The 249112-nt window shown below is 44.4% G+C and overlaps 2 protein-coding genes across 13 annotated transcripts; one reads left to right on the forward strand and one right to left on the reverse strand.

Moving 5' to 3' along the window:
- Positions 1–2579: 2579 nt before the first annotated feature.
- MCPH1 (microcephalin 1) lies at positions 2580–235514 on the forward strand. Of its 12 annotated transcripts, none has more exons than XM_072775785.1 (14): positions 2580–2679; positions 4135–4226; positions 11943–12061; positions 37515–37602; positions 40484–40598; positions 45672–45815; positions 46682–46771; positions 48815–49996; positions 57943–58052; positions 83018–83055; positions 85358–85520; positions 107848–107925; positions 222735–222972; positions 235116–235514. In XM_072775785.1, the coding sequence occupies exons 1-14, from the start codon at positions 2640–2642 to the stop codon at positions 235169–235171; spliced, it is 2553 nt and encodes an 850-aa protein (XP_072631886.1). In that variant the 5' UTR covers positions 2580–2639; the 3' UTR covers positions 235172–235514. The 12 variants fall into 12 exon arrangements, 10 of the variants coding, with proteins under 10 accessions (XP_072631886.1, XP_072631882.1, XP_072631883.1 ...); XM_072775781.1 differs by lacking the exon at positions 235116–235514 and adding an exon at positions 227008–227394; XM_072775782.1 differs by lacking the exon at positions 235116–235514 and adding an exon at positions 223408–223501.
- ANGPT2 (angiopoietin 2) lies at positions 110803–164453 on the reverse strand. The gene is made up of 7 exons (XM_072775792.1): positions 163528–164453; positions 133936–134091; positions 130221–130342; positions 126211–126443; positions 124197–124327; positions 114006–114136; positions 110803–110941 (listed from the first exon to the last, which is right to left on the reverse strand). The coding sequence occupies exons 1-6, from the start codon at positions 163810–163812 to the stop codon at positions 114125–114127; spliced, it is 939 nt and encodes a 312-aa protein (XP_072631893.1). The 5' UTR covers positions 163813–164453; the 3' UTR covers positions 110803–110941; positions 114006–114124.
- Positions 235515–249112: the final 13598 nt, after the last annotated feature.

Here is a 249112-nt window from a genome sequence, read left to right on the forward strand (position 1 = left end):
TTAATGGATCAAAAGATTTAATATTTTTTAAAAGTTTATTTAAAGTACGCATCCCCCTCCCAATGTGGGGCTTGAACTTACTACCCTGAGATCAAGACGTGCAGGCTCTACTGACTGAACCAGCCAGATGCCCCAGATTTAATATTTTTGAGATATCAATTCTCCCTCAAATAGATCGGAGATTCAATATAATTCCAGGCTTTTTTTTTTTCTTTTTTCTTTTTTTTTTTAGAATGACACGATGATTTTAAGATTCATATGGAAATACAAAAGTTCTGGAATGTATAAACACTTTCAAAAATGAACAGAGTTTTTGGGCTTACCTTATCTGATTTTATAACTTATTTATAAATCTATAGTAATCAAAACAGGAAAATATGATATAAAGATTGCTCAATTGAACTGATAGAGGTCCAAATATAAACTGCACATACATGCACAACTGATTTTGACTAAGATACAAATGTGGTGAATGCAGTGGACAAACAGCTTATCAACAAGTTATGCTGAAATATTTGGATATCCATGTGCAAAAAATGAACTTAGGTCCCTATCTCTACCATATACAAAGATCAACTCAAAATAGATCCTAAACGTAAATACAAAACCTAAAGCTAAGATTTCTAGAAGGAATAGAAGAAAATATTTGTGAGCTTAAAGCTGAAGAACCGATCCTGAATTTTTATATCACCTTTTGTACAGCAAAGGTGATTGGTTTTATCTATTTTTATCCTGTCATGATTGGATTCTAAATGTTCTCAGCATTCACCTCACTTGGTAAAGACAATAGCCTTATCTTCAGTAACCACCTGAGCTCACTCTCCCAAGGAAAGGGTGTTACCATTTCTTTACACTTCATTAGGTCAACAATGCATGATAATGAAATAATGATCAAAGATTTGAGTCTAGGAAGTGGGGGTTTGAGGCCGCATATGCTCCAGGTAATTCTTTAGAAACACAGGGTGGAAGCTGGTAGCCTATATTCTTGTACATGTACCCTGCCACTGGATTTAGTAAAAAACAAAACAAAACAAAAAAACAGTGTATGGTTTCCATTTCTAACCAATATGAGTTCCGAGTTATGTCACCTTAGACTGGTCAGGTATTCTGTTGTACCTGATTATTATATGTATTAGCCAAAGGTCAGAGGCTTAAGGACTGAGCCACCCAGGTGCCCCTGCTCACTTTTTTCTAACAGGGCCTTTGTGAACATCTAACGATCCACAGAATAAGAGAAAGGTTTTTTAATTGTAAAGCAGTGGGGCAGAAGGAGGGAGGCGGAGAATGAGTCCGCTGTTGGGTCTCCAGGATTAACACCTCCAAAAATACAGAATGTTAGAATCTAGGAGGAAGAAAAAAAAAATATATATATATACACACACATATAAATATAAATATATAATATACATATAAATATATATATACTTTGTAAATTGTAATAAGAGCATTCACCTCATAGGTTAAGATTAACTTTGATAATAAATCCAAAGCCCATTGCTCAACAAATGTCAGTTATTAATTCCATTATTATTAAGGATTTTTTTTTTTTAACAGGAAAATGAAGCTCGGAAAGTCTTAGTAACTCATGAGTATGTCACAGCTAGTCAGTGACCGATACGTCTCCGGGCTCCAGGTCCAGTCTGATTCCAAAATAGAGGCTGTACTCTCACCATTAGGCTATGAGTCTCTTGTGTTTTCCATCAAGCGTGGTAACGGAGCACGCAGGGCGCAGCGCACGATGGTGCTGAAATCACTGGAGATGAAGGTTTTTATGCATTCGGTGCTTCATCCTTTAATTCCGCGTTTCGGGGAGAGCTTCTACCCGCAGCCAAGCAGGACCCCGAGGGCTCCAGAAAGCATCCTCCGCAGGTAGCCCGGGGCGGGGCCTGCGGGGGACGGGGGCGGGGCCTGCGGGGCGGGGGCGGGGCCTGCGGGGGACGGGGGCGGGGCCTGCGGGCGGGGCGGGGCCCGCGGGGCGGGGGCGGGGCCTGAGGGCGGGGGCGGGGCGGGGCCTGAGGGCGGGGGCGGGGCCGGGCTCCGCGGGCGGGAGGTTCGAATCCCCCGAGGCTCCGCGGCCGGGCGGCTGCTGCGCTGTTCACCGACCCGGAACTCCCGCGCTCCCTCCGGGGTCCGCCCGCTCCCGCCCGGAAGGATCCGCTCCGGGATTTGCGGGCGGCAGAGCTCGAGTGGGACGCGGTAGTCGGGGATCTAGGGCCCCCCTCCCAAGCCGGGGTCCGGAGCTCGGCGCGCTGTAGTACAGGGCCCCGCAAGGTGATGCTCGGGGTTCCCCCGGAGGAGGGCGGGACCCGGCTCTCCCTGCCACCCTGCAGGACCTGAGGTCCTGACCCCCAAGGGATCTGAGCCCCGGGGGCCCCCGGCGGGGATCTGAGCCCCCCCCCCCCCCCCGGCGGGGATGTGAGGGTCCGACCCGGGCCGTCCCAGTTCCGAGGGGCAGGGCGCTGGGCGCTGGGGAGGCGAGCGGCGGCCTCCAGGTCCCGCCCCGCGGCTGCCGCCAAAGCGCGGACGCGCGGACTCGGTGGAGCGGGAGGGGGACGCGCGGCGGCCGTGCGCATGCTCAGTGGCGCCCGCTCCGCCGCGGGGCTCGGCGCGGGGCGGCGGTGCGCGTCCTCCCGCGGCTCATGGCGGCTCCGGGGCCCGGGGGGCGGCGGGTCCTGGCAGGTGAGGGCCCTGCGCTCTGGGCGCGGAGTCCGCGGCCGCGGGGGTCGGGGCTGCGCCCGGGTCTGGGCCGCGGGGTCGGCTGCTGGCGCGGGGACCGGGTCTGGCCTTTCCGGAAGTCCGCGCGGCGGCCGCTGGGGGGTGACCGGGGGGCGCTGACCTGGGGGCGCTGACCTCGAGGGGCTGACCTGGGGGTAGGGGGGGCTGGGCTGGGCCCTGGGGGGGCCGACCTGAGGGTAGGGGGGTTGACCTGGGGGGGCTGGGCTGGGCCCTGGGGGGGCCGACCTGGGGGTAGGGGGGCTGACCTGGGGGGGCTGGGCTGGGGGGGTGACCTGGGGGTGGGGGGCTGACCTGGGGTCTATGGAGTGGGGGGGCTGACCTGGGGGGGCTGACCTGGGGGGCATGGGGGTGGGGGAGATGTCCTGGGGCGGGTATGGGGTGGGAGGGTGGTCCTGGGGGGGGTGGGGGGTGAGGGGGCTGACTTGGGGTGGGGGGGATGGGGGGCTCACCTGGGGGTGCTGACCTGGGGGGAAATGGGGGGTGGGGCTGTCCGCCAGTACACGACTTTCCCTGTCCCATTGGGGTGTCCCTGTGGGGGGGGGGGCTGTCCCAGTCCAGGACCTTCCCTGTCCCATGGGGGGGTCCCTGTGGGGGGGCTGTCCTCAGTCCAGGACCTTCCCTGTCCCATGGAGGGGTCCCTGTGGGGGGGGCTGTCCCCAGTCCAGGACCTTCCCCGTCCCATGGGGGGATCCCTGTGGGGGGGGCTGTCCCCAGTCCAGGACCTTCCGTGTCCCATGGGGGGGTCCCTGTGGGGGGGGCTGTCCCCAGTCCAGGACCTTCCCTGTCCCATGGGGGGATCCCTGTGGGGGGGGCTGTCCCCAGTCCAGGACCTTCCCTGTCCCATGGGGGGATCCCTGTGGGGGGGGCTGTCCCCAGTCCAGGACCTTCCGTGTCCCATGGGGGGGTCCCTGTGAGGGGGCTGTCCCCAGTCCAGGACCTTCCCTGTCCCATGGGGGGGTCCCTGTGGGGGGGGCTGTCCCCAGTCCAGGACCTTCCCCGTCCCATGGGGGGGTCCCTGTGGGGGGGGCTGTCCCCAGTCCAGGACCTTCCCTGTCCCATGGGGGGGGGTCCCTATGGGGGGGGCGGTCCCCTGTACGTGAACTGAGCGGTTGGTTGTTTGGTCCTTTACACAGAACATCCTTCACCGGAAAAGCCAAGTGTAGTTTAGGAATCTGGGCCGGCGGCCGTGCTGAGGAGGTCGGCCTCGGCATAGGAACCAAGTCGTTTGCCCCCAGCTCTAGGAGCCGTGCAGCACCAGAGCGATTTCGAATCGGCTTTTGGTACAAGAAGCTGCAAACCTACCTCTTAAAGTAGATAGAGCGAGAGAGCGCGCCGTGTGTCGTCCTCGGAGGGGGGCCAGGTGTTCAAATACATTCGCGCTGGTACCCTGTGTTTCAGACGTCGTGGCATATGTTGAAGTCTGGTCAGTGAATGGAACAGAAAATTACTCCAAGACGTTTACAAACCAGCTTGTGGATATGGGGGCAAAGGTAAGTCCCCTGACCTTGCTGCGCGACGTTGGTCCTCCGGGACCTCGTGGGACGGGCGTGTGTTTTATTTCGGGAGGTCGTACTTAGAACGTGAGGCCTGAAGGACAGAGAAGACCGTGGGTGAGTAGCGGGGTTGGGGAGGGCGGCCCGGGACGGGAACGGTGTAAACAGCAGGGTTTATAGGACCTGGGTGGCTCCGGGGTTAAGGCCCTGCCGCCCGCTCAGGTCGTGGTCCTGGGCCCCCAGCCCGGCTCAGCTCGGGTCTGCTCCTCCCTCCACCCGACTCTCCCCCTGCTGTGCTCTTTTTCTCTGTCAAATAAATAACTTTAGAAATGAGAGAGAGAGAATAGTTGGCCTTTGGGTGAAGAGGGAAGACTCTAGGCTGGAAACGTGGTTTCTGCCATTGGCTCCTTGGATGCAGGATGTTGTTGACCGAAGTGAGAAGTACAGGAGCAGCAGAAGGTCTTGAAGGGAAAGATCCTGAGTTTGGGCACATTGAAAATACCTGGCAGACACAGGGAGGTACAGACGTGGGACTGGAGATCGTCAAGGCCGGAGAGCGCGTCGTCGGGCGTCAGGCCCTGTGGCTCAGGGCAGACCACGGGTGTGGGAGTGACTCGGTGGTTAGGATGGAAGGGGCTGGAGGTGCAGCCAGCTTACTGTGTGGAGGGCGGGTGGCGGGAGCAGGGACTCGGACAGACGGGCATCCACGAGATTCAGGAACGTGCGTCTGGATGTTGGAGGAGGATGGACTTCAGAATCTCCAGACAGGTTGGCGCTGGTGGGTGTATGTTAGGTTTTGGGAACTCCAGGGTGTTGTTTGGGAACTCTAAGGTGTTGAGTGTAGCACAGTTTTCAGTGGGACGGGTAAGGGTTGGACGTTAGCCCGGGAGTGAAGGAGGTGGTGCAGACGTCTATGCTCAGAGGGACCTGAGCTGTGGACAGAGTGTATTCGTGTGTGTGTTGGGGGGGGGGGGGTGCGCAGGGGACGACAGCGTAGGCGGGTGAAGGGAGAAGACGCGTGAACGCAGGACCAGGGGTGAGGGTGGGGAGAGAGGCACCCAGGGCATAAAACAGAAGGACTTCCACTCACGGGCAGAGAGGGTGCTCCTAAGTCCTGTCTGGCTGGTGCCAGTCCCCACCCTGCTGCACGGCACAGCCTGGGGTGGAGAGTGCTGAGCCAGTAGGGGCAGGGTGCCCTGGGACCCCGAGAAGACCCATTCGGTTCTGGCCCGTGGGTGGGTAGGAGCCAGAGCGAGTTTCCTGGTTTCCATACCTGCTGCCTACCTGGCTAAGAGCCCAGGTGCACGGCTGGGAGGAGGGCCGTGAGGACCTCACCGCTGTGTGTTAGCATCACACCTCCGCTCTCTTGGAGCTTTCTGCTTTCCGCTTTTTATTTAGAAAACTTACAAACGGAAGAGTGGGACATAGACGCCCAATAATTGTTAACATCTTAGCCTCCTTGCTTCGTCTGCATCTCTTCTGTACAGTGTATTTACATGTGAATGTGGTTTTTTTTTTTCCTAAACTATTTGAAAGTCACAGATAAAATTTGGCCCTAAATCGGTTCACTGTGTATAACCTCTAAGAACAAAGGATTTTCCCGTATGATAAAGACAATTGATCACATCTCGGAAGATTAGCAGTGGTCCCTAACGGATTCGGCCACTGCAGAAAGCGGAGCCTGTGCCAGTGGGTGGGAGGCCGCTGCTGTCTGTACTTGGTTCTGTCTTTACTTTCAGCCCACGGGTAAGTTGCTGGCCGTGTGTCATCAGGATCTGACGCGATATTTTCCTGCGCGTTTTCATATATTTATTTTGAGGAGCCTGTTCAAGACTCCAGCTCATATTCCCATTGAGTATTTCCTTCTCTTCTTGACTTGGAAGCATTCCCTCTATTTTTCAGTTGGCCTCGTTGTTGGCCGTATTAATTGCAGGATTTTCTAACTCTGTGGCTGGTCTTTTCATCTTTTTTTGTGGTATCTTTTGATGATAATTGGAATACAGTTTATTTCTTTACGGTGAGCTTTGTTTGTTGTGTGTCCTGTTTAAAAAAAAAAAAAGGCAACTGTGCCTATACCAAGATTATGAAGATTTCTCCTGTGTTATTTTCTGGAAGCTTTATCATTTTGCCTTTCACATCTAGATTTACTGTACATCTGGAATTGATTTTTATATGTGGTATGAAATAGTTTCATGTTTTTCCACGTGAATATTCTTTTATCTTAGCACCATTTATTGAAAAGATCATCCTTTAACCGGTCTCTGAAGTTACACCTTTGTCATCGGTCAGGTAACCGCATGTTGCAGTATCCGTCTGTCTGTTCTCAGGACGGACCACCGTCTTAATTGCTCTTACAATGAACCTTCGTGAGTCGTCTTGTTTTTCCTTCAAGGGGTCCTGGCTGTTCTTTGCCTGTTGCATTTCCAAATATATTTTAGAATCAGTTTGTCAGCTTTTTAGAAATTTTGACTGGGATGGGATTGATGAAAATAGAACAGTATGGAGAGAACTGACATTTTTTATAAAATTGAATCTTCCAATCCATGAATTTATATGCCTTTGTTGATTTTGATGTCTTTAATTTCTTTCAGTAATGTTTTATTGTCTTCTCTGGTCATTTTTGATGCTATTATAAATAGTATCTTTTAATTTCCTTCTTCTCTTACTGGTATATAGAAATAACTTTTACGTATCCACCTTGTGTCCAGAAGACTTACAAATTCATTGATGAGATTGGGCATTTTGGGGATTTAAAAAATCTACACAATTGAATGTTATGTGCACAGGACAGTTACTTGTAGTTTTTCTAATCCTGACCCTTTCTATTTCTTTTTCTGGACATACTGCACCGGTGAGGGCCTGTGTTGAGTAGAGTGCACGTTATCAGGCATCTTTGGATCCTCTTCTCAAGGGAAAGCTTTTGGCATTTTCACCTAATGCAGGTTTTTTGTTTTATTTTTTAAGTTGGCATATGGTTGACATACAATATCATATTAGTTTCAGGTTTATAACATAGTGATTTCACATTTATGCACAGTGTGAAATGTTCACCAGAGTAAGTCTAGTTCTCACCTGTCACCAAAGTTATTAGGGTATCATCGACTATAATCCCTGTGATGTCCTTATCATCTCTATGACTTAAAACTGGAAGTTTGTACCTTTTCTGATCTTCACATATTTTGCACGTCTCCTCACTCCTGCCCCTCTGGTATGCACCAGTTTTCTGTATTTATGAGTCCGTTTTGTTTTTTTAGATTACACATATAAGTGATATCATATGCCTCATGTATTTTTTTAAATTGATTTTTAGATCCTAATTTGCTGTTTTCTTCATGAATTAACTTTTTAATGTTATCAAATGTGTTTTCTGTATATAATATAGCATGTGGTTTTTCCCTTTCACTTTGTTAACATAGTGAATAACTATTTATTTTAATGTTAGCCAACTTTGCAGTCCTGAAATAAACTCAAGTGGTGGGAATGCATTATCCTTGTTACGTATTTGTTGGTAACAGTTTGCCAATATATTGCTTTCTTTTTTTTTTTCCCCCACAAATATTTCAAGGAGTAATACTGGTTATTTTCTGTTCCTGTAATGCTATTATGTGGTTTAGTACTAAAGATATGCTGGTTTTGTAAAACAAGTTGCAGAATTGTGACTCTTTCTCTTTTTTATTCTAAGTTTGTATAGGATTGGTACTATTTCTCTTAAATTTTTCATATAATTTGCTGATGAAGCCAATTAGTCTTTGAGTTTTCTTTGTAGATTTTTTGAAAACTTTGTTTTTTGTTATAGTTTTTAATCTGTTTGAAGATTAGAGGATATGTGTGTTTTCTGTTCTTAAAAGTGCTTTTAGAGAGCTGTTTTTTTTTTTTTAAGTATTCATTTCATCCAAATTTTCAAATTCATTGGATCAAAGCTATTCATCATATCCTGTTTGAATCTTTCAATGTCTTCATGATCTATAGAAATGGTCCCTTGGTACTGATATTGGTTATTGTACCTTTTTTCTTATTTTCCTTATAGCATTTACTTAGGTTTTATTAATTAGTTTTTCCAAAGAGTCAACTTTTGGTGGTCTTGGTCTTTTTTTTTTTTTTTTTCTTAATTCTGGTCTCACTTTTATTATCTTCTAACTCGCTCATTGGTTTTAATTAGCTGTTCTTTTTCCAGCTTTTCAAGATGAGTACATTGACATTTAGCCTTCTTACTTTTTTTACATGCATTTATTATGAGATTGTTAAATTCATATTTGTTAAGTGGAACATGGGATGCTGAATGGTGAATAGCAGTTCAACAACAGACTATAGAGAAATTGAAACAGAAGTTTATTATAGGTTTTGGAGGAGATGCATAATGCCACATGCCCTTAAGGAGTGACAAGGGGGCAGGGATCCCTGGGTGGCTCAGCGGTTTAACGCCTGCCTTTGGCCCAGGGTGTGATCCTGGTGTCCCAGGATCAAGTCCCATGTCGGGCTCCCTGCAAGGAGCCTGCTTCTCCCTCTGCCTGTGTCTCTGTCTCTCTGTGTCTCTCATAAATAAATAAAATCTTAAAAAAAAAGGAAAAAAAAAAAAGGAGTGACTAGGGGAGTTCAGGGCAAAGTGCAGGCAGAGAGAATGGCAGAGCCTGAGGCATATGTCTTTATTAGGGTCCTTGGGTGGAAAGCTTTCGGCTTCCTGCTTCAGGGCTGGGTTAATCAATTCAAACCAAAGAAGGAGGCTTTGGTAGTTCCAGAATCGTATCTAAGGGCATATGACAGGAATGATCTTGAAGGCAGAGGAGACCATTGCTCACAAGGGCGGTCGGGGAACTGACATTTGCTTGTGACTCTGGGGGCTGTTATCTAGGGTATGTGCTTGCACAAGGGGTTAGTGTTCGCTTAGGACCCCTCCAGAAAGCTTGGCCAAACAAAGTGGATGCCAAGGCAGCAGTACCCTGGAGTGGGTTAGCTGGGATCTCAGCAGCATTCATGGTAGGTTGTACATTTCTCCCCAGGCTGGACTTTAGCTGCATTCCCCAGGGCTTTGTTGGGTGGATTGTAGTATCTAGGTCTGCTTTTACTTTTTGTTTTATCCAATGCTTTTTGTTCTTGTCTCTAGATAAACTTGATTTGTTACCTTTTTTTTTTCTAGTTCAGTATTTGTGTGTATTTAAAGTTCTTTGGAATTAATTTGAGACCCAGAATTATATTCTCTTTCTTTAGAAAAGATTCACATTTGCCTCAGTCATGGTGTTTTTAGCGCTCATAATCCAAGACTGTCTTAATCCAGTTGCAGGATTGGAGATGATTTAAAACTGGACTACAGATCTTTGAGGGCCTCTATGACTGTTACCCTTACTCCCAGGTCAGCCCTTCAGATGCCCATCCAAGATGTGAGGGTTTGCCACACTCCCTTACCCCATTCTAGTTTAGTCTAGTTTTTGTTCCTCTTGTCTTTAGAGGCATTTAGAAGTACTGCCCGTTGTTTGCTAAATTTGACAAAAAAATGACCGAGTGCTGGGCTCCTCTGTCTGGCTGTGTCCATCTGTACCTAGACTCTTGGCTCAGTAATAATCCCTCACTGCCTCAGTAGCTCTCCAGGGCCTTCAGGTAGGTGGGCAGGTAGATAGATAAAGAGTATGTATGTATATTTTATCAAAGTGATACATACATGTTGCTTAAAAGGGCAAATGTGTGATGCCATGAAGTTCATAGTACAAACAAGGAGAAACCAGCCCTATACTTCCCATTTTATTTTTCTAAGGCAGCTTTTTCTAGATCCATTTTATTTGTTTCTTTTGGTGTTTACCTTTTTATTTTCAAACAGTGTATGTATATACTTTGATAAAATTAAATATTGTTAAAAGAATTATGTATTGGCAAGTTCCACTTAATGGAAAGATTACATATAAAGGTCAATTTTTTGACACCGTGAATTTGAACATGCCATTATTATACCTTTCTTTACCTTTGATTGATATTTTATCTGATTGTAAAATGTTAGGTATATATTATTTTCCCTTGAAGGCACTTCTCTATTGTTTTCTGACTTCCAGATTGCTGTTGGGAAGTCTGATGCCATTGTCATGTCTCATTGTTGGGTGTGATTTATTCCTACCTTCGCTTCCTTACTTTCTCTTTTAATTTCAAATCTTTCTTTACTCCAGCTCCACTGAAATTTCACGATGATAAGCTTAGTAAGGTTCTGTTTTCATTCTCATGCCAGGCCCTTGGGGGTCCTTTTGATCTAGAACACATGCCCTTGGGATCCCTGGGTGGCGCAGCGGTTTGGCACCTGCCTTTGGCCCAGGGCGCGATCCTGGAGATCCGGGATAGAATCCCATGTCGGGCTCCCGGTACATGGAGCCTGCTTCTCCCTCTGCCTGTGTCTCTGCCTCTCTCTCTCTCTCTCTCTCTCTCTGTGACTATCATAAATAAATAAAAAAGAAAAAAAAAAAGAACACATGCCCTTTAATTTGAGACATTTTTCTTGAATTATTTTTGGATTTTTTTTTAAAGATTTTATTTATTTATTCATGATCGACACAGAGAGAGAAAAAGAGAGAGGCAGAGATACAGGCAGAGGGAGAAGCAGGCTCCATGCAGGGAGCCCAACGTGGGACTCCATCCCGGGTCTCCAGGACCATGCCCTGGGCTGCAGGTGGCGCTAAACCACTGCACCACCGGGGCTGCCCTATTTTCTGATTTCTTTTCCATTTTCTCTATTCCTGTATTACTTTCAACTGTTATTACTTAGGTCTTGGTTCTCCTGATCAAGCTGATGTTCTTATCTTACATCTCCTATTGTGTCCATCTCCTTGTCTTTTTGTTGTTCATGGGTACAGTTTCTCAGATCTATTATTGTCCAGCATTTCTATAGACATTTTTTTTACTTGTGTCATCATATTTTTATTTCCGACAGCTCTTTAGTTCTCTGATCCTTTAAAAAAAAATAGCCTCCCATTTTGGATATTCTTTCATGAATACAGTATCTTCTGAAGATTTAAATGAATGTCACTTTCTTCTAAATATATTAAATAATACTTTTTAATTTTAATTACATAAGTTTTTCCTGTGTTGTCTGCTTCCTGTGAATTTTATTTTGTCTTTGATGTACAAGGCTTGTCTAAAATCTCTTTATTTTTGACTCCACTCCCATTCTCTCTTCTACTAAAATGCACTGCCAGTTCCTGTGCCAGTTCCTATCTTCGCTTCCTTACTTTCTCCCTCCCTTTTTTTTTTTATTTTTTTTATTTTTTATTTTTTATTTATGATAGTCACACACAGAGAGAGAGAGAGAGAGGCAGAGACATAGGCAGAGGGAGAAGCAGGCTCCATGCACCGGGAGCCCGGCGTGGGATTGGATCCCGGGTCTCCAGGATCGCGCCCTGGGCCAAAGGCAGGCGCCAAACCGCTGCACCACCCAGGGATCCCTTTCTCCCTCCTTTTATCCTTGTGGAGCTCTAACTCGGTGTAGAGGGAGCAGAGATAAGCACGTGTATAACACACCATCCTAACTGGAGCAGCTAGGTTTCCTAGCTGTGGCATTATCTGTTTATTAGAGTAGGGAGTTCTCTGTGACAGATTCTGAGAAATGGAATTGCTGGGGTAGGGGCTTTAGATGTTTTCCTTTCGACAAATATTGAATAAGATATCCTTTTTGATCAGTTTTACTTAGGAAATTGTTTGTAAATGGTAATTTACATTTTATCTTCTACCTTTTGTCTACAGGTTTCAAAAACTTTTAACAAACAAGTAACTCACGTTGTGTTCAAAGATGGATACCAGAGCACTTGGGACAAAGCACAGAAGAGAGGCGTGAAGCTCGTCTCAGTGCTCTGGGTTGAAAAGTAAGTGATTTCTTTCTTTTTTTCCTCTGAGTAGCTAGTATTGGTCAAGTATGGAGATATTTCTCATATATCACAGAACCAGATAAAATGTGATTTTGTCTTTTCTCTACCTCTTATTTGAGCAAGTCCTTCACTGTTCTCAGGCCTTGGTTTCAGCAGTTGAAGATGGACCTAGTATAATCCTTAACCCTGTGGAGAGGGAAGGTGACCGCAAGACCCTGAGACGCATAGGCTTGGTGTAGTCATGTAGCCACAGGAGGTGAATGTGATGAAGCAGATCATGCTTGCGTAGGTGCCATAGCTTAAGTACCACAGACAGCATCGAAACAACACACATTGATTTCTCAGTTCTGGTCAGTGTTGGCAGGATTGGCTTACAGATGGCTGTCCTTTCTGAGTCTTCACTTGGTCGCTGTGTGACTGCATCCTAATCTCTTCTTGTAAGGACACCAGTTGTATTGTCTGAGGGCCCACCCTAGAGGCCTCACTTAACGTTAATTATCCCTTCCAAGGCCAGATCTCCAAATATAGGTGACACCTGGAAAAAAAGAAGGTTTGAACTATACAGGTCCACTTATACATGGATTGTTTTTCAGTAACAGCACTGGCAAATTTTTTGGAGATTTGTTACAGTTTGAAAAAACATAAACTGCAGCCTTGAAATACTGAAAAAATTAAGAAGTTAGATATTTTAAGAATACAGTATATCATAACATTGTAACATTGTAATAATGTTACAAAATGTGTAAATTGCTTATTATCGGTTAGGCTTCTGGCTCACGGTAGCCTATTAGTCATTAAGTTTTTGAGGAGTCAAAAGTTGCAGGTGGATTTTTGATTGCACAATGGAGGGGGTGTTGGTGCCCCTAGAGCCCACATTGTTTAAGAGTCAACTGTATGGTCACATTCTGATGTACTTGGGGTTAAGACTTCACCTGAATTTTGTGGGGAGCATAATTGAAGCCATAAGAGGTGTGGGCAAAGGGAAGTCTTGGATGAGATTGAGGCCAGAGGGATAGTAGGGTGTCAGATGACTAGGACCTTGTGGAGTGTGATTCAGGAGAATGTATGTGGAAAAGGGGCAAAGGCAGAGGCAGGAGAGTGGTTGGAGGCTGCTGAATGATTCAGCCTAGAAGCGTTGCCTGCATCAGGGTGCAGTGACGTGGTCATGAAGAATGGTCAGATTCAGGATGCATTTTTGAAGGTAGTGCCAGACTAGATCTCCTGAGGATTTGGATGTGAGTTTATAAAGAAGGGGAAGAATCAAGGATGACTGTGATGTGTTTGGCCTGAGGAATTAGAAAGATGGATTTGCTATTTCCTGAGATTGGGAAGGCTTCAGAAGGACCAGGTTTGGAGAAGAGATCATGAATTCCACTTGGATTGAATTCGGGGTGTTGATTAGGAACTTGTGAGGTGGAGCGTGGAGCCCTTGGCAGAGTTTGCAGATAAACATGTGGGAGACTTCTGTATACGGATGTTATTTAGCCATAATCTGGATGTGACCTCTTCTTGGTGAGTATAGACGGGGAATGGAAGTGTTCCAAGGTTGAGCACCCTAGTATTGGATGTTGAGGAGGAAAACCAGTCAGCATGGGATTCTAGAAGTCAGGTGAAGAAAGCTGTCAAGGAGGCAATAGTGATCAGCTCTGGCAAACAGGTTGAGCAAAGGCATGTCCAAGAGGTTACCGCTGGAATTAGCAATGTGGAATCTCTGGGATCTTGACCAGCAGTTTAGCAGATTAGTGGGAGCAAAGCTTGTTCAAGTAGCATTTGTGGTAAGCAGTGCATGGAGGGTACTGCAATGGGGGAAGAGAGAGCTGGGGCAGTACCTGGAGGGGGTTGTGGAGTGGAGAAGATTGTTTAAGACGGGAGAAATGACAGCATCTGTGCTGACAGAACTGGTCCAGTAGAGGGAAATTTTGCTAATGCAGAGGCAAGAGGAGACCTTTCCTCATGCTAGTGGCTTATTAAGGGGGCTGAGGGGCTAGACTCTAGCACATAAACTGATGGGTTATATCGGGTATATATAGGTTAATCTCATGTATCCTACAGGCTATGTAGGATGGGTTATGTGGGATCAAGGAGAGGAGGGAATGCAGAGTTTAGGGGACAGTTGCTGCTCAGTGAGTAGATGTGGCTTCAGGTCTTGAGGAAATTCCTTCCTGATGCTGCCTTCAGTGAGAGCAAGCAAGATTGTGATCTGAGAATGAGAGGCTTTGCAGGTTTGAAGAGAACAGCAACACTTGACGTAGTTGTCTAGGAACTTGGGAGAGGGGGTGGATCAGGGCAGGACTAACAGTTCACTTGAAGATGGTGATTTTAAGTTGAACATGAGGCCCTGAGGCCCTGAGCACCCAACGGGACAGGTGTTGATCTAGCAACCTACAAGCAGCAAGGAAGCAGAGTGTTGGTTTTAACTGGGGTTGGATTTTGCCACCATAAAGGGGGTTGCAAGGATATGGGGAACAAGGATAATGATACTGAGGTCTTTCTAGAATACATTTCAGTAGTTTTTAATTTGCTCAGAGAGATTTGTAACTGTCACTACTGTCTAATTTTTTTTTTAATATTCTATTTATTCATGAGAGAGAGAGAGAGAGGGAGGGACCCAGGCAAAGAGAGAAGCAGGCCCTATGCAGGGAGCCAGATGTTTGACTCCCGGGATCACACCCTGAGCCAAAGGTGGACGCTCAACTCCTGAGCCACCCAGGCATTCCACTACTGTCTAATTTAAGAACATTTTCATCACCCCAAAAGGAAGCTCTTTAGTCATTAGCGGTCACTGTGTTGCCCCAGCTCCTGGGAACCACAAATCTGCTTTTTGTATCTCCAAGTTCTCTATTCTTGAACATTTCACATAAATGGAATCCTACAGTATGTAGCCTTTTATATTGGGCTTCTTTCACTTAGAATATTGGTTTGAAGGTTCCTTCATGTTGTAGCTTGCATCAGTACTTCATTCATTTGAGTGGGTGAGAAATACTCCCTTGTATGAGTATACCACATTTTATTTATCTTTTTTTTGTTTGTTTATCTTTTGATTGCAGTTGATGGACATCCCGGTTATTTGTATTTTTGGCTATCATGGGTAATGCTGCTGTGAACATAGGTGTACAAGATTTTCTGTGAATACGTATTTCTAATTTTCTTGGATATCTATCTATCTAGGGATGGAACTCCTCCTGAGTCATGTAAAGTAAATACATAGTTGACCTTCCAACAAGGTGGGGGCTGAGGCAGCGACTCTTACACTGTTGAAAATCCCCATAAAACTTGAGTCTTCCAGAACTTGACTACTTAGTAGTCCACTGTTGGCTGGAAGCCTTACCGCTAACAAACAACACTATTTTGTATATGTTTTAGATGCTATATTTTTACAACAAAGTAAACTAGAGCAAAGAACTGGTAAGAAAATCAGAGAAAATAAATTTGCAGTTTTGTACTATAAAAATACTGTGTATAAGTGTGTCCATGTAGTTCAAACCCATATTGTTCAAAGGTCAGCTGTATACATGTAAGGATGGAATTGCTGTCATGTGGAAACTATATATTTTAGCTTTGTAAGAAACTGCCAAACTGTTTTTTTTTTTTAATTGGCTATACCATTTTCCCTTTTCCAGCAGCAGTGTTTGAGGATTATTATCCCTCTTTATGATTATAGCTAGCATACTGAATGCGAAGTGGTGTCTCAGTATAGTTTTATTCACCTAGTTAGTGATGTTGAGCAGCCTTTCATGTTTTTATTGGCTATTTGTCTATCTTTCTTTGAGAAATGTCTGTTCAAGTACTTTGCTCAGTTTAAACTGTTGGGTTATTTTTATTATTGAGTTGTAAGAGTTCTTTATATATTCTAGATATAATATTCTTTTTTTAAAAAAAATATTTATGTTTTAAAGATTTATTTATTTATTCATGAGACACACAGAGAGGCAGAGACACAGGCAGAGGGAGAAGCGGGTGCCTCGCAGGAGTCCAGTGTGGGACTCGATCCCGGATCCCGTGATCACAACCTGAGCTGAAGGCAGCTGCCCAACTGCTGAGCCACCCATGCATCCCTAAAAATGTTTTATGTATTTATTCATGAGAGACCCACAGACAGAGGCAAAGACATAGGCAGAGGGAGAAGCAGGCCCTGCGGGGACCTGATGCGGGACTCAATCCTAGGGCCCCAGGATCACAGCTTGAGCTAATGGCAGACGCTCAACTGCTGAGCCACCCAGGCGTCCCTATAATATTCTTATTATATATATTATTTGCGAACATTTTCACTCTTTTGGTGAATTGTCTTTTCACTTTTTTTGGTAGTATCCTTTCAAGGAAAAATGTTTTTAACTTGGATTAAGTTCATTATATTTATTTTTTCTTTTGTTGCTTTTGCTTTAAATGTCACATCCAAGAAATCACTGCCTAATCTCAAGGCATGAAAATTTACACCTATGCTTCCGAGAGCTATAGTTTTATCTTTATATTTAAATCTATGGGGTTTTTTTGAGTTAATTTTTGTACAGGGCATAAGGTAGGGTTTCCCTGTCACTATTTGGCATGTGATTATCTAGGTGTTCCAGCACCATATTTGGGGAGACTGTTCTTTCCCCATAAAATTGTTTTAGTTCCTTCTTGAAAATCAGTTGACCATAGACACATAGGTTTATTTCTAAATTCTCTGTTCTGTTTCATCGACCTATAGATTTATAATTAATGCCAGTGCTACACAGTCTTGATCACTGTAGCTTTATAGTTATTTTTTTCTTAAATATTTGTTTAATTTTTTTAGAGAGTATGTACTTGTGGCGAGGAAGGGCAGAGGGGGAGGGAGAGAGAGTCCCAAGCAGGCTAGCACTGAGTGGGGAGCCCAGTGTGGGCTCATGACCCGAGATCAGACCCTGAGATCAGAACCTGAGCCAAAACCAAAAGTCTTGCTAACCTGACTGAGCCATCCAGGTGCCCGCCCCACTATGGTTTTAAAATTGAGAAGCGTGAGTCCTCCAGTTTTGTTTTTCTTTTTTCAAGATTGTTTTGACTATTCTGACTCCCATGCATTTCTATATGAATTATATAGGATTATATATTGTCAATTTCTTTAAAAAAAAAGCTGAGATTTGATACAGATTGTGTTGTGTCTGTAATTAGGGAAGTGTTATAAAATATGTAGTATTGCAATTCATGACCATTGGATGGGTTTTAAATTTTTTAGATCTTTAACTTCTTTCAGTGAGATTTGGTCATTTTCAGTATACAAGTCTTATACCTGCTAGGTTAAATTTACTCCTTTTTTTTTTTTTTTTTTGGTGCTATTATTAATGGAATTCCTTTCTTAATTTCATTTTTAGATTGTTCAATAGTTAACATATAGAAATACCACTGATTTTTCTATATTGATTTTGTTATCCTGCAAGTTTGCTGTACTTATTTATTAGCTCTATGTGTTTTTGTGATTTCGGTAAGATTTTTCTATATACACTGTTGTGTAATATGTATGTAGACATAGCTGTTACTTCTTTCTTTCCAGACTGAATGCCTTTTATTTCTTTTTCTTGTGTAATTGTCCTGACTACAACCTGTAGCACAGTGTTTAATAAAAGTGGTAATAATTTATCCTCGTCTTTTTCGTTTTCTTAGGAGACAAGCTTTCTGTATTTCACTCCTCTGTTAGCTGTGGATTTTTTGTAGATGCTCTTTTTCGGGTTGAAGTTTCCTAGTTTTTTGTTTGGATTCGTTTGTTTTTATCATTAAAAGGTGTTGGATTTTGTCAAGTGTTCTTTCTGCATCTATTGAGATACTCGTTTTTTTTTTATTATATGAAGTTTGTATTAGGTTTATGGATTTCATATGGACCAACCTTGCATTCCTAGCAGAAATCTTGATCGATCATATTGTAAATACTTTTTTTCCCCCTAAATTATCAGGTCAGTGTGCTAGTACTTTGTTTTTACTTTTAATTTTTGCATCTGTATTCACAGGGGATATCGGTCTATAGTTGTCTTATAATGACTTTTCCTGATTTTGGTGTCAGGGCAACACTGGTATCATAGAATGAGTTGGGATCGTGCATGTTCTTCGGTTGTTTTGTTTTGTTTTTTTGGAGAGAGAGAAAGAGCATGCATGTGCCTGTGCTCATTCTCAAGTGGGAGGGAGAGGCTAAGGGAGACAGAGAATCTTAAAAGCAGGCTTCATGCTCTGTGCAGAGCCTATTGCAGAGCTTGATCTCAAGACACTGAGATCATGACCTGAACTGAAACCAGGAGTTGGACACTGAAATGATGGAGCCATCTGGGTGTTCCTGTTCTGTTTTTTGAAGAGTTTGTAAGTATGATTGTTAATTCTTTAAGCATTTGGTGAAATTCCCAGGAAGCATCTGGTCTTGGGCTTGCTTTTGTGGAAAGGATTTGGTTTACTAATTCAATCTCTTGCTATAGGTTGCTTCAATTTTATGCTTTTTCTTGAGTTTGAATAGTTTATCTTTCTAGGGTTTTTTCATTTCACCTAGGTTATGTAATTTGTTGGTATACGTGCTTGTAGAATTTTTGTTATGATCCTTTTTAGTTTTATAAGGTCAGTAGTGATAGTAATTCATTCCTGATTTTAGTAATCTTCTTTTGTCTTGATTAGTCTAACCAAAAAGATTTGTTGATTTTATTATCTTTTCAAGAAACCTACTTTTGGTTTTGTTGATTTTTCTCTATTTTTCTATTCTTTCTTTTCACTCTATAATCTTCATATTTTCTTCTGCTTACTTTGGGTTTACTCTTTCTCTAATATCCTTAGGTAGAAGATTAGATTCTTGATTTGAAATCTTTCCTTTTTTTTAATATAAGGGTTTGTAGTTAAAAATTTACTTCCAACTGCTTTAGCTGCATCTCATAAAATTTGGTATGTTGTGTTTTTGTTTTCATTTATTTCAAAGTATTTTCTGCTTTCTCTTGTGATTTTGACCCATTTGTTATTTAGAAGATTCTTATTTAAATTCTATGTATTTGTGAGTTTTCCAAACTTCATTCTGTTTTTGATAACTTATTTCATTCCACTGTATCATAAAACATATTTTGTATTATTTCAGTCCTTTTAAAATAATTGAGACTTGTTTTACTCCCTAATATTTGATTTCTCCAGGAGAATATTGAATATGCACTTGAGAAGAATGTGTGTTCTGTTGCATGGATGGAATGTTCTATTTACAGGTATCTGTTAGATCTAGTTGGTTTGTACTGCTTTTTAAGTATTCTTTTTTCTTAAAGATTTATTTATTTATTTTAGAGAGCAGGAACGCATGTGGAGGTGGGAGGGGCAAAGGAGAGGGAGAGAATCTCCAGCAGACTCCCTGATGAGTATGGAGCCTAACACAGGGCTTGAACTCAGGACCCTGAACTCATGACCTGACCCAAAATCAAGTGACAGAAGCTTAACCAACTGAGCCACTCAGATGTTTCTGGTTAGCCTTTCTTTTTAACAAATTATTTTAGTTTTTTGTTGTCTGAAAATGTTCTTATTCCATCATTACTTGTGAATGATATTTTCCATGGGTATGCAATTCCAAATTGACAGTGTTTGTTTATTTTTCTTTCCAACTGCCTGAAAGTTTTTCCTGTAGTCTTTTGTCTTCTGGTGTCTCTTGAGAACCCGGTAGTCATTCACATCATTTCTCTGTTGTAAGTACTGTGACTTTTTTCTCTGACTTCTTTCCAGTTTTTTCTCTTGTTTTGGTTTTTAGAAGTTTAACTTGTGTAGGTGTGGTGCTTTTTGATTGATTTTGGGTAGATTTCATTGAGTTTTTTGAATGCACAAGGTTATATATTTTTTTCTAAAAATATGATTAGTTTCTGGTTTCTTCAAATACGTTTTCTGTCCCATTACCTCTTTTTTTTTTTTTTTTTTTTTTGCTTTTTTCTAATTAGCTGCTGACAGGATTGGCAAAGTTTTTCTGTAAAAGGACAGATAGTAAATACAGGCATATGTTGGACATATTTTGGGATTGGCTTGAGACTTCTGCAATAAAGCAAATATCACAATAAAGTGAAGTTTTTGGTTTGCCAGTACATATAAGTTACATTTACATTGTACTATAGTCCATTAACGTGCAATAACATTGTTTAAAAAACATACATACCTTAATTTAAAAAATACTTTATTGCTGAGAAGATGGTAATTATCTGAGCTTTCAGCTGGTCTTAATGTTTTTGCTAGTGGAAGGTCGTGCCTCAGTGTTGATGGTTGCTGACTAATCAGGGTGGTGGTTGCTTAAGTTGGGATGGCTGTGGCAGTTTCTTAAAATAAGAACATTGAGATTTGCCACATTGATTGAGTTTTCCTTTCACAAACGGTTTGGTTTATCTGTAGCATTCAATGCTGTTTTATAGCATTTTATCTCCAGTAGAATGTCTTTCAAATTGGAGTAGAACTTCTTTCATATTTCAAACTCCTTTCAAATTCCTCTCAAACCCTATTAGTGGTTTACTAACTAAGTTTATGTAATGCTCTAAATCCTCGGATGTCGTTTCAACAGTCTTCACAGCACCTTCACCACAATTAGATTCCATCTCAAGAAACCACTTTCTTTGCTCATCCACAAGAAGCAGCTCCTTATCTGTTCAAGTTTGATCATGAGAGCACAGCAGTGCAGTCCCATCTTCAGGATCCACTTCTGATTATTCTCGTTCTCTGGCTCCTTCCACCCCATGGACAGTGACTTCCTCCATGAAGTCTTGAACCCTCAGAGTCATCCATGAGGGCTGGAATCCACTACTTCCAAATTCCTGTTTGTGTTGGTATCCTGACCCCCTTCCTATGAATCACAAATGTTCTTAACAGCATCAAGAATGGTGAATCTTTTCTGGATAGTTTTCAGTTTCTCTTTTGCCCAGATCCATGAGAGGAATCACCATCTGTGACACCTATTGACTTACAAAATGCATTTCTTTAGTCATAAGACTTGAAAGTTGAGATGATTCCTTGATCCACGGGCTGCAGGATGGATGCTGCATTAGCGGACATGAAAACCACGTTAATGTCATTGTCCGTCTCCCTCAGAGCCCTTGGGTGACCAGGTGCACGGTCAGTGAGCAGCGGTATTTTGAAAGAAATCCTTTTCTCGGAGCATTTGATCTCAGCAGTGGGTTTCGTATTCAGTGAAGTGCGTCGTAAGCAGATGTCCCGTCACCCAGGCCGTGTTGTTCCATGTATGGGGCGCGGGCAGAGTAGATGTGGCATCATTCCGAAGGGCCCTAGGACGTTCAGAATGGTGGGTGGGCCCTGGCTCCCATCTGCAGGCCCAGCTGCGTGAGCCCCTCGCAGGAGAGTCCGCACCTGTCCCTTGCAGCTTCGAAGCCAGGCTCTGACTCTGTCCGGCTGTGAAAGTCCCAGATGGCATCTTCTTCCAACAGAAGGCTGTGGGGTCTACACTGAAGATCTGGGCTTGAGTGTAGCCACCACCTTCCTGAACTCTTGAGCCAGGTCTTCCGGAGGACCTGCTGCAGCTTCTCCATCAGCCCCTGCTGCTTCACCTGTGCTTTCACGTGGTGGAGAAGGCTTCTTCCCTCCAACCCGCTAACCAGCCTCTGCTGCTTCAGAGGTTTCTTACAGCCTCCTGCCCTCTCCCAGCCATCCTAGAACCGAACAGAGTTAGGGCCTTGCTCTGGGTCAGGCTTTGGCTTAAGAGAATGTTGTGGCTGATTTGATCCTCTGTCCAGACCACCGAGTCGTTCTCTGTGTCAGTGATAAGGCTGCTTCCCTTTCTTATCATTTGTGTGTTCACTGGCCCTTTTATTTTCCTTCAAGAACTTTTCCTTTGCATTCATGGCTTAACTGGTGTAGTTTTTTTACTTGTTCTGGCTTCTTACATCGGTGTGGTTCGTGAAACCCCAGAATAATGACAGTAGTAACATTAAAGATCAGTGATCACAGATCACCATAAAAATATAATAATGAAAAAGTTTGAAATATTGGGAGTATTACCAAAATGAGACATTAAGTGAACAGATAAAGTTGGGAAAATAGTGCTGATGGACTTGCTTTGTGTGGGGTTTCCACAAACCTAGTTCATAAAGCACAGGAAGTACAAATATGCAAAGTACAGTAAGATGAGGTATGCCTTTATTTTAGGCTTTGGGAGCCATATGGTCTTTATTTAACTACTCGGCTCCTGTAGTGTGAAAGGAGCCTCTAGAGAAGCAGCAGACAAACGGAGGTGGCTGTGTTGCAGTAAAAGTTTATTTTAAAACCAGGTGGGGGATCCCTGGGTGGCGCAGCGGTTTAGCGCCTGCCTTTGGCCCAGGGCGCGATCCTGGAGACCCGGGATCGAATCCCACGTTGGGCTCCTGGTGCATGGAGCCTGCTTCTCCTTCTGCCTGTGTCTCTGCCTCCCTCTCTCTCTCTCTCTCTCTCTCTCTGTGACTATAATAAATAAATTTAAAAAAATTAAAAAAATAAAAAAATAAAAAAAATAAAACTAGGTGGTAGGCACCTGAGTGGCTCAGCAAGTGAGCATCTGCCTTTGGCTCAGGGTGTGATCTCGGGGTCCTGGGATCGAGTCCTGCATCAGGCTCCCTGCAGGGAGCCTGCTTCTCCCTCTTCTGTGTCTAGGCTTCTCTATCTCTCATGAATAAATAAATAAAATCTTTTTTAAAAAAACAAAAACAGGTAGTGAGCCAGGGTGACCTGTGGGCCATAATTGCAAAAAGTATTACATAATTGTAATGCTGTCTTTGAAACATCCCTACTTGTCCCTGATGCCCTAGTTTTTGTTAATTACTTTTCAGTTATTTTTTTCCTTCACATTGATCCTTATTCAAGTTAATTGACTCTTCATCAACTTTTTTCTGTCATTAAGTACATTTAGTAAATTTGTGGCACATGTATTTTACATCTCTGGCATTTGCACCTGGCTCTTTATGTATGTTTTGCTTTTCCTGTCTTTCCTTATGTGTGTTTTCCGTTCTCTTGCAGAGTACAGTGACAGTAGATCCTTCAGTCCCTTGTCTCATAAATCCAGCATTTCAGGGTTGGCATCTGTTGTTTTATCTTAGGGATGTGTCACATTTTCTGGCTTTTAATGTGACCTTTTAACTTAGAGTTTTGTTTTGGACACTGTAAATGTTAGACTCTGCAATCTTTTATACTGCTCTGAAGAGTGTTGACTTGACTTTGTTTTAGCAAGCACTTAACTTGTTTAGCATTAAAATGCAGACCTGTGGTGGGCATTTGCTTTGATTCTCCGAGTTCTTCAAGCCTTGGTGATGCTAGCCATACAGGAGATGAACTGCTAGTCCTCTGCCCTGAGATTAACCAGGCTGATGTCAGTTTTCCTGAGGTACATGTAGGTCAGGGGTCAGCCAGGGAGGTGGGCTTTTATGCTCAGAACCTGAGGTTCCTCTTCCCTGGCTTGTGTCCTGGGTCCTTGCCTCATTCTCTGGTAATCCTACTTGCCGGGGGATTCCCCCCCGAGTTCCTTGGCCAGAAAGACGGCAAGTCCTTCTGTTGGAGGTTGAGCTGCCCATCACCACCACTCCCACAGACTGCTTTACCGCAGGGTAAAGACCCAGAACATGTGGTAAAGCCACAGATTATTTGCTTCCTTTTAAAATAGTCTTTTGTTTGTTTGCTTCCAAAGCCTCTTTAAAAATCTTCAGAAAGTGTTTGATGACTTGTGCATTTGCAGGAGATTGGGTTTTAAGGACTAAACACAAGTGGAACCTAGTGGTGTTTGTTGGGGTTAAGCATCTGAGACTAATTCTTTTCCTCTTGTAAGTTATTTGATCTTTCTTCCCTGGGGACCTAAGATTCTTTTTTTTCCCCTCCTTTAAAATATAGTTGTTTTCTCTTGTAAATTGATCCAGTAGATTCCAGTTCTAGGTTGGCCTTTTCAAGAGATTCAGGTCTTCCTATTTCTGGAAAATGTTCTTATAGTTTTAAATATGACTTTGTTTTACTGTTTTGCTTTTCTTCTTCAAGGGCTTCAATTATATGTATATTGGTTCCCCTTTACTTTTAATTTCAACCGTTTTGACCTTTTTACTTCTTTCTGAATGCTATTTTTATTCCCCTTCTCCCCCTGCCCCTCAACGTTCTTCAGTATTTTTTATTAAGTTTTCATTTGAAGCTGTTTCTTCTTTGGCATATTATAGTTAAATGTTCGCTTTTTTTTTTTTTAAGATTTCATTTATTCATTCATTCGAAACACAGAAATACAGAGGCAGAGACACAGGCAAAGAGAGAAGCAGGCTCCATGCAGGGAGCCCGATGTGGGACTTGATCCTGGGTCTCCAAGATCACACCCTGGGCTGAAGGTGGCGCTAAACCACTGGGCCACCCGGGCTGCCCCCCTAAGTGTTCACTTCTGATATGATTTTGTCTTGTCTTCTTTTGGCTGAGTTTAACCAACTGTTGTTTAATATTTTCCTGTTTTGATGTTCTTAGTTTTTATACTTCTGACTTAAGAAATATTTCACATATACAGATGGATGGATATAGTTCCCCAAATATGTATTTGCCAGTATTTGATTTATTTATTTATTTTTTATCAGACAAACTAGATTTTATTTATTTTATTTTTATAATAAATTTATTTTTTATTGGTGTTCAATTTGCCAACATACAGAATAACACCCAGTGCTCATCCCGTCAAGTGCCCCAGTCAGTGCCCGTCACCCAGTCACCCCCACCCCCGCCCTCCTCCCCTTCCACCACCCCTAGTTCGTTTCCCAGAGTTAGGAGCCTCTTATGTTCTGTCTCCCTTTCTGATATTTCCCACACATTTCTTCTCCCTTCCCTTCTATTCCCTTTCACTATTATTTATATTCCCCAAATGAATGAGAACATATAATGTTTGTCCTTCTCCGATTGACTTACTTCACTCAGCATAATACCCTCCAGTTCCATCCACATCGAAGCAAATGGTGGGTATTTGTCGTTTCTAATGGCTGAGGAATATTCCATTGTATACAGAGACCACAGCTTCTTTATCCATCATCTGTCAATGGACACCAAAGCTCCTTCCACAGTGTGGCTATTGTGGACATTGCTGCTAGAATCATCGGGGTGCAGGTGTCCTGGAGTTTCATTACATCTGTATCTTTGGGGCAGTATTTGATTTAGACGTGACATTTGTGTTACATTTTTCAGCTCTGTTTTTATTTTTGACAGCAGGGGGATTTTCATCAGTTGAAATGGTTTGATTTGCATTTTCTTTTCCAGTTTTTTTATGGATGTGGTCTGCTTTGTTCTGTTTTATTTTACAGGCAAGTTTCCTAATATCCAAGCGCTGTTCTGCTCTCCACATAGTTCCTTTTGTGGATGATGTTGATGGTGAGGGGGAAGTGTTTGCCTTTTGTTTCCGTAGGATCCCTGAATATTTTCCTCTTGGTTGCTCCACTGCTCTCTGTCTCAGGGTTATGACTCTTTCTCAGTACAGTTGATTACCTCTCCTCAGAGCCTGTCACTTCTGGGCCTCTTCCCTCTATCAGGTACTGTGAACCACTCCTGCTCTGTATTTCAGCATTTAATGCCAACTTACTCTTTTTCAGAATTATTCTACATGTGCTGCTTCTGATGCTCCAGGCCCTTCCACTCTCTCTGTGGAGTAATAAGCCCTTTCCTCCCCGCTTTCTGCATCCACAGACTTGCTGTTATTTTGAAACTTGGGTTATTTTTCTACGTAATACATCTTTTGAAGTTTTGGTGAAAACGTAGGTCATGTGTGTCCTTCACTTTGATTTTTTAAAATGTTGTCTTTTTATGGGAGATTGTGGGGGAGGAATCAATATCAGGCAGCTCCCTCATCTCATTGTGCAATCCATTAAAATGGCCTATTGATTGTATCTCAGAATAGATGTTGTGGATCTTTGTCTCTAAGTGTCCCCCTTAGTCCAGACAACTATCATCTTGACACATTACTCTATTGCCTCCTGCCCGTCCCTTTCCTTTCACCCCTCGTACGTTAGCAAGTGCAACACTTCTAACATGTAAATCAGTTATATTGTTCCTGCTGAGATAGAATGGCTCAGAATTGCACGGTCCCAAGCAGAAACAGTGAACTGTGGCTGGTGGGCCAAATGCAGCCCACCAACCTGTTTTTTTCTACGGCCCTTGAGCTAACAGTGGTTTTTGCGGTTTTAAAAGTTTGGGGAGAAAATCAAGAGTATTTCCTAACACATGAAAATGATGTAAAATCCAAATCTCAGTGTCCATAAGTAAAATTTTCCTGGAACACAACCATGCACATTTGATTATGTGTTGTGAATAGCTGCTCTTGCACATACTCTGGAATTGAGTAGCATCACAGAGACCATATGGCCCACAGAACAGTCCTCCTGGTGGTTTGGTCTCAACTCCTTTCCTTTTTGTGCTATTAGAACTTTTGTTCATTTGTCTTTTTTAAATTAAAATTTATTTATTTTTTCATCACGATAAGTGTACTCTTTAATCCCCATCACTTATTTCCCACATCCGCCACCCACCTCCCCTCTGGTGACCATCACTCAGTGTGTTCTCTACGGTTAAGAGCCTGTTTCTTGATTTCTCTCTCTTTCTCTTCTGTTTTTATTGCTTATTCTCTTTTTTCCACATATGAGTGAAATCATATGATATTTGTCTTTCTCAGACTTATTTCACTTAATATAATACTCTTTAGCTCCATCCATGCATTGCAAATGGCAAGATTTTGTTCTCTTTTTCTGGCTGAATAATATTCCATTGTGTATATACACCACATCTCCTTTATCCATTCATCTATTAGTGGACACTTGGGCTGCTTTCATAGTTTGGCTGTTGTAGATAATACTGCAGTAAACATAGGATAAACATATCCCTTTGAATTAGTATTTTTGAATTTTCTGAGTATACACCCTACAGTGTGATTCATTTGTCTATCTGTTTGCCTGCCTGCTTACCTAATCATGCATTTTGGTCTTTCCATTATATATGAACTCTGTAGGTGCAGTCCTCATGTTTATCTTGTTTTATGGTTGTGTTTCCACTAAGTATCTAGCACATGTCCTGGCTCATTGTAGGTACTCAATAAGTATTGTCCTGTCAACTAATGAACAGAGGAGGTTTTACTTACATTAAATCTAGAGATACCGAGAAAATTTATTGGGGAAGTGATGGTGAGCTACCAGGAAATGGTCATATTAGAATGTGGGCAAGGGGAGTGTTCAGAAAACAGACCTTTCCTCAAAGCCTGCAGTTAGTGGAGATGCTTGGGTGGAAATGCAATCTGACAGGCATCCTTGTCCTGGAAAGAGGTGAGGCCTCTCAGCTGTGGATCCTGACGGGGAATTCTCAGTTTCTTCCCTGAGAGTCCTGCCATCTTGCTTTCCTTGGTAGTTTGTCCTCTAATTCCCCTTTCTGCTTTATCTCCTCTCTCTTATTGCTCCTGCTGAGCCCTTGTTTCTTAAGGGGAGCATGGAAACTCCAAAATAATTTTTATTACCCAAAGGTAATCACGTTAAGTCCCTTTAAAATGAACTTAATCCTATTTTTAATACAAATTCTTTTTTTATTGTTTGTTGTAATGCATTCAGACTTTAATTATTCTATAGAACTAATTACGGATTTTGTATTTTCTTTTGCTATCTTGAAGACAGACTTCCTTTGAAATTGAGTGTGTTTAGATTAAAATGTGTGTATATTTTTAATATGAAAAGTCCCCACCTACCTCTTGCCTTATCTCCCCTCCCCTCATATGGGAGACCGACTCCTGAGAATTTGGAGTATAGTTTCAGACATTCTACTAAACACATAAAAAATGCGTACTTAAACATTTATATGCCCATATTTATATGTGCATCCGTGGAAATATGTAGGTTTTATTTTTTTAATGGAATGCACGTAAACTTTTTTGGTTAACATTAGAGAACATACTCCAATGTTTGTATGTAGTGATCTCATTTTTTACAACATATGCAGTCTTTTATAAGAGATATCAAGTGATTTGTGTAACTGATCTATTAATGAATACGAAGTTCTCTACTTCTTTCTCTTTCTAGTCAGAAATAGTACAACACTGAATGTCTGTGTGTGCATCACTTCTTTCAGATGTGTAAGTTTTTCATAGGTTTAGATTCCACAAGTCAATTTTTCAGTTCAGAGGGCTCACCTACTTACATTTATGATACATACTGTCCTAATGCCTTCCAGAAAGAGTGCTCTAAATTCCCTTCTAGCAGTGTGAGAGAATACTTGTTTCCCATAACTGTTACTCATACTGCAAATTGTCAGTCTTTTTAAATCTTTCCTACTTTGTCGATGAAAAAAAATGAAATTTATTTCATTTGCGTTTCCTTGATTTTTAGTGAGCTTGGACGTTTTTCAACAGAACTTAGAGGTAATGGCTGAACTGACCATTATTTTATATGTCACGTTTATTCTTCATTTACGGCCTGTGCAGGCTATAGCTTGTTTCCCACTAAAATTGTGGACAGTAAGTATGTAAGGTCACTAGGTGTCACTAGAATCCCGTTTTGTTGAGCTCTTTCTGGGCGTGTTTTTTCTGAGGGCATATTGCTGTGAAACAGCAACTGATAAATTCTGACGGTTCCTTTGAACATTAGACAATTTTATATTGAAGAAGAAGTAAAGGCAAAAGGAATAAAGGTCAACTTGGCTGCCACCCCTCCGTCCTGTTGAGGATGGCTGACCTAGTGGATAAGTTGGAAACACAGTTCACAGCATTTGTGTTTGTCTGCCCGAGAGCGGGTCATTGCCAGACGCCCCACCACCGCTGCATCTCATGCCTCCTACAGACAAGCCCATTTTCTTGCATGACCCACGCGGCCACTCACGTTAGGAGGTCCACGCAGACGCACCCCCGCCGTTGAGTTCTGAGTCTGCCGTGGTCTCACCCGCTGCTGGAGTCTTGCTCCGCACAGCGCCCGGCTCCCAGCCCCCTGCAGACATGCCCTCTGCATCCGGGCGGCCTGTCTCCTGGTCCCTCACTTGGGCCGTGCCTCCGTCTTTCTTCGGCTTTTGTCCTTTTAATGTTGTGGAAGATGGTGAGTTGTGCTGTGCGTTGTCCCTCAGTTTGGGATCACCTGGTGTTTCCTAGTGGGATTATCTGAGTCCTGCATCTCTTGCAGGAAGGCCCAAGAAGCTGAGATGGGTTTTTCTTCATGCTCCCTCCCAGTGTGTGGTGGTGCTGGTGGTGCTGGTGGTGCTGGTGGTGGTCACGGTTGTGCCTGCCAGGCTGCCGCACCGGGGGCGGGGATATGTTCCCCCCCATACCACATTTAGTGTGGCATTTGAGGGGAGGTACTTTCAACTATGTCACTGACTGTCCTCATCACTGTGTGTGTGAGCGTGTGTCTTCCTGCTTTATTCACTGGATTATAATCCATTACTGTCTTCATTTCTTTTAAGGTTTAGATTGTCTTTGATTGCCCAGGGTCACCCATCCAAGATGACTTCTGTGTTATTTTACCTATTTCCCATGATTCTCTGACAACCATTTAATCCTAACTCTGCTTGTACCTTCTCTGTCCCAGCCCTGGATTCAGCCATTTCTCCAGGGAAGCCTGGTTCCTTATACTAGAAATGGTGTTTTGAACCCATCATCTGGGTGCTACCGTGCCCTGCCGCACCCCGTGCGTGGACAGAGATCGCGATACCCGTGCGTACTGTGCCCGTGTAGTTATAGCTCCGTGTGTAGTGAACCAGGTTCCCACTGATACCTGCAGCATCACTCCCAAACCAGGGGTTCATTCTGGTCCTCATATTCTTCTCCCCAGTGTTTGTAGTTCTCTTCTCCGACTGTGAGGACCCGGGCTCCTGTTATCCTTGTTAGCAGGGCAGTTAATTGAGTAGGTAGGTGACCAGTCTCTTCAGGGCAGTGCCCTTCCCTGTACAGATGTCCTCTTCACCCGGCCTGGCCCCCACAGGTGGGAACCCACAGGCTGGGCCATCCCCCCCACGGATGCCCCGTTGGCAGGCTCTGAAGCCCCCAGTGGAGAAGCGCTCCCCGTGCATCTACAAACCTTGCAGGTGTCTGCCCTTGCCTCGCCTGTGTGGCTCTAGGACAGGATTGTCAGGTGGGAGGGAAGGCTGGAGGGCAGACTTCTTACCTTATGTTGAGAGCACATGAGAGGGGCTGCTGGAGTGGTGGGAATGGGCTCACAGAGCTCAGAATTATCCTTAAACGTTTAAAGTTTTAAACCTTTTCGTGTCGTTAAAAGCTTGTGTGTTAGTAAGACAGGTGTTCTTAAGAACCTGCCAGTTAGGTTTTTCTGTTTGTGGCAGACTTTCAGTGTTCCCCTTTTGGTTAAAAACAAAGCAAAGCAAAGCAACACCCAAATTTATCTACTGTTACCAATTAAAACATCAACTCGAAGAAAAGACGTTTTTTCCTGTCAGTGTAGGTTTACTGAGAAGATACGACCTAATATTCATGAGTGGCTCCGTAAATAATATCAGAGTAACGGGTTTCTTGTAGCTTTAGAGCAGTAGTTCTCAAATCATGGCTCAGGGACTTCTGTGGGTCAGGGGTCAGTTGTGTTGACACGTATTGATTTTTATTCTTGTTTTTAAGTGAATTAATTACATATTTTAAGAACTCAGTTTTGTTACAAAAAATATCCTTAAGTCTAACTCACATTAAAAAAACCTTTAAGGTCTTTGAATTTTTTAAAAGTGAGAGAGAATTTGAGTCCAGAATACTGCGTCACCAGTCATTTTGTGTCCATGGCCCAAACTGTGAGCCCCACGGTGCCCGCGGGTTTGCTCTGTGCCAGGCGAAAGGGCGCATCGTCCCTCTCCCTTCCTCATCCCCTGAGGGAGGCCCTCCATGTTCTCTTGTTCGGTTTTACTGTTGAAAGGGATTTCTTCCCCCACAGGTCAGAGCTTTTGAAGACGCAGCGAGTGAAGGCGACGCGGAGTGGGCTGTGGACACTGGGTGTGTTTGGCACAACCGCCAGCCTCTGTCCTGGGGGGGGGGGGAGCAGGCGCGCAGTGGGAAGTGCCACCATTCCTTAGCTCCCCGGGGAGAAGGAGCTCTCTGGAGTGGAGCCCAGGCCGGCTTCCCAGAGGGGAGGATGACACATGCTGCCTTGTCCCCTGTTGGCTCTGAAGGAGCAGCAGTTGAAGATCAAGTTCAGGGCATCTCTTGAAACACTTCCCTGCGTGACCACTAGATGGGAGGATAGTGTTCTCTTACATTTCTGAAGGAAAGCCAACCCGTGAGCTTTGTGTTGTTGTTGTTGTTTATTAAGTAGATTTTGATTGAGTGCCTGATAAATAGGGGTTTTAGTGAAGTGTCTGTGCAGCGTTTCAGTGGGCAGGTGGACTCACGAGTTGTTTGCATGCACGGAATGACATCACCAGTCAGGGGCCCTTTGTTGTGAGAGGTGGATTCAGGAAGCGTGTCTGCGTCTTTCCACCGTACCCAGTCACAGATAAATTGTTGGGACACTCCTCGCCATTAAGGAGAAGCTGTCTTCCACAACCACGTCGCCTGGGTCAGGCACACATTTTACCCAGCTGAATCAAGCCTTTCCCCCAACTACTGACTAGTACAGGATACTTACGAGTTTTGTGAACTTGGGCAAACGATGTCCCGTGAGCCTCGGCGTCTTCAGTTGTCAGATGTGAGCAGATGATGCGACAGTACTTATCTGCCGGGATTGGTGTGAGGTTCTTGTGAGCTGGCTGAGCTTTAAGGTCTCCTGATTGTGACTTAAATATCATGGATGTGATGGTGCAGTTATTCTTTTCTTCCAAGACCTATGTCAGGGTGCTTCCTGGCCACACCCATGTGCTGTTTCGTTGCCTAGAACAGTGGGAAATAGGTGACATTTCATGTGAGTAAGAAGCAGCCAGTAGGCCCTGCTCAGGGTACACATGGGCATTAGCAGACCTTTGTTTAAAAAGAAGCATTCCTGCGAAGTATTTCTCTCCTCGTTCTCTTCATTAGTGATGCCTGATTCTCACTTCTTTCATTAGATCCATTATTCCGCCTACCTCGTTCGTGGCTGGCTTTCTGCAGGCTTAGCTGATTACTTTGTTAAAAAAAAACCAACCTTACACAAATAATATTTATATAAAATGAAGTGTACCCCTTTGAAGTGTCCACGCACTGAGTTTTGACAAATGTGCACACCCATGTTACCACCACTATCACAGTCAAAATATTGCGAACATTTTCATCATCCCAAGAAGTTCCCTTGTATCCCTCTGCAGTCACCTTCCCTGCTCCAAGGCCCTTGTACCTTTTACAGGGTCACACTGCAGGGCTGCCTGGTTTCTGGCACTGCAGCGTAGCTTTACTTATTTCAGGGTTTTATATAAAGGAAATCATCTAGTATGTGTTATTTTGTGCCTGGCTTCTTTTGTTCAACATCATATTTTTGAGACATTTATCTTTGTTGTTATATGTATCAATATTTTAATTTTTTTAATAGCTGAGTAAGATTCTATTATATGGATATACCACAGTTTCTCTACCCAGTCACCTGTTAATGGACGTTTGGATAGTTTTTGGTTTTTGGTTATTATGACTAAAGTTGCAGTGGATAATCATGCTTGTGTCCTTGTATGTTTTCATCACTCTTGGGCCGTTACCCAGACTGCTTTTCATTCCTACCAGCAGTACATGAATGTTCCATTTGCTTCACGTTTTCACCAACACTTGGGATTTATCAGTCTTTAATTGTAGCCATGCTAGTGGATATGTAGTAGTATATCGTGTGTTTATTTTTTTGTAGCAGTTTTTTGGAATATAATTCACCCATCAAAAGTGTACAGTTTGGTGATTTTGTTTTTGTTTTTGTTTTTGTTGTGTTTTAAAAATTTATTTATTTGGGAGAGAGCATGCACGTGCATGTCTGTGAGTTTGGGGAGGGACAGAGGGAAAGAATCTCAAGCAGACTCCCTGATAAGCCTGGAGCCCTACGTGGGGCTGGATCTCACAACCCTGAGATCATGACCTAAGCTGAAATCAGGAGTCTGATGCTAAACCGACTGAGCCAGCAGGTGCCCTTTGTTATTGTTTTTGAGTAAACTCTGTATCCAACATGGGGCTTGAACTCACGACCTTGAGATCAAGAGTCACATGCTCTACTGAGTAGCCAGGTACCCCTACAATTCAGTGTTTTTTAATATATTCACAAAGTTTTGCAGCCACCAACACAATTTAAAACATTCTCATCACCCTCGACTGCAACCTTGTACCCTTTACACTACCCTCCAATCCCACGGTGCAGGGCAAATACTAATCAGTCTCTGGCTCCATAGGTTTGCCGCTTCTGAACATGTCATTGAAGTGGAATCAGACAATTTGTGGTCTTTGTGCCTGGCTTCTTTCTCTTAAAATAATATTGTCAAGATTCCTCCATGTTTGTAGCATGTATCAGAGTTTTGCTTCATTTTTTATTATCAAATAACATTCCATTGTAGGGCTGTAGCACATATATCCATATCATGTATGATTCATAAGTATTTTCTCTCATTGTGTCTGTTATTTTTATACGCCCTTTACAGTTTCCTTTGAAACAAATAGTTCTGATCTTTGTGAGGTCCAATTTATTTTTTGTTTCTTGTGCTTTTGATGTCATTTAAGGAACCATTGGCAAATCGGAGATCAGAAATATTTACTTCTATATTTTCTAAGAATTTTATAGTTTTAGTTCAGACAACTTAGGTCTTTGATCCATCTGGGTTAGTTTCTGTGCATGGTGTGAGGTAGGGGTATGATTTCATCCTTTTTTTGCGTGGGTATCCGCTTGTTCAAGCACCATTTGTTGAAAAGATGATTCTTTGCTATTGATTTTGGTCCCTAATTTTGACAAGACTCAAAATCCATTAACCAAGGATGCCTGGATGGTTCAGTCGGCAGTTGATTGAAATGATTCTGGCTCAGGTTGTGGTCTTGGGATCCTGAGCCCTGCATCAGGCTCTGCACTCAACAGGGAGTCTGCTTCAGAGTTTCTCCCTCTTCCTCCCCTTGTTGCTTGAACTCTTTTTCTCTCTCTAAAAAAAAAAATAAATAAATAAAAATAAATCAATTAATTGTACATTTGAGGATCCCCTCTGGCTTTAGTGTGTATTTCCCTGATGATTAGTACTAAGTATAAGATCACTTACTTAGTGACCGTTTGTCTTCACTCTCTTTGTGGAACTGAGTTTTAATGAAAGAAACAGGTTGTGTAAGTGCAGGGTTTGGTGAATCCTCTGAAGGGAACAGGACGGGCTTTGCCACGGGGCCCATTTGTAGTTGGTGACCCTACTGACACGGTGGCTGGGGAGGCCTCTTGGAGTTGGTGACTTGAGCTGAAACAAAGATGTGAAGGATCTAGGTATTCAGAGATTTGGGGGACCAGCTTTGTGAGGAACAGAAGGTTGGGGCTGGAGACGGGGTGATGCCTGTGTGGTTGGGATCTCTGAGGAGGGGAAGCTCAGAGGCAGGGATGTCCTCCCGCAGGCCATGGAGGGGATTTGAATGTTAAGCCCATCTCTCTCTCTATTCTCAGTGTGGCCTGTCCATGTCAGACCTTCTTGTGGATGAAGCATAGCACCTAACTTTAGATAGGTCCAGACCTGAACTCACCGTCCTCTGTGAATGACTTCCTGACTTCATTCTCTGTCTTGGTGTAGGTGCCATTTCTCTCCCTATTGTGCCAGCCAGAGTCCTTTGAATCAGAATGCCTGGTTTCCTGTTCCCATCCTGTTATGGAGAGAGGGCCCCTCACACACAGGAAAGAGAGAAGTCAGCTATTATTATGAGGCTTGGAGTGAACAGTGGTCCCAGTTCCTGTTGCCCAGAAGTAACGCCTCTCTACCCGTGCATCTTGCTGCAGCTGTCTTGACCTCTGTTTCCCAGTTACCATGGCTCCACTGATGCCCTGACTTCCCAGTTCCCAACACTGTCTAGACTTTAGAGTGTTGCAAAGCGCTAAATGCAAATTTAGCGCTTTCCAAGTGGCCACCTTCTGGGGGACCCCACTCCACCATCTGCATGCACCTACTCATTGCACCACACCCATGCTGCTTGTCCTCTCTGGATTTTGTAAACAAAATCAGCATCTGATGAGCTGAATCCATAGTTTTACTTTGCATTATTAAGACTGTAAAAATTGTTGTTAGTTGAATCTGAAAATGCATGCAAATACATTTCACAAAGTCTTTGTGAAACTTTGTCCTACCTGAGCTCTGCCTGGTATCCTTGAGTCCAGCGTGTCTCTGGTCCAAGTCATCTGAAAACTGATCCTGTCACCTGCTTTGGTGGCAGGAGCAAGTGGAGGTGCAGAGGGCCCTTACTGTGGGCACAGTTAGGGGTATAGCTGCTGCTCCTCAGACCCCCCTTGTCGCCAGAGCCCTGGAGGTGTGAGCAGAGGAGTCCTGTCCTGTGTCCTCCCTTGTCCAGCTTCCAGGCTCCGGTTTACTTTCCTGTATTTGCTTTTCAGTTCCCTAGACATCTCTTACCTACTCTTTATTTCTGTTGGTCGGTGTCGTTTTGTTTTACTTCACTCTCATTTGAATGGGGCTTCAGGGGCAGGAGAGAAAAACATATGTGCTGTGTCTGTCAGTTGTAACAAGAGCTCAAGAACATTCCATTTTTATTTCTAAATATTGCATTTAAGGATCTGCACCCAGTCCCACAGCTATGGTGAAACCTCTAGCATCTCCTACCCCCACAGTTCCCGGCTGGGCTCCTTGCCCTCAGGTTCCTGTCCTGGAGCTCATCCTGCAGAGTGGCCTGTCCAGCCCCGCCCCGCCGCCCCCCCCCCCCCACCCCGCCCACCTCTCCTAGCATCCCAGGGTCCACAGCACGAGGCCGTCCAGGCTCATGAGCTTGGCAGATACAACCCTCTGGGCGACCTATGTAACCTCCTTGTCCCTGGTATCCTCACTCCAGTGCATTCACTGCACTCACACCAAGTGGTGTCTGTTTTCCCAGAATTGTCATGCTGTTGTCCACTTTGCTGTGTGCTTTTGTCTGTGCCCTTCTTCCAGACGGAAGATCTGCATCCTCCCACATCTGCTTCCTCATCAGAATTTCATCTGGTGGTCGCCTCCCTCCTAACTCCTCCCCACTCCCAAAGTATCACTTGTGCTGTCTTTGGCTTCTGCTCTCCCCTGTTGTTCTCTTATTACAATTACTGTACTGTGTTCTCTTTTTTAATTTTTGCATTTTTTTGCAAATTTCTTTCATGTCTGGATTAATAAAAGACAGTTGCATTGTCCTGTCTGCCTCTGCGTTAAGTGTTTCGGGATCTCTCTCACATGCGCAGACACACACATCATTTAGCAAACTCTGTCCTGTGCTCATCTGACAGCAATGAAAAAAGGCAAACGAGGCCTTCCTGTGAGAAGAACAGTTTTGACCCACATGCCTTCAGAAGGGGCTTGGGGACCTCAGGAGTCTTCTGACCAACTTTGAGATTCATTAGGCGAGTGATAAATAGCATTGTCAACTTGGTGTGTACTCCCCCAGACTTTGCTTAAATTGAGAAGTACTTTATACAGTATATAGTGTCATGTTCATGCTGCTGACATTCTGTTTTTCTTCCTAATATATTTTAAGAGAGCTTACTATACGAAAATTGATATACTTCCCTGTTCTTTTTTTGCATTGTATTTCAATTATACTTTCAACTCATTTGCATACTAAATGTTGAACAGTGACAGGTTTATGAAATATAGCCAGCGATGTATTTAGGGCTGTGTTTTAAAAACAGTGAAACAACAGGTAGGTGATACTCTGTAAACACGGGAGTGATTGAAGGCTTTTGGTCTGGGTTGAGGAGAGATGAATAAAATGTTTTATGCTTAATTAATTCTTGTCAGTAATAATATGAATGATTGAGAAGAATAGAAACTATAGGTAAGGAGATGATTTAGAGAATTATGGTAATTGCTTAGATTTGAGCATCTGAATGCTTAAAGTAGGTAGTGGTCCGGGGATTCCCATGACTGGCAGGGAGGTCGTAGCAAGAGTGGGAGTGACAGACTCTGGTGGCAGACAGTGGGGGTGGCCGGGCACAGCTGGGAGTACCTGGGGTCGCCCACCCTGCTCTCGGGTGGAACACACCAGTTTTGGGGGCCAGACAGTCTTTCTGGCCGCATTTCTTTAGGGCCCTTGTAGCTCTAGATTATTCCATTTATGTCCTGTTTGCTCTTACACTGTTCATTTAGTAGCACGTGTGCCCTGCACTGATCAGTTTGAAGGCTGTCAAGTTACTGTGTAAAAACGGCACTTCCTTTACCTGCCTCTTGCTTCTACTCTTAACACTTTAAAAACACCATGTAGAGACTACTTTGGGAAGTTGAACTTGTGTGGTCCTTTGTATTTGGTTATAAATGTACTTACTTTTAAAGACACGTCTAAAAAAAATAAAAATAAAAAAAATAAAGACACGTCTATTAAAATGGCCTATGCGTCTCTTCAGTCGCTTGCTGACACGCGTGCCGACGTAATGCTGTGTGACTGTAACAGGAACAGATGCTCATTATGCTCTATCAATTAATTATACAGATGCCGGACAGCTGGAGCGCACATCGATGAGTCACTGTTCCCTGCAGCTAATACCAGGGAACACCTACCAAGCCTGATTAAGAAAAAAGTAAGTATGTGGTATCAGTATAGACAGTGGCAGTTATGAGTTGATTCCTTCTTTTGTTCCTAGAAAGTGAAACTTTGTGGAATATATTCAAGAAGTGTCTTAAGTATTGGAATTGATGATCCTGTTCTTTACACATAGGGTTTTTAAAAAAGTTATAAAAACTACTGTATCCTTGAAATGCTTTGGTGTAATTTGTGAAAAGTGGAAATGCTGTGTTTGGCCAGCGGAAAACTAAAAGTTGCCAAGAGACCAGCAGACAGGCAGGTGCTCTCAGAACTGCCTCAGAGTTCGGTTTGTTACATCTGCAGCAAAATACCCTTGTTCTGCAGTTTGGCCACAAAATCTCAAAAGTCTTGATGCAGAAATGTCCACGTTATTTATTAAATAATTAAGTTATTTATTATCATAAATCTGCTGTTCAAACATAAGACACTGCTTTCCTTTGAGGTCTAATTCACGTTCGATCCACAACATTTTCACTCTTTTATTCTTTAAAAGTTTTAATTGTGATTTCTTTATTTGAGGGTAAACCGGCTTACTAGGAAACATCAGAGTCGCTTTGTTTTCACATGGGGATCCTGATGGGGAGGAGATTTGCAGGCTTTGTCCAAACTGAATTAGACAGACTAGACGCATACATTTCCTGTAGGTTAAAGAAGATGTTCCCGTGGGCATCTCAGATTTCTGTAAATGGTGAATCCCGCGTCTCCATTACATTTCATCTCGGACAAGCTGGGATTTGCAGCACAGTGATGGACAAACTTAACTCCAGTCTCTCTCCAGATCTCATTCGATTAGGGGTGAAGTAGCGCCTCTACGTCTCCACTCTCTGTGGTACATTAGGCAATGGCTGTGTCTACTGTTTTAGAAATAAAGTACTTATTTTAAAAACACATTAACGATATGAGTATATTTTCATCATAAAACATTAAGTAAACACAATAAAGCAAATAACTCTTTTAATGTCTCTTTTCTCAAAATAAGCAGTTTTTGGTTTGACTTGGGTCCTTGTGGATCCGATGGTCTTCAGTACACATATGTTACACACACACACACACACACGCATTTTGTACAAATGAGCTTCTGCTATGTTACATATATTGTCTGGGAGATTGTTTTTTTTCTTCACTTAAAAGTGTATTTTTGACCAGTTACTGACAGTATATGTAGCCCTTCACTCTTCTGTGTTTATTCTGTGGTATCAATGTGTCTTTCTTGGATTCTTGCACCCTTAAATCATTGCCGGTTTTTTCCGAGCACATTGTTTATATTCGAGTTTATTTCTCCAAGTGAATTATCTAGAAATGAAATAAATGATTGCATCAGATGTACGTGCGCTTTCCACCAGCATGGACAGGAGTGCCTCTGTCTTGACACAGTGGCTGGTGCTGCGTGTTATTCATCTTTGTACTTTTCCTGGTCTGAAGCATATGGAGTGACTGCTTACACACTTCATTTCAGGGCCTGAAGACATCCTGTTTCCCGTCTTTGAGTGCAGTGGCAAAGCGAACATGACTTCAGACCCTTTAATTTGGGCTCTTTGACATGGTTCTCAGCTTCCCGCTCCCTCACTCTGCTGCCAGCCTGACCCTCTTGCTCGCTGTTCGTAAATTCACCAAGCGTATTTTGTAATTTAGAGCCATCGCACTGCGTATCTCTTCCCTCTCTCTGGAACACGCTTCCTCCTGGCTTCATGCACGTGACCACTTTCTCACTTGAGGAGGGCGTTGTGCCAGAGTCCCTTCCTCAGTGGTAATTCCTTCCCACTGTGCCTGCTGTCCTGACCCACTCGCCCGCTGCATTCCTTTCTATCAGTTGCACTTAGCCCTTTCTGACGAACCGTAGTCATGGTGGCAGGTAGCTAGGGTTCAGTTGCTAACAAATATTCACAGGACCCTGAAGGACAATGGTCTGTGGAGCCCCTGGGGACCAGGGGAGACTCTTGTGTTGCGCTGGTCACGTACCCCTGTTGTCGCTACATGACCACCCCCAGCAGAGGAGCCCTCCCATTGGTGACAAGCAATTGACCAGCTCCGGAGTACAAATGCCCCCAAATGCCTTGGACTCATGGTTACAAAGCAACATTGTTCATTAGGACACTGCATGCTGTGTGTGTGTTTTGGGAGAACAGTTCAGGCCAGTTGCAGGCCTCCTGGAATTAGCCCTCCTGACACATATACAGTCTGTTTTACTCATTAATGATGTGTAGTTTCTATCATTCTTTAATAGAGTATAAGCTCCTCATAGCAAGAATCTTCTTCCCGACACATATATTCTTGTTAAATAAAGAATAAGAACAAGAAGCTCCATCAGAAACACAAGTGTAGGTGTGGGAAGGTTAACCCAAGACTTTCTCTGGAAGTTAGCCTTGGGCTGGGCTTCATCCTGTTCATCACACCTTGTAGGTGTAGTTTGAGCTTTTACGTTTTACTGGCTGAATAGAATTACTGTGCTTTAAGGGCAATAAAGCAAGATTCAATATTGGCTCTTTTCTATGGTAGTTAGAAAATAATTGCTTTCGTACTTTGTTACCATGTCATGATTTTGAGGTGAGGAGGAGGAGAGATATATAAGAGTAACGAAAATAAGGAAAAGGACTCATTTTGTTTAAAAACCTTCATGGGAACTAAGAATGCTGAGGTTCTGAAAATGCCTCAGAAAGCGTAGCTACCTCGTGTATGTATTCAGTATTCAGTCTCTCAGCTCTGCTGCTGTTCTTACAGAGGCACAGAGAAAAAGAAATATTACTGTTTCACATGCAGTGCAAGAAGGGCCTCTGTGGGGTTTTACCGCAGTGTTGTAACGGATCTCAGAAGCATGTGAACGCTTGTCATGCAGCTGCAGTACAGTAAGTGTTCATTTTCCTGTCTTTTTTGCACAGCGGAAGTGTATGCAGCCCAAAGACTTTATTCCTAAAACACCGGAACATGATAAAAGGCTTCAGAAGAAATTCGAGAAAATGGCTACAGAGCTACAAAGGCAGAAGAGAAGTCTGGGTGAGTCCAGAAATCTGTTCCAGCTGCCCGATGGCCAGGGGCGCCTGGGCGGACCCGGCTCCAGCCTGCAGGCAGTGGACCGCGCCTGCCCGAGGGCCACGGTGTGAGCTCATCGGCCAGAGTCTTGGTCACTCACCACGTGGATGGAGCTTTTTACTTTCAGGAATGATTATGGAAACACAGATTATGGCTAAGAAGGCCTATTAATAGAAGTCCATTTTTATTTCTTTGTTATTTTGTATTTAACTTTGTATTTTTACCTAATACTCTGTCTTTTGTTTAATTACCCAGAATAGGGAAGTGTTAGATAATATACTTTTTCCTTTATTTCCCCTTAAGTATATGTAATTTTTGTCAGTTATACCTCAGTAAAACTGAAAAAAAAGAGAAGAAATACATTTCATTGTCTTTGGGCTTTCATAGTGCCCGTTTACAAATTAGCCCACAATTGTATTTCTGCTCTTTTAAAGGTATATTTTCTTTTAACTTTGCCTTTTGTTTACATTTTTTGCCTTCAGCAGTTTGAATTTTATGTTCATTGGCCCAGTTTTCTTTTTAAATATCCTACTCGGGGTTCACAGAGATGCCTGAATTGTTTTTTCCCTTCTGTGCATCAGTTTGTATATTGTCTATTGACCTTTTTTACAGTTCACTAATATGTAAAAATTATCTGTTGAATTCATAATTGCAGTTACTTTATTTTGTAGTTCTAGGGTTTCCAGGATGTTTTTTTTTTTTTGATCCTGTTATTCTGATTAAATCATATTTTTTCTCTTCTATTTGCAATATATAGAATGCCTCTGTTCTCTTGTTTTGTATGATTGTTTTTTCTCTTGTTTTTTGTTGTATAGGTCCTGTCTTTAAGTAGGAATGTTGGTTTTTGTAATTAAAGGCAAGTCATTTAGTTGTAAAATATGTTCGAAGCTCTAGGCAGTATTATTTTCTTAGACACAGAGTTTCCAGTTTCCTCTGCTAAGCAGATGGAGTGGGGTCTGTTGGCTTTATGTGGACTGATTGGAATCTGAGCTTCACTGACTTTTGGTATAGGTCTTGGTAGACTTCTCGTTTGACATTGATGCCAGAGCGTGGCCATTGAGACCTTTCCACTGAGAGCCTGGCATGATAACTAGGATCCCTTCCCCGGGCTGGTCCTGAGCTTCCATTTCATGTCTCAGCAAAAATACACCACAGAGAACTTTCCACCATTTCACAGAAGAATTCGGCTTAATTTTTAGTATTCTTGTCACTTGTAGCTTCAGAATTGAGCAATTTTCTTGAAGATAGTATCACATGCATGCAAGGACCAGCTTTCTCCTACGCCCTGTCTAGTGGGATTTGGTGCTACAAAGCTTTCAGTTTTCTCTTCAGTTTGTTGATACTGATAAATTCTTTGCTTGTGTCTTTGTTTCTCAGCAACTGCTCTTTGCCTGGTCACAGACAGGACCTTCAGCCTCCTGCCCCAGGCCCTTTAATGATAAATCCTCCTGGGGGTAGAAGCATCCACTGCTTGTCAGCTGGCCTCTCTGTTCCTCCTCTGCAGAATCTTGACCCCTCTGGCCTGGTCTCTTCAGTAGTTCCTGATGCTTTCACATGGACATTGTTTGGATCGTATATAGTTTTTGTATTTTCTTTTTCTCTGTGTAGGCATCATTTGGCTTCAAGATACTTGATTCCTTTGTCTTGAATTACTTGTAAAACCTTACAGCACTGGACAGCAACAGCCCAGTCACCTTTGTTGACGGTTGCGTCTTACACAAGGCCACGGATGTTACATAATGAGTTTAGGAGATCTGTGAGCTACATTTTTCGGTCCTCGGTAGCAACAGGCTACTGCTATGGAATCAAAATGTAGGGAAATTTTTGTCATCATGTGTTTAATTATAGAGTCATTTCTATTTCTTTTGAAGTATAATTGACATAGCATTAGTTTCAAGTGTATGGTGTCCTGATTCGATGTGTGTGTACATTGTGAAATGATCACCACAACAAGTCCAGTTGACATCTGTCACCACACATACTTAGAAAATTTTCTTTGGAAAATTTGGTGGAACTTTGAAGACCCAATTTCCCAGCTACTTTCACATATGTAGTACAGTGTTACTAACTGTAGTCACCATGCCATCCATTGCATCCCCAGGACTCAGTCATTTTACAACTGGGATTTTATGCCTTTCACCCATTTTGCTCACCCCCCCACCCCCCACCCTGGGGCCTCACACAACTACGGATCCGTTCTCTCCATCCATGAGCTTGGTGGTTCTGTTCTTTGTTTTCTCATCTTATTAATAGATTCCACATACAAGTGATATCATCCAGTATTTTTCTTTCTCTTTCTGACTTATTGCACTTAGCATGATGCCCTCTAAGGTCTATCCATGCTGCCAGAAATGTGAAGGTTTTGTTCCTTTTTTATGGCTGAATATCAGTATTGCTCTGAGTGTGTGTGTGTGTGTACCTGCCACATTTTCATTATCCATTAATCCATAGATGAACATGTATGTTGTTTCCATGTCTTTGATATTGTAAATAATGTTGCAGTGAACATGAGGGGATGCAAATATGGGTCTGCATTAGTGTTGTCCTGTTTTTTTTTTTTTTTTTTCTTTAATGTTTTCATTTCCTTCAGGTAATATAAATACCCAAAAGTAGAATTACTGGATCATATGGGAAGTTCTATTTTTAATTTTTTGAGAAACCTCCATAGAGTTTTCCATAGTGGCTGCCCCAATTTACATTTCCAGGAGTGCCCAAGAGTTCTATTTCTGCACATCCTTTCCAATATTATTATTTCTTGCCTTTTTGATAGTAGCCATTCTAATATGTGGTTAGAATCTCATTGTGGTTTTGATTTACATTCCCTTCATGATGAGTGGTGTTGACTTTTTTTATGTACCTGTTGGCTATTTGTATGTCTTCTTTGGAAAGATGTCTTGTTTAGATGTTCTGCCCGTTTTTAAAATTGGACTTTTTTATTTTGCTAGATGTATTCTTTTAATGATTTATAAAAATACTTTAGAACATCATAAAACTCTAAAGTACCGTGTGTTTTTTGTATTCTTTTTTTGCCATTTTCACTACCTAAATTCAGTGTTTCAGACCAATTCCCAGCACATTGAAACACAGAACTGTATAACACATGGAATAGAAACGGAAGCACTGATTGCTCTCATTTGTTGTTGCAGTGTGTACTGCCGTGTCACAGATTCTCTGCTCTGTATTTTGAAATTTTTCATGTAGAATTATCAAGCTTTATTTTAAATCTGCCATGATAATACAACAGAATTGACTAGAATATTTAGCCTATATCGGTAACTCTGCCAGATGATTTTCTAAAAACACTGCCTTGATCCTTTGTTTTCGTGCGGAGTCACCCCAGTGCCTGAGAATCAGGTCTCTTTCTCTTGGTGCCGTGCTGGTCCCTCCCTAACAACCTCCCACTAACTGGTGTACTGTGCTGCTCCGACCACACTCATGGAGTAGCTCTTGACATCTCTTTTCTGCCTGATGCCGGATTCCCACCAAGATCGTGCTTCTGAATGACTGCTTGCCTCCTGCACTGTTCTTTCTCTAAGCCTGCATCAGCCCCATGTGGACCTTCCTAGCGGCTGCCTGACTGGGCCCTATAGGCACTGTGTCCTAACCATCTACCAGCTGTACTTGAGTCAGAAGGGTGTAAATCACAAGTCAGGTGCACATCCCATCCAGGGCATCTACTTCCTCAGTGTCATTGTAAGGAAAAATATTTAGGACGAAACCCTATATATAACCTGCCCTGCAGTACAGCGCGCCCTCTGTGGTCTGGTCTCTCCAGCCTCAGGTCAGCACTGTACTGCATTCCTTCAGCTTTATACTCTTGGCTTTGGGGCCTTCTTCCTACATCAGTGATGGTTTATTTGAAAAGAATTTGGCAAAATGGTACTGATAAAAATTTTTATATTTTTGGATCAAGTTTATATCTTAATAAAAATTGCCTTTTAAACACTTCAAATGTGAGGTATTAAGGATATAACTGGCATGTGTGCATATTGTCAGAAGTGTGCTTAGGGCTGTTGAGGCCTGAGAGTTGTAAAGAAGACCTTGATGCTTGGTCTTGTTACTGGTTGGTGAGGGGAGGTGGTCAGAGCCAGTCCTCCCTGGGCATATGCAAGGTATGGGTTCCAGGAGAGCACACATCTTGGACTCCTGAGCCAGAGTTACGTCTGTGTCTCTTGAGGGTCGCATAAGGTTGCTTAGGCGTGGTGGTTTCGAGACCTAGAGTGAACACTGTCAGAGGCGGACCTTTTCTGTGTGCATCTTGGGTTCTCAACTGGGGCTTGTTATAAAAGACAGGTTCATAGGAGAAGAACATACACACTTGTACGTTTTTTGTGACATGGGGGCTCTCAAAGGAGATGAAATCCCAAAGTAGTGATAGAACCTTAGTGTGTATGTTGAACATAGAGAGGCAGTTGTGGAAAGGTAAGATGTAAGGGGACTGGAGGAGGAGAGTTATTTTAACAAGGTCTGTTTTACCGAGTTCTCTTGGCCTCAGCGCCCCATCTCTGGTGACAAATGTTGGGAGTTTTATCTCCTGTCTCAGGAAGAGGTTTGGGGTGGTGGGTGGGGCGGGGTGGGGGGAGTTAGAGCACCTTCCTTTCACTTGCTGTGACTTAAGTGCTTTTTGCTCAAAAAAAACCCTTATGCCAAACTGTCACATTTGGGGTGGCAATCTGCCGCTCTTCATCACCATTGAGGAACCAGAATGCAGTTTCTTCATCTTTAAATGGGGGTACTGATCACCTGATGCGCTGGGTTCAGGCCAGGTTGAGTGAAGTAGTGCCCATATTGTGCTCAGCCCGGTGCCCAGCACGTGGACGTTTCTCAGCAAACGTCAGCCAGCAGTTTTAGAGCTAGTGTTACTGCTCTTGGGGGGGTGGGGCAGTGGAGGTGAGGATAGACCGTAGGTGGTGGGAGGTAATGATGTGGAGGGGGGAGACCAAGCCCCTGGGGGTGGGCGGTGGGCCGTTCCTCAAAGGGATCCCACTGTGGAAGTAAGAAGGCTTGTTTTTAGCTAAATGTTTTGGTTGTTTTCAGATAATGATGTCCCTGTCCTCTTGTTTGAATCGAACGGCTCGCTGATGTATAGTCCCACAATGAAAATGTGCAGCGGTCAGCATAGTACGATGCTGAGGAGGTTACAGGAGATGAAGGAGAAAAGGGAGAACCTCTCCCCTACCTGTAAGTGCTTGCATTTTATAAAGTGAGAGGGAGGCAGATGCTTGGTGAATAGATTGTGGTAGAAGGGTTTTTTTCCTCTTCACCTAGAGATTTTAGTTCTTTCTTGATTTTAACAGATTTTTATCTGTTGCTGGATAGACTTTAATATTTTCTTCCAGAAATTCTTATGCTTCATTGAGATTTTTAAAGCATATATGGAGTTTATAGTTTTAAAACATATGTTTTAAGCACATATTGGCCAGGTTGAGAATCCTTATTTTTTTATAGTCCCTTTATAATTTTTTATATTTTTGGGATGCTTTCCTTTAAACAAATCAATCAGGCTCTTGAGGGAATCTGCTTTAGATTAGGTATCTCAGGCATTAGTTTTTGTTTTTCTCTATTTTTGTTATCTTTAAAAATGTTTTAGAGATTTTATTAATTCGTTGATTGATTTATGAGAGAAAGAGCAAGAGCATGAGTGGGAGGAGGAGCAGAGGGAGAAGTGGACTCTGTGCTGAGCAGAGAGCCTGACCTGGGTCTTGATCCCAGGACCCTGAGATCATGACTTGAGCCGAAACCAAGAGTCAAGTGCTAAATTTAACTGAGCTACCCAGGTGTCCCTTAAAACTTCTTCTAACTTTAAGTGTCCTATGATTTAATCCTTTTTATAAAATGATTAATGTGGATTATTTTTATGAATCTTACCTGTAATAGATTTGAGTAAGAGTTTTTTGTGTTTAGGGTTTTATAGTCAGTCTAGGATATGAAGTCCCGGTGTAGGTCAGTGTTTGTGTTGTGGACGAGCAGATGGAGTAGCCTTACCATGCCTTCATCTACTAACATGTCAGAGTTGTATCTGATGAAGTGTTTGATTGTGTTTGCAGCTTCGCAGATGCTTGAAAACTCTCATAATAACCCAGCTGACACCCCATGTGAAGCTTCATGGAACATTTCACACAATACTTTGTATTCAGGTAAAATTATTTTCTGCAATATATTTAAACTTTGAAAATATGATGATTTTCTTATTTGGAATTTCTTCTGATGTCTAAGAACAGTTGGTTAAAAACTAGAATTCATGAATTTTACCCTGAAGTCAGGTATTAAAATAAAAAATGGGTATTGTAATAAAATTAGGGCATGAGAAATTACGTGAGTTAAACCTCTCTTTTGGCTCCTTTGTTTTTTTCTTGTAGTCACTTGATTTTTTAGCAAAGAATTAATTGCTCATTTTTTAAAAGAAATCATTATTGTACGTACTAATTTGCCTGGAGTATAAATTGTGTCTTACTGAGAACACTATGAGAGCTGCTTGTTCCACACCATGTGTAGTGACTATGGGACGTGACTGAAGTGGGTCAGTGAGGTGTGTAGAGGCCATTGAAAACTTTAGAGGGTAAATGATAGGATTTCTGCCTAGAGGCAGAGCATTGGAAAGAATTAAATCAGGGTTTTATTTTATATATGCACTTTAAATGTGGGAGCCCTTGTTTGACTTTGAATGATAATTTTTCATGCTTATACAGCTTTCCTTTGACTGAGTGTTAAGAAATGTGATAGAAGCACCCACTTGTGCCTCTGGGAGGGCCCAGATCAGTGGCCGTGCTATGACAGGTGACAAACAGCCTGGAGGTATTAGGAGTTCAATCCACAGCTTCCTTTTTGAGTGTGGTTATTCCTTTAATCCCTTTGGTGTGTGTTAAAATTATTTACTCATTTGTCTTAATCTCCATCTTTTTATTTTATACTCGCACTCGTTTTATATAAGCTGGACACACGTGGTCGTAGCTAACACAGATTCCATTTTTCCTGTCTTGGGTGCTGTGTGTGTCTTATGTGCTTTACCTCATCTGATTCTCTCACTAGACCCACAAAGTACATACCATTGTCACCCCCACCATGTCATGAGAAAACTAGGCCAGAGGGGTCAGGAAGCTCGTAAAAGTTGACAGTTTGTTGGTGGCAAACCCAGGATTCAAACTTAGGCATCTGACCTCAGAATTTATGCTTCATGACATGGCACAGTGCTTGCCAGCTTTCTGAAAAGTGTGCTAAGCTTATTGAGCTGCTAATACCAACAGAGTCCTGTATCTCTAGCTCCTGACTTGGTGTGGGTACAGTGCCACCCCACCACACGGGCTTCCCTCCGCTCCCTGCTGGTTACCTCCATTCTTTAAAGTAGAGTCTTTACTAGTTTTGGGTTAGAGGCTTTGGATTCCAGAAAATAGTGTCTGTGCTCTGGGAGCTTCTAGTCAGTGAGAAGGACAGATAGGAATAATAATAATAATAATAATAATAATAATAATAATAATATGACACATGCTTTTGGGGACTTCAGGCAGAGTTCTGCATACAGGAGGATGTGTTACTAGACCCAGTGAAGTGGGAGGATTCAGAGATTTTGACATCCAAGGTGGGTTTTGAATAGGATTGACCCAGATTAAAGTGTGGAGGGAAGGCAAGGCCTGGAGGCATAAGCGTGTACGGTTTTCAGGACATAAGACACACATAAAATACATGGGAAGTCGGAACCCTAAGATGTACCAGGTGATTCACTTTTGAGTATAAATACAGCGTGAGGACTTGAGTGGAGGATGGGAGTCAGGCGGGCTCTTACTCTCTGTGGCCTGCTTCGTGGAAGGCCAGAATTTGGATGTAGACAGTAGCGTTTGTTCTTAGCTTTTAGAATTATCGACCTCCTTGAGAATTTAGTGACCAGGTATGAATGCTCTTCCTGGAAGGAAGTGCACATGCGTTTGAGTGTTTAGAAAGTGAGCATAGTGGTTTTAGAGGTTTGTCCCTGCCCTCCCTACAGTCGCCATCAGTGCCCAGGTTCCTTAGTGAAGAATGCTGGCCTGAAAGGTGTCCTCAGGTGGAAATGAGAAGAACCAGGATAGGTCGTACTCTTTTTAACCATTGGCTGTGTTTAAGAAGTATTGCCTTACGGGTTAACTGAAAGTTACTTTTATGCTAATTTAAACCATTTTAAAAGTTGATTCTTCATTGATATTTTCCAGATGAGTCCTTTGCTGATGATCTGAACTCATCTTTTGACAATCTTTGTGGAAAGACGGGATGCGGAAGTCAGGAAGAGAAGCTGGCAGGATTTGTGGACCAAGTTAAAAGTGATGTGTGTGTTTCTTCGCCTGCACTGAAGACAAGTTGTGTCCCTTCGTTGGCACCTCCCGGTTACCTCTGTCAGTTAACTCCTCAGAAGCCCACGGGTGCTCTTTCCAAAGAAGAGATTCGTGGGCAGAGAGATCCTGCAGCTGAAGTGGTCACCCCTGACAAGCAGCAGTCGGAGGGAGCAGCCAGGGAGGGGCTTGACGAGAAACATAATTTGTCCCCTGTGCCATCTGCAAGCAAATGCCGCCCTTCAGGACATTCACGATCCAAGAGCTCTCCGGCAAAGAGAAAAAGAGTATCCGGGAGCTCAAATTCCCACCCAGAAGAAAGACTGCAGAAGAAGAAGTGCAGTGGGAAGGCTGCCGGGCCACAAGTGCAGCTGTGGAAGTCGGGAGGTCGCCTGCCGTTCACGGCCTGGCCTGCTGTCGAGGCTCCTGGCGGCGAGGTGTCCTCGTACGATGATTATTTTTCACCTGATAATCTTAGGGAAAGGAGTTCAGAGGCTCTTCTCCCTGGACCTCAGCCGTCCGCAGGCCCTGCTCAGTTCAGCTGCAGAGGACTTTCTCAGAGGGAGAGAAGAAACATACTGCAGATGTGTGACTTTTCCTGCCTCGGCAAACACCCCAGGTCAGTGGATGTTGTCACCGGTGTCCCAGCAAAAACTAGCTCCAGTCTTCAGAAACCTACACACAAGCCAGCAGACGCGATGAGGGGTCTCCTGACCTCTGACGGAACGGGTGCTGCTGAAGACGCCCCAGGCTGTTGTCAACAGGCTGCCGCTCCTAGGAGAGAACATGGGCACCCGGCTGGGGAAGGCTGCTCTCGCGTAGACGAGGAGCTCGCTCCGCCAGAGGCACATGGAGGGGAAGGACTTCATGGCGATTTAACTCCTCTGGAAGGAAGCAGCGCAGAAATGAAAGGATCGGTGGACGTGAGAAGCACGCAGAAGGAAGATCGTGCTTCTCGCCCGTGGAGCTCCTCTGGCGGTGAAGTGCAGTGTGGTTTTGTGAGTGAAGGTACAGTGGACACGCCTGCAGGAGACAAGGAACACTCATCCACGGGAGGTGATGGAAGTATGTGAATCTCCTTTACAGCTACCTTTGTCGCATCCGTCTTGTAACATCGTCGCCCTCTTTCCATAATTAAAATAGTTCCTTTTTTCCTTTTTTTAATTTTAAATAATGTGTGTGTGATATTTTCCAGTGATGCATTCTTTAGGGATAGGTAGGTGCCTTTCCGCCCTCTGGCATTTCTGGGCACTCCGGTCAAACCTACTGTCCAGAACGCATCTCCCCCAGGCCTTTCTGCGCAGATGCCGAGAGCACGTGATGCCTACTGTGCGCAGTGACCAGAGTGGCCGCTTCCTGGTCTCTGGAGCCTCTTAGGTCGCACGGCGCAGAGACGCCCTACTAGAGTGTCGGAAGCTATTTATTTCAGGGATGGTAAGGCAGTGTAGGCATTGACTCCATCAAGAAAAGAGAAGGTATAAAAAAGTAAATGTGTAAATCTGTTACCAGTATTTATTTTGAAGAAACTTTGGGCAGTGTTAGTTACAAAGAAAAAAAAAAAACTGACATTTTTGCCCAGGGTAAGAAGTTCACTGTATCAGGCCTTGTTTGGCTTCTATTTATTTTGCTTTAAGTGTATCACTTAAATAGATTTTCTCCTGTGTGTAATTTAATTGTGACCATGGAAACAACTCTGTAATTGTAGAAACTGTAGCAAAAGTGGCAACAATAGGAAACATTTCACACTTCCTGATCATGAGCACAAATAAATTTCAGCAGTCAAAAGTGATGAGATCTTGAACTGTAATCACTACCTAAAGATTAGGCTAAGATTTTCACAAGAGTTTACTCTTCATTACAATGTCTGTTCTCGCCATGATTTTAACCACCGTTTTCAAGATGGAGAAGTTACGTGTATGGAAATAATAATCACTGATGTCTGTCTTTTCCTTGGGTAGAAGTCCCCAAGATAGTCTCAGAAAAGAATTAATTGTGTATGTTTTTAACCTTATTTTTGTATCCTAGCTTTCTGAAAATACATAAAACTTGACAAACTAATATTTTATGTTGAGTTAGGCTTAGTATGTGTTTTCAAAATATTTATTTTAAAATCATGTTGACTCTAAGGTCAATATAAATCAGTAGATATATAGAATTGTTTTGGTAGTTAAGAATATCCTGTTCTTAAAGCTTACGTTCTCATTTTTCTCAGTTTTTATCTTGTTTATTTTTAAAGGCTTTGAATAATATTTAATGGCATGCAAATATAAATTAAGTGAAAAAGAGGCTGGTTTCAGACAGCGTGGTGCACCCCGTAACCCCAGCGTTGCTAAGAAGAGTGCGGTTGTCCTTGGGGCAGGATGTTCTAGGACTCACCCCGCGTCCACAGCCCCCGGGGGCCTGGCGCCCCGGGACGACCCTGAGGGGCCGGCACGGGACGTTCCAACGGGGCACTTGGGATTTCAGCATCAGGCGACGGAGCTGTCGCACCGCGGGGTGCAGCCGCACACTCGTGCTCCCCGTAAAGATGCCTCTTGGCGTCGCCTTGTGTTCTTCCATTCCACAGAGACAAGATCCTTGCGTCCTGGGGCGGGAGAGACCTACGCGTTCTCTGGCCGAAATCTGGTCCCCAGTTTCATGGTGATACGATCAACACCCCCTGATGTGTTAGGTTGTCTGCCACCAGCCCCCCGGTATCCGGCAGCCGCAGACGGAAGCCTCGAGTCGGCAGCTTCCGTTAGTCCGTGCGTGCTGGAACCGCGGAGCCGGGAAAACACTGTGCGGCGGGCGATAGCGCCCGCTCTTCTATGTTGAAATAAAAGGCTTTTTTTCCATTTCTGCTTTCAGTTGACTTGTGCTCATTGCCCTTGTCGATATCCACGGAAGACTGCACGGTGTGCAGTAAAGGTCACGCGTCACAGAGAAGATTAACAAATAAGTAGGAAGAGAACAGGATTAGAGGGAGAACCCCGTAATTTTGTCTTTTTAAAAAATAATCTCTGAGATTGCATTAACTGGTAAATTGTTTTCTTCTTAAACTTCTCTCATGTTAGAAACCATATGCAAATACTATACATTCGCTGTAACAGAAGCTGGTACAGAGTAAACTTCCCCGTCGTCCTGCTTGCTCGTGTCCCCCCGTGGCTCCTCTGGGCACCCGCCGGCCGGCTTGCCAGGGGACGGCCCAGGAGGGAACAGTGTGCGCCGTGCACAGAGGTCGTGCTGCACGAGGAAGGCGCAGTGGGCGACCGCGGGCACGGCGGCAGGCCTGGCATCCAAGGGCACGTAGCGCTGGGCCTGCTGCGCTCACGTTTCAGCCTGCGGAAGCCGCCGGTGCACGCGGCCTCAGGGAGAGATGTTGGCAGGACCTGCACAGAGCCTGTGAGGCTGCGTGCCAGCGGGCTGAGGGGGGGCTGGCAAGAAAGGAGTTAGAGAGGCAGCCAGCACTCGGGGCCGCTTGGAGCTTGCATATACAGGATTATATTACCTTATTAAGGTCTCCTTATTTATTTATTTGGGGGAGAAAGAGCACATGAGTCAGGGGTTAGGGGCAGGGGGAGAGGGAGAGAGAGAGAATCTTAAGCTGAGCATGGAGCCCGACACAGGGCTCGATCTCACAACCCTGAGACCAAGAGTCGGACGCTTCACTGACCACACCACCCAGGCGCCCCCTTAAGATTTGCTTTTCTCAAATGTCAGATAGTTCCATATTGGTATCAATAGAGTGATAGATCTAACTTCATTTTTTAAAAATATAATCCACTTCAGGGGTCAATGAATTGTTTTCTCTAATGAATCAGATAATAACTATTTCAGGCTTTGTAAACCAGAAGGCAAAATAAGTCCCAGGTCTTGTCCTTCGGGTGAGAAAAAAACAAAAAGACATTCCTACAAAAGTTTTTATGACACAACTCAGATAAAATTGAATGCAGTGTTTTTGTGATACAAGTCTCATGAGAAGAACAGAATTCTATTTTCGGGGGAGGAATACCTTTTTACTTAATTGGGGTTCAGATCGAGTGTTCCCGTCATCAAAATTGATTGCCAAAATTCACTGAGGCAGACACACAATAGGATTTTATGTTTCCCTTTTGAAAACGGCTTTTCACGCAGCCAGGTCCCGCCGGATATGGATACCAGCCCGTTAGCTGACGGCTTTCACGGAGCATGTTCAGTGCACGGAAGGCGTTTATGGAAATCGGTCAGACTCTTCACCTGATAGGTGGCTCTCTGTGTGCTCAGGTAAATCCCCGCCCGTGAGCCTCCTCTGTTGTGCAGTTGAGTGGACGTTCTTGCATCGAGGCCTGGGAAACCCGGAACCGTAGCTTGAGTGCAGCAGATACGCCCGCACCGGGTCTGCCTGGGAGTGGGCATCTCGCTCCTGACGCCACAGGACGAAAAGTGCATAAAGCCGCCTGATGTGACTCATCTGTTGAGATGACTTTCCACCACCCATGGCACCGCTCGCCTTCGATCTGCAGACGAGCTTCCTGAGACTGGTTTTAGTTGCCAAGTAGACCAAAGCTGACTGGTCGTGCCGAATCAGCGCATAGTTGGCTCCTCCTTGTTTCTCAGCGACTCGGGTGGCTGAGGTGGTTGCAGTCGTGCTACGTGGCCACTGGCAAAAGCAGGAGGAAATCCTCTTCATACCCACACCCCCACTCTTGTCCATCGGTTTAACAGACAACCTTCTTCTTGGCTGTGCTTCATAAAATTTACACGTCCGAATAGACACGTGCCATATCTAAGCAGATTGTGTCCAACTCTTAGGTTCTTTTTCACAGGTAGTAGTTGTCAGTTATTAGAGGATGATGAAGGTGAGCACTCTTCTAGTCTCAGACACAGACATCAAATATTTACGGGCAAGCAGATGGAGACCTGTCCACAATATAGACCTGTATGCTGAAGTCCCAGGTCTTGTCCTTCGGGTGAACTCTCCATACCTTGTCCGGTGTCCGGTGTAGTAGCCACAGACAAAATCCTAGGGTTGTGTTTCTGTAACCTTGTCACCATCAGGCCACCTGATTTTGACCCTGCAGCTTCTCATAGGGCCATTTACCCTCAGGGATACAGCTGCAGCTCACGTCGGGGTAGAGGGATCCCCTGTAACAGCCAGTCCAGTTCTCTGGAAGCCATGAATTTAAGTGGGCAAACATTTCTGACATCCGTTATGTTGATTAACAAACTGATGACGTCACCAAGTGTAGCTCATTTCTTTGATCCATTTCGCCAGTTAGAAAAACGTCTAATAACAACGGGCCAGGAATTCTAAGAGCTGTCTCTTGAGTGTGGTAGTTCCTAGCCTGTTGGCTGGCCTCTCGCGCAGTGGGTGTTTAGGATGGAGGTGAACTGGCGCCCATACTCGTATTACATAGTCTGTGCTCAAGTACGTATTTTCAGTTTCGTGACAGCCTTCGTAGTACGATGTTCTTAGTGCATTCATCCCTGTGATAGAACACGTAGCGTTTGACCGACTTGGGGTGGTCACCGCCCGTAGCTCTGTGTTAGGAAGGATTATGAGGCTTCCTCCTGGCTTTGCAGGAACATGCACGGCGGATAGTACTGTCTGCTTAGAGAAGGATTACTATGGCTCACTATGGGGCTTAGAGGCAGAAATGCAATAGTAATAGTAAAAGGTGCATTTTTGTATATTTCTGCATGATTCATAATCCCACGGTAGAGATTGCTTTTATAACTTCCGATTGATTTTGCAACCATATGAGAAAGTTTGATGATCTTATTGATGCATGTGATACATCTCATTGAATCAGAAGGAGGTATACCATTTTTTAAATGGAATTAATCTAAAATATTTCATGTATAGGGGCACCTGGGTGGCTCAGTCAGTTAAGCATCTGCCTTCAGCTCAGGTCATGATCTCAGAGTCCTGGGATCGAGCCTCACATCGGGCTCCCTGCTCAGTGGGGCGCCTGCTACTCCCTCCCTCTGCTGCTGCTCCCCTGGCTTGTGGTCTCTCTCTCTCTTTCTCTTTGTTAAATAAATAAATAAATAAATAAATAAATAAATAAATAAATAAAATACATATATATATTATATATATATAAATATATATAAATAGGGTTAGGGTTTAAATATTTAAAAACATATTTCCTATATATTTAATAAGAACTAAAGTCCATTTAGGTCATAGGTATTCAGTCAATATTTTGCATATTCTTTTTAAGAGAAAGTGTGAATTACTCCTGTACCAAGCAACTAGGCCACGATTTCTCTACTGTCCTGTGCTGCGGGGCCGCAGTGAGCCGTAGCCCCCAGGCCAGCGCGCAGTCAGGCGGTCCATGGCCCGCACACTGCCAGCCCTCCTCTCCTCATACGACCATTCTGTTTGTCACTTCCAGTGCACTATTCATTAAATTACACGGGATGCTCAATACTTTTTATAAAACAGGCTGTGCGCCCAACTCACAAGAGAACTTCGGTTGGCCAAACGTGGCCTCTTGTGCGTGTTCCGAGCGTGGTTAAGGTCGGCCGGGCTGCGCCGAGATGCTCCCCAGGTTAGGTGCATTAAGTGCATTTTAACGGCCGATGTTTTCAACTTATCACGAATACATTTATCTGCATGTAACCTAGTCCTAAGTTGAGGAAGATCGATGCATGTCATCTTGTGATCACATTATGTGTGAAGAATGTCACTAGCGACATTAGTCTTAAGTTTTAAAAGGTCCTAATACATCTTTTAGATGTTTGTTTACAAAATGCCTCACAAAACTATTGTTCTCGTCTAGAACCAAAGCATGTGGCTGTAACAATGTCTTTTGACGCAGACACCCTAGCAGGCAGGGAACTTAGGGTGCAATAGCAGGAGTGCATTGGATGCCAAATGATATTTGTAGCCCTCTTTTTTTTTTTTTTTTTTAATGATTTTATTTATTCATGAGAGACACACAGAGAAAGGCAGAGACAGGCAGAGGGAGAAGCAGACTCCTCACAGGGATCCTGATGTGGGACTCGATCCCTGAACTGGGATCATGCCCTGAGTCAAAAGCAGAGGCTCAACTGCCGAGCCACACAGGCGTCCCCCTCTTCTTTTCTTATATAGACTTTTCTTTATATACTCTTGCTTTGAGTAAACATTTAGTTTTTTTTTTTTTTAAAGAAAAAATGGGGATCCCTGGGTGGCTCAGCAGTTTAGTGCCTGCCTTCAGCCCAGGGCCTAACCCTGGAGACCCGGGAGCAGGTCCCATGTCGGGCTCCCTGCATGGAGCCTGCTTCTCCTTCTGCCTGTGTCTCTGCCTCTCTCTCTCTCTCTCTCTGTCTCTCGTGAATAAATAAAATCTTAAAAAGAAAAAGAAAAAATGAATAGTGGGTACGATTTGTATTCATTCTAATATTGTAATTACTTGTCATCTTAGATCTTAAAGATAAAAAAACACTCTCTCCATGTCCTGCCCTAGAGATTAGAAGTTCTCGGCATTTTCAAGCAGTGATTGTGGGATGTTGTGAAAAGTAATGCATAGATAGATGCTCTTACCTTCAAAAGGAGTAAAAGAAATTTAGCTTAGCTGTATCTTAGACTATCAATCGAAGAAGACACGGTCCACTAACCCATCTCCTCAGTAAGGTCTGTGTTTAGCTTGCTGGAAGAGAAGTGGGAGATACGTCAGATATAAAAGATTGTTGAGGGGCTAGTGGGGTCCGCATGTGTTGATTGGTTTGCCTGTCTCCAAAAGGGATTTTAGTGTTAGGATTGAGTATAACGTCGTCCAGAACCCGGCCTTAACACATCTTTAGGGTCTAAGCTGCAAATAACAGCAACTAGTTTGAATTCAAAAAATTATTTACCTGTTGTGCTTTTTTTTTTTTCCACTTAACTCAATCCTGTTTTTGAAAGAAGAGTTAAAACTTTCAAGTCAGACCCTCTAAAGTTAATCCCATCTGTTTTACTAGAGCATCCTATTTTATTTGAAGTATTTCGCAAGGCAGTGGTTCCCATGTGATAGGATCTTCAGTTCCTGAGGGCACGTAGTGTATTTTTGCCTCGTATTATGGTCACTGTCAGTGTCTACATTGTCTTACTTGGTTGTAAACTCCGTAAGAGTAGGATCTGTGTGTGTGCATCTTGCAACCTCTGATTGTTGATAAGCACATCAGTGACTGACTGGTTGGATGATGTGGATGGTGGGTTGTATAGGATGGCTGACCATCCCTTTGCTGTGCCTGGGACCTGAGTACCCCTTAGCCCCCTCTTTGCCTTTTGTGCATTATTCTGTTGCGACCACATAAGTGATGGCTGGTATTTTTAGTCTCCCTTCAGAATACTAGTTAAGTCATATATGAGGCAAACTATCTCGGGAGAGAGAGAGAGAAGGAGCGCTGTATAAAGATGTAGCAATTCAAAGGAGACACTTCACACTTCATAATGGGTTACGTGGGATTTCCACACTTCCGCGTCTAATGGAACCACATTTCACTTGATTAGTGTCTTTTTTTTTGGTTTGTGTGTCTTCGTGGCAAGATGTTTGTCCAAGGCGGAAATTTGTGGGGAGTAGAATCATCTCTCATTTGTAGATTGAAACCTAAAGCCCGTGTACTGTACCGAAGACCGTTTTCTAGAGTAAATCTGACCCAAATGCTAGGATTACTTACTTCCTTTATCACAGAACTGCTTTCTCTGAGTTCAGTTTTGATCATTATGTAAAGACTTAAAAGTTGGAGTTTGAATAGCTGGTAAGGTATGGATGGGCCTACGTTTTCTTGCGTTATCCGCTGGACGAATGGGATACTGTAAAACTGGGACATTGTCACCCGACAGGCAAAATTGTTTCTGACCCTTGAGTTAAGCGAATTGCTTGCTTGGGAGATTGTAGTGGAATAAACCGAAAGTTCTAAATAGACTTCACGGAGCAAGTATGTGTTGTTTATTTCAAAGGACTAGTGCTTTCATGTTACCAGTACGCATGAATTAATTTTTAAATTTTTATGTTGTTAAGTTGCATTCGTATTCAGTCCACGTAAAGTTCTAACCAATCTTCAAATCTCTTGGGTTTCAGGTGTTAAAAATGGACCAACCAGGCATAATGTTTTGGGGGGCTCAACGGGAGCCTGTGAGGACCTCACCAGACCTCACGAGGAATCAAAGAAAAGAGGGAAAGGCCAAAAGGTGGGTGCATGAAAATATTATTTTAAACTTTCCAATCTACTACATCATAATGCCCTAGTCTGAGTGAATGTCACTTAAACTAGTCTGCCCAACTTGCATTCTATTCAAAAAAATTAATTATGGTTGGATGTTGGAAAACTGAACTGAAATGTTGTTCATTGTTTTCCAACATTTCATTTGGAAATGTTGGAAAACAGTGAAGCTGAGAGCGTTGGTTGCATTCAGGACAGAGTTAGTATTAGCAGGACGAGCCTTGCCACCACTTTGCCAATGCATTTTCTTGCTTGTAAAAATGCCGGCAGCTTCTCTCAAGCAGAGGGGGTCGGTTGTGCCAACAATTGTTGTTTTATAATCTGAATAAACATTCACTAGGTAGGAGGTGAAGCACCCAGACGTTGTTCATTTGTGAGCTAAAGAAGGTTTGAGTTCAAGCCATCGGAGTGAAAGGTTCCCGTGCCTTCGAGCTTCAGCTTTGGGAGCGTCTAGCTCCTGCTCTCCGCTGTGCGGCTTTCTCATCACCTGGTGTGCTCACCTGAGTCCCAGAAGGGGGATCTAAAACTTTCTGGTTCTTAAACATCCGCTTTCGTGCCTTACGTTCAGTCAGCCTCTCTTTATCTGATGCCTCGTTTATGCCAAGGCCAGGAAAACGTAATATAACGAAACCTGGTTTCCACACAATGGGAAAACTCTCCTGATAAACGAGTAACAATTTGAAAGGCAGCAACGATAGCGCATGGAGGGCGCCAGGACATCCTAGTCTTCAGGCCCCACAGGAGGAAGAGGACCAGTGACACCTTCCTTACACTGGCAACGGTTAAAATGACAGATTCCATGAAAGTCTGTTATAAGTGGTAGAAACTCTGATTTCTTTACTGACGTGTCTGGTTTGTCTCAGGAAAATGAAAAAAAAAGGACTCCCCACATGGAAGGGATCACATGTCAGGTGGAGCGGATTTGCAGGGAGGGAAATGGTCGCAGCCCCCTCCCATGTGAGCATGTAAGGGACACCAGGTGCCTGGCTTCGGGCGCCCTGGCTGTAAGCGAGTGTCCCTGCACCTGTTACCTGCGCCTTCTCGTACCTGCCCCAGCGCAGTGGGTCCCATGACTGCGCCTCCGTAGAAAGCTAGTGACCCTCTGGCTGCGTTTATGTTTCGTTGCCCTGGGTCCTTGTCGTCTTCTTCCTAATTGCTGCATGGCCACTTAGCCTTCTTCCTTTGGGAGGAAGCAAACACCTTTTGACATTTATTCAGCTGATGCACTGCTGTTTCCTCTTGAGACGCACCGGGGCGGTCCCTACACCTCTGCTTTAGACCGGCACGCTTTATGATAGTACTTACCTACGTTTTACCCTCCCGTGGGTACTTTCTTAGGGAAACAGTCATACCTACTCATCTCTTTCTTGGTATTATGCCTATATTTAAAAAAATTGCCCAGTAAATACTGATCACCAGTAATCAACCATAAAAATGCTTGACGCTGTCTAATCACAAAGCATGTGGTTTAACTTGGAAGTTAATATTTCAGACATCTGACCTTGCCTGACGTTCACCTGATGACCACCTTGCCTTGTGCACTGGGTCTGTGGAAGAGCAGGGGGTTAGCGACACGCACCTGGAGGGGGACGTGTCCTACATGGAAAGGATTGTGCCTTTGTTCCTACAAAGCCTCTCGCCTTAGAGGGCCCGTAACATGAGCAAACAGCCCCTGTACCCTTCCCAGCATTATCGGATGCGTCCAGTGATCAGTGCTACACAAGTGGGGAGTGTGGGGTAGTCTCACAGTCATGGGTATTAATGAAACCTAAGTGGTTAACAGGGAAAATGAAATACAGAAGGATATATACACGCCTTCACGTGAAGGCTCAAGCAACAAGAATAGTTTAATAAACGTAGTTACATCACTTGCTCATATGTCGTTTAACTTTGGATTTGGAGATTTTTTTTGTGTGTGTTCTTTTTAAAACTTAAATTTTCCTTGTTTTTAAATTGAAGAATAGTTGACACACAGTGTTTATTTCTCTGAAACATTAGTTTCCGGTGTAAAACATAGCGATTTGACAACTGTATACATCATGCTGTGCTCACCATGAATGTAGCAACCGTCTGTCACCATACAGGCTACCTCAGTACGTTGGCTCTGTCCCCTGTGCTGTACCTTTCAACCTCATGGCTTACTCATCCCATGACAGGAAGCCTGTACTCCCACTCCCTTTAACCCATTTTGTCCATCCTTCCACTCCCTTGCCCTTTGGCAACCACCTGTTCGTTCTCTGCAATTATGGGTCTGTTTCTACTTTTATGTGTTCAATTAGTTTTGTTTTTTAGATTCTACCTATGAGCAAAATCATGGTATTGGTCTCTCTCTGCTTGACTTATTTCACTTAGCATAACACCCTCTAGCTCCATCTATGTCATTGCAGATGGCAAGATCTCATCCTTTTTTGTGCCTGAGTAGTATTCCATTGCATATATCTATCTATCTTATCTTCTTTATACATTCATCTATCACTGGCAGTTGGGCTGCTTCCATATCTTTGCTATTGTAAATAATGCTACAATAAACCTGAGGGTGTGTGTGTATCTTTTTGAGTCAGTGTTTTTGTTTTCTTCAGGTCAATACCCAGTACTGGAATTACTGGATCATATGGTATTTTTATTTTTAATCTTTTGAGGAACCTACATGCTGTTTTCCACAGTGACTGCACCAATTTGCATTCCCACTGACAGTGCACGAGGGTTTCTTTTTCTCTATATCTTTGCTAACACTTGTTATTTCTTGTCTTTTTGAGTCTAGCCATCTTACAGATGTAAGGTGATAGCTAATTGTGGTTTTATTTATTATTTTTAAAAGATTTTATTCTATTTATTCACGAGAGACACAGCAAGGCATAGACACAGGCAGAGGGAGAAGCAGGCTCCCGGTAAGGAGCCTGATGTGGGACTCGATCCCAGGACCCTGGGATCACGACCTGAGCCAAAGGCAGACACTCCACCACTGAGTCACCCAGATGCCCCTCTCATCATGGTTTTAACTTGCATTTCCTTGATTATCAGTGATGTTGAACACCTTTTCATGTGTCTATGGCCATCTGGATATCTTCTTAGAAGAAATGTCTATTCAGGTCCTTTCCTGTTTCTATTTTTATTTTATTTTAATTAATTAATAATTTTTTTGTATAGAGAGTATGTGTGCAAGTGGGGTTTGGGAAGGGCAGGGAGAGGGAAAGAGAGAATCCCAAGCACACTCCATGCCCAGCTTGGAGCCTGACTTGGGGCTCAATCTCAGGACCCTGAGATCATGAACTGAACTGAAACCAAGAGGCAGATGCTGAGCCACCCATGCACCCTTGCCTCATGGCTTTTCTATATTTCTGTCCTTATGTATCTTCTGATTTTATTCTGGATATTTTCTATGGATTTCTTTTCCATTCCACCTTTTCCTCTTTATATATCTGTTCTGATGGTAAACTTATATATTTAGTTTTTAAATTCCACTTATTGTGCTTCTCAGTTCTTATAATTCTATTTGCTTGTTTTTTAATCTTTTCCAGTTCTCTGTGAAGATTATTAATCTTGCCCTCTATTTCTTTGAGCACGATAAAACATAATTATTTTGAAATCTCTACCAGATAACTCCATTTTCCAGCTTCATGCAGTTTCTGTCTTTGTAATCTGTTGTTTCTCTTTGTTTTCAGTCGTGTGTTCCTCTACTATGCCTGGTTATTTTTTTGACTTATCTTCTTAGCAGGAATTGAGGTCAGGCTTCTAACTCTGTGAGGCCAGCTATCCCCTGGGACAATGGTCTTCAGATGCTGGCTCACCTCTGATGGTGTCCCCTTATGCAACCCACTGTCTTGCAGCTCAACCGTGTCTTCCCAGCTCAACCGTGTCTTCCCAGAGCTGGTGTTTGCTTGTGTCTTGTGAGCTTTACCAATTATTCACAGTGGGGAGGTTGTTGTGAACTATTCCTGGAAATAATGGGTAAATTTTAACAGCTATTAAAAGCCAAGAAGCCAAAAACCCTAAGTGGAAACAGGATACACCCTCTGAGGAAAGACCTTCTAAGTCAACAGAAAGGGTTTTGAAGATGAACATTTAAGCCACTAGTTGCAAAAGACAGAGTAAATACTGAAAGCAAAAAGAATTCAGTAAAGAATTATAGAATCTCAGAACAACAACTACTATTGGAGGTTTTTTGGTTTAGGACCCATTTTTAATGGGAAAAGTCACTTTGTAAATCAATAGGAAACTATCTTTTTTAGATTTATTATGTTAAATATATGTTTTTAAAGTTGTTGAACCTCTTTTATTTCTAATCCAGTTAAGCAATTTCATGACCTCTATAATCTTATGTACATTAATGACAAGGAGACACATTTCTCCCATCTATTCAGAGGGAGAAATATAACATGTCGTGGCCAATTTTAACCTGTTTTCTGTTGGTTGCTTAATACTGTCAGACATAGAATCTGAAGAAGCTAAATAGAAGATGAATGCTAGTACTATGGGAAACGTATATGAAAATTCCTTTTCTCCAAAGTATTTTTGTTCATTCTACTACTTTTGTCATTGTGATGGTTCAAACTGTTATTATCCTCAGCAGAACTTTTCTTTTAAGGTAAATCATCACCCGGATGGCTTTTCACAAGTGGCTGCATGTTAAAACTTCATTGGGGAGCCACCTCTGCCATGCAAGGGTGTCCCATCAGAGGACTAGCTGTGGCTCTGAGCACAGAAGTGTGTTTGCTGGCTTTCATAAGTCTGGAGGCTTAGGGGGAAATGAAGACCATAGTACCTCATCATATACAAGTATGCTTATTTTGACAGTGATTTAGGGGGGATAAAAAAGAGGAAGAAGAAAGAGAAAGAAAGAAGAGACCCTACATACCAGATAACAACCGTTGTAATTTCTATAAGTTTTTTAACTCGAGGGGAAATGAGGAATAATAGCTTGCATATGTTCCAATCATTGCTTACTCTAGATTTCTACCAGGGTATGAGTCCTTTAAGACACAGATTGCACCCTATGCATCTTATAATACTGAGTACCACATACAAAAGAGGCGTTCAGTAAGTATTTGCATTGATTCCCCTTCTGCTTTTTGAATGAACATGCTATAGCATTTCTGGTGCTTTTAACCATCACACAATGTCATAATCACCTTAATGTCCCTCATTTGTTTCCAAACAGCCCTCCTAAGCTTGTAGAATGGTCTTGCATCAGTGAAAGCAGGAAGGTTTTGTACTGTAGTACGTTTTAGCTAAAAGCATTGGTTCCTGAGACAGATCCCCCGTCTGCTCCATATTGGTTCTATCACATTAAATTAGTTAATATTTCTGTGTCTCTGCTTCCTCATACACAAAACAGACATGACGACAGTGCCAATCTCAAAAGTTAGATGCTAAGGAAATGTGTTGAAATGCGCACTGTTCCAGATGGTATCTGATATATGGAGGCACTCCACAAACATTAGCTAGTTATTCCAACACAAATGTGGGTGACAGTTGTGCCCAAGTCTTGGCCGCCCTTGTTCCAAAGCCATGACTCAAAGTAGACTCGCTCTGCTTGCTTCCCTACCCTCTGTGTGTCTTGAATTAAAATGGCCTTCCAAGTTTCAAGATCTTTCAAATGATGTCTCTTCCTGGATTTATTGACCATAATCATGCTCGGGCTGCGACAGGATCTCTGGGCACAGGGGGAAGGAGATTTGGGCGTTCATTTTTTTTTTTTTTTTTTAACTTGCAACAGGGCTCTGAAATGATGGCCAGCCACTCTGTGAGAACCTCTGTTAGATGGAGCTGCATCACTTTGGGCCATTAATGCAGAATTATTCCATCCCCTCACCCGGGGGTGGGGGGGTGGGAAGCATGGGTTCTGTAGTCAGTGATTGGTGTTGGTGATTTGCTTCCTCAAGGTTCCCCACAAATACCTCTTTTTTTTTTTTCCTACTCTCATTAGAACCCCCTGAAAGTAACCGAGATCCACTCATGGGACTGTGGGGCCTCGACGGAACATGCTCATGGTCACTGCCGAGAGCTGCCATTCTTAAGCACGGTGCCCTCTGTGTAGACTGCCATCACACGGAGGTGCTAGAAAGAACATTTTAGAGAGCTCTGATGGTGCCTTTCTTGCGGAGGCAGTAAATTTGGAATTTAGCTCATTGTCTGGCTTCTCTCAAGAAGGAAGCTTGCAGGGGAGAGAAGAGTACCAATAGAGGATGGAGGGAAGGGAGGAGAGGCTGTCTAGGGACAGGGATGAAGAGAGCTGGAGGGACAGAGAAGCCTTCTTGAATAAAGAAAATGGGCTGTTTGAGCCAGTTTTTGTTAAAAACAGATTATTTTCCCTAATAGCATCTCTCCTCTGAGAGGCCCCTGAGTGAGTACTTCACTGCTCTACTGGAGACTCCGATATTTTATGAATGTACTTTTATAATTAGCAGTAATTCCAGGACCTTGGCTCTTTGCCACTAGATAGTGTACTTGGCTGAGAGCATATAATCTTGTGGGTTGTTTTGTTTTTAAGTAGAACTTTCAAGTTGAAATAGCAGTGAGTCATCCAGATGACAGGTGATATTTATTTTGTTTCTTGAAAATTCAGCACGACTATGTTGTGATTACTCGCTTAGGGGAATTGTCACACTTCCTCGAGGATGACACCCTTTATAAATGTCCCCATAAATAATTACCCATTGTTCAGACCTGCTGTATGCAGTCAGATAGGGCCTCATCTCCTGTGTAGGGTGTTGGAGTGCAGATAATTTGATAGGTGAGCTTACAAAGATTGAAGGTGCCCTAGATTTCTAACACAGGTGTTTAAATTGCTTTGATATATCACTTTTGGCAAAGTGTCCCCAGAGTTGGCGGTGATGGGAATGTGCTCGTTATGACAGGTGTTGCATCCCCTGGCAGATGTTACTTTGCGAAGCTATCTGAAAACCAGCTGCCTCTTGATGGTGTAACAATACTTTCGACTCCCATTAGAGTGTTATTTTTTTTCTTGTTATATGAGAAAAAAATATTTATATAAAAGACATCAAAAAGAATCTTCAAAGAGCATCAGTTTTCTTTACTGTGTTTTCTGTGTCCAATACAGGATAACCGATTTTGCGTGCATTATAAAATGCGTGCTTTGTTTTGGATTGGAAGTGGGGGAAATGAGGGACAGTCAGGATGTCTCTGAATCATATTCTCCTGCGCCATCCATGGTCACCATTGGCCGTGTAAAGGTAGAGGCCAGTGTACTACTTTCCCCACCAGGCGAGGTCTACGAGGCCCTTCATGGAGGGACCTGAGCAGTGTGTTTATGATCTGCTGGTAGGTATCCGATGTACCAGGCAAACGAGAGACGGGCATTCTAGATGTAATTAGAGCTGCTAGTTTCTAAGGGAAGCTTGCTAAATATACCATTTGGGTGATGTTAGCTAATTGACAGTAAACCATAGTAATCTGGTTTAGAAATAATCAAATTAATCTATTTGAGTTAGGCGGAAATTCAAGCAAAATAATCTGTTGAAGTAGCAAAGCTCAATCTTTACCTTAAAAAAAAAAAAATCAACCAAATGGATTCTTCGTAAAGGAAACTGCACATCAGTGAAAGATGCACAGTCCTCTGTCTCCCTAGTCAGAATGTTTCCTCTTTGCTGGGCAGCCAGCGTGAAGGGAAGTGTTTGTTGGAGCATACGTGTTAATCCTCTTCCAGCCACCTCACTGCCTCCACCTCCCCCCGCTCGCCCCCCACATCCATTCTCTGCTCAGACGATTAGCCCAGGCTAATCATGGTTATTCTCTTCCCCATACCAGTAATTAGTTTGGGAATATGACTCACTTCTGCCCAATAAAATGCAAGGGAAGTCTTATTGGGAGGTTTCTGGAAAAAGTGTTTTCTCACTCGAGATAGCCCTGGGAAGAAATGCTCCCCTGCTCCTCGGAGCTTTGTTATGGCTGGATGTATCTCCTGGAAGTGCCGCAGCCTCAGGGTGAAGCCAAAGAGTGAACCAAAGAAAGGAAGCAGGGGGAGGCCTGCAAATCTTACGGCTTATTTCCACTGACATCAGAGAGATGTGTGAACAAGGGACAAGCTGTCTCATCTGTTATGCTCCCGAGATAGGATGGGTCATATACACAGAGAAATGCAGAGCTGTGTCCACTTGTCCAAAAGGCTAGATGTCATTGTAAATGTGGGTGGCTTTCCCAAGCAGGTTTTTCTTGTCTTCCCCGGAGGAACGATAATCCCCTCCAATGATAAGATATTTATTCCTGTCCCTTTTACGAGGTCCATTCAAGTCTTTTCACTCATTTTTTTTAAGGTATTCCTTTCCAAATAATCTTAGTGCTATAAATTATTGGATATTAATCCAGGATACTTTAGGAGCATTTTTTTTTTAAAGAAAAAAAATAGAAAAAACCCCCAGCATTATGGAGAAGGAAAGGAGTTAACTAGACTCATGACACACAAAACCACAACGCAGAATCACTGAGGCATTATTATGGACTTTGTTAAAAAAATAAAATATGAGGCATTTCAAATAGATTTTGGCACATGCTTTTGTGGCTTTTGGACATGAGTTAAGATTTAGTTAATGTATCAGTGATGAGTCTGTGTAAAGACATAATATAATACAGAATGGCTGTCAAAATGCAGTAGCTCAGTCTGGAGTGGTCCTTATTCTGGTCTTCATTATCAGTGATATTCAATTTTGAAAACCTTTTTTCTTTTCTTTCTTTCTTTTTTTTTTTGTTGAAGTTAAGCGGTTTTATTTTTCTGCATAAATATCTTCTGCTTTTTACTTTTGAATAAATCCACTGGCTATAATCTAATTCTGCTCATTTAATAAAAGGCACTGACATCATTCCCAACATTGAGCAGGTTGTGGCTATTTTCTTTTTTTGTTTTTGGTGTTTTCTTAATGTGTCATTCCAGCTTTTTGGGTGAAGATTTAACAAAAGGCAACAAAATTCCTAGGACATTAGGAATTGGAGACACTTGAGTAGGGTTGCAGTGTGTGGTGTGACCCCTATGGGTCAAGGGTAGAGGCATGTGCGTTTGATTCAGAATAACAGCACTAGCCTGGAAATCCCATGAATTTGCCTATGTTCCCCCTAAATCTGTTCCCATTTGTTTCCTAAGGGCCAGATTTGGTGATTTTAGGGTTATATTTGGAGTGGCTAATGAGAAAGGAGCTCAGAAGCTCAGAGACTGTCCCTGTTTGCAGGTGACGGTTTATGACTAGGACCAGCCCTCCACTCCCCTGCCCTCCTGTATGCCCTTCAGATCCCCTTCTCTACCACATACCGTGTGGACACGTAGATTCTTATTTAGTAGATTACGGTTCACTGCTGTCATTTGTTTTGGGAGGAGGGTGCTGTCCCAGGTTTAGCAGTCAGAGAGGCCCTGCAAGCTGTCCTTCTGACACTCTCTGTTCTTCTCTAAGTACTTCTTTTTTTAGAACAAGAAGGTGTCCACCCTCATATTTACTCTCCCGCCCTGGCCAGGAGAGTTTGTCCATGGAACGCCACTCCGCTGAGTGGAGAACGGGTTGCATAAACACAGGGTCTGGCATGCGGTATCCTCATCTGTCCGGGCCGCTGTAACAGGACACCGTAGTCTGGGTGGCTTATAAATACCAGCCATTTATTTCTCACAGTTCTGTAGGCAGGACGTCGGAGATCAAGGTCCAGCAGATTCAGTGTCTAGTGAGGGCCGGCCTCCTGGTTCCGAGGCAGCTGTCTTCTGGGTCCTCCCGTGGCTGAAGGGGCGAGGGAGCTCCCTGGGGACTCTTGTGCAGGCACTAATCCCACGCATGAGGGCTCCACCCTCATGACCTGGTCACCTCCCTAGGGATCCACCTCCAAATGCCATTGCATGGGGGGTTAGGATTTCAACACATGGAGTTCTCCACATTCAGAGCTGGGTGATGTGTGTCTGTGTAGATTCAATGGGAGTTTTAACTTTAGATTTTAAGTTTGCTAGATAAAGCCTCCCAAGAAGTAAGGTGATGCATGCACATTACTTAAAAAAAAAAAAAAATGAATTAGGTATTGAGGAATAAGTTGGTTGTATATTTTCTCTATGATTGTTTTTTATTTATTATAAAAAGTAATCGTTTCCAATATGTAAGTATTCAGAATTGACACTGATGCTTGATTGACCATTATTATTATATTATTTGAGAATATTTAGAAAGGCGTTATACTTTTTAGAAATATGAAGTCTCTACGATCCTATGGGAAACCAATTTCACATAAGGAAAAAAGATGTAAGGGAGGACAGTTAAGTCATGAAAAGTTTAATAAAAGAAAATTAAGGAGTTTTGTCCCATTTTTCATTCATTCATTCATTTATTTATTTATTTTTTGTCCCATTTTTCTGCAGTGAACCCACTTGGAGCATAGAATTTGTCATCACATTAAAAAGGGGATATTGGGGGCACCTGGGCGGCTCAGTGGTTGAGCGTCTGCCTTCAGCTCAGGTCATGATCTCAGGGTCCTGGGATCGAGTCTTGCGTCAGGCTCCCTGCTCAGCAAGGAGTCTGCTTCTCCCTCTGCTTGTGCTCTCTCTCTCTCTCTCTTTCTCTCTCAAATGAATAAATAAAAATCTTAAAAAAAAAAAAAACAAAAACAGGTTATCAGCAGTACAGAGCATCTAGGGAGCTGCTTATTTAAAAAAAAAAAAAAAAAAAAAAAAGAACAACCCTGCAATCTCTTGGATCCAGAGTGAGTCTCTCTGAAGACACTTTAAATGATGCAGCTGCCAGGCATTTAGAGGATTGAATATCCCCAGGAAGCAATTTGAAGACATTTTCCAGAATTTATCTCTTGTCATATTTGACTTGCTCTTTTTTTATTTTCACCATATTAAAAATCCATGTAAACATTGGGTTCTGGTGGTGCCCATGTGTATATGTGAGCTGTATTCCTAGTGAACAGAGTCAATAATCTTGGCAAATGTGTTGATTATTTCATTTAACTTCCTTTTTAGGAAAAGTAGTTTCACTGTTTACTTATGAAATGGTACCTAAACCCAAAACCCATTTCAAAGAAATGTTTGACTTTTAAAGTGTTTTTGTCACTAGTAAGACGAGTATGTTTGTTTAATTTGACCTACCCTTGATAATACTAAAGCAAACACCAGTCAGACTGTTTCCTAAATACTTATATTTCCTTCCACCACTCACTACTTTGGAACTTCCAGAAAACGCTTTTGCCGAAATTAAATGCAGTGTTTTATATTTGTGATTTGCTTCCTATTGTTCGGTAGGTTATTTCACTGGATTACCTTTCAGTGTTTGCTTTGAGTACTCTTTGGTGCTGTGTAGCTGTATTTGGACAAGTGCTTTTCCTTTTTTTTTTTTTAAGGAACAGAGCCCTACGTTTTCTTTGTCACTGAACAGCAATGTCAAAAAAATGTAACAATTGTTTTTTTCTCTCTCTGTGATAGGCCTTGTATAATAGCTTATTATTATATTATGTCCTGTCTTTTCATAATTCCTCCTGAAACGTATCCTTCTTGCTGTCTTGAGGAAGCTTTTGTAAAATTGATCTCATAACTGACATCTTGTTGAATCCATACAGACCACTCACAGATTCCCCACGGAGCCACTAATTTCATGAATATTTCTTTGTGTTATTTGTTCATCCTGTCTAGGATACATATCTGCCCTATCTGCCAAATTTCTTTTCCTTCTCGAAGTCTTAGCTTGATCACATTTTTCTTTAGATTTTCACCCTCCAGGGCAGGAATCCTTTTTTTTTTCCTCCTCTTCTTCATATCACTAGCATCTGGTTTTGCGCTTGATAAATTATTCTGGCTCATTTTGTATTTAAAGATTAAATGGGTATTTACTATCTTCTATTATTCTTTCTTAGGAATTAGATGATTCTGCTTCCATTAATTATTCAAGAATTTCTCATCTTTTCATCACTTTTGATTCAAAACTGACCAAAGAGGATAAATTTGATATTTGAAATTAAACTTTAGTAGATCTAATGGGACTATTGCTTCTTGAGTGACCACAATTTTTACAAAACTCTTCCCAGGAGTTTAAAAAAAAATGTGTTAAGGAGATGATCTTATTTAGAGTGTTGTAATATGGAGATCATTCCTTAATGAGGAATGCTCAGAGCAAAGGAGAAAGCTGGGGTTCCATAGTCAGGTAAGCAAGGGTGTCATCAGGGAGTCTTTGGGAACTAAGAATAAGGATAAAGATAGTTTTATCTAGGTTTTGAAGGAGAAAGATGGTGATGGGTCTTTTCTTGAATTATTGGGGAACAAAGTGGTCCTTTGGGGTTAGCTTGTCTTTCAACAAAAGGGGGAGGACCAGCACTGTTCCCCAGGAGTGCAGAGCTCGGCTTCCACGTTGTCAGTGCTACTATTTGTTCAAAGCGAGTGTCATTCCTCCTGAATGATGGAGAGGCAGTCAGAACTTTGGAGGCAAACTAGAGCCTAAGGGTTAGTCTCCTGAGGACTCTTGCCAATACTGGTTCTATCTGTTGAGTGGTGATGGCAAAGGTCAGTTGTTTTAGGGTCCTGGACATTAAGCATCTTACAATAAGCATTCCTAAAATGAAAAGGAATGATATAAATTTATATAGAAGGTTATATTAGAATCTAGAGTCAGGAGCCGAGCCCTGAGGAAGACCAGTCCAGTGGGTCCCAGAGGTCGGTGGAGGAACATCTTTTGGTTTTACAGCATGGCTTACTGTCTTGAGGGTTCTGAGCCAGGTCGTCCACAGGTGTGCTTACCTGTCGTAAAAGGCATGTGTAATCTGAGCATTGTGCCACATTTTCTCATGGCCTGTCCAGAGAGGATCCTGCTCACGTGTGGTCACATGGACTTTGGTGCCTGGGGTTTCTTCAAACCTGGGCAGAAGGACCAGTTTCAAGGTCACCAGAGTCCAGACAGAGATCGGGACAGTCGGATGCTAGTTCTCGGTGATGACAAATCAGGTAGGGGAAAATCTGGAACATGAGTTTGAAGGTTGTAGCCAGATAGTGCAGGAAACCAGACAAATTGGAAATTTGGTAAGGATTGATGATTTGGGCAAGGCAACAAGAATGGAGTCAATATGCAAGTAGGGATAGAAACTAGATTTTTACATAGGGGAAAAGGAAGTCAAGGGAGACTCTATCAGAGAAAAATGGAGTTTTCACATCCGTCAGTTCCCTGCAGGGTACAAAGAGGTGCAAAATAACTCAGACAGTGAACATGGCTAGGATCTGATATCCTGGAATGGTGTAGTATAAACAATGCATAGTTTCCCACAGAGACACAATTTTTTTCCCCATAGTCCCTCCTCTAATAATCAAAGAGAGATTATTTATGATCGCAAAATAAGACTGGTCTCATTAGATTTATTTACATAGGTGTAGCAAGAATAGTTTGCAGGAAGTTTTCATAAGGAATCTTAGATTGCACATTTAAAAGCCTCTTGGGGCTGGGAAATCCAGCCAAGCGCTTGCTGTCAGATTCCACCTTCAGTGTCTATACATTTGCACAAATTCTTCTGAAGTACCCAGTATAGCCTACGGAGGTTCTTGGACCTCTACAAAGTGATCTTTTTTGCTCATCTGTTAGTCAGGATCCATGGGAGCCAGGTACCAGGCTTGTTTTCCCCAGAGGGCTTTGGCAAACATTGGTGCCATAAAGTCTACCTTAGTTTCTTGAAAGGATCTGTTCATTGTTGATTAAGTGAGCATCATTCTCAGATATGATCTTGCAGCCCAAGGCCAAGGTTACTTAACCAGTTTATTCGGTTATGTCCTGGTAATGAGGAGGACAGATTCTTTTTGAACCTAGACAAATAATTATATTGCCCTGAAAGTAAGAATACGAAATAATATCGAGTTTCCAAATCCTGGAAGGGTCAGGTAAGGAGACTCAGATAATATTTCTAAATATGTCCTTTCTTTTAGCAAAAGCTTCATTTACCAAACTGTTTTAGGATACAGACAGCATAAGAAGAGCAGGGACTTCCTTATATTTAGAAAGTAGAACATTAAAATATTCCAAATAAAAGCCACAGTCCTTCCTCAGTAGTTCATTTAAGCCTATGTCATTAATTCTCACTTTGCTTGATCTTGGGTTAGTTGTCTCACGAACCCATCTGCTTCTCTCAACCACTGAGCCTCCCAGGTCCCCCCAGCATAGTCCGTTTCCATGGACTTTTAAGAGGATGTTTCTTTTGAAGACCAATCACTCTGGCCTATGGGTGATTACAAGTGCTAGTCAGAGCGCATCATAGTGAAACAAGAAATTGTAGGTGACAAGGGTTCTACATGGCTGTGGCCATTGGATTACTGATAACTCTCAAAAGTGAGAGGTCTGATGAGAATAGAATAATGCACTGATGGGGAGCATTGTTGTAGTTTGAAGACAAAGGCAACCAGAAACGGTATAGTCAACATCTATAAGCATAATGGTTAGCACTGTTTTCAAAGAAGAGCAGATATTATATGTAATTATAAAAAATGGAAGAACATAATCTTTATAGAAAAAAAAAAACCCTTCAGATATAACAAAATGCCCCAAGATATAATATACCCTGGATATCCTAAAAATGTAACTGGAGTAGACCAAGAATATATCAGTATTGTCAAGTCGGGAGATCCTATGAGTCTAGAGTAGGACCTGAATATCTGTAGATCAATAACATTTTACTCACTTAAATTTAACCTGAGGATGACTAAGTGTCATTTCTAATTTGACAACTCCTCCCATACAACTCCTCAATAGTAACATAATCACATTGACTTAATTATTTCTTAATATCTCTCTTTTCATGTGGTGAAGACAACATCTTCATGATTCTCCAGGTGTCTCTGGGAAATCTCAAAAACAGCTTAGGATTTGAATCTGGGAAGGCGAAATATCAAAAGTTGTCAGGAAATTTTGCTCACTTGATTAAGATAGGATCATAGGTTACTGAGAAACAGTACCTGATTCCTTAAAGTGCCAAAAGATTTTATAAGTCAACATAGGATAACATAACTTTAAAATGCCTTACCTTTTTCTTAAATGACTAGATTTTTGAAATACTCAAGGAAGCAGCAAAGTCAACATAAACCATAAAAGGTTATTCTGGTAAAACACAATCTTTGTTATTCAAACAAGTTACACAGAAAAAAAAAAAAAAAAGAATGAATGCACGACACTTTACGTTTTAGGTGAAGGCAGTTAGCAGTAAACCAAGGAAATGAGCCTGTCAATTTGGAGTAAAGTTTGCTAAGGTTTTTGCATATGTTCTAGGTTTTCAAACCCAACATTATAAACTAAGACAAAGTTCATTCCTCCTTTTGTCTTTTTTGAAACTCTTTCATGTTCTGGAGCAACCTGACACTTCAGGACCAATCTCAGGGGTTCTGCAGGGTCAGAAATAATTTCATAATATTTGCGAGATACTGTTAACATGTAGTGGGTATATGGTTGACTATCTCTGAGTGGATCTATGTCGATAGTTATTAAAAACCCATAAAGCTTTCTGGGGTCATCGAGAAGCTGGAAGAGTGCTGTGGGGTTTAGGAACTAAAAACTTCCTCCTTCAGGATAGACCTCTTCTTGTTCTTGAAAAATAGAAGTGGGTACACGTTTGTATTTCTTTCAAAGTATTGCTACTAACTGTAGTGTAAACCACATGTTAATTTTAACTTCTAGCTAAAGTAACCTCTAAAATTAGTTACTAAGGTTATATTTACTAAGGTAGCCTTTGAGAAAATGGGCCCTAAAAATGTAGCACCAGGTGCCTGCATTTGTCCATATTTCATTGTCTCTGTCCCATGTGAAAATAAGAATCAAAAGCATATAGCCTTAAAATTATGTTTAGTCAGTGGGATGCCTGGTGGGTGAAGCATCTGACTTGGGCTCAGGTCTTGATCTCAGAGTCTTGGGATGGAGCCCCGCATCGAGCTCCCAGCTCAACGAGGAGGCTGCTCCTTCCTCCGCCCCTCACCCCACTCATGCTCTCTCTGTGTCTCTCGGATAAATAAAATAAGATAAAATAAAATCATGCTTAGTTATTAGAATTTCTGTGTTCTGTTTTACTAAGCATGAGTATCCATTGAGTAACTCAGTTTAGCATTAGATGATGAATTTGAGTTGCCTAAATATCTTGGAGGTTATCTTAAAGATTTCATAATGTAAAACATGGATGCTGTTAAAGTAAAATTTGTCAAAATAGTGATTCAATTTGGTTAAACACAATTTTATATTTTTTAATAGTCTTAAACATAAAGCAGCAGTAATGCTCACTTAATCAATGAGACTGAAAGGTTGGGAAGAACATGTACCAGAAGAATAAAAATGTACTATGTTATCATATCTGATAGGGAAGGGAGAGCTGTTTTTAATAAACCAAAAATATTCAGCTAATCTCATTTGCCAGAGATTTACCAAAACATGTTAACTTGAGTTCTTAAAACATTTTGAGTTTCTATGAGGTTTCTTTTCAATGTTGAAAATACTGGGAGTTCGATTTTCTTAATTTCTGGGGATTTTAGGAAAATTCAATTTATAGGTTATTCTTTCTAAGCCAATTACAATAGAGTTTCTTTAAGAAATTTTATAATCTCATGTGGTAACATCATCTCGTGGTGCTTATCTCAGATGTGTGATACTGGCCTTTCTGAATTGCAGGCATATATGTACAGAGACACACACAGCTTGTAATTTCAATTTTAGGACTTTACTTGTGGCTCAAGCATAATAAACATGGAAGTACAAAACTCTTTCTGGATATCTACTTGGAGGCATGAAATACTTAACAGTTTTGAACTCAAAGTAGAAAAATAAACAGGAAAAAAAAACCTTTAAGGCAGATTCTTTATCATTTTTCACACAACAAAGATCTCTATAAACAGTCATCCCCTTTACAGAACTAACTGAATGGTCAGATCATAAAACCAAAGGAAGCTGGCACCAGAAATCAAGTAAATGCTCAGAATCAAGATCAAGGACTTAACCATAGTATCAGCAGATAAGAGTCTGGAGCACAAAGGCCCCAGCCGGGCCCTATGTTGGGCACACAGACGGCTGGTCAGGAATGGCACACAGCAACAGTTAAGAGGAACACTCCCATGTGAGCCACATGCCAAAACTTCAAAAAACAAAATGCACAAGAAAATGAAAATCTTTGTATGCATACTGTTGTTATAGGAACGATCTTCCTCATTGAAGAATGTCTCGAAGCAGAGGAAGGGACCCAGCGTTTTACAGAGGCAGGTAGACCAGGGTGTCTATGAGGATGGAGATGGTCTTACCTGAGTCACTGAGGAAGGGCAGGGTGCATCCTGCTAAGAAAACAACATTCGGCTGAGTAAATTCGAACCCGTGAAGGGCTTTCCTAAAACCAGCAGCATCCCATCTAGCAAGAAGACAGGAGCCACCAGGGAGTTGTACAAATTGGAAAGATTTTATTGGAAGGAGTGTAGGGCAAAGAAGTGATTAGCAAAAGAAAAAGGCTTGTTTCAGGCAAGATCACTTTCCCCTAATTGGAAGGGCAGGGGGCCTTACGCAGATTACCTCCTCTTCCTTGGAGGATTGAGAAGGCTCACGTGGCAGATGAGACCTCCCTGATGCTGATCAGAATATTCCTGACTGATGGTTAAGAATGCATTTCTGGGGGAGGTTGAAATTGCACTTAGGTTAGGGATTATCCTGCTTTGGTGACCTAGCCTGGCTCAAGTGTGGTTTTAACACTCCTGCCTTGCAGCATGAGACAGAAGGTCCTCTCAAGTACACTTTTCTCACTACACAGAAAGGTGGGAAGCTCTTTTAACCTGCGCTCTATGTTCTGGGGCAAAGGTGATGTTCAGTGTTGTGGAGAATCAACTTTTAATAGAACAGGGATGCATCTTACAAGAGGGGTAAATCCAGGTCTCAGTAGTAAAGAACTGTTTAATTTTTTTCAACACTGTATACGGCTGCTTCCAATAAATGTTTTGGTCTTTTCCAATAATGGTGAAGAAGGCTTCCTGATTCTCATTAGGTTTGTACCATGTAGACATCATCTTACACTCAGGTTTCCTGGGGAGGGCGTGCAGTGGGTCGGAGCCACATCATCAGGTTACCATCACTAAAGAGAATAAAGTGGCCAGATTTTCCCCCTGCTTTTATTACCATCGGTGAAATGTGACTCACAGCAAAGGTTACATAAATAAATGACTAAGTTAAGAAGTGGTTTGTATTCTCGTGAAACTACATACTGTGAAGGTTATAATTTACAAAACTGCTAGCATTAATATTTACTTTCAACAGAATTATTAATCATGTAACACTCTGGGAGTAATTCATTATCTCATTTCTTAGATGAGACCCATGAGATAAGGACAGGCCAAGTGCCCTGTCAAATATGGAGACACTGACAAGTGGGCTGCAGAAAGATCTCGTTCTGGGTCTCCTAGCAGCCGATCGTATTTCTTGAATTTTGTATATTCTTTTTGCACGGTTGATTCTTCTACTTTGTATATTTTCCAGTAGTGTTAGCCTTCCAAGATGATGAACAGTACATTGACTTTCACATGTAGAGATTTTATTCAACTCCAGGGAACATGCTGAATGCTAGCTGCACTGGGGCTGTAGCGCGTAACTGTAGGACCTTGATTTGAGTTGTTCTTGCGTTCGTGGTCGTGTGTCTTGCCAATTAAAGGACATGTACCAGAATTGCATTTTTAAAAGTGTACTATAGGCATTTTTTTTTTATAGGCATTTTTTAAGCAAAGAAAAGGTGAAAGAATCATACAGTGAGGTACTTATCTTAGGGGGCTGTGATCCGGACTTTATTACTAATAAAAAAACGAGTGTTAGTTAGTTCATGTTACTAAGGAAGGAAAACTGCTGTGTCCAGTTGCAAGGAGAGCCCAGTGAGTGTATATACTGATAGACTGTTAGGAAGGCCGAATGCCTTTGCTTCCTGGGTGCAAAACGGGCCTGTTCCATTGGACTCCCACCAGGCTGATTTAGCAGGTCAGTAGGCAAAAGTGATACACAGTAAGAGCCTTCGACAGCCTACAGGGCTGTATACAGCTCAAAGACAGTGAGGAACATTCACAGAATCCAACGACTCTAAAGAATGTGTCCTCAGTTTGTAGTTGTCCACTAGTGTCACTGGGTAATCTTTTGTTCTGTCTCAAAATCTTTTTCACAATGTTTCTGTACAAGTGTTTTTTTTTTCTCTTGTGATCAGATTATCTCAAAAAAGGATATTCTTGATTATAAGCTCAGGCTGCTCTCAACCTGATATTGCCTGAGTACAAAGGGGCAGCAAGAGTGTTGGCCTTCTGCGGGATGCTCCATAAAATCCAGTGCCGTGCTATATTGAACAAATAAAATCAATGTCGGTCTGAACATTTTCTTGAGTGATTTCGGGTTGGCCTTTGTTTCCCTCTGTTATTTGCTTATTTTCCAAGGTTAAATACCAAGCCTGACAACTTTCCACCCATTTTATCCACAGCACCCATTAACTTAGGTGGATTTCTCTTCTGGAGGTCCTCAAAATATCTTAAATGTCTTGCCCATGCCAGAAGTGATCTTCCATTATCTCTGTGAGGCTGGGGTTCTAAGCCAAGTACCAGGATGGTTTTCTTACAGGGACTTTGTAGGCATTGGCTCCCAAGTAAAGCTAGTCTTTATCACCTCCAAATGAGCTAGCCAGACCTGAGTGAGCATCCTTCTCAAATGTGACATTCTAGGCAAGGCCTGCTCTCATCATCAGATTTTCCAGGTATATTCTGGTAAGTTGGAGAACATATTCTGAAACTGTACAGAAATCTGTATTCCCATGGAAGGCAAAGAGACTTAGTGAAAAGATTCCAAATTTTGAGGCAGTCTTTGAAAATCAGGTTTCATCTTAAAATGTTGTATTTCAGTTTATAGAAGCACTGTCTACTATAGTTACCTGAATTACAGAGAGCTTAAAGAAGAAGGGAAGACGCTCATAAAATAGGACCTTAGAGCGGTATCAACAATATTCCAAGTCCACAATCACATTCAACTTCCCTCATCCTATTTGCATTCTGCGACATGTATGGAGTGGGGATGCAGGTCCCAGCAAGAACAGAGGCAGAAAAAGGAGTACAAAACAGATTTTTTTTTGAATGGAGTCCTTCAGTTTCTCTGTCTCAAGAGGATCAACCTGATTTTCATGGAGGAAACAAATCTTGAGATGTGGTATAATGTTCCTGAGACACAATAAATATACTAAGAACATGTCAGAATATCAAGAGATTTGGCGAGCTTGCATTAGGTCCTGGACATCTATATTTTTATTAAAAAAAAAAAATCATTGGTAAATCTGACATGCATCCCCAGTTGAAAGCCACTGGCCTACAACACGCTAGATTAAAATGACAGAAGCAAGACCCTCACCAAATTAACAATTTAGTAACTGAGATTATGACACTGTACTACTTTGTCTAGTAGCAGCACAGTAGGACTAAAATACCCTAAATGGAAGAAAACAACACAGCTGTTAGGGAAGCATCTGGCCAGTGTTTTCCCTGAAGATAAAAACATTACGGACGATTAGGTCAATAACCAATATCACGGATATTCCTTGAAGCCTATGATCCTGAAATATTCATATTGATAACATTGTACCTGTTAAATACTCACCTAGACAGGCTGAGTGGTCCTTCTGATTTCACATGGAACTTTGCAGTCATGACACAACCCTACAGTTGTCCTACAAGTGAAAAACCATGTTTTTGTCATTTCTAAGAATTCTTTGAGAAATCTCAAGGCTAGTTTTAGGTGTCAGTGATATCCTCCAAGTTTTATTTTTATATATTTAGGATCCAGTTTAGAGAAGGCAAACATAAAAAATGTTACCAGATGAGATTCACACAAATCCTTAAGAGAGGATCACGTGTGCCTGAGAAACAATACTGGGTAAGTTATTTAATCACAGTCTTAAGAAAACATTTAAAAACAAGCATAGACTGTAACCTAAGTGAACAAACTTTATTTTCTTAATCATAAGCATCAAGTAGTCAACATAAAGGAGAGAGAATTATCCTTTTAAAACATGGTCTTGGCTCTCCAAGCAGATTATACAGAAAATTAGGACCGATCTTTTTCTTTATAGGCAGTCATCAGTAACCATAAAAACAGCCCATGGACATCAGGCATAACTGACTAAAATTTTTACGTACTTTGAGCTTTCCTTCACACTCAAGTATTATAAACCGAAGCCAGTTAAGTCAACTCTCCCAGTTTTGTTGTTCAATATGCATTTTCTTATCCTGTAGCAAACTGACACTAAATCCCAGAGCTGCGTTCCTGTAGTCACAACAACTTAATAGTAACAGTGAGATATTTCCGTTAACAGGCAGTGTGTTCTTCTTGCCATCTTTAAGTGCACCGATAAATATTTTAAAGTTTTTCAGTTTTAATTTCTCTGATGTTAAATATTGATGGTCATTTCCACATCAATGAAAGGTTCTTTGGGTTTCTTAATGAGTCCCAATAGCAAAAAGGAGTCCAGAAACCATAAAACCTGAAAACCACTGCTTAAAGAAATAGAAAATAATGTATTAAAAAAAAAAAACACACAATTGTATTCCTCTGTCAGCATTATTTTTAGTGTAACCTTAACCACTCATATTAATTATATTTTTTTTTAGCCAAACTTAGTAAGTTCTGTTTCACAGAAAACTGAGGCGAACAATGGAGTAATGTCCATTTTCCCCAAGCATGTTAGCAGACCAGCAAGGCTTACATCATACTGTCCTACCTCCATGTCTCTTTTATATCCTTTTAAATTTGGAAAAATGAATATGCTTATCAACATGACCCAAAGATAGAGCTCTGTATTGCATATAAAAATAAGCAAAAATATATTAAAAAATAGAACTCTGCTTAGTAATCAGTGTTTCAGTATTCTCTCTTACAAAATTACTGAGTTATCCAAAAATTTTTAAAAATTTATTTAGAAAGAGAGAGAGAGAGAGCACATGGTGGAGGAGCAGAGGGAGAGAGAAAGAAAGTCCCAAGCATACTTGGTGCTGAGCACAGAGCCACACGCAGGGCTTGATCCAAGACCCTGAGATCATGACCTGAACCGAAACTGAGAGTTGGTCACTCAACCGAATGTGCCACTCAGGCATCCCGTATCCAACAATTTTTAAATTAATATCTGCCTAAGGCTTATGTTACCTAATATTAAAATATAAACTGAAGCATATTAAAACATTTTAGAGTTTATTTGGGCAAAACTTGATTTGAATAAGGTAGTAACAAACAGAAGTGGTTAGGAGTGCACCAAAGCCATGAGCTAGGGGAAAGACTCATAGAGCAGAGGTGGAATCTAAGCAAGGAAATTATTTAATTGGCTGTAGCTTAAGCAGTTGCCTTATATGGGAAAGCTTAGTTGGCTATTTGTGATTGATTGTTCTTAGGCTTTTATTTCTTTTTTTTTTTTTTTTTTTTTTTTTTTTTTTTATTTATGATAGTCACAGAGAGAGAGAGAGAGAGAGGCAGAGACATAGGCAGAGGGAGAAGCAGACTCCATGCACCGGGAGCCCGATGTGGGATTCGATCCTGGGTCTCCAGGATCGTGCCCTGGGCCAAAGGCAGGCGCCAAACCGCTGCGCCACCCAGGGATCCCAGGCTTTTATTTCTTAACCTTAAGTAGTTTACAGGCTCTGGTTTTGGTCTGCTTATGTAGGCTACTTAGCTTTAAAGCTAAGGCTTTAAAGCCACCTCAGTCTAATGGCCTCCTTGTTTAATTAATCTAACATTAGAGATCCTGGAAATTATCTTCACATTGACGTATTATGAAACACAATCAGTATTGATATAAAAATTTTGTTAGGATAATGATTTGTCACAAATTTACATTTTTAAAAATAATCTTTAAACATTGTACAAGAGTAATCTTTATTTGACCAGTAAACCCATCTAAGTCTAGGAAAAATAAACTCCAGTAGAATAAAATGTATGTTTATATTATACTTAACATGGAGAATTCAGATAAGACATAACTGTTTTCATTAAGCCAAAATTATTACACTAGTGGTAATTTCTAAACACATTAACTATGTGAATTTGAATTTTTAAAACATTTCTGAGTTAGTTATAATTTCAGCCACTGGTCAGGAATAAAGACAGAAATACTAAAACCAGTCCAGATTTCAAGGAGCTATCCTCCTTCCTTGGGGACATGAATGTCTTAATTGATTTTAGCTCCAAAATGGGCAAATAAGCAGACGAAAAAAAAAAAAAAAAAGGCTAATAAACCCAGTCCTCTATGGTCTCTTACCAAAAAAGAATAAATCTCTATAATCCATTAATTAATTTATATAGAACACCAAGTAGTCAGACCATAAAACCGCATTCCTAAGCATTCTCATAATGGAGAATAATTCATCCATTAATGAAACAAAACAAAACAAGTGGAGAGGAAAATTAAAATTAGTGAAAAAGAGCCAGCAAAGTTCTATTGCCACTTGGCATTCAGCGCCGGGAGCCAATAATAGACCGTCCTGGGCTCAAGCTGCCTGTGGAGTGTCCTCTGTCTGACAGAAGCAGCTAATCTTTAGCAGATGAATCTGTTGGGCATCTTGGTGGAAACCTTCCTAACTGGTGAAAGATAATGTTATAAAGATACACGTGACTTTCCCACTAATAGAAAATAAATACGTTAGCAATTTTATTTAACTCATTAGCCAGTGATGAGACTGGGAAGTTGTTTTGTCCTCTTCAAAGGAGAATCCACAGAGGAGACCTGTTAATGGACCCTGAGCAGTGCTGACACGGCTTTGTCACCAGTAGGAAAGGGAGGTCAATCAAATGTCCACTGGTCAGACTTTGAGTTTCTAGAGACAAGAATAATTTGCATTCCTATCAGTTTTCTACAGCTACTAGAGTTGTAAAATAAGCTCAAAGACAATGAAAGGTATAAACCCCATAGAAGCTGATGACCTTTATGAACAACGCACATGGGTATTCACTGAAGACACCCAGTAATCTTCTGTTCCACTTTAGTTTACACTTTTCTCCTCCAGCCTTGGTTTTACAAGGAACTCTTTTAAATATTTACTCCATCATGTATCTATTTCTCCATCCACCAACCATCTTATTTTGTTATTCATTTTTAAATAAGTGGCAGATACCAATCCACATCATCGTGTAAGGAGCTTCCTTGGTTAATCAAGGGAATTATATTGGATGTATTTTCTAATGCGTCATTTATAAGGACAGATAAGTAAATACACTTACTCTTAATAACAGCATTACTCCTTTTGTTTCATCCCCGTATTTCAGGCCAGGACCATTTGTCACAGTAGCCTGAACGTGTGCTCACCATCATGGCACTTGTTAGCATGGGCCTCGAGGGAGAGCTTTTATGTAAATAAAAAAAAAAGTATTTAAAAACTTATTAAAAAGAACTTTACAGTTCCAATTAGTAGCAGATGCTAAACCATATGTAAGCAGTCCTGAGCTGATGTGGGCTTCTGTGTGCAAGAGGTTAAAGCATTTGATTGACCCAGGCCGCAGGAACATGAGCATTATTGTGTATGTGTGACTGAGGCAAGGCTAGAAACCTTAAGAAATGGCTCTTCAGCTTGCAAAAAATGCCTTCTTACCCTCTTCTTCCTCACAAGTCCCTAAGCACGATGGCACATTTAGAGGTCTGGTAGCTAAACTAGGAGAATAAACTTCTGGAGGGAAGCATTTTTAAAATTTTTTCCCCTACTCCTCTGCCTCATGTTCTGGATTATTTTGGGATTGGTTTGGGTATAGTATCTCAGTTTCTATCTCTTGGGCTGCTTGGGCTGTTTTTTTTGTTTGTTTGTTTGTTTGTGTTTTTTTTTTTTCCCCAGGAACATAAAGTTTTTTTCTTTGATATATGCTTAAATGTTTATTTTTTAAGTGATGTAACTTTTCAAAAAATGTATTAAAGTTAATTTCTGTGGGAAAAAATGTTTTTTATATTTCTGACTGTTTTTTCTTCCTTCTCTTTTGAAATCTCTAGCCAACGAGAACATTAGTCATGACAGGCATGCCATCTGAGTAAGTATTCATTGTTTTGATAACTTTCTACTCAATGTAAAATTTTAGATTTTTCTTTTATATACTGTGGTGCTGTGCTTTTAGGGCAGCTCGTAGCTTTGCACTGTTTTGCTGTTAATCATTGATACTAGAGTTAGAAGAACCCTGGAAATAAAAATAAAAAGGTAGTTAGAAGACTATGAACAGTTTATCATTGAAGACTTTTTGAGTTGATTAAATAGCATTAAGAGGTATTATAGTATTTTGCTGTTCGGCTTCTTGCTTCATATGTACTGTCTCTGCGTATCCACCACTTGTACCCTGTGGAAGTTCAATAAATGGAGCACCACTGGCTGAGTCCCTCAAAGTTCTTAAAGAAACACCTTGCTGGGAAGCTTTCTACAACTATATTATGTCACTATCTACACATTTTGTGAAAGAGTTAATAGCTTGCTGGCACGCTCTTATCATCCTCCTTAAACATTTAACACAATATATAGCACATCCAACAAAAATACAGCACTATATTCTTTGTAACAGATTTTTGAATTCCTATTTAAAGGGGAAAACCATGTGTTGCTTTTTTTTTTTATATCAATCATATGTTTTAAGGTTTTAAAGGCATTCATCAAAACACTGGGACATTTCAGTGAAAAATAGCCTGCGAAAAAGTGCATGCTTATGATACTTTCTGTTGCAGGACCCTTTTTCTACCCATGGCATATGATATCAAAAGGACCAATAGTTCAAACACCATACATTAGCTAGTGAAAAAGGAGCACACTCACAATTTTTGTTAATCTCTTGTGAAATACAAGAAACATCCTAAATAGTCTATTATGAAAGTGAAAATTGAGTATGGTGGGTGTAATGCTTTTTAAAGTCCATATTTTTTTTGCCCCTAGTATAAAACACATTAGTAAATAGTTGTCTTCTCAAAGTTTTGAAAATCAAACTTTTCATTTAGGCCATATTCTTTTTTTATGTTTCTTCCCCCACATGTACTTCTTGTCCGAAGCTAAGGACAAGACCTAGAGGTTGTAATGCTACGTTGATTAGCCATGTCTCAAAGAGACACTTGTTGTTGATTAACACTTCCAACAAATAGCTGGCAGCTGCCAGATTTGGAATAAGGAAAATCATCGATCTGCAGAGATGAAGGGCCTGGGGAGCATATGGTTTAGAGCTTTTCACTTCCTTATGCTTTTGTTTTCTTTGCATTTCCCCCAAATTTAATATTTTCCATCACCCCGATAAGCACACATTCTCTGGTTGAAGTGGTGATAGGGCCCGGGTCTTGACCCATTCGTCTCTTTTGGCCCTAGTGGTCTCTAAGAATTTAAACTGTGATATCGTTCCGCCCTTTCATTTCACATGTAAAGAAATAGGTCTTGAGCTTGACATACCCAAGACGGCTGGAGAGAGACCTGAGAAGTACTGTGAGGTAGACGCAGTGTGATTAGAAGTGGTCCATGCATGTGTGAGAACAGCCAGCTTCTTTCTCATCATAATCACTTTTGGAGAGGAGAGAAATTTATCTCTTAACCCACCGTGTACGTCATAGCGTGGCTCAGAGAGCACTTCACGTCATCTGTATTTCACTGGGGATTTCCAAAACTTGCTGGGAGGGAGAGGGAAATGCGATGTGTAGGAACCAAAGGCTTTAGTAAGGAGGTCGTAAAGGGAAGACAAGAAGAATGGTGAGCGATTTGGGAAGGAAATTAGGTGGGAAGAATATTTCTTCACAGGTACTTGAGACACTAATGACAGACCATAAGATAAACAATGATGGGCTTTGTAAAAATAAGGAACCTCTGCCAAATTTGCCCTAAGATTTGACCTGATAATGTAATGGAAAAGGCCCTTCCTCCCACTTACTAGAAAAAAACAAAACAAAACTGTGAGTTCAATTAAATGTTATATTTCAAATAAAATAAGCAAGGGATAAGCTTGGTCCTGACCGTCCATAGGTTGGTTCAGATCTGTGAAGTAACCATGGTGGGAATGGCAGGGGCCCATTTCTGATGCTGGCTGTGTTCTGGCCCGGGGACATGTGGGAAGCCACTTCCAGCCTGGGGAAGCTTTGCCAGCAATTAAAATAGACAGTTGGATTTGAGAACTGAAGTTTTTTTATTTCCCCAAGTTTTAAGTCATTGATCATAAAGAAATTAAAACATGAGCTCCATACCTGAGATCAACGTAGAATTTTAGCTTTCTAGCTTTTTTAAAAAAAACTATTATTCAGTGTAATCACCTTGATGTTCATATGTAGGAAACATAGTTATTGTGTTGAATCCCCCCCCCCCCCCCCCCCATTTAACAGAGAGCAGAACATCGTTGTCCAGGTTGTGAATAAATTGAAGGGCTTTTCCTTTGCCCGGGAGGTGTGTGAAACTACCACTCACGTGCTGTCTGGGAAGCCTCTGCGAACTCTGAATGTGCTGCTGGGAATCGCCCGTGGCTGCTGGATTCTCTCTTATGAATGGGTAAGCTGTTATGTAAGCAGATGTTGGAAGTGTGTATATTCAAACAAGAAGGTGTTTTGATAGATGTGGTCATCCTGAGGCAGTGACACTAGATCACTAGGTTCACATTCATGTTAATTTGCACACTTTCCCGTGAGCAGTGGATCCCGTTCCTGTTCTCTCCTTGACCTCTTCTCCTTTTGGCCCATCACCTTCAGCCACGCTGATCCCTTGGGAACCCAAGTGTGGTGAGGATCGAAAACAGAAGAGTGGCCTCCTGGATACAGACCTCAGCACTGGCAGGAGTAAGATTAGAACAGGCTTGGAATGAAAACACAAAATGCGTGTTCTCACAGTCAAATGAACTTTCTTCTGTGTTTGACCAAGAAATAATGTGACCTATGTTAGCGATGGTTTCAAAAGCCAAAAGAATTCAGTGATTGTTTTTACAGATGGATTTACTTAGGATGAAACATGTTCATTTAATCCCATTTGGATATGTTTTATCTTACGCATATCTATCTGTAACATTACTTACCCTTATTTCTGTGCATTAAAGGTAGTTTTTTTTTTAAAAAATCACTATTTTCATTATTCACAGAAATTGAGATTGTTACTTTTTCTATTTTTACTTTGATCCACAACCTGTGGTCCCTCCAAAGCATTGCTTCTTGTGAGTACTGTCATTTGTTACTTGTGTTACTGTATTGAATCTGCTACATCTCCACCCTCCAGCTTCCCCCCCAAGAATGTATTATATTAATATTGTGTTAATTTAAACCAGTAGAATTATAATATGCAAACAAACTACAGATGTATTTTTAAGAATGGCTGTGGCCTTTTTCCTCTGTTATGACTTAACCCTGCAGCTCTCTGGCATAAGACATTTGCGCCATTAGTCCTTTAAGTCACGAAGCAGAAAAGTTTGAAATTCCCTGCAAAAAGTACTATTTGCACTGGTGGCAGTTGGGCACCACCTTATCTAATTATCTATTTGTGCCGATCCATGTTTCTTTGTAAGAAATACCATTTATAACTCCAGCTTCCATGAATCCATGAGCTGTCTTCCTTCTCTTCAATTCACAATGTTTCTGTTTCTGTATCAGTCCACTCTTCCTTCCCCCATGTCTCAGAGGAAAAAAAATATTCTTTGTCATTTATGAAGATATACATCTGTGCTTGATTGTGTGTCCCATCTATTCTTCTGGGACTTTGAGCAGAGAGGTCAGAAACGGGAATCAGTATTTACTGTTGCCGTGTGTGAAGACCAGTTCCCTCGATGCCTCCATGTTTCTGCTCAGTGTACTGCCAATATTCTCCCACTAATCATCATAGGAACAGAGCCAGATGCAGATTTAGCGTATGCTAACTATATGTGGGATTAACCACCACACATGAGAAAGGCAGGATGTGGACATGTTATTTGGTGAACTTCCAGTGCTCATGCGGAGTCCGGGCCATCTGGTCACATGCATGAATGAATGAAGTACAAATGCAATAAGGTAAGAAAATGAAATAAAAGACATTTAGGTTAGAGAGGAAGAAATGGAACTAGTTCTCTTCATAGACACCATGATTCTGCATGTAGGCAGTCACAGGAATTCTACAAAAAAGCTCTTAGAACAAATTGCCAAGATACAAGGGTCGACATTGAAATACTCAAGTATAAATCTGACGTAAAAATGTGTGCAGGATCTATATGCTGAAAACTATAAAACACTGGTTAAAAAAAAAAAAAACTAAAGAACTAATAAGTGTCTCTCACATACTATGTTCATGGATTGGAAGACTCAGTATAATTAAAATGTCACTCCTCCATAAAACAATCTGTAGATTCAATACATTCCCAATTAAAATCTTAGGAGAATTCTTTGAAGATATAGACAAGCTGATTCTAAACTACACACACACACACACACATACACACACACACAAGGAGGGAGAGGGAGACAGGAACTAGCATAACTAAAACAATTTTGAAAGAGAAGAACAAAGTTGAAGGACTAGCATTATCTGATTTTTAAGGTATCCTTTAAAGCTTTTGTAATTAAGGCAATTCAGTGTCTGGGAAAAGATAGACATAATGAAACAGAATGGAGAGTCTAGAAATAGGCCCACAAATAAAGCCCACTGGCTTTTGACAAGAACCAAAAGCAGTTCAGTGGAGGAAAGTAAGTCTTTTCAGTAAAAGGTGTTGGATATCAACCAAAACTGGACCTGTGTCTCACACCATATACAAAGATTACCTCCAAATGGAACGGACTAATATACAGAATGATACAACTCTAAGAAGTATACATACGGTATGACACAGGTTTAGGTGGAGAGTTCTTTTGTTTTTTAATTTTATTTATTTATTAGAGAAGAGGGAGAGAGAGGGAGGAAGCATGACCAGGGTGAGTGGCAGAGGGAGAGGAAGAAGCAGACTCCCTGCTGAGCAGGGGGCCTGATACAAGGCTTGATCCCAGGATGCTGAGATGCTGGGATCTCAGATGCTTAACCTACTGAGCCACCCAAGTGCCCCCAGAGTACTTAGATACAACAGAAAAAGCATGATGTGTGAAAGAAAAAGTGATAAGTGATACTCCATCAAGTGTAAAAACTTCTACTCTGTGAAGAATATCCTAAGGAAGCCAGTAGAAGACATTTGCACATCTCATCTAACAAAGACTTAAATCCAAAATATATAAAGAACTCTCAAAACTCAAAAATAAGAGACAACCAAAGAACAAATAGCCAAAAGCATCTTTTTGAACAGTCTACTGAAGATACGCAGATGAAAAGATGTTCAGCGTCGTTAGAGAAATACGATTTACAACCACAGTGAGATACTACCACGGATTTAACAGAATGGCTAGATTACAAAGCATGTCGACAGTCCTCTAGCAAAGGATGCAGAGCATTGTATACTGCTGGTGAGGGTGGAAAGTGGCACAGCCATTCTGAAAAACAGTTGGGAAATTTGATGTGATGTAACTGTATACTCACCATGTCACTTGGCGAACCTGCTCCTAGGTATCTGCCCTCGAGAAATGAAAGCTCTCGCTTGCACAAAAACATGTCCATGAATGTCATGAATATTTGTAACAGCTTTCTTTATAATCACCAAAACCTGGCAACAGCACGAATGTCCCTCAGTGGGTAAAGAGATAAAGGAACCATCCTTCCCTACTGTGGAATATGGCTCAGTAATAAAGGACAACTCTGTAGGGGCAGCTGGGCGGCTCAGATGGTTAGGTGTCCAATTCTTGGTTTCTGCTCAGGTCATGATCTCAGGATTGTAAGACCGAGTCCCACCTCAGGCTCTGCATTCAGCGAGGAGCCTGCTTGGAGTCCTTTCTCTCTTCTTCTTCCTTCTCTTTTGCCCCTCCTCCTTTCTCTCTCTCTCAAATAAATAAAGTTTTTTTTTTTCCTTAAAGACAATCATGTTACTAGTCACAACTTGGATGAATCTCTTGCATTGTGGACTGCCTGCTGGTGAACCAGCTGACCTCAGGATAGCATGGTCCTCTTCTCCATTTGCAGGGCTGCCCAGACTCTACTCCCACCAGATGCACCCCCTTCTCTTGTGCATCCCCTTCTCCCGCAGGACCCCAGGCCTCCAGGGGTTGGACTGCTGGGGTTCCCAGACAGCTCCTATAAAGTCAGCCCTCCGTGTCCAGTCTTCAAGGCACTGACAACTACCATGAGAGTGGAATCCCGAAGGCAGGAACAGTATGTTTGAGGAACAATAAGAAGGTTTGGTTGGGGTTCACCAAGAGAAAAAGTAGAAGATGAGACAAGAGAGCCAGTGGGTAAAGGGAACCTGGACCACAGTAGGGTGTTTGGATACTATTTCTGTGTCATGAGGAGCTATCAGAAAGTTTCTGTGCAGGGAACAAGGTGCTCTGACCTGTGTTTTTCAAAGGATGGTGGCCGCTGCATAGGGAGCTCACCATGGGGAAGAAGGACTAGCATCAGGGAACCCGCTGGCAGACTGTCTTCTTAGTTTCCCAGTGAGAGAAAAACCGCAGCTTGGACTGGGTGGCAAGACACAGTCTGATGTGGATAATACTGTGAGGCCGGAGTGCAGCAGCTTTCCCATGGGTAGGCTGCAGGTTGTGAGGGGAAGGAGGTGCAGGCAGTGCTGGTGCCCGTGACCCGAGCAGCTGTGTAACAGTGGTTACAAGGACAGTTCAAAGATCCTTTATGATTGAAGAGGAATACATTAGGGTGGGCTGCCCTTTCAGCCTGTGCACCAAGATAGGCCTCGTGAACCTGGAGAGACACCAGTGCCAGGGCCAGACACCGCCTAGACGGCACGTCCTGTCCCAGCACCAGGAGCACCTGGACGGTGAGTCCAGCACAAGGGCCCTTGCTCCCCCTGGCTCTCACTAGCTGGGTACCCGGTGATGGTTGCACCAGGAGCCTGCATGTGACCCACGGATCCTTGCCAGATGCTCAGCCAACTCGGCCAGAAGCAGCTCTCTTAAACAAGCACAAGGTGACATCACCTTGAATAATTTCTTCTCCTGCGGGGTCCATGGGACTGTATTCATTTTCTCTGGCTGCTGTAACAAATCACCACAGATTTACTGGCTTAAAAATAGCACAGATTTTTTTCTCTTATGATTTTGGAGGTCAAAAGTCCAAAATAGGTTTCACTGGGCTCAAGCCCTGGTGTGTTGTCAGGGCCACATTCCTTCTGGAATCTCAAGGGGAGAGTCTGTTTCCTGACTTTTCCAGCTTTAAAGGCCACCTGCATTCCTTGGCCTGTGGCCCCTGGCAGCAATCAAGTCCTTCTGACTTCTGCTTCTCTTGTCACACCTCCTCTGATTTCTTGCCTCTTTCACTTATAAGGACCCTTGTGGTCTCATGAGGCTGACCTGGATAATCCACAATAGCTCCCCATCTCCCTGACTTCACTGCCCCTGCAGTGTCCCCTTCACCATGGAAACATGGGACATGCTCACATTTTCTGGGGCTCAGCTGTGGACAGCTTTGAGAGGGTTCATCATTCTGCAGTCCCACAAGTACAAATGTATTAATTCCATAAGCCCCATATCAAATGCTTCACGGCACCTCTGGTTGGTGACTTTTAAGTGGTGTGAATTCTGTAAGGATGCGCTTTAAGAAAGCTGAGAGCGGCGCAGAGCGTGGATGGCCATGTGGAGAGGAGGTGATGTATCTACAAGCCAGGGAACACCAGGGATTTTCAGCAGCCAAGGGCATCTCGGACCAGAGTCTCCCTGAGGGTGTCCGGAAGGAAGCGGCTCTGCCAATACACCGATTGAGGACTTCTTGTTGTCTTCAGAACTGGCTTTGTTGATTATAAACAAGAAGAAAGACAGTTCTCATCTAGAGAACATTAAGAAGAAAATAAAGAAGAAATGCTTACAGAAAAAGAGTAAAATAGATTGCCTTGGGTCTCTAACCATGTTGAAGCTGTTCATGCTCCTTCCTGCTGACTGGGTGATGCTGGTGGGGAGCCAGGCCAGCCTGGGCAGGGAGGACAGCTCTGTGGACCTCGGAGACCAGAGCAAAGACAGGAGCGAGACAGCTCTAAGAGCATTGAGCACCTTCCTCAAGGCTTTAACACTAGCAAGACGGCGCATGAAAGCACTCAGTTAATTTTTTTAAAGTAACGCATTGCACCATACCAGTATAGTGATTTTAAATAGTGGTGAAACAGCCGCCTGAAAACCTAATATTATTTTTCCCATACTAAACCACTGATTAAGCCAGTTTCTTCTCTAAAATGTGACTTCCGACAAGTTCATATATTTTTATCTTGGCTTCTCCTAGGAAGACCAAAGTCAAAAAAAATAGTCATTCAGAGAGAATAGGGATGAAAAGAACATCACGATTTAAATACCTACCCTGAAAATACACACCCATACACATATGTTTGGAGGTCCCTGTGTATTTCCATCACATTAGCATCATCACTTACAATGTCCAAATTGGCCGTGCGTTTGCACTAAGGTCATCTTGAAATAGAAGACCCACAAACCTATAACACAAGATCCAGGCTTCTGATGTTTTGACAGTTTAGTGGGATGATAACCACGAAGCAACAGGAAAAATAATTGAGTACGGGAGAGTTCAGTGCCAAGCTCTATGGCTGGGCCCAGATCCGGGGATTTCACAGACTGCAAGTTAACCTCCATCCCTAGGTAAAATGGGAATAGGCTCGGTCGAACTGTCTGGGTGCTGAGAACACTCCTCCTTACTGAGCCACAGTCCCCTGTGTGTGACAGTACGTCCCTCACCGGGTCGCATGAAAGCTGAGTTCAGCATGCACGGTCCGTTCTGTCCTTGCAAGTGCTGAAGAAGGCCCATGAAGGCCGCTGAGCGCAGCTGGCACTTAGGAGAAAAGAGGGTGTGGGGTGTGATGGGGGGATCCCCAGGGAGGATGAGAGAGCTGGTGGACAATAGGAAGTATGCCCGCATTCGTTCTTTGAGGGCCCTAAGAAGAGTACCCCTTGGGTGTCTGCAGGAATTTCAGTATGCTGGGGTGCGGCTCAGAGGGGGACGCATCTGCCTTCAGCTCAGGTCATGATCTCAGGGTCCTGGGATCAAGTCCCGCGCATCGGGCTCCCTGCCCAGAGGGGAGTCTGCTTCTCTCTCTCCCTCTGCCTGTCCCTCCCCCTGCTTGTGTTCTCCCCTCCTTCTGTCAAGTGAACAAATAAAATCTTAAAAAAAAAAAAAAGGAACCCCCATTTCTGTAAAAGCCGCCGTAGTACAGATTTTCATATATTTCAACCTTCTCCAAAACCCTCAGGGTCTTCCTGTTGCTGCAAGTGATCACTCTCAGATTTTTAAGACCAATAGTTTTGGCATTAGTATCCTTCTACGAAAACAGCTACAGACATGGCTTTACCGGTGATGCCTAAACACTTCATTACTTGTGAGAAGTGACCGGTTCCTGGGAAATGTAAAGGACCAGATCTACTGCAGCCTACAGTAAAATGCGTGTTTGTGATTGGTGATGTACTTGCGATGCCTGCCAAATGTTTCCTCCCACTGGTGTTGCGTGTTTATTGATTTTAATAGGTGACTGCTAACTTGCACTCTTAAGGAAAAAAACAAACAAACTTAGAAATGAACCAAATCTCTTTCCCTGTTTATGTCACTTAAATGAGACAAAGATAATTGCTCCTTCTATGGCCTCCCTTCTTTAATTTTAGGAAAAAAAAATGCAGTTGCACAAACAGGATAAACTTTTTTTTTTTTTTTTTTAAGTTATCTCCACATCCAACGTGGGGCTTGAACTCATGCACGATACACTCTTTTGAGTGAGAATAGCTGCCATTGCCCTTTATAAGCCAAGCCACATAATGTCTAAAGCTCAGCACACAATTTACTGTTCATCTGCAACTTGTGTGTGACTTTAGATATGAATTCCACAGGATGCAGTTTCTTTTAGGGCCAAGACTTGAAGCGTCCATATGATATACTTCAGGAATCACGTTGTCTTTGTGTAAAGGAATGACTGTCCCTCTCTCTCTGTGGTCCCCTCCTTTTTCCTTGTCCCCAATGCAATTTGGGGGATTCTTAAAATATTCCTTTTGGCTAGCTATATAAGCTTGCCTCCAAGAAAAACATTACTGAGAATGTTTTTATTTCAGGGTTTGTGTGGTATTCTCTGGAAATTGCTTGTAAAGGAGCCTTCTAGCAGTTCTTCAAAATTAGATGGTTGTATGTGGCTCAGTTAGTCATATCAAAAAAATTATGGCGATTTTATAACAAAATTCAGTTTGAATTTTTATTTAAAAAAAAATTTTTTTTTTTTTTGGACAATCCTGTTGACAATGTGTATGTGTTTACACCAGTGCCTACTCTCGTTAACCCCACTGTTCTCAGCAGAGAGAATAACTTGTGTTTTTGCTTCTTCATGACTAAATTGTCTGGCAGATACAGAGAAACAGAAAACCGTGTCACGAGTTGCCCTGTTTCCTCTTCGTGGGAGACAGGAAGTATAACACAGAAAAATAAAGAAATCGATTTGACCGAAGGATCCCCATAGACCAAGAGCTTCTTTGCTGCATTGTATTTAAGCATAGTGCTCTTTGAATTCCTTAGAGCGTCTGTCTTCTAACTTTCACCTATCTGGTGTTTCCTCCATTCTCCCCTGACTTATCTACAGTGCTGCTTTACCTTTCCTCTGCTTTGTGTTCAGCGAAAGGTAGTGGAATGCCAGTGACCCGGGCTTCTTCCTTCTGGCTCCTGTTACATGATAAAGCCCCATCTCCACCTCAAAGACACCACAGAGCAGTGAGGACTAATTCAGCCTCTATTCAGGTCAAAACACGTGGATTCTGAACAGCTTAGGAATAAGGCCTGATACAGAGTTCCTGTCAGTTCTACAGCCAAATTTCAAGACAGTTTAACTGTTGATAAAAGAACAAAAAACACTTCATAATCAAGTGTTTCATAAAATCAGAGAATGATGTCATGATGAGTTAATTTTCTTGAAATGATGTGATGCAATTTTGACTTTCTCACACTGGATTCAGTACATGGTGAGTCTGATTTAATTGGTGTGAACATAGAATCAGGTGTCAGAATTAGAATGAGGCCTGTGGTTCCTGCAGTGTGGACCTCTCGTCTGCTAGTGAAGAAGGCTGAGTTACTCTCCTAGAACTATAACCAGGGGCAGAACTGGACCTGAGGTCAAGGGTTGTCTCTGGTGTTGTAGTCCATCATGCTATCCTCCCAAGACTGTGTAAAAAAGATTCCTCTTGAAAACCATTTTCTCTCTCTCTCTTTTTTTTAACCTTAATGTCTGAGCACATTCTAAGAATAATGTTTAAGCAAAATGTGCTTGGTGTACCACATTTGTCACTAGGGTTTTTGAGCTGTTGTCTTAAGTTCTCTCTAAGCAAACGTTTGTTGGCTGCAACCATGCGCTAGACACTTATCGTACCAAGCTGACTGACGTCTCCTGTTTGATTCTCTGAATTGACATAGATTTTATTGTTTTTACTGTGCCACAGATAATTATACCTTGATAAAAAGTACTTACACTTTAAAATATATTTTCATACACACTGTCTCATCAGGTCCTTACAGAACATATTTGCTATAGAGAAAGACCCTGTTTGTGTTGAGTGATGGAGATACTAGAAAAAATAACTTGTCCGACTTGAATGTGTATCTTTGAAACAGTCTTGATAATGGCATTGTCCTAAAGCAGTGGCTGTAAATAGTCATCTCAAAGATGACTACACCTAATTTGTAAACTTTTGTTATTAAAATAATGGGTTCTGCTTGTGGAGACACGTATGGCTTGTCGTACGTCGCTCTTTTCAGTGAGGTAGTTACTGAAGAATGCCCACACTTTTCCTCTGCAGAACCTTGGGCAAGCTGCAGTAGAACTGGCCCTGGGCACCCCAGGACATAGGACATAGGTGGTCCTGTTCTGATCCTCCATCCTCCCCGCCATCCCTTTGGTTCATCCTGGCAATTCCTCAGTGGATCCACTGTGCTTTCCTAGTTCTGTAGGAAATCATGGTTGAGGACAGATAGGAAAAGAGTGATTGCCCTGGAAAATGAAGGGCTTTGGTGCTGCCCTTCCTGAGAACATTTGAGAAGATTTGTCAACGGGATCGTGATTGTCATCAAGGACAACTCGTAGAGGAGTTTAAGGGAGAGCTGTCTTGGAGCATGAGAAGTCTGTGAAGTCACTCTGAACACAACCATTGAGATTCCATCGTCATTTTTGGAATTCATATCTTTAATAATTTGTTCTTTAATTTTGTGAAGGGGCCAGACACTCTAGTTAATACATTCGACACAGCAAAGCAAGTGCACGGGTCTTGAAGCTGAGACTTTGCATGGAAGCGAAAGCCCTGAGGCGCTTTGAGGAGGAGTAAAAGGATAGGTATTTGGAGAGACTGCCAGGGACCAGAGCACCTGGAGGTCACGGTCAGGAGTTCGGGAAGCTGCTGGTGTGTGTGAACTAGAGAGTGACAGGCTTTTCTCTCTCTGGCTTCTGCGTAAAGAATGGATTGCAGGAAGGTTAGAGTAAGCAGACTGACCAGAGGAAGACAGTTATGATCATCTGCGTCAGAGATTACAAGGAGAGAGAAAGAAGAGAGAGACACACAGAGAGACAGAAATAGAGACAGAGACACACGCCAGCACACTATGATACAGAGGAAGAAAAACCACGCAGAGAGGAGCAGGAGAGAGGTGGGGGGAAACGGATGCTCTTGAGCACGACTAGCATAGTGGCAGATAGGTGGAGAGAAGAGATCAGACTGCTGTACTTTATTAGGAAGATCTCACAGGACTTGGTAACATGCGGCACGTGTCAATGGAGAAGTCAAGATGTCTCCTACCCAAATTTTTTACCTGAGCAACTGAGGGTAGATAGTGGTAGCATTTACTGGGGCAAGGAATCCTCAGGGGAGAAAAATGTTTGCAGGTTTGGGGTACAAGAAAAAATTCTGATCTATACATATTGGGTGTGGGATCCCTATTAGACATTCATGTAGAGCTAACCCATATCTCATTAAGTTGTGTGTGTGTGTGTGTGTGTGCGCACATACGTGTGTCCAGAGCAAAGGTTAGGACTATAAATATTCCTTTGGGAACCATTTGTGCATAGATGGAACTTAGAGCCATGGTATCTAGGAGATGAGTGTACAGTGAAGGGAGAAGCAAAGTCGAACACTGAGCCCTGGGCCAACATTTAGAAGTCGGGAAAGAGGAGGATCAAGCAAGGGAGACCAAGGCAGTTAAGGCAGTGATGAGGGGGAGCACCAGGACGGTGGGATGCTGAGTTAGAGGGGACTGTCCCATAGAGGAGGCTATGTTTGACCACGTGGAATGCCACTGGAAAACCAACACAGCGAAGGCAGAGAAACAGCCATTGGATCTGACAAAGATGGTTGCTGTCAGGAGTCTTAGGAGCAACAAGCGTGGGGAGGAAGTTGCACAATAATTGAGGAAGTAGAAACCACATGACTATTTCTAAACTTCCTGCTGTGACGTGAATCATAGACAACAGTTAAGGCAGCTGGATGGGCAACCTAACACGATTCGAGCTTTGTAGTAAGGCCACTTGAAGGAGCATGTTCCTGGAGCCCGGCAGTGTGGTTTTATCCCAGTGAGTTGGGCGTGTGCCTGTGGAGCAGCAGAACCTATCAGCTTAGCAGGAAAGAAGAAACCAGATGAAGGTAATGTGTATTTTTTTTTTTAAGATTTTATTTACTTATTCATGAGAGACACACACACAGAGAGGCAGAGACCCAGGCAGAGGGAGAAACACGTTCCATGCAGGGAGCCCGATGTGGGACTCGATCCCGGGTCTCCAGGATCAGGCCCTGGGCCAAAGGCGGCACTAAACCACTGGGCCACCGGGGCTGCCCGAAGGTAATGCGTATTAAAGCAAAAGGTGTCATATTTGTCAAACAGTTTAAAAGCATGAGGCTGAAAATCAGCAAGTTAAGAGACTCGGTTTTGTTTGATATTTGTGGCCCCTTTGTAATTTGGGCCTTCAGGAACTGCAGTGTTTTTTTGTTTAATGGTACATCAGATTCCACTTCCTAATTGTTTTTTTTTTTTTTTTAAACCTGAGATCATCTCCTTGTCGCCTTATGACTGAAGACTCCAAGACATCCACTTAGTATGGAGTTGTGTCACAAATTCAAAGCTTATTTCTAGAAAATATTCCAGCTGTACCTACAGATGCATCTTTCTTTTTCTTTTTTCTTTTTTTCTTTTTTTAAAAATATTTATTTACTTGAGAGAGAGAGAGAGAGAGTGCATAAGCAGGGGGAGAGGCACAGGGAGAGGAAGAAGCAGACTCCCTGCAGGGCAGGGAGCCCAATGCAGGACTGGATCCCTGGACTCCAGGGACGCTCAACCGAATGAGCCACCCAGCTGTTCCTTGTTCATCTTATTATGTCACTTCTGCAACTTCCCACTGCAGAACTTCCCATTCTGCAACAACACAGTTGTCACTTGTGTTTCTGACGCCCAATGAAACCGTTCTCATGTGCAATAACAACACAGAAATATCTTTTCTTGAGATTCTTGTCAAAAGCACACAACCACGATTTGATTTGCTGGCACTTCTTGAAGTTTCATGGTCTTCAGCGATTGGTCACTTACATGTCATTTTGTATATGCCAGGAATGTTGAGGATGTTGTTTGCCCTCCATCCTTTCAGGTGTCTAAGCTCTATCCCCAAATTAAAATAGGTTGCCAAAGAACGGCACACGTGAACTCTGTGTCTGCCTAAGTACCTCTGTGAATTAGACTTCCGTGATAGTCTTGAAAAGAAGAGAGCTGATGGTTTTGAAGAGAGCTGATGTAAGAAATGCCGGATTTTAGACAACTGTCAGACATTCTTCAAAACTATCATCGACAGCATTGTATATTTTGCTACCTGACACTTTTTATGATCCACACAATACATTTCTCCTAAAATTCATTGCCCTGGAATGTTCTCTACAGAAAACACTTTGAGCTTTTCTTTGCCGGAGAATGAGAAATATGTGACTATAAGTGGTTTTGTCAACTGAAATAGCATCTTGCCATAGGTACAGATGGATCTACTTTTTGAGTCAGTCTTTTTTACCACCACGGGAGAATGTCCTTTAGTGCACAGAAAAACACCTCTCCACCGAATTTTGTTTTATGTAATTCTTTTTTTTTTTTTTTTTTTTTTTTAAGATTTGGTTTTAAGTAATCTCTATACACAACATGGGGCTTAAACTCACAACCTTGGGATCCAGAGAGTTGCACATTCTACCGACAGAGCCAGCCAAGCACCTCCCCTCTTTATATAATTCTTTTTGACTTTGATTTTATTAGCTAATAACAAAACAAGAAAGAATGATATACAAATTCTTAACATCATTCACAATTTTTAAGTTGAGGTGTAATCGACATATAACATTTTGTTAGCTTCAGTCATACAACATAACGATTTAATTGTATATGTGAAGTGATTACCCCAGTAAGCCTACCTCACATTGATCACCATACACAGTCATAAAAAATTTTTTTCTTGTGATGAGAGCTTTTAAGATCTACTCATTTAGCAACTTTCAAATAGCCGCCATGCTGTACGTGACATCTCCATGAACTATTTTGTAGCTGGAAGTTTGTACCATTCGACCTTTCAGGTATTTCTGATATGCCACGTATGACTTTAGTGTAGTAGAACATTTGTTTCAATTTTTAACTTGTAAACAGTATATTTTGGTGGCGAAACCCCCCTAGAGATAGCCATACCCTCCTTGGCACAAGGGACTAGGTCAAAGCACAGGAAGTTTCAAACATAAAAGCAGAATGTCTTTAACAGACCCTTGGCTATTTAGCACTTTGAGGGCAGAGACCATGCCTGTCTTTTCTCACCTGGCCCAGGACCTGGGATCGAACTGAAACAGAGTACTTACTCGTAGAATGAATAAGTGGGTAGGTAGATGACTAAACATACTTATTTCTTTAAAGAACCTCAGAATTTGTTTTTGCCTCTGATGAGCTAAAAGTGTCGTATAAAAACAATGTGCCTCATATATCATGAAGATATCCACATAGTTCACGATTTTTGTGTTAAAACTCATTGAAAATAAGATGGCCTGATGCTCATCTAAGGAAAAAAAAAAATCCTTATGCCTCAAATTCACAGAAAGAGTAAGAATCAGTGATTGCTCACAGTAGCCATAATATTTGGCTTATTGTCTATGGTGGTAATAATAATTTCCACTGTGTTTTCATACAGTGAAGTGATATGTCTGATGTTTGTTTTAGTTACATTGGAATGTGTTATATTTATTTCTTTGTTTTCATTTTGATAAGAAAAATACGAGCTTGTGTTATTTATAAAGATGTTCGGACTCCACATGTCAGTGTGCTGGTGAAATGCTGGGTCACCCTGGTCTATGCTTAGCTATATGTAAAAAGTGGCTAATAGTGGGCCGTTAAGCTCTAAGATCCACGAATAATCCATTTTCATTTTTTTCTGGGTGGACAAGATGAGGTAAGACACAAGCAGCACAAATATCACGTAAATGCTCGTATACATGTAACTCAAATTTTTAGTAAGACTATTCGAGCATATATCAATGCACGGCATCCTTTTCCTCTTACTATCTGGTATTTCGTCTTGTCAGTTGATATCTCTTAAAAAGGAAAAAGACTTCTTAACTACTTATTTTTAGTACTTTATTGCTTATCTTATCTCTCTTGGTTAAATAGGTTGTATTAAGGTTTTGGTTTCTTGCCACTTTTTTTTTTTTTTTTTTTGAGACAGCCAGAACAGTGCTTTTTAAACACTTAATCACACTTGAGTCCCCTGGGGATCTTATTAAATGCAGATTGAGGTCCAGTAGGTCTCTGTCCTAAGCTCCTTCACAGGCTACCAGTTCCTAGGTGATGTGTGAGTTGCTGGCCCTAGGACCATGTGCTGCATTGGAAGGTTCTAGAGAGGAACCACCTGTATTTGAAGGGGGAGATGGGGCTGCTTCCGGAGGATGCAAGTCACACAGGAGATGGAAGGAGAGGCACGGCCTTAGGCTCCCTGACCTTGTCAGTGCAAGACTCCTCTGTGGGTGCAGAGACCTGAATACTTGCAGTAAGTTGCTTATTCACCTTGCTTGAAAGCAAGTGAGTTTCTAATTTGATTCAGCCTTTCCTCAATTTGTAGGCCAAATCCTTTCTGGCATCTGTCTCTGGAAGCAGAGATAGCCTAGAGGATATTTTTTATCTTCTACTACCTGAAACGTGGGTATCATTATTCCATGGCTGCACGTCACATGCTACGTGTGTTTGAAAGGTTGATGGACAAGACAACGAGTTTCAATGGTATAACTTTGCCACTCACTGGCTGTGTGACCAGTAAGGCAGTTCTACTGTCCAAGACTCAGTTTCCGTACTTGTACTTATTTGTAAGACGATTAAAGGGTCATCTAAATAAAGTGCTCCATAAGCACTCAATAAGTATCAGCTACTGTTATTAAACAAGCATTTTTGACACTTATCACTGGTCTTCATTCAAACCCTAACTTGAATGGACCTTGAAAACATTATGCTGAGTGAAACGAACCCGACACAAAGGCCACATGTTGTCTGATTCTTGTCCTGTTGCATATATGGCCTAGGCAAGTCCGCCGAGACCACCTGCTGGTTAGTCACTGCCAGGGGGTAGAGTGTGGCAAGGGGCGGGGGTGGTTACCTGGAGGGTACGGGGTATACTCCTGGAATAAGCAAGGTGTTTTGAAAGGAGCGAGAAGTGGTAGTTGCACACATGGTGAATATACCAAATGCCACTAACCTGTACACTTTAACATAGTTACTTGTGCATTATGAGAATTTCAACTCAATTTTTAAAAATCACATATGGAAAATTGCCTCATTGACGGAGGCATTACATCTATGGAATGGGTTTGTATTTTAAAATAACTTTACGGAATAACATAAAGCATTTCCTGATGTTCTGAGATGTGTTGGAAATACAGAGGAATGGCTTATTTTGGAACCAATATTATTGCCTTGAAACCCTGCCAGTTCAAGTTGGTCTTTGCAGAAGACCAGACCTCCTCTGTTTTCTGGCTCCAAAGTGGTCAGGACATAAGCACCCGATACCCTATTCTTTTGTTATTAACAAATCATACTATCGATAGCCCCAACTTTTTTTTTTTAAAGATTTTATTTATTTATCTATGAGAGACACACACAGAGAGAGGCAGAGACACAGGCAGAGGGAGAAGCAGGCTCCCTGCGGGGAGCGCAATGTGGGACAGGATCCCAGAATGCTGGGATCACGCCCTGAGCCAAAGGCAGATGCTCAACCGCTGAGCCATCCGGGCGCCCCCAACCCCAACTTTTTAATCCTGAAGTGTAACCTAGAAATAGCTTCATTGCCACAACTATTTCATTAGCTATGTGGTACTTTTATAATTTATAATGATGTATAACGTTTTCATGAGACAGGTTAAACATACCTCTTGTTGCAGGGATGCAGAGAGGCCGAGGTTAGTTTAACCACGTTGCCTGGATTCTGTGGTGTTAATCAGTTTACTACAGTGTGTAGTTATGGAGAAAACATAAATATTGTTCTCTTGGTGGGAAAAGTCATAACAGTGTACGGAGCAGCAAATTCTCTTAAGGTGGTGGTGTTTGAGCAAATTAATTACTCTTATACCTGAGGCAAAGAATCTATAAAATCTGATGAGAAAAATATTTGTAATTTGATTTGTATTGTTTTCTTGGTACCTTAAAATAGCAAAAACATTTAGTGATTACAGTTTTTGTTCCTCTTCTATAAGAAAGAAGAAATTTGCAAATGCTGAATGTATGTTTTTATACCTCCGTGAACTCTTGCAGCTAAGTTTTCTAGCAGTTGGTGGGGTCAAGGATGGGTGATAGGAGTGAGAGTAGTGATGACAACCTCACTCTTCTTGACGGTTAGAGAAACAAGTATACTTTTGAACTATTTGAAATTAACTAAATTCCCACAGGTTAAACTTGAGGCATAAGTTTCTGACCTTCAGATTAGGTTTTGATCAGCAGATATGTTGAACAATGTGAAGTCTTTTGTATTCAAAGAATATTGTTGTTTCCCACAAAGAAGGAAGTTAAGGTGAATGTTAAGAGAAATTAATTTGATTGGTTTTGGTTTATAAAGTGACATTCACTGATCTTGAGCTATACCGACCAGTCTGAATTTTCTGATTATTCCTTGGAGAAGGAGAATGAAGCAGTTCATAAAAGCACCAGGACCAGTAGCCAGTGCCAGTCCTAGATAACAATATAAAATTTTTAAATTTAAAAATAAAGCAAAACAAAGAAACATTGTGCTTTCCATAGGTACATCCATTTACGCCCAGAAACACTTTGGGTTTGTGCTGTCCTGTTTTGTTTTGATTTTGTTTTTGTTTGTAATAAATCAAATTAATCTGCCTCACGAAGGAGTTCCAGCAATTGCAGTGCTGTCACTATTTCTCTTTGGCATTGTATTGGGAGTCTTAGTCCATTAAGGGAACTAAACAAAAAATAGGCACACAGATTGGAGTAAATAAAACTGTTTATTCGCATAAGACATAACTGTCTACACAGAGACTATCAACAAATCTACAAAAAAGCTCCCACAGCTAGTGAAGTTCAGCAAGGTTACAGGGTACGAAGGTCAATATACAAAATTCAGTTGTATTTCTGTGTACTAGCAATAAACAACTGGAATTCTGATTTTTTTCCATAAAAATGCAGTTTATATTAGCATCCACAGAAATTAAAATATTTAAATCCTGACAAAAATATTTGTAAGATCTGCCTGCTGAACACTATAAAACTCTATGAAAGAAATCAAAGACCCAAGCACAGAGAGAGATACTATGTTCATGAATTTGGGAAAATGGATATGTTTTAAGTAGTCAGACCCCCCCCTTCAACATTTTTTTTTCCTTGAAGTATAGTTGACATACAATGTTATATTAGTTTCAGGGGGACAAATGAAGTGATTCAACCTTTACATGTATGAGGGAGTGATCAGCACGATAAATCTAGCTACTCTCTGCCACCATACAAAGCTGTCAGGTAGTAACTATATTCCCTGTGCTGTGTATTGCATCCAGGGTCTTATTTATTTTATAACCAGATATTTGTACCTTTTATTCCCCTTCTATGTTGCCCATCCCTTTCCTCTCCTCCCCTCTGGCAGCCACTGGATTGCTCGCTCTCTCACTCTCTCTAGGAGCCTGTTCCTGTTTTGTTTGTTTGTTTTGTTTTTTAGATTCCACATGTAAGTGAAATCAGATGGTATTTGTTTTTCTCTTTGGTTCTCCCCCATTTTGATCTATAGATTCAGCTCAGTTCCAATTACAGGCTCAGCAAGATGTCCTCATAGATATCAGCAAACTGGTTCAAGTTGCAAAGCCCTTTTGAAATAGAAGAGCAAAGTTTCGTGGGGTAATCACAGAATACAGAAATCTGGGTGATGATTAAATGAAAAGTCTCATTTAGTAAGACTAAAATTATCCAAAACAGAGTGTTTTTAAAGATCAAGTATAATTTGCTAGGCTTTATAATAAAAAAAATGGCACCGCCTGCCCTGTTGTTTCCCAGCCTGGAGTGTTACTCCTGAAGTAGCCGTCTGATATTTTACCTCCATATTTCTGAATGAAATGTTTTTCTTGCCTTTTTATTTTTTTAAATTCACTTTGAGACATTATCTATAGAATTCCTTTGATGGAGGATCAAAATATGACACTATGGCTGCCTTTGGTTACTCCCCACTCTTCTCGGCAGTCTACTCAATATGTTACATTTTTAAACATTTTATCGATGCGTATAAACACACATTCACACAGGAACTGAGTATGTGGATGCTATTTGAACTGAGCCGTGTAATGTACTATGATTCATCTCTGATAATTTGTGCTTTTTGGTTTTCCTGAGCTAATTGTCGACAGTTATTTTGATTGCTTAGTTTCCTACGCACCTATCAGCAACCAATCACAAAAACTTCTATTATTATTATAACTCTTCTCTCAAATCTGTCTCTACATCAGATTATCTTCCCATCCCATATATTTTTTTCTTGGAGACACCACCCGTGAGCCCATTTATTCTCTTCCCCTTGAGACTGGTTCTCTCTAGGTCTACAGAGCTGCTGTCAGCCAGGGACTTTCCACCACTGGGATCCCAGGAATTCCATTCTTGTTTGGTTTGGTCTATGTTTTCAAGCTAGAGGCTTTTATCAAATGGGTATAAAGTCATGTTCTATAAGGAGGCACTGAAAAGCTGATTGAAACTCTGCCTGCCTGAGTGGTGTATAGATAATTTGGTGTGAATTGAGGTGTTTGAGATACAAGCTTTAGTATTTGCATGTCTTTTTCCCCCTGGGGCTCATCTGTGTCCCTGGAAAAGAATATCTGGTGTCCCAGGGGGAGGGCTGGTGAGGTTTTCCCTGGCGCTTTCCACCACTGCTCTCAGAACAGGCTGACTTTAGTTTTGTCTTATATTTTAGAGGAGGGTGAATGAGGAGGTAGGGGATATATCCTTTTTACCCTGTTCTGTACCCCATTTTCAGAGGTATTCAGGACCACCAATTTGTTTGCCTTTTAGAGAATCTGTGGAGGGAATTGGATGCTTCCTATGGACCTCTTTCTCTAGACATTAAATTTGAACTTCCTTTGCTCTTCTAAGTCCTTTATAATTCATTCATCTGCTCTGCAACTTCCAAAATATCATCCTGTTTTATCTCCTGTAGACTCTTCTCATTCCTTTTAATTCCATCCCTTTGGTTGAGTCTGGGAGAAGGTGAAGATAAAGGTGTGCTCATCTTGCTATATGTTAACCATAAGTCAGCTTCCTTGTCTTCCTTGTAAATGATGCTATTATTGACTTGCCTTCAGTACCGATGACATTTTCTGGCTTTGGTTCACCATAGCTCCACTGACTCACATTATTCAAATAGAATGATTAGATGTATATAAAACGAAATAAGACCATTTGTGTTTTGCCTGGTATGGAATTAACTGCTTGGTCACGCCTACATTGTGGAAATTTGTCTCGTCAGTAGCTGTTAATCTAATAATAAGACAAGCAGTTTCTATTTAGATTCATCAACAGGGTTCACGTTTTATGAATGACAGTTTTAAAATGTCAAAAATATTATATTCATTCTCAGTGAATGCTGAACTAACTCAGCCCTCATGCTAAGGGCTATAAACGTGGAATTTGATCCTCTGTATTTATGCAACCTAATTTCTAACTTTATTTAGCATCTTAGTTATTTTTATTCTATCACATATACGATGGGAAGTATGATGGGTTAACCTTTTAGTTCACTTAGGGCCTTAACTGTGATCTTGCAGAGTTAGATTTTCTCAATATGTAACACTACTAAAGATAACTTTGGCTAATGAAAGAACTAAAGCAGAAAGCTTACACTCTATTTCTGATTTGATGATTTTGTTACAGTCGAATTAATGTTTTCTATTATCTCTGTCCAGTATTAATTCTTGGGATGCCTACATAAATTCACTTTATTAATTCACTTAGCAAAATTCTACTCTAGATGCCTTATGGTTTTATTTTTATAACATTTAGAAAGGGACAAGCTCAGAGAGCATAAATTTTCTCCAGGAGGCTCTCTTGACATTTTAATGTGGACTACATTGGAACTCAAATGCCACACGCAGTTTTAAGACTGGCTCCTTGGATTCTCTCCCTGGTACATTATGTTTCTCACTTTCTAATTCTTTCACATTGCCTCATGTCTGAAATGAACTTGATTTTGAAACGTTTTACATTTTACTTCCTGGGCTAATCACAGACTTGTAAGGAACCACACGTGTGTTGTTAGTGTGTCTCCGTAAGGTAAACCTTGTGTTACTTAAATGATTTAACCACCTCTGAAGAAACATGATTTCAGTGTACTATTTATTTTCATACCCTCTTTCATTGACCTTATGAAGATATATATGTGTGTATTGTGTGTGTGTGTGTGCGTGCATATATATGTATATGTCTATCTATATTGGTTAGACAGTAAAATCAGGGGAAAGCAAAAACAGACTTAACTGACAAAATGCTCACTTATACACCAGATCTAAGTGAAGAAAGAATAGGGTCTTTGGGAACACACCGCATTGCTTCTTCTCTCTATAGTGAAGACACATTGCCCTGCATTATACTCCATTCCCATTCTGTCACCCGGGGCCCAGCACCCTCAGAGCTCTTTCTCTCGTCTTTTCTGGATTGTCTTCTGATTCTGCCAACCAGCATTTCTTTTGCCATGTGCTAATGCCCTTGCGCACACAGGGATAGAAACGGTATATTGTTATACCTTACTTAGGAATCTAACCAACCCGAATTTCTTACTTCTTCTTCCAAAGCACCCTTAGCCAAAAACAAAACAAAACAAAACAACAACAAAAAAAAGCCCACTTTAACCCTGCCTTGGCTTATGGCATTCTCTGTGCTGGAATGTCTTCTCCCCTCCCCATTTTCTCTGTCGTTGCCTGATGAACTCTTACTCATCCTTTAAGACTCTGCTTAAAATGTCACCTCATCTGTGGACCCTTCCTTGATTCTCCTAGACTGAGTTAGTTTCCTTCTTCTATAGGTTCCCACAGAACTGTTTTGGGAAATCACCATTTGTGGTTTGTCTTCATGCCCTCCTGCCAGAGGGTGAACTCCTCTGGGATTGCGTTTGTGTTTCTAGGACCTAGCATGGGTTCTTATTCACAGGAGGCTCTCAACACGTTGTTCACAGATGAGTGGATAGTGAAATGAAGAAAACAGTGTTGAGTGAATAAATGCATCAGTTTTAAAGTAAGATCCAGACCGGTGCTGGAAATTGTCATTCAGATTCTGTGTCTTGTTACTGTCTTTATTCCACTGGTATGCTCATTTTTCTTAGAAATGAAGTACGGCTCACTCACTCACGTTGGATAAGTATTAGCTTCATTATATAAAAAAGGAAATATTTAAGACCAAGCTCCCATAGATGGGTCTGAATCTTAGAAACTACCAAACAGGAAAACTCCTTTCTTCATCCCCTTAATTCAGCAGAATGAACTTGTTTTATATAGCTGCTCTAGAAAAGAGAGTGGATTCACCGAATGTAAGAAATGAAATTGCAGATGAAAAATAAATATGGGATATGTAATTCAGTTTGATTATTTTTGTTGTATAATTCTATTGGTGCATGGAAATAGAAACAGATTTTCAGGGAGTTTGGTCATCAAGTGGAGAGGACTGTAGAATCTTGAACATTGTTGAATTAAAAACAAAAACATCATTTTGATCATTTAAAATATGTGGGTTCAAATAACAATAATAAATAAAAATACTGAAAGCTTGTTTATGAAATATTTTATCCTTCCAAAGTCAGGGAAGGATTTTCAAATGCTTTAGGAGAACTTCTGAAAATATTAGTCCATGTTATAAACAAAGTCACATGCCAGAAGGGCTGCTTTTTGAATTTAAACTTATGATCTATCTTCTCCTAATAAATGTGTTTTTTTTAAATTAATAAAATCCTGGAATATTTACTGAGGATTGTCAATAATTATTCCTTAAATTGGAAACTTGGAATTCTTAAAAAAGTATTTCATATGTTTATTATTGGGGTGGTGTTTAGTAGTTGGCCTCACTAAGATAATAACCCAGATTTCTCATCATTGCGAAACTTTTTTTTCTTAAAGAAGCATTTATGATTCATAAGATTGATTCAACGTGACGACTCTATGGTACTTGGTATTTAAGACACATCTGCTTCAGATCTATGGAGTGCATAGTCACTGCATATGTTTTGTTTTGGCCATCTCTTCAAAGTGGTTTATTATCCACTGAGAGCCTAATGAATCTATAATAAATGTTCTTTTTATTGTGTCACTTGTAGGTACTGTGGTCTTTGGAAATGGGTCACTGGATTTCCGAGGAACCGTTTGAACTTTCTAACTACTTCCCTGCAGCTCCTGTAAGTCAGATGTTATTTTATTATGGTAAATACAACTTGGAATTTTCAGGAAATTATTATTTGCATAGATACAGACTCAAATTTTTATTAAGTCAAAACCAAGTATGCTCACAGTTAAAAACACATTTTATAGATCTTTCATAATACTTTTTCAATCTATTTGTGAGAGAAAATGTGGGAATGTGAGAATATTCTGCAAAAAAAATAATTCTGCAGAATGAAATCTTAAAGAATTTTAATTATGAAAGTCCTTGAGAAAAACAAAAAATGAAAAAGGACTAGATTCTTGAGGAGGTGGTATGATATCTTGTTTGCTGCTTTAAGAAATAAAGCTGTTACTGCTCATAAAGATAGAATTGATAGGTATAAAAGTCATGGCCTGCTAGCAACATGATACAGTCCTTATGTTCTGATACTTTTTCCAAAATCAGCTTCCAAAATCAACTTCAACTTTGCTGAATTTTAAATTTTAAATATTTCAAATGCTTAGTGGAGGTTCCAATTTCTTTTAAAGATTGATAATTAAATAGGTAATTTCAGGCTTACTTGGAAGCAGGATCGTGTAGATGTTGGCTTTCATTTTCAAAAAAGTTAACTGGTATGTGATACAATTTATTCTTTTGGAAGATCAATACCTGAAAGTGAAGTGGTGATTTTTATCTGTGACGGGGGCTGATGTTATCTGCTGTTTCATTATGTGTAGGACACTGCCCTTTATTACTGAGTTATCTAGATTGTGAGGTTGCTTTTGTTTTCATATTTAAGATTATTGGTTTGATTTTCTCTACACTTTATAAAGATTTTCTTAAGGAGAGAAAACATTCCTGTTGGCAAGACTCTGTTTGATATATCATGTAAGGAATTGGAGTGCAAAGACGCAAATCTCCCCTACTCTCTGTCATCAGAGAGTACATGTAATTCTATGTAACACGTGAGGCTTGTCTTTGAAATGCATTTTACCTGTCTGTGTGGGCACATGGTATCAAGTATGTTGTTGCCAGTTTGTCCTATCATATCATTTCTCTATCTCAGTGTTTGCTGTGTGGTCATTGAGACATCACAGAAACAAGGTTTCTTTTGCAGTGGAGCTATCTTATTACCAGATAATGTTTAAACTTGACACCAAGCTGTGCTACCTCTGTTGAATTTATACACTATGCTTAACTGTAAAAAGAGAGACCCATTAAAAGATGGGGAGGTTCTTTACTTAACACATTCATTGAGGAAGTACAGCCAAGTGGTGGAGAAAGTGGTGTGCCTGACTCTTCCGGAGTCCATAAAATGACTTGAAACATGCAGCAAACGTAAGCGTTCTCAAATGAAGTTGGGGCGAGGGTGTATAGTGGTAAAGTAAATTACACAAGAAAAATGGAAATAACGAGAAAAACATAGTGGTAGAACAGTATAAAGTGAAGACAGACATGAGGTAAATGCTGGTTTCAAATTTGGCCCTCAGCTTCCTAGCAGCAGCTGACTCCAAGGCAAATATGTGAGAAATTACTTGCAAATTATAAAGTTTTACACAATGTATGTTAGTATTAATTGTACTATGAAAACTTCAAATGGAGTTAAAACTCTAGGGGTTTAAAGTTTTGCAGCCCTGAGCTTAAATCCATACTCTCAAGATTTTCTGTAAAGATTTGAATCTACTATAAGCATCAGATTTTGGTTTTGCACTCCAAAATGCGTTTCTTTCTTTTTCTTTTTTTTTTTTTTTTTTTAATTTGCTGATGGACACTTAAAAAAAAAATACCTTTAGGGGTAAATCTAGTCTGAGAAGTATAGGTTGTGTGTGCTTTAAATAGAAGGTTGTTTTTCAACCACAAACTAAACTATAGCTTACTTCCCTAAAATATATCTTACTAGAAGAAAAAATAAAAGACCTTTGTAATAGAATAGTGAGGAAAAGATGGTAAAGTCTCTTTGTTATAGAATTAAATGTATAATTTTCTTCATCATTAAAAAACAGATCTTTCCTTGTTATTAGCACAATCAAATCACAAAATCGTAAATATTATCGTAAAGGTTAAATGTAATTATCTAATAAGTTATATTTAATTACTAAAAATACCTTTATATTTAACAGCCAGGCAGAAAAAAAAATAGTACAATCTCCATATAAACTGAAAGAACACACATTTCTATAATTTCAGAGATCCTGGAAGTTTTCACCATTTAAACTTGGAATACATATTTGAGCATTCACTTAAATCTACGCTGTCAACACATTCGTAAATATGCTGATTTCAGGATGAAAGTTTAAAGCACCTAAGAGGAGGAGTGAAAATGCATTAACTATGTTTTTTCCTTCTCCAAATATTAAACTGCAAATAAGCACTTCCCAGAAAATCCCTGAATACATAATATATTTTTATGGCTTAGTGTTTTTTTTTTTTTCTTCCTTTCAGTTATGATAGTGATGCTGAATTCAGGACATATGGATATTTACACAATCCATAAACAGGACTGAGAAAAATGTAGCTCCAAGGTTATCTCTACTGTATAGCCTAAGTGTTCTGTTTTCCAGTTATTTACGGATGAACTCGACACAACATTCTTGGTTGTGACATCAGAGTCTGTAAATTGTCAGTCTTAAATTCGCAGGCTTAGGTTTATCTTGCCATAGGCGTTCTGCTGGGTCACAATACCAGGGCTGCGCTTGGGGCCTGCGTGGTGCAGGCCTGAGTGAGGAGGTCTGCGGGGCTCTCAGCTGGAGCGCGTGGATCCCGGTGCACCCGCGCACACGCCACCTGTTTGAGGTGGAAGAGACACTGACGCAGCCTGGGCTTTTCGAGCTTCGGGCTGAGGTCTTGGCACCCAGCACAGTCCGCTGCTCCTCCGGTGTGTGCAGGCACCTAGAAGTCCGCCGGTCGGATCATCATGGTTGTGCCCTTGAGCGAGTAGCCTGAGCCTTTCCAGTAGTACCACTTAATGCCATTGAACTTATTTGTGTTCTGCCTCTGCGGGTAGTACATTCCGTTCAAGTTGGAGGGGCCGCATGCATCAAACCACCAGCCTGTGAAAGTAAGACGCAGAAGGAATTAGGAACTTGGTAACCCTAACTCCATCTCAGCATGGCCTTAGAAACACTTGACTAATCCTCCAGTCGCATTCCGTGCATTTTAAGTGGACTCATGCAAATATTCGTGCATAAAGAGTGTGCCGCACTGACAGATGAGCAGTAAGGTTTCCAGCCTTACCCAAGTTAAATCCTAGCTCCACATGGCAGAGGTTCTTACGGGCTGCTTTGCTCCCTTCCCCGCGTGAGCGTGGAAAGACCATCACCCATAGACGTGCATGGCACGTCTTCCCTGGTCCCGATGTGGTGACCACCAGAGTACGATGGAAGGCACGGATAAGTCATAACACTGAAGAATTCTTGGATGACTCTCAGTGGATTCCAACAACTTAGTGGGCCAGACTATTCAGCTTCCCTCCTCCTACCAGACATTTTTTTTTTTTAATGTCTCCAAATTTTAACTACTCAGGGGAGCTAGATGAAAGAAAATCATCTTTAAGTCCTAGAGACAAAAAGGAGATTTAAAGCTATTGTGGTTTGTTCGGTAAAGTGAGGGAGCTGCCTGGTGCAGCAGCAGGGGCAGGGCGTGGGTCCCACAGCTACACCTAAATGGCCACACTTGGGGTTTTAATGCTCTTCCCTAGAAACAGGAGTGGGCCCCAAGCCCTGGTTTTCAGGGAAAAGGAATGATCTAGATCTACATAGTCTAAATAAATTTTAGAAACATTGTGTTGCAAGTACACATGCAGTATGATGCCATTTATGTAAGATTTTAGAATATGGGGGAAAAAACAACTGTTACTAATATCTGCATACCTAGTGAAATAAATAACTAATGTGAATAAGCCTGAATTCACTGGTCACCCCAGGGGCAGGTATTGACAGGACAGCTTCAGTTATATCTGTGTAGTTTTATTTCTTTAAACAAAAAAATATTTTAATGTAGTGATTATATTTATTATATTTACATATTGGACTGTGACCAATTATTTCATCCAGTTACAATTCATGACTTGAGCTGATTCACATTAATGTTCACTTGATAGGACATTTGTGCATGTTATTTAGAATCCTTCAAAATATTCAGGGATATTACGGATTTATAGATCCGTTCTGTTCTGGAGCCTGTTGGCTGACGTAACTATAGAATTTGCTGTCCGTGCAAAAATATAGCTGATCTGATCGTCAGGCTGGTTACCCTGGGCCCAGACCACGGGTTGGAACCTGATTTCCTTATGGTCAGGACGGCTCCACTTCTCTCTTGGGCTGTGTTTTTCTCCCCAGTTTCTTTCCCACTTCTACTCTCAGCCCTAAATCTTGATTTGAGTAAATAAATATATTGTTTCCTTGGTTATTAATGCATTTCTCCTACTCTCTTGAGTAGTTCATGACATATGGGTGGTCTGAAAACCACCGCCCTGTCGAGTGGACAGCTGGGCTCAGTGTGGGAATGGCAGATGGGAAAAAAGGATTTGGTACATTTGGTCCCCCCAGCCCACCCCTTTTCCCCTTATTGTTGACTTCAAAAAGGATGATTATGGTAGAATGAGGGAGATAGCAGCTTTTCCACAATCAATATAACAGGTTTCTCTCACTGAAATAATCATTGAAAAACTATGGCTGATAGAAACCCTGTGTTGCCAAGATAGATTATGTGGATACCTATAAATAAATTATCTGAAAAGCCATAGGACTGATTTTTTTGTAATGGATTCTAATTCTTTCAGTGTTATTTTAAAGACATGAAAATTACTGAGTTTCAAACTATTCTCATAAGTAAATCCTTTCTGTGGGCACCTGGGTGGCTCAGTGGCTGAGCGTCTGCCTTTGGCTCAGGTGGTGACCCCGGGGTCCTGGGATCGAGTCCCCACATTGGGCTCCCGACAGGGAGCCTCTTCTCCCTCTGTCTGTGTCTCTAGCTCTCTCTCTGTGTCTCATGAATAAATAAATGAATAAATAAAAATCCTTTCTCTTGACCGTAAATGATTCTTAACTGGAATGCAAACACATGATAAGCTTAGATCTTGTTTATGTAGTTACCTTATATTTGTCAAATAAATTGACAACAGCTCTTACCTTTGTCTTTCCTGGGTGAGTAATGAATGAATTTTTGGTAATAGAATTTATGGCCTTTACAAATTAAACCCTGCTAACTTCCTGTTTGCCTTCACATTCAGTTTGTCCTGTCGGCAGAATTTTCGTTGCTGGTTTAAGTCTTTCAGTATTTTTAAGAACTCGCTTGATAGCATTTGTCAAGCTTTTTTTCTTGTCTCAGTCACAATTAACTAGTTCTGGCCATTCAATTCTTAAACTTTTAGAAATTAGAAGGGTGGATTTTCTAGCAGTTGGTTCCTGTCCTTGAGCTCTTAAATGTTGCTGGATACTAATCTGGCCATTTTAAGTGACTGTTAAAATAGTCTCTTGCTTCTGGGTGTGGTTTCCATTTTTATTTTTTAAAGCAGTCTGATATGAAAGGTAGGGAGCAAGGAGAGCATGAGAATAAACACATTAATTTAAATTGGACAACTGTTTTAACTTGGCACACTTAAAAAAATCAGGTTAATTAGTATCTCTGTGTTTGTAAGTATTTGCTGTGTATAAATGAATCTCTAAAGAAAGAGAACGGCAAATTCCGTGTTTTGAACAGTGAGTTATTAATTAGAAACACTTTTGTGTTAATGAATCTAGGTCACTGTTTCAGTCGCTGTTTTGAATTTTAACCTTTTTAATAAAGTAAAATGAAATTAAAGCATGGCTCTGACATCTGCTACTCAACGTGCATAAGCTCAAGAGAGCTTGCTGGCTATCAGATGTTTCTCTCTGTGCCAGAGTGAGGTCCTGAAGAGACACAGTTGGCCTGCTGACAATTCTAGCTCAACATCACATTCTTAAGACTCAACAGTCTGAAAAAGTGAAAAACAAATCTCCCTACATCTAGTAAGTCTATTTATGAAATGTGGACATTGTCACCAATCACAAGTTCAAGTCCAAATGGCCAACCTTTCACTCTATGAAATTCTTCCTTGCCAAAACAAATAGGAAGAGAGAAAAGTCATCCCACCTCCTGTGAGCATTTGTGAACATTTGCAAATACATTTGTCGTTGTCTGCATCCTTTGTGCTAAAATCATTTCCTGGTTGGCTTATGCTGCTTATTTTGCCGGCCGTCCCTGTAAGTCCTTTAAGGTGAATCCTGCAAGCATGCAAAGAAAAAAAGAAAAGAAAAGAACGTAATTGGCTTGGGCTGTTGATTTACCGTAGTGGAAAATTTTTTATAATGAAGAATTCCATTCTGCAGATACGCGTTCTGTACTGGTTGGTGTACTAATGCACACTCCCGACAAAATATTTTTGTACTGGTATAAACAGGAACCAACTTATCATCAAATCCTTAGGCAATGAGGAATGTTTTCGTGAAATCTTCAGCTCATCTCACTTACACAAGCATTAGCAGGGGCTTCAGGGCCCTTTCATTTATTTCCCTGCTGTTTTCAGATAAACAGAAGAGGGGAAAATACAACGTGAAAGCGTCCTCTTTCCAGGTCTCCCGGCATCATCCATACAGAAATGAGAGCCCTGAGAAGATGAGACAACTTCAGGCATCATTATTTTCAGTGGAGTGGTAGGGATGGGAAGCCTTGTAGGCACAGAAGGATCATTGAATTTGGAATAGAAATCTATAGAACTGTATAGAAAATACATCCTCATTTCTATATGGTATTGTAATAAACTTGCTGGATATTGAGAAAGGAATAAACGTAATGTTAAGTTAGACACCAGATAATAGCCCGTACTTTTAGAAGATTGCCAAAATCTGGCTTGCATCAGTGATCTGGGTGCCAAGGAGAGAGGTAGAAGGGAAAGAGAAAGTGTGTTAACACTGCTTCAAGAAGGCCCATTGGCAGATTGGCACAGTACAGCCCAGAGGAGGGTTTTTCACAGGCCCGTGTGTGGCTGTGTAGGATGTGATGTTACCGTGTTGGCAATGGAGGATGGTAGTGGGCGAGCCCAGCTGGTTGAGTCTTCGTGACCTGGGGATCCTATAAAACAAAACCCTGCAACGTCTGAGGGAGAATTTTACCTCAGGTCCCCAAAATGATACTCTTCTCTTGCTGACCACTTCCTTGAAATGATTATATAAATTCCAGGCATCCGTATTGGAACAGAGGGTAGAGAAGAGAGGGAAGGTTCGCTGGGGACTGTCTCTAACCAGACTGTGCCAGGCACTTTCATGGATGTGTTCGTGGAGCGCATGCACCAGCCCTGAGAGGCAGGCATTCCTCCTGTTTTTATATATCAAATTGTTGAGATTTGAGATAGATGAATCCGGTGCAAATTCTAGCTCTACCACACTCCTAACTCCTGTGTTATGGTTCTACCCTGGTAGACACTTACCAGGGATGTTTGTTTATTGAGAGAATGGTTCTGAAAAGATGGGAGTACAGAGCATGCCAAGAGGAGTTCCATAAATTTTTGGTTCTAAAGCTACTTTAGCGTTACTGACATAGATTTAAGATTGTTTTTAGTATTGTAGCTCTAGAACCCCCATCATAAGGCATCATAAATTTCTGAATTTCAGTGTTCTCAACGTTTCAAAAACGACCCTGGCCCCTAGCACAGTCTCTCATTACCTGCTGCAAAACATTTATATTCATTCTACTCATCTTTGGGATTTTGAAACGCTTTGGTTTCTTTCCAGGCCCTTCTCGTTAATCATAGATAGCATCCAGATAAACCACTCTACTTGTCCTTCCCCCTTTCCAGCCTCTTCTCTCCTTTACAACAATGTCAGTTCTCATGGGACTCATTAAACCTCCATGAAGGCGAGCAGAATCAGAGAGAACGCCATCTTTTCTTTGTGTTTCTGAGAAGGGCTGTATCATTTTTAGATCCTTCTATTATATGGCCCCCTGGTTTATAGTGGGTTTCTTTTAAATTTGGTTCTTAAGAATAACCACATCCTTGAAATTGCTTTACGTTGGTTATCAGTTGACTTTATAGAGGAGTGGAGTGAAAGAAACAATGCCAGCATTGAATAATGAAATCTGAACATTTGTATAGAGCTGCCACCAGTCTTTAAGGTTTAATATAGTATCAAATAGTTTTTAGTTTTAGTAAAAAAAAAAATAAAAAAAAATAAAAAAAAATTCTGTCGATGCATTTATCCTTTCCCTTTGACATTTATTTTTTGGTTTTCCAGCATTTGGGGAACATTTCTTTTGGGGAAAAAACTCAACTCCATGGCTACAAACAGTGGCATTCTGAGACCCCTGTGTATTGCTCAGCCATGTCACCGCCTGCTTGTCACCACCATGTTTTTCTGGGACAATCATTGTTTCGATGTAGTATCTGCCCTACGCTGCCAAGTAAATTAAACTGAGCTTTAAATGAATGTGTGCTTTTTTAAATGGCATATCCCAAAACTGATCGCATTTCTAAAGGAAGTATCTGTTAAAAACTATCTCAGTTTAAAACATTTTTATAATGTCAGCATACAAGGGTAATGACCCATTTTGTAAAATCTCCTTATATAAACAGTCTAATCCTTAATTTTTGTGTTTCTTGCTTTCTTTCTTTCCTTCTTCTTTTTTTTTTTTTTTTTTTTAATTCCTCTGTTGTAGATTCCTAACTGTTGCCAGTTGAAACAATATTTAGCTTGGAGGTAAAACAATGACCAACCACTCGTGTCTAAAAAATTCATTGAAGTTTTGATCTCTTTGGAGTCAACTTGGAGCTGCAGGGAGGCCCAAACATCTATCTTTTCATTCATCTGCGTCCTTCTCTCTTCAAGGGAGCCCTGCTCTTTCTGTGATGAGAACCGATGGGCTCTGTCTCACTGACTTTTCAGAAGTCATGTCATTACTTGTTGTACTGTCTCATTACCTGTCTTCAAAACTTTCAAAATTTTGACCCTCCCGTTTATAAAGCAGTAGCTGTTTTTCTGTGCTCTTCATTGTAGATTCCACCCCAAAGAAGCCAGCTCAGGGACTTGGAAATCATGCGTATTTTCTAAGCTGTTCAGTTTGGATTTTCTATGGTGCAGAGGGGCTGAATTGGGCATGAATGACATGTAGGTGGGACTCGAGGCCCCACAAGGACTGTTTCCTGCGATGTTCGGTGGAACTTTATTTCTGACTCGAGTGTAGATGTTTTCATGATGTGCATGCCTGTGCTCTTCAGACTCCTGCAGGCCTGTGTTGGTGATTGAACAATTCTTCAGTGCCTCCTGAGACCAATTCCTGCGGTGCCACCTGGCACACGATCTCACTGTTCTCCCTGCGGCGTCGCACATGGGTTTCCAAGTACCTCTGTCCGTGATACCACGCGCAGGTAGGTGCTTTTACCCTACCTGCCGTGAGGTCACTCGTCAGGCACCGGCCTCTCAATGCCTGTGCTGCTCTCTGCCTCTACTCTCACGGTGCTTTATAGCCAGAAACTAAATTCTGAGTCAAGGATGCCCATGCTTTTCTTGGAACATTCAGGATAAGCGCCGCCAAATGCGTGGGGCAAGACAAACACTAAGGGAGTGCTGTGACTCGGCTGTTGTTTCTATGGTGGAAAGTAAAGGAGTTGCATGACTAACCCACCTAAGTCTGCCACTTTTAGACTTGGTAACTCACCCTGATTTGGGGATGGAACTTGACAATTGAGTGTGCTTTAACTGCAGAAAGATAGATTTAACTGTTAAAACCTTCTGAAAGAAAACCGTCTAGTCACAGATATATCCTCCATTGTGACATCGGCATGACTTTTTATAATATGGACACAACCTTTACATGTTCTACAAATACTTGTTGAATGCCTGTTATGTGCCAGGCTTTGAGGATACAAGACAGAGACAGCAAACAAGATGTGTCCTCGTGAAGTTCCCCTCATATGGTTAAAACCAAAGTTAGAATCTTCAGACTAGAGGAGCTTCCCGAAAGGCAACATGGAATGCTGAGGAACGAGAGGTTTCCTCCGTTTAAGGTATCCTCACAGTACTTCTGATCCTGGTCGATGCAGTGGGGCTCTGACTTTCTGGAATGCTCACCCAGCAAATCTATTAATGTTTTCCAGTTACACACAACTCACCTGTAATTGAGTTCTTCACCGGAGAGATAGAAATGTTCATACAGCGAGTACGCCTCGTTTCCCTCCCAGTCCTTAAGGTGTATTTTAAGCACATATGGCTGTTGATTGGTCACTTGGAAAACAAACTCATTTCCCAGCCAGTGTTCGCCAGAAGGGTTCCCAAATCCCTATAATCCAAGTTGTAAAATTCAATCACCTCATTTATTTTTTTTCTTCACTTATTTGAAATCAATAGTCAATCAGTTTAAATACTTCCCTGTTCTCTGAAAGTTTGAGGTGTTCTATATAAGAAAGTAGATTTTTCCAAAGGTCAGTTTTTTTTAAAAAAAGACAAGCTTCTACTGGAAGAAAATTAGTACTAGAGTAATTAGAACTACTTGGGGAAATCACCAATAGAAACATGAGTGTAAACAGCTCAGTTTATTGACATGTGAAGCTCTGTGAAACTGTTGGCTTACCGAAAAACGCTGAGCCTGCCATTAAAAATAAGCCTCACACTTGCATGCCTCTGTTTTGATATATAGTTTACTTTACATTGACAGGGTCATTCGTTAGTGGGGAGACTGAAACAACAGTTAAAAGGAACGTTTTGATAACAAAAATTGTCAACAGTCATTGGTTAGTTTTGGATTTGTGGTGCAGGGCCTGCAGATCTTGAAAGTTAGTTTTCAGAAAGAAAATTATTTTCAGATGGCTTAAAGAATATTCATACCACTTTATATTCTTTCCAAGTCCTCTGAAAATCAACACTGCCATCTTCACGCCGCTGAATGACCGTCCACCCACCTCCAGAGGTTTCCATGTCGCAGTATGCCTGCCAATGGGAAGTGCACAATTACTGCGTGGGAAACACCAGTGACTCAGGTCTGCATCTGAACTCACAGAAACAAGACACATGTGGATACCTATAATATGACTTGTGCTGATAGGGTTCCCCAGGGTAAATCTTTGTGGTCCTCCAAGAAGCAGATGGTTTTAAATAAATTGAAAACCAGGAGTTTAAAATGATGATGAAAAATAAACAGTAATATAACACGATTTCAGCATCGATGAGAATATGACTTTCTTGTCATCGTCTCTTCTAGGCTAAAGACCCACCCCAATCGCTGACCCAAAAATCGCTGTTTCTTAGAGATTTATTGCAATTGGGACATCTTGGTGGATTGGTTCCAAACCTCATCTCCAACCTGCAAAAATCTACCAGCTGGTGTTCACAACTCTAGAGACCTTTATGATAGTTGTCAGTCCCTATCAACTCCATAGAGAGTTGGGTAGAAAGAGTACTTTTGCACTGTAGGGTTTCCAAGACTCCTGTTATGTTATGCTGTGGGGTTACGAGGTTCTTCCACGTGGGATAAAAGTCAGATTTCTCGGTTCGACCTTCAGTGTGAGAGATCTGAGGCTCCTGTGTACCCAGGGTGGTGTATGTGACCTGAGTGTCTCCTGGTAGCTCTACCCCTCAGATCATGACTTCAAGCTTCTTTGCACTTTGCTCACTGCCCATGGTATTTCTCTTCCTAGCTCTTTTTAGTTTTTGCTTTCAAACTGGCTTGGTGGGTTTAAACTTTGTTCAGAACACAGAATTCTGTCTTGGGCCAGGAGCATGCATGCTCACTTTCCACTCAGCTGGAGTTTTATTATGAAATTAGAAACTCCTGCAAATAAGATTACATAAATAGTTTTAAATAATGAGATTAGAGTAGAACAAAAAATTCTTCCAGAAAGTTCAGATAAATTTTCCTATGGCATACAAGGTATTAAATACGAAAGTTATCATTCAAAACCAATTAGAAATAGTCTTCCTCGGCTGTCTTCCTCAGTCTTTTTTTGGGAAATAATGGAGAAAATTTTGGCAGAGTAAGTTTAAATGTGAACTCTTCTGCATTTGCGAGTTAAAATCTTCAACAATGGGGGATAAAAGAGAAGCAAGAGCATACCTAGACCTAGTGTTTCATTTTCAATGCCTTGCCTGATGTCTCATTGCTAACGGGACAGAGAGCTGCCCTTGGAACCCAGAACCCTCTTCTCCAGCAGATTTCTCTCCACTGCTCTTCCCATCTCTCTCCACAAAGGTCCCTTGGCCCATATTGCTTTCCCTGATGATCCTCACATTTGGGAGCACATGTTCCATTAAAGAAGATTGCGTTTCTTAAGGATAAAATGATTTCCCCATTTTAAATTAACCAGACAAATAATATTGACCTGCCTAAGGTGACCCCTTATTATCTCCCTGCGTTGATATTATTATTATTATTAATTATCTTGCTATCATTGCTGCGCACCACTCTGTTCCAAGTACTGCACTGGGTACCCTGCATATATTATCAGTAATCCTGAAGCACTTCTGCTGTGATAGTGTAATTTTGCATTTCTGAAAGGAGAAAAGATTTAGTGAAAAGATTCAGTAAAGTTAATTTGACCAGAGTCATTCAGCTGTTAGGTGGAATACAGGACTCGAGTAAGGTCTCATTCTGTACCTTTTAAAAAAAAAATAAAAAAAAAAATAAAAAAAAAAAAACCATAGTAGACTGCCAGAAACAAAGAAACTTGACCCTTTTGTTAATAGGCCAGAACTGCCCTCAACGCGGCTCCAACTTGAAATCAGTTCATGAATAATACTGCCTCTTATTTGCCTGTGGTCCACCCAATGATCAGTACTGCTCACTTCTCTCAGTATGTCTCCTAAAAGAAAATTAGTTTAGTAAACTAGCTGAGTAAGCTATACTGGCTTGAGGAGTTATGTGTGTACAGACAAGTTACTTCCTCTGTATCCTAAATGGCATGCTGGTGGGTGGAAAGACCGGATATGGTTTTTAGCGAGCCTATCCTTGTTCCCAGAATATTTGATTTTTTGCTGTCAACATCACCATCATCGAGTATCATGAACACTTAAATCAGAGAAGTGGTTTGTCTTGGTGTGAAAATCTGAGTCCAGACTGGACATTTCCACCGCCCATGTGAAAATGGGTTGAGCTGCACTATTCCCTAACTCCACCAGGGACAAGGAGGAGATGATTAGGACGTTTCCTTAATGTCTCTTTGTTCCTCTTAAAAAGAAAAAAGAACAAAGAGTTCATAGAAACTAAAGTATCATGGTTAACTGAGTCGTGAAACTTTCAGAGGAAGATAGTGTTCAAAGAGAGTTGTCCACGTAGCCAGAGGGCACTGAGTGAAAATGATGAAATGGATTATCTCAGGATCAGGAAAGCAGACTTCCTCAGAGAATGCCCAAGACCTCACCGCTCCAGCTACGACCAACCCCAGGGCAGCTAATGCTTTTGTTAGCACACTATTGCATGGTTCAGGGACCTGATAGCTTGCTCTCTAAAACTTGAAGTCTTTTAGTGGATGATGCTTGATTTAAGTGTCATGCTTCGGCTCTGAGGCCATGGTGAATGGCTGATGAAACAGTAATGACACAGATAAACACCAGGAGACAGATACCCTGTGAAATTTAGGGAAATGAAATTATTACGTCTCTGACCAGCAGAAACAAACTCAAATGCCCTTGATGCAGTTTTTGTTTTTATCTTTTGCAGAAACATAATGATTTTTTCAAAAATAAAGTTGAAATACGTAAGCCCCTTTGGAAAAGGTCAGCCCAAAGATGTCTTGAACACACTTTTCCTGAGTTAGATGAAACAGGGCAAAGATGGCTGCAGAGATGTCATGCAGAGAAGCCATCTCATAGTCCTTGGGGGCAGTCAAAATGGTAAACAGTTCACAGTTATCAATAGCTGGTTAAGTAGTAAGACCTGTCCTAAGAACTGATGGCCATGGTCACCTCAAAATCGCTCTGTCAGACTGTGGTGACTTCATCGTGTTACAGATTAGGAAACTGAGGCCTCACACAGGGTAAATGATGGGCCTCAGAGGCACAAATTGGCAGAGCCAGAATTTAAACACCCGTCTCTCAGGCTTTCTCTCCCTTGATCAGATGGTGAATTCCAGGGTCTCAAGTCTGGAAGGAAATCTAGAAATCACTTAATCTGGACCATTTATTTTAGAGATGAGAAACTTGAGGTTTGGTAGGATTGTTGTTCCCCGCTGTGCACATGAGTTATTTTTACTGCAAATGTTTAAAAGAAACATAAATCCTAAGGTTGCCAACCATGACCGGAGATTCACGTTGACCCACAATGCTCTACATTTTCCTCTTGCTGTAGAACATTTCAGAGGCCATTGGCTTTGACATGGGGCTCTGGGGTGGGAGCATTGCACTGAGTCACGGAAACATTTATAGAGCAGTTGGTTGGTGCTGTGTGATCGGCGATTGCCCTCTGGATTTGCAAAAACATTCACACTGCGCTGATATCCTCTCTCCTCCTCCTGTCGCCACTCCTGTCCCCATTTCTTTGGGCCAAGAAGAGACCAACATCTGGTGACAGATAGTAGTATCCGAAGGATTGTTATGAAAACCAGATTGCAAAGGGGATTGAGAGTCTTCATACAGGATCTGTTCATTATTTTCTCATCTGTAGCAGACTATTTATGTTTTTTTTTTTTTTTCCTCCCCACTAATGCATTGCTTCTAGGGCACTCAGGGACATTAACTGATTTCCAAGGTTGATTTAAAGCAGCATGAATGAATTAGAAGGGTTTTCTTTGGAAAGTATTGTCTTGAATAGCACAATATTTATCTTTTAAATTCATAATCAAAGTATATGTTACTGTTTCAAATTCTATGTCCCTAAACCCTTAATGCTTAGATTTTGAAAGTGCTTTTTCTTATTAGCATTTTAAATACTGAGGATCTTACCGAGTTCAAAGAGATAATAGTTCCAGGAACCTCTAAAATTTCCATTTTTATATAGTATCGATGGCTTTTTCTGTAATTGTTTACATTGGTTTAACTTGTAACAGTTACAGTTAGATGCAGACATATTTGTAAACAGTTAATATAAATACAGTCCTCTGATAATTATATAACACTTCACACTGAATCTCCTGTATTATTTTACCTTCTCAAACCTCTGTGAGAAGCCACATTGAAATATTCCCTGGGGGGTGTGATTCCCCCCCCCCCCCCACCCCTCATCTAATGCTAAGGGTCTCCCAGAGCAACTTCAGGAGCCGTGCTCACTGAGTAATCCAAAATACTAAGGCAAGTTCTGGCTGTTGATTCACTTTCCCCAAAGTAATTGAGCTTATGCCTTGAAATAAACTCCAAATACTTGAGGAGAAAATGAGCCTCTCTCTTTGACGGTATGTTTTAAGGTATGTTTTAAGTCTTCCAGCCTATGTTAGGTGGGGTAAGAGTAGCAAACCCCAGCGATCCTCATGGGGTGACCTGCAGACTCCTGGGGGGTCCCTGAGGCCCTCGCTGCCAGCCACAGGGCTGACACTGTTTCCTTAGTGTCACTGTAATGACACTAAGACGTTTTTGGCCTTCGACACTGTGACAGCATCCACACCGTTGGTACAGAACCTCCGGTGGGGGGACCTGCCAGCACCTCAATGAATCAAGGGAATGGAGCATGTTATATTTGAGTCACTATATGCTTCAGCCACACCCTCGCAACTGGGAAAAAAAATAAGTCAATTTCGCTTTGGGACATCCTTGACAAAGCAGGAAAAATCATTAATTGTATTGAGTCTCTACTGCTGAGTACGTGCCCTCTTACAAGCTATCTAATGAAATGTGAACTGTCTATAAATCACTTTTGCAAAACAGGGTACCATGGTTGTGTCAGAGAAAAACTTTTTTGTGGCTGTTTTAGTTGTGAGCTAAATGAGACTTTTTTTTTTTTTTTTTTTTTTTTTGGTGGAATTACCAATGCTACTTGAAATAACAATTGAAAAACAAACTAGTTGTTTATTTGAACTCTAGTATTCGGAGAATGTTTTCTTTAAAAGTAATGAAATGAGTGACACTTGAGGGAAAACGATGGACAGTATGATTAAGTTAAATGCAAGGAGAAGAGGAATTAGATGTCTTCTGATGATAAGATAGAAATCTCTACATCATTGACATGCCCAGTCAGTATCTGTGTGCAGTGGCTAGACTTGGAGTCCTTGGCAAGTACTCCGTGTGGGGTAGACGCTTGGTACATGTTTGTTGCTTTGCTTTGCATGAAGTTGGGAAAGGTCTGGGTGTGTAAACTACAATGTGGTTCCTCTGCTTCTAAAATAGTGTGTTTACAGCCAGAAAGTTGAAACCAGGACACTAACCACCATACCTTTATCTCCTCTGTGGAATTAGGGAATGTTAGCGTATAGATGCCATTGGTTGTCAGTCCTGACTTGAATACTTCTGCACAGTCTCTGTAAATGATCTGCTCTTCCTTAGCAACAAAGGTGTCCTTAGGTGCTTTAAAAAAAAATAGGAAAGCATTTAAAGAGAGTTCATGGAAAGATACAAGTTTATTATTTTGAAATGCACTTAAGTTTTATTACATTTGAATTCTTATAATAAGTAAAAAGGACACATCAGTTTTTATCCTTTCCAAAAACATTACTCCTTTAGTCTGTTCTGCATTAGTTCTCAAAGATTATCACCAGTAATCCATACTTCTTTTTTTTACCATCAACATGTAATGCAAGTACTTTGCAATTAGCCATAGTAAACAATTACTTAAAAAAAAAATCTTCCACCTTGACTAGAATCACATACAGTTATTGCAAAAGAACAACAACAAATAAAGAACGTACAGTGTCCCCTCTACAGTGGCTGCGGGGCATATCCCGTCAGCCATGATCCTATCCAGGCTGTGGATGTGTTTTCTCCTTTTTTTAAAAAGTCAGTATCTGAGGTCAAGTCTTGATACATTTCTTTAGACTATTGGGTAAGGACCTTAAGTATTCTTTGTATTTTAAGCAACCGTCCCATTATAGTTTGTGTTCAAGAGGAGCCATTAATTTATCTTTGTCTTTGAAATTCTAAATCTAAAAATCCTTCAAATTTTTACTCTGCTGTCAACATTTAGATTTCCCAATCCTTTTTACCATAAAAAAGTGTGTGTGTGTGTATGTGTGTGTGTGTGTGTGTGTGTGTGTGTGTTCTTGCAGGTATTTGTATTCATTCTGGAGACGCACCAGAGCATAGGCATATAGCACAAATGTGTGGGTAGGTATAACAAGTGGACAGAGGTTCTATCTTCACATCACCTTGAGACATATGGGAAAAGGAAACCCTTTTCTGTTACCCTCTCTCCTGTGCCGTTTTTTTTCTGCCGAGATTTGAGCTGCATGATTTTCTCTACTTTGGCTCACCAGAGCTAACACCTCACATTATCTCGTTCCCACTAGATGTCAGATGATTGCCTTTTCCTTCTCTATGGATGTGAAAAAGTACTTTTTTCTAAATGATAAGAGAGTGAATCTCCAGTTGGAAGGCAGGTATTGGCAACTGGCCCTCTGGTGTCAATCCTGCCACTTATCATCAAGAATGGGTGATTTTTATTCATTTCCTTGTCTAAGTGTTTCTGTTAAAATTGGGATAACTGCATGACTCGAGGGTGATGTGAAAATGTACTATTTTTTTGTGAAAATGAAGAATATCTTCACGTGATTCATATGTAAATGTATCTATGTCAAAAGAATCGAGTTTTAAAGGACATTAGGAAATAAATCATAGTAAGAACTAGAATCAATTCGTTTTAGAAAAAGAAAACATAAAATGGAAATCCCACATAGATTATATACCACATTTCTAAGTAATGACTGAAGATGCCTCTCTTCCTCCCTCTCAAATCCAAGAGAAATTGAAAGGTAAAACAGTAATAAAGTAGGCACAATATATCTAAGGATGAGCTGAGAGAAGGGAACCGACATCCACGTTGTCATGAATGGCAAGATTTAATTATTTTTAATGGCTGAATAATATTCCATTGTATATATGTATATGTATACTTTTATATATATTTCACATCTTCTTTATTTATTCATCTATCTATAGACACTTGGCAGCTTCCTTAATCTGGCTTTTGTGAATAATGCTGCAGTAAACATAGAGGTGCATATATCTTTTTGGATTAGTGCTTTTGCATTCTTTGGGTAAATAATCAGGAGTAGAATCACTTCCTCCTTTTTAATTGGTTCTGTGTTGAGACCCTATAAAGCTTTTGTATGAAACATGTAAGAGAAATAGTCCTTTTCTGAACGATAACATTTTTTTTTTAGAAATTTGAGAATTTCACTTACTAATTAGTGGCAATGAAAATGGAAGAAAAATGATATGTAAACTTGACTTACATTTTGATGGTGATATCATAGTCAATAAACTATGAACTGTCTCCATCAGATCATGTTGCTGCTTCTGGAGAACCGAATTATTCACTGTGGCGGTCACTAACTGTTTTTCTAGTTCTTCAATGATGGAGTTTTGCTTGGATACTAACACCTGGAGCTGATCTTTCTCTTCTTTTATTGACCGTAGTTGAACTATATGCTTGTCTTCCATGTCTAGTACTTTCTTTTCCAGGAAACTTGTAAAGGGAAATAATTATTAGTTTAGTGAAGGGTTTTCTGATTGCTTTGTAGACATTGAGTCAGTTTCATAATTCTTATGTAATTTTTAATATTTATTGAATTTCTGTTTCTCCAAGACACTCTGTGAAAATGTTAAAGGAGTGGCCACAGCCTTCAAGAAGCTCTCAAACTTGCCAAGAACAGTAGATAAATAGGTATGACATAGATATGAGTATAGAATTTGCTGGTAAAAATTAAGGCTTGTAATTAGGAGTTATCACATGGAGTGCCCTTGAAGACTGTGGTTTTGCTGTAGGAGACTGTGGGCAAAGAGAAGGCAGCCTCAGTGTTGGGAACACACTTGGGCAGGTGGAAAGATGAGTGGAAAACCCAGGCTGAGAGCCTCATATCTATGCATGAATCCCTATGTAACCTGTGTCATAGATGCATAAAGTTTTTCTATTTTCTACCTAAAATCATTTCTAGTACAAGCGCGTACAGGCAATACACTTTGGAAGCACCCTGTGATGCTTGACCGAGACAACGTAAAAAAGGGACATTTTTAAATTATTAATCTATACTGTCTTCAAAGTGACATTGCTGAAATTTGTTATCCAGCTGTCTTTCATGGTCTCTAATATTCTGTGAGGAGGCATAAAAGAAAGATGGGTTGATCCCATGGTCCAGTGTGTGAACACTCCAGAAGGGATATTTATTTAAAAAAAAAAAAAAAAGTTTCTCTCAAACCTATACCAGTATAGCTCCAGAGGGTAGTTGGATCTTGATCTAAAATAGTTAACATTAAGATTAAATACAAACATGTATTGGAGAGTTTAGCTCAGGATCAGGTCACCCCAAAGCATGCTGGCTCTGAGAGCAGCACCATGTGATGAGTATAGAAGCACATAGCATTGCATTTAAAGCTATAAGGAGTCTCAGATCATACATATTCTAGGGCATCATTTTGCAAAATGCAGATTGGGACCCATTACTGGCTTGGGAAATCCATTTAATGAGTGACAACATTTTTTTAAATGAGAGAAAATTAATTAAATAGGGTAAAATAAATGAAATATGGGTGTAAGTTCATAGCAAGGACTTGGCACATTGTAACAAATACCATGATCAAGAGTGATGAGTGGTGGAAGAAAGGAGATGGAGCGGCATGGGGTATGCACACATTGTTTGACAGCTCACTCGTTAGCATGGCACTTGATTTTCTGATACAGGATAATCAATTTGATCAGCACCATAAAAGTTGAACTTAGGTGCAGGTTATCTTTTTATTAACATAGGTCATGGTCAGTTGAGAAGTGTGAGGAAGTATCCTGTATGGGCAGAAATAACTAAGGTTCTTCAGAAGGGAAGAGTATCAATGTAGTACTTTTCCATAATAATAATCTCTGTAACAATAATCACAATTTAATTGAACTGGTACAAGTAGCCCTTAAATGAATCATTTATTTTTAAAAGGAAAAAAAAAAAAGAATGATAAGATGAAAAGCGCATAGTAATTTTCACCTTCTGCTGGTGAACCTAAAAATGTTAAAGTGTCAATTTTTAGAAAAACATGGACCCTAATAAGTACTCTGATTTCATTGGAAACTATTCTGTAATGAAAACAGTTGCACTTTGGGGGAAATATTGAAGGTAATTTAAAGGTATAGTTTGTCACATGTGCAAAACATTCACATATATGTTTACTGATGTCCTTGCAAATGAAACCCTAGGCTAGTCACAATGTAAGGCACCTGAAAACACAGTAGGCCAAAGTCACTGAGGGATGAAAAAATCATCTGTACAGTTTTCACATTTTTATTTATTTACACACATTGATGGAAATCTTGTTATCGTCACTTCATTTCATATTTGTGAAAAGGAGATTGTGGCTTCTGCAGCTGCTAAAAAGACTATTCTTCCTGCAGGTATAGATTTGTTATGTGTGGTTTTTAGGACAAGGCCGTTGATAAAAAGCTATCCCTTTCAGGGTCTGTACTTTGGCAGGTCATTCAGAAACAGTCCATTTACAACTCTAGTGTCTGAGTGAGATATTTGCCATTCAAGTTGACCCACACTGCTGTTGTAAGTTACGTAAAACTGTAGTTTGTTAGGTGTGTTTGACAAGGTGGTTTTATGAAAGAAATGTGTTGTTTAAATTGAGTATCCTATAAAACTAGATACACAGTATTGGAAAATTGTGTGAAATTGTGAAAATTCCCCAGATTAAATTGGGGAAAAATGTGAAAGATTTAAGTGAAAAAAAAATGTGAAAGACCACATATGCAAGAGTAGCCAGAAAATACAGCAAGCTTCAGGATGGGTGGAATTACTGTTTTATACATTGTCCCCCTTTAACATACAAAGAAATTTCGCCCTATCATGGATGATCAAAAGATGTAGGGAAAGTTGTTGGTTGTATTTCAAAGCAATTCCAGCTGACTGAGTATAACAAAGTTAACTTGTAATAAGTGAGAACATTAAGCAGTGTATCTAAACCTGAGAATAAGATTTATACTTCTCTAGGCAAGAGGCAATATGATTTGGCAATTATTTACAAAGATGATACTCTGGTTACAAAACTGACTTACTTAACGAATAATATCAGTGTTAATATCAATAATATCAGCATATGAAATTGGAAATGTAAGGAAGGAACAGTTTTCAGTTCCAGGCTGCATTCAACAAACTGGACATGGCCCAGACAGTATTGTTCTGGCAAGCAACTAAAGTAGTCATTCAGCCCCCGTATCTTCCCATTACTGCAACATCATTAAATAATAGAACATTATTAAATAAAACCATCTCAATAAAATGAAATTGGAGAGATTGTTGCATTTCCATTTTGGTCTCAAACTTTTATTTACTACTCTGAAGAAGAAAAAAAAATTGAAACCTAAAGAAAAATACTTGAATTAAAAAATCTATTTGCTTTTCAAAACCCTCAGTCATGAGTTAAACTTGTTACCCAAAGAACAGAAAGAATTATTTCAGCTGAGTTCCCAATTAACAGGAAACAATGATTGTAAGATAGTAACTTTAAGACAAGAAGTTTGTTGGTTTTTTTTTGGTTGAGAATAAAGAATTATGTAATTGAAATTATGTAGCTGTGAAATACAGTACCATTCTCCGTGTCACACATACAGCAGTCTTGGTTAGAAACAGGTGAATAAGCACACTTAGCCTCATAACATCCTCAACTGCAATAAGCCTTTGAAAATCCCCACCGATCACCTCAACCTGTTTTTGTATTGGTTTTCTTGGGATTTTTGTAGATCTTATTTAAATATGAACAATATATTTATTATTAACTTCTATTTTTACTTGACCATATTCTTAAGAGTAACCATTGTATCATGACATGCGCATTGTTTACAGTTTAAAGGTAGTTTTCTGGCTGTGGGTCATTCTGCATTGGAAACAACGAAGTTCCCAGAGGTGAAGGAGCTATTAAAATGCCTAGGCCAGTGTTACTTTTACTCCATGATACTGGCGTTATTTTGTCATAGGTTAATTTGTGCAGTACTGAGGTAGAGTTTGGGGAAATCACTGGAAGAGAGACTCTTTAAGGGGCCAGAAGATGAAAAAATGGAAGACTGGGTTAGAAGGCATAGCCACTTCCATATTTCTTCCCATACCCACTCTCGACCTTTCTGAGGTGTCTGATCCTGACGCTACATATTAAGAAATCTGACATTCTGGAAGCCGTGCTTACAATTAATAGTCACATGAAATAGGCTTTCAGATCCAGAAAGTGTGAAATTCTGAGTTACAGATTTTTTGTGTGTTTTTATTACCTGTTCTTATCTTGCAATTTGTTTATTTCACTGGTCTGATCCAAAATCTGTTTTTCCAATTTGTTGGTGGAAAGGGAATGTTCCAGAAGCTGAAGTTCAAGTCTTGTTGTCTGATTTAATACCTAAATGTAACAAAATAAAATTCCCATTTGTCATTTTTAAAGTTACATATAACTTCCTTTTAATTAAGTCAGCTAAATTATAGGAAAACATAACTAAAGCATTTTTTTATGTACCCAAGTATCTTATTTTGGCATATTCTTCATTTTCGGAAAGCGCTTGTAGTCCTGGATTGCATCAGAATGTGGGTTTTTTTTTTTTTTTTTCACCGTGTCTTTTTTTGGAAAATCTTTAGTAGTTCTGGACAGTGGTATTTGTGTCAAATAATATAATGCTGTTCTTCTTGTTTTGCCATGTTTCAGCCTTTCTTTTCACACGGTGAGACAAGTGGGCATAGTGGGCGTATAAATGGTCATATTTAATACATCAGAAGTTGTTGGTAAATGGAAAAGGTTCTTGGTTCCCCTCGAAACTAAATGTTGTTCTCTTATTTATCAGTAGACGACATGATTAGAAGTCACATGCTTTCATTCTATAAAACTATAGCTCATTTTTAACCTGAAATTTCCTAGTTTGTATTCACATGTTTAGCTTTTTGTTTTCTGTTTCTCTTTTTTTGATTTAAAAAATATTAACCAAATAAGAAACAATAATACATCACTATGAAGTAGGAGCTCAGTTTTGCTTCATGGGCCTCTCTGGCCTACGCCATATGCAATATCTCTGTTCCCATTGTGTTCTAACAACTTTGAGGATGAATTCCTTGGCGTTTGGCTGCCTTCTAGCAGGAAGAGTCTGTTACTCACATCCTCTGGGTCATGGTTATTCAGGATGTGACATCACGTGTAAGCTTAAGGCAGAATTGTTGCCCAAGAATAAGGGTCCTTGAAAGAACCATTGTTTGCTCAGGGTCGGTGTCATTCATAAAAGGCTTGGCTGGGTCCCACTGAGCAGCTTTCAGGATAGCCCTGTCCTTAGTCAACGCAGGAGGAGTTCACACATTCTTATGAATGAGTGAAGGCGTTGGCCAGCAGAAAGGTTGGGTTTTAGTATTAACACCTGGATTATAGATTTGGCCTACATCTCCTTTGGGCCCAAATACTCTATATTGGTTATTGCTAAAGGGAACTGGCCGCTTGGGTCTTTTATTCAATTCCTAAGGGCCATAAAATGAGCACAGTGGGCCAGAGGTGGGGAGGATGGCATGTAGGTCCCGACTGACCCAGCATCAATGGTGAAGTTTTCATCACGTTCCCAGAGCCCCCCAGCTGCAGGTGACTGCCTAAATGATCCAGGTCAGGTGGTTGCCTGTTGCCTCTAAGCTCTCAGACCTCCACCTATCTCTCATTGTCCGGTTGAATAGCCTCTCACTCTCACAGGATATAGGAATCTTCTAATCAGAAAATGTTGTGTTTGGATTTAAACCCATTTCACACAGTAATTGCTCAGCAGTGCCGTATTAGGTTTGGTGCGTAATTCAGTCCCTTGACATCCTTAGGTTCAGCCATTTTAATGTTTAGTTGGACGTTATAGGCTGTTTTCTTCTCAGTCATCTGATTTTCCTCTTATCATGGATCATCTGAACCTAGTTTCACAATAGATTTTTTTTAAAAAAATCACGTGACCCAAAGCTCAATAAAAAAAGCCTGCCTCACACAGCATTGCCCTATGTCTTACACTTTATTTCCACTGCCTAAAGATATAAGAAATGTTACACTCCCCAGACATTTTTTGGATGAGCTCGATTTCCCCACCAGTTTTGCTGTCAACAGGCAAGGGATGTGAGTTGAGCATTATGATTTATTTTAATGATTAACTGTGAATATATTGATACATTTACTTTAAAATTTTTATCTTTCTGTTTTTAGCTTTTATCACCTTTTGGGATTACAGTTTTCATACCTTGTGATCCATCATGTAATACAGCTATATTTTTCCTACATTGTTCTAATATTGTGGAAAGATCTCGTAAGAAGTAACTTCTTATTCTGTCCTCAGATAAGAATCTTTTATTCTCCTACCACTTTCCTCATGTTTTCCCCTACTTTATCCAGCAGTTCTTAGGGAGACAGTATAAGAACACTTGTACCATCCTAGATGTGATCTTATTACAGCTGGGAGGCTTGTTGTTTCCCTTACATCATATCCCCTTCTGTTCATGTCTGACATTTCTTTTAGCTGAAGTAGCATATAGGAATAATACGTTGCAGAAGTTATTTACTATTAAATCTTTCTTTCTCTCTTTTTAAGCATTACTTACAACTCAGGGAGGTACTGACTTCATAAACCTATAAAGAAGCCAGAGTTAGGAATCAGAATGTAGATTCAACAATGAAGAGATTTGAACTTGGAGCATCTTAATAAATTCCACCCATAGTCCTTTATCTCACCTGGAGTATTCTTTTTTTTTTCTTTTAAGTTTTTATTTATTTATGAGAGAGAGGCAGCATGGGAGGAGGGAGGGGTCCAGGGGAGGGAAGAGCAGACTTCCCACTGAGTAGGGGGCCCCACGTGGAACTCGATCCCAGGACCCTGGGATCATGACCTGAGCCAAAGGCAGATGCTTCACCAACTGAGCCCCCCAGGTGTCCCGCACTCCCATCCCCACCCACTCTGTCCCAGTGGACTATTCTTATTCAGTCACAGGTTGTGTGTCATTTGGCATGACTTGATGAATTTTGTTTTGATGTTTAATGTCTTGGTGTTATCATTTTGTTATCTTCATATTCCTCTCTCCTACTGCTATTAATCAGCAGCTCGTAAAATCTGCGAGCTAAAAGAGTGCAGCCAGTCTAAGACCCAGCCCTCACTTTACAGTTAAAACCCCCGAGGTCCACAGAAGCGGGTGCCTTGCTCAGATTCACTCACCCCGTTGATGGCGGGGCTCGAGCCATCAGGGAACTTGAGGCCTTCTGCAGATGGGTAAGCCCTCGGTGCCACGACCACTGCTGCTTGTAAACTCTTTGCCACTTTGTCTATAAACTTATGCCACAAATTGTTTTCACAGTTCTTTGAGATTTGGTTGTATCTTAAAAGTTAGATTGAAGAACAAAGTTTCTTACACTCTCCTTCGGTGCCTTTCATTTCTCAAATGCATGAAACAGTTAAGAACTTATCCAGAAGATACCCAGCGAGGCAGAGGGGCACTTATCATGTAGCTGTCAAGTATGCATCATATGAAATGACTCACAGGTCTTTAGTAGAAAAAATATAATTTAACCTCAGTATTAAAGATGAAAACAGCCACCTGGGTGGCTCAGTCAGTTGAATGTCTGACTCTTGATTTCCACTCAGGTCATGATCTCAGGGTCATGGAATGGAGCCCCATGTCTGGCTTTATGCTCAGTGGCGAGTCTGCTTGGGAATCTCTCTCTTTCTCTCTCTCTCTCTCTCTCTCCCCCTTTTCCCTCACCTCTGCCCTCCCCTGCCACCTCCCTCTCTAAAATAAATAAATAAATCTTAAAAAAAGATGAAAATATGTTTCCTGATTTTAAATTCTTATCTAACTACAAATTTTTATTTTCATATCATTTTTTTTCCTGCTACCTTCACAGTTTCTTCATTTTCCCACTATTGAATCAGGTAACCATGTGGCTCAATTTCTTGCTAGTAGCTAATCTAGCTGGACCATTACACGTTTTGTTTTAGTGCTTACTTGTGCTTCGACATCTGTTAACTTCCGTGTTTGCTCTGCTGTTTGATTTAGTAGGTTTGTTCCAATTTCTATCATCACGGCAGTCTGGTTCTGTACTGCATTCTGTTGCATCTCTACCATCTCTTTCTTCATGTTGTCCTGTATGTAATTCTCAAGCTGGAAGATAACATGTATCAGAAACACAGCGGACAAATGATCAAAAACCTCATCCCTCAATATTTTCCCTTTCCTTTAAAAAAATCTTTTGGAAGACCTGTGCCTTGCTCTAATCTTGCTGGTTGGTTGGTTAGTTGATTGGTTGGTTGGTTGTTTGGTTTTCTCACTAGCAGTACAATGCAATGTGATTTTATGTTGACTTAAAATCTGGCAGCTTAGTCACATCATGTGCAGGACAGAGTGATGTTTTTTGGTTTTTTTTTTTTTTTTTTTTTTTTTTTGTGATGGTTGTTTTTGGTCACCTCTAGAAGGCCACACCTTGGCCGGCAGGGGAAGCAGTGAGGCCCCAGCTCAGAGGTGGGCAGAGGGTGGTGCTGTCAGCAGGCACGTCAAGCTGCAGGTCTGTCCACGTTCGGCAGAACAGGAACATTTGATTCTAAGAAGCATCACTGTTTCTCTCACATTCTAGACTCGTAGTTTCTTGAAACAGAGACTTTTTTTTTTTTTTTTTTATTGGTGTTCAATTTACTAACATACAGAATAACACCCAGTGCCCGTCACCCATTCACTCCCACCCCCCGCCCGAAACAGAGACTTGGGAAGACTAAGATAGAGTATGAGGAATGGCTCACCGTTGGATTACCCCATCACTCACAGCATCACTCAGTCCCGCGTTCTGCAGGCACCTCTGCTTGTCTTTTACCTTGTTCATCACACATGGGACCCATTAAGTCTTTCCTAACATGTATGAGTTTTCACAAGTTCATCATGTCAGGTGCCAGGCAAAGTCATAGTCCTGCACTAGGACCTTCATCACTTCACATGCTGGGTGTGTGGGCAATGCCAACTCAACACAAGGGAGTGAAGAAGCTAATTCCACTGCTGTGGGCATAGATACCTATGTCTTTGGCAGTAAGATCACGTCATTAAATATAAATGTGGGATGTCCAGTGTGTGGGAAAGAGCATGGGGGCTTTGGGCTGTGGACACTTGCTCTCCTATTCTTCCTCCAGTCTGAGGATGTTGCTTAACTTTAGGGGTTCCCAGTGTCCTCCTGTACCAAACAGTGTTTCTGACTGGTCAGAGAAATGTTTGAAGGATCAGCTAAGCCCTGCTTTTACAGTCACCGTGTGCATATATAACGTTGGATACTTAAAAAGTAATTTCCTTTCATTTTTGTATTGCGTGATCCTCCGGTAGGAGCCACAATTCTACTCATTAACCCAAAGTACAAGTTCACGAGGACAGAAAGCCCTATTTTTATTTTTTTTCTTCATAGTTATAACTGAGAATTTTTTTTTAATTCAATCAAACAATTGAAAGATGAGTTTAAAACTGCTTGTAATGCCTTTCTTTAAAACTTGTAATTCTCTGCACAGAAACCATTCATAGAACCAGTCACCAAACATCGTTTCTCCTACAGTCTTAACCACAGAGTAATTCTGTACTTCTGCCTGTAAGAGTGAGAAAGCAGAATGGGGAGGGTAGTGTTTCTCCCTTAGAGTCCAAGGCTTCTTGGTTGGTGCAACTTATAAACTGTGCCTTGGGAGATATTATAATAAGTCTCAGGATTGGTATTAGAACTGTGGGTTTACTGCTTGCATTTCTTGCTTGCCATTGACTCTGCCCCTCCACCGTGCATGTCCCATCTCCCTCCTTGTTGTTATGGCCAGGGTTAATGGGCGCTCCCTGGTTCTCCCAGTCACCGGGCAGATAGTGCGAAACCTGACCATTCCTGCAGCTTCATCACTTGAAAAGTCTCGCAGGTGAAGCCTTTGCTTCTCCACATGAACCAAAATAGATTAGACTACTGTAAAAACATGAAATCACGTGCTATTCCTTGACAGTCCAAGAAATATCTCTAATACCAACTTCATAAAATCCGAAGAGTGAAACCCTTGTGAAGCCTGAGTTAACTAGCTGGTTGATAACTAGCCCAAGCATTTTCGTGGCTACGTTCTTTCTTAATTTATGCTTCCTCCCTTCCCCTGCCTTTTTAAAATTTTAATTTTATGATTTGAAGAGACAATTTATAAGAACTCGACAGAAGTTTATTTCTCCTTTCCGTCCCTCCCTCTCTCTCCGCTCTCTCTCTCGTTCACATACTCTCTCACACACGCAGACACTCTCCCTCTTTCTCATCACCATGGGAGTAATAGAATTTTTGAGGTTAAAGTTAAAGCTAAATAAGTCATCCAGAGGAGTTGTCTTAGTTACTCTTAACACCCAGCAAAGATAATATTTAGAAAGACTTATTCTGGAAAGTTTGGGCTTATTAAAGATATGTTCAAGCTGGAGTTTGGTTCAAGTCCATACTCTGAAGTAATAATTTATAAACTAGTGTAATAAAGGTCTTAATTCCCTTATTGATTTTAGTACTTAAGCACTAAAATAAAAATGATTTGGTCCGTTGTCACTCTAAATCATATAACCAGAGGAGGAAAGGGGGTCCTTTGGTCCCTCCCCCCATCCTAGAACTACAGGGTCAAAAGTGGTTACAACCATCAAGACACATTTGAGAAGCTTATTTATAATCTGACATTTTAAAGTCAATTTCCCATTTAAAATCAGACTCAAGTACTTTAAAAACCATAAAAGACCCAATTTTTATAAGTAGAAAATTTTAACATTATTACCAAAATTTTTTCTAAGCTTGAAAACAATAGAATACAGAACGCTTTTTAAGTCAGTATTTTTCAGGCTTTGGGGACGACAAAGTGCATGCACGTGGTGGGTGTGTGGGTGTCGTTAATGTTACATGGAAGCAAATTACAGATACACGTATGCGTGTGCTGCGGGGGTACCTAGAGCGCTTATGTCCACAGTATACATGCAGATAGTGTCTGTATAGGGTATATACAACTCAGTAAAGTAAAATCCTAGAGGATACCCAGTATCTCATTGAGGTCTGGGGGACGAATGAGGAACAGACAGTGATATCAAGAAGTAGACATTTTTGGGGGATGCCTGGGTGACTCAGCAGTTGGGCACCTGCCTTCGGTTCAGGTCTGATCCCAGGATGTGGGATTGAGTCCCACATTGGGTTCCCTGCAGGGAGCCTGCTTCTCCCTCTGCCTGTGTCTCTGCCTCTCTCTCTTGGTCTGTGTCTTTCATGAATAAATAAATAACTATTTTTTAAAAAGAAGTAGACAGTTTTGTGTTGATTCCCAAAAAGGTTTGTGCTCTTACACTTGAAGCAGTGAAAATAAGATTTTAGGAGAAATGGGTGCTGTGACAACTGAGTACTCTTTCACAACAGAGAAGCCGTACTTAGTCCTCTTCCTTCTTTCCTTATTTATTGCCCAGGAATGTATTTCTGTTTAGTATCACTTGTTTTTTACTGCCTGCAACTGAAGCCCAGAAATATAGAAATCTGCCCAGTGCCATTCTGTCCTAGCGTAAGGAAGACTTTGTTCAAGGGAAAATGTGAGACAACTGAGATCTCCTCTGCCCCTGTGGGCAGTGTCGTGCTCCACTCTCCTTGGGCAGCCCTTTCTGTCTTTGTCATCTGCACTTAGCTGCTTTTCTCAAAACAGTTCCAAGATACTTGACCCTCCCCAGGGAGGAGATGGGGTTCTTCCTCCTTTCACACGGGTGGCTTCACACACTCATGTCTTGCAGGAATGTTTGACGTTGCCCTCATGTCAGAAGATGATCATGTGGTGATTCCGATTCATGGGTCCAAGTGCCTCCCAAAAAAGGTCCCCCTTACAGTTTGAAGGATGGTGTGCATGTTCATTTTGCCCCCTTCTTAAATCATTGGTCTAAGCACTAAAAATGTAGGTCCTTGAGCTGTTTCTCTCTCCTTAGAGCTCAAGTAAATTATCTAAATTCCATGAACATTTCAAGGCTATCACTGTCATTGTAGTTGCATGAGGTTGTTGCTCAGTATTGGTTTGATTTATTAAAAAAGAGTGCACCCTAAGCATAGCCTTTCAAGTTGGCAATGCATTGGAGTTCAAGCAACCAGAGTAAACTATTTTAACATAGACAGATAGATAGATAGATAGATAGATAAGATAGATAGATGTAAAATATATCCCGGGGTTTTTGATTACTCCTCCAACATTTGGAATGATTAAATTTGACAGGAAAAATAAGTTTGTTTGCAAGGTAACTATGGCAGATTGATTACATGTTAAAATGCTTCCCTTGCCACATTTCATCTCACCAAGATTATCATCATCATTTTTTCGACCAAAAGGAAAGTAATCTTGAAATTGGCTGGGGAAAGGAAAACACAGATAATGTACGAAAACTATCCCCAACTTCGAGATTGTGATCTTGGTCCCGTACCAACTATATAGTCCTTGGTTGAGAGGTCTTTTCTTTTTAAATAAAGCTCCGTGTCCTGATAACCTTTTCTAACTAATTAGTTTTTGTCCTCTGAATGCTCTAATTTCCCTAGGAAACCAACAAATTGCAGGAGGTTCCACTGCAAACACTTTATCGCTAGCATTTCAACGTAGAAACAAATTACTCTCTTGCACACACACGCACCCTCAAAGAATGTTTCTTTGCTACGTCAGGACTCCCTCCTGACTCGGTCCCATCTTCCTACCCAGTGTTCAGCATCCTCTTCTGTGTCTGGATGGTCACAAAGCCCCTAACTGCACACAAGTCACCCCTCCCTGAGTGTCGTGGTTGCTCGGCGGCTCACATTACTCCCTCATGGTCGTGCCTGTAAGATGAAGTGCAGATTCCCTCACTTGGCGGCCCATACTCCTTCCCATCTGTCCTCTCCAGTCTCGGCCTGCTTTCCTCCGTGCACCTTGCCTCCTGGCTACGCCAGAGCCTTAGGCTACTTCAACCTCCAGCCCTTGCCTGCCATCTGCCTTGGCCTGAGTCTCCTTCCCCCTTCCACGGTTATACACTGCCCCATCGCATGCCCTCCTCAAAGGCCTCCATGGTGCTGCTGGGTTGCCTTTTAATACCAAAAAAACATTCTGTACTTGTTTCGTTGATTTTTAGATCTCCTCACACTACAGATTGATGTTCTTGTTTGCTTGGGATATGGAAGTTGTGTGTGCCCACACACTCTCATAACAACACGCAAAGCATGTGCTCTTAAAATTAGCTTGAAAACTTGGAGGCAAGATTATTAAATCCAGGGATTTTCTGTTTGGAAGGCTTTTGACCTAATGTTCTTGGTTCCCTGTCATGAAGAAACTGAAATATCTTTTGAGGTTTCGGACAGAAAAGTGGCAAAATGGGCTTTCTTCCTGCTCCTTATAAAGTGTGTGGGGGTGTGTGTGCATGTGTGTTTAAATCTAGGGATTCTACTTCCTAAGTGCTCAGCAGTATTTAGGGTGATATGTGGAGGTTAAAGAGGAAAAGGCTGAGGACTCATGACCCAAGCACATCTTTGTCCTCTGAAACACTAGGAGTAGTCGGCAGGCAAATATGCTGCTCATACACTGGAGATAGTGTTCAGATGCTCCGTCGGCTGGAAAGGTCTCCTGTTTCCTCTTCGTATTGACGCCATACTTGAATTTGTCCAGCCTAGAAAAGTCCATACCAAAGCCGTGTGCCTACCATTGACTGTCTGTCATTTCAGTCCTTTCTCTCCATGGCCGGAGTTAGGCGCTTAAGGTTTTCTAGGATGTTAATAAGCAAACCTGTCTCCATCAGCATCACTCCATGGAGCCCACCCCACAGAGGCTCTTTCAAGTACTTCCTATAACTAATTTGTTCTATCTTTTTAGCTTGTTTCTATTAATAGTTTATGAGTGACCCTTTGTTATTTGATACTGTGTCTAGATAACCCCTTTCTTATTGAGGAAGACACAACGAGATGGAAAAATATTCCATGCTCACAGATTGGAAGAATTAATATTGTGAAAATGTCTATGCTATCCAGGGCAACTTATAGGTTCAATGCAATCCCTATACAAATACAAGGGACTATCTTCAGACAGTTGGAACAAATCATCTTAAGATTTGTGTGGAATCAGAAAAGACCCCGAATAGCCAGGGGGAATATTAAAACAGAAAACCGTAGCTGGGGGCATCACAATGCCAGATTTCAGGTTGTACTACAAAGCTGTGGTCATCAAGATAGTGTGGTCCTGGCACAAAAACAGACACATAGATCAATGGAACAGAATAGAGAACCCAGAAGTGGACCCTCGACTTTATGATCAACTAATATTCGATAAAGGAGGAAAGACTATCCACTGAAGAAAGACAGTCTCTTCAATAAATGGTGCTGGGAAAATTGGACATCCACATGCAGAAGAATGAAACTAGACCACTCTCTTACACCATACACAAGATAAACTCAAAATGGATGAAAGATCTAAATGTGAGGCAAGATTCCTTCAAAATGCTAGAGGAGAACACAGGCAACACCCTTTTTGAACTTGGCCACAGCAACTTCTTGCAAGATACATCTATGAAGGCAAGGGAAAGAGAAGCAAAAATGAACTGTTGGGACTTAATCAGGATAAAAACCTTCTGCACAGCAAAAGAAACAGTCAACAAAACTCAAAGACAACCTACAGAGTGGGAGAAGATATTTGCAAATGACATATCAGAGAAAGGGCTAGTTTCCAAGATCTATAAAGAACTTATTAAACTCAACACCCAAGAAACAAACAATCGAATCCTGAAATGGGCAAAAGCCATGAACAGAAATCTCACAGAGGAAGACATAGACATGGCCAACAAGCACATGAGAAAATGCTCTGCATCACTGGCCATCAGGGAAATACAAATCAAAACCACCATGAGATCCCACCTCACAGCAGTGAGAATGGGGAAAATTAACAATACAGGAAACCACAAATGTTGGCGGGGATGTGGAGAAAGGGGAACCCTCCTGCACTGTTGGTGGGAATGTGAACTGGTGCAGCCACTCTGGAAAACTGTGTGGAGGTTCCTCAGAGAGTTAAAAATAGACCTGCCCTACGACCCAGCAATTGCACTGCTGGGGATTTACCCCAAAGATACAGATGCAGTGAAACGCCGGGACACCTGCACCCCGATGTTTCTAGCAGCAATGGCCACAATAGCCACACTGTGGAAGGAGCCTCGGTGTCCATCGACAGATGATGGATCAAGAAGCTGTGGTCTCTGTATACAGTGGGATATTCCTCAGCCATTAGAAACGACAAATATCCACCATTTTCTTTGACGTGGATGGAACTGGAGGGTATTATGCTGAGTGAAATAAGTCAATCAGAGAAGGACAAACATATGGTCTCATTCATATGGGGAATATAAAAATTAGTGAAAGGGATTATAGGGGAAAGGAGAGAAAATGAGTGGGAAATGTCAGGGAGGGAGACAGACCATGAGAGACCCCTAACTCTAGGAAATGAACAAGGGGTGGTGGAAAGGGAGGTGGGCAGGGAGTGGGGGTGACTGGGTGACAGGCACTGGGGGGCACTTGATGAGATGAGCACTGGGTTTTATGCTATATGTTGGCAAATCGAACCTCAATAAAAAATATACAAAAAATAAATTAAAAAATTTAAAACAGATTATCACGTTATCTCAAATAAAAATAGTTTTACTTAACTACAAAAAAGATAACCCCTTTCCTATTTTCTCTGGTCATAAAGAGACCAAAAGTGCATGTTGATGACTATAAGCGTGAAAACGTGTTGGGGAGTAGAGCTGCATGCATCAGTCAGTGCCACGCTGAAGTTAATAGCTTGTCCCCCTCCTCCTGTGACTGACAAAATTTTAAATAATTTGAATACAGAATATCTATGCTCCCTTAAGCCATATTTCTTTACTTAATCTGTGAGTGTAACTACATATCTCTCTTCATTATTTAATTGGGGGTTTTCATCCCATAAGCTCGCATCTCTTTGCCTCTTTGCATGTTTCCCTCAGGAGAGAGTATATTTTTCCCCTCAAAGCATCCCAGTCATTTCCTACTGATAAAATGGCTATTTTTTTCATCAGTATCAGCTATTTTACATATACGCCCTCTTAAGTACGCTGAGGCTGGTATAGTAACATAAATGAATTGGGGCATTTCATATGGGAAAAGGTGCCATGTTTTACATGTGTGTGGCTTTTAAAAGGGTTTTTACGGTACGTGTGTATTTACCCCAACGTTTGCTAGAGCTCTGGCTCACAACACCTTGTAGGTACTCCCGAGGCAGCAGAGCCAATAAATGCAGCAGATATTCTAAGATGATGTGTTTGCTTATATAAAGCAAGAATGGTAATAGCAGTTTGCATCTGCAAGATGGTTTTATATGAATTTCCTTGTATATGAACATATATGTCGTGTACAGGGTATATTTCTTTATATATTAAATCTGTGTTTCTTTATTCATCCATTAATACGGCAATTTCGCTTGACTGTCCTATGCCTCCACTTGGGTGTCCCCCCGACCGGGGCCTAGCCAGAGGCACGCAGGCAGCAGGACAGGCCGGGGCAGGGCGGCTGCGGGGCTCAGTGGGCCCCCACGGTGGCGACAGGGAGCCCGAGAGCCACCCCCCGCCCCCATCACCCGCAGCAAGACAGGGCGGCTCCAGTGCCCGGGGGAGGGGGCCACGGCCTCGGGCATGGCCTCAGGGCACGGCCTCAGGCACGGCGTGGCTGCTCGGGTGGGCGCCCAGCCTGGGCCACCAGGCCGGGGATGCTCCGGAGCCCCGTGCCCGCCAGCCCCGGCGCCAGGGCCAGTCTGCCACGGAGGACGTCGCTCCCCTAGTGGCCCGGCCCACGGCCTCCCCGGCGGAGGGCCTGCCGTGTGTGGCGGAGGGCAGTGCCCCAGGCCGGGGGGGGCCCCCCCGCTGTCGCCGCCGTCCCCGCGTCTCTCTCGGGCAGCAGGTGCAGCTCGGTCCCTCGGGCGCCGCCCCGCCGCTGCTCCTTCCTCCCGGCCCAGCCCGCGGCGCCCTGACCCACGGCGCTCAGACGCGCTTCTGGCCATCAGGTGAGGCCTTCGGGCAAACAGAACGGGGGTTTCTTCTTCGGTCCAACAGTGTGCACGTGCCTCCCGACGGCAGGTGTTCGGAGAGGGACAGCGGCAGCGGGGTGTCGGGTCTGTGCACGGCAGGCGGCACCGCGAGGCGTGTGTCCCCACGGACACGCGTGCCCTCACACTGGAGACGGAAGCCCACCGAGCTCCGTGCCCCCGTTTGTGCAGCATCATAGACGGGCAGGAGCTGCGGGGGCCGAGGCCCCAGAAGTCAGAGTGTTGACTTCCCTCCTTCCGAGGGAGGCCGCAGGACCCGGGGCCCCAGGCCTAGCTCGTCCCCGGGCGGCCCACGGCCCGCCCCGCGCGCTCACCACCGCACCGAGGTACTTGTGCTCACCTAAAAACAATGTGCCACCGGGCGTGAGCAGTGTTGCTTTTTCACTTCTGTGCTGAAGTATTCAGATCCCAAAGCTCGTTTCCGTCCTTTACCTGCGCTATCCCTGCCGTCCCTTTCTGTCTTCACGGGCTTTGCTGAAATCCTGCGGAGATTTCTAGGGACACGGCAGCGTGATCGTCCTTAACACAGGGTTTTTTTGTTGTTGTTGTTTCTTTTTCTCTATAACATGAAATAAATATCCCGTGTCACAATTACTATACTAGGTGGCCCGGAAAGGCAGGAAAGGGCTAAAGGAATTTAAATTATTTTTGTCTTGAAGATGCTTTCAAGGCGAGCTGGTTCTGTAGGAGGCAGGCAGGAAGCCTGTGTTGCTCCTCGCACAGGAGGGGAGGGACGGGGACTCGGGGATGCGGCGGGCTTGCTGGGGGGGGCCGGGGATTGGGCTTGAGTGGCCTGCGAGCTGGGCTCCGCACATCTCCGCAGGCCTCCCGCCAGCGCTCCCGCTTCTCCTGCTGTTGCTAGCAAACCCGGAGGTGCAGACAGTTGGGGGGATACCACGGGCAGCCGCTCAAGGACATGGGACTAATCCGCAGGAGCATTTAGCCATAAGGCATTCCGCCTTCCGTGTGTGACGGGCGCCCACCCGCCGACCCGCCGTCAGCAAAATGTACTTTTGTGATATTTTCTCCGTGTGGCCGATAGCCGTCTTCTGACCTATTCACATTTTCTTGCCGGGACATCATCCTGTCCACATTACCGTGAATTAGGATTAAGGGAGGCGACATAGTCTCCTATGCTGTCCTCACTGATTTGACGTTTCTGCGAGCTGGCGTACGGATGCTCCCTTACGTGCGGTGGAGGGGAGCCGCGCGGGCGGCCTTCAGCTTCACCCGCTGACCTTGAACAAAGCCGCCCAAACCACAAACGAGAGTTGCTGCACTGATAGGAATAGCCCCGGGAAATATTTAGGCAAGTGCGGCGTTCTCATTTCCATAAAGCTGTAGCCGCAGCTTTTTTAATTCTATGATTTTATAACAGCGAAAGTTCATGTTTTTGTGAACCATTTAGGAGGGAAAGTGTACTCCCCCACCCCCCGCCTCAAGTCTAATATTAGATTACCTCTAATTTGACCTCTGGTTCCGTCTTTATTCTCACAAGTGTTTAAAGCTGAAAGCCTTTCATATTCATTCACATAACTCAGTGGCCCGTGTGCACGTAGTTTAGGAAATTGTACACTTGCCTGGGCTTTGCAGAAGCAAAGTGATGTTTTTTTTTTCTTCTTTCTTTCTTAACTCTCATTACAGAATACAAACTGTTTGTTTAATTATGCCATGTTAATTTTTAAATCCGTAATGCATTTTGAAGCATGTTGACAGTTTATTTAAAACCTGATCAACAGTAGAATTTTTTTTTTTTCTAATCAGAAACAGTGCAGCAAAACCAAAACAAGTTTCAGTGCCCAAATTATGTGGCAAGACAGGATGGTATGGTTTGGGCAGCCCAGGGGTCTCAGCAATTGAGCATCTGTCTGCCTTCAGCCCAGGGCCTGATCCCGGGGTCCTGGGATCGAGTCCCACATCGGCTCCCTGCATGGAGCCTGCTTCTCCCTCTGCCTGTGTCTCTGCCTCTCTCTCTCTCTCTCTCTCTCTCTCTCTCTCTCTCTCATGAATAAATAAATATAGTCTTAAAAAGAAAATAGTATGGCTTCTTCTTTTTTTTTTGGACTCATTTTAACACATCTTCATTTCTTGATCTGGAATTCTATAAGAAGCATATTAAGTATGTTTCAGCGTTTACTGTTCACCTCTGAGACGTCGACAGCCAAGTGGGGCTGCCGTTCGCTTTGGAAGACGGGACACGAGCTCTAAGCACATTCCACTTCTGTCTGTGGCTTGCAGCGCGGGGAAACTGTTCCAGAAGCCACACACACAGTGCTCTGGGGATGGCTGTAGTTGGACTCCACGAGAACAGAGCCTCAGCTGGGAACTGCAAATAGTGATTATGACTTGGGACAAATCAGTGAGCTTCTAATTATGCCCCCCCGACCTGAAATGAGCGAGTATCCTCCTACAAAATACATGTTGTATCAGACTTCTCTTTACAAAATACTAGCTTCTGATTCATTTTTAGAGGGAGTTCATTTCAAGCTTTTGTTTCAGGGGCATGCCATTCATGTAACTGGGGGAGTCATTTGCTCTCCAATGGTTGAGTAACAACAGACAGGCAAAAATGGGCCATAAAATGAAGATGCCGCTGCTTCATATGGAATTTAAGTGCATACTATTCTAATTTCTGTAGGATTACCAACTTATCCTAAAGTAACATTTGCGTAAAATTTCAGTCTAAGAAGGAATCCATTTAAATGCAGACGCAGACATGGCATATAGAGTTATACGTTGCACTAAAGTAACCTTTCTTACATACTTACTTGCTATATATAAAATCTGTTGGTCTGTCCAACTCAGGAGGACTTGAGATACGTTTTGTGGCTGATTATATGGTACCAGGTTGGAACAGCTAAATGACATTCTTTAATGAACTTTCCACTAGTCGCTTTCTCACAATAGAATGATTATTTTGACTTGCAAATGTTGATCCTGGGGACTGATTTGAAGTGCTCATGCACTGCAATTCAATTTTTTGAAAATAACGTAACAGGTTACTGCTAAAATTAAATGACATCACAGGCATCATGCAGCAAAAGAAGCCACACACAAAAGAATGCTTTCTGCATGATCCCATTTATATCATGTTCGAGAATAGACCAAACTTATCAATGGTGACCGAAGTCAGGATGATGATTTCTGGGTGGGAGATGTTGGGAGTGGGGGTGCTGGAGGTGGTGCAAGCAAGGTTATTAAGTGGGAAGGAGCAAGAGGGACATTTCTGGGCTGCTGGAAACATTTTATATCTTAATCTCAGAGCTGGTTGCACATGTAAATTCATATTTTAAAAGTTCATGAGGCTGTCGATTTAAGAATACTATACTCTATACACTTCCTGTGTTTTAGACCTCAATAAAGAGGTTTTTGGGTTTTTTTCTAGGAAAGGATATTAAAAATGAAATGTTTGACAAATTTTGCTGTAACACCATGACCCCAGCTGCTATGAGTGATTTTATTTACCTCTGTCTGCAGCTTTCATCTGTTTGTTCCTAAATACCGCCTCAAGAAATGAACTTTGAAGAAGTGATTTCACAGCAACTGCAGAGAGCTATAGATTAAACTGTTCCAGCTGCCCAAAGAGGGTTAAAAGTATTCAGTTAGGTAAATTAGTGATTTCACATTCCGAAACTCAATTCTTTCCGGATCAAGCATAAAAGGCATTTGCTCTTGGAAGACCAAGAAAGAATTCATGCAGTTCCCATTAGTCTAAAAATAAATAATAAATAAATAAATGTCTGAGTCATGGGTTGTATTTTGTTGGAGTTCAGTGGCTTCAAGTGTAGGAAGAAAATGATCTATTCTCTGAATACTTGTGCTACCCCTAGCCCATTGGAATGAAAACAAAATGACTCTGAGAAAAGTGAAATCCATGAATTATTCCATTGAATTTATTCATATTTTGAGTTATTCCAATTCAAGTAGTTCTTGCATGAGCAACCTGATTAAAAACAAAACAAAACAAAAACAAACAAACAAAAAAACCACCTAAATAAAGTGGCTTTGTTTGTATTGGATCAAAGCGGGGAAAAGGTTGTGATTTTTGAAGCTATTGTGGAGTTGTCATTCCAGCACAGATAGTGAGACCCAAAACCACCCCAGGGTGTGAATCCCAGCTCAACTACACACTACCCACCCGGTCAACTTTTTTTAGCCTCAGATTTCTCATTGGTAAAACAGGCATTTAATGCTCACTGAGCTATGTTAGCATAACGATTGGATGGAAGTAATTAGCACGGTTCCCAAACGGTTTGCCAAGGTACCCTGGGCCCCTGCAGCGAACCCAGAGGAGCAGTGGGACGCAGTTTTATGTTCAAGGGAAGCCCCACCATACTTAACACCTGCCAACCACTAGAAGAATTAGTATCTCAACGTAGCTCACAGTTTCAGCGCTATTAGATTATGCTGCTGTGCAAAGCTGGGTTTTGGGTGGTTACTGCTGCAAAAGGCAACTACTACGTGACACTCGGCACGGAATTCGAAATGAGGGTGGCAGTGTCCAAGTTGATTCCAAAGTTTGAGGTGCTGAGCAATGCCTAGCTGGCAAATATAGCCCACCGGTAAATAACTGGTATCACTTACATCTCTAGAACATCTTTATTGACTCCTGCATTTGGTAGGGTGTGCACTCAATCTACTCCCTCTCCTTCCTTCCCTCGGTCCCCATCATGTCTTTAACTGCAATCTCTGTGATTTGAAATGTTGATTGGAACCTCAGTAAATCAAAAAGAACTGCATATTATGTGAGACCTTCCTTAAGACAGGTACTTGAATATTCCTAACTTCCGAAACCATTAAGGGAAACAGCCCCGTTTCTTGCAAGCTAGTTGTTGGGCACCGCGTCCCCTTTCAGGCTGACAACGCTTTAAGTGTAGCGTGCTACGGAGGAACGTTCCTAGAGCCACATGCACGGTCGCCTCTGGCTGATGGCAGTTCGCGCGGGCAGCGGGAGGACAGGACGTGTGCCAGTTTTACAAAAGTAAGGTGGTCCACTTCTGCATGTAATTTGTAGTTTGCATGTTTGCCGTCCTCACTTGTTCAACGTCGAGCGCGTTTTATAATGTATAGAAAAGCCAAATTTCCTTGAACACCAAAGCAATTTGGGAAGTAACTTTTCAGTGTGATTCTCCAAATGCTTGCGGTAAAAGTATGAAGGGACTTGAATCATTTTCCCATAATTAGTTTCAGTTCTGGAGGTCTGCCCCTTCTCCCTAACCCTACCGCCTTGCATGCATGCCGATTCCAATGGAAGCTAGTGGAAAATTCCTATCCCCTTTCACTCCACCGCCACGAGTTATAAAAAGCATGTCATTCAGAATTGACTTTTTCTTCTGCATGCTTTATTTTTTACTCACAACTTAAAGGGGGAAAAAAAAAAGTCCTTTCAGGAGATATTTCTCTTTCAATGGGGTGAGGGGCCCAGCATCACTGTGAGCCGCCATGGACTGGCTGACTCACTTCACGTCACCGTTAGGGGTCAGATGCTGACATCACCAAGTGCTGTTCCAGGGGCCTACACCTGATGGAGACACCACCACCTCCTCCTCCTCAGAGCTGCAGGGACTCTCGTTCGCACTAATCACTCACTCATGACTTCAGTGGGAACAGCAGCTCACATGCAAGTGGGAATGAGGGGTGAGGGGAGAGGCAGGAAGTGGGAATGAGGGTGGGAGGAGAGGCAGGAAGTGGGGATGAGGGTGGGGGAGAGGCAGGAAGTGGGAATGAGGGTGGGAGGAGAGGCAGGAAGTGGGGATGAGGGTGGGGGAAAGGCAGGAAGTGGGAATGAGGGTGGGGGAGAGGCAGGAAGTGGGAATGAGGGTGGGAGGAGAAGCAGGAAGTGGGAATGAGGGTGGGAGGAGGGGCAGGAAGTGGGAATGAGGGTGGGGGAGAGGCAGGAAGTGGGGATGAGGGTGGGGGAGAGGCAGGAAGTGGGAATGAGGGTGGGAGGAGGGGCAGGAAGTGGGAATGAGGGTGGGAGGAGAAGCAGGAAGTGGGAATGAGGGTGGGAGGAGGGGCAGGAAGTGGGGATGAGGGTGGGGGAGAGGCAGGAAGTGGGAATGAGGGTGGGAGGAGAGGCAGGAAGTGGGGATGAGGGTGGGGGAGAGGCAGGAAGTGGGGATGAGGGTGGGGGAGAGGCAGGAAGTGGGAATGAGAGTGGGGGAGAGGCAGGAAGTGGGAATGAGGGTGGGAGGAGAGGCAGGAAGTGGGAATGAGGGTGGGAGGAGAGGCAGGAAGTGGGAATGAGGGTGGGAGGAGAGGCAGGAAGTGGGAATGAGGGTGGGAGGAGAGGCAGGAAGTGGGGATGAGGGTGGGGGAGAGGCAGGAAGTGGGAATGAGGGTGGGAGGAGAGGCAGGAAGTGGGGATGAGGGTGGGGGAGAGGCAGGAAGTGGGGATGAGGGTGGGGGGAGAGGCAGGAAGTGGGAATGAGGGTGGGAGGACAAGTAGGAAGTGGGGATGAGGGTGGGGAGGACAAGTAGGAAGTGGGAATGAGGGTGGGAGGACAAGTAGGAAGTGGGGATGAGGGTGGGAGGACAAGTAGGAAGTGGGGATGAGGGTGGGGGGAGAGGCAGGAAGCGGGAATGAGGGTGGGAGGACAAGTAGGAAGTGGGAATGAGGGTGGGAGGAGAGGCAGGAAGTGGGAATGAGGGTGGGAGGAGAGGCAGGAAGTGGGAATGAGGGTGGGAGGAGAGGCAGGAAGTGGGGATGAGGGTGGGGGGAGAGGCAGGAAGTGGGAATGAGGGTGGGAGGAGAGGCAGGAAGTGGGGATGAGGGTGGGGGAGAGGCAGGAAGTGGGAATGAGGGTGGGAGGAGAGGCAGGAAGTGGGGATGAGGGTGGGGGAGAGGCAGGAAGTGGGGATGAGGGTGGGGGGAGAGGCAGGAAGTGGGAATGAGGGTGGGAGGACAAGTAGGAAGTGGGGATGAGGGTGGGGAGGACAAGTAGGAAGTGGGAATGAGGGTGGGAGGACAAGTAGGAAGTGGGGATGAGGGTGGGAGGACAAGTAGGAAGTGGGGATGAGGGTGGGGGGAGAGGCAGGAAGCGGGAATGAGGGTGGGAGGACAAGTAGGAAGTGGGAATGAGGGTGGGAGGAGAGGCAGGAAGTGGGAATGAGGGTGGGAGGAGAGGCAGGAAGTGGGGATGAGGGTGGGGGAGAGGCAGGAAGTGGGAATGAGGGTGGGAGGAGAGGCAGGAAGTGGGAATGAGGGTGGGAGGAGAGGCAGGAAGTGGGAATGAGGGTGGGAGGAGAGGCAGGAAGTGGGGATGAGGGTGGGGGGAGAGGCAGGAAGTGGGAATGAGGGTGGGAGGACAAGTAGGAAGTGGGAATGAGGGTGGGAGGACAAGTAGGAAGTGGGAATGAGGGTGGGAGGACAAGTAGGAAGTGGGGATGAGGGTGGGAGGACAAGTAGGAAGTGGGGATGAGGGTGGGAGGACAAGTAGGAAGTGGGGATGAGGGTGGGGGGAGAGGCAGGAAGCGGGAATGAGGGTGGGAGGACAAGTAGGAAGTGGGGATGAGGGTGGGGGGAGAGGCAGGAAGCGGGAATGAGGGTGGGAGGACAAGTAGGAAGTGGGAATGAGGGTGGGGGGAGAGGCAGGAAGCGGGAATGAGGGTGGGAGGACAAGTAGGAAGTGGGGATGAGGGTGGGGAGGATAAGTAGGAAGTGGGAATGAGGGTGGGAGGACAAGTAGGAAGTGGGGATGAGGGTGGGGAGGACAAGTAGGAAGTGGGAATGAGGGTGGGAGGACAAGTAGGAAGTGGGGATGAGGGTGGGAGGACAAGTAGGAAGTGGGAATGAGGGTGGGAGGACAAGTAGGAAGTGGGGATGAGGGTGGGGGAGAGGCAGGAAGCGGGACTGAGGGTGGGAGGACAAGTAGGAAGTGGGAATGAGGGTGGGAGGACAAGTAGGAAGTGGGGATGAGGGTGGGAGGACAAGTAGGAAGTGGGAATGAGGGTGGGGGGAGAGGCAGGAAGCGGGAATGAGGGTGGGAGGACAAGTAGGAAGTGGGGATGAGGGTGGGGGAGAGGCAGGAAGCGGGACTGAGGGTGGGAGGACAAGTAGGAAGTGGGGATGAGGGTGGGGAGAGGCAGGAAGCGGGACTGAGGGTGGGGGGTCATGTGGGAAGCGGGACTGAGGGTGGGGGGCACACAGGAATAAAGGCGCCGCAGCGAGGTTTTCCGGTTGTCAGGGTCTGTTTGTTTCAACCAAGTGTGAGTCATCTCGCCCTCGCTTTGGGACCAGGCACTGCGGTCGCGCTGTGATGTGGCCTTGACTCCTGTGAGCAGCTGAGTGTATCAGAGGTAGTGAGTTCTTGGAAGCTCCCCTGGGCCGGGGGAGTCTGGCTTCAGGCTGCCGTGGCCTTCATGCCAGCTTAAGCTTTGTGGCTTCGCATCTTTGTTGAGGTCCCTCGGCAGAAGGACCTACCCTGGAGATTTGGCTGCTCTGTGGGATTCAGATGATGAGCGGTTGGTTCCAGTGGAATCTTGGCCTCTGCTGCAGTGGCTCTGGGAGTCCTTTGGCCAAAGGAGGTCAGAGTGAGAACTTGATGGCCCAGGATGCCTATCTTGCATCGCAGCGTTCTTCAGGTGTGTGCAGACCTCTTCCTCGACCCTTACACCATCAGTTCCCCGGAGCACGGACGCTTTGGGGAGAAAGTTCATGCCACCCTAGGAAATTTACTGAAAATCTCGGGGATGTGAATCCTCTTACTAAACCTTAAGCCCAGTGGCCGCGAGCTTTCCTCTGGCCCACGTCTGAAAAGCAGCTCTCGGGTCTCCATGGCTGGACGTCTTCGCGGTCCCGCAACTGCCCAGGAAGCAGGGTCAGGCCAGGCCCCACGATAGAGGAGCTGGGCTATGGCACGGGGAGTGCACCTTATGGGTTTTCACAGGGGTGACTTAAACCAAACAGACTGAAGCATAATGCTGTCACAGAGAGATTGGATCCCAAGGACAAACCGTGGTGCTCCCAGACGCAGGCTCTCGTCTGTAAAGTTGCGTGTGGAAGCCCCTCTCTCCGATGCGGCTAGAAAATTGAGGTGTTGTCAGGGAGGAGGTGAAGACCAGGAAGGCCAGAGAAAGTGGTGGATGCCTACCGGACAGACCCTTTGTTTTATCCCCACTCTGTCTTCTTGTTAACCTCCGATGACGGAGGCCACCAAGTACACGTCAAAGAAGAGCCCCCACCCCGGCACACGCGGCGTAGATTTCGTTAGCAGGCAGATTGGTCTTGGAAGTCAAGTCAAGGCGCCTTTCAGTCGGGCCAACCGCAGAGGTTCCCGAGACACAGTACAGGAAAAATAGTACACGGCCGTGTCCAATTAAGGAGTGTTGACGTTCACAAAAGGACACAAATATCCACCTATAACCGTACAGTGAGCACACAAATTGTGTCACACCTAAAATGAAACACTACACAGTAGCGGGGAGGGCCAGATTTTAGTACAACAGCAAGGACGGATCAGAGAAGTAATCAACCAGACCAAAAAAAAAGAATATGTATGGTATTGCCCCAATTATATGAAATCTAAAAGTTAGCGCAATTAGCCTGCGGGGACAGAGGGCAGAAGGGTGGCAGCCTTGGGAGGAAGAGGGAAAGTAGCGCCCCTTCCCGGTGGGGGGCATGGTCTCCGACCCCCCAGCGGAAGCCTCAAGGCACAGATTGCACCAAACCCTATATGCTCCGCGTCTTGCCCTGTACACACACACGACAAAGTTGGACTCTACACGCGGCACAGTGAGATGTCGACAACAACCGATGGTACAGTAGGACAGTTCTCACGATACGCTCTGTGGAAGTTATGCGAATGTGCTCCCTCCCGCTCTCTCTTCCAAAATCCCTTGTGTCTGGGCTCCCTGTCCTTGTGCTGACGCGGGGTGGTCCAGAGCCTACGTGGTGGGAGGAAGTGAGGCGAGTAGCACAGGCATCGTGACCGAGTGCCAGGCTAATCCTGACCTTCTGAGGACAGGTCAACAGGAGAAGCATGTGCTTCCAGACCATGGCTCAGTGTGGGCCATGCCGCGGGGTAGGCGAGTCCATCTGCGTGTTGGGCCGCCGTGTGCGCGCGCCCGTGGACTCAGGTCCTGCTCTTTAAGGCTTATTTCGCCCACCCCTTATTCCCACGGGGCTGTCCGTGGAAGACTGGCATGGTAGGCTGAGCACCTGTACCTGCCTGCTCACGGATCCCTTCCTACATGGGACACATAGCCAAGTACGGGCCATTGTCTCCAGACTTCTCTGGCTGAGTTTCGTGATGCTGAGGGTGGCTGCTACCATGTGCACTTACACAACGTCATACGGACGTTTTTAAATCCTTTGGGTTTTACCATTTATGCTAGTGTAGGTTCCAGGCCTGGGAGTGGAAAAAAAAAAAAAAAAAAGCAAAGCTTGGGAGGCGTTGGAACACTGCCGTTGATCAAAGGGCTTAGAAAGGAGACATACTGCTGACAGCCTAGCGTCTCCATAGCCTGGCATCTCCGCCTTCCTCCGGGGGTGGCATGGAAATCCGAATATCCACCCAAACTGGTCTTCTCACTGTTTCCCCGTTCCCCGTGTTTGCTCTTATCGTGCTGTGGGCCTGCTTTGCTTTGGGTGTGACTGTCGTGCGTAGGGTCGAACGGCAGGTGTCAGGGGGACACCTTGAAGCCTGCCACTCTCCTGACCCGCACAGGAAGATGTGCGCACCTTTATTTAAATCCTTGGAGAATGTGTGTTATTCTAAGAAGCTCAGAAATAAACGTGATTGTGCCTTTGTCAGCTGGGCACCATGTGATGCCACTCAGAGCGTGAGATTCTTCCGTAAAGGAGACAGAGAGTTTCTACCTTAAGTGGGCTTGTCACTGCAACCTAAGCGTGACGTGTGCCAGCTGCTGTCGCGATGACGATCGACAGCAGCGACCAACTCCATGGCACCGCCAAAGGGAAAAAAGTGCCTTAGTCCGTTCTGACCCGTATTGACTGCTGTCACATGAATGCTCTCCTTTTGGCAGGAGCTCTGTAGGCTTTTTCAACAAACAAGTGGAAAATGCTGGCATCACAATCATGAGCCAACAGCCCCCTCGTTTTTGAAGAGGTGAGCGAGGGTGCTAGGCTGTCTCCGCGGCCGCTGTGGCCGACCTCTTAGGTCAACCAACTTAGGGGTGTGAGTCTCTTAAAACTGAGATGGACACAGAAAGGGTCCCAGCTCAAGGAGAGAGCATTGTGTATTCAACAAATGTTTTCCCTAGGTCTTTCTCCTCCACAGACCACTTATTTGAATGGTAATGGCATTTTGGAAGGAATAACAGTAAAGGGAGGCGACTTTCTTCACGCTAACACTGTGTGTTGAGGCTGTACAACCTTCATGGCTTGGGGCCGACTAATCATGTGGTAATAAGTAGGTTCTGTGTATTAAACATTGTCCAATTAGAGGAGAAAGCACATATGGATTTACTGTTGTAACCCAGAAGGGGACCATATTTGAAAATATGGACAATTAATCACACATCACAAAATGACCAATGTTTATTTGAGGGAATGATGTTCTGATTAATCTTGATTCTTTAACATGTCACCTAATTATCCCAGCCATTGGTGTTTTTAAGAGCATTTTACTGTTAGAGTTAGGTTAAAACCAATTATGGTTAGGAATTCCTGTTAGTAACACTTCAGTTAAGTTTAAATCTGGATAAGTTTTAAAATTTTCTTAGTGAATTTAACAATCTGTTTCTTAGTAACTAAAAATAATAAGGAATTTCATATACATGCACCAAAGGTTAAGCATACATAATTAGCTTGTGGTCAGAATTTGATTATTTCATGTTATTCAGCAAAATATCTTCGGTCTAGCAGCATTTTTGCACCAGAATTTCTCATTAAGAAGACCAGTTTGCTTAGGGAAGTTTTAAGCTACATCTGTATGTAATAATTTTCCAAGATTCCAGAGACTAGATAGTAGTTAATAAAACTCAAAGGAATATTCCAATTATCTTCAGACTAATGTTTATAATTATCAAGCAGACAACCAAGAATTGATAGTATCTGTTGATTCCACAAATCTAATGGCAGAGAAAACGCTTACAGGAGCCCAGAGGAAATGATACCTCTTAGGAATTTTGAATCTTTTTTTTTTTTTTTTCTTTTTTTTTTACCCGGACATGTGGGTTGACGAGTTAACTCCAGAATGGCCACTCAGAAGGCAGTTTGAGGACTGTCCTTCCGTATTAAGTTCCTGCCTTCTATAAAAACAGACGGACAGGAGGGCAGCATTGCTTATAACTTAATTGGAAGCTGAAATGATTAAAAAAATACATTAACAGTAAAGTTTGACTGTTTAATGGGCCCCACAGCTTTATCTGTGAGCATGACGGAGCAACATAGACAGGAGGTGTGGGAGGAGATGCCATGGGCAATCTCAGAGCACCGTGTTTCTAGAGAGATGCTCAGCCATGTGATATAAAGATAATTTCCGTATGCACTTGCGATGGTCCTTTTCCGTGTTGAAAGGAAATTCATTATCTTACAGAGCAAAGGTGCGCTTTGAGGTGTACAACTCAAAGGTATAAGGTCAGATCATTCGCCCTGATAAGAACAAGTGGAATTATGATCTTCAATGTGAGATATGGTACAGATCTCGTTAAGTGTTTCTGGTATTGTTATTAAAATTAATTGTAATTATAAACCCTGCAGTAGTGTAGCATCTAAGAATTTCCAACTCACTTTTGCACATTCATCCCCTTATTTGAAACACATAATCCCTTTAAGTCCCTGCTGCAGCCTTATGTTTCTGAAGTACACAGTGGGGGTTTTAGCCAGTTAACTTAGTTGAATAAGGCAAAGGAAGGGTCACTAAGCAAATTTAGTGAATCGTGCTAAAAAAAAAAAAAAAGTTCCTTCCTAAGTGAAAAGGCTACATGTTGCATGATTCCAACTATATGACGTTCTGGAAAAGGCAAAAGTATGAACACAGTAAAAAGATCAGTGGTTGCCAGAGGTTTGGAGGAAGGGAGGGATGAATGGGTGGAGCACAGATGGTTTTTAGGGCAGTGGAAGTACTCCGCATGACACTACAAAGGTGGATACATTTGTCCAAACCGGTAGGTGTACAACACCATGAGTAAACCCTGATGTAAACTGTGGACTCCGGGCACTAATGGTGTGTTAATGTAAGTGCCTCAGTTGTAACAAATGCACCATTTGGTGTGGGGGTCGCTGACAATTGAGGGAGCGATGCAGGGATGTGGGGGCAGGAGGTATATGAGAAATCTCTGTACCTTCAGCTCAACTTTGCTGTGACCTAAAACTGCTCTAAAAAAATAAAAAAATAAGTCTTTAAAGTCATTTGCTACATATAAAGAGGAGCAAATGAAAGAACAAAAAAAACCACAAAAAACTGGTATTCTATAGCTTCAGATTGATTGCACTGGAAAGTAACCTCAAAGGTATGCTTGTCTACCGGTAAGAGTATTGACTTCACATGTAAACATGATTTATTTTAGATCTCAGATCTCTTTGAATCTGAATAGCTGTGTCCAAGATAGCTCTTCTTTTGGTATAAAATACCTTTATTCCAAATTCAGGAGAACATGAACAGAACATAGCATTCCCTTTGTTCCACGTTGGCTGAATTTCTGGGGCTGGCTTGGTCCAGAGATGAAACCCTTTGGAATGACCTCAGTTTTTTTTTTTTTCCCCCCATCTCTTCCTTGTCCCTCAAAAGGCTCCTCAGGCAAGGAGGAGTAGTGGTTCCCTTGTCCCTCTTGCCCATCTTGAAACAGAAAGACCATCAGACGAACTGTCCTTTACAGAGTCCCACATAATTCAGAAGGTTACACTGAAGAGTATGGCCTCCTTGTTGTGGATTCATGAAATCAGAAAACTTCATGACCCATTTTTTTTTTTCTCCTTTTTGCTTTGAACCTGTCTAACTACCAAGATGTGCATTTGGCTGCCAAAGTAGGAATCTCCAGGGTGGAGTGTCTTGAGCCCAGTACCAAGTGTTAATTAGCGGGATACAGAAGCTCGTCCACAATTCAGGTCTACCCTTCATTCCTGGCATTAGCTGGAGCAGTCATCCTGAATGTGCCCCTGTCCATCCTAGAGGACAGTACTTAAGACAGGGAGATGTGGATGGCAGGTCCTGTCCCCAGGCTGATCAGATTAAGTCACCCTGGTGGAACAGCTCCCCTCACATGGAGAAGACTGGTCAGATGAGCACATGTGTCAATATGGTCTAGACAGAATGTGACAAAATTGAGAAATGGAGAGGTTGAATGCTTGCCTCCTTTTAAGACTTAACCAATATCCTCTACCTAAAAAACAACAACTTATGAATGAATATTCACATATAAAAATGATACTTTCTCAAAGAAACTGTGTCAGCATGATAAAATAATGTATTTTCTAAGACCTATATATCTTGACCTCTCTTTAAAAATCACTATTGTTCACACACACAGAAAAAGTAACATGACGTAGTAATAAATATCAGCTTATATTCTTAATGTATATACTTAGTTTGCTTGATTGTTGGTTTTTTAAAAATATTAAATATTGGATGCAGATACTTTGTTGAATTGTCAGATTAATGTAAAGATTTCAAAAGCAATTCATAGACTCTGAGCAGTTGCTCAAAGGGCAGACTGAGGCTGATTTTGGAGCAAAGTAATTACCATCCCAGGCACCCCCTGGGGCTGGTCCCACAGAGGTTTTAATTAGGTTCTAGTTGAATGGCAAAGATAATGGTTGTAGCTGGTTGAAGGAGCCATGATGGTTAAAAGGATTAGACCCACTCCTCAGGGGATTTTAATAGGTTTTCACATCTTTCATCAGCTGGTACGTGCCAAGATTAGGATAAGAAAGAAAGGTGATTTCATGGGGAAATATCTAATTAAATTATTAATTTACAGACAGCTAGCATACCTGACTCAGAATTCAGGTGGTGGAGGAGAGTTCATCCCTTTATTGTCAGACCATATGTGAAACAGTCATTTTAATCCCAATAAATGTTGAAAATTCTTATTCTAAAACACTATCTGTGAAAAAAAACTTTTTTTTTACTGGTTTTGATTACATCAGATCATTGATCAGTCTCATTTTAACCATTACTACCATGCTGACGTCAAGGTATTTTTGCTTATACCCATCTGTAGAATGCTGGATGGTTTTAAACTCAAATAGAGGACGGAGCAGGTCCTACATTATTTTGCTGGGACTGAATTTTCTTTGTCTGAACTTACAAGTGTTACTGTGAAATTCAGGATGTTACCTGAGGGCAACATCCAGAAAAGGGTTGTTACTATCTGTACAGTGTATAGGAATCTGCATACACCTTCTCTTGGTTACCAAAGAATTTGCCTTTACTCTTCTGAACTACAAAGTGGAATTTGGGGTAATTACTCAAAACACAAGATATTCCCAACTGTGTTTTTGTTTCTTAGCAGCTTTGGCACCATTCTCATAGAAACAATGGCACATCTTACTGGTAAACATTTGGTAACAAGGCCGTCTGCTCAGTAGCCATCATGTGCCAGGGCTGCTGAAGTGCTCTGGGATTCCAGTGCGGAGGCCTGCCCTGGGATGCCCGCCCTGTGCTATCTCACACAGGATGCATAGGTGCTGGGAATTACCAGCATTGCTGACTTCGGATGTCAACTAAGTTACTTAACCTCCCAGACCTACTTTCTTTTTTAATTTTTAATTTAAAAAATTATAAGTTATCAGGTAGGTATAAGTGTGTATATTACAATATTTATAGCACATTTAAAAATAATCCTGTGTGTGTGTGTGTGTGTGTGTGTGTGTGTAGGCATCTATAGGCATTAAATATTAAGGATGGTTATTTCAGAATGATGGAATTATACATAGTGTGTGTGCTTTGTGCATTCTTTGCATGTTCTAGTTTCTATAATAACCATGGGTGACCTTGGTGACAAGGAAAAATGACCATTCAGAAGGAGTTTGTATTGATTTTCCTTTTATGAAAGAGGTTTCAGTGGAGTGACCAAACTGTTAATATAGCCCTCCGCCACCTCCACTCTCCAATGCCCCCGATCTCCTTCACCAGGTCTTTCTCTCGTCACTCACCTACTCTGTGTAGTCCTTACTGCCTCCTGACACGCGTTCTCCCAGGAAGGCCATGGTGTAACACAGCAAGTCCCCACCAGGGCCAAACCCTTCATCATTGACTTCACCTCACTGATTTATTCCGAGCACTAGAATGCTGCCAGGACACACGGAGGCTTTCAATAAATATTTGTTGAACAAATAAATGAACTTTAATGGTTCCTGCCCAAAAGGACTGGGAGGGGGTAGAGTGGATTTCACTCCTTTACGTTAGTGGGCTAAGAAATAGCACTACATTCATGTTCATTCACACTTCTCCCAACAGTTTTTCTGTACTTTTTCCAGACCCATGGAAAATTCTGTTTTTTGTCAAGGGGTGGGGGGGTGGGGCGGTGTACGTGCCTTTCCGTGTTTGTTTTCCTATCTAGGTAATCCCTACAAGACTTCCAAACTGCAAAGCACATTGATATTATCTTGACCCATGTTTATAAGTGATTACAAATAGATAGGATTATATCTACCATGCCTGTGCTCTAGAGATAGTCTTGGGACAAAACGGGATAAGGTGAGGGGAGTGCTTTAAAGTGATTCAGTGTTGGGATGCCTGGGTCCCAACTTTTGGATCACAACCTGTTTGTAAACTGTAAACAACTACATTGATTAAAACAACCCAATTTTCAAACTTTAGTGTGGAGACTTTATGGGTCACCTAGTGTCTAAACAAGAAGTAAGACACTATAGAAGTTACGTACAGATCCATTTCCTAGTTCTAAACTCTGCAGGCAAATAATCATCTCCCCATAGTGTGGTGCCTACGTAGTTCAGCATGCCAAAAGCCCCATTTAATAAGCAGAGACTACTTGACCATGGAAAGCAAATCTTATATAAACAACATATACTACATATGCTAAATATTTAGTATATTTTATATAACAATACACAGTAAGCACACAATGTACTAAATATCTTACATAATATATAGTAGACATTATACCTGCATTTTCCAAACTTAAATGTGTTATACTTCCTCTACCATAGTGAAACTTTAATCACCTCTTCATCCCTTACTATAGGATGTTTATATATAATTAAATAACGACAGTAACCATTTCCCTGCCATCTGAAACAGGAGCTTTATTCAGCTTATCTGAATGCACAAAATTTGCTGCTAATACTGGACACAGTCATGTTTCATGATTCAAGATACAACAGATAGAGTTCTGCTCTGGCACTGCAGTCAACCTTTGGATACAGATATTGTAGGATTTGGGGTTTTCTTTTCTTTAGTGAGCTAAGCTCTGGTTTTTTTGGTTTGAATATACAGCTAAGGAGTGTTTTGCAACCACGGGTGATAAAACACACACTCCCCCATTCCCCACCCCCCAGACCCCCAGCAGGGATGGGGGTGGGACTGGTGGTCTGAGTGCACCTGAGCCTCTCACCATCAGTTTTTCCCATCGACAGCAATTTTGTTTTTAGCAGAAGTGCATTGTCCCCTTATACGTACACTGCAGAATAGTAGTTCCTCATACCTTATTAAAAGGATATGTTTTTATTAGTTTTAGAGAAAGAAAAGCATCTAGACTCAGGTTTATAGTGCCTACTCTGTACTTTTATTAAAAAAAAAGAGGAAATGTTTACATCAATTTAAGAGGCATTAGCTTTATTTTTCAAAACATTCTGTTTTAAAGCACAATAGACTTTGCAGTTGTTTATAAATTTGAGGTATTCACCAGTGTGAAATAATTGTTTATTTCCTTTCCCTATTTCCTCTTATAGGAAAAGAAAAATACATTAGTCTCCAGGCAAGATAAAATCCACTTTGCTAAGTTATTTGTCAGTTTTTATAAAGTGAGTTTAAAATCACCAGGGCAGAGGGAATGTGACATATAATGGTTTTTTTTAGGTCATCGTGGTGTATTTAGTAAACTCTCATGCGTTTATCTTGCCCTTGTTTTAACCACAGAGCAGAAAGCGAGCCCTCCCTGTATTGTTCCATTCATATTACTCTGCACTCATTCAGGAGTCTGACACTTCCTTTGCCTGGCAGATTAAAGGGGCAGAGTGGCATCTTTTGATGATGTGCAAAACAGCTTTCTTAGTCCAAGCTCCTTACAGTTTTCCCACCCTGCCACCTCCCACAGACACCCCCTCCCTAATTTTTAGTGTTGGTCAGGGAGAAAGAGAAAATATAAAAACACTAAAAAAAAAAAAAAAAAAAAAAAAGCCCTAAAGGAAATATGGGAAACAAAAGAAAAAGAAAACCACAGAATTGTGCTTTTTCTCTCCGGCATAGTCTCACAATACGTGTTAGATTGTGATGTTGAACCTTTAATCCTGTGGCTTATCTATCATCCCATTATATATTATTTTCTCCCTTATGAGAAAAGCAGTGTTTATTATCACAGGTGACAAAACACAGAAACATAAAACAAGCAAAGAGGTTACATTTAACCACTTTAAACAGCTTTGGTGTTTGCTTTTTTGGCTTTCATGCCCAAATGAGAAGCCTGTGAACAGAGGGAGTGAACACAAACTGTCCTTCTCAGGTGTACATCACCCAGATAGGCCAGGTGAACAGGTGCTGAGCCTTGGAAAGATAAACATGACGTCATTCTTGGTGATAATTTAGGTAGATAGCTAAAGAAAGAAATCTAGAAATGCCGTTGTGCTGCTGTTCAAATATTTACAAATTGAACCAGGAAAGGGGGAAAAAATGTTGGCTTCTCCATGTAGAATCTCTTGTCCCTTTCCTTCCTTAAATAGCATCTCAAAGATCCAAGAGAAGAGGGTTGTTTATCTAAGGAAGAAATATGAGCTTTGACTATGCAGTTTTTCAGGTGTACTTACTGTGGGTTTCATTAAGCAAATGCAGTTTAGCAGTCTTGCATTTGGCAAAACATTCTTTCAGGTTCCTCAAGTGTTTAAAAGAGGACTTGCCAGTAGGGCAGATGAGGATGTTCACCTGTGTTGCTGTGTACTTTTTTTAAAGTACATCTGTGAATGAACAGCTTTTTTTTTTTTTTTAAGTGCACATGTATGAATTATTGAAGATTTTTAAAGCACACACCCCAGGAATCTCCTTAGGAAAAGAGGAAAACCTGGGGGAGAATTTGCCCAGAGGGGGCCAGTGCCTTCAAAGATCATTAGTAATGAGTTGTGTACTACACAGCAGGCCTTTCTGATAAGTGTTTGTGTTTTCTGTGTCTGCACTGAAGCGGCCGCTCTGGTGGCTGAGGGCGCTCATTCATTCCGGCTCAGACTCAAGTCCTAACTCGGTCGTTTCCTCTCTGAAGGTAGGACAGCTAATGAGAAACACAGATTCGGAGCCAAGATCTATTCTAAGATTAAGATAAAGTATCCTAGCAGAAAGCTTATGGTGAAATGAAAGGCTGGGAATTCTTTCTGGGACAGCGTCCTGAGTGGAGAGAATTAGCCTGTGCAGAGAGGCACCTTCTGTGCCGCGTGCGGGCATCATGATGTGATGTCACGAAGATCGTCAGTGATCCATCTACTCACACAGTTTGTGTAAGCCTCCTCCGGAATATGCATAGCCCGTATCAGGAAAAATTGGGGGTGGGGGTGACTTTGGGTTTTGGATAAAGAGCTTTCCATGAAGAAAATGATTCCTTGTGAAAGGAAAACTGAGCTTTGGGGGTTAAAGTCTCTATGAAACGTCCGTGAAACCGTGTCACCAGAGCCCAGAGAACATGACCGTCTTGTCACAGCGCAGCTGCAGAGAGTGCCCGGCGCCCGTCCCACGTGGGGGACCGTCGCAGCCCGCGGGAGCCCCGGGCAGGCTCCTGCACATTCCCCCGGACGCTTGGAAAACTCACCCCACATACAAGACAGACCCTTCAGGGGGGTAAAGCCCTCCGATTCTGAGAAACATCAAGTCTGCTTTATTTAATTTCCTTTCATTTACCAAGAGTCACAACCTATTTTAGTAAATAAATTCAGGAAATTGGTAAAGCACTTTACTCCATCCGTTATGCATCAGTAATTAGCATGATTGTCACGTTTTTCCTGGCTCTGGCGCTGCTGCTGCTGCTGCTGCTGCTGCTGCTCACAGCTTCCCTCCCATGCCTGCCACCGGTTTATAACATCCCTGGCAAGGGGTGTTACTGAGCTTAAACCACTTACACAAACAACACAGCCTACACGTTTTGCAGGGAGAAGTGCACTTCCTCTGCTTTATTAAATAAAGATCCCGAACTCAGAGGGATTTTTCTCTACAGGTCCTGGTGTTCTTCTCAAATAATCCTTTCACTCTGCACCCAGGACTACTTTACAGCCCGGCATAGAATAAAAGAAATGACAATTCATTCGAAGGTATTAGCCACCATCTCTCTCCTGTGCTAATTGCTTTTTTTTTTTTGGAGGAGGAGGGGAGCGTTTGTGAAAACTGAGCTGATCAGCTCCAGCTCTTCACCAAGTAGAAATAAATGATTGTTTCCCTACCTTAATTAGCCACTGCGTATTATTCTCCATGATGTTCTCTAACACTTGGAGCCGCTGCACCGAGTCGTCGTAATCTAGAGGCGCGTCCCTCTGCACGGCGTTGGGCACGTAGGAGCCGGGGGAGCGGCAGTTGTCTGTTTCTGGCAGGAGGAACGTGTAGCTGCAGGACCCGTGCTGAACCTGATACTGCCTTCTCCCGATGCTGTCCATGCTTCTCCGAAAGTTGTTGTAGGCTGCGGCTCGGACAAGATCACAGCTCAGAGTAAAGAAAACAATCTGCCACATTCTTTCTGTCTTTCAGTAAAAAAAAAAAAAAAACAAAAAACAAAAAACAAAAAAACAAAAAAAAAAAACCAGCCAGCAGCTTAGCAAAGGCGAAGGCACATAGGGACGCGAAGGCACTGGGGCTCCGGGTCCTAGGCTGCCCTCTCAGATGCGGGGCTCTGCTGACATGCTGTCACGTCCATCAGTGGGACTCCTGCCTCCTCTTGCAGCAGGAGCTTGGTTGTTAGGGCCGTCTCCCCTCCTGCGGGTCTGTCCTGCCGCCAGCTGTCAGACGGCCGCGGCTCCTGAGCCCTGCGCTTGCCTTCACGGACCGGCGTGAGTGCCTCTTTGTTTTCCTCGTTCCCTAAATTGTGTCGGGACGAGCATCCTTTCCTTTCCTTATATGATAAGTTGATAAGAGCAGCCAGGACATGTGCAGCAAGCTGCTCCGCCCTCCTGGCTTGTCTGTTATCTTCCTGTAGGGGGGTCACTAGCCACACAACAGGAACATTCCCGGCATGGTGTGTGCTGTCCAACCAGGGCTGCGGGCTGCAGACCCCCCCGGGGAGGCTGATCATTCACAGGACCCCCGAGTGTGCCAGAGGCACCACCCGGAGGGAGCATTTCCTAGAGAGACACGCGGGTCTCTCGCGTCCGAGACGGGCCGCACAGTGCTTAGCTGGTGAAATATCTGGGAGTAATAACTTTAAAGTACAATGAAAGTTCCTGTTTTTTCCTTTAGGAATAAAAATACTGCAAATATGTCAGGACTTTGGTTTATTTTTGTTATTACAAACAAAGAGGAAAAAGAAGTCTCGCTCTTGTAAATCCCTTTTTTGCCTCTTCAGAGGGAAAACAGTTCCCTTGGTATTTCTTGATTTGGGTTTTTTTTTTTCTTTCTTTTGAAAACCGTTGAATGGAAGGTCGCATTTTCTTAAATCGTGGCGGGAATATCAGCTCCTGGGACTCGTGACAGTTGATCTGTTAAACAAAATATCCACCTCAATATTCCAAGTAAGAGATACTGGACACATGAAAGGTCCATCAAATCACAAAACACAGAGAAATCAGAATTTAAGTAAGAGGATGATGAGAGAGGAACACAGACTTCCTCTGCTTTAGGTCAGGATTTGCTCAAATCCCTTCATTTTGTGATTTTTATTTTTATTCATTTATTTGATCATTTATTCTTTACGGCATTAGCTAGATCAGCCCCACTCTGTGGGGGCTCGGGCAGATCACCTCTCATTTTAAATTGAGCTCTACCATCCTTAATCTGTAAAATTCCAGGGTCGCACCAACTCCCAGGATTTTTCTGTTTCACGTCTGTGGCTCCGTCGGTCCCCTGGGCGACTTCCTTCAATAACTAAAACTTAATACTTTCGGGATTAGCATTGTGCTGACCGGCCAGGGTGTCCACGGGGAACACCCCAGTGTCTTTGCCAGGGTCTGAGTCTGTCTCAGTGCGCAGGATTTGTCCTTCCTGCCCAGCGGCAGCCTGTCTACACACTGACCGACGGACCCCCCGCACCCCCCGCCCGCCCCGTGAAAGTCACGGTCGGTCCCTATCACGCACGAGCAGCTTTCAGAACATTCCAGAATTATGGTTTTTAACTCTTGGGTGCTTATGGAATTTGTGTGGTAGATTGTCTTCCCGGAATGTGTATTTTCAAGAGACCTAATTAGACCTTTCAAAACATCCCTCCTACGCATGGACTGGCTCCCAGGTTCCCTCTGGGGCCGAGGTTCTTAACCTGAGGTCCATGCACAGAATTCAAGGGGTCCGTGAACTTCGATGGAGAAAAATACATCTTCGTTCTTCACCAAACTGTAACTGAAATCCGGCCCATCCTATAACTGGGGCTCGGCCATGAGCGACCGTGGTCAGTACCCCTGGCTTTGTCCTCAATAGCAATTGTAGCTGGTTTTGTCACGAGACCTCAAGCCATCCCTTGGACTCAGCACCGCATCGTTGTCAGACTCATCCCTGGATCTTGTTCCCTAACGTCCCCATAACGTGGCACATGTCCTTTCCTGAGAAGGGGGCTCATAGACTCCGCGAGGCTTGCAGAGGGCCTGTGCTCAGGGAGAGACATAGGGCGGGAGAGGTGGTGGGCTTCGGCCGCGATTCTGAAGGAGGAGATTAGGGAAAATGCACCCACTCGGACGGCTAACCGGGCGGGGGGCAGCGTGCAGGCTTCGAGGACAAGCCCGGTGGAGGCCTGAAGCCAGGGCCTCCGCCTACGTGGAAAATAAGGTGCTTCTCTCTGAAATGCCTTCTAGGACCAGTCCTGGTCCTGGGTGCAGAGTGCAGAGCAGTCACGTCCCTGAGCGTTCCTTTCTGCATCAGTGCACTTTCTGCTCAGAGGGAAGCCCTCTTCCACCCTCAGCCGTTGCAGGCGTGTGGTCATCCCGGGAACGGCCGGCGGACACGTAGGGTAGGCGACGTGCTAAGCGCATCCTCCGTTTGGAGAGCACCTGCCTGCCCCGGGGGGGTGGGAAGAAGCCGCTGCGGAGACCCCTGCGCCCGGCCTCCGCGGGTCCTGGGCACGGGCGTGATGCGCCGGAGCTCCCGACCGGAGCGGCCCATTGCTAGGAGGGCGCGGGAGAGGGGCCTGGGCACAGGCAGGGCGGGCACGGGCCTCGGGTCAGGAGCTCGCCGCGCTGCGGGTCGGGGCGCCGCGGGAGGGAGGCTGTGGCCGGGCCGAGGGCTTCCTACCGGGGCAGCGACGTCTGGCCAGAAAGAACGTGCCTCTCGAAGCTGGCTCCGGGGCGGGCGAGGACGGCGTGCTCGGGGACTGGGCGCCCAGCGGCCCGGGACTGGACCCGTGTGTCCCCGAGCACCTGCAGCGGCCCCGCCGTAACTCGGGGCGCCGCCAGCAGGAGGCCCTGGAAGCGGGACGCAGATCCGGGTGGGACCCGCAGCCACGCAGCCCCCCCTGCCCCAGGTCGGCCGAGGGACCACTCCTGCCCCAGCCCGGGGACGGCGGGCTGAGCCCCCCCCCTCCCGCCCCAACTAGGAACCAGACTTGGCCGGGCTTCTCAGAACCCTCAACTGTTCATTTTCAAAGAGAATCCAGAGTTTTCCTCAGTGCCCTGCAGATAGGATTGCAAAGGCACATGAAACGACCAAGGGAGAAATGTTATTACAGCCTTCCCAAAAGCTGCCTTCCTGCCCAACCATTTTTTTCCTCCTGACATATTTGCCGGACAGCTGTGCATGGTACTATTTATTTTCTTAATAGTGTTTGTTTTCTCCCCCATACTGTATGTCATCAGCTGAAATTTTGGAGGCTCCCATTTATTTTCTGTAGGGCTGCCTCAAGTCCTCCTTGCACTTTGCTATCACGAGGTAAATCCTGTGTGATGGCACCAAAATGCCCAGGTTTACCTGCTCCTGGGAGAAGGAGGTCAGCCTTACGAAGAACAGAGACGGCGCTTCAGACTGGCCCGTGGGACAGAGGCTCTAACGTGTGTGAAATGCCAGAGGCTCTCCCAGTGCCGGTGGCCTCCCTGTCCCCTCCTGAAACGCAGGTCCGTGTACGTGGAGATCCACTTCTGTCTGCATCATGGAGTCTGACCTACCCCAACCTTCCAGGGGCCCCAGGTCACCCAGGGCAATCTCGGAGGCTCTCAAACGTTGGGCTCTGTTCGAGGGTCTCAGGAACCCTGGAGCCACCACAGCGGATGCCAGCTTTAGGACGGTGCAGAGTGGGGCAGCTCCCGAGCCGTGATTGCCAAATAGGAACTGTGAGTACGCCCGAGTGACCTCCGCTGTGGTCCGGGGAGCCGGCTTAACATCCCGTCTGTAACTGGACCGTTAAATTGTTGGACAGATCAAGGGACGGAAGCGGGACCGGCGAGCCCAGGGAGAGGGGGGCACGTAGCTTTCGGAACGGTTAAAATCCCAGTAGGTGTACGTGTCGGATGTCTGCGCCGAGACGCCCATCCCCGACGGGAGAACACACGGTGGTGCTCAGAGCCCCAGAGGCACGTGGTCTCCCACAGGTCCTGAACCTCTGAGCCCGAGGCTCCTGCATCCTGCCTGCACAGGTCCTCCGGAGCCCGCCGTCACCCAGAGCAGGCTCCTCTCCTCCCAGCCCTGTCTGCCGCCCCAGGGGACATGGAGACTGGGCCAGGCACCCTTGGCCAGCATGGCCTTAATTTCTGGAAAGTGCTATGGTGCTATAGGAGAGACTCGCAGAACTGAAACACCCCAATAGTGAAGCTGGGGACACTCTGTTTCAGTGTTTGGCCATTTGTAGCCAGACAGGCACAGTCAAGACACTCAGACGCCTGCCTGGCGAGCTGGAGCCGGAGGGGCTCTGGAGACCTTTGTCCGTCCCCTCCCTCCTCGCCCTGGCGTTTAAAAAATTGGCTACATAAAATCGGTCAACATGTTTATGTACAATTTAACATTCAATGCACAGGGAAGAGCATTAGAAAGTTCACTGGAGGGCAACCTGGGTGGCTCAGCGGTTTAGCGCCTGCCTTCGGCCTGGGGCGTGATCCCAGGGTCCTGAGTCAGGCTCCCTTCTCCCTCTGCCTGTGTCTCTGCCTCTCTCAATCTCTCTCTCTCTCTCTCTCTCTCTCTCTCTCTGTGTCTCTATGAATAAATAAAATCTTAAAAAAAAAAAAAAGAAAGTTCACTGGACAGAAAACTGTCATTGGAGAAAGTTATTTTTACTACTTTTATTCCCAAATTGGATATAGTAAGGACTGAGCTACAAAGGAAGCCACAACTGGAAGGAAGTGAAGGGCGGAAGGAGGGATAGGAAGGAAAGGAGGAAGTCACTATTTCAGCTTCCCCAAAGCAGGCTCCCCCTCTAGTGATTTCTTTGTAAGTCTCACAGAAGATGTCCTTTTCTACTCGATTTCGACATATGCTGAATGGAACCTGAACTTCGGGTGGAGTCCAGAGCCATCTGCAAAAACTTTGGTGATGCCTCCCTCTCGAGCTGCTGGTCACATTGACCTACTATCAAGTCTTGAAGTTGGCAGGTGGAAAATGATCCCCAGTGATGAGATTGGGGAAAATTTAAAAAAGTCCCCTGAAAGTTACCATAAAGACAGAAGGAAAAGAAAAAAAAGCCTAACTGAACACACACACACATCCCCATAACATTGGGAAATCTTGGAAGATAAGTCTTGCCCCCGTGAAAGACCTGGAGTCAAGGCTCGGTGAAGTGAGGTGGCAAGCCTCCCCTCCGCCCACCGGGTCTCTGGGTCTCAGGCCTCTCTCTGCCTGTCTGCTCCGTCAATGCTGACCAGTTTAAGGGGCGATATTCTATTACCCTGATTTTCACATGGCAAAGCTTTAACGTCTTTGGAGGGCCACTTCGTGCTGGCTCTGGCCTCTGTGTGGCACAAACACACATCCCCAGGGACAGGCTGCGTCCCGCTGCCAGGGGCTTCTCGAGCTGGAGCACCTGGGGGACACGTGGAGCCCAGCGAGCGTCCGCTCCGGTATCCCGGACCTCTGCCCTCCATAAGCCAGGAAAGGCCTCTAAGAACCACCCGCCTCAGTGCAGACTTAAAATCAAATTGTGTCAACTAGCTTAGGATGGAATCTCTGGAAATCCCACCGATGACCTAACTGCATCAGTTAAGCTTAATGTATACGTTCTGGCTACATTCTCCGTTTCCCGGCTTTACCAATTTTTTTTTTCCTCCTTTCTTTGCCTCCTTAATTTCCATCGGATGGAACAAAAGGCATTCATAGCTACAAGAGGATGAATTACCTTGTAGAACGCACACAGTTCTGAGATGAGGTATGGTGCCTAGTTTAGCACAATTTCCTGTCCAATTAAATATAGATAACACGTGACATAAAGTAGCCGGCCCGTCATATTTAGAGAACAAACCAAACGTCTGCGGCTTAGAACGGGGCATTGGCTGCATAGAGATCACCTTTGTGGAAGGTGAGGAAATGTGTATTTTGTTAAAATAAGGATCTGCCTGCCAGCGAAAGAGAAAAAGCCCTTTGCCAGATGTGTTTTCAGGCAATTTCCTTTCCTGGGAAACAGCCACTTCCCTTGTATTACCAGACCTGTTTTCATTCGCAGACAGAGTAAGGGCCAGGACCAAAGGGCAGAGGCCCAGATAGCATCAGCCCTGTGACAATGATCTGTCTTCTTGCCTCACCTCTGTTTGACAGAGGGCCGTAGGGGCCCTTGGTGGACAGGGTCATACTGATGGGAAAACCAGAGTTCGTCATAGGAGAACAATCTCTTTCACGTGACGTCTCAGGTGGCTGTCATTCTTACTCAGCTTAGTTCAATTAAAAAAGGTACCAATACTCATTCATTGTAGCTGATCAGAGCATTTGCTATGAAATGACATCTGAAAGAGAGCACAAGATTGTTTTTTAAAGGAACTTATAACATTCTGAATCTTTCGTAGTTTGTTACTGCCGTGAACCAGCCTAGCGCCTGCTAAAGAATGCTTGGTTTTTAAAGCCACATTGTCTATCCTATGTGGCTTTAAAGATAGAAAAGAAAAAGCTTTTTATTTGTTAGAAAATTGGAAATTATCCAAGTCACTATTTTTTTAAAGATTTCATCATACATTCCCTGAATTTTTAGGGATATTTTAGTTTATGTAATTCTCCTGTTATATAAAGTTATCTCAAATGATGTTTGATTTTAAAATATTTTCATTCTTTGATATTTTCATGGAGTATTTTATCTTCCCATCAAAAAAGAAAAAAAAAAAAAAGCCCAAAAGGTCAAGATACAAGTCAAAACTTTAAAAAGGCAGTTGGTGAAATTCTAAAACAGTAGATGAGTGCGTTAGCCTGATAATATTTCTGCCAGTAATTCTGTGTCCTGTTTTCTTCCCATAGGGAAAAAAAAAATTGCTACATTTTCTTTCAGTAGGCTGATGTCGATGATTACTGTTTTACCCATGACCAGTATAAAGTCAATAGAATCTTTCCTTTGACTAACACAATGGTTCAGGAGAGATTTTGAGGTGGGCTTATAATTTTACATTAAATGCTCCTAAATTTGTTTAAACAAGGTTTTAGAGAATTCAGATTCTTTGCTCGTGGAAAATGTGCCCGGTCTGTCATAACCGTTCCACTAAAGAACTATATAAATTTCTCTCAGAGTGAATTTTCCTTTGGAGTGGCCTAATGCCATCTCGATTAATCCTTGTTTAATCTAAATTTATAAAATTTTTGTCTTGATTATGAGAAACCTTTTAAAATAAGAGATAAAAATGTCATATGTGCTATTTACATGAAGATATATTACCTCTCTTGGTTATAGGTTAACATAAATAAATTTGCTTATGTCAAAGAAGTAAAAAAATAAAAGCACATGACCCCTTTTTGGTATTCATGTCTGCCTGCCTGACTTGATATAAAAAAGAATCTTCCTGTGGGAAATTAGGCTTGATTATGGAGTTACATGTATAAAAACTCATTTTTTAAGAATTATATATAGCTTCTCAAGAATTACATTAGAAATATAACAAATAGTTATACATAAAATGAAGCAATGTTTGCATTCAAGTGCATAAAAATACCCTATGCCATCCTCATTCCTTGGTCAACTCAAGTATGGTTGTCAACTGATGATTTAAATCTTTCCTAATAATATGATATGTATATGCTCCCCTTTTTCTCTTAAACCCTACCTCAATTTCTTTGGTGCTCTATTAATATTAAACTGAACTTCCCAAAGTGTTTTATTTCAAGGAAAGTGTCTAAATTCAAGCAAAGATGGATACAAAAGAAAAAAAAAGAAAGAAAGTAAACTGTACAAAGCCTGTAAAGAGAATACATGGATAGTGACATTAAGGTGCCTAGTTCCTGGCATCTGTTTGTTTCTAAAAAATCCTAACATTCTTCTAGCAGAGTATTTGCAGAAAAAAGAAAAAAAATGCTTACTTCCCCCCCAAATTGTGATGAATATTTCAGTGATTTTTTTTAATTAATAGATCAAAAAGCCTTGCTTGACTGTAATAAAAATTAAGACAGAAAACCTGCTAGAGATGGTACCTATGTGGCAGTGCAATGATCACCTCCACTTGTAATACTCACCCGCCCCCTCTGCTGGCCTCGTAACAGATGACAGGCAAGACCATCCGTGTCTTATCCTCGTGGTTAATAGAAATGACATACAATTTAGGACATAAATCAGTAGCAGTTAATATACAACGCGGAATGCTTCCACTGTGGTTTGGGTGCAAGGGAACACCACACCATATGCAGAAGTTAAACACCTACGTTACAGGTGTGTCTGTGTGTTGTGTGCATGCACAGCCTGCAAAAAATATTTTTAAGCATTTGTTTATCCCACGCAGATCCAGAAGCTACAGAAGCTACTTTAGTATCTTCTGGTGATCGGGTTACTACCCAAGTGAGTTCAGGGAGGGCTATTGCAACAGTCAAAAAGCCTAGAGTTTTGTGCTGTCTGTCTGTGGAAGGGGCAAGTTTAGAGACCCGATCCTTGCAGCGGGTTTTCTACAGTCTAGTGGGGTAGATCCACGCTCTGGCACCCAGGGACAGTGCTGTGACCCCCGCGCCGTGGTTCTGGGTCGTGCGGAGCAGGAGCACCGCTCAGGAAGCTCCTGAGTACAGCTGATGCGGTCGGAGTCAACAGCCAGGAGTACTACCAATGACTGTCTAGATGCAGATGTTTCGCTTGTTTGGAAAGAACCTTCTCGTCCCTCCACAAGTGAGGGGAATGACATTTCAGGCTGCGAAGGAGCATGTGTACTAAGTAGGAGACCACAGAACCCAAGTGGAATTACGTAATTCTGCAGAGTGCAGGGAAGGCATGAATCTGGAGATGCCATCCACAACCAGCACCCCGGGTTTGGACTTTGCCCTGAGGCAACCTGAAGCCAAGGGAGTGTTTTCCAGAGGGAACAGACTACTCTGATTTCCCCCCTGCAGTGCTGTGTGGAGGAGAGGCCGGGAGAGAGTGAGAAGAAACCGCACAGGCGTGCAGCACAGGTCATGGAGCCTGAACTGGAGCATCACCAGGGAGCTCCAGGAGACTTAAGAGGGACAATCAGTAGAACTTCTACATCAGTGGGCTATGGGGATTCCGGGAGTGGCATTGATGTGACTTTGGGGTTGACTCTTCCACTTAAAACAATTAAAAATCCTGGATAAAATAATCTAGAAACCACTTAAAAGTCATTGATGAAATGGCAAGATAATAAAAAATAGCAGGCCCAAATTTAAGTGGCTTTTCAGGGCCCAGGAGGGTGAGGAGAGGAGACAGAGGCCCCACCAGTGGTGAGTTTGAGAGACACCCCCGCCCCCGCCCCGTGAAGGTGGAGCCCCATAGAGCTCTACCTGCTGTGCCTGGAGCAGAAGTCCACCTGTCCGTGGTGCCTGACATTAGCTGGCACCAGGGTGGCACCCATCCCTGAGGATCACAAGTGCAAGAGCACCCTTCTAGTTTCATAGACCAAATTGGGTGGTTGGAAGAAAAGAAACTCAAATCATGCTGAATTTTTCTAAAGCGGTCCCCAGGCTAGTGCTACCAACCCCACCCCACCACCCTCAGGCCCCCAGTTTTGTGTCAAATGTGAATCTTTTCCAAAAGAATGCATCATAAATCTCAAAAGATTCTTACAGATAAAAATGAGTAACTCATAAGAATGAATGAACATGTTAAGACATAGACTCACATGCAAAAGTCAGCAGAAAAAAGAAATGGCCCAAACAGACTGGCAAGAACTTTAGTTTCTTTAGGCCGCCATAAACAAAGTGCCACAAACTGGGGAGCCTAAAACAGCAGAAATGCATTGTCTCCCAGCACTGGCAGCTAGAAGTGTGGAAAGCAGGTGTTGGCACACTCCCTCTGCAGCCTGTGTGGGAACCTTCCTTGCCTCTGCATAGCTTCTGGTGGTTTGCTGATGGTCCTTGGCATTCGTTAGTTTACAACCACATGGCCCCACCCTCTGCCTCCTTCCTCATCACAAGCCACTCTTCTGTGGGTGTCCTCATGTCTTTGTGTGCCTCTCTTCCTATGACAGCACCAGTCACGCTGATTTAGGAGCCCACCCTACTCCATTATGACCTCGGCTTAACTAGTTCCATCTGCAACAATCCCGTTTCCAAAGGTACTGAAGGTTAAGATTTATATCTTGGGGCAGGAGGGCACAGTTCAACCCCTAACACTTATCATGCTTAAGGATCTAAGATTGTGAAAACACAAGGCCATAACACTAAAGAAGAAAAAAATCTAGTAGGCTTAAAAAGGAGGCCTAATGAAATTAAAAAAAAAAAAAATACGTAATCTTTGAAAGTCATAGTTTAAAGATCAAAAAGATTAGATGCATCTAAAGATGTGAAAAGAGACTCCTGAGTTGAAAGATAAGTCAGAGGAATCCATCTGAGATTACAGAGAGACAAGGAGGCGCACACTGGGAAAGGACGTGAGGGATCTGGAGAGCGGAATTTCAGGAGGAGCCGAGGAGAGAGACAACACGGCCGGCAGTTTTGCAGAATTTCCCCCCAAAACAATGAAGGACACGTTGCTACAGATTCAAAAAAACCCAATGAATGACCAACTGGGTAAAGACAAGACTAGATAGAGGAGTGAGAGGGAAGAGTCAAGAGCCAAGCTGGCTGCACAGTGAGACACGGGAGCCCAGGGCGGGAGGCAGGTGGTGGGGAGGTGATGGGGGAGATGATGAATGCACCTTCGTGCATGTTCAGTCGCAATGGGTTATGAAACATCCAGGCATCCCTGGGTGGCGCAGCGGTTTGGTGCCTGCCTTTGGCCCAGGGCGCGATCCTGGAGACCCGGGATCAAATCCCACATCGGGCTCCCGGTGCATGGAGCCTGCTTCTCCCTCTGCCTATGTCTCTGCCTCTCTCTCTCTCTCTCTGTGACTATCATAAATAAATAAAAATTTTAAAAAATTTAAAAAAAAAAAAAAAAGAAACATCCAGGCAAGGTTCTCCTGTTAACTCTGCGGGTCTGAAGCTCGAGAGACTTGATTTGAGCTGGGAGCAGCAGAGACCTATTTTCATGTTTTGTTAAGTAACAGTATTAAATAACATAGGAAAATAATGAAAAACAACAGCTACGTAAATTGTATAAATCTTAGCAATCTCGGTTTTTCTAGATAAAGTTAAATAGTGGAGTGTTGTCGTCAGCCTTGACCCTTGAGCACAGCTCCACTGTGCAGGTTCTGTGGATTCTGGTTCACAGAATTGTCCTATTCTCTAGATTTTTGCTCCAGAGGAGATAGAGAGTAAATAAAGAAGACCCAGGCTGGTCTGTAAACCATGTCTTTGTAGTGTCTCTGAGATGCTGCAAATGATTGAAGTAGAATCCAAAAGATAAAATTACTCACAAGATAACTGTTGATAAATTTATCATTTCTTTGAGGGCTCTTTGCTATGGTTGAATTGTGAATATCTAAATATTCATACACTGAAGTCCTAACTCCCAGGACCTCAGAATCAGGACTTCTTTGGAAATGGGATCATTGGAAATATAATTTGTCACACTTTATGTTTGTTGAATTACATGAGTGATTCCACACTGTAGAGGGTGGGCCCTAATCTAATATGACTGGCATCCTCATAAAAAAAGGGGTGATGTGGACACAGCCACCTACACACACCAGGAGGACACCATGTGAAGGTGAAGGCTGAGATGAGGCTGATGCTTCTGTGAGCCGAGAACCACCAGAGATCACCAGAAACCGCCAGAAGCTGGGGGCCAGGGGGTGCCTGGAGCACATTGTCACTCACGGCCTCAGAAGGAACCAGTCTGGGGACACTTTCATCTTAGACTTCCAGCCTCCAGAGCTGGGACAGAACACGTTTTGGTTGTTGGAGCCACTCAGCGTGCGGCACTTAGTTACAGCTGCCCCGAAAACTAATACGGCTTCTCCCAAAATTAACGTTAGCAAGGGAATAAAATTATGTCACTGCCTTGCAGCCTCCACCAAACACCGTGACTGTTTAGTTGTGTGCTCATTAGCAACACTTACTCTGCCCTTCCTATTCCAAACACGTTTGGAACTTCTCTTGGACAACCGCTGTAAGCCAAGGGCTTGCATTTGATCATCTCCCATGAGAATGCAGCTCCCTTCCGTAAGGGCAGAATGAAGTGCAGTGCGCCTCCCAAACTGCAGGGTCGTGTTAGGTCTAGCAAGTGACTGAAGACCCTACTATAATATTATAGCCCTGTGGGTTTTCAGTCGCTTCCTCTTATTCAGTTCAACGAATGAAAGACACGTACTAGATGTAGAAGAAACACAAATTAAGGAATTATCAGTAACCCTGTAGTCTAGCATGAGCTGGTGAGCATTCTCGTTAATCTCCTCCACAGAACCTAAGTGATCCAGAGTCCAATGAATCCAGAGTCTATCTTCCACCTGCCTCTAAAGTAGCTCCAAAAAAAAAAAGTCAGACCAGCCCTAGATTGGGTGTCGTGGAGAACAGGTTCTCCTTTGCGTGTGTGCCCTCCCGTGAGACAGCAAAATAGCTCCTCTATTTCTGAATTGGAAATGGGGGCTTTGCCTGCCTCACTCACCCACTGTGTAGATCAGAAGTGGTCTCTCCTTTGACCAACAGCTAAAAATACCACCCTGGCATTGTTTCCCAGACGCTCGGCTGCCCCGGTAAACATTTGGACCATAATCTTTGAGAAGAATAAGTTTGATCCACTGTGAAGGCTCATGGGAGAGGGAAATGGGTGGACATTCTTTCTGGAACTGGTATTTCTAGGAAAACACTCAGCCAGAACTTGCAGCTGTTCGCTATCCAATATCAATTCTAAACAACATTTTAGTTGGCAAAAGAAAAGTGAGAAAACAATAAGGCTTGAAGCCTAAAACTTTGGGAAACCCCTTTCCATAATGTGCTTATTTAGGGCTTAAAAATATGCCTGTTTTCAGAACATGAGAGCTAATATCCAACTTTTCTAGGCCTGCTTGGTTTTCTTTTCTTTTTTCTTTTCTTTTCTTCTTCTTCTTTTTTTTTTTAAGGATACATTTAAAATTTTTTTTTTTATTTAAAATGTTTTAATGATTAAAAGAGAAAAATACTTGTTGACCATTAATCTAAACCTCACTATGTAATTGGGTTTTTTTCCCTTTTTTTCAGACTAGACTATTTCATTACTACCAAAATGCCAGTAGATTAGAGAACATAGAATAGAATCAAATGTAAACTGGCCAGCAGTCACAGTTCTGCGTGCAAGGTGTAGCTTTGGACATCTGTAACTCAGGGATGGGGTCTGACCATTTCGACAACTGTGTCATCCACACAGGAGAGTTCAGGGTGAGCAGACTCATCTGAAAGCTTCTTGATGACAAACAGGCCCCTTCAGGGCTGGAGCAGATGCACCGCTTCTCAAAAGAAGCCGGGCCGATCAACACGAAAGATGAGTGATGCCTTGTATGACTCAGAGTCAGATGCTGGTCCCAGCAGTGCTAGCTCTAGCTCCTATATGACATTGGTTAAATGTTGGGAATACAGTTTGATTTCTCTGCCCCACAGACTTGATTATTCCTGGAGCCTCTTCACAGGGCAGAGTCCATGAGTTTTATGCTGGCCCGAGATCCCAGTGGTGGGCCAGCACTCAAAGAGCAAAGATGGGGCCTAGGTCATCAGGTCTGGATGTTTCGAACCAAGATGGAATTCCAAGGCTCTACTGGCCCCAAGGGTGTCTCAGAAAGAACACTGGGAACTACCCCAAATGGGACTACCTCCAAGGGTAGGAGAACCTCTTCCATTTCCTTCAAACCCGCCTGATCTGCCTCTTCCATATCAGCCTTAACTACCTGCAGCCTCTTCTCTCTCCATCTGTTACTTGACAACATTCCTGACAGGGTTATCTGGAGAATTCGGTGATGTTGGCAAAGCCCTGAACACAGCATCCGGTGTGTAGGTTAGTGCCCTTCCTTGCTCCCATTCTCCATGTGACTCATTATCAAAGACAGATTGCTTTATTGAATGATTTTAGATCCATCTCCTGGAGAAATAAATGATAGCAGTCATCCCCCACTGGATCTTCAGGTGTTGAAAACCATCGGTCCTCACAATGTCAGAACTGACCTGCCACCCTCTGATTCAGCCCTGTCCATCAGAAAGTGAAGCGTTTTTCTTGGGCTTCTTTATGAGAAGTGCTATGTGTATAATTAATAGGTAGAGTTTTGGACATTTTGTTCATACTTTTGTTGTTACTGCAGGCTTTAAATTGACCCTGTAATTTAATGCTTGATTGTATATGTTAAGTGGTCTGCAGGTTATCCTGAGAAAATAAGATAATGAGATGGTTTTAGAAAAATAAGGCAAGTATGCAAAGGGCAGCCAATAACTCTTTATGCCTGCAAAGCAGGTGTCACCAGCGACCACAGCCAGGATCCTTAATTATCCAAGTGAGGGAAACTGATGCATTCTGGTTTATGTAGAAATGGAATTGATTGAAGATACTGGGTGGCTCAAAAAATAATAATGATGCTGCATAGCTAAAGCCACATTCATAATTCCCACACACAGTTGGGCTGGTGAGGTGTTACTTCCCCCCAACCCCAAACCAGCAGGAGCTAGTTTTGCAGCCAGCACCACCAACCTTGACCAAACCTGCCAAAGAGCATTGCATTGGATTTTAGTCCCTAGATTCCCTGTGCTCTAGCAGCCAAGTGAGCTGGGACAGTGAGAATCGGGCATTGGCAGACCCCGTGGTGGGAACGCGGCTCTGCATCCCACCAAGATCGATAAGGTAAGGATTGTTTCAGCAAACAACAGGGCCTTGGGTGCCAGCCAACGACAGAAATCTCCCCTATCCTGCTGAAATCCTGTGACATTGGCCAATACTTCTCTTCATAAATTGACCCCAATTCAACCATTAACAGGTGTTAAGTCAAGCGATAACACTTTCTGGATCCAGCTTGTGGCCCTTTCTTACATTAAGCTAAAAGGATCGGGATGCCTGAGTGACTTAGCAGTTGAACCTCTGCCTTCGGCTCAGGGCGTGATCCTGGGATCCAGGATCGAGTCCCACATTGGGCTCCTTGCGGGGAGCCTGCTTCTCCCTCTGCTTGTGTCTCTGCCTCTCTCTCTCTCTCTCTCTCTCTCTCTGTGTGTGTGTCTCTCATGAATAAATAAAATCTTTTAAAAAAATAATCAAGAAAAAATAAACTAAAAAGATCTCAGAGTTGGAGAGAGAAAGAACCTTCATTTCATTCTCAGATGACGAAGCAAAGTGGTGGGACGGTTCGTGACTTCCCAGGGGCCACCGTGCTACTTAGCATATCACACAAACACAGGCTTCTAGTTCTTATTCCTACAGATACATACTATGCACCTGCAACACTCCTGTACGTTGAGTGTTATGGACCCACAACCATTAAGTGCGGCTGATTTTTGAAGAAAATGGTGTGAACTCTGCAGGTCCTCTTATCTGTGGATTTTTTTCGACAAGTACCATACTGTGAATGTATTTTCTCTTCCTTATGATTTCCTTAATAACATTTTCTTTTTTTCTGGCCTACTCTATTGTAAGAAGACAGTATATAATACGTACAACATACAGCATTTATGCTCATGAGCTGTTAACGCTATCACCAAGGCTTCTGGTCCACAGTAGCCTATTAGTTAAGTTTTTGGAGAATCAAAAGTTATATGCAGATTTTGGAAGGCACAGCAGTCAGTCGGTGCTCCTAACTCTCATTGTTCACGGTTCAGCCATATATTTCTTTTTTAATGGGGGATGGACTTGGATTTGCTGCTAGTCTCTCTTTGTTATTCTGAAACTTGATGCCCTTGTCCTATTTGTAACAGTGGAACCAAGAAAAGCAGTTGAACTTTACATGTGAATATAACCAAGAGGAGCACAAGTTAGGGTTGAAAGCAATCGTTCCCTGTCCTCGCCTTGGTTTGGTTTCGACCATTGGCATGTAATTTAAACATTAGTATCTCATGTGAAAACGGAACAGTATCTTCTGATGGTTCTCACTAGACATTCTTACAAGAAAGTTAGTTATGTGAAGAAAACACCCCGAATTATGTGTGAATCGGTGTTTACTATCTGATTTTTGATAGTTTTGGATAAATCTTAAATTATGTTGGAATTTTCCTGCATGGGGCAGCATCGGCTTGTGCCGTGATTCATGCCCACGTTGGGAAGCCTCCGACCCGGGCTCAGCGGTCGGCTGGGTGCGGAGGTGCAGTGTGACGCGGGGCTGAGTGGGAGCCAGGAGCTGCACGTTCGCGTGTCTCCACCGTCCCCTCCGACGTTGGTGTGGCAGCCGTTGCTCACTGTGTATGGGAAGCACTTGGAACCGTCCTCCACGTGCCTTCAGGGGCTTCCGTAGATGCTCAGGGTTACAGTGGGGGTGAACCAGCTACCTCACCTGCATTAGCTCTTCCCAGCCACCTACTGAGTCTTCAGTGAAACCCCATTTCACTGTTGAAGAACCTGAAATTCAGTGACGTGAACTGACCTTGCAGAGCCAGAATCCAAACCCACGTCTGACTCCAGAGCAAATAAGCAACCCGTCCGAGTAGTTACTTCCTTAGCCTCAGATGCTCACAATTGGATTACTCAGAGTCCCCGAGCAGGACGTGCACTTCTCCAGTGCTCCGAGCATGGCCTTCTTTCATCATTGGATTTGTTTGTTTATTTGTTTGTTTTTTAATACAGATTCTCAGCACTCGGCACTCAGCGCGGGGGCTAGAGCACTCATGCCTCACCTCTGTCCCTGTGTTGTGTGCTGCCCGCAGCCCTGCCCTCTCTCATCCAGGACACCGCTGTCTGCCATCCTTGACCTTTGGGCCCTTCCAGCAATGTGGCTCTCTGCAGCCCTGCACTTGTCTACTGTGTCCCCGTCACAAACCCTGCGATTCTAAGAAAGCGTGTGGCGCCTCCCGTCTCTGTGGCATTCGTGCCTACTGGTCTTTCTTAGAGTCTTCAGCCCACGTGAGCTTCTCTATTCCCAAAGCGTGTCCCCAACCCTTCAGGCCCAACTGTTTTCCCATAAAGTGCTTTCCCATGAAGCTTTCTCTGAGGACCATGCTCCTTGAGGAGAAGTCTCTTTCTGCTCCTTACTCTCTAGGCATTCGAGTATTCGTCGAATTGAAGTTGAGCCGTTGGCCTAAGCGGTCGCATTCTGTAGTGAATGAAAACTCCTTCACTGAAGTGTCACGCTTCGTCTTGGCACACACCCCACCTTGCCTAGCACGGTGCCCTGCTGTAACACTAATGCTACAGAACTGGAATGTCAGGGAGGAAGGACCTCTCCAGTTCATCTGAGATGTGAATCTTTCCTCTTCCTACTGTTTGTATTCCTACGGCAATCTAGGGTTTAGTAAACCATAAAACATTAGAAGTTAGTGCAAACAGAATCAGCCACAAAAATAGTTCAACGGATTTAGAAGGAGACGTAGCAGATGGAGGTTATTGTGAAAAAGACTAATCCTTTTTTATTATAATCCCTCTGTATCCCAGTCCTTTTGCATGCGTGTCCTGACACATTCCCCGTCTGCAGTAACTCTCCACCAGAACACAGCTGGTTCCAGGCCATGCTCTTTCAGACCATTGTTATCTTACAAGGCATCACTGCATCGGCCACAGCTTCACTTAATCCTTTCCAGAATTTGATAATACACAGAGTAGTCTGTATGGACTTTTTTTTTTTTAATTTTATTTATCTATTCATAAGAGACACAGAGGCAGAGACACAGGCAGAGGGAGAAGCAGGCTCCATGCAGGGAGCCCGATGTGGGACTTGATCCCAAGACCCCAGGATCACGACCTAAATCGAAGTCAGACGCTCAACCACTGAGCCACCCAGGCGTCCCAGTTTGTATTGACTTTTAAAAAAAAAAAAAGATTTATTTTTATTTATTTATGAGAGAGAAAGAGAGAGAGGCAGAGACACAGGCAGAGGGAGAAACAGGCTCCATGCCGGGAGCCCAACGCAGGACTCGATCCTGGGACTCCAGGATCGCGCCCTGGGCCAAAGGCAGGCGCGAAACCGCTGAGCCACCCAGGGATCCCCTTGTATTGACTTTTTAAAGGGACTTTTACAATAAGATTTTCCTGTCCTGCTGGCATTTTCCAAATACAGTGATATCCTGACAAGATGTAGCCATTTTTGGCTATCAACACCGTTCTGCTGAACAGGTGGGGTCGGCCGAGTTCCCCAGGTACACGGTTACCCCATATTTGATGAACAGATAGAAAAATGGAGACAATTTCAGAAGTTTCCAAGAATCTGAAAGTCCAAATAAAATGTAAGGAACTTTTTGGGTCTAATTGGCAGATCTGATTAATGGGGCCACAGGAATCAGTAGATAAAACCCCTCCTCCACCCCATTTCCAGTCCATTTCCAGCATTCCTGGCCGCACAGGCAGAGCATCATTTCATGTGTGTAAACTGTCCTGCAGCAGCTCCAATCCGAGTATTGGAGGTGAAGCTCCAGGGCTCCAGGATTTTCACCCTAGTAGGCCGCAGCGCTGTGTTCCGAAGGTTCCTCCGGCCAATAAATGTCTCATCAGCAAGACAAAGAAAGCTCTTCTCCATGACTGGGACTCCGTGGGGACAGACCGTGTGGGTGTCGCTAGCGCAGACCCAGGACATGTGGGGCAGGGGCTGTGTCCACCCACAGCAGTGCGTCCTGCAATTGTCCCGTGAGTTTCCTGTTTAAGTGAGACGGTTTGGGCGAATGCTGTCGGGAAGTGGAATCTGATGGTGGCCACCACAGCTGGAAGTATGACCCAGCGGGGCCACAGCTGTCCCAGCGCCTCTCCCCTGGACCCGGGCTCGTCCTGGTGCACGTTGCAGCTCCAGAGCCTCTGACTACCCATGGCTTCCACCCCAACTTTACACATTAAGACACCTGAATAAGATGCTCTGGAAGCGTCTCCTGCCCCTCTCCCCCAGGTGTGTCTTTCTGAATGTCACAAAAATAAGAGATTGTGGTAATTTTTTTTTTCTTTTATCAAAATCTGTGTGTGACGGCGAGCATCACTTTGACCTCACCCATCCTGCCTGGATTCCCATGCACACACTTAAATACCACCCCCCCCCCCTTCTCTGTCACTCACTAAAAGAGAAATTACATTTAACTACTGTTTTCTCCTCTTTTATGAAATAAAGCCTGGCAGCTTTACACCTTGTCTAGAGCTTATTCTTTATGACCAATCATGTCGTGGGACTGCAGAACAGATTTTTTGGGGGAAAAACAAACAGTACCTTCAGTTTCCACAAATAAAAGCCAGCCAACCATGCGATAAAGGCATGAGGTTTCTGTTGCACGGCTTGATGTGAACACTAGTTCACTCGTAGCGTTAACTCTAAAAGTCTTCCTGAAGCCAAACAAAGGCATCCTTTTTTTAAAACAAAGGGTTGGGCAATAATACACCTGGGACCCACTAACTTTCTCAAGCCACCCTGAGAATCCCAAACATGCTCCGTGCCCTCTGCTGGCCTCTAAAGGTGGAACCCCAAGACTGCCCAGCGCCACTGGGATTTCCTTGCTAGAACCCCCGCCCCCAGCCTGCATGCTCTTGGTGGTAAATTATCTCCACGCGCAGAGACCCCCAGACATGGACGGCTCTGAGGCCGAGGAGTCCCCCTGCCTTTGCCAGATTTATCCTTGGCCTTGATCCATAATGGAGTGCTCATGGCTTCCTGTGCTGCCCTGGACTCTCCTTGTGTCCCCTTGCGTCGTTCCCTGGGCCGCGGCCCGTGGCGTGTGCTGCTGTGGTACAAGCAGGCTTGCACATCTCCGAGGGTGGTCTGAGTTATAGAGGCCAGGAGTCTCTACAACGTGATGAGTTTATTGAGATTAATCTGGCAGTCCTGCTCAGGACGGGGTGAAGGGGTAACCAAGATTTGGAAACGTGCCTTCCGAATGTCATCATTGGCTTTGGTCAACGTAGCACACCTCGCTTCTCACACAGGCCTCCTGTCCCAGAGGCACCGTGACGGGAAATCCCTTGTGGTGGCTGGCGCCCGACAGAAACACTCCCTCTGGCAGGGTGAGGGCCACGGGAGCGGCCTTTTCCGTGAGGAGCCCTGGGACCACCGGTTTTCCCTTCTCAGACACCCCGCGCTTCTCGTCGGGGGCTGGGGGCCCACATCTGTTCCAGGCCTTCAGCCTTGGCAATGGCCACTCGGTTGTGTTGCCCATGGCGTGTGTTGATTCGGTAGGGGCAGCCTTGCACATCTCTGGGGGTGGTCTGAATTATAGAGACCAGAAGTCTCTACGAGGCCTCTTGCTTTTATAAAAATAATTGGAAAGGAAAAATGACTCACCGAATTTTGGCAAATGCAGGGCGCTCCCAACTGACTTCTAACTCAGTCACGTTGGATTCCAAGTGGACTTTGCTATCGCAAGATCTACTTCTGGTTTAGATTTTGTTTGTTGTTTGTTTCGGCTCATGATTTTTTTTTTTTTTCCTCCTCCCAGCTTTACTGAAGTATGATTTCCATGCAATGTAACGCGCCACTTTCTGTGCACAGTTGGATGACTTTTGGCAAAACCACATACAGTTCTTTGATCACCACGACGCTCAAGATGCAGGACATTATTTGTTTCTCGCTGGGTGACTGGTGGACATTTGAGTTGTTTCTAGTTGTGGTTGTCATGAGTCCGATTACGGTTTTTGGCGTGTGTCTGCATCTGGCTGCACATCTCTTGACACTATTTCAGGAGACTAGCAGTCTTGGGGGCCTGGTTGGTTCGTTATTGTGTTAGAAGTTCACAGTGATAAGGTTGCAGCCCAGTACCTCTTAATAAGAATGCAAGGAAGCCTTGGTAATTAAGCCAATACTTGTGGAGACCCTATTCACAGAGGCCAGGCATCAAAGGGCCATGGATTAGCAATCCCCAGGAGCGTGTGGCCTGCCGGGGACACTTCTCTCTGTGGTCTATGCTGATGATAGAATTTGTGCTGAATCTGAGCAAGGAGCATCCTCTGACTGATGTGCTGGAAGAGGACCCACTCGAGAAGCCATCCCAGGGCCAGAGTCCCATGGAGTACAGGCTCTCTTGGGACCGAGGCATCTCTGAACCATTTTGTTTTAAGCTTCCTAAAGTCTGGCCATTTGGGGGAAAACAGAGGTGAAAGAAGGATTTTTCACTCTGCCACGGGAGGATATATTTGGAGACTGAGGCTGAGGAGTCACTCGTGGTAGTGAGGGCGGGCGCCCTGGAATCGGGGGTGGCTCTCACCCTGTCCGTTGTCCCCAGGAGGCAGCTGGAGCGGCAGCCTTCAGGGCAAATTTATGGTTTGGAGCTGGGGGAAGGTTTGGGCCAACTGTGAAGCTGTCAGTTTATAAAAAAAAAAAGGGTGCTGACCTTTATTAAAAATTCATTTAATGCACTTAAAAAAAAAAAAGAAACCAAGAAAAAGAAAAAAAGGTTTCAAAAAGGAAAGATCTGAAAAGAACATTGCGTTCACGAGAGCATGGCTTGGAATACAGAGTATGGTTGGAAGGAAGAGTCGGGGGGGCTCTTGGGGGATAGGCTGAGACCCCGTCCCCGAGGGGCGTGCTAGGACTGCAGGGGAGGCCCGGCGCCCTCTGAAGGAGAGGGAGTCCGGCCAGGGTGCAGGGAGGGATGTGCCCTCAGGGCCGGCACCGAATGCTTAGGAGAATATAGACGCCCAGAGCCCGGCAGCTTCCGCGGGCCACCATCAGAGAGTGCCCGGCAGCTTGACGGGCTCCGACCTTCCAGGCCTGTCCAGGGCACTTCTGTGTCGTAGGCAGCTCTTGTGCTCACCCTTCCTACTCCTGCCCGCCTCCCTCCAGCGGCCGAGGGGCCAGGGCTGTGCTCCACACCACCTGCCGGCACAGTGAGGCGGGGGGGACCAGAGGAGACTCCAATGGGACACTCCACAGAGTTCGTTCCCGGGGCTGCTGCTTTTCCAGCATCAGGACAAAAACATGATCAAAAAGGGCAGGCAGGCAGAAATGAGATTAGAAGGTAAAATGGGATCTAGTGAAAATCGGCTTCTGCTTTTACACGTAGACTTTTATTAAATAAACTGATGTATGAAAACGAAAGCGTAAGATCATCAAAGTACCTGGGTGATGTATTTACCAGTAAGGATTTTCCCAGGATATGTTGGTCCTGTTGTCTCAGGGAAGGCAGGTCGTTTCTACGGTGACAGATGTTAGAGAAATAAAGCGACACAGAATTGAAGTTGTTCTACAGAACTCAGACTTTAATGCACTTGTTAAGCATGTTTTTCTTTTTTCCCCCTTCTTAAAGAACAACTGATACCTGAGTTTATGGGAATCTTTTTCAGCATAAATTGGGACTGTGATAATGAGTAAGGAATATTTATTTATATGTTATACTTCCTCTCTTTCCTCATATTTTATGACTAAGGATATTGACATGAAAACAGGATCTTAGTATCCAGTGAGATCATGGACTGCTAATTTCCCACCAGAAATTCCAGGCTTTGTGACATCAGCGTGTGTCGCTCTGGATGTCACTTGAAGAGCAGGCATCTGGAAATGATGAAATCCTGAACAACAAAGCTTTTGTTTTCAGGAAGATGAGCTGGTGGGGGAGGAAAAAGGAAGCAAACCTTCGCTGCGAACCTACTATGTGCCAGGCGCTTTGATCTTCTGTCTGGGGGGCAATGCCTTCCTAAGCTGCGGGGGAGGAACAAATAAAAAGTCCTGTCCGTCAGAATACGCGGGCCTTCTTGCAATGCTGCTGTGCTGTTTGTTGCAACCGCGTGAGTCACGTGTACAGCATCAAGGATGTATTACTCTTTAACCCGGCGCATAGGCATGTTGAATGCCTTTGTATCTTCGAGAGGCAAGGATGCAGCAGTTTGTAGCGGATGATTCTATGCATAGCTATGCTTGTTGACGGGACGATAATAAAGAGACGTCTCAGTTCACAAACAGCTCTTCTTACCTTAACATAGCCTAAAGGGCGTGCTGTAAAAAAGACCGACCGACCGTCCCCACCCATTAGCTCATGCGGTTGCATTTCAAATGCCACCGTCATTTTTCGAACCATCCTGCACGAGAAAGTTCTTGACGACAGAACAAGTGCGTGGGGGCCGAGGATCAGAGATGCAGCACAAGTAGGAGTGGGTTTGGCAGAGTCGAAAAGGTACTTTTGCAGAGTTTTTCGATCGCATGGGAGCGTGTTGTAACTTCAGGGGAGAAAATGAAGGTTGAGTTGCTGGAGCGACGGGGGAGGGAAGGTGGAGGGAGCATCTACACGCCCCGTAAATACTCACCAACCCATTACTCCCCTTGTGCGCAAAGAGAGTGAGACATGCCGGGTTTATGTTTTCTGAAACACGCCGTAAGTCGATGTGACCAAAGACGAAGCGGTGGAGGCAGAGAGCAGGGCGTCCTGGGTGGGACGCGGGGAGCTGGGGCCTCGGGCCGCCCGGGTGCTTGCAGGTTCCGGCGACGAGGGCTCCGAGAGCAGCCTTCCCTGTGCGGCCCGTGGGGTGCGCATCCGTAAGGGGCGTCGTCAGAGGCCAGGACCTGTCGCAGATCCGTGCCTCGGGAGCTCAGGGCAGAAGGGAAGGCTCTGGAGCCCCAGAGCCCGGGGCACTCCCACCCGTGGCTCCCAGCCTCCCAGGGAGGGACGGGAAGGGCCCCTCCTCACGCATCTTCTCTGAGAGCCTCCCCTTTCATTCTCTGCATGAACTGAGGACTTTTCCAGACCAAGAAGTTCTTAAAAATCATGCATTCTTAAAAATGTGAACCTCAGAGCGCAGTTTAGCGTTCCCAGAGTCCATCCCCATCCAATAGCTGATTGATTCCTGCGGGATTCGTGCGGGGCAGGTGTCCCCAAGGTGATGGGGGGACATCACGCCAAGGTGATGTCTGCTTGGCAGCCGAGAGCAGCGGGGCTGTGCGAGGTCGCCGCGGGCCCCCCACGCTCCGGCAGCGCAGCCTGGTTCGGCCTCGGACCTTCGCGCCCGGGGCCGCCTCGCCCGGTGCCGTGACTGCTGTCCGTCCGCACTTTGTTGTAAGCGTGCTCACTGTCTTCTGGGTTGTGCCCCCACCGACCCCTAGGGATGTTTGCTAAGGTCTCGATCTCGTAGGGGGTGTGTAGACGATCACACGCTGAATGACCGACCCCGCCAACAGCCGCTTCCCCGCTGGCCCGTGAAGCCAGTCTCTACCGAGATAACAGACGCTCCCCATTGAAACCATCCCTCGTGCAGGATGAAGGGTTAGGCTAGCAGGTGTCCCCCCCCGTCCCCCGTCCTCCAGGGTTTCAAGACTCTGAATGTTCTTAAACTCAGCAATATTTTAAGAGCCCTTGAGAAACATCTTTGCTGGCTTCTTCCCAGCTTCCTTCTCAGTTGGGGAGCAAGGTACAGATATATACCGTATTCCAGGTCCTGTGGCCCTGGAGAAACCCATAATTTTGATGCCACCAGCTGCGGCGTTATTGTGACATTTGAGCGTTGGGTTTTACAGACGTGGCATCAGGAGACTCAGAGCCTCTGCACTGCTTTGGACAGAAGATCGTTCAAACTCTACTCGGGACGGGTTGGTGTGAGCTCCTGATTTTGGTCTGTGGCAACGCCTGTGCTTACCGAAGCGCAAAAGAAACAAGAGGGAGGGGACCGTGTGTATGTGTCTTGGTAGCAGCCGGTACGAGGTGTTCACTGTAAAACCCTTTTAACTTTGCCAAACGTTTAAAATTCTTCATAGTAAAATGCCAGGGGGAGCCTATGGGACGGAAGTGGGGAAAACGTCGTACGGAGCAAACTAAGGAAGCTGTGTGAAGCTCTACAGGAATATCAGGGAATTAGATGTTTAGAAATTAATAATGTTTTCCCTTTATAATATATTTAATAAAGTATTTTGAGCATCTGGGGGAAGGGAAGTAGTATATTTACATACAAGTCTAACTGCCATCCTGCTCCATGAAATCTTAGTATCTTATTATCATTGCTTCCATTTCTTGTGAGCTTTCCATAAGTAAGACATTGCAGATTTTACACAATATCACAGAGTCGAAGCCTCCTTTATGTCCCTCCCTATCTGACTCCACATTCCCTCCCCCCTCCCCGGAGGCAACAGCAATCTTGAATCTGCCTATTATCACAGAATCTTTGTGGGATTGTTTTGAACGCGAAGATTTCAAAATTTCAAAATTTTCAAGATTTCTGGCCCCTGGCAATGAGGGGCACAGGTTTGGAGTCAAATGCGGCCACGTGGGAATGCAGACATTAGTGCTTCCTAGAAAACGGGTAACATTCTTCTGGGCCTCGGTTTCTCCATCTGTCACATGGGAATGACAATCCCGCATTACGGGGTTGGTGTGAGGATGACAGGACACATGTGAAAGCTTTTGGGTGGCCCCCGCTGGATGATGAGCCCCTCCAGAGGTGGCGGGTCAAAGTCGTAGATTTTTTTTTTTTTTAAGATTTTATTTATTCACTCATGAGAGACACAGAGAGGCAAAGACACAGGCAGAGGGAGAAGCAGGCTCCATGTGGGGACCCCAACATGGGACTCGATCCCGGGACTCCAGGATCATACCCTGGGCCGAAGGCAGGCGCTCAACTGCTGAGCCCCCCAGGGATCCCCTCAAAGTCCTAGATATTTAAAGTCATTTCAAACGCAGTGGCACGGCCACCGCGTCCGCATCCTCGAGCAGAATGAGCCTTCAGGGTGCATCTGGGGACGTCTCCGGGGGCTGGAGAGGGGAAGGGGCCGTGCCATCCCAGCCGACCTCCGCCCGCCCCGTGAGAGGACATCTGCTGCAAAACCACCCCCTTCCTGCTTCTGCTGCTTATGCACAGTGGACTCCGTACCCCGGGTGTAAAGATGTTCTAAGTCGCATTAAATTTTAATCCACGCAAGTAACGGTTTTCTTGCAAGAGTCAGTTTCTCTCGTTTCTCCCTCTAAATCGAAGTCATTCTAAAGTTTAGGCCGCACATGTTTATTTTAAAAGAGATCGATAGGCACTTGTTTTTATCCCCCCTTTTTTTTACTTCCAAATAAAAGCGTTTTGTTGTAGTCTCCTCAAATTGCAGCCTCAAGGCTGAGGTTCAGACCCTGCATTTCGTGGAGGGGTTTTTGTCCTAGCTCGGGTGCAGAAGAGGTGCGAGGCACCCCCTGAGTGCAGGTTTGGGGATCCTGGGCATGCTTTCAGGAGCCCGGGCAGTGCTCTGAAGTTGTCGCATAGGCCCACTGTAGCAAGGGTCACCTTTTGGCCCTTTTAGTGCCAGGTTTGCTCCTGCCCAGCGTGGACTCCTGTGGTGAGAGCAGAGCTCTGCTGGTTTCTCGTTGCGTGAACGTGGCCGTGCGTCCCTGGCTAGCTGGCACCCTGCTCAAGCGACAGGCAAACAGAAGCTTCGGAGGAAAACGGGCCGTGACCGCCAGTTACCCAGGCAAGTCCGGCTTCGTGCCCTGGCAGGGGGACCACAGCGCTGGCTGCGTCCGTGGCCTCCCCGCTGCAGGCCCAGGACGCACCTGGCCAGGTGCCTTCTTTGTGTCGGATCCCAGGGGGCGTTTACTGCGAAGGGTTATTGGGTTGAAGGAAACCGCCGAAGCGAGTCAGCGCAGGGCCGTGAGCCAGGCGTCGCGCGTGGCTGGTGTGCGCCGCACAGCTCGGCGTGGTGGGGGCCGCAGCTGGTCGCACCCCGCTTTCATGGCGGGCCAGCCCGGGGTAGGGTACCACGCACGGGGATCGCCCAAATCTTTCCAGAAAACGTGCTTGCAATCCCTTCGTGGCAACTCCTGGGGCGCGACCTAGAAACCAGAGCCGTCGCTCGCGTCCAGATTGGAAACGGGGCGGGGGGGGCTAGCACCCCGTTGGCCCACATTCGTGGGGGGCCGCCACTGGGCCAGAGCCCCGGAGAGGCCGTTGGCGGCACCGGGCACAGCGGTTCCTGTGGAAGAGAAGCGGGACCGGAGCAGCTCTGGCCTCCCGGCCACCGGCCGCCTGCTGGGTCGGGGCGGTGCAGAGCCCGGCAGGAGAGAGGCGGGGTGGGGGCAGGGGCAGGGGTGGCCCCCTCGGCGGCAGGGTGCCCCGCAGGGCTGTCCCAGCTCCCTCTCTGTGGCCGCTCCGGCTCCGTCTGAGGCCTTTGGTTAAGAGCAGACTTTTCCTCAACTGTTTTTTGACTTCCGTCTCACCGAAGCCCCCCTGGCAGCCTCAGGACGATAGAATCGTCCAGAACAGCCGAGTGGCGCACAGGCGTGTTGCTGACTGAGCGAGTCTAGACGCCCCGCTTTGCTTTCGGATCCGAAGCCCGTGGTCAGTGAACACAGACGGGCCTGGAGCCGGCAGCCCGAGGGGCCCCCGCTGGGCGCGGGCACAGGTGGGGAGCAGGGGAGGCCCAGGCCCCGCCGTCCCGGCCCGCTCGGCTGCCGCGCGGGACACCACACCCCGGGCTCTTACCAACAGCACACGTGTATGTCACGGCGCTGCAGGCGGCGTCCGAGATCCAGGCCCCCGCATCCGGCGTCCGGAAAGGGCCTGCTCTGGCTCACGGCAGCCGCGTGCTCACGCGGCCCCACGCGGGGAGGGAGGGGGCTCCGCGGCTGGCTGTGAGGGCTTCTGCTTCGTGGCCGTGGCCGCCACCTCGGGGGGACACACACGTCTGCCGTGTCGCGCGGTGGCCCGGTGCCCTCCATGTCTCCTTTGTGACATGTCTCCTTTGTGCCTCCCAGAGGAGCCCAAGAGAGTCCGATGAAGAATCGAAGCAATAGATGAAAACGGTCATGTGGGCAAATTCTTTTTTTTCTTTTTTTTAAACGAGAGTACGTTTCTGAGGCCTCTACGGCAGGTGATGCCGTGTGTTGGGCGCTCGTGCGTGAAGTGCTGTTTCTTTGTGTGTTGGGGCCACGGAGGAGAACGAGCCAGAATGACACCTTCTGTCTCCACGAAAAGGACCCTGGAAGTGGTTGTCGGGATTTTATCGGGCTCACATCTTCCCTCTGCCTCCAGCTGGAGCTGGGCCCCTTACCAGGCCCCTTACCAGGCCCCTTACCAGGCCCCTTGCTGCTTTAGGTTCACGTCAGCTCACCTGGAAGGTACAGGAAAGGACGTGACGCGGCTCGGCCGGCTCCGGGGGGTCCCCTTGCCCTCGTCCACGCGGGTTGTCACAGTGGGGACCTTGAGGGTGTTTACGTGCCGAGGAGGGGTCCACCTCCGTTCAGGTCGGTCGGCGCCACTCGTAGTGTCGGAGCCTCGTGTCTCTGCACACGGCAGCCAAGGAGGCCCAGGCCCTGGACGCCAGCTGACCCGGGCCCTTGGGATGGGCAAGGAAGGAAGCCAGGAGCCCGGGGCAGCGTGGGCCATGCGGGTGCAGAGGAGGGCCCCAGGGGGGCCTCGCAGGCAGCAGGATCGTGGCGTCTGGCATGGTGTTCCCCGCGGCCACCGCAGAGCCTGGGACACAGTAGACGCCAGCTAATCGGAACCGCAACAGCCCGCCCTGACCAGGGCCAACAGCCCACCCTCGGGTGCTGGGATTCACAGCTTCCTAGAGGCGGCCCGGCAAGCGGAGAGTGGGAGCCATCGCCGAGAGTGGAACAGCCAAGGCCCCGCCGTGAAAACGTAGGACAGAAGGTAAAGCGTGACTGTAGCTCCTACGCGTTCTCACGACCACCAAAGCCAAAACCAAACCAAAAAGGTAACTGTGTGAGGTGACGGATGTGTTAACTAGCTTGACGGGGTCAAGACTTCACGCCGGGCGACCCCAGTGCAGGCGGTTTTCACGTGTCGGTCGTAGCTGGGCAGGATGAAAGGATGCGAGGCCGCGTACAGACCATGTGTAAGGTGCGGCCTTGAGCCAGGCTCCCCGGGTCCGTCAGGGCAGCAGAGAGCCCCGGAGTCCTCCAGGCTGGAGGGGAGGAGGGCAGCGACGTGGACCGGGCTTGGGAGCTGCACACCGGTCCTCTCAGCTCCTGCGCGTGGCTCCCCCACTTCCCGTCGCACCCGCGACCCGGCGACAGTGACCGTCCCACCTGCTGGAGAACGAGGGGGGCAGCTGTGCAGCCCTGGTCCGGGCCGGGGGGCCGGGGGCCGTCACCGCCGTCGGGAGGGACAGAGTAGGGAAGGGAAGGAACCAGGGGCAGGACACGGTGCTTCCTGCTGTCGCCGTCCTTTGCCCCCAGCGGACTCTCCAGGTCTAGGAGGAGCGTCCTGGGAGTTAGCTCTGGAACAAGGACTGGCCGCTGCGCTCACTGGGCACAGAGCTGACGCCGAGGGTGGACGTGGTGCCACCTGGCCCTGGGGATGCCAGAGGCAAACCCAACCCGCAGCCCACACGGCAGTCCTGGAACCGCCCGGGCCCAGCCGGGGTTGCACGGGCCGTCCCGGGAGCGGTGGCGGTGGCTGCAGGCAGTGCACAGCGGCCCACGGGGGGCGCCCGCGGGTGGGCGGGAGCACGGGACACGGGGCTGCTGTCTCGTCCCCAAACTGTTTCTGGCCGCATAGCCCCCAAGGCAGCCCTGCTTTGCTCGGCCTCCGACGCTACTCGATTTCTGAGCTCGCTGCTTTCTTACATGTGCCGTGTCATCCCTTAGCGGACCCACCACGCCAGGCGGGTGCCCACCCTGCGTTCACGCGTGTCTTGGGAGTTTAGAAACGTGAGCAGCGGAGGCAAGGTTCTGAGCCTTCTGGTCTTTCTGCCCTGGCACGTCGCACGTGGCAAAGGCTTGTGCCGCTGAACTGACAGTCACATTCCCCGGTGATCCTCCAGCCAACGTTAGCTCAGCTGCGGGTGCCGACTTGCACCTAAGTCGCCCACAACGGAATGAGGGTGTCGTCGGTGCAGACTTTGCAGGAAGGCGGGGAGACCAAAGCCGTCCTCGTCGGAGGCTGGGCGCGCACCTCGGAAAGATGTCAGTGGGTCCCCAGGCCAGCCTCGGGGGTCAGGGTCAGGAGGCAAGTGGCGCGGGAGTGAGCCTCTCAGAGTCTCTGTCAGGGCAGAGCTGGAGGGATGGAGGGGTCAGACCGTAGGGGGCCGAGCAGAAGTCCCCGAAAGCAGAGACAGAGCTGGGTGCGCAGCCTCCGATCCCGGGGACGCAGGAACCCAGGCCAGCACCTAACCTTGGGATGCCCGTGGTGTGTCCTTGGAGAGCATCCAGGCCGAGGAAGCGGTGGGCCGGCGTGCAAGTGCCCTCAAGACAGATTGCCCTCCAACGTCCGTCCTCGTCCTCCTCCTGAGTGGAAGCAGGGCCCCCTTCCTCACCTGTCGGGAAGGTCTTTGCGAAGGTGATTGATGCGTGTACCCCAGCGACCCCGCCCCTGCTGGTGTCTGCTGACGCAGGCGCACCTGTGTGCACGTGGAAGCGGGGGATCTGCAGGTGGCTTCAGGACAGGAGCCCGAGGGACACAGTCTGGTGTTTTGCTGCATCCCCTAGAGCACGGGCGTGCTGCCGGGGTGCGGGTCCTCCTGCTGTTGTAACCGAAGAGGAAAACAGAATGTCTGGAACCTGAAAAGGACTGTCCCGGAGCAGAGATGAGACTCGAACCTCCCAGAAGCCGTCGTTTCCCCCTGCCATCACGCCGGATGCGGGTGCCTCTCAGACTTTGGCTTTCCGAAAGACAGTGCTCTCCAGTTGGAAGAAACTCTAGCTGGAGCCCCGAAGTAGCACGTGCGCACACGTATGCTCAGCTGCTGCCTTCTCACACGCACGGACCCCCGTTTCGCTGGGAGCAGCGAGCAAGCAGCGAGAAGATCCTGAGGACTTCGGATTCAAACCCGTATCTTAAAAAAGCGTGAAACCCGTTTGGACGGCACTTCTTAGGGCGCATATATGGCTTTTAAAAGTTGTGAGGAAAGTGGACATTTGGAGAGCTCCTGGGAAGTGGGAATATTCCTTTCAACTCAGGCTTGCACGGCCCCAAATAGGAAGGCCTCTTGTAATCTCAGGATCTTGAAAAGAACCCTTGGTCCTTGATGTTGTTACGTGATTACCTAAAGGAATGCCTTCCTCTCCGGCCCGGAAGGATATTTTTAAGAGAATGTTAAACTTGTGACAGGAATTATTGATACCTGTGGAATTTTTTTTTTTTTTCCTTCAAGTGACTCAGGCTTGATTTCAGTCATTACCTAGGAATTAGCCTGGGACTGAGTGACGCCAGTCCCCAAACTGTTTAAAGTAGAGCACGACTTAGCGAAAGAAGGAAAAAACGAGGATGTTCTTTTGTGCATTATTCTTATCGTGATGAATGATTGCTTGTTTTCCTCTCCACTTTAATTAGAATGTTTCTACATTTGCCAAAGAAAATGTTGGAATGGAGACAAAACCCTGAAATTATAGGAACAGGGCTTGATGTAATAGCTTATTTGTAAAGGAAACACAACTTGTTTGGTATTTTATTGAAACAGGAAGTTCAGAACCTCGGCACACACAAATACAACAAATTCTCAGGTGCTAGTTGAGTCATCTGTTGTTGGAAATAGTCTCCTGGTACTTTTCCCCTTGATTTACTTTTTATCTTTTCGGTTTTCTGTTTTCTTTTTCTTTTTTCTTTTTTCTTTTTTTTTAAGAAATGAGGGTAAGAAGTTACCTAGAGATTCAACTAGAAATTGTGTACATTGAAAAAAAAAAATATATATATATACACACACCAGTGATCAAGATTAACTAAAGCAGAGGGGAATTCACTCCTTAATACATTTTACATACGTGTGTGTGTGTGTGTGTGGAAATATATATACATACATGTGGGTGTGTTTTTTGCAACTAGCCACATATACACTATGAGAAGCCAAAGTGAGACAGTCATTTACACCAAGGCTATAGCTACTTCGCAAGTAACCATTAGGGGAATGGGTTTGAGATTAATAAAGATGAAAAGCATGGTGGATTTGTGTTCTGTTTGCTGCTAAACATTTGATAAAGTAAATGTTTTCACAACAGAAGCTAGATGACAGCTTGATTCCTAGTACAAGCATAGCTCATTTTATTGTGCTTTGCAGATAGTACATTTTTTTCTTTCTTTTCTTTTCTTTTCTTCTCTTTTCTTTTCTTTTCTTTTCTTTTCTTTTCTTTCTCTTTTCTTTCCTTTCCTTTCCTTTCCTTTCCTTTCCTTTCCTTTCCTTTCCTTTCCTTTCCTTTTTTTCTTTTCTTCTCTTTCTTTTTTGACGAATTGAAGGTTTGCGGCAACTGTGCATCAAACTACTCTATCGGTACCCTTTTTCCAACAGCGTTTGCTCACTTCATGCTTCCATGTCACATTTCGGTGGTTTTTGCAGCGATTTTTGCAATAATGAAAAAAAGAGTCTTTCAAACTCTTTCATTTTCATTGTGTTTGTTACAGTGATCACGACTCACTGAAAGCTCAGATGTGGCTAGCATTTTTTTTTTTTTTTTTTAGCAATAAGCATTTTTTTAACTAGTTAAGGTGTGTACATTGTTTTAGAACTAACGCTATCACACGCTGATCTGCCTACGCGATAATATAAACATAGCTTTTATATGTACTGGGAAACCGAAAAGCTCGTCTGACTTGCTTTATCGTGACATTCACTTACTGAGGTGGCCTGGAAGCAAACCCCTGATATGTAGGAGGTGTACGTGTGCTAACAACTTACAGAAGTGACTTGAGCTGAACTGCTATGGGACACAGAAGCCTTTAGCTTTGAATTTCCTGTCCTTTTCTGAAGGATTAGACCAAGTGGTTTTTTTGGGGGGATTTTATTTATTTATTCATGAGACACAGAGAGAGAGGCAGAGACACAGGCAGAGGGAGAAGCAGGCTCCCTGTGGGGACCCTGATGCAGGACTCGATCCCGGGACCCCGGGGTCCCGCCCTGAGCCAAAGGCAGACACCTGCTCCACCGCTGAGCCACGCAGGCGCCCCTAGGGTAGTCTTTTAAAATGTGCACAAACTGCAGCAGCACCACGTCCCAGGAGTTCGGTATTTTGAACACTCACCAGAGCACTAACAGGTCAGGTGCCACTTCTAAGGGAACTTAGTAAGCTGCCAGGAAAGGCCCCGGCTGGGCTGCGGGGGCGGGGGGAGGGGGAGGTGTTTGGGGAATCAGGGTCCCTGCCAGGACCCCCTGTCCTTCTCTCACTTGCGTGACCCTGGTCTGGCAGTCTCACCCCCTGCGGATTTCGGGGTGGCTACCCATGCCCTACCCGTTGAAGGCACACCAGAGAGGTGCTGGGCAACAGTGTGACAGAGGCTCTGAGAAGGGGCCAGGTGTTCACCAAGTGGTATTCCTGCAAGCAGCAGCACTGCCTCCTCTCTCTTTCTTGTTGTCTACGGTAAGATTTTTTTTTTTTTTTTTAAGATCAGTTTTAGGTACAGAGCAAAATTGAGGGGAAGGTACAGAGAATTCCCATATAGGCCTTGCTCCCACACATGCGCACCTCCGCCACTACCCCTATTGCCCCGCAGAGTGGGAACTTCTCACCATGGGTGGACCTACACGGACACGTCATCACCCGGAGTCCACAGTTTGTAGTGCGGCTCACTGTTTGTGTTGTACACTCCACGGGTTTGCACCAATGCATCCTGTCCCGTACCCACCATGTGGATCACAGAGGAGTCTCACCGCCCCAAATACCCTCTGGCTCCCCTGCCCAACCCCTGGCCACCACTGGTTTCTCACTCTCTCCCTAGCTTTGCCTTTTCCAGACCCACACCGTACGTAACCTTTCAGATTGGCCTCTTTCCCTTTGTGATAATGCATTTAAGGTTCCTGCAAGTGTTTCCATGGCTTGATAGCCCATCCCTTCGTAGCGCTGAGTAGTAGCCATTGCCTGGATGTACCAGCTGTTTGTCCATCCACCTACTGAAGGAATCTTTGTTGCTTTCGACGATTATGGATAAAGTTGCTGTAAACTTCTGTGTACAGATAAGTTATGTAGATACAAGTTTTCGGGCCCTTTGGGTAAATACCAAGGAGTAGGGTTGCAGGATCATATGATAAGAATATGTTTCATTTTATGAGAAACTGCCAAACTGGGGCGCTGGGGTGGCTCGGCAGTTGAGCCTCTGACTCCTGATCTCGGCTCAGGTCCTGATCTCAGGGTTGTGGGATCGAGCCCCGGGGCGTCGGGCTCCGAGCTCAGCCAGGAGTGAGCTTTTCTCCCTCTGCCCCTGCTTGTGTTTTCTCTCTCTCTCTCTCCCCCAAATAAATAATAAATCTTAAAAAAAAAAAAAAAAAAAAACCCTCAAAACCCTGCCAAACTAACCTTCCATTGTGGCTGCAGCATCCTGCATCCCCTCCAGCCGTGAAGGAGAGCCCCTGCTGCTCCACACCCTTGCCGTCACTGGGGTTGCCAGCGTCTGGACTTTGGTCGTCCTAACTGGTGTGCACTGGGACCTCCTTGTTGTCTTGATTTGCATTTCCCTGAGGACGTGGCAGGAGGGCATCTTTTCATGTGGTTCCCTGGTATCTTCCTTGGTGGGGTGTCCGTCCAAGTCTCTGCTCCACGTTTCAATCAAGGCAGTCTCTCCTCTCGAACGTTACCAGCCTGCACCGTAGGCACGTTTATGGGAGCCCAGCTGGTGGACGTATGCGTGGGGATGCGGGCAGCACCGTCGGCGCCCCACTGGCACCTTCCCGGGGCTCAGCTCACGTTGGAGGTGCCTCTGTCGCTTCCCGTATCGCATCTCCAGTTTTTAGACTCACTCGAGACTATACATGGGCCAAGGCCAGAACTTGATGATGGCTCGGTCTTGAAATAGCTCTTGAGTTAGGTCTTTCCTCGACTGCACTGACCTCGCTGCGCCTAACGTCGTTGCCACGGCCTGGAGAGCCGCGCCTCCGTGAGCGCCCGCGGACCGCTTCGTCGTTGGGTGGGCTTAGTTGAGTCCACTTAGCCAGCGTCCCGTCCTGAGCATCAGGGCTGGGGCCACGAGCTCCCCCAGGCGTGGACCGTCAGGTGAGGGCCCGAGGAAGGCCCAGCGAGATGGAAGGCGGCCCATGCTGCCCGGCGCCTCAGCACATTCAAGGGGCACCAGCAGTTTTCACAGGGCTGCTTGTGTTTCTTTGGACGTGGTTTGGGTTGATAAACAGCGCAAGAGCCACGCAAGGGTAGACAAGGATGCGCTTGCAGGCCCCACGTGCCAGGCCTGCAAGGCCCCCGCCTCCTCGGTCGCTGCCGCTGCGACAGCCCGCTTGCCCCCACGTGGAGGCGCCTGCATCCAGGGGACCAGCCTCGCGTCAGCCACCATGCCACCCGGACGGAGCGTGACCCGAGGTGAGCAAGAGGCGGCCCAGCACCCGGGCACTGCGGGTCACCCGGGCCCGGCCAGCCCCCGCCACCTGCAGCCCCCTGCCACCTGCAGTCCCCCGCCGCCTGCAGCCCCCTGCCACCTGCAGCCCCCCATCACCCGCAGCCCCCCGCCACCCGCAGCCCCCTGCCACCTGCGGCCCCCGCCACCTGTGGCCCCCACCGCCTGCAGCCCCTGTGGCCCGGTCCTGCCTCCACTCCATCGGGCCTCCTGTCACCCTTCCAGGGTCAGAGAACACAGGCCCCAGAGACACGGACAGGGGTGACGCGGGTCCCCACGCTGCATTCTGCCCTCGGGTTTCCAGGGATGCCTCTGCCCACAAGAGCGAGTTCAGGCCCCGGGCAAGGCACGGGTCCCTGCGCGGACCTGCCCCCTGCCCCCCCTGCCACGCCCGGGGCTGCCCGGCAGTCTGAACCCAAGCGGGATGCCAGGCCGCAGCCCCGTGGTCGCAGGTCCACTCTGCCTCAGCATCACCCCCAACACACAAACACACACACCAACACACTCACACAAACACATGCACGTGCACATGCTCAACACTCACACCCAAACACACATACGTGCACACCCAGCACATTCACACACACGTACAGATGCCCAACACACACACACCTACACACATGCCCAACACACACTCACACACATGCACACACACACACTCACACATACCCTTTTCCTAATTCTAAGGGGAGGCTTTTCTGGGATATATTTTCCAGATCTTCCTGGAAAAATTTATTTCATTCTCTTTTATGGTTTTACAGTTTGGTTTTCATATCACCAGCATAAATACTCTAGTGTAAAAAAAAAAAAAAGATGATGTAACGTGTTTTCTGCTAGATTATGGGCTTCTTGAAGGCAAGGTCTATATTTTTGTTCTCATTTTTTTTAATCCCCTACATCATGTATTGAAGATACTCAATAATATCTTGAGTTAAAATTGAACCTGATTGGAAGGAGGGCACAGGTACTAACTGCTGTACAGATAGAGTGAGGAAGGCCAGTTTCCTTGAGCAAAACATTTGGCAAGACTTGGGAAGGACAGAGGGTGTTCAGGGGCCAGATCGTAGGGGCCCTGAGACCAACCTCAGTTTGTTCGACTTTATCCAGCAGGGAGGGCTTGGAGCCAGAGAGGAACGTGGTCTCCAGTTTTGTTGCAGGTTTGCAGGCACATGGGGTTGGATCCAGGAGTCCCAGGGTCGATGGGGCAGCCAGGGCTGGCGAGGGCTGTGAGGTGGGGTGACCAAGCGGTCCCGGGCGCCGTGGGGAGAACCGCAGGCTGGGAGGGAGGGAGGGTAGGGCAGGGGGCGGCCGGCCTGTGCTCGCCGCCTCACAGAGAACCCCGAGTGGGAAGGCTTCCTTGCCCTCGTCCACTTCCTTTCCTTGATACACAGCAAATTCCTGGTCAGCCTTTGTTGTGGGCTGGCTTGGTTTGTCGCTTTCCTTGTTGTTTACAGCCTCCAGGTATTTGTAGACAGATCTTATCTCCTTCCCTCTTAGTCACCTCTTGGCCCAACTCTGCATATTTTACTCTTTTAAACTGTGCTTCTGGGTCTGACCTCTTGCCACTTGCTGAGGGATATTTGTTTTGTATTTTCGGATTTCATTCTACTTTGATTATTTTAAGAGACGTGATAAACTAAAAATGGCCTGGCAAGTGTGGTCTTAACGTAGAAAAAAATAAATTATATAGACACAAATAAAATCTGTGTGCGTGTGGGTGGGTGTAGTATGTGAATGTATGTACTGAGTGTATTAGTATAGAGTGTGTATGTGAGTACGTCGGTGTCCCAGTTAGTAGGTGTGTGTGTCATGTGTGTCAGTACATGCGTGTGTGTGTTAGTACTTCATGTGCAAGTGTGTGTTAGTACATTGTGCGAGTGTGTGTGCATATGCTGTGTCTGAGTATATGCAAGTGTATTAGTACATAGTGTGTGTAAACACTAGGGCATAGTGTAGGGCGTAGTGAGGGTTTCAGTGTTAGTACATAGTGTATGCATTAGTACATGTGTGGACGTATGTTAGTATGTCGTGTGTGTGAGCACTAGTACATAGTGTGTGTTAGTACATGGTGTAGGTATGTTAGTACATCATGTGTGAGCGCTAGAACATAGTGTGTGTGAGTGTGCTAGTACATCATGTGGGTGTGTTAGTACATCATTAGGTGTGAGTGCTAGTCCCAGTGTGGCTACTAACGTACTAGTGTGTTAGCACATTGTGTGTGAGCACTAGTACATTGAGGTGAGCAGGAGTACATAGTGTGAGTGTTAGTACATAGTGTGTGAGTGAGAGTGCTAGTACATCGTATGGGTGTGTTAGTGCATCATCGTGTGAGCACTCGTACATATCGTATGAGTGCTAGTACATGGTGTGAGAGGGTGTAAGTGCTAGTACCCCACGTGGGTGTGTTTGTTTGTACATCAGGTATGTGAGCGCTAGTAGTGAGAGTGGGTGTGAGCGCGTGAGCCCCCATCTGCTCTCACCACTGCCCTCCCCGACCATTAGCCTGCAGCCTGCCTTCCTCCGGTCTCTCCAGAACACACTTGTGAGCATCCTGGCACCTGACGGTCCTGTCAGGCCTGAGCGTGTGTGCGAAAGGGGTTGTTTTCACAATTCCCTCCTCCGAGGGGCCAGCTCTATTTTGTCTTTAATTGTTTTCACTTTCCATCCTATTTCTTTTGCATTTTCTCCTCCTCCTCCTGCTCCGCGTCCTGCCCTCTTCTCTAGCGAGCTGTCCGCACGTTGCCCGCTGCCGGAGGATGCCGGTGGAGGACACTTGGGGAGGACACCTTCACGACCTTGCCGCGGCCGCAAACCCACACACGAGCCCCGACCGTAGAAGCAAACCGGTAACTTGGACTTCATAACACCAAGACAGGCTTGTTTTTTGAAAGGCGCCACTAGGGAAGTGAAGAGGCGCCCCTTCGGCGGGGAGCACCTACCCATTCACGCTGCGGGGATCTGAAAGGGGACCTGTTTCGAAAAAATATAAAGAATCGTCACAACCCAATCGAAGTTCTCTGCAAACGGACGAGACGCAAGAACAGCACCTCCCAGCACAAGTTGGGGGCACGGCCAGAAGCACAAGCGGGGAGAGCGGCGTCAGTCGTCAGGGGAACGCAAGCGTGGCCCGCAGTGAGGTAGGGCCGCACCCACCCTGAGCAAGCCAGTGCCGCCCCCGGGGTGCCGGGGCCCAGCAGGGACGCTCCGCTGGCGGGAGCGTGAGGGCCAGGCACTGTGGAGAACGGTGCAGGCGGCCGGTCCTTTCCAGGTGATCCCGCAGATGCCCCCGTAGGTATTTACCCAAGAGGAGGGGCAGCACCTTCAGCCAAGAAACCTACTCACCGCTGTTCGCAGCAGCCTTACGCCTCCGTGCAATAGCTGGGAAACCCCACACGCCCGCCTGCAGGTGAGCGGACCCCAAACAAGGTGTCGGCATTTGATAAGACGTGATGGACACCTCGACAGGGACGGCCTGCCCCCAGCCTGCACGCAGCCGAACCTCAGACGCACCGCGTGCAGCAGCAGAAGTCCGGTCCAAAAGGGCAATGCTGTATTGCCGCCTTCGTGTGGACGTCAGGGCGGCCTCAGTCAGTCCAGGGAAAGTGGCTGTCGGGAGGCCGGGCCTGGCTGCGGGCAGATCGAGAGCGAGCTTTTGGGGCGGCGGAAACCTCCTAACCTTGAGTGAGCTGGGACTGAATGACGCACCTGTTTGTCACGATCCTCCGACTTTGCACCTGTAAACGCGTACCTTTACAGTTTGTAAGTTATACCGCACGAAAGTTGATTTTGAAAGTTAAGCGTAAGAAAACAAGCGCACTCAGGGATGCCCGGGTGGCTCAGTGGTTGAGCGTCTGCCTTCGGCTCAGGTCGTGATCTTGGGGTCCTGGGATCGAGTCCTGCGTCAGGCTCCCTGCTCAGAGGAGAGCCTGCTGCTCCCTCCGCCTCTGCCTGCAGCTCCCCTTGCTTGTGTGCTCCCTCCCTCCCTCTCTCTCTCTCTCTCTCTCTGTCAAATAAATAAATAAAATCTAAGAAAGAGAGAAAGAAGAAAGAAAGAAAGAAAGAAAGAAAGAAAGAAAGAAAGAAAGAAAGAAAGAAAAAGAAAAGAGGAAAGAAAGAAAGGAAGGAAAGCAAGCAGCATGTTGACCCTGCTGGAAAATGAGACTATCGGTTGCTTATGTACTTCTGCGAATTTAGCCCAGTGCGTTCCCTCCCTCAGCAATATTTTCAAGGAGGTAGGGAGGGGTTTGGGCGTAGCAGCATTGTCCCCCCCCCCCATAGATGATTGGACACTACATATTCATAAGGTGACCTTGGACTCAAATCAGTGACGAATAGGCTGTGCTGAGTTATAAGAGATCTAAACTGAGATTCAATCAGTACCTGAGTCTGAAACCATCACTACTCACCCTCTTCCACTTGCTGCACTTTGCAGATATCGTATCTTTACAAACTGAAGGTTTGCGGCAGCCCCACCCACCCCATGAACATATTTGTCACGGTGACCTGTGGTCAGCGATCCTTGCTATCACTACAGTAATTATTTTGGAGTGTCACGAACTCATACTTGTGTGGACAGCGAACCTGATAAATAGGTGTGTTGTGATTGCTCCAGCAACCAGCAGTTCTTCTGTCTCTCCCCCCTCCTCGGGCCTCCCTACTCCCTGAGACACAACAGTATTGGAATTAGGCTCATTACTAACCAAGGTAGGAATGATAGAGCTTAGTGAGCTAGTACCACAGTCAGCCCAGCGGTGAATGCAGAGAAGTTCTAGAAGGAAATCAAAAGGGCTTTCCCAGTGAACACATAAATGGTAAGAAAGGGAAGCAGCCTTATCACTGACACAGACAACAACTCAGTGGTCTAGACAGAGGATCAAATCAGCCACAACATTCCCCTAAGCCAAAGCCTGACCCAGAGCAAGGCCCTAACTCTGTTCGGTTCTAGGACGGCTGGGAGAGGGCAGGAGGCTGTAAGAAACCTCTGAAGCAGCAGAGGCTGGTTAGCGGGTTGGAGGGAAGAAGCCTTCTCCACCATGTGAAAGCACAGGTGAAGCAGCAGGGGCTGATGGAGAAGCTGCAGCAGGTCCTCCGGAAGACCTGGCTCAAGAGTTCAGGAAGGTGGTGGCTACACTCAAGCCCAGATCTTCAGTGTAGACCCCACAGCCTTCTGTTGGAAGAAGATGCCATCTGGGACTTTCACAGCCGGACAGAAGTCAGAGCCTGGCTTCGAAGCTGCAAAGGACAGGTGCGGACTCTCCTGCGAGGGGCTCGCGCAGCTGGGCCTGCAGATGGGAGCCAGGGCCCACCCACCATTCTGAACGTCCTAGGGCCCCTCGGAATGATGCCACATCTACTCTGCCCGCGCCCCATACATGGAACAACACGGCCTGGGTGACGGGACATCTGCTTACAACGCACTTCACTAAATACGAAACCCACTGCTGAGATCAAATGCTCCGAGAAAAGGATTTCTTTCAAAATACCGCTGCTCACTGACCATGCACCTGGTCACCCAAGGGCTCTGAGGGAGATGGACAATGAGATTAACGTGGTTTTCATGTCTGCTAATGCAGCATCCATCCTGCAGCCCGTGGATCAAGGAATCATCTCAACTTTCAAGTCTCATGACTAAAGAAATGCATTTTGTAAGTCAATAGGTGTCACAGATGGTGATTCCTCTCATGGATCTGGGCAAAAGAGAAACTGAAAACTATCCAGAAAAGATTCACCATTCTTGATGCTGTTAAGAACATTTGTGATTCATAGGAAGGGGGTCAGGATACCAACACAAACAGGAATTTGGAAGTAGTGGATTCCAGCCCTCATGGATGACTCTGAGGGTTCAAGACTTCATGGAGGAAGTCACTGTCCATGGGGTGGAAGGAGCCAGAGAACGAGAATAATCAGAAGTGGATCCTGAAGATGGGACTGCACTGCTGTGCTCTCATGATCAAACTTGAACAGATAAGGAGCTGCTTCTTGTGGATGAGCAAAGAAAGTGGTTTCTTGAGATGGAATCTAATTGTGGTGAAGGTGCTGTGAAGACTGTTGAAACGACATCCGAGGATTTAGAGCATTACATAAACTTAGTTAATAATGCAACTCCAGGGTTTGGGAGAATTGACTCCAAATTGAGAGAAGTTCTGTGGGTAAAATGCTATCAAACTGTACAGTTTGCTTCTTAAATTCCACATAAGAGTGAAGTCATATGGTATTTGTCTTTCTCTAACTAACTTATGTAACTTAGCATTATACCCTCTGGCTCCATCCATGATGTTGCAAATGGCAAGATTTCACTCTTTCTTTATGGCTGAGTCATAGTCCATTGTAGTAATATTCCAAAAGAGATGAAGGAGATTAAGAGTACTCTAATCACGATGAGCACTGAGTAATAGATGGAATTGTTGAATCACTGTCTTCTACACCTGAAACTAATACAGCACTGATGTATGTTAACCATACAGGAACAAAAATAAATTTAAAAAAAAAATGCTCTCAGACTGCACCATCTGCTCACAGAAATCATTAATGAAAGGAAGAGTCGATCAATGTGCCAGACTTCCTCGTCTTATTTTAAGAAATTGTCACAGCCACCCCTTCTGCTACCACCAACCCGATCTATCAGCAATCATCGACAATGAGGCAAGACCATCCACCAGCAAAAAGATTGCAATTTGCTGAAAGCCCACATGATGGTTAGCAGTTTTTAGCAATAAAGTATTTTTAAGTTAAAGTATGTGCATTGTTTTCTTAGACATAATTCTATTGCACACTCAGTGGACTATGGCACATATTAACATGACTTTTTTGTGTACTAGACAAGCAGAAAAAAAATCACTTGACTCACTTTATTGAGGTATTTGCTTTATTGTGTGTTCTGGGGCCAAACCAGCAATATCCTGGAGGAATGGCTGTATTCTGAATGTGGGGATTCCATCCTACGGTAGAAAGTAGTAGTCTGCTGAGGTATTTGATCTTCATGAAAATAGTTGTGTTTTTTCATAATGTTTGATCTGCATGTCAGTTTTTAAAAATAATGTGGCTACAATATCAAACACTGATAAGATTATGAGCCAGTATTAAGCTAAGATTTTTTTTTTTAAGTTTGAGAACTTTTCCTTTTACTTTTATGCAATGTTTCACTTTTGCGAGGCCCTCTGGTACTTGTCTCTTTTGGTTCTCACACCATTTCCAATAGGTAGGAAACAGGCTTCGTTCGAAAGGTGGTCTGGTTGAGGAGCTGGGAAAGGCTGCTCCTTGGACGCCCTCCTCTCGGCTGTCCTCAGCACCTGCTGCCACAGCGCCAGGTGGAGTGGCTTCCAGGCGTTGTATCACTTCTGGGCTGTGCCTTCCCAGGGACAACCCTTCTACAAAGGCTGGTGAACACACCCACAGCCAATAGGAAAGTCGAAACTGGACCTTTTGTGTTGGACTCCAGGACCTGAACGATGAGCTGAAATAAAACAAAAAACAGCTTCAAGAAAAATAAGAACCCCCCACGAATCCCCTAATAAACCTCCAGGACTAACTGATTGGGTGGGTTAAAATACAATGGAATGTTCCAGTGAATGTCTGAATTTCCAGTGTACTGCTGTAATACGGACCCAGTTTCTTAGAATTGTGAAGTCACTTAAGTACAATAGAAGGTTCTGGAATTAGCTGGGTGGGGCGGAAATTGAGCGGCTAACTGCAAAGGAGTAAGAGCAAAGAAGTTGATCATAAAGAACCATCAAATCAAAAATTTCCACACAGGAAGAAGATTAGGAAGTTATCTGGTACCGTCCCTTTGTTTTATAGGCTAAGACCTTGGGCGTAAAGAAGCGGTCACACCAACAACAGTCTTTCTGTGACTTCGCGGAGAATCTGTTCGCCGAGAATCTCTTTCCTCCATGTACCTGCCCCCACCCTTGAATGTTGTGTAGAGGTGGAGTGAAGGCTCGGGGATCGCGACCTCACCACCTGTTCTGAGCGTAGAACCAGGAGCAACCCAGGCCTCCTGGACCCCAGCCCCGTTCTTGACAGGCTCCTAAGACCTACAGAGGTCACTCCTCCGAGGGGCATCTTTTATCCCTTCTTCCCAATGTTGCCGTCCAGATAGCATCTTTCCTCCCTGCGAGTTTGTCAGTTCCCCTCCTCCTCCTCCTCCTCCTCCTCCTCCTCCTCCTCCTCCTCCTCTTTCCCCCTCCTTTACGCCTTCCTCCCTTGGGACTTCGTATTCATTGAAAAAGAACTTGTTTCACCCACGGGGAAGTGTTTTGAAACCTAAGAGCAGGGAGTCCCTGGCCTTTCCCTGTGATGCGTTCCCAGAAACCACACTATAAGGCGGATCGTTAGGAAAATGTTATGGCCGGGGTTGCATTTCTGACCAAAGACTCAGCAGCAAATAAATCATAGATGTGAACAAGGACATGTCCTTAAACTGAGACGTAATGCCGCAAACCACTGCTTATTCTAAAATAATCCTTAGGCCTGAGCCGCCAGACCGTGTGCGCTTGCTCATGGAGGGAGACGTGCGCCTCTCCTCTCGGACGAGTCTCTTGGAAGAGACAGGGGCTGGGGCCACTGGCCTGTGCCTTCATTCCAACGATGTAGAGAATATCAGATTTCATTTTTAGGCATCGGGAATTAAAGAAATTGTTTTGGTAAAGTAAGAAAACGTTAATATGCTTTTTTTAAAAAAAATAATAAATTCAGATTGGTAAATTTTGCTTTAATAGAAAAAAACCTTGTGAACAAGATTTTAAACGTTTGGCTAGTTCAGTGGCTTTTGTCGGCAGCCAGTGAATAGTTAAGTCCAGAAGTATCACAGGCCTGCCGAGAGTGCTTTTTGAAGAATAGTTTGAAGAATATGTCTGTTTATTAGTATAAGGAAAAGCAAATCCTCGAAACCTTGAAATGATGAAGTAGTTTCATTTGCTTGTATGTAGATTAAAATATCTAAAATATCTGGGAACCCTCAACAAAGAGGAGGAAAAAATGTTTTCGGTAATCAAATAAAAGGTACTTGAACTTGGAAATTCACGGTAGTGGATTATAAGGTGGCCTAAACGCAAAGTTCACGATAGGTCATTTTACAAATCTTGATCCAAAATATGGGTCTGAATGGAAGCTGCTTTAAAAAGCCTCATTTACGTAAGGTGTCCTGGTCGTTTGCTATAAAACCAGATCCAAGTTCCCTCGTCCCTACATCCGGGGATGGTCCGCTGAAGGCAGGGCCCGGAGGAAGCGCCTCTCTTTCTGTCTCTCCCTCCACACTGAACAGTAGTGGGGAGTGGCGATACCTCAGAGGGAGGAAGATGCCCATGAGAAAATGTGGAGACCCAAAGAAAACAAACAGAGGATCGCAGCCCTGGGAAACTCGGCGTCCATACCGTCAGGCTGGGTCCCGGCCAGGAGGCACTGATGCTCTTGGCAGCGGAGCAGGGCGACTGGCAGCCGCGCTCAGCAGGGCCTTGGGTGAGGAAGGCCACCCAGGTGGGACCTGGGGCCTCCCACTCGTCTCAGCCCCCAGAGGTGGGTGGCGGCCGGGGCTGCGGCCAGGGCTCTCCCCCAGCAGGAGGACCAGGCCGTCCCGGGGGCCTGGGTGTCAGGCCGGGAAGGACGGGCAGGCCTACATGCTGAGATGGGAGCGCCCCTCAGAGCGCCCCCGGACCCCTGACTGGCCGGGCCCCAGGCTGCACCTGCTGGTGGGAGGCCCCAGGGTCCAGGGTCCACGGGGGCGCAGGTGGAAGGGCAGGTGACCGCCCACGGAGAATCCAGAGAGAACTGGAGAAGTTCAGCGGGGAACAGAGGCTCATCTTGGAGCAGGGCGGCCAATTTGTTCTGGAATGGAAGCTGCGATCCCCAACACTGATTTACTTTCATGATTTATTTCATCCTCCAAGCTTTTTAAGACCACGACCACATGTCATCCTTTGGTAGATGGATCCGGGCAAGACAGTACCCACTTGTCGGTTCACAGTGTTGGAACAGGCAAGAGGCCTGCCTGCAGGGAAACTGGTTTCTGTTCACGACCTCTTTGTGTATAATTTGGTGCTTCTTGCACTTTAGAATCCTCTGGGGAGGTTTTTAAACTCCTGCATCGGGGCCAAACCCCCTTTAATTCAGAACGTCTGGGATGGGGACCCCCAGCACGGTCTTTTTCCTCCTTCCCGGGTGGCTGCAGTATGCAGTCCAGTTTGAGAACCCCTGCACTCAGGGAGCTTTAAAAAAAAATAAAAATAAAAGCTAATGCTCAGGCCTCACCTCGCCCCAGACAGGTGTGGGGACTTCATTGGCTTGGGTGGGGCCCTGGTGACACGATTCTGAAAGCGCCTCCCTGGAGACTCCACACCTGCAACACCGGCTGGTGGCTGGTTGGCCGCCCTTTCCAAAATTTGTCTTAAAATCCCCCAACTTTATGTGATGGAATTGCTCTAGTATTTTTATAAGATTGTTTGTTTCTTTAGCCACCTACCAGGCAGTTCTTCTGTAAAACCAAGAAGCTATTTTCACAGGTATTTTATCATGATTTTTTAAAAATGAGCATTAAAAGCAGTTCAGGCCCAAATGCGGCCACATGGCTGAGGTAGTTACCACCCAAGCAAGTGCAAGAGGCCTGGGGCCGCCCACGCTCAGACCACTGAAGAGGGAAGGGACCTACCCTGCTCGAGCTTTGACCTATTTCTCTCAGTTGTTGAAAACTATGAGGCATAGGATGCAGATTTATGACTTTTTAAAAAGTTATTTGTGGATTCCCAAGACGGTTGTGTTCCCATCACTTACGTAGCCTGTAAAACTCAAGTGACGCTTAAAAAAAAAAAAAATCTGAGTTTGGCGCAGAGTTCCAACGTGAGCTTCAGAGCGCTCGGCTATCGTCTGTTGTGCTGAACTGATGGCGGGGCTCATCTGTATGTGACTTTCGGGAAGGGGGAGCCACCACGAGTCCCCTTGTGTGCTTTCTCTCACTTCCTTTCATAAAATGAGGGGTGAAGGGCGGTGTGTTAGGAGACTGCAACCCTTTGCACTGGCCGGGCCCTTCTGTTCATCTTCCACACGGCATGGATTTGATCTTTCCTGGGACCTACATTCTGGGAGAAATGTCACCCATGCTTTGCGGGGCAGCCCGTCAGAGGCTTGCCTCACCCGCCCCTCTTCCCCCTCTTCCACCCTTACTTCATTTCTTTCTTTCTTTCTTTCTTTCTTTCTTTCTTTCTTTCTTTCTTTCTTTCTTTCTTTCTTTCTCTTTCTTTTTTTTTTTTAGATAAATTATTTGGAATTTCTCTGCACTTCTACTTCCAAGACCGTTTCAAACCGGAATGTGAGAGCTAATGCTGTTTATAGGTCAGCTCCATGTCAATACAGCTAGATAAAAAAATTTTAACTCATCTTAAAAATGTTTAAACCAGTGCCGAGTATAGAAACCGTGCTCTCGTTTCTGACAATTGCTCATTTTCACATGAGGCTTTTTCTTCTGAGACCCATAAGGATTCTTGAAATCATTTGCACCATTTTTACTGGTCTTCAGAGCCTCTTTGCTTCGACATGCTCAGATCTCCCCATTGTCGGGCTGTTAGAAGTTGCATGCTTCCACTTGCCCTAAGTCGCTGCTGGGTCTCTCATCCCATGTGTTGGAGCTAGATGGGGACAAAGGCCGCTCTGTATGGTCCCCAGAGCTCGGACTTGGGAAGTTGGAGACATGGGGTGGCAGTTGTCTACCACACAGACCGTTATCCTTAATTGGCTTATCATGTTGGGTGTTGTATAAGCTTCTTTAAGGAAATATCTATACACACACACAAGGCCCTGTGCCTCGTCTTGGAATCCACGGCCACAGTTCCTGGCTCAGCCCTCGTGTGCTACGAGGATGCATCAGTTGCAGCCCACTCGTAACTCAGCGGCGTTAGGCATGCGTTTGATGGCCAGGTAGCAAGGTGAGAGACGCGGTCCACGATAACTCTGGGCGGGGGGTGGGGGGGCATCATCTGGCCTCTGCACCTGGGGCAACGGATCCAATAGGCTGATGTTACCCAAGATCAGGGGCCACAGGATGGAGAAGCCAGGACCCCACGTGTGGTCTTTATAAATTCTAATCTCACATTAGCAAAGAAATCAAGCTTGAATTTGAAGTAGAGAAATTTAATGAATTTAGACCCATCTAAAGATAAAGAGGGTTCTAGAAGACATGAGTATCTTCAGATAGTCACTGTCACAGGAACTGATGGATGCACAGCTGTCTGTACTTAGAAATCCAGAGGCTTCCTGAGCTTGGCAGGTCATAAACTTCGAGGCAGTGAGTTGCACAGAGCAGGGCACAGGCTCTGCGTAAGACAGAGGCTGACAGGCCTGTTCACTGCCCCCCCCACCCCCCCGTGTGTGGGGACACGGTCCAAAATGCCCCGTAGATGCCTCAAACCACAGATACGATGGAACTCTGGGTACGGCATTTTTTTTTCCTGTATCTGCAGGTACCTGTGATAACATTTAATTTATCTATTAGGCACAGTATGAGATTAACAATAACTAACAAGCCACCTGTAGCCGTGTACCGTCATAAAAGGTCTACGAATGTGGTCCTTCTTCTCTCTCCAAACATCTTATCATCTCAGCCTTCTTGGGCTGATGTGAGATGATCAAATGCCTGAAAGAGGAGAGGAAGCGAGGTGAGTGATGGAGGCATCGTGACGTAGCCCTGGGTTACACCCGCCTTCTGGTCACAGGCATCTGCTTTGGGACCGCGGTGGACCCCAGGTAGCCAGAAGTATGGAAAGCAAAACTGGAGGTGGGGGACGACTGTATACGCACGTCCGCACTCCTGTGTAGCCACCAATCAGCTGTAAGGTACCTGAGGTTGTCATCTGAATATAGGCGCCGACGCACATTCCTTTGCTCATATATCGAGAGCGCCCCGCCCCGCTGGGGCAGGAACTGTCGCTGGTGTAACTGGTACAAGTGTTGGGAGGACACAGGAGCGGAGAGACCTCTGGGCAAGGCCAGCGGACTGCTCCCAACTCTGGCTCCCTCCCCATTAGCTTTGTGACATTGGGAAAGTTGTTTCCTCTTCAGGTCTTCAGTTTCTCATATGGGAAAGGGGGATGATAATCCTAACTACCCTGCAGAATTTTTATGAGGATTAAATAAATTAATATTTATAAAACACTTAGAACAGTGGCTGGCACCCGGTAAGTGCTAGGTGTTTATTAAATTTAAAAAAAAAAAAAAAGGATGATGCAGATTTGGTTTAGGGGAATAGCATGGGGTTCCCTGAAGAGATGACAAGGAGCCAAAATCTAGACAGTGAGTAGGAGCTAATCCAGCTAACAAGGGATCGACCTGCCATCCCAGTGGAGGCAGCAGCATGTTTCAAGGCCCTGTGGCCAGAATGGAGCACGTAGGACCTACGAGGCTGGAGGGAGGCTGTTGAGGAAGAACAGACAGGGAGACAATTATGCCAGATTCAGCCTCAGGTAATAGTCGGGGCTGGGTCATGGAAGGTCTTGCAGGCCATTTAAGTTTGGGTTTTTTTTTCTGAGTAATGGAAAGCTGTTGGAGGTTTTTTTTTTTTTTTTAAGATTTTTTTATTTATATATTCATGATAGAGAGAGAGAGAGAGGCAGAGACACAGGCAGAGGGAGAAGCAGGCTCCATGCAGGGAGCCCAACCTGGGATTTGATCCCCGGACTCTAGGACCACGCCCTGGGCTAAAGGTGGCGCTAAACCGCTGAGCCCCCCAGGGATCCTCCTATTGGAGGGTTTTAAGGGTAATTCTGTTCAGATACTGTGCTGAGCCAATGAGGCCGGATACAAAAGGGGTATAATGGCACATGACTACAGAAACGGAGTCACCGATGATGACTGCGCTCAGGGCGCTGCTCCGCCCGGGCAGGGGGCACCCGCTGGAGTGCTGGGCACCTTCCCGGTCCCGATGGCGGCCACAGTTCCACAGGTGGCCGTGTCAGCTGTAAAGGTTAGGGTGCGTTGGGCACTTACCCGCACGACGGCACAAGAGTGGACCCCCGGCGGGTCCTGAGCCCGTTTGCAAGCTGCTTCCATCCCCCAGAAAAGAAAGAGCTGAGGTTGGCTAGGGTGCCGATGGTGGTGTCAGAGAGGGTGGGCTCGGGGCGATACTCGGGAGATGAGACCCGCTGGACTTGGTGATAAAGTGGGTGTGGACGGTGCTGGCAAGAAGCAAGTCTAGTACGACGACGCCCAGGGGGTCAGGTCCTCCCGAGACTCTGGAGGCAGCGTTAGGTGATTATCAGAGAACACAGCTCGGGGGGCCCGGCGCCCAAGCTCCTTCACCTCCCAGCTGTGTGACCTCGTGGAGGTGGATGCTCTGCCTCATTCTTTTTTGAAATATATTTAATTAATTTATTTGAGAGAGAGAAGAGGAGCAGGGCAGCCACAGAGGGAGAGGGAGAAGCAGGGAGCCCGATGCGGGACCCGATCCCAGGACCCCGAGAGCATGACTGGAGCCAAAGGCAGATGCCGCACCCACTGAGCCCCCGGGCACCCCTCTCTGCTCATTCCCCGTCAGCTGCCAGTGGTGAGTGTCCCTCGCCGACGGTTATTTCAAGGCTTGAACGCGCTAACTCATCTGAGCTGCTACCACTGCCTGCACGCAGTCGGCTCTTGGTAACTGTTAGCTCTTAGTTAGCAGGAGCTGGTTTGGGAATGAAGAGCATGAATTAAGGTTGAGAGGTGTCGGGTGTCCAGGGCCTGGAATCTTCCAGAAAGAGAGGCCGGCAGGTGGCGGGTTATACAGCCCCCGAGGCCAGAAGAAGGTCCACACAAAGCAAAGGGTCACCTGCTGGTAGGAGGACTCTAAGCGCCTGGGGAGGTGGGGCCCAGGGCTAAGGGGAGATCTCAGCATCTGGGGGCTGGATGATGAGCAGGGGACAGGGAGAAAGCGAGGGGTGACTCGTCCCAGGCCAGGGGGAGCAGATGTTTCACAGGGCGGGGATGTCAGGAGTGTGCAGAGCTGCTGAGAATTGAGGCAGGATGAGAGCGACTTGTGTGAGACGCTGTCGCACAGGCCCTAACAGCACGGGCCGTGCAGTCCTGGCTGTGCCCACACCCGGGGCAGTGGCCGTGTTAGCCCACATGACGCTCACAGTGGCACCGGGGGCGGCAGAGGGGGGACACGACTTGCTGGAGGGAGGGATCTCGCATGTTCTCTCCTGGTTGATGTCCCCCCTGCGGCCCCCAGGCCCATGCACCAGTCTCGTAGGTACGAGTCAGCGCCAGGTCCCGATCCCTCTGTTGCAGGCCATTTGATTTACTCACTATGTGGCCTTGGACACGCCTTGAGAGGTGGTTGCTGATCCGAGCCGCATTCAGGTGTCCTGCTTCAAGCTGTCGCTAACCCTGTGAACGGTGCATGCCCTGACCTTCCCTGTGATGGGCTTATGTATTGGCGGTGGAGCCACAGGCAGGGGGGCTGCAGGGGGAGGGGCCGGGTGAGACGGTGAGGGCCCCCCAGTCCTGTACAGGGTGGACGTGCTGACCTGGCGGTGGAGCCACAGGCAGAGGGGCTGCGGGGGGAGGGGCGGGTGAGATGGTGACGAGGCCCCACCTGGAAGGAGGGTTTGGGCTGTGCCGTGAGTGCCCGCGTGGACACCAGTCAGGACATTTGGGGAACCTCAGCTGCAGGAATCTTAAGCTCGGGACGCTGTGATTGTGGTTCCTCCCCACTGGCCAGCACCCGTCCTGCGGCTCCGTCCCCTGCCCCCTGCCCCTCCTGCCCCCTGCCCTGTGCCTGCCCCCCGGCCCAGCTTCCTCTGGAGCCCCCCACCCCCTTCTCATCCTCCACCTCTTACGCTCTTGCCTTCAGGGGACCCACTCCTGCCCTTCCCTCGAAATCCTCTTAGGCTGGTCCCGCCGCCCTGACGTCCCCCAGGGAGCACCGTGCGCTGGCGTCCCTCGCTAGCGTGTGCTGCCCCGAAATCAGACTCCGAACGCAGCCTCTCCGGTCACCCGGCAGATGCACGGAGTATAACCGCGCTGCTCCCGTGCGCCGGGCGCTGCTCTGGGTGCCGGGATAGGTCCTTAGATAGAGATTCCCGCCCTTAGATTCTAGCACGAGAAACGGACTAAGTCATCCCTCTTCTCTTGCCACACATTCCGTGGGCTTCTACTGTGACATATAAAGACCCGGATTTGGGGGTTGAGGTCGGCCGTGCCGCACGGAAACCCTGAGAGCTGAGTAGACCCAGAGGAGTGACGGGGTGAGCTGTGGACGTTTAAAGGAGGAACATCCCAGGCAGGAGGGAAGTTGGTGCCAAGGTCCTGAGGCAGGAATACCCGGGTGCGCTCAGGAACAGCGGGGCGGGGAGCGGAGTGAGCCAGGAGGAACGCGCCGGCGCCGAGCGGGAAGAGGGAGCAGCTGTCCCCTGTCCAGCCAAGGGCTTCCGCCCTTCTCCTGAGTGAAGGGACGCACCAGTGCTTTGAGCCACGAAGACACATGAGCTGACTTAGGTCTTTAAAATCCTCGCTCTGTTGAGAAGACCCGATGGGGGCCGACTCCCGAAGTAGGGACAGCAGCTCGGCCTGGAGTGCGGGGCAGGGAGGGATGGTCCTCGCCTGCGGGCGTTTGGAAGGAGAAGCTGAGCTTGGGTTGGGGCCCCGGCGCCTGCAGGGAGGGGGCGGTGGGGGGAGCCCGTCGGGAGAGAGGGACGGGGGGGGGGGGGGCCTCGGGAGCTGGGGCGGGAGGCACGGGGAGCCCGTGAGGATGTGGGGGAAGGGCGGCTGCCGCGAGGCAAGAGCCCGGGCGCCCGAGCAGGGACGATGCGCAGGGACGATGCGGCCTGGCACGGGAGCCGGGGCTCCGGAGCTGCAGGGAGCGGCGGCGACAGCCTTTCACTGACCATCGGGGCGGCTTACGCCATTCAGCGGTCGGTCATTCAAGGACCTTGTCTTTGTAACAATTCCTACATTTGCCTGAATCCCATAAAAACTAAACAGAACAGTTTTATCTTTTTAATTTCCCAGGACCCCAGACGTTGTTTTTTTTCTCCGTACCCGCGACAGCCAGTTCTGTTTAGCTCTGATACCTTCAGCCCGTTGAGCGCCGTCGGGCGTAGGCCTTGAGCTTCCTAGTGCCGCAGTAGGTTTCCCGACAGTTGTCCTCGGCTGTGGGCCCAAGGCACAGGGGCCAACAAGCTTCAGCAGCCACGAGCGCGATGGTGACCTGTGCCTGAGCCCCGTAGCGTGTCCCCAGGTGAGCTGGGGGAATACGTGGGGTTTGCTGCAGACCTCATTGCCGCAAGGAGCTGAGCCGCCCCCGGGCAACAGGAAGCGCAGCCGACTGGGCGCCCGGGGATGGGCCTCCCTCGCCCCGCGCCCTGCTTACACGGTTCTTGTTGGGGTGCCTGGCCCCGCGCCCCCACGTCGTCTGCAGCAGCGTCTTCCCCTTGGTGAATACACCACCGCGGACAGAAGCACCTGCTATTACTGCGACCACCCGCCCAGCCCCGTCCCCTCCCCGCCACCCCCAGGGACCCTGAGCCATTTGATCGAGCACCGTGATCCCTCGGACAGCACCCACCCAAGGGGCCCCTCCACGTGCTCTTCTCAGAGCAGACATCCTGGTCACTGCCCAAGCCAGGTCTACCGCTGTGACGTCTACCCGGGCTCTCACCCCGTGACCTGTAATCTCTAGAAAGTCTCGGGGAAGCAAAGACCACGTCCTTAGGTTTTCACAGCTTTAGACCCTCGCCTGAGACGCGATGAGTGAATGAACGTGCTCACGCACGGACAGAAGGACACGAGGCCCACCCCAAGCTGCGCGGTGGTGGGCAGCGGCAAGAGGATGCTGCAGCTTAGGAAGCGCAGGCGAGCTTTGCCAGGGTCTTTCGGCCCACGAGCTCTGCAGCTGGACACCTGCACCTGTTGGCGCCGCCGCCTCACCCCTCGTGCCCTGTCTGCTGCGAGCACTGGAGCGTGAGCACACGGAGCACGGGGCCACAGTCCTCCTCCAGCCTGGCCGCCCCACCCGATGGGGCATGGGCACTTGCCGTGGGAATGCGCGCGAGTAGCTGGGAGGGAAGGAAGTTCTCAGCGGTTTTAACTACAGTTTTATTATTATTAAAGCAAGAGAGAGAGGATCATAGAACCCCCTCCCCACCTGCACCCATCGTCTCCCCGGCTTCGCCCGCTGCTCCTACTTTCCTCCACCTGGTTCACTCCACTCACTCTCGACTCAAATGTGTCTGCGAGGGGCCGAGAGATTTACAGTCCGACGCTGAGATGCCTCGTGACCTGCCGTCCAGGAGCTGCGGCCCCAGGAGAGCTGATGGTCTACCGTCCCCCTGTAAGGGCCGCGACCTGGGAGCTCCCACGTCGGAGGGTGTCTCCGCTCAAGCAGAACGAATTGGCTCCTCCTCCCGCCTTGTGTTCTGTGCAGGCCATGGAAGGGCGGATGTTCTGGAGACTCCCTCACAGTCACACCCAGAAACTGTCTGCCCGGCTCCCCGGGCCCCCCTCAGCCCCGACAGGGTGACCGGGGATTAGCCACCAGGCCAGCCAAGCGTTCTCTGTCCCTCTCCCCCCGTGAGCTCTGGAGCCCCGGCAGCTACGGATGCACGTCCTGGCTGTTGCACCTGTTGGCCTCAGGTCTCCGCACCACCAGGATGTGAGCCGGGGTGAGCTGTCAGCCGGTGGGCCGCCCTGAGTTCCGAGTGAGCTGACCCGTCTGTGGGTTGGTAAGATTTTAGAGGCGGGTTCTTCAGCAATGGCTTCATAGCAGAAGAAAGGCCTCAATTGCCCTCGAAAGAAAAATGGGATACAGGCACATGTAAGGCTAAAACTTTTTTTTATTCTCGTATTTTTCTTGACTTTTTTTTTTTAACGTACAGTTCCATCAGTGTTAACACACCTACAGACGTGTAAAACCACCCTACGCTTGGGGAATGGAAACAAAGGCAGGCGTTAGATTTCCAGAGGCCTGGCGTTATCCCTTCCGTCGGGCGCAGGGCGAGAATAGGCGTTTTACCCCGTCTCCCCCGTGAGGCGCAGAGACCACGTGGAGCGATGGGAAGGGCTGAAGCCCTCCGTTCAGCCCCACACTACAGCGTCCTGGGGTGTCTTCGGGCAAACCAGCAGAAACCAACCTCCCTGAGCCTCCGGTTCGTCCGACGCACAACCGCGGACGATCTCGTGACGGATTTTACCTCCTCTTGTCTGCGGCTCGCCGGTACCTCTGCAGACGGTCAGTGGTTCGGAGTCATCACCAAGGTGAGCTCTACCCGGAGGGAAAAGCAGGTTCAACACCAACCGAAATCGGGAGTGAATGAGCCGTGGACACCCTCCCCGCCGCGGGCTCACATCCGGCCAGGGGCCACGTGGCTGGGAGTCCTCAGGGCCACGAGCACCGGTGGGTGCGGGCGGCCCTGCTCTGCTTGGCGTCGAAAACACTAATGCAGAGGCAGCATTTTAAGAAGCACAGATAATGTCTTTTGTTGTTGTTTTATTGAGAGCCTCCCCTAGACGACCTCATCCTCTACAGCCCAGGGTTCAAGTGAAGATCTCCTGGCAGAGAAAGACTTCGCCCTCCGGTCAGCCTCTCCTGGTCCTACACACACAAGTGTATGTTGACTCCTGTACGGATTTTACATCAACGTAGAGAACGGGGGAACTCTCCTGAAGTCCACCCCAAATTCACCCAGACTCCTGACCCGTCCTGTTCATTACCGTGGAGAGTAACTAAGCCCAGAGGAGTCACTTACCTCCGTTGAATTCCCTGGGCTTTGTAGGAAATGTTTTTTTTATTATTATTTTTTAAAGATTTTATTTAACAGCGAGCGAGGGAGAGCGAGTACACAGGGCAGAGGGAGAGGGAGAAGCAGGCTCCCCACCGAGCAAGGAGCCCGACCCGGGGCTCCATCCCTGGACCCCGCCATCACCACCTGAGCTGAAGGCAGATGCTTCATGGACTGAGCCCCCCAGGGGCCCCTGTAGGAAACTTAGCACTTCCTCGGACAGCTATACTTTTTTAGACCGCGGTCACCTTTCCAGACTGCCTGATTGTAGCTCACACTGCCTCTGCGTCTTCCACAGCTCCGTAAACTAACGACCCGCTGGCCGTGCAAACGGCGGGAGCTGCATTCTCTGGGGGAGGGACTGCCCCACGCCCGTGGAAAAGCCACCTGTTGGGCTCATTCGCAGGCTCTTCTCCACGCTCCCAATCTATCAGAGTGTTAATTAGCCTTGGAAACACCATAGCACCTGAGTTAAATAAAATGAGCTATAAGAGAGTTGTGATTTTTAAAAAAAATTTCTTTTAACCACAATTAGTAAGAAACTTCTAGGTCAATATAGATAAGCCCAGTGATCTCTGAGGTCGTCTTTCAAGACCAGAAACCACTGCCCACGGTCACCCCGGCCGTGAGCCTCTGCGCTCCACCGGCCTCTAGCAGCGCCTGTTGCCACCCGGACCCGTTTCTGCAGCTGACGGCGTTTGTCCCGCACATTTGTTGACCAGTTTGAAATGGAATTAGGATTCAGAGCAAATTGCCATGAATTGCTATTACATAAGGGATCAAGAAGCAATGGTGATAAGCAGCTGTGAGCCTTCCAGGGTTAGGCGGCGTGGTCGGAGAGCGTCCTCTGGCTCGCCCGGCATCCACCGGTGGGGACGCACGGTGCCCTGGGCTCCAGGGTAAGGCTGACTAGCCACAGCCAGAATTCTCAGGGCACATCCGGCAGCACAGCAAGTTCATGACCGTTGCCTTCAGAGACAGAGTGTGGTCTCGGGGGTCAGGCTGCAGCAGAACTTGTGTTTATAGACCCGGGTGGACCCAAGATGTGAAAGCGCCAGGGGCCCCGGGGGTGAGTAACAAGGGCAGTCTGTCCCCGGGGAGACTGGAAGGTCCGCACTCCGGAGACCGTACCTGGAGAGAGCGGGTAGCTGGGGCTCCGTAGCGAGGAGGACGGTGGCTCCCACCCTGTGTGCAACGTAAGTAGAACCTGCCAGTCATCGTTTCTATGGCAATGAACCCCTGTCCATGCACGTCCTCATATACATCCAGGAGTGTATTCCTAGGAGACATTCCCCAATTAATTTTTAATTTTAAGTAACCTAAATCTTGATTAAGCCTTCCCAGGAATTATTTTACTTAGGATTAGAAAGTCAGCGTGCACGTAGTCTCAATTATTTTGAGTGAAGAATAAGATCTTTGTAATTCTTTGCCTCCTTTAATTTCAAGCTGAATAAATAAATAAAAGGAAGTATTTTCATTTGTTGACTTTCGTGTTACGTGCTTTACAGCGAGGTCAGGGACCGGGTCTTAATCCTCTCTGCTTCCCCAGCATCTTACACGTGCCCGGTAGACAGTAAGCGTTTAATAAACGTGGGAGGGGAATTAAGACTCAAAGCGATCAGCTGCTCAAGTCACATTCTAACCATTTGAAAGGTTTGAGCAGGTCCTTCTCTCTTGGGTTAAATATGGGTTTGACTTACTGCTTATGCACATACCAAGATGCATCTTTGATCCTATTTTTTTTTTGTTTTGTTTTTAAGACAAACTACATCCTGCATGGTTTTGTGTGTGAACATTGTACAGAGCATAGAAAAACACAGCAAACACTTACCCGGGGTTATTTCTGGTAGGTTGCAGGGGCCCGAGAACTGCAGCATCTAGATGCTTTGGGCTCTGGACGTGTAAATCTCAATAAAAAGTAGCTTAAAGAAATGAAAAAAATCCACCTCCCACAACACAGAAAAGGCAAAAAAAAAAAAAAAAAAAAAAGATAATTCCTGGTTTGGTCAATCCAATGACTTAGGTGATCTGGGATCCAGGCCTTCCCACCTGGCCATTTTCTGCATGGTTTATGGCCTCAGTAATCGCAGGTATCCTAAAGTCCAACAGGTAAGAGACGTATTTCTGCTTATGCATCAGTGTGTATTAGTGAGGAAAGGCTGCCCTCAGCCGACTTATTCTCAGATCCCATTGGCCATGATCAAGTCCACATGCAAGGGAAAGGACATCACCGTGATTTGCTAGGGCCGATCCGGAGTCTTCCCTTGAGCTGGGGAGGGGCCCCCTACCTTGAACACCTGGCTCTGCAGGGGCGAGTACCTCCCAAGGAACCCACGGCCCTGCCACTGAGGAGGAAGAGAAGAATGGATTTGAATAACGGCCAGCAGCATCTAACATGGGAAAATTCATTTTACTTTATACCCTTCTGTATCGTTTTCAATTATCAACCGCGTTTACAATTAGTTTTTTGAATGTGTGATTATATCCGACCTCGGTGAGATTCCCTCTCCATCTCTAGTTACAGTACATGGTCCAGTGACTCACCAAGTTGAGGGATCGTGGGGTTTTTCTCGCAGCTTGACTCATCATTTTAGCCAAAGCAGATACCTTGGCGGGCGTCCACCTCCGTTGTCTTCATCTGCAAAATTAAATGAGACCCTTTCTACCCCCTGCCTCAGGGGGATATTGGAAATTACTGAAAACATTAAACAGAGTTAACACACAAGTAGAATTGTTGCTCGCGTTGTCAGGATCCCGCACCACTTAGCTAATCGGATGAAAAGTGGTTAAAACATCGCGTAGTTCAAAACCGGTGGTGAGTAGAGAGAATTAATTCCATGGCTGTATGTGAATATATTGGGCTGATTCTATTAACTTTTGGAGCAACTTTTTCATCATGAGATTCTGAGTATGAACATCTGGTGGACAAAATCTATTTTGTTGACGATGTAGACGGAGGAAGGTATCATCCGCTGCCCTCCCACCTCCAGGCCAGCCCCTCCCTCCCTGCTCTGGGGGCGGCCGTGGCCCCCTGGCCAGCTGGCGGCCGCCCCACGCAGGTTGCAGTCCCCCGAGCGCCCCTCGACCTCTCTTCCCACATATCTCCCGTCACAATCCTTAGTTTCTCTGCGCCCACTTATCTCAAACGTTCAGTTCTATCCTCAGGGAAATCAGCTGATTAAAATGCTCAAAATGTGGATGACAGCTCACCCTCAGCAGCTCCCGGAGGGCATTTGCACTTAAAAAGAAGCCTTTATTAATCTGTAGTTAGTGAAATGTTTGTTTAGAGTAAGCGGGCCTTCCCACCGTCCCTCGGGTCAGCCGCCGACCACAACTTTATCAGACCAAAAGGGAGAACAATTTAACATGCCCGGTCCTGCAGTGTTCCCACTGTCTCCCATCCTCCTCATCAGCATTTCCACCGTGACTCACTGGAAGCAGCCTCTACATACTTCCCACCCCACCCCCACCAGCTCGGGAGCTGGACAAGAGCTCGAGGACCGCCGCCTCCATCTCCCCTGCCTTTGCCCGTCTACACCGCGGCGCCGGATGCAGGGCACGTCTCGGGGCCTGTAACAGGCGCGCGCTGCCAGGGGCCCGGAAGCACCTGCTGGGCCAGGGCAGCCGGGCTTCCTTCTCCAGCACGCTCATTCTCTCTTCCACCCTCATCCACGTAGCTCGAATAGGATTTAAGGATGCACATCCTGCTCTCCTCACTCAACTCGATTCCTTTTTCAGTACTTTGGTTTAGAATTTGTAATAATTCAAAAGCCTAAACTTTTTACGGGATGGCAGGGTAGGGGGGGACTATAGATTTGTTTGTAGTTTTGCTGGCAAGCTGCTTCAGCAAGTGTCCATTTTTTATCTGCCCGCTATTTGTCATTATCATTAAATGAGTCTTTAGAATTTGGAATTCAGCTGAGAATGCACAACCTTACATGCGGTCTGTTCTCCCGAAAAAGGACAAAGGACGTGAGCTCCACGGTGGGCCTGTCCTGAATAATGTAATGATGCACGCAGTGTCCCACTAATCCTCCCGGTCTCTGCCCCCCAGCTCTGCCGCCTGGAGCGTTATCTATCCACGGGGAGGTACCGGGGAACCCTGTTCGCCGACCAGCCGATGATGTTCATCACCCCAGCCAGCAGTCCCCCCAGGACCAAGCTGTGGGAACTGGTCCTCCTGTGTGGGGGTCAGATCACGCGGATCCCACGCCAGGCCAGCCTCTTCATCGGACCCTACCAAGGAAAGAGGAAGGCGACAATCTGGTATCTGTCAGAAACCTGGATCTTAGGTAGGAACCTGCACACAGGGATGGAGACGGGGACGGTGCCTTCTTACTGTGGTAGCTGTTGGTGTCCCCTTCACATCCACAGTCCTGTGGTCCTGGCCACACAAACAGGTTTTTCCGGGGGAAGCGTGATGGCCACGTCCCTGTAGCCTGGGGCCTTTGGATGGACACTCACACTCACCATCTGCCTTAACAGAATCCTGTAATTACTGTCAGTCCCAAGCCAACCTAGTCCCTCCTCCTCTTTACCGTCAGCCAAAGTACACTTCACAGGGACAAAGGAAATCCTATTAGGCTCCCCGGTCTGCCTCACTAGCTAGTGTGAAACAGCCAGCCTACCCACATCCCCTCCAGACCGCAAGGCCTGTCCACCCTCGGCTCAGATGCTCGGGCCCCCAACCCTCCCACCCTCGCTGCCTGTCTCTGCTCTGCTTCCAGGGCCGCAGGCCAGTGCCCAGCCGCCACGACCCGCCACCTGTCTCTCACCTTCTCGTGTGCACCGCTCCTGACACTCCTCTTGATCTCAGAAAGGTATCCTTCTGTGCAAAAGCAGCTATAGCGTTGACTTCAAAAAAAATAAAACAGGAACATAATGTACAAACTGGGACCGATGCATCATACACGGTGCCAAACGCATGGCTTGATTCTGAAGGGGAAGAGGTGGTACAACATACGCTCTGCTTCCCGGGAGGCTGCCAGGGTGCCCACAGCTCTGGGAGGGCCGTAGGGGACGTAGGGAGCAGGTGTGGGGACGCACGGCATCGGGGCCCTGCTCTGGGGATAAGCCTTTGTGTTCTGTTTGATGAAGGTCATAGCGTGCCAGGGCCGCCCTACCAACCCCACAGACGGGGGCTTACACGGAGATTCATTCTCTCGCAGCCCGGAGGCTGGAAGTGGGAATCAGTTTCTCCCAAAACCTTTTCTTCTTCCGCTCCTACTCGGTTACTTCGGTGTCAGCATCTTTAGCCAAGATCTTTACCCAGCTTCCAGAGACCTGAGAAGCATATTTTCTCCGTCCTGCTCCCCTCTCCCAGAGCCTTCCTCCTCTTCGCCTCCGCTCGTCTCTAAATCCCAAACTTCTGGCTTTTCTCACCCCTTCCTACACATTATCCTTTAACAGATACGTAGATCCCGTGTCCAAGTTGCATTTGTATATCAGACATTTTAAGAATATCTTTTAAATGGCTGATGGTCATCCTTTGATATATTTTTAAAGTATGGCTGTCAAGAGTTTTTTGGGTTTTTTTTTTTTTTTTTAACTCTCTGGTGAGAGTAATTTATCTTCTGCCTAGAAACTAATTTCCAAAAAAATAAAACCCATGTGATTTTAGCTTCAGTCCCAAAGCCAAGAGGCTGTTTACTCTTTTCTAAATGCCAAGACTATAACCTTCAAAACATCCTATGTTCTAGAAACAGAGGTTCTTGTTTTGTTTTTTTTAGAAAAGCGCATGTATCAAAATGACACCAACTGGCGACCAGAATTTTGCTTTTCAAAAAAAAAAAGTCTCATTCAGCTAACGGAACTGTGCACACGATTGATATCAACAGTCCATATCAACAACTAATCTTTACAGCGTCTGCAAATTGTGTACCGTGCACAGGGCCAGCGTCTGGGGCCGCACGATTATTATTTCCAGGTCGCGGAACTCTGTCGCCCCTTCCTGTTGCCCGTGGCTTTTGTGCACAGCTCAGGCGCGGTCCAGCCGCCTGCCTAGTTCCTCCGCTTGTTTTGCCACTTTGCTCTCCTGTGAGTGGGTTTTCAGGAGGCAAACGTCTACCTGCTTGACCCCGGGGCTTCACTTTCACAACACCCTGTGGAATTCTCTGGGTTTCAGAGCTGGAGCTGCGGGCCCGAGTTTCTTTCCTCTCCCATAATCCATGTCCTGTTTCTGATTTGTCATTGATTACACCATCTGCGTGTGCCCTTGGCAACTTCCGGGTATTGTGTGTTCTGGAATCCTTGGCTCTCCGTGTGGGGAGATCCTCACCCCTACGGTGAGCCCCCCTGACTCTCTGGCCGCTGCCCCTGTCTCTGCACCAGGGCCTCTCTGATGACTTGGGTGTTAGAACGTGCATTTTTCAAATATTCAGGAGTTCATATTCTTCTCTTTTTTAATTCAGCTGCAACATAAGAGCCCCGGCTTTGTGCAATTCAAGGAGATTTCATCTGCACGTCTCTACACATACCTGTAGACCCCACAGAACACATGGTCCTGAGCATTGCATTTCCTTTCCCATCAGGACTCTGCCACTGGCTTGTTCTCTGACCGGGGGACACAAATCACCAAATCACCTATGCCCTCCGGACCCGAGTCCCCTCATCTATTAAACAGAGTAATAACCTCTGCCCTGCTTATTTCACATGAGGGTCAGAGGAGCTAACACACAAGGACGTGTACGGTATCTCACACCCACACCGGGCCCTGTCCACTGACTGACATAGCCACATTTTCTCTTCTGAAGACTTTCCTCCTTCCCCTGAGCTTCCACTGTGAGCACATCTAGCCAATATTTTATTCTCAAAATGTTGTGCGATTAAAATTTGCAATAAAATCCCTTGTAAATTATAGTTAGAATCACCTTAAGGCACCAATTTAAAAAAAAAATAATTTTGTGACATGATTATTATGAAAAGCAATACTCTAAAATTTGTTCCAACTAGAATATCAGCATGTAATGTAGGGTCCCTGAGACTTAAGAGTAAGGATTTGAAAGTCTTAAGAAGTAGCTCGTTGTATCTAGTTTCATGTTTGTCATTTGCTTTCCAAAATAAGAGATTCCAAGTTTTTTTAGTACCTTTATATTTATTCCTATGTATTATGGGATCTTTGTTTATACAGACACAATAAAGTCACGGGGGATGGACAAGTATATTTTTTTAGCCATTAGAACCCTCTGAGAAGCTTGGGTTTTTGTTTTTTTGTCGTTTTTGGGGTTTTTTTGCTTTTGTTTTTTTGGCAGAGGGAAAGATGACCACCACCAAAAAGAGAAGTCTCCCCAAGACCTTCAACATCCTAGCACTGTATTCCTTCAGATAAGCCTTTTTATCCTTTTACCCTCTGACCCAACATTTATCTTGAAAAATTAAACTGTTACGTGATTATTCCAGTATAAGACTTTCTTCTAACCTCCAGCTCTTTCTTTGGGGGACACTGGTCCGGGGTGACCATGGAGCATTCAGCCAGCTTACCCTCCTGGCTGCTGCCTTGTGCTGCTGGCATAGAATGGTGTGAATTTATGAAATCTCCAAACAGGGCTCACCACGTGAAATTTAAGCCATGTCTTACTCATTTGCTCCGTGGAGAGTCTCCTACATGCTGGGTTGCCTTATAACGAGGCCATTTGAACGGTCATGATTATGTTCCCAATTCATTCCCCAGAGTCCATTTTCCCTGAAACAGCAGTATACTTAGGCCAAGATTTTCGATGAATCATTGCACCAGAAGGAGAAATGGGGATTTTTGAGACAGAAAATACTTGTGGGCACTTGAATATGCATGAAAATAAACAGGAAAACAAAAACCAAATTCCCGGCACCAGGAAGCAAAATGTCACCTTTACCTGACATTGGAGTAGAAGCAAGTTCCAGTAATTTTATTTACTCCAGCACACCCCTAGAACAGAATTCCCATTTTACATATCAAGACACTATGATGAGAGAGCCCCAAGTAAGTTGGCTGGTGTCTTCAGTGAGGGGCTAGGGAGGGGGCGGGAGCCCTGGGACCCCAGTGCATTCATCACCAGTCTGCAAAGTTTTGTGCCGGAGCCCTGTCTTTTCACTCTCTCCATCCCCCACGTCGGTGTTATCACTTTCAGCTGGTTTGGCCTTTCTCAGAAGACATATTTCCAGTCTCGGGCGCCCTTTTATTGTCTGGGCTAGGTTCAAGTGATAAGACATACATTTTATGCTATTGTGGGAACATAATGTAATATGCTCAACAGCATTGCCAAAGGGGGAAAAAATTAGCCTCAGCATGATTTCCTTATAACTTATAATAAGCATTTGATTTGAATGTCTCCCCATGTCAACGTTTTCAGGAAAAAGATCTCTGATAGCATGTGGGCCTTTTACAAGCCAGCGTAGATCATTGTTTCCCCAGATGGCTGACCACAGAACTAGGCCCAGAAAAATGCATGCTCTTGAACATGGCATTTTGTGAAAGCAAGGACACTCAGGAGGCCTCAGCCCTTGGGGTGCATGATTAAAGAGATGACGTTGGCGTTCCTCAGGATCCTCTTCGTCCACATTTTTACGGCATAGAAGGAAGCAGTCACAGGCAATGAGGCCATGTGCTGAGGATGGACAGAAGAAGAGAAAAGGAAGAGAACCTGGAATACGTCTGCTGCCTGCTGCCTGATACCATCCTCACCCAGGAGCTCGGCAACCAGTCAGGGTGTGACGACAGGCTTTCAAGATACAATCTCAGATGATAAGATGAAGAGGTGTTTTTTGGCGGGGGTGGGGGTGGGTGTGGGGTTGCTCCCAAATAGATGACGTCTACCAGTAAAGGCATCAATGAGTACTAAACCTAACATGGAATTCTATAATTTTGACATCTCGTGTATTTAGAATAAATAAATAAATAAATATATATATATATATATAGCTTTAAAATACATATAATTAACTACTAGCTGCTGAACAGCAAGCATCAACTTGGAAAGATACAGAAAGTGTGCACTGAGAAAGTAGATTTGCCTTTAACTGTATTCACTGGTCAGCTAGTGGTCCTGGATGGTGATCTTTGAAATTTCCTAACCCATCTCACTTGGCTCCCCTCTGTTAAGTTTTTGCCAACTGACCTCCAGTCACCGGGTGTGAGCATCATCGGCGATATAAAAGTAAAAAAGCATCTTGAAAACAAGCAAAGTGGAACATTAAAGGCCTTCTCCACACCTTACTAGCCAAGGCACAGCCTCACTTAAAAACAAGAAGCGAAGTAGAACATGACAATCAGCTACATATTCAACTCAGAATGGGAAATAGTGTAACCACGGCGACATTTTTTTTTTTTTTAATCCACCGCTAGAAATGCAGTCATTGGTTTGGGGAATACACCAGCCACTTATAGGCCAGTGCTGAGCATTTTGGTTTTGACAGGTTCACAAGACTGTCTTGTGCACAGATTCACAGGGCTCCCTGCAAGTGCTCCCCCCACAGAGGTAAGTGCTCCAGTGTTAACTCTAGCCCTACTCTGGGGCTGGGGGTCAATGGCCATAAAAGAACTTCACAGCCTAACCCCCTACTGGGACGTTGCTGGCAGTTTCCACCCTTTGCTTACTGACCTAGTATATTAACACTGTTTACAAGAGGTTTCCGTGAGTCTTTCAAGCACTTGGAGCTTCAGTTCTATCAGTGTTCCATGTGGGACAGTTAATACCGAGCATCATAGAACCTAAAGTGATGGACCTTTTGTTATGGACTGAATTTTGTCTGCCTAAATCCATATGTTGAAGTCCTAACCCCCAGGATCTTAGAATGTGACAGTGTTTGGAGATAGAGACCTCTCAAGACGTGATTAAAGTTAAACACTATCAGGTTAGAGCCCTGATCCCTCAGGACTGGTATCCTCATGAGAAAAGAAGAGACACCAGGGATGCGTGTGCAGAGGGAAGGCCACGTGAGGACAGAGAGGACAGCTTTCTGCAAGCCAAGAAGAGAGGCCTCAGGAGAAACCAGATCCACTGGCATCTTGATCTTGGGCTTCAGGCCTCCCCAGCTTTAAGATCATACATTTCTATTGTTTAAACCTCCTAGTGTGTGGTGCTTTGTTAACAGCCACCCCAGCAGATGAACCCTGCTGGAAACAAATTCTGAGATCATGGTAGAAATCTGTGCCTTTTATCAAATGAAGGGATCTGAATTTCTCCACCAGAGTCACATGGTGAATTAAAGATCCAGCATTTCTAGTCAACCTCTTCTCCGTTCAGACTGTTCCTTTGTAAAAAGATCTTAATGCCACCCTCAGTAAGTGGAACTTCTCATTTGTGCAACCACTAACAGTAGAGGTTCTCAAATGGTGCATCACAGAAACTGTAATGGATGGATTCTGAAGGATCCAACCTCTGGGTAAAATAAGAAGCTGTTCTCAATTTGTAGGAAGAGAAAAAATACTTGGATAAATCATTTCCCTTTTTTTGTTCAATTTTTCTTAAATTTTGGCACTTGAGGATGAATGAATACATAGTTATAAATACAGAAGAATGTTGGAGATGAAATGAATGATAAAAATATATTAAACATTAACAAAAAGCAAAAAGTTTTTTAAGAACTGAGAAAGAGTTCTTTTGGGGGGTGGGGGGAACCATCCATAGTCAAGATCCTAGCAGTATTGAAAAAGAAAGGAAGAGAAAAGGGTCCCGTGAACAATACTATGAACAAAACTGGGGCTGCAACTATGGATACAGTAAGGATATTTAAAAATCATGAGAGCTGCTGAGTAAATTTATACCAGAAAATTTGAAAATAGGTAAGATGGACCTTTTCTAGAAAAAATATTACCAGAATTGACTCATAAATAGAAAATCTGAACTATTTAAAAACCTGAATGACAATCAAAAGTATACCTCTCACCGTCCATCAAAAAAAAAAAAAAAAGAAAAAGAAAAAGGAAAAGACACCTGCACAGAGTAATATCAGCAATACGTCAGACTAAGAAGATCCAAACTCCCATCTTCCCCACAGAAACACCAAAAAGCCCCCCCAGCAGAACCAACTATGTCTGAACCAACTGTGTAGGAGCTAGAAAATAGTCAGAGGTTTATAGCAACCAGGGCAAAGACCAGTCAAGCAAAACAATGTTCAGAGCCGTAGGGAAATTTTGCGGCTCCTTGTTCACATCGCACAGTCTTGGTTTCCTCTCCTTGAATGCAGACCTTATTTGTTCTAGTCTGCTTGGGAGATAACAGAAAAACTGGCTTGCTCATCTTGAATAACACGTGCAGGCAAAAATGATAGACACTGCTTTTCAATTAAGCTACAAGGTAGGCAACCATAAAAATAGGTAAAAACAAAACAAACTTCTGTGTCAAGGGACACAATCAGGTGAAAAGGTGGCCTGCGGGGTGGGAGAGGGTATTTGCAAATACAGAGGTCAATCTCTAAAAAATAAAAAGAATCTCGACAGCTTGAAAACAACAAAAACAGTTAAAAAATGGCCAATGACACGACTAGACATTTCTCCAGAGGAGATATACAAATGGCCAATAAGCATGTGCAAAGATGTTCACCGTCACTAATCATTAGGGAAATGCAGATCAAACCACAATGAGGTACCACTTGGGACCCAATAGGATGGCTACCATAAGAACAGAAAACTAGCATCGTTGACGATGTGGAGAAATTGGAACCTGTGTACCGGTGCAGCTACTGTGGGAGACCGGATGACGCCTCCTCAGAAAATTAAACAGAATTAAATGAGATCTCACAGTTTTACTTGTGGTTATGTACCTACAAGGATTGAACCAATATTCGCACACCTGTGTTCATGGTAGCATTATTCACAATAGTCCAAATGTAGAAGCAACTCAAGCAGCCATCGACGGATGAGTAGATAAACAAAATGTGGTCTATACATTCAGCCATAAAACGGAATGATATTGCGATACATGCTATAAAGTGAATGAACACTAAAATCACATCAAGTGAAGTAAGCCAGACACAAAAGGGCAGATATATGATTCCACTTATGTAAATTACCCAGACTAGAGAAACTCATAGAGACAGAGATTATAATAGGGGTTACCAGGGTCTAGGTGGAGGTGGGAATTGAACTGCTGAGTGATTATTTAATGAGTGTGGAGGTTCTGTTTGGGATTATGAGACAATTCTGGAAATGAGTAGTGGCAATGATCATATAGCATCGTGAACGTTCTTAATTGTACACTTAAAATGGTTTAAAAGGTAAATTTCATGTCAAGTGTATTGTACTACAAAAAATATTTTTAAGATACTATTCAAACTGTCTAGGACTGGTAAGTTTTACCAAATATTACAAATCACTGAAGTAGGAAGCTATTCACTGCATTTTATAAGGCTAGAACAATCTTGAACTAATACTAAAATTTCAGCCCAAACTCATTTGTGAAGATGGATATAAAATTCCAAAATAAAATATTTTGCAAAGTTTAGCGGTGTGTTAAGAAACATGTAACCGAGTTTAACCAAAGAATGTAAAGATAGATGTCGCTAAATCTTTTTTTTCTAACCCACTAGTTTTCTCAGATGTCAAAAAGAAAAACCCAATATCTAGTCATGATAAAGACTCTTAATTAACTAGTAATAAAAGAGAACTTTCTTAATGTGATAAAGGGTATCTATGGAAAACCTTTCTTTTACTTAGTAATGAAAACCTTAGTTTAAGGTTTAAGCAACTACAAAATACATAGGACCGCTCTTACTCTTTGAATAGAGATCGAGTGTTCCTAATCAAAGAGATAAGATGAGACACACAAAGGAAACTTAAGAATTATAAAGAGACAAATCCTCATATTTGCATATGATACAGTTGTCTACATAGAAAAATCTGAGAGACTCAAGGAAACACTTGTAACTGAGTCAGCAATATTGGTCCATATTAGATCCACTTGGTAAAATCATGAGCATTCCTATATCCAGCAGTAAATAAATATATAACATAATAGAGAAACTAGCGGATTCAAGGCTAGCCCGGTAACAATATCATTTTAACTCACATTTCTTGGGTGGAATGTGAAAGTTGGTAGAGTAGGAGTAAACTATTAGACCATCCTGTCTGTGACATGGTCCACATTCTTGGTATACTCTTGGGAAAGGTTCCAGTATGTACATGTCTCTAGCCTCCTATCGCAGCAGGGAAAAGAAAATGTTGAGAACACTCCATTATTTTAGATCAAGCAATTTCCTTCAAATATACCACAGGATGTCAAGCCATCCACTCGTTCATTCAATTTATACTTGTTTCGAGCATGTGTCACGTACCGAGCATATTCCAGGCCCTGCCGGACTAGGAGGCGACAAGGCAGACAGAGGACTTGCCCCCCTGGGACTTAGATTCTAATGACGACAGAGAATAAAATGGTTTTAAATCCTATCGGTGAGAAATGCTACGAAGAAAACAGGGTATGGGAATTTACGGGGACGGGAGGTTGGCTCCTTGCCGAAGAGCTGGATTTGGGCTGAGACCCCCGTGGTGAACACAAGGGCGGCTGGCGTCAATCTAAGGGACCAGCTGGGCTCCAGGTCGGCAGGAGCAGAGGCCTTGTCGGGAGAGGCTGAGACCCAGCAAAGGGACAAAGGGAGGAGAAATGAAGCTCGCACAGGCTGCACCACCCAAGGCCCTTCTAGACCATGGTGAGAGCTTTAGCTTTTGTTCTCAGTAGACGGAAGTCACCGAAGGATTTTAAGTAGGGGAGCCCATATCTTGTGTCAGAAGCAGAGAGCGCAGTTTCAGGCCCTTGCGGCGGTTCAGGGGGTGAGCGACGGTGAGTGGCCACAGCTAGGGCCTGATCAGCCCCTCTTCCATTTGCCGGGTACACCCCGGCCCCACCACGGATCCTGATGTCCAGGAGCATCAGCAATCTCTCAGAGGCCCAAATTCAAACCTGGGAGTGCTCTTGACTCCTCTTTCCTGGTTTACCACGCGCGGTCTGTCCGCAAGGCCGCTTGGCTTTAGAATTCGTGCTTCAAGTCCGGCAGCTTCACCCTCCGGGAGAGCCGAATGCTGAACTGAAGGCGTGCCTGGCTCCGCGTTTCAGCCCGAGAATGGTCAGCCTCTTGTGATGAGCTAAGACAAAGCTCCCCGTGGGGTCCGCGTGTCCTAGCACTCCCCGCACACAGTACCGTAGCCGCATTCGGCTACTGGCACTTGAAGTTTCCATTTAATAAAGTGGCCCCACCACACTATAAAAAAAAAAAAATAGCTAGCAGCGTGTTCCTTCACTATCCTGAGCATCAGACCACACAAGCGTAGCCAGTAAACTTTAATTTGTACGTAATTGTGTGCCAAGACCTGCAAAATACCCTTGTTACAATAAAACAAATTTTTTTCTTTTTTTTTTTTTTTTCAGTTTAAATTTCATGGGAGCTGCTCACGTACTATTTGTCTCTTTCCACTGGGCAGGCCTGGCATTGCTCTAACATCTGTCCTGTGGGTCACATTTTATGGGGGTGTTTGAGGATCATTCATATGATGTGACATTGGAATTTGGGGGGATGTGGCTATCTTCAGTTGACGAACGACCTTGGATAGAAGTCATTTTTCATGTGTGTGCGTGTGCTTACATTTGCGGACCTGGAGACACGAGGCGCTCTCTGGACGCGGATGTCCTGGCTGCCAGCCATACTGGGCAGTCAAGGGCTCTTCGGCGCGGACTCCCCAGTCTGCTTACTGTAGGCACAGGCATCACACTACACGTACCCGCCTACTGTTTCTCCAAGTCCCTGGGTTAATTCCTCACGTTGTGCCATCATAAAGCACACCACACCAAGGGCGAGGCACCAGCCACAGACTTGCTATGGGAGGTTACATTTAGGGTTCTGTTTTATTTTGTCTAGATTTAAAACTTGCTCCTTCTCCAGTCAGTTTTTCTCCAACATGATGAGTGAATGAATGGATGGACAGATGCATGAATGCAGGGAGTGACACTCAATTTCATGGTCAAAGAATTCAAATAGAGAAATCTATAGAGTCCCCAAATCTTACAACCCTTCCTTAAAGATGGGACAGCATTTTTTTTTAATTTTTTAAAAACATATTTACATAGAAATAAATGTATAAAAACCCTATGTGTTGTTTGAGGGATTTCCTAAAAATGGAGGGACATCTTGTTCCTTGAGTTTTTATTGAACCCTGTGGAGGATAGAGCTTTACATATGGTTCAAAGTCCAGATACAAAAAAAAATAAAAAATAAAAAAAAAGTCCAGATACAGTAAAAAGAGTGACATAATCTGAATGCATACATAAAATGAAAACTTCTTTGCGTAAGAGAAGTCAAAAGGCGAATGAGAGAGAAAACACGGACAACACATCACACGAATAAAGGACTCATGCTAAAATGTAAATCATAAGAATGCCACGTCACTAGCTTGTGGACAGAGTGGTTTGCTCCGTGCTACTAATGCTTGTTATATTGGGTGTATCAACTTTAACGTCCTATCATGTATTCAGTGTAGATGGCAGGTGTTAGTGTCCCTCCCTCCGAAATCCCTGTCGCCAGTTCAGCCCCCTCGTGTGGGAGTGCATCTGTCCTGGGCAGGATGCAGCTTAACCCTGAGACACTGTCAGGAGCTACGACTAACACATGCTACTTTCTCTTCCATTTTTCCCCTGTATTCACAGAACTAAACTCTTTTTTGGCTTCCTTTCTGCTATCGCTCATCGCTGGGGCATCTTAAGGTCCTTCAATATAATTTATCCATCCCTGTGGATAATAATAGTAGTTAGTAAGTTAACTGTAATTTGATTTGCAGTTCCACTAGTCCTGCCAGGCCGCTGCATTCCTCACTCATCCTCCTGCAAGCAGGGCTGGCAGCAGAACCATCTCCTGCTGGCCTGTTCTGCATCAGTAACTTATCCTGGACCAGGGGACTCCTTGTGACTTTCATGAAATAACCGGCTTTCAAAATGACAGGACTTTAGAGCTCACTGGTCTGGCCTCTTCAACTGAAATACGAAGACCTGAGCTGTAGAACGTGTCCTCGCTGACTGCACTCTGCGTAAAGTGCTCAGCTGGGTGGATAGGATGCAGGTGGGCAGGTACACGGACGGCCTCGAATGCATAATGCCCTAACTAAAACTTAGGTTTTAGGCAGACTCTGCCTTGCACCAGAGAGTATTTCTAGAGCGAGCAGAGATTAGAACTCTGGTCTCACGCCACAGACTGCAAAGTTTCCACACTAACGCGATGTCCTGCCGTGATGGCAACACCCTATGTCCCACATCTATGGGAATATGTGCCTACTGAGCCCTTAAAACGTGGCGAGTGTGACTGAGGAACTGAGTTGTTTTAAATAGCCACGTGTGCCATGTGGACATACAGACAAAGCAGCTCTAAACCGTTTAAGGTTCTAAAACAGGACTCTGCACGCACGTAGAAAGGCTGTCGTCTTACTGTCTCGTTGGATAACGAGAACACTAAACATTAAACCGCGTTTCTCTCTCTCTAGATTCAATCATTCAGCACAAGGTCTGTGCCTTTGACAACTACCTACTGCTGCAGTGATGGAGACACCAACACAGGGCTACTGCCAACAGCTCGAAAAGTTGTCTCTGGACATTCGAATGAGCCAAGATGCAAGAGAAGGGATGGACATAGAAACGATGCCTTTTTATATCATCATATGTGTGCATCGTGGTTCTTATATGAAGAAGCTCCTTTGTGTGATTTCCTAACAACTGGATATGTTTTTATGTGTTTTTTTAAAGAATCACTGACCAGCCCTGTTTGGGCCTTTTCTATGTAATACCAATCTTAGTGTTCTGGTGATGATCATAATGATTAAAACATCACAGAACCTTGGTCGTGGAAGCGCCGTAGTTAAATAAAGAGTGGGAATTCGTTTAAACTGTTTTATTCCTGAGATCAAAGAATACCTTAAGTTTCTTGGTTGGATTCTATGATCTTTATTGACATGTCGTGTACTAGAGAGGCAGGATATCGATCAGCTATTAGGGTTACTTTTTATGTGCCTGAGATTCTTCTCAAAGTAATTAATGAAGACAGGTGTGGAAGCCTTGCAATAATTAATGCCACCCGAGAAGCCCTACTTCTCCAAGTTAGTTTATGGTGAGGAGAGCTTTACCAACAAGAGATCATGGACTCATGGACTCCACTGGCTGCCCAATTCTTGCCATTCCTTAGAGGATATTGGCAGTGGGGCTGAACCATATACACACTGACTGCTCGTCTTCAACAGAAATACTAAATCTCAACAAGGCTGAGGTGCCATGAAGACTTCCTCTTGATCCTGTTCCCTCCCCCATGTTATCTGTTCCTCAACTGTTATCCCTACCTTAATACATGTCAAGTCCCTGAATAAATACAATGGAACTAGAACAAACCTTTGAAGGAGATAGCAATGTAGAGGCAAATAAGTGTTTTCACTTAGTTTTAATATATGCCCCCAAACAATCCCCTCCTATTACTCATGCTCCAACAACGGCTGAGCCTCAGTACAACTCAAGAGACCTCAGTCTCCTCCTTCCACGTTATAAATCCTGTTTCACTATATCCACAGGCATTGTGGGCTTGCCTACTACGAAGCTCAGGTACTTCGGCAGAGCTCCCACAACACCAAAAATTCCTGAGGAGGCTGACAGATACTGTGCTGAGTCTTGTTGGGGACCATCCCCTATCGCATCAGCCACAGACGACCACCCTCAGTAACAAGTTCTGATTCCTAATGCTGGCCTGCCAGTGGCTGGTCGAGATTCTTTCTAGAAGGTAACATTTTATGAGAGTGCTCATTTGTCTCAGGAATTACACTAAGAATTGTGTATGTGTTACCTCATTTAATCTCCTAACAATCATAAAAATTAGTTGCTACAGGCCAATAATCCCTGACCTGAAACCCAGAACTTTTTTTTTTTTAATTTTGAAAGGTATGTTTCAAAGGTTTTCACCATTTCTATGTAGAGTAAGGTTATATTTTGTATTGCTGATTGCACCTAGAGAAGGCAGCAAGAGAAAGGAATTGAGGCATGCAGACTGGAAATGAAGTAAAACTATTCTCAAAGGATACTACTACATGTAGAAAATTATAAAGAATCAAAAACGATACAGATGAATGAGCAAGGTAAGCAAGATTAGGGTACAAAATTACACAAAACTAACAACTGTGTTTCTGTATGCTGGAATAAACAAAAATGGAATTAAGAGTACAATTCCATTTAGACTGGCAATTAAAACTAAACTCAGTAGGAAACAGGAAAGGTAAGTGTATACTGAAATCTATCATTGCTGAGAAAAATGGAGAAATATGCTAAGTTTTTGGATTAGAAAATTCAGTATTGACGTCAGTTCTCAAATTCATCTATAGATTAAGCCCAATCATCAAAATCCCAAGTAGTTTTTAGTAGAGTTTGAAAAGCTGATGCTAAAATTGATATGATAGGACAATGGAAAGAACCCCTTAGTAAACAATTTTTTAGAAAAAGCAATGTTGGAGGATTTGCACTGCTGGATTTCAAAATGTACTATAAAATTATAGCAATCAAGAAGTGTGGTGTTGGCATAAAAATGGAATGTAGATCAAGGGAACAAAATACAGAATCTAAGTATAAATCTTAATATTTATGGTCAGTTGGTTTTCAACAAAGGTGCCAAGGCAATGCAATGCCTTGCAACAAATGTCATGTAAAAAGAAAAATAAGACAAAAATGTGCTTATATCCATACTTCACATGCAAAAAAACAAAGTGTGTGTAGATCCTTACCTCACACCGTACACAACAATGCACTCAAAATGGCCAGAAACCCAACTCAGAGCTTGTCAACCTCCCCACCACTGACATCTTGGGCGAGATAATTCTTTGCTGTTGGGAGCTGTGCCGTGCATTGTTGTATATTTAGCACCATCACTAGCCTCTACCTATTAGACACTAGTAGCACGCACCACCAAGTTGTAACAAAGGTCTCCAGGTGTTCCCAAATGTTCCCTGGAAAGCAAAACTGTTGCCAGCTGAGAACCACTGACCTAACAAAACTGAAATTATGAATTATCTAGAAAACATGGCAGGAAATCTTTCTTGCCTTAGACTAGGCAAAAATGTCTTAGATATGAAATATATACTAAAGGCATTATTCATAAATATACTGGATCTTAAAGTTACTTATTTTTTTGCCCTTCAAAAGAAACAAAAAGACAATGAAAAGATAAGCCACAGATTAGAAGAAAATGGCTGTAAACCATATATCTCATAAAGCAATTTTATCTGGACTGTGTAGAGAATGGCTATTAAGAACATAAAGAATATATAGACACGATTATAAACACATTACTAGTCATTGGAGAAACACAAGATAAAATCACAGTGAGATGCCACATGCCATCTGGAATGGTTGTAACCAACAAGTTTGACAATACCTACATGTGGAGAAACGTAAAAACTCGTACTTTGCTGGTGTGCCTTCAAAATGGTACAGTCACTTTGAAACCTATTTGGCAGTTTCTTTTGAACTTTCAACATACAAAGAAATAAAATTAAACGTAAATGTACCATATGACCCTGCAATTTCACTCCTAGAGAAATGGAAACATGTCTACACCAAGACTTGAGCACAAATGTTCACAGCGTCTTTATTCACAACAGCCCCAAACTGGAAGCAATCCATTAGCTGAGGAGTGGATAAACAAAATGTGGCATATCCAGGACATAGGCTGCTACCAAGCAACACACACACACACACACACACACACACACACACAAATCACTGATAGCATGCCATAACACGCATCATCCCCAAAGACACACAAGTGAAAGAAGCCAGACTCAACTGATTATATGTTATGATTCAATTTAGATAAAAATGCTAGAGAAGGCAAAACCATAAAGGCAGAAAACAGATGAGTGTTTCTGTGCTGGAGGTAGGAGTGGGAACCGACAGCAAACATTCTGAGGTGTTGGAAATGTTCTGAAATGGGGTCGTGATTTGGTTGTACAACCATATGCATTCACTAAAATTGTTGAACAGCACACTCTTTCCCCAGGAAAACTTTATGGTTCATATATTATACATCATTAAAGGTGTTTAAAAGAAGAAACAGGGGATCCCTGGGTGGTGCAGCGGTTTGGCGCCTGTCTTTGGCCCAGGGCGCGATCCTGGAGACCCGGGATCGAATCCCACATCGGGTTCCTGGTGCATGAACCCTGCTTCTCCCTCTGCCTGTGTCTCTGCCTCTCTCTCTCTCTCTGTGTGGCTATCATAAATAAATAAAAAAATAAAATAAAAAAAAAATAAAAGAAGAAACAGCAAACCCTGGGGGAGGGGCAAGATTACTGAGGAGCAGGGTTCTTACCTCACCTGGCCCCACCAACTCACCTGGATAACTTTCAACCATCCTGAACACCTAGGAATTCCAACTGAGATTTAAAGAGAAAACAGCTGGACGTTACAGAGAGAAGGGTTTTTGCTTCTAACAAGGTAGGAAGGCAGAAAATAAAAAAGAACCAAGTGGGTGAGGGGCCATGAGGAGCCAGGCTAAGGGGGCGGTGGGAGCCGATTCCAGGGCTGAAGACCTGGCCGCCGCCAGCGTGGTGGTTCCTCCTTGTGTCACCCTGTTCCAGGGGACGGAGCCCTTACGGGGTACACAGCTCCCAGAGCCCAGCACCCACAGGGGGGAGCATCTCTCCCAGGTGCACACACCTGAGAATCAGCACAGCAGCCCCTCCCCCAGAAGACCAGCTGGAAGGGACAGAGGAGGAGCAAGTTCTTGACCAAGCTGTGCTGGAAAGCTCCAGGGGAAGTCGAGGGATTTACAGCATATAGAGCCAGAGGGTGCCCCTCCTTTTTTCTTCCTTTTTCCAGTACGACTCATTTTTATATCAGACTGTAAATTTCCAATTTTTCTCTTTTCCCACCTTAACTACAATATTTTACCACCTCTTCATTTTTAAGTTTCTTCCTTTTTGACTTCATATTTCTACAATTACAGGTCCTAGATATATTTTCCATTTTTGGATTCCCTTCAACATAATTTAATTTGGAGAGATATATGAGATGTGGGTTTTTGTTTTGTGGTTTTTGTTTTCTCTGCCTCATTTTGTTCTACAATGCCAGAAATTAATACCTTCTAAAACATGACCAGCATGCACCCAGAACCAAGTGGAATACCATGCTGATTCATTCTGTGAGATTATATTCTCTTGATTCCCATTCAGCCACCCCCTCTTTTGTCTCATTTATGTTCTGGTGGTCAATGGTGGGGCCCTCTACAAGTATTTCTGCTTTATATAAATTTGGGACAAAGCATCTTCTAACATACAGAACTTAATATACTCAGAACCGAGAGGATCACCATCTAGGACCCCTCAGGTAGACTACATTCTCCCTCCAATACAACTTCATCACCACCACCATCTCCCAGTCCCCCCCGCCCCCGCTTTTTTTCCTCTTTACTTTTGTTTTCTCTTTTTTCCCTTTCTTTTTCTTCTTCTTTGGGATTCTTGGCCTTTCAGTTTTTACTACTTTCTTTCACAATTTGTTTTTCACTTTAATGGTCCTTTTGTTTTATTTTGTTCTGATCTTTGTTTTAAATTTCTGGACTCCGATCTCATCAGAATCATCTAGGATGAAATTTACATAGGTCGTGGTTGATATTCTTGACTCAGCCCACTCATACAGCCACTCTGCACTGAGCAAAATGACTAGAAGGAGGAACTCACCACAAAAGAATCAGAAACAGTACACTCTGCCACAGAGTTACAGAATTTGGATTACATATTCAGTGTCAGAAAGCCAATTCAGAAGCACAATTATAAAGCTACTGGTGGCTCTGGAAAAAAAGCATAAAGGATTCAAGAGATTTCATGACTACAGAATTTTTATCTAATCAGGCTGAAATTAAAAATCAATTAAATGAGATGCAATCCAAACTAGAGATCCTAATGATGAGGGTTAATGAGGTAGAAGAAAGAGAAAGTGACATAGAAGACAAGTTGAGGGCAAGGAAGGAAGCTGAGGAAAATAGAGAAAAACAATTAAAAGACCATGAGGAAAGGTTAAGGGAAATAAATGAGAGCCTCGGAAAGAAGAATCTACATATAATTGGGGTTCCAGAAAACGCCGAGAGGGACAGAGGGCCGGAAAGCCTATTTGAACAAATCATAGCTGAGAACTTCCCTAATGTGGGGAGGGAAACAGGCATTCAGATCCAGGAGTTAGAGAAGTCCTCCCCTCCCCCCAAATCAATAAAAACCATGCAACACCTTGATATTTAATAGTGAAACTTGCAAATTCCAAAGATAAAGAGAAAATCCTTACAGCAGCCAGCGACAAGAGATCCCTAAAGTATATGGGGAGAAATATTAACAGCAGACCTCTTCACAGAGACCTGGCAGGCCAGAAAGGGCTGGCAGGATATATTCAGGGTCCTAAATGAGAAGAACATGCAGCCAAGAATACTTTATCCAGCAAGGCTCTCATTCAGAATAGAAGGAGAGATAAAGAGCTTCCAAGATAGGCAGAAACTGAAAGAATATGTGACCACCAAACTGGCTCTGCAAGAAATATCAAGAGGGACCCTGTAAAATGAAGAGGAAGCCCAAAGAAATAATCCACAAAAACAGGGACTGAATAGGTATTACAATAACACTAAATTCATATCTTTCAATAATAGCTCTGAACATGAATGAGCTTAATGACCCCATTAAAAGATGCAGGGTTTCTGACTGGAGAAAAAAGCAAGACCCATCTATTTGCTGTCTACCAGAGACTCATTTGAGACCTCCTAAGGACATCTCCAGCCTGAAAGTGAAAGGTTGGAGAATCATTTACCACTCAAATGGTCCTCAAAAGAAAGCAGGGGTAGCCATCCTCATATCAGATAAATTAAAGTTTATCCCAAAGACTGTAGTAAGGATGAAGAGGGACACTGTATCATACTTAAAGGGTCTATCCAACAAGAAGACCTAACAATCATGAATATTTATGCCCTTAATGTGGGAGCTGCCAAGTATACCAATCAATTAATAACCAAAGTAAAAACATACTTAGATAAGATACTAATAGTAAGAGACTTCAACACAGCACTTTCTGCAAATGACAGATATTCTAAGCACAACATCACCAAAGAAACAAGAGCTTCATTTTTTAAATTTATGTTTATTTATTATTTTTTTTTATTCATGAGATACAGAGAGAGGCAGACACACAGGCAGAGAAGCAGGCTTCATGCAGGGAGCCTGACATGGGACTTGATCCCCTGTCTCCAGGATCAGGCCCTGGGCTGAAGGCGGCGCTAAACTGCTGAGCCACCTGGGATGCCCAAAACAACAGCTTTAAATGCTACACTGGGCCAGATAGATTTCACAGATATTTACAGAACTTTACATCCAAAAGCAACTGAATACACATTCTTCACAAGTGCACATGGAACTTTCTCCAGAATAGACCACATACTGGGTCACAAATCAGGTCCCAACCAATACCAAAAGATTGGGATTGTCCCCTGTATATTTTCAGACAACAATGCTTTGAAACTAGAACTCAATCACAAGAAAAACTTTGGAAGAAACTCAAACACGTGGAGGTTAAAGAGCATCCTGCTAAAAGATGAATGGGTCAACCAGGAAATTAGAGAAGAATTAAAAAGATTCATGGAAACTAATGAGAATGAAGATACACCCATTAAAAATCTTTGGGATACAGCAAAAGCAGTCCTGAGAGGGTAATACATCGCAATACATGCATCTCTCAAAAAAAAAATTGGAAAAAACTAAAATGCAAGCTAACCTCGCACCTAAAGGAATTGGAGAAAGTACAGCAAGTAAAACCTACACCAAGCAGAAGACAGATAATAAAGATTCGAGCAGAACTCAATGAAATCGACCAGAAGAACTGTGGAACAGATCAACAAAACCAGGAGTTGGTTCTTTGAAAGAATTAATAAGACAGATAAACCATAAGCCAGACTTATTAAAAAGAAAAAAGATTCAAATTAATTAAATCATGAATGAAAGAGGAGAGATAACAACCAATATCAAGGAAATCCAAATGATTTTAAAAATATATTATGAGCAGCTACATGCCAATAAATTAGGCAATATAGGAAAATGAACACATTTCTGGGAAACCAGAAATTACCAAAATTGGAACAGGAAGAAATGGAAAACATGAACAGGCCAATAACCAGGGAGGAAATTGAAGCAGTCATCAAACACCTCCCAAGACACAAAAAGCCCAGGACCAGATGGCTTCCCAGGTGAATTCTATCAAATTCAATCAAATACCTATTCTGCTAAAGCTGTTCCGAAAGATACAAAGGGACAGAAAGCTTCCAAACTCGTTCTATGTGGCCAGCATCACCTTAGTTCCAAAACCAGAAAAAGACTCCACCAAAAAGGAGAATTAGAGACCAATATCCCTGATGAACAGAGATGCAAAAATCCCCATGAAGATACTCACCAATAGGATCCAACAGTACATTAAGAAGATTATTTGCCATGACCAAGTGGGATTTATCCCTGGGAAGCAAGTTTGGTTCAACATTCATAATCAACGTGATAGATCATATCAACAAGAGAAAATACAAGAACCATAGGATCCTCTCAATAAATGCAGAGAAAGCATTTGACAAAATACAGCATCCATGCCTGAATAAAACCCTTCAGAGTGTAGGGATACAGGGAACATTCCTCAGCATCTTAAAAGCCATCTACGAAAAAAAAAAAAGCCATCTACGAAAAGCCCACAGCAAACATCATTCTCAATGGGGAAGCACTGGGAGCCTTTCCCCTAAGATCAGGAATGAGACAGGGATGTTCAGTCTCACCACTTCTATTCAACATAGTACTGGATGTCCTAGCCTCAGCAATAAGACAGCAAAAAGAAATAAAAGGCGTTCAGATTGGCAAAGAAGAAGTCAAACTCTCCCTCTTCGCAGATGACATGATACTTTACATAGAAAACCCAAGGGATCCCTGGGTGGCGCAGGGGTTTGGCGCCTGCCTTTGGCCCAGGGCGCGATCCTGGAGACCCGGGATCGAATCCCACATCGGGCTTCCGGTGCATGGAGCCTGCTTCTCCCTCTGCCTGTGTCTCTGCCCCTCTCTCTTTCTCTCTCTGTGACTATCATAAATAAATAAACATTAAAAAAAAAAAAAAAGAAAGAAAACCCAAAAGCCTCCACCCCAAGATTGCTAGAACTCATACAGTAATTCGGCAGCGTGGCAGGATACAAAATCAATGCCCAGAAATCAGTGGTGTTTCTATACACTAACAATGAGACTGAAGAAAGAGAAATTAAGGAGTCAATTCCATTTATAATCGTACCCAAAAGCATAAGATACCTAGGAATCAACCTAACCAAAGAGGTAAAGGATCTATACTCTAAAAACTACAGAACACTTCTGAAAGAAATGGAGGAAGACACAAAGAGATGGAAAAATATTCCATGCTCACGGATTGGAAAAACTAATATTGTGAAAATGCCAATGCTACCCAGGGCAATTTACACCTTCAATGCAATCCCTATCCAAATACCATGGACTTTCTTCAGAGAGTTGGAACAAATCATCTTAAGATTTGTGTGGAGTCAGAAAAGACCCCAAATAGCCAGGGGAATATTAAAAAAGAAAACCAGAGCCAGGGGTATCACAATGCCTGCTTTCAGGTTGTACTACAAAGCTGTGATCTTTAAGACAGTGCGGTCCTGACACAAAAACAGACACATAGATCAATGGAACAGAAGAGAGAATCCAGAAGTGGGCCCTCAACTTTATGGCCAACTAATATTTAACAAAGCAGGAAAGATTACCCACTGGAAAAAGGACAGTCTCTTCAATAAATGGTGCTGGGAAAATTGGACATCCACATGCAGAAGAATGAAACTAGACCACTCTCCTGCACCATACACAAAGATAAACTCAAAATGGATGAAAGATCTAAATGTGAGACAAGAGTCCCTCAAAAATCTAGAGGAGAACACAGGTAACACCCTTTTTGAACTTCGCCACAGGAACTTCTTGCAAGATACATCCATGAAGGCAAGAGAAACAAAAGCAAAAATGAACTATTGGGACTTCATCAAGATAAGAAGCTTCTGCACAGCAAAGGATACAGTCAACAAAACTACAAGACACCCTACAGAATGGGAGAAGATATTAGCAAATGATGTATCAGATAAAGGGCTAGTATCCAAGATCTATAAAGAACTTATTAAACTCAACACCCAAGAAACAAACAATCGAATACTGAAATGGGCAAAAGCCATGAACAGAAATCTCACAGAGGAAGACATAGACATGGCCAACAAGCACATGAGAAAATGCTCTGCATCACTGACCATCAGGGAAATACAAATCAAAACCACCATGAGATCCCACCTCACAGCAGTGAGAATGGGGAAAATTAACAATACAGGAAACCACAAATGTTGGCGGGGATGTGGAGAAAGGGGAACCCTCCTGCACTGTGGGTGGGAATGTGAACTGGTGCAGCCACTCTGGAAAACTGTGTGGAGGTTCCTCAAAGAGTTAAAAATAGACCTGCCCTACGACCCAGCAATTGCACTGCTGGGGATTTACCCCAAAGATACAGATGCAATGAAACGCCGGGACACCTGCACCCCGATGTTTCTAGCAGCAATGTCCACAATAGCCACACTGTGGAAGGAGCCTCGGTGTCCATCGAAAGATAAATGGATAAAGAAGATGTGGTTTATGTATACAATGAAATATTCCTCAGCCATTAGAAATGACAAATACCCACCATTTGCTTCAATGTGGATGGAACTGGAGGGTATTATGCTGAGTGAAGTCAATTGGACAAACATTATATGGTTTCATTCATTTGAGGAATATAAAAAATAGTGAAAAGGATTATAGGGGAAAGGAGAGAAAATGAGTGGGAAATATCAGGGTGACAAACCATGAGAGACTCCTAACTCTGGGAAACGAACAAAGGGTAGTGGAAGGAGAGGTGGACGGGGGGATGCGGTGATTGGGTGATGGGCACTGAGGGGGGCACTTGATGAGATGAGCACTGGGTGTTATAGTATATGTTGGCAAATTGAACTCCAATATAAAATATACAAAAATAAAAGGCCAAGATTTAAAAAAAGAAAAACAGCTATGTGACAATGGTGTCATGGTACCTCTCAGATTGCACTTGACAAAGAACCTTCTGTTTGGCTGTAATGAGCACAGTTAGCTGACAGCTTTCTAGCCCCCAGTGGTTAGCACCTTGGCCTCATCCTTTCAAGCCAAGGCCTTGCTCTCTCTGCGCCGTCAGTTCCCAGCCAAGACCTGGGCCCAGTGATGCTCACGAACCGGCTAATGTTAACACAAGAGTCTGCAAGGTGTCCTGCATCCTTCCCTTATGGGATCCTGCTTTATTCCCCCCTATATTTCTCACAGGAGTTATTCATAGTAAGACTCTCTAGTCTTCCTAACTCCTGCCAGCGTCAGCTACCTGGTGGCCCACCCCACCTGTGGTGCATACAACCCCCCCCACCAACCCGCCCACCATGTAACCTGGAGCAGCAGCCTGTAACCTCCTATTTCCTCAGTGATACATCACGTTAAGTGGGATATACAAAACCATTCATAGTCTCGTCTATATTCAGGTCAGATTTGCCTCTGATCCATCTACAAAACCGATTTTCAGCCTTTTGGACTTTGGAGTTGTGGTTAAGGAACTGTGGACCTCATTATTTATGAGTACTCTGTTTTCTGGAGATCACATAACTTGCACAGATGCACATAAACCAGTTGGTGGAAGCACTGATGTTTGAGTGTCCCTACCTGGTCCTGCAAGCTTACTCAGGCTCAGCAATGCAACTCTGAGAATGTTTGGTGGACTGGTAACAATCAATTTTACAATGTTTACTTATAGGCTCCTGAGTGCCTCAGTGGTTGTATGTCGTGATCTCGGGGTCCTAGGTCAAGTCCCACATCAGACTCCCCACGGGGAGCCTGGTTCTCCCTCCAGGTCTCTGCCTTTGTGTCTCTCATGAATAAACAAAAAATAAATGTCTGCCCGCTGCATGCAGATCATTATTCTAAATGCTGTATATGTTTCGTGTCCAGTAGACCTCATTATTACATGATCTGTAAACTTGAAGTCAAAGTATCTCCAAGAAACTTTAATTAGCAATTGTTTCCAGTCTTTTTAAATAGCAAAACTCTTTATTCAGATTAGATTGCATAAAAGTTGCAATAGGTAAACGAGATCACTGACTGAACTGATTAAAACTTGGGAGGGGAAGAGGGAAGGTTATGGAACCCAAGGATCCCGTCCTCCTTCCCCACAAGGATAAACTCCACTTTCCTCTGTAAGTACTCCTGAGAGCCCCATCTAGGCCAGTCCTTCACTGGCAAAGAAGCTGACCCCTCCAAAGCCATTCAACTAATGAGTAGTTTCATGAAAAGAATCTAAACATTAGGACTCCTTACCCACAATATTTCCTTTTTTTCACCCAAAATGACACAAACCAAAATGGTCTATGCATAAAAGAGGATACAAACACCACACACTGGAGAGATGAATCACCAATGAGAATTCATTTGATGCAATTAAAGCTTCTTTGTGTTATGAAAGCCACTCCCATTATTTGGTGTATACACAGTGGCGTTTTTTGGAGAGAACATTTTCTGCCATAAGTTATATTAAATATTACCAACACCTCATGTCTTTAGAAATGCTAAGTAAGCGCTTAAGAGATTTAATTTCCTCATAGAAATTATCAATTATCAATAGGGCACATGGCTGGTTAAGCAGTTGGTTAAGCATCTGACTCTGGGTGAGATCGAGCCCCCTGCACCTGGCCAGGTGCTCAGCCAGGAGCCTGCTTGGGATTCTCTCCCTCTGCTCCTCCCCCCACTTGTGTGCATGCATGTGTGTACACGTACTCTCAATAAATAAATCTTTTTAAAAATTACCATTATAATACATTTAGCTATTTCCAACCGTGTCCTCTGACAATTTCATTTGAAAAGTGTATGAGAAATTTCTGAGCATATGCATTTAAGGAAGGATTTAGAGGAGTGCTTTTTAAATTTTAATGTGAATTTGAATCATCTGGGGATATCCATAAATGGCAAATTCTGATTCAGTAGATCTGAGGGTGGGATGAAGAAATTCTGCATTTCTAAAGGCTCCCAGATGAGGTCCTGGAAGCTGTTTGAATGGCAAGGATTTGGAATGCTTAGAAGGCTATCATAGATTTACATACCTTTTACATCTAAACAGGAATTACTGATTTGGGGATTTTAATGTCTTATTATACAGGACTGCTGTTGGCTAGCAGTGTGTTGTAAATATGTTGTAAAATTCTTGTTATTCCTTTGAAAATGCCTTGACCAATGACTCTTAACTCTGATGTACCATTAGAATCACATGAGGAGTGACTGTAAAAATGTACAACCACCAGACAGCACCACAGTGATTCTGATTTAATTTGTGCAGGCATCCATATATTTGGGATGTGTGTTTTTCTATTTAGTTCTACGCAATTTCATCACCTGTAAAATTTGTGGATCCCATATGCAGTGAGGATAAATAATGTTTCCATCTCAGTGATCACGTTGCCCTTTATAACCACACCTGCTTCCCTACCAGTTTCCTCCACTTCCTTAACTCCTGGCAACCACTAATCTATTTTCCAGTTCTATAATTGGGTCATTTCAAGATTGTTATGTAAATGGAATTATACAGTATGTAACCTTTTGGCATTGGTTTTTATCACTACATAATTCTCTGGGAACTCTTCCATATCGTGTGTATAAATAGTTGGTTCCTTTTTATTCTTGAGCAGTATTCCAAGGCATAGATATGCCACAGTTTAATCATTCACCCCTTGAATAGCGGGGGGGATAATGTGAAATGCCCTGGCCCAGTATGATGTTCATGGATCTCTGGATGAGATTACCATTTGAACCAGTAGAGTGAGTAAAGCCATTTGCCCTCCCCAGTGTGAGTGGGCCTCATTCATTCCCAGTTAAAGGTCTGGATACAACAAAAAGGCTGAACCTCTGAGTAAAGGGGAGCTCCTCATGCCTGAATGCCTTGACCTGAGATATCCATCTTTTTCTGACTTTGGACTCAAACTGAAAGTGTCTATTAGCTTGAATCTTGAGCCTGCCTGCCCTCAAACTGGAACTCCTATCATCAGCTCTTCTGGTTCTATAGCTTCCCGACTATGGATCTAGAGAATTTTCAGCCTCTATAGTCACATGAGCCAATTCTTTATAATAAATCCTGTTGGTTCTGTTCCTCTGGAGAACCATCACTAATATGTTCCTTGTGTGGCATAAAGTACGTAGGTAAATGGTTGCTGAATCTGGATCTGAATCCAAGGGGGAATTGACAAATGACTAAACTTTTTGAGTCTTTAAAGGAAAGATATTTGATGGCACATTGTGATGGATGATGTATGGTTTAGGCAACTTGGCAGGGTGGATCACATGGGAGCAAAGAGCCCATTTTGTCATTCTCCCATTCCTTA

The sequence above is a fragment of the Canis lupus genome, chromosome 15 (assembly GCF_048164855.1).
Source record: "Canis lupus baileyi chromosome 15, mCanLup2.hap1, whole genome shotgun sequence".
Taxonomy (NCBI): Eukaryota; Metazoa; Chordata; class Mammalia; order Carnivora; family Canidae; genus Canis; species Canis lupus.

Bases quoted from the DNA above. Each gene is read 5' to 3' on its own strand.
- ANGPT2 (XM_072775792.1), bottom strand. From the start codon at position 163,812: ATGTGGCAGATTGTTTTCTTTACTCTGAGCTGTGATCTTGTCCGAGCC. The intron at 126,444-130,220 runs GTAATAAAAACA...TCCCTTTACAAG, and splicing joins AAATTGCAAGATAAGAACAG to TTTCCTGGAAAAGAAAGTAC. The intron at 124,328-126,210 runs GTAAGTCAAGTT...TTTTTTTTAAAG, and splicing joins TATGATATCACCATCAAAAT to CACCTAAGGACACCTTTGTT.
- MCPH1 (XM_072775781.1), top strand. From the start codon at position 2,640: ATGGCGGCTCCGGGGCCCGGGGGGCGGCGGGTCCTGGCAG. The intron at 40,599-45,671 runs GTGAGTCCAGAA...GGTTGTTTTCAG, and splicing joins AAGGCAGAAGAGAAGTCTGG to ATAATGATGTCCCTGTCCTC. The intron at 46,772-48,814 runs GTAAAATTATTT...GATATTTTCCAG, and splicing joins ACACAATACTTTGTATTCAG to ATGAGTCCTTTGCTGATGAT.